General features: G+C 41.0%; 10 protein-coding genes across 13 annotated transcripts; 5 read left to right on the forward strand and 5 right to left on the reverse strand.

Annotated features, from left to right (window-relative positions):
• Positions 1-15917: 15917 nt before the first annotated feature.
• Positions 15918-24307, forward strand: LOC137281165 (regucalcin-like). Its single transcript, XM_067812291.1, has 4 exons — positions 15918-16077; positions 22845-22975; positions 23503-23767; positions 24282-24307. Exons 1-4 carry the CDS (start codon positions 15918-15920, stop codon positions 24305-24307), a joined length of 582 nt encoding a protein of 193 aa, XP_067668392.1.
• Positions 24308-37524: 13217 nt separating this feature from the next.
• Positions 37525-38427, reverse strand: LOC137281166 (uncharacterized). The gene has a single exon (XM_067812292.1). The coding sequence runs from the start codon at positions 38425-38427 to the stop codon at positions 37525-37527; it is 903 nt and encodes a 300-aa protein (XP_067668393.1).
• Positions 38428-53013: 14586 nt separating this feature from the next.
• LOC137281167 (uncharacterized protein F54H12.2-like) lies at positions 53014-54345 on the forward strand. Its single transcript, XM_067812293.1, has one exon. The coding sequence runs from the start codon at positions 53014-53016 to the stop codon at positions 54343-54345; it is 1332 nt and encodes a 443-aa protein (XP_067668394.1).
• Positions 54346-57062: 2717 nt separating this feature from the next.
• On the forward strand, positions 57063-66779 carry LOC137281936 (regucalcin-like). The gene is made up of 5 exons (XM_067813663.1): positions 57063-57225; positions 57719-57898; positions 58318-58542; positions 64377-64520; positions 66575-66779. The coding sequence occupies exons 1-5, from the start codon at positions 57063-57065 to the stop codon at positions 66766-66768; spliced, it is 906 nt and encodes a 301-aa protein (XP_067669764.1). The 3' UTR covers positions 66769-66779.
• A 2872-nt stretch (positions 66780-69651) lies between these two features.
• On the reverse strand, positions 69652-80306 carry LOC137281933 (regucalcin-like). The gene is made up of 5 exons (XM_067813659.1): positions 80144-80306; positions 79471-79650; positions 78827-79051; positions 72274-72417; positions 69652-70219 (listed from the first exon to the last, which is right to left on the reverse strand). The coding sequence occupies exons 1-5, from the start codon at positions 80304-80306 to the stop codon at positions 70026-70028; spliced, it is 906 nt and encodes a 301-aa protein (XP_067669760.1). The 3' UTR covers positions 69652-70025.
• Positions 80307-83003: 2697 nt separating this feature from the next.
• Positions 83004-84335, reverse strand: LOC137281168 (uncharacterized protein F54H12.2-like). The gene has a single exon (XM_067812294.1). The coding sequence runs from the start codon at positions 84333-84335 to the stop codon at positions 83004-83006; it is 1332 nt and encodes a 443-aa protein (XP_067668395.1).
• A 9313-nt stretch (positions 84336-93648) lies between these two features.
• On the reverse strand, positions 93649-96502 carry LOC137281169 (uncharacterized). Its single transcript, XM_067812295.1, has 2 exons — positions 95806-96502; positions 93649-95699 (listed from the first exon to the last, which is right to left on the reverse strand). Exons 1-2 carry the CDS (start codon positions 96500-96502, stop codon positions 93649-93651), a joined length of 2748 nt encoding a protein of 915 aa, XP_067668396.1.
• A 16069-nt stretch (positions 96503-112571) lies between these two features.
• On the forward strand, positions 112572-114107 carry LOC137281170 (putative ankyrin repeat protein RF_0381). Its single transcript, XM_067812296.1, has one exon. The coding sequence runs from the start codon at positions 112572-112574 to the stop codon at positions 114105-114107; it is 1536 nt and encodes a 511-aa protein (XP_067668397.1).
• Positions 114108-117137: 3030 nt separating this feature from the next.
• Positions 117138-123671, forward strand: LOC137281938 (gastrula zinc finger protein XlCGF7.1-like). 3 transcript variants are annotated; one of them, XM_067813664.1, is made up of 2 exons: positions 117138-117179; positions 119331-123671. In XM_067813664.1, the coding sequence occupies exons 1-2, from the start codon at positions 117157-117159 to the stop codon at positions 120031-120033; spliced, it is 726 nt and encodes a 241-aa protein (XP_067669765.1). In that variant the 5' UTR covers positions 117138-117156; the 3' UTR covers positions 120034-123671. The 3 variants fall into 3 exon arrangements, with proteins under 3 accessions (XP_067669765.1, XP_067669766.1, XP_067669767.1); XM_067813665.1 differs by having other exon boundaries at positions 117144-117248; XM_067813666.1 differs by lacking the exon at positions 117138-117179 and adding an exon at positions 117557-117571.
• A 3463-nt stretch (positions 123672-127134) lies between these two features.
• Positions 127135-188507, reverse strand: LOC137281939 (run domain Beclin-1-interacting and cysteine-rich domain-containing protein-like). 2 transcript variants are annotated; one of them, XM_067813667.1, is made up of 24 exons: positions 188436-188507; positions 183384-183537; positions 182183-182408; positions 164552-164658; positions 162544-162727; positions 158293-158910; positions 157091-157123; positions 148023-148135; positions 146809-146982; positions 146330-146372; positions 145245-145298; positions 140559-140609; positions 138682-138768; positions 137713-137755; positions 136939-137077; positions 136489-136563; positions 136057-136130; positions 135660-135724; positions 134524-134824; positions 133195-133273; positions 132553-132627; positions 131619-131709; positions 129355-129427; positions 127531-128537 (listed from the first exon to the last, which is right to left on the reverse strand). In XM_067813667.1, the coding sequence occupies exons 1-24, from the start codon at positions 188471-188473 to the stop codon at positions 128441-128443; spliced, it is 2994 nt and encodes a 997-aa protein (XP_067669768.1). In that variant the 5' UTR covers positions 188474-188507; the 3' UTR covers positions 127531-128440. The 2 variants fall into 2 exon arrangements, with proteins under 2 accessions (XP_067669769.1, XP_067669768.1); XM_067813668.1 differs by lacking the exon at positions 157091-157123 and having other exon boundaries at positions 127135-128537.
• Positions 188508-211887: the final 23380 nt, after the last annotated feature.

Below are 211887 nucleotides of genomic sequence, written 5' to 3' on the forward strand. Positions count from 1 at the left end.
CGAACCACCTCCTCGTGGTGGGTGCTGGGTAACGCTAAGAGCTCTCCGACACCCCCGTTGTGGACGCGGGGGGATATTTGGTCCACCAGCCTGTTTGCCGTGGGTTACGGCCTGTGTCGGTGGAGTCTGGGGGCTGAAGGCACTAGGGGCCTGTGACTGCGTTCTCTTTGCTCAACACACCCCTTCGATCCTTACTTCACCTAGACGGGAGGTTGGATGGGCCCAGTTCACCCAATCGACTGGTCATACCAAGCCCTGTGCATGGAATATTTATATATTTATCATTGCACAGGTATGATCTGAAATTGATGTAATTTTGGTATTGGTTATACTGTCAAAAACATGTTTGATTTGAATTATGACGTTTAGAACTTTGCCTAGAGTCTTATGCCCAGAAGGCGATGGCTCATGGGCCAAGTTGGTGGATTAATTCTTCATAATTCTTCTGCTGGAGTATTTCATCCGGGTATCCTTGGTGCTGCAAGCTGGAGGCCTGCTTGCTTTAGCATTGTCATTGTGATACTCCGTGGTGTGTGGGGAGCTCGGATGATGAACCATATTACACTAACTATGGCGTATGAAACCCCAACCAAAAAGACAAAACGTCCACTTGATACTGACCCTGTTGATACTGACCATAGACCGTCTGCATCGATTGAATATTGACCACGTTTCGTTGTGATTGAGACTCCCGACAAGACACCGTTAAAGTTGAACCCGTTTGCTGTATCCAAGGGTATTCAAGGTATTGCTGGGGATGTGAAGAACATAAGACGTTTACGTTCGGGTACCCTGCTAGTTGAGTGCGGGAAAAAGCAGCAAGCAACCAACTTGATGAACATGAATCTTTGTTGGGCATTCCGATCACGGTGTGTGCTCACAAGACCTTAATCACTAGTGAAGGCATCATCAGAGATCGTGATCGATTGTTTGGTGATATGCCCGAAATTGACATACAAAATGAAAGATCAAGATGTGCTGTACGTCAAGCGCTTTTCAACCCGAAAGAACAATCATGAAACATTCCAAACAAATACATATCTGTTTACTTTCTCATGTCCAAACTCTCCTTAATCAGTGGAGGCTTTTGTAACATGCAAGTTGATACCTACATCCCCAACCCGCTCAGATATTTTAAATTCCAGAAATATGGACAGGGTGTAAATACTTGTACATTGTCTGTTGTGTGTGCTCACTGGTGGTGAGAAGACACACACAACAGAAGATTGTGACAGTGATTATAAAAAATGCACCAATTACTCAGGCGACCATTCTTCATTTTCTAAACAGTGCCCTACGTGGAAAGAGCAAATGGAGATACACAGAATAACGTTTACTCAAAATATCACCTTTTCTGAGGCCAAAAAACTGATAAAGAGGTCTGATCTTCCAGAAAGTTATGCTACAGTAGCAAACATATCATCGCAGTCGACCTCTAAAATAACAAAATCATCCACAGGCTGCCAGACTACATTGACTTGGGTAAATCACAGCTTTTGTACCCTGCTATGTCATCTCAGACTGAGGAGTCACTTCCTAGTACATCATACACTATGCTCTCTATATATTTCGCCGTCTTTTTAATTAGGAACTTAGAGTGTTAGTGGCTGTATCCTCGAGGGGGGGTTAAAGCACTGTAAAATTATTGTCCTCCTGAGAGGGTACGACACACTGAAAGTCAAATTTGATCTTCCATTTGTTTAGTCGTAGTATTTCTGTCATTTTAATTTGTGGCTAATCTTGCATACAGTCACGAGCAGCTGAGAGGATGGTGTAAATCTAGTAGCAGAAGTACTGTAAATCCCCCATGGCCCCTAGTATGGTGATCTACCTTCAGTTGTTGGTGATCTATATAGCCTGTTTTTATATTGTATTGTCCGAATAGGGATATTAGTTTTAACTTTTCACGCTAGTTTTATTTGTTAATGTGATATTCTAGTTCTTTCACTGTCCTTTGTCGACAGGATTTTATCATATACATAGATTCCATTTTTAAGAATGCTCTCGTCACGATATGGCTGCAATACTGCCGGTGTGACGTCAAATATTAACTCACTCACTCACTCACTTCACAAAATGAAGGACAAAAACCAAAGAGTTATGAGGTGGAGTTTGACCTTTCAAAGGTTCAATCTTGTGATCAAACTCATGACAATCATTGCCGCCGTCAGACCGCTCACTGTGTTACGACCTTTCTCTCTCGCACTAAGACTTTGGTGAGTTTACTCTACTATGTATTTTGTGACCCATTGCCTTAGATTTTGTCGCATTTGTATTGTATTTGAAATCTGTATTGTGTAATTGACTTGTGACTTTGTATAACTTGCTCTCTTTGTCTAAATAATACAGAATTTCAACGTTTACGACTTGTCTTTGTTCTGCTTTGCTGGTTCACAGGGGATTTCTTACATCGTTTGTCACGGTAAATTCTTAACCGTAACACGAGCAAAGAGGGCAAGTTATACAAAGTCACAAGTCAATTTCACAGTACCGATTTGAAATACAATATAAATGAGACAAAATCTAAAGCAGATTTAGATAGAGCAAACTCACCAAAGTCTTGATATACACAGAGAGCGAGAAACAGTTATGGAGAATGTACCACAGTCAGCGGTCAGACAGCGGTTATGTAGATCAAGCGTTGACGGAGATGCTACAGATATGTAGTCCAGTATTCAGTGTATTTCCGTGTCTGTGTCCGTCGACAACACAGCAACTAGCATTCATGTATACACTCAGTCATTTCCTGAAAGTTCGAGCACTTACGGCCATCGCCACGAACGTGGAATACTCTGGCTCCCGGAAGTAAACAAGTAGAAAGCCAAGGGCAGATAACTCTAAAGAAAACACTGCCTTTGAAGCGTGTCGCTTAAATATTTCTCTGCAGGAAATGTGACTCATAACAACTAACACTAAAACCTTAAATGCTGTGACCCCATTACAACTACCACAATTACTAAGACCTCTAATCACGGAAAATACACTCTCGTAACACTTGTAATACATCCACATGCGTGCTTGTTAAATACGTCTTGCAAAAGCGAATGCTTTATTAGAAACTGAGGGTGGCGAGGCCGCTTTATAGTTCCACACTTTTGAAAACACGACATATCTAAGAAAAATTATGGAAACAGACTATCAAACTGTACATGTTCAACTTGACAAATGCTGGTGTGTGTAGAAATGGACCTGGAGATTAAACTGTGTGTCTCAGAAATAAGGATATGCTAGATTCGTTTTTCCATGATTTTCTGTCCAAACTTAAAACGAGAAGGAATGAGGATGTGTGGAAACGATCACTGTTAATGTAAAACTTTTTAAAAATCTTTCTAGGTTGAGTTCATTTATTCCTCAGCGATCCAAAACAATGAGGTTCTATGGTACAATTCCAGTACAGCATTTTTCTTAATTAGTAACAAATTAACTGAAACAAAATAAAAAGTTGATTTTGAGTTGAATTACTCCTACCAAAAAACCCAAGAAAATGATGATGGTAAACTTTCTGAAAAGTCATGTAAATTGAATTTACTGAAGAAATTACAAATGATAAATTCTAAGAAATCACTTTATAACACTTAATGAGTGGGTGGGTGAGTGAGTTAATATTTAACGTCACATCGGCAATGTTGCAGCTATATCGTGACGAGAACATACGTGACATTAAACGAAATATATATTATAAAGAACCTGTCGATGAAGGACAGTAAAACCAATAGACTATCACGGTTAGTATTAAAACTAGCGTGGAAACTTGAAAGATAATAGTATCACTATTTGGACAGTACAATATAAAAACAGGTCATATATCGCCAACAACAGAGGGTAGATCACCATACTATTGACCACGGTGACTTCTGCTACCTGCATGGTCCCCAGCTGGCTTTACACCATCCCCTCAGCTGCTGGCGGCTGTATGCAAGATCCACATACTATTCACCACGGAGACTTACAGTACCTCTGCTACGTGCATGGTCCCCAGCTGTTTACACCATCCCCTCAACTGCTGGCGACTGTATGCAAGAGTACCCACAAATTAAAATGACACATATTCTACAGCTAAGAAAGTGGAAGATTAAATCTGATTTCAACTGTTTTTGGACTTACGTACCCTCTCAGAAGGACAATAATTTTACGGTACTTCAACACCCTTCGAGGATACAGCCACTGACAATCTAAGTTGCTAATTCAACTTCCAATCATAAAATATTTATCTATTTACAAGTCATGCAACATATCTAATTCTTTTACAAACGCAATGATTAAATGATAACTAACATTACTAAAACGATCTGTTGATAGTTCGTGATTAAAAATAGTTATCCCTTGTGATGGAATATTCAACAGTCAGCAAAACACTCTTTCATCAGAAGGGATACAAAACGGAGGATCTTCATCTTTAAGCAAGTATTCTTGTGTATATCTGGTATGGGCAATACGACATCGTCCAAATGATGACATCTTCAAACCTGGACTGACAACCAAGGTAGGTGTAACCATTGTAGTGTTTTATTTCATGTAATTTGTTGATATGTACTTGAGTGTCCCACCTCTTCTTCATCTGATTATGGATGTAGGATCTAATGGTAGCTTTATAATCAGTGTATGGAATAAGAAGTGGGGTCACAGATTTGCTGAGTGTTGCTTTAACAGCAAGGTCAGCCAGTGTGCCAACGTGGCTGGGTAACCAACGAAAGACAATGTGGTATTGGCCAGTACGCCATCATAGAGAGATTGTAGATCACATAGTTGGAGTGCAGAAGAGGACGGAATATACAGAGAGCATAATATAAAGGCAACGTGAAGAGTAAGTCTCACTGCAACGGCTATGAGATTAGTTGTAAGAGTTTACAGGGCTCCGAATGACTTCTTGTTTAACAAGGTTTGAAGATGCCCCAATGACTCTGTCACGCAACATCTTGACGTCATTTAAAATGATCTTTCTGTTTCCAATGCGTTTCCTACAGACAGAATGGTCATGATGCAAAATCTTGGACCAATAACTGCAATTCACTACTATACTTTATGAATGATTCATTAATTTCGTGCCTTTTTTTTGGGTGATCTAAAACGCCTTGATCTAGAAGCCAATAAAGTCCCTACCTGGTGATGGATAAGTTGAGCTGTGTCCATATCTTCGAGGGACCCCAACTTGTTACAAAGCTGAATCTCATCTTTTGAAACCTTAGCGACTCTATCGCATTGGTTGATTCTATTAAGTTTTTGGTTTCCTTTCAGGGTTTGTGTAACTTGAGTTCCATGTATAGTTTTTCACTCACACGAATCAGATTTGGATTTGGAATGCACATTACAATTAGACATTATGTATTTGAGTCTGTGGACATGATGAATCCTTCTGTGACAAAGGCTGAGGCTGAGATGGCTTCATTGTTGCAGTGTGTGTGACAGAATCTCCTCGTGTGAACAATTGTTGATTTGGGATGGGTTCAGGAATAGTAGATTTTATTTATGTCAGCTCTGTCTGACATTCAACTGAGAGTGTGGTCGTGAGTGGTGTTTTACTAACAGAAGCTTAAGGGTCATTTGGGTAAACAGAGGGAACAAGCTTCTTAGCTTCAGCAAAGCTGATATTTTGAGAATGGTTTATTTTATTGACTTCCATTTCCCTCTTCCATATCGAGCAATCTTTTGATGACAAGGAATGCTTTCCTGAACAGTTGACACATTTTTTACAGTTGTTTGTACAGTCTTCTGTGACATGAGATTGCTCCCCATAATTAGCACAAATAGCAGATTTGGAGGAAGAATTTATCCCATGACCAAATTTCTGGCATTTAAAGCACCTAAGTGAATTTGGATATAGACTTCTACTGGAAGATTGCAATGCCCAGCTTAGGTTGACTTTGGTGGCGTTGGAGAGACGAATGAGAATAAATATGTGTTTGTTCGAACTACCTCCGAATTCTGACGCCTCGGAAAACGTTTTCCCGTGCGTGACACCTTGATCTTTCAGCTCATCCATGATGTGAAACTCCGTCGTATCCTCCAAAAGATGATCTCGATCCCCGACAATGCCTTTACTTGAATTCAGTGTACGAGTGGTTGACACTAAAACAGAGCATCCGGCCAACACATCAGTTGACAGCAGGTTGGTAGCTTGTTGTTATTTACTACTTCTATGAGTAACGACAAAGATTTCAGTCGGTTTTTTATCCACGGATTCTATCACTAGAATAGGCCAATAGTCTACCTGCTTTAATGGTCGATAACTGTCATTTGTGCTTTGGTCATTATCAAGCTCACGTTTTTTTCTCAGGGGGGTTTCAGGTTCAATGTTGATGTATATAAGTTTCATCATCCCAGCTCCCCACCCACTACCGAGTATCATATAGACAATGCTATCGATATCTTCAAGTGGATCTCCGACTTGCAGCACCAAGGATACTGGGATAATATACTCCAGCAGAAAAATTAAACAAGTGAACAGTCCACAAGATTGGCCCATGAGCCACCGCCTTCTGGCACATTTCTCAATTTTGAAAAATATAAATGCAAAACAGCAATGTCAATGTTGTGATCAAAGAATAACCAGGCCAAAAAGTGAGTTAGTGTTAGTGTGTTAATATTTAACGTCACATCGGCAATATTTCAGCCATATCGTGACGGGAACAAACTCCAAAAAGTGAATGAGCAATAGTAAGTGAATGATCAGGGCTCGGCATGACCACCCGTCTAGGTGAAGTCAGGGCCAGAGTGGTGTGTTGGGCAATAGGAACGCGGTTCCAGGCAGTGCTAATCACAAGTGGATCTCCAACTTGCAGCACCCATAAGACTCAGATGGTATACTCCAGCAGAAAAATTAAATTAATAATTTTACCAGACTGGCCCACGACTCACCGCCTTCTGAGTATAGGACTCTAGGCAAATTACAGAAGTTTAATACGTTCAAATTCAAATAGATATTTTTAAGCCAAGTCATCTCATAATTAGACAGAGCAACAGATAAGGACAAAACTCTGTGGATTAGCAACTTGTTTAATCAGCTGGAGCGACGTTTCGATACAGCTTCTTGTACCGTTGTCAAGCAAGCATGAGGCAGATAAGACAGGATTATATGTATATACACATAAATAGATAGAGAGAGAGACAAATATATATATATATATATAAATATATATATATATATATACCGTTAACCCCAACCTCATAAATAGATAGAGAGATAGAGAGAGAGAGACAAATATATATATAACAATAGACCTCATACAGAGGCCAATGGGATGTTCAAGGCAGGAGAGTGTGGTCATGTTTATACAAGTTCTTAGGGTTGATTGATAGGTAGTATGGAAGTACAGGAGTAATGTGTTGACAAGGGATTGCTTCTAGAGACCAGTGACAATTATAGGTGGCATACAAAGGCCAGTGGGTGGTACAGGGCTTTAGAGTGGGACAAGTTACAAGCACTTAGCGTTCGTTGATGAGTTCGTCATATGCTAACGGGATGAAGTAACCTTGATCTCTGTTGATCCGGGGTCGGTGTCGTTTGATGTGGATGGCCTCTGTTAATTTCCGTTTGGTGAAGTCGTGATGGCTGGTGGACAGTAGAGTGTATTCTGTCCAGCTGATTTGGTGATTGGGGTTGGACTGAATATGTTCTGATATAGCTGATTTGTTGTCGGATTTGTGTGTGGATCCCTGGTGCTCTTTCACTCCGGTGTTGATTGGCCTGGATGTTTCGCCGGTATATGATTGCCCACAGTTACAGTAAATTTGCAGACAACACCCATGGGATCTCTTCTTTTTGAGTGGTTACGCCCGCTGGCCTGTATAAGGGGGACTGGGCATCAATTATCATATTCAGAAATTAACATACTCACCATAGATTTAAACGTCCTGGCTGCTAACACCACCATCAAAGATGAAGAACTCACTTTTATTAATATATATAGAAGACCATCAATTGGATTAAATAAACAGGATTTGGACACTATTTCAAAATCCATAACCCCAACACTTTTATCCTCGGAGACACCTCAAGGGTCACCATCCATCATGGGGCATATACACATGCCGTAATGGCCTTCTCTTATCCAATAAAACCTAATTACTTTAAACGATAGCGAGCCAACTAGACTCCCGCTTTCACACCTACAACCACCCACTGCAATAGACCTTACCATTACAACAAAACTACACTTGCAAAAGCTTGAATATGCGAGACCAACCAAGACACCTGGGGCAGTGACAACTGCCCCATCAAAACTTTACCACAACTACAAGCATCATCCACACCCAATACCGCCACACCTAGTTCACCCATTGAAAGTAAATACAACATAAAAAAGCAGACTGGAAAAAAAATCCCCAAATTTGCAAACAAATATCCCCCACTAGCATATATGACTATATGACACAAACACCGTTAACCCCAACCTCACCAACGCCATAATAAACATAACAAATAAATGCATTCCCACGTTTCGGCTATCACCAGCATCAGAAACAGTCTCTTGGTTGAGCCCCGAAATTATCAATGCCAGAAAGGCTAGAAAAAAGACCCTCAAGCAAGCGAAGAGGCTAGACCAATTAAATTCAGGAAAAATGTGGAATACGTTTAAAGCCATACAGGGAAATTAAAAAAACACTCTTCCATCCAAACCTTCCGAACCTCTCCACAAACAAAGACAAAGCAAACGCAGTAGCTGCCCACTTTTCCAAAACTTGCACCTCACCACACTTTAAACAAAATATCCAAAACCAACCACCCTTCACCCCCGAACCACCCCATTCACATCTACCCATCAACAAAACAATAAACATGCATGAACTCAGTCCAGTACTCAATTGCAAACACAAAACGACATCCTCAACCCTGGGTCCAGACAACATCACATATACAATAATAAATGAACTACCCACTAGCAGATTCCTCTGGGCCCATTTTGCTAACGTCCCATCTATCCAAAACCATGGAAACAATAGTCAGCAATACGTTAAAACACCACATCCTAACCCACAACCTTATTTTGTACCAACACCTAACATGGGCACCCCATATTAACAACTTGGTCAACCCATGTCAAAAAGAATTAAATTTCTTGAGATCTATCCGTGGCATACATGGGGAGCTGACAAACAATCACTCTTAAACATATACCATTGTCTCATCCAGTCGAAGTTGGACTACGCCGCCCAGGTCCTGCACTCCCTCACCCCTAGCAGCCTCCAAAACACTAACTTCACTACAGTATAAATCCCTTACACTAGCCCCAGGTGTCAGGTCTGGCACCTCCCTAACACACTACTCCTCTTCACAGGCATCCCTTAAATCAGTACAAGAATTAACCAAACCACACTCAACTACTGTGCTTGGGCCCAACATAACCCCATATACAAACAAATAAGAACAAAATACACAAACGTAAAAAATCAACCCTCAAAAAATTAAAAAATAATATAAATATAGCCCCACGACACTCCCATCTTACCAGTCTGCCACATGCACAAGAATTAGACACTATCCAGCACACGCCTCCCATATCAAGTAACATTTATGACAAACCCCCACCCACTACAGATACTACCTTTGAAACCATACTACTCAGCCAACCTAACAACCCTGACATGCACAGCAAAACAAACCTCATACAGATTCACCTAGACTCATACTACCCCAAACATACTCAACCAACCGGAATAGGCATGCATGTACAGACAACACCTCCAATAACTACTAACCTACACTATACAAACTATACTAACATAAATATCGCAGAACTCACAGCCATACTTACAGCACTACGTATCATCCCAACACTACCATCTACAGACTTCTTAATAATCACCGACTCACTGTCTGGCATAAAACAATTACAAAACAAACACTCCAAAACCCGACCAGACCTAATCCACAACATCACCCTACAAATTCACTCACTCAAACAGTTAAAGAAAAATAAAACACTCCTATGGATCTTAACACAGGCAATAAAACGGCAGACACACCACCAAAACTAGCCACTACCCACCCATCCCCACCCATTCACCTACACACATCCCAGTCAGAAATTAGACAGCCTAAACAGCTTATCAAATCAAACATATCAAAGCTAAACTATAAATATAACATAAACCCAAGCACGTCCACCTGGGTCAAAAGCATCATCACTCTCCCCATCACCAAAACAACCACATTATCAGAATCACCTCACATGGACATCTTGATAGGGAACACAAATCTAAAAAATTATAACCTTTTCAGACAAAACATCAATCTTCTGCTTAATGCTTTAAACCCTAAAACTGTCTTTAACGCCATAGCCACCTTCATTTCAAAATCAAACATAACCCACAAAATCTAACAATCCTACATCACAACAAACAAGCCAAATCAACTATACTACCTCTCCCCTCCACAGTCATTTAATCCCGTGAGGACCCGGGACAGTATGTGACCACAGCACCCCATTGCTTGTCGTACGAGGCGACTAAATTGGGCAACCTGTTTGCCGTGGGTTGCGTTCCGTGTCTTTGGAGGACGGTAGTCTGGTGGTTGAGGGCAATGAGAGCTTGAACAGTGTTCCTTTTGCACAACACACCACTTTGGCCCTTACTTCACCTAGACGGGTGGTAGAATCGGCCCGATTCTATCAGTCGGCTGGTCACGCCATGCCCTATGTATGGGTTGAATTTTTTGTCATTACACTAACCTGTTTGGAAAATGTGTTACATGTGGTCTTGGCCGAATTGTTCTCATAACATGTTTATGATTTTGATGTATGATGTTTTGCACTTTGCCTAGAGTTTTATGCCAGAAGGCGGTGGCTCATGGGCCAATTAATGAATTACAGTATAGACAAGAATATAATCAATTGAAACATAAATCCAGCAATTATAAATCCTTATTTACAGATGGGTCCAAGAACGGTGGCGCAGTGGCTTGTACCACTGTCATTGGATCCAGAACAATATCTTGTAGATTACCAGATAATAGTTCTATTTTTACAGCAAAAGCTAACGCCATATTAACAGGTCTTAAATATATTCAAAGACATCCTACACAATAAGCAATACATAATCTTTTCTGACTCAATACATGCCTTCAGTCTGTTAAAAACCTAGCATATAAACATCCACTTTTAATAGAAATTATTGAACTTAATAATTATCTTGCGACTGGTCAATACGACATCGTCTTCTGTTGGTTACTCAGCCATGTTGGAATTTTTGGTAACACATTGGCTGACCTTGCTGCTAAGGCAGCGCTAAACAAATCTGTGACACCACTTCATATTCCCTATACTCACTATAAAGCTACCATCAGATCTTACATCCGTGATATGATGCAGAAGAAGTGGGACAACCAAGTAGATATAAAAACATTACATGCAATGAAGCCATATGTTGGTTACGCCTACTTGGGTTGTCGATCCAGATTTGAAGAGGTCATTATACGACGATTGGTCACACCAGGTATACGCATGAATATCTTTGAAAGGTCAGGATCTTCCGTTCTGCATCCCTTGTGATGAAATAATCACGGTCAAGAATGTCTTGTTTGACTGTGTTGAATATTCCATCACAAGGGACAATTATTTTAAATCAAGAACTATGAAGGACCTTTTTAGTAACTTTTTAGTCTCATTTAATTATTGCATTTTTAAAAGAATTGAATTTATTGACTGACATGTAAATAAATAAGTAATTTATGATTGGAAGATGAATTAGTAACTGAGATTGGTAGTGGCTGTATCCTCGAGGGGGAATGGAAGTACCGTAAAATTGTCCTCCTGAGAGGGTACGTAATTCCCAAAACATTTGAAATCAAATTTAGTCTTCCATTTTTTTAACCGTAGTATTTCTGTCATTTTAATTTGTGGCTATTCTTGCATATAATCACCAGCAGCTGAAGGGATGGTGTAAATCCAGCTAGGGACCAGGTAGCAGAAGCACTGTAGGTCCCCATGGCCTCTAGTGTGGTGATCTACCTTCAGTTGTTGGTGATCTATAGCCTGTTTTATATTGTACTGTCCGAATAGTGATATTGGCATTCTGTCCTTCGTTGACAGGTTTTTACCACATGCATAAATTCCTTTTTCCAAGAATGTTCTCGTCACGCTGCAATATTGCCGATGTGACGTTACATATTAACTCACTCACTCACTCACTCACTCATTTAATCCCATAACGGTAACACAAACCGGTGGCGGTCGTCTTCTCCGACGTCCGCACCCGGCCACCTATGCATAGCTCCTTATACCACTACTCAGTTACACAACTCTCACAGCCTCTCCTGCAGCCCATCCCGCAGGTCATGTAAACAACCAAGTTTTTAATACACACTCAACCTACACTACACAAATCGGTACCAAATTTTAGTTTTAAATTAACTTTTAAAACCTCCCTATCCTACCTTACCACCCTAAGTCAAACCTCCCTATCCTACCTTACTACCCTAAGTCAAACCTCCCTATCCTACTTTACTACCCTAAGTCAAGCCTCCCTATCCTGCCTTACTACCCTAAGTCAAACCTCCCTATCCTACCTTACTACCCTAAGTCAAACCTCCCTATCCTACCTTACCACCCTACGTCAAACCACCATGTCCTACCTTACCACCCTAAGTCAAACCTCCCTGTCCTACCTTACCACCCTAAGTTTTAGCTCTTTTTGTCACCTGTTAACACATACCAGGCCTTTGCCTTACCGCGCCCCCCTCCTTCCCCCACAAACACAGCCCATATACATATATACAACATAACAGTACAAGACCCCTCTCCTGTACTGACCCGTGAAGGTCCCGGGGTAGAATAGGCCTTCAGCAACCCATGCTGGCCATAAAAGGTGACTATGCTTGTCGTAAGAGGCGACTAACGGGATCGGGTGGTCAGACTAGCTGACTTGGTTGACACATGTCATCGGTTCCCCATTGCGCAGATCGATGCTCATGTTGTTGATCACTGGATTGTCTGGTCCAGACTCGATTATTTACAGACCGTCGCCATATAGCTGGAATATTGCTAAGTGCGACGTAAAACTAAACTCACTCACTCACTCACTCTCCTGTACTGCTATGCATTCTCATCCAACGACAACGATACAGGAAGCTGTATAGAAACGTCGCTCCATCTGACTAAAGACGTTGTTAATCCATAAATTTTTGTCCTTATCTGATTCACCAACTTCTAAACATGCCTCTCAAAGAAGTAAGTGTAACATTAATTGCCTTTGATATGTGCCCATTTAATATTGAACATTACAATGCCTCAAACAAGAACGAGAACTCTGTTGCTGGAATAGCAACTTGGTCTTAGACGTTACGGAAAGGGACGAGTGGTTACGAATACTTTATTAGAGATCACGAAGACTGAAGAGGTAAGGAGGACAGAGACCCATAACAAACCACGCTACATTACGGTAAGTACATAAAGTACTTATTATTGTTGTTACATGCTTGTGGTGATATATCAGCTGATGAAATAGACCGGTTCAGAATGTCTATAAAGTTTACTGATTCACTGGAATAAATGTATATAAATATGTACATATGTAGCAACAGCAGCAAGTGCTTCTATACAATCTTATGCCCCGTCCGAGGCTAGATCTGTCTCCAGTTTTGTTGGTTGCTTTGTGAATCGGAGGGAGACTGATGTGAGTGTGAAGTGAACACATATATATGTGTGTGTGTGTTTTGTCGCTCCGTAATACAATCGCTGCAGGCCAGTACTTTTGGTTCGGGCGATTACACGCTCATTTCCCCGGCACTACCTAGCAACATCGTCCAGCTGTCCATTATCAATTAATTATCCATATTTCATAATGATTACTATTTTCACTCTTGTTGGTATTGCAGCCAGAAAGAAACACAAGTTTGTTTGTAAATGAAAACAGAAAGTGAACACAACAAAATGTTAAACAGAAATAAAGAAGTAGTCAGAGGTCCGTACATTCTGACCTCACAAGGCGGTGCTGTTTTTTTTCTTTTTTAAATTACAAGAAACGTGATCAGCATACACGGCTGCAATCACAAACGTGATATCCATATCAGACATAACATCAGGGGTCAATGTAAGCCCATGTCCATGTTACTATCAGTTTAAACAATTTAAAGGTCACTTGCAGCCAAAAAATCAAACATAATTAAACACAATTATCACTTATTCATGGGTGAGTGAGTGAGTGAGTTAAAATTTATCGTCACATCGGCAATATTTCGGCCATAACTTATTCATGGCATATAATATTCATTGGTGCTTTTTTAAAAAAAAAACAAACAAATAAACAAAATTATAAGCGTACAATCGTAATTCAAAAGTGCAATATTTTGTACTTGGGCTTGCTTCCCTCGAAACGAAGACCTCGGCAGACCGAACCCAGTCATAGTAGATAGGTGTAACGACGGCTGCCGATTGACTGGTTCATTTGCTGACACGCCGAGGGCTCATTGTGTGTATGGGAAGATGATCTGTTTGATGGGCATTTTAGAAGTATGGCGAGCTTGATGCGTCGTTTCAATATGGATTGATACACCGTTGTCAATCAAAATCACATGCACTAGAAGAAGTTGTTATCCATAAAGAATGTAGAGATGTTGTTTCTTCGGGTTTTTTGTTTTGTTTTGTTTTTTGGGGGGTTTGTTTGGGGTTTTTTGTGGGGCTGGGGAGGGGTGGTGGGGGTGTTAGGTGTATTTTCCGTGATTTGAGTCGTTATTAATTATTGCAACTGCTGTAGCTGTAATTGGGTCACAATATTTAAGGTTTTAGTGTTAGTTATAATGGGTCATATGTCCTACGGAAAATTATTTAAGCGGCACGCCTCTAAGGCAGTACTGTTCTCGAGCAATCCACGTTAGTTGCGATGGTCGTATGAGCTCGAACTTTCAGGAAATGACTGAATGTATATATAAAGGCTAGTTGCCGTGTTGTCGACGGACACGGACATGGAGACTATAGTAGCATCATCAATCACTGCCAACACTTGATCTTCATAACTGCTGCCAGACTGCTCGCTGTGTTACATTCTGCATAACTGTATCTCACTCTCGCACTAAGACTTTGGTGAGTCTCCTGTATGTTTTGTGACCCACGGCCACAGATTTTGTCTCATTTGTATTGTATTTGAAATCGATTTTGTGAAATTGACTTGTGACTTTGTAAAACCTGCCCTCTTTGTATTTTAATACAATATTTGAATGTTTTAGACTTGTCTTTGTTCTGTTTTCCTGATTCGACACCTTTTGTCACTGCAAATTCTTAAGCCCAACAGTGTACACAACCAAGATTAGATTATTGCCCACGACCTCATACTGTAGGCATGCTTGCTGTTGGGAAAATTAAGTTTAAAGATTCATTTCGGTAAGGTATCAGAATCTGCAAAGTTTTAATGCAAGTGACCTTTAAATGACATCATATCCGGACGGCATATTCCAACGATAGTTGCAGAGTCGGGGTAGGATCTATTTAGTGCAAGTATTCATTTTGTGAATCCTACAATTTGTGGGGGATTTAAAGTGAGTATTGCTTCTTCTTGTGATGGATATGTTGTTCTGTCTTAATTGGTAAGAGAGCGAGAGTTGGCTTATGATCAAATGGCAGGCCACGTGTTTTATTGTGAAGTTAATTCGGTTCGCAAAATAAATATATGGTAATATATTACAATACAAGGTAAATATTAATAGCAGCATGCCTTGTCATAACTAAAGAGATGCTAGAAATCTACACTAATGCAGAAGGTCCTTATAATCACTTTCATATCACTCTTCGAAATTTGGGAAAAAATAAACCTGACAGGCTGCCCATTACTGTATTTACAATAGAATATTTACACAACGTACAACACTGTCACCTAGCAACTGTAACTGGAATATTGCTAGACGATACGCAGCCTGGTAAAATGCATTTGCTGGTAACATCTGCTACAACATAACTTTCGAATTCATTTTCTGTACACCCACCTAGATTATGTCTGAGAAGATTGAGGTTGTTGCGAAGAACTGTAACTTTGGGGAGGGCCCCCACTGGGATGATACAACGCAGTGCCTGTACTACGTGGACGTGTTCGCTACTGACGTCCACAGATACAACGCCGTCACGGGAGAGAACAGCCGACTGAACCTTGGAGGTTAGGTATCTCTCTTTTTATAATCAACTCTTCCGACACGTCACTTCGTGTACACGTATGGTTATGTGTCACAACGTTCCAACCATGTAACAATGGTCTGTAAATACGCGAGTTTGGACCAGAAAGAACCAGAAAGAAGCTGTAGGTTAACGGTGATGTGGTGGCACAGTATATATATGTAAGGCTAGATGTTGTGTTGACGACACATGCACGCACGCACACAGTCATACTGGAGGCGTGTTATCATTTGGCCTACCTACATCTGTATGTCTTTTAGTCAATGCCTGACCTACAATCAAGACTGCTCGCTGTGTAACGTTTTTTTACCTGTTTCTCACTAAAACCTAGACTTTCTTGAGTTTTTTCCATCATTTTTTATTGTTCCCAATGTAGTGAGTACAAAGATATACAAATGCATATAGTCGAATAAATGTACATACAAGAAGTTGAGTGAATAGAGTAAGTTGAGTACATCACATATCCAAATGTAGTGGGTACATAGACATCAAAAAGCATACAGTGGATTAGTGAGTGAGTGAGTTAATATTTAACGTCACATCGGCACTATTTCAACCATATCGTGACGGGAACATAACATTGAAATAGAATATATGAGTATCATAAAAACCTGTCGACAAAGGACAGTAAAACCACTAGAAAATCACAGAAAAGAATGTAAAACTAGTAACTATACCTAAAACAATTTATCTATAGAGGACAACACAATATACAAATAGGCTATAGATTGCTAACAACTGAAGGTAGATCACCATACTAGGGACCATGGGGACTTACAGTACTTTTGCTACCTGCATGGACCCTAGCTGGGTTTACATCATCCCCTCAGCCGTCAGCAATTTGTGAAAAAAGCCATACAACAAAAAAGACACTTATTAAAAACCTGCAAATTTACTTTGAATGTTTGTGGACTTACGTACCCTCTCAGGAGGACAATAACGTTACCGTATTTCAACCCCCTTCGAGGATGCAAACATTAACAATCTTAGTGAGTGAGTGAGTTAATATTTAACGTCACATCGGCAATATTTCAGCCATATCGTGACGGGAACTTAACACTGAAATGAAGTATATGTGTAATATAAAACCCTCTCGACATAGGCCAGTAAAACAACTACAGTATCACAATTTTAATTAAAACTAAATAATTAATATTCAACGTCACATCGGCAGTATTGCAGGCATATCGTGACGAGAGCATTCTTAAAAAAGGAATACATGTATATGATAAACACCTGTCGACGAAGGACAGTAAAACAACTAGAATATCACAATAAGGAATAAAGGTAGCATGAAGAGGTAAATCTAATATCAATATTTAGACAATAGAATATAAAAACAGGCTATAGATCGCCAACAACTGAAGGTAGGTCACCATACTAGAGGCCATGGGGACTTACAGTACTTCTGCTACCTGCATGGTCCCACCTAGATTGTATCACCTATTGCAGCACGGCTCCCTTGGGAGCTGCATTCGCCGCCTTACACGCGCATCCTGCACGTCATTGGATAGCGGGACCCTTGCGCGCCACGTAGAATATTTCTGGGTTTTTTTATATTTTTTTTGGCAAATTTATAGCCGAGCAATTGAGGTTTCTGTGAATTAAGGCCGTCTGAATTTCTTCCACAGGAGTCTCGGTGGAAGACTTTTCTTCCACCCACCTCCAGTGGAAGTCGCTCGCGCCATTGTATTTTGGAAGCCTTTTACTTTGTGATATCTATGCATGTTATACATGGTTGGAAGCCCGATCCAACGCTCTCTCCAAAAATGCAAACGTGATTCTAATGGTGCCCCTGGTAACCAGTCCAGATTGAATCTCCGACATGATGGTTTGTGTAATTTTGTTGAACTTCAATTCCTCTATATCACAGTAATCATCATGCCACCATAGTCCGGTCATGATGTAATGGCAACCACTCTTACGATTCACCTTAGAAAATGCATTTCTATACTGCGTTTGAAAGCCAGTTAAAGCGTGTGTCAGACAGTGTATAAAACGCACACGTTGCGCATTTAGTGGTGGAGCTACATGGGTATTAATGTGCGAAATGCAACAAATACCGTAGGTGATATAGATTGGCGGAATTTACATGAATCTGTTCACCGGCTATACCGGCGTCGTTAATATTTACAACTATAAAGCATTTGCAAGGTGATTCATGTGGGATTCTGGAAATGTGTAACATGCTTGTGTGCAACATTAGACATTCGCGCTACACAGGAATCAATATACGTGACAGAGCTAAAGTTGCAACGAATTGGAATAAAGCCATAAAAGCAACGTCTGTAGTCTTAATATATAAACTTTTACTGTGGTGGAAAGCCCTTGAACGTGCGGTTCTGCCAAGGTGTAATGTGCATTCGAGTCGCGTCTGAGAGTCAAGCAATGCGCGCCATTATGTAAATGCATTTGCAAATATGTGCAAAAGTACACAATAAAATTCTGTCATGAACAGCCTCCACATTAATCAAACCCCGACCTCCCGAATTGATTGGCTTTTGTAAACGATTAAGAGAGAAATGATGGTGGTGTGCTCTGTGTCAGGCAGGATCCTTCTGGGCAGGCGGTCAAGACCCTGGATGTCTTGATTTGTCCAATCAACTACTCCAAAGGAATAGGAGAGGACTGGCACAGCAAAAGTATTGGTGACTTTGACCTTGTTTCGAACATTTAGCTCTGAGCTCCAGATTTTCTATAAACGAGATTTATACTCCACCCAAAGTTTACCTTGAATCTGGGCATTCTGGAGCTTGACAATTTTATTATTATTATTACAAGGGAAGGCAAGATTTGCACTGGGATGTTGGGAACAGCGTTTTTTGAATAAGAAAGATAACAGAGAAATATACAATAGAACGAAAAAAGTGTGATATTGTTACAGAAGAATGGACAATTTGTAGTATTGGAAGGGGAAAATGATGCATAACAAAAATAAAGAGGATATAGAGAGATAAAACCAATGTGTGTTGAAAAAATAGAAATATAAAGTTTAAGTAAAGGGGTGGGCTTGTCCACATCTCTTCCAGCTCTTATTCATCACTGACCAAAATGCACATATATCATTTAATAAGGAAAGCAATTAATAAACATCTCCCAAATCATGGAAACAGATTATTGCGAGTTTCATTGAAACACCACTCATTAGCTCATAACTGTACATATTATATTCACAAACCACCGGTATGCACTGACATACTCCAAAGCTCAAGATACCAAACTCCATGCCCATCAAGAACGTAGTAACGCACTTGACCAGACTGACACTATTAAGTTTACAGAGGTCAAACTTACAGAGAAACTAGCAACTCACGTGAAAAACCCTACCGACTGCCACACAGAAACTATGTCAACACCTAGTCAAGTCAATCTAAGATTTAACCTTGAACTGTATGCAAAAACAAAAAACTATCTGAAACAAAACACAAATGTGTATCGCCCAGCAACATAATAAAACTCTAGAAAAATCTAAGGGGTGGATATATGTATATTTTTACTTTAAACATGGAACTATTTTTTTGCAATGTGTCTCGCAATGCTGGGCATCCATAGTATGAAAGGGACATAACTCTCAACGTCAGCGGTGACATTAATATTGTGAACGTTGAAATCAACGTTGAAATTGTGGACAATTAATCAATTTTGGTAAGTAGTTATCTTTATAAACCTATAAATGTAACATTAACATAAATTAACTTCACAGTGATGTTATGTACTGCGCCGCATTTTGTCAAGGAAGGCTATTTCTTGCAAATAAACACGTCACATTTACTCAATTGCACACTGTTGTTTGGGGTTAATGAATTTTAACAAGTAGACAATTTTAAGCATAGAAATGAGTATTTGGAAGAATTGCCAGAAACTGTAGACATTTTATACATAAGAATGCTTATTTGTTATGTAACGTTAAATATTTTTACAATTTCAAGGGATGATTCTGATGAAGAAAAAAATCTGTGGAAGCCCATTTACGCACAGTCCGATCGTAAGAGTTAGCAAAACTCATACTCAAAAAAATTAGTAATAACTCATTTGAAGAGTCCTACCGACTAAAGCACAGCCACTGCCTACACATCCGGCATTGTGAGCGGCTATGCGCACTGGGTGCCATCTGAAAATAGCAAGACACGTGTATCGTGTGTATGAACATTGTAAGAAAACTGTGCATGTACATTATGAAAAACAGGTTGAATTCAGTTTTCTAGTCACAACACTGATCAGCAACTCTTTTCACAGTCATAGTCAAAGAGATCCTGTTAAGAGTGGCCCGAACAAACTACAGAACCCATATTTTAAGGTCCTTCCTGAAGAACACTTAAAGAACTATATAGGGAAACCATCTAAGCATGGGCTTTTATTGTTCTTCATCGATTTAACGGCAAGTGATAGGTCCTCGAGACTTATTTTACTTTCAAATTAATCTCACTGGTCTTTGTAAATGGAAGGCGTGTCATTAGTTCGGAATATAGTCATCATCGATTGGATCACTTGATTTATACAAATTTTCATAAAGGATCCTCTGTTCATTTCTTTGTTCTCCACCTGTTATTTCCTGACACCGCTACTGTGACACGCCCTTTCACCTTAACGTTTGCTGCATTCAATTCATAGATCTCTCATGTTGTGTTAAATAAAATAAGACCAGTCCATTTAGGTTGCAATTTGTCTTCAGCAATTTTGCATTTGGAATAAAACAATAAAAAACAACAACAAACGAAACAAAAGCAAAAACCACGGAATAATTTTGAACACCTACTAAGTTTGTGCCTGTAATTTCTATTCTCTAGATGGCAAAGGTGATTGGTTGGTTTCTTCCGTTCATCATACAATTGAATTTTATTATGAATGTGTATACCTAGGAGAAGTGTTTCATCAACATTTCGGAAAGCGTTTCATCTTCTAAAGGACATATGTTCCCTTCCTGTTCTTTGTATTTTACTTTCTTTGTCTTTTTGCGATATGTTGAATTTGCAATTGTGATCGATTTCCCTAAGACGTTAATGAAGAGTGTTTCCAAATACACTGTATCATTGATGGTCAACACCAAGCCTGAATCGTCTGTGCCACTTACTTCTTCATCGGTATACTTAGGATCTAAATATTTATGCCTAGTATCATTGTCTAAGTCGTATATTAATGTTATATATTCCGCATGCCGTAATAATCATGTGTTGAACTTCCAATAACCCACGTCCCCTCTCCTTGCTGTTTTGTGTCGATAGAGAGAGTGTTACAGCCGAATAATGACTTTTATAGCCTCGTATAATGGAGGTATTGGTAGTTATGTTACGCAGGTCTTCCAAGGATAAATGTAACCTAGCTATTTGGCGAGGTTTTCTTTTCCACCATGTATACTTCTCATATGCATACTAGGGTTTTTTTGTTTTGTTTTTTTCTTTTTCTTTTTGCTTTTTTTTGCCTGGTCTCAACTGATTTATATCCTGTCGACAAAACATGAGGTAACTATTAAACTGAATGCAGCAAACGTTGAGGTGAAAGGATATGTTACCGTAGCGTTGCACCGAACGCAGCATCCAGTGACAATGAAATTCCACCAGATACACTACCAAGACGTGATGCACGTGCATACAGAAGTTAATATCTGTGACCAAAATGAATGACACCACGACAGCATCAGCCCATTAAATTAACGGCCAACGCAATGGGTTCAAATGAGCATCTGGCATCAATAAGGAATTACGTACACTCACTGCGAAAATTTCACACTCAACCTTTGAAAACCGGCTCTATCAAGCCCGTCTGAAAACAAGGCGTTCTACCCTGACAGCTCGCCATAGGCCCCAAAGATTGGCATGCGCTGGGCAGTATCAGGGACGGGCTTTACATTTCGGGGCGCTGGCGTTACACCATGTTGTCAGATGAGTCAAGGTTTTGCCTCACATTCTCAGATGACAGAAAAAGCTGTTCGTAGTGGTGAGCGGTGTGCCAGAGAGGCGCTTATTGACCATGATCGATAAGGGTGTGGTAGTGTCATGGTGTGAGGCGTGGTTACACATAACAGGCCATCAGATCTGGTCATCCTTAATGAATCCTCCACTGGTCAGGGATATGTTGAAGAAATTTAGCGTTCTGTCGAGGCTAAACTAGGTAGAACCATCGGCAGGAATCTTGAATTCCAAGTTGATAATGCCAGATCACAGCGGGCCCACATTCTCACAGCTTATCTCTGGCGAGAGGGCATACAGTCATTGGACTGTCCCCAGACCGGTCCCCAACTGAACGTCTATGGGACATTTTCGGTCAAAGTCAACAGTGAATTGTTAATCTTACACAAGTACACATCTCCACTCACACCTCAGCAGCTGAATATTTACATCACAGGAATACAGTAAATGCAGAAGACAGCATCACAAACTCAACAGCAAGTAACCCTACCATGATAACTCTGCATCGTACTGATCCATCAAAATTGACATTGATCCCTATGGTATTCATAGCTTAAGATATTTTCTGCAAAACTTGCTGTCAAATCACAAACGTTTTCCATTGGATTTGAAACACGACGAATGTACGTCGTCCCATTTCGTACTACACATATGAAAGAGAGACGGAGAATGTGCATGCAGCTGTTCCATACGTTTCTATCATGTGTTTTGTATTTTAATAACTAAAAAAACTTTCAATACCTGGTTCCAAACTTTAATTTCTCTGCACCTTCTTACTTTCCAGTTTATAGTAATAGTATATGTATCATTTAAAGTGTATTGCCGTCATGTTTCATTGCAGGAGAATCTGTGGCGACCGTCATCATCCCTCGTCAGAAGGGTGGCTTTATGGTTACCCAGAAATCAGACCTCGCCATCCTGGACTCTTGGGACAGTGGCAAAGTCACAGATTATGTCCTGAGTGAAATAATCTTGGTTTGTCACGAGCTTTAACGAGGGACATGAACTTGATATGAAAGGGGAACGAGTTTTGTATCCTATTTATTATCCACTTTCTAAAAAATGAAAATATCGTTAAAATAAAGCAACATTTTGCTTTCCTCTGTAGAACCACATAGCGCGGATTAATACATCATATTGGTGATTGGAATGTTAACCGCTTCACTCCAGGAAAACGTACGCTGAGTAATGGCAATGTATTTCCGATAACATCTGACAGCAGCAAGTGTCTGGAGTTTCTCTGATATCAACAGGATGCAACTCTGCACTAACATTCATAGTCTATTCTATCTCTTCTTCAGTACTTCGTACAGGTGTTTCATAACAAAGTGTTATGACTGATTGGATAATGCGTGAATTGTCATATTAATTCTGAAGGAAAATGTTCAGCGATAGTATCCTAGAGATATTCTAAATCTAACAAGCTATAGAGATACGGCAATCAGACTGATGCTCTGCTGTATAAAAAGAGAACAGATTTTTTTTTTTTATTTCACACGAAGCATGCTATGCGAGAATACCTACTCCGTACTTTCAACATAGGGTCGACTTCCTTTGTTGATGATGTCCCTGACGTCGACAGCTGGCCGAAGTACCACGGTTCATTATACAGCCTGGATGCTGATGGGAGCATAAACAAACACCTCAGTAACATCACAGCTGGCAACGGCATCGACTGGAGTGACGACAACAGCGTCATGTACTTCATCGACTCCATACCCGGCCAGGTTTATGCATACGACTTTGACATCACAGCTAGGACGATAAGTAAGTTGAACGGCAAATTCCACGTAACAAGAAGACACGTTTTCTTTTGAATAGTGTTCAACTTAACAATTACGTTAATTATGTTGAATGTCATCTGAAATATAACGCAAAAACAATACGAAATAATGGACGCTATCACTGATAACCTATTTGATAACTTAAAAATAAAATTAATAGTGTTTTAGCAGCGCGCCTTTTTTTATAGCGCTCCAGATTTGCCTCCCCTGACGAGTTCTTAAGCTTGTTCACTTCTGGCTTTCAAGAAGGTTCCAACTGAATGGAAATATAGTCACGCTTTGCTCGCATGTTCACTACAATGTGTCAGTATATATAAAGTCTGGTTGTTGTGCTCACGGATACACACGGACTTACACTCGGAATTATAATGGATTGTGTACATCTGCCTATCGTCATCATCTGTTGGTCAGCATCTTGTGACCTACAATCTACATTCAAGATTGACACTTCCTGCCTATTTGCTCTCTGTGGAAACAAGCTCCATTTACTATTTCAGGTTTCACTGTAAATGCCAAGATTTGATATTTGTGACCCATTAGGTATGTGACTAAATTGCATTGTCTTGTACAATCCTCATTGTTACCTCAATACATCATGGGGGGATAATTCTACCCGTTATAGCAGGCCGTTATCATCTTGAGGGATACTGGTGTGGTCAGTCCCTGATTCTGATGAGTCTTCAGCAAACACAGATGTTTTGACTTCAGATCTGATTTCTGGTGGGGGTGAAAGTTAGTGTTCTCTCTCTTCCAGTTCCGGGTGTCAAATTGGTGATCAGTAATGACCTTATGGGGTTAAAGTTGGTGCTGATCCAATTGTCACTGTTTCTCCAGAGATTTCAGTTAGTACAGAAAAGTGGGAGCATGAATATTCGGTTATTTTTCCTTCGTTTCCAGTGACTCGTTCAATGTCGAAAGGCATTACTTCCAATACTTCTTAGCTGAATGATTCCATTTATGACTTGTCGGGTACTTTCTTGGATCAGCACCCGTGAAGATCCACCTCCTCGTGGTGGGTGCTGCGTAACGCTAGCGTTTTTCTCCCATGTGAACTCGGGACAGAGTGTGTCCACAGCACCACATTGCTGGTCGTAAGAGGCGACCAAACTGGGAAAGTGGAGGACAGGATCCTGGTGGTGGAGGGCCCGATGGGTCTGGAACCGTGTTCCCTTTGCCCAACACACCACTTTGACCCTTACTTCACTATCACTCTGATAAGTGTACAGTGTAAGTGTACATTATTTACACTTATCACAGGGGTACACAAAATACGCAGTCTAGACTACCAGTTGTCTGACATTCATTTTGTGGAAGTCACGGTGGCTGAGCGGGCTAGGCGGCTGACTTTGTGTGCTGGCGATTAGGTGCCTGACTCTGAGGGTGCTGGTTCGAATCCTGGATGGCACTCAACCGAAAAAGTACTTTACTAAGAAAGTGAAATCCCAAATATGACATATGTTGCATTTGACCACTTTCTAAATAGCATTGTGCAATCATAAGCTCAACCCCTTTGCAATTTCAAAGGCCATCTCAGAATTTGTGGAGAAGTTAAAAATGTTATCTGTGGCTCACGTCTTGTCGAGTGTGCATGGAGACAGCAATCTCTAAATCTGTTATTGACCAAGATATTTGCAAATATAGAGGTTGTTGTACCTGTGCACAGGGCCCTTAACTCTTGTCGTGGTATCATCCGCGACAGAGCACATTGTCCCGCTGATGTGGAGGAAATTGGAGGAAAATTCAGAGTTGGCAGATCAAGGTATATCTGCAGTGAAACGTTTTACGATTAAAAAAGAAGGAATGATCGTAAAAATCAAACACCTATTACTGACTTTTGACTGTCCATTTCTTCCAAAGTCTATCAAAACCGGTTATTTTAAAATCAGAGTGGACGTGTCAGTCCCCAGTCCACTTCTTTGTGTTCACTGTTAACGTTTCAACATTTCGGGCACTGATTAAAAAAATACCAGAAACAACAGGAAAGGAAAAGATTACATTTTACCTCGGACAGTGGTGAAGATTATAACGAATTATTTTCGTTACATCAGCTGCATACTGCCCTTGAGCAAGCTCATGATACAGTAACAGGAGCTGATAGGATAATATCCACTATCAGCTCCTGAAGCATTTGCCCGAATCATGTTTGGAAACGCTGCTAAATAACTTTGATATGATGTAGACGACAGGGAGTTACCACCTTCGTGGCGTGTAGGACTTATACCAAAGTCTGGTCGGGATCATACTGATCCGTCTAACTACAGACCAATCTCTTTAACGAGTTGTGTCAGTGAAACCATGGAGCGAATGGTAAACAATAGATTAACATGGTATCTTGAAACCAATAACCTTATAGCAAATATTAGGAAAAATCGTAGAACCATTGATCATCTGGTATGATCTGAATTCTTTCTTAAAAATGCCCTAGTAAACAAACAACATGCAGTATCGATTTTATTTGAGAGAAAGCATGCTATACGACCTGGAAGCATGGCACTTTTGAGGATTTATAGGACTTCGGTTTACGGGGTCGTTTACCTCTTTTTACATCACAGTTTTTAACGGACAGGCAATTTCAAGTCCAAATTGGTTCAACCTTGTCTGATCACTATAATCAGGATCAGGCAGTATTTTGTCTGTAACTCTTTTTAGTATCAACATAAATAGTTTATCCAAGGTTTCAAATGATTCAATCGATGGATCACTTCTTGTGGATGATTTGATATTTCTTGTCATGGTAGAAATATGCGTACTATTGAACGGCAACTGCAATTGTGCTTAAACAAAATAATTAAATGGTGTCTCAAAACCGGCTTTAAATCTTCTAAGTCGAAAACCAATTGTATACATTTCTGTAGAAAATATAAACCGCATAAGGACCCAAAAGTGTTTTAAACGGCGCTCCCATCAAAGATGTTAATGAGACAAAGTTCTTGGGTCTGATTTTCGACTCACATTTAACTTTTTGCCACATGTCAAATCCCTAAAAACAAAATGCCTGAAGGCACTGGATTAATAAAAGTCGTTTCGAAATCAAAGTGGGGAGGGGATCAAACTACCATCCTCCACCTATAAAGATCACTGGTCCACTCAAAACTTTATTGTGGCTCCATTGTATATGGTGAATCCTGCAAAAGCAACCTGAAACTTTTAGATTCTGTCCACCACCAAGGCCTAAGACTTTGTCTTGGGTCCTTCAGAACTTCACCTGTTGACAGTCTTTATGTCGAGGCAGATGAGCCATCTCTTATCCAACGCCGTATACAATTATCCTTCCAATATGTTACAAAGTTATATTCTAACAAGTATAATCCTGCATTTCACTGTGTCTTTAACCCCCTGTATTAGGATGCTTGTGCTTGTGCTTATGCTTGTACATCAATCAATCTTCTCTTGTTTCTCCTCTTGGGCTCAGAATTATGTCACTCACTACTGCTGACGGCATTGAGCTGGAAATATATCTCTTCCCGTCACATATAAATTCTTACTTTCAGATGTGTCTAAGGATGGCTGTAACACAGCTGTGCGGTGAAAAACTGTAATGATGGTCAAGCTACCTGAAGAGATTCACGTATGCCTTGACAGGTTACTGAAGCTAGTAATTGTGTGTGTTTTTGTAGACGATGGATAGTCTTGAACGATGACAATCGGTCTAAAAGTAGTTCATGTACTACATTTGGGGACACTGACAGTTAAAAATCCTGAAACAGTAGATGGAGGACCACGACCAGATATTTCAGCCTGTTGCGATGGACCAAGTGTCACCAACCAGGTGTGACAAATAACTTACGAATGTGTGAAAAAGAACTTGTGGTTAGTTAATACCAGAAAGTAAAAGTTGCTAAAAAGTCGTCTGCTTCTCTCTCGCCCGCAAATGAAACCACAAACAGGTTACGTAACTCTTGTCGGCAGAGGACTGCAGTGACGTCATAGAAGGAACGAGTTTCAGTTAGTTGTATAGAAAATGTCTAGGAAGCTGGTCATTTTGCTGATTTCTCGACGTCACCAAAGACATGCCGAATTGTTGTGTTGCCGTCAACTACTCCTTGGGGTCGGGTGATGGCGTCACTATTGCACAGATCTCCACCGAACCCCGTAGTCTGTGCTTAAATTGGTTGTTTGTGTGTGCGAAGCGAGCGTTGTGGAAGCCTGTAGTATATGCTAAATCGGATGGTTCGCCCCTTACCACGCTCCCAGGATAGAAAATGGAGTTCAAGTTTCATCGAGCTTATAAAATCAAAACTGCTTACCACACATTACTGACCAAAAGGATTTTGCATGAACATAACGCGAGGTTGTGGTCGAAGTGACATTATTATCGTAAGTAAATTGTTATGTTATAAGCAATGTCATGTAAAATTCTAATGCCCATCAATAAAATACATATTTTACTACCAGTGAAAAGTAATTTTGATTTTGTAAGTAGGTGAAAACAAACTTAAATAGCATTCATCCTCAGACAGGGCGCCGCCATTTTTGAGAATCGTGAAGTCCGTTAGAATTATTGAGATTATGGTTCCGTTAGAATTATTGAGATTATGGTTCATCACGTTAGAAAATCAAAACTACTTTTTACTAGTAGTTAAATATGTATTTGAATCATGACCAAAAAGATTTTGCATGACACAACTTGTAACATAACTTCTTCCACGGAAGCGAGGTGGCGGTCGAAGTGAAAATACTGCGCGATAAATTTCTTCACTTGCTAATTTCATTTGCTTTGCAAACGTTCACTCACCAGTATGTAGACACATGTCAATGTACCTCTTTACATCTGGTCGTATAGTCCTAATTACTTCATAATTATACTCGTATGCACTTTGAAACTTAAAAAGGAAGGATCTGCTGATACTCATAGCGAATGTATGGTTTGACAATGTAGTATAGTATGAGTGAGTGAGTTTATTTATAATATTTAACGTCACATCGGCAATATTGCAGCCATATCGTGACGAGAACATACATGACAAAAAAGAATATATATGGATATTATGAAGACCCAGCTGCCTACGAAGGACAGTAAAACCACTAGATTATCACAGTTAGTATTAAAACTGGAGTGGAAACTTAAAAAATGATAGTATCACTATTTGGACAGTACAATCTAAAAACAGGCCACAGATCGCCAACAATAGAGGGTAGATCACCATACCAGGGACCATGGAGACTTACAGTACCTCTGCTACCTGCATGGTCCCTGGCTGGACTTACACCATACCCTCAGCTGTTGGCGACTGTATGCAAGATTAGCCACAACTTAAAATGACACATATTCTACGATTACAAAAATGGAAGATTAAATCTGACTTAAACCGTTTTGGGACTTACGTACCCTCTCAGGAGGACAATAATTTTACGGTACTTCAACCCCCTTCGAGGATACAGCCACTAACAAGCTTAGCTGCTAATTCAACTTCCAATCATAAAATACTTATTTATTTACATGTCAGTCAATAAATTCAATTCTTTTAAAAATGCAATAATTAAATGAGAACGTACGTTACTAAAAAGGTCCTTCATAGTTCTTGATTTAAAATAATTGTCCCTTGTGATGGAATATTCAACACGGTCAAGCATGATTTCATCACAAGGGATGCAGAACGGAGGATCCTGACCTTTCAAAAAATATCCATGCGTATACCTAGAGTGGCCAATACGCCATCGTCGTATAATGACCTCTTCAAATCTGGACCGACAACCCAAGTAGGTGTAACCAACATATGGTTTTGTTGCATGTAATTTATTGATACCTACTTGGGTGTCCCACTTCTTCTGCATCAGATCACGGATGTAAGATCTAATTGTAGCTTCGTGTTCATAATCAGTATAGGGAATATGAAGTGGTGTCACAGATTTGTTTAGCGCTGCCTTAGCAGCAAGGTCAGCCAAAGTGTTACCAGAGATTCCAACATGTCTGGGTAACCAACAGAAGACGATGTCGTAAGTATAGTATGACAATGCCCTAGTATATGTTGCCTGTATTATTACACTTCAAGACCAAAACAATGATTATGTTGAATGCTACGGCAACAAAACAAAATGAAAATATTAAAATTAAAACAAAGTAAAGTTATAGGAGCATTGTCAGGCTATTACCTTGTTCAAGGAATGTATCCGCCAATATCCACAAAACGACTGATTTCTAATTGGAATGGTTTGAGACTTACGTACCCTCTCAGGAGGACAATAATTTTACGGTACTTAAACCTCCTCGAGGATACAGTCACTAACAATCTTAGTTACTAATTCAAACTTCCAATCATAAGATATTTATCTATTCACAATTCATTTAACAAATCTAATTCTTTTTAAAATTCAATAATTAAAAGAGAATTGTTATTGTTAAAAGATCCTTCATAGGTCTTGATTTAAAATAATTATCACTTGTAATGAAATATTCAACACAGTCAAGCAAGACATGCTTGACTGTGATTCTTTCATCACAAGGGATGCAAAACGGAGGATCTTCACCTTTCAAGAGGTATTCATGTGTATATGTGGTGTGACCAACACGGCATCGTCTCATAACGACCTCTTCAATTTGCATGTAATTTATTGATGCCTACCTGGGTGTCCCACCATTTATTATCACAGGCCTGAAAACAAGGGAGGTGTTTAAACGTCACCTTGTTAAGAATATGGCTGTTGAAACTGTATTCCTTAATATCAATATTTGACATGCTTGCAATATTCAGTTCTGATTTTCTATGCCTTGTTACCAAATGACATGATTTTCCACCTGGAGTCATTGCAGCCATCATGCCCATTCCATGAAAGGTACCTTTCCCATCAACGGTAATGGTGTTGTGATCAACATTGTCACAAGCAAACAATACTGATATAACTGGCACATCCAGCTCTTCAAGCAGCAACTCGGGTGTGACACAACTTGCAGCATGTTTTTTTCAAAAGGTAATACTTCCATGTATGACGAACTGTACCCCATGGAAGACAATGTTTCCACAAGGAATTTTGAGCGATAAAGGTGATGGACTTGTACCCCAAAGCCAATCTGGAGTGGTGAAATAATAGCCCTTGGTCTCACTGCCTGTACTATGGCTTGGTCAATAGCAGCAACTTGTCTTGATTTGTTTTTTCCAACAGACAATTGAGCAAGTTCTGCAGTGTCTCTGGAAGGAATGACAGAGAAGAATGAAGTCCAAGTTCTTCCCATTTCGGATAGCAATCAGTAACAGTTTGTACATCTGTTTTAATATCACTTTTGATCAATTTTGCAGCAGTTTCAATTACGGTCTTCTTTAGTGTTTCCTCGTCGCCTTCACGTTCTCCTTTTTAGTAATATGTCCGGGGGATATTAGAAGTTTTCTCCCTGAATGTGATCATTTTCACTTACTTCTTCTCTGTCAGCTATATAGATAGAGTCACCATAGAGTTCCTTCAGTTTGTTCTTCAAATGGCAGTTGGTGTAGGAGACAGAATTTTCACCGATGAGGTATTTCCTCATTCTTTGCCGAACATACGTAAAAGTCATCTGTTCTTCATCATTGTCCTCGAGATACAAACACATTTTTGCAAGGCCTGCTCTAGATCACTGTCTTTAGGACGACCAGGTGTTTTGGTTCTAGGGTCATCACGAAATTTGACTGGTACATCACTGCCACTACGATAGTTAGTGTACACTGCACAGATGATGATAGATGCAATCAGCTGGATGCAGATCTCCACCATAGTACTGAATGCGTCATTTCACTGCAAGATACCAATCATCACATCTTTTTTCGCAACAATCTAGTACTGTCTTCGCAAAGTTGAAAGTCTTGACGTAGCTGAAATCTGACTACGCAAGGAGACTGTGTTACCACAAAATATACAATCAGAATTACTGTTGAAAGATTCCTTCAAAACACGAGAACTTCACTTCAAAGGGGGTTTTAGTGTTTCTTTTTTTTCTTCTTCTGATGTTCCATATCAGTGCAAGTGCTTCCACATGGATGTCATCACCTCTCTGAGCACTAGCAGCATTGATACAATTGTCACAATGTCACAGTCATAACATAAATGACACTGGAGTAAGTGTTCGCCAGTTGTGGTATGAAACAAATGATAAAACTCTGGAGAATTCATGCTGGCATTAAATTCCTTCAGCACAATTTTATTAATTATTTTGTCTTCATTCATTACTATAAATCTAAAATATCAAAATAGGATTTTTCTGCATTATATATTTTCTAAAACAATAAAATAAAATTGATTCATTTCATTATGCACTTAAGTATTTCATGTTTTTTAAAATGATATCAAACGACATCAAAACTAATTGTTTCAAATGGTTAACATTTAACTCTATGGTATTATGATAAAACAAGTAGGAACAAAGTACAAATTATTCTTATTTAAATATGCACTTGGGTATCTAAGAATGTATGATAAGTCATCAAGAAAATAGTTTTTGTTAAGTAGGACAACCTCCATGCAGAGATGGTATCATACACTGCAGCGCAGCTTGGGTCTAAGTAGAGTGGCTGCATTTTTCTGTGAAATTAAACATTATACTGCATTTTTCTGAATGAAACCTGTAGGGAGTCTTGTTTGTTTGATATTTAACAACCAGTGTCGTAGGTTTTATTATGGATTACTCACTATTCGATGTAGTGGTGCTTCTGATGGTTACATTGACATCATAGCAGACAACACATTCACTGAGATGGAATTACTTACACATTTTATATCACTCACCGTTTTTTGGTGGTTTATGCTGATGTATACATACTAACTCAACAAAATTCATATCTCAATAATTATATTTTCCTAAAATTCACACTATGAGCTGGAAGAAGTCTTCAACCATATGTGCTGAGAAATGTGCTGTCTCCAATGTAAACAAGCAGTGGATACTACTCACCTAACAACTTATTCTTCATCTGTATCATTTTTAGTAGGCTGGGGCTTGATATCATGTTAGAGAAAGGACTGACTTTAACACCTTTTGCACAGGGGGATTTTGATAGACTTTTTTCTGTTGATAACCATACCAAGTAGAAGTTAAAGCCATTGAGAAACCTTTTGTTAGAATTTTTCGAGGGTAGTGTGGCGTCATGCATATACTCCCCTGTCTATAGGTGGCATGACCATCCTGGATATTGTTATATATGCTATATTTGTTAGGACATACCCTACTTCCCTACTTTTAATTCCCCTATGGGATTATCATATCTTAGTTGATATCTCTATAACCCAGCTCGACCCCAACACTTGTCTGCTTCACCCGTCCTAGTTTTGCTTTTGAGATGACCCCTTCCTTTTGTAGTGATAGTGAAACTCCATATTAGCTATATCCATAATTGTTTTAGATTGAAAGGAATGATTTCTTACGACCGATATCGTTTATTTTGACGTTAATTCTAATTCCAAAATGTGCAAAAGTGTCATTTGAAATACAATATCATCGCACACTAATTTGCATAAAGCCACGGTCTGTTCCAAACAAGTCAAAACACCTTGTACTTGCCGTGTTTCCTTTCTTTCGGGCAACTCCATTTTTGGATGTAGGGGTGGCAGGTCTACATTAGTTTCAGTCGTTATTTTATGGCGCTTCGGCAATGTTAAAGACATATGCAACGGTCATTGAATGAGTCCTTTAAAGATAAAATAAAATGAGAACATTTTCTCGATAAACGTATTCTTGACAAGCAAATATGCTATCATTCATGCAAAATTGCGACACAAGACTTGCAGAAATATTGTACCTTTTATAGTGGCATTTTAATGTTCTACACTCAATGTCATTACTCTACAGATGTACTGGAGTAGCTATGGTGTATCTTTTGGTGTATCTTATCAATAAGGAACAATAGCCGAATATAAACCCGTCTACTTTATGTCATATAAACTACGACGCAGATGACGTCTTGCACATGCACCCATGTATAAATCAATTACCATCTTTCAACGTGGTTCGGACATGGTCTCACCCACGTTTAACAGAATAAAATGAATTACATTTTAAATGGACGGAACTTAATATAATAAATCTAAATTCTGAGAGTCCAGACCACACCAGTGAAAGCGGCATAGAATAATTCTAACGTTTCCGACACAAATACCTGCATCAAATCCTTAAATAGCTCCTGCGGGTATATACCTGTATATTATCTATTGAAACTAAAACGAAACTATCGGCGTTCACCTCAAACAATGAAAGTATGTGACTGGTCATGTTAGAAATCTAACTTATTTGTTTGTACAAAATTCTCAAACTTAAACACTTTTCCACACTTGGACCTATCATATTTCCCATTGCACCTTTGAATGTTGTCCCTCCTTCTAAGCTCAGTGATCAGATGTTTCACCAGCTGGTCAGATAATCGAAGGTACAAATGTAGCAAATCAGGCACTACTCTGGTTAAGGCAATAAAACTGAACAGGGGTGGATAAAGACTGTTGAAATTCTTACTTTGTTTGTTGGACATTGCAGTAATTTCCTCTACTGTCCTGGCTCCTTTCTGACCATCAACAAGTGACTACTCTCTACTCATATCATGTCTGTCAAAGTTAGGACATTTGCACCAAACACAGCTGTAAGTGCAGGAACATGATGCAATACCACACACCATGTTTAGAAACTTTAAATCTCCACCTAGGAAACCAGAGAACCTCCAGTGTTCAGAGTGTTTCATGCTTTTGCTTCTGTGACTATATCTTCTAGGGCTTTTCTTATATTATCATAAGTTTCCCCTGACTGAAGTACATAGATCTTCATCCAATATAGTAAAGCCAAAATTTATCACCTTTTTTCTCCGCCCTAGATCTGTGCCATCACCCGTGAGTTCAACATTAACAGATTGCTTTGAAAGTGTGGCCTTACCCTTCACTGATGCAACAATGTTAGATACACAGTTAGTAAGTCATCTCTCAGAGACCGCTGTACACCAACAGTATCATTTGGTGTGTCCCTGATCTTCACATCAACGTTGATTTCCTTAGCTCTTTTGACAACTGAATGTAAACGTGGCATGTCTGGTACAACCATTGATAATTCATGATAAGCTTTGTTTGATATGTTTTCAGAATCCTTAACATACAATAGTGTATCTAAATCAATGGCAGTGTCATTCTCTTTAACGTCTGAAACTGAATTTTTATCCAGAGATAAACGTAACTGTTTGCCATCTTCCTGTCTAACATGTACAGAGACTGCTTCCATGCTGTACCTCCCGACAAAAGCCAAAGACTTCCTACAATCACTCAATAACATCTTTTTCTTTTATGTATCTGAGATCTAAACAAACATGCATTAGGTTCTAAAACCCTGAAGGGTCTGACTGATTTACTGTTCTGATTTTGCAATAACATGCAATATATATTTTTGATCTTTTTCTGCAACATCTGTTTTTGAGTCTGGAGTGTCTTTGCCTGGTGAACAACTGAACGGTATCTTTTCAACATACTCTTCCTCAGCTTTCTTTCCTGTAACAAACGCTTCTGCATAGCTGGAATACTATGAACCGTCAAAATGTACTTTTCAACTTTCCAGCTTTCAAATAATTGCCTATACTGTATGCCCCCTTTCTTTGACTGTGACAGGGTCCGTTATCGTGGCGTATCTCCCAAACGCAACATCCAATGACAATGGAATTTCGCATAATGCATGCCCAGCACGTGCTGCACGTGCATACAGAAGTTAACTCCTGTAAATGTACTGGAGAAGTCGCAATCACTAATGCAATAGAGATTGACACTTACTGACAGAAATGCCTCCGAGGCAGTATCTCGGTGAAGCAACAAAATGGAGAATTGTGGGGATGATAGAGTGGGGGGCGGACATCATTATGTGAAGTTGCCCAGCAGATGGGTAAATCAAAAAGTGTAATTTCACGCCTGTGGGATAAGTACCGTCAAGCGGGTGGGGTTGCAACGAGACCTGGGCGTGGTAGACCAAAATCAATGACACCACGACAGGATCGTCTCATTACGTTAATTGCTCTACGCGATAGGTTTAAATCGGCCCCAGCCATCAATAGAGAATTCCGCACACTCACAGAAAGACGCATTTCAACCTCAACCGTAAAAACCGACTCTATCAAGCTCGTCTGAAAGCAAGACGGCCTTTTAAGGGTGTCACCCTTTCATCTCACCATAAGCACCAAAGATTGGCATGGGCTAGGCAGCATCAGGGACGGGCTATGCGCCACTGGCGTTACACCATGTTCTCTGATGAGTCAAGGTTTTGCCTACGATTCACAGATGGCAGAAAACGTTGTTGGCGTCGGAGCGGGGAGCGATATGCCAGAGCAGCAATTCTTGACCATGGTCGATATGGAGGTGGTACTGTCATGGTGTGGGGTGCGATTACACATGACAGACGATCAGATTTGGTCATCATTAACGGAGCCATGACTGGTCAGCGATACGTTGACCAAATATTGCGTCCTGGTGTGGCTCCATTGGCTAGAGTTATCGGCCGAAATTTTGTATTCCAAGATGATAATGCCAGACCACATCGGGCACGAATTGTCTCCGCTTATCTCCGACAAGAAGGTATCCAGTCATTGGACTGGCACTCTACGTCCCCAGACCTGTCCCCAATTGAACATCTCTGGGACGTTCTTGGTCGAAGGGTGTACGCCAGGGACCCAGGACCCGCCAACCTGGCCCAGCTTGGTGCAGCTCTCTAAGAGGAATGGCGGGCAATACCACGGGCAACCATCCGGAAATTGATTAACAGCATGCCATCAAGGTGCCGTGAATGTGTTGCCCAACATGGTGGACACACCAGATATTGCACTTTACGCCTAAAATTGATTTAGTGGATATTTAAAGCAGTTTCAAATTCGCTATTATTTCATTAGTTCCCTTATTTCTTGTCGGTAGTAACTTTGGTATGTTTTTTAAACACTTCATACATTTTTTTATTTTGTGATGTTGACAGATATTTCCTGTCGACATACCTAGTCGACAAGGGGATAACAGAATAAGCATCAAAGTTAGCCAAAAGCTAAACAGTATCATCATATTTGAAACAAAACGTAAGCAAAAGCTGAAAATCAGCTGTCAGATAGAGGACATCACATCTTAGTACCTTAGGGTAACCCCGAGAAGGTTGAGATCAAATCTGTTTCCCTTTTCTCGAACAAATTTGATTTTGAACATGAAACCTCTATGACAAAGTCTCTTTCTCATGTCCAGAGTATACTCCTCTCGTGGCTTTCTTTCGTAGTACCTGAAAATGATGGTCTCACGGTTAATGTATACGAAGTCACCTGTCTGGTTTATTATCCTGACCCACCATTCATCACCAAACAAAATAGCTGGACTGTGCACATCAAGGAACTTGAACTCTGCTCCTGGGGTGGACCCATTCCATGACCTAACCTCTCTTGACAGATCCAGAATGTCCCTGGCTATCTCAGGCGAAGATATTGGGATCTTTATAGTTACCAGAGAGTCTACGCCTCTCCAACTGTGCAGCTGATCGCTTACAGATGAAAACAGATGAAATTTGAAGATGTCATTTGGACAAGAACCAGTGAGTGAGTGAGTTAAGATTTAACGTCAAGTCAAGTCAAGTATTTTTATTCCGTACGTAGGCCACAGGCCCATATACAATATACACGCAATTGTTACAAATATAAGTTAATTATTACAGGGTATACATATTAATGGTACATGTGGATTGTATTAACAGATTCTTGTCACTATGAATATAACATTGTGATATAAACATATATACACACAAATGTAAATATATGGTTAAAATGTACGAACCTGTGGTTTGAAGAAAAATTATTGAAGTTTGGTTGTCCTGCTTTTATAAGCATGATAGATATATTTACATAAATTTCTTAAAGTTGTTTCATTGTTCGTTGATAACAGAGACTTAAATTTATAGTAGTTTGGTTGTTTCTGATATATACATGGCAAGTATTTTAATCTTAGTGCGTTATATTCAGTACATATAAAGATGAAATGGTACTCGTCTTCTACACCTAGATTACACAGAGGGCAACTACGTTCAGCAACCTCAACATTCAACCATCTACCTTCATTATACTTTAGCCTTAATAATCCACATCGGAATTTGGTCAAAATATTTCGAAACTTTTTGTCCAATATACATGATAAATATTTTTCTGGAGTTAACAGACTTTTAAACTCACGGTACATATGGTATCGTGAACTGTTATTCAATGTACTGTTCCATGATTGAAAAAATATATTGATTGCAACAGTCTTGAATCTACTTAGAAATAAAGCTGCGTCACCAACTGTCTGGGACATCCAGACGTAACCAAACCCATGTGCAAAAAGTATTTCTCTTATGTAAGAAGCATATGTCTTGTAGCCACAGTTATCGTAATACACTTGCATTTTGTACACTTTCAAGGGGATTCTATCTTCATGCATATGAATAACCTTTACCCAATATTTCAAAGTTTTACACAATGCGTTTATATAGAGAGGATATCTTCCACATTCACCATATACAATAGCAGTAGGTGTTTGAGGGCTGACATTCAAGAAACGTTTGCAGGCTATTAAATGGACCTTTTCTATTTCATAAAATCTATGCATTCCCCAGAGTTCTGCTCCGTACAGTAATATCGGCTGTATCTGGGCATCAAAAATTTTGAAGTACACACTGGGGTCTATTATTCCAATACCATTTAAATTACTTATTACTTCCATTAAGGCCCGCCTGCCCCTCAATGCTAAATCAGTGATGCAATTTCTCATCTTGAATGTTGACGAAAATACAACTCCCAGATATTTATAAGTACTTAATGTTGTTATTGGCTGGCCATTTAAAAACCACTTTTCATTCCTTGCTAAGCGCCCTCCCCTTCTGAAAACAACTATATTTGTCTTGTCTAAATTTACCTCTAGACTTGAATATTCAGAGTAATTGTGCAGTATATTAAGTTGATTCTGTAAGCCTGTAATTGTATCAGATATAAGAACAACATCATCTGCAAACATAAGTAACATTATTCCTAATAGGTCGGGAAATAACTGCACTCCATATTTGCCATATCTAGATATGTCATCTGATAATCCATTAATGAAAAAGGAAAACAATACGGGGCTAAGAACACAACCTTGCTTTAAACCAATTGGACAATCAAAATATTCAGTATACCCATTATAACCTCTAACACAGGCTGTTACTGAACTATATATACTCATGATAGCAGATAGCATTTTCCCCTGAAGACCAGATTTGAATAAGCACTTGTATAACTTCGGACGGTCAACTGAGTCAAAGGCTTTTCTAAAATCAATAAAAGCAACATATAACTTTTTCCTTTTCTTAATTAGACATTTTTCTATAGCACCATGTAAAGTAAAAATATGATCAATCGTAGAGTACCCTTGTCTAAAACCAGCTTGTGTTTCGGGAATTTTACTCCTTATATTTGCCCAGGTTCTGATGCGGACATTCAAAATGGACGTATATAATTTACTTAATATGCACAGTATTGAAATCCCTCTGTAATTATCTGGGTTTTTGCGATCGCCCTTTTTATGTAAAGGAATAACTATTGCTTTCGTCCAAGCCATGGGAAAAACGCCTGTATCAAAAATCTTATTAAACAATACCTTTAAAAAGGGCATAATAACATGCTTAGATGATTTCAACAGCTCAGTAATTACACCATCACTACCCGCTGACTTGCCATTTTTCAGGTGGGAAAGACATGAACATATTTCCTCATCAGTGATAGACGACTCAAGAATATAGCTATCAATATCATTTAAAGGAATATTCACATCAGGACAGAAAACATCATTCTCAGTGGTATCGTCAGCTACATTTCTAGGTGTGAACAACCCTTTAAAATGATTATACAGTAAAGATTTGTCTAGTGGACAACGTGGGCTCTTTGTAGCATTCAGACTTCTCAGCTCTTTCCAGAACGCAGAAGTGTTATGGATGAAAGATTTTAACTTAGAACTTTTCTTTTGCTGAAATGAGACCTTAGCTTTTCTACATTCATATTTATAATTATTCCTCAGTTCACAGTATTTACGTCTACTGATGGCTGATTTAGTGTTTCTATAACGCCTAAGTTCTCTTTTAGCCTCTCGCTTAGCATACTGACATCTGCTAGTATAGAATCCACCTTTAGATTGCTTATAGGGTGTATTTTTAAACACATCTGCCGATTTCAAAACGTGTTTGACAAATAGATCAGGTGCGTTATTAACATCAACATTAACTAAATCTGCTAAATCATCAAGAGCCGGTAGGCGCTCACACAGTGTGTCTAGAAACGTTTGTTCCTTATCTGCGTTCCATATATATTGAGTTGAACCTTCATTATCCTTACCACCACCGCTATCTACAGGTACAGTAACATCTGCATCAAAGTTTAACATCAAACTAACAGGCATGTGCTTCGATTCAACTCTCGAGTTCACCATTAAGTATTCACAATGTAAATGAATAATTACAGATGCAATGAAATAGTCAATAACGCTCGAACCAGCTTCTGATATATAAGTAAAGTTCCCCTCCCTATCTCCCGCGCATCTACCATTACATATGTACAAATTATGAGTAAAACAGAGGTCAAGTAATTTTCTCCCTAAGGTATTTACAGCTAAATCACATGAGCTTCTCGTATCGAGAGGTACACTTTCCTCCTCGGGAAACGCTGCTCTGTCGATCCCCGGCTGGTCAACTGTCTCAGGGGGGTTGTTACTAAGCCCGACCCGTGCGTTAAGGTCTCCGCACATTACAGTCTCAAAGCTGTCGTCTGCGTTGTGTGTGAGCCACTGTTCTACCTCGTCTAAGGCTGTCACATCGGCAATGTTGCAGCCATATCGTGACGAGAACATACGAGACATAAAAAATATATATGTGTGCATATTATGTAGAACCTGTCGACGAAGGACAGTAAAACCACTAGACTATCACAGTTAATATTAAAACTAGAGTGGAAACTTATAAAAATATAACAGTATCATTATTTGGACAGTACAATATAAAAACAGGCCATAGATCGCCAACAACAGAGGGTAGATCACCATACTAGGGACCATGGGGACTTACAATACCTCTGCTACCTGCATGGTCCCTAGCTGGATTTACACCTTCCCCTCAGCTGCTAGCGATTGTATGCAAGATTAGCCACACATTAAAATGACACATATTTTACGGCTAAAAAAGTGGAAGAATAAATCTGACTTCAACAGTTTTTGGACTTACGTACCCTCTCAGGAGGACAATAATTTTACGGTACTTCAACCCCCTTCGAGGATACAGCCACTAACAATCGTAGTTCCTGATTCGACTTCCAATCTTAAAATATTTATCTATTTACAAGTCATGTAATAAATCTAATTCTTTTAAAAACGCAATGATTAAATGATTACTAACGTTACTAAAAAGATCCTTCATAGTTCCCGATTTAAAATAGATATCCCTTGTGATGGAATATTCAACACAGTCAAGCAGAACGTGCTTGACTGTGATTCTTTCATCACAAGGGATACAGAACGGAGGATCTTCACCTTTAAGCAAATATTCATGCGTATATCTTGTGTGGCCAATGCGACATCGTCGCATGATGACCTCTTCAAATCTGGACTGACAACTGGGTTATCCCTTGTGATGGAATATTCAACACGGTCAAGCAAAACGTGCTTGACTGTGATTCTTTCATCACAAGGGATACAGAACGGAGGATCTTCACCTTTAAGCAAAAATTCATGCGTATATCTTGTGTGGCCAATGCGACATCGTCGCATGATGACCTCTTCAAATCTGGACTGACAACCCAAGTAGGTGTAACCAATGTAGGGTTGTATTTCATGTAATTTGTTGATACCGACTTGAGTGTCCCACCTTTTCTGCATCAGATCACGAATGTAAGACCTAATGGTAGCTTTATAATCAGTGTGTGGAATGAGAATTGGTGTCACAGATTTGTTGAGTGCTGCTTTAGCAGCAAGGTCAGCGAGTGTGTTCCCAGAAATGCCAACGTGGCTGGGTAACCAACAAAAGACGATGTCGCATTGGCCGGTAGCAAGATCATTATACAATTCAATGATTTCTATTAAAAGTGGATGTTTACAAGAAATATTTTTAATAGCTTGAAGGCAAGAAAGAGAGTCAGAAAAGATTATATATTGTTTACGTTTGGGGTGTCTTTGAATATATTTAAGAGCTGTTAGTATTGCATTTGCTTCGGCAGTAAAAATGGAGCTGTTATCTGGAATGCTAGAAGATATTGTTCTGGATCCAATGACAGTGGCACAAGCAACTGCGCCACCGTTCTTGGAACCATCTGTAAATAAGGGTTTGTACTTGCTATATGTACTTTTTAATTGATTATATTCTTGTTTATATTGTAAATCATTAGTTTCTGATTTTTTAAATGAAGTTAATGTTAGGTCGACTTGGGGCCTAACCAACTGCCAAGGAGGAGAAGAAAGAAGACGGAAAGGAGCTATATTTTCCAGCTCAATGCCGGCAGAAGAAAGAAAGGGTTTAATTCTGAGCCCTAGAGGTGGAACCAGAGAAGACTTCTTGCCGTACAAATCCTCATGAAGGGGATTGAACACACAATTATAGGCAGGGTTAGATTTATTAGAGTATAATTTAGTAATATATTGTAAAGACAATTTTATACGACGTTGTGTCAGAGATGGTTCATCGGCCTCAACATAAAGACTGTCAATAGGTGAAGTTCGAAAAGATCCAAGACAAAGTCTTAAACCTTGATGGTGGACAGAATCAAGAAGTTTAAGGTTGCTTTTGCAGGCTCCACCATATACGATGGAGCCATAATCAAGTTTGGAACGGACGAGTGATCGATATAAGTGTAAGAGGGTAGTTTGATCCCCTCCCCACTTTGAGTTGGAAACAACTTTCAACAAATCAAGTGCCTTCAGGCATTTAGCTTTAAGGGATTTAATGTGCGGTAAGAAGGTTAAATGAGAATCGAAAATAAGTCCCAAGAACTTGGCCTCCTTTACAACTTTGATGGGAGTGCCATTTAGAGATAGTTCAGGGTCCTTATGTGGCTTATATTTTCTACAAAAGTGTATACAATTACTTTTAGACTGAGAAACTTTAAAGCCGTTTTCAAGACACCATTTATTTATTTTGTTTAAACACAACTGCAATTGTCTTTCAATAGTATGCATATTTTTACCGCGACAAGAAATATTAAAATCATCCACAAAAAGTGATCCATCAATGGAATCGTTTAAAACCTTGGATAAACTGTTTATCTTAATACTAAATAATGTGATAGACAAAATACTGCCTTGTGGAACACCCTGATCCTGATTATAATGGTCAGACAGGGTTGAACCCACTCGGACTTGAAACTGTCTGTCTTTTAAAAACTGTAATATAAAATGAGGTAAACGACCTCTCAACCCAAAATCATGTAAATCCTTTAAAATGCCATGCTTCCAGGTGGTATCATACGCTTTCTCGAGATCAAAGAATATCGATACAGCATGTTGTTTATTTACTATAGCATTTTTGACAAAGGATTCTAAACGTACCAAATGATCAATGGTACTTCTATTCTTCCGAAAACCACACTGAATATTTGTAATGAGGTTATTGGTTTCCAGATACCAAATTAATATGTTACTTACCATTCGTTCCATGGTTTTGCAGACACAGCTGGTTAAAGAGATCGGTCTGTAATTGGAAGGATCAGTATGATCCTTACCAGGTTTGGGTATAGGGATTACAATGGCATTACGCCAAGAAGGAGGAAAGTTTCCAGATGTCCATATTTTGTCAAAGATATCTAAAAGTGTGACCAGACATGGTTCAGGCAAATGTTTCAGCAGCTGATAGTGAATATTGTCATCACCTGCTGCTGTGTCATGAGCTTGTTCAAGAGCAGTATATAGCTCATGTAATGAAAACATTTCATTATAGTCTTCACCGTTATCCGATTCAAAATGAATGCTTGTCTTCTCCTGTTGTTTCTGATATCTCTGAAACTCAGGGACATAATTTGCTGATGAAGAATTTTCGGCAAGAGTTTCGCCAATTTTATTTGCAATTTGACATTTTTCAGTAATTAAATTATCACCATCTTTGAGATGGTGTACGGCAGATTTTGAACCTTTACCTTTAATTCTTTGAACCATGTTCCATACTTTGGACACTGGCGTACGTGAATTAAGTTTGGAGACATAATTTCTCCACGATTGTCGTTTGTTTTGTTTAAAGGTACGACGCGCCTTTGCATTCAGTATTTTGAATTTGTCTAGGTTATGGACAGTTGGATGACGGCGAAAATAATGTTCTGCCTTTTTCCTCGCTTTTCTGGCCTGTCTACAATCTGCACTGAACCACGGTTTTCCTACATATGGAGTCGTAGAGGACTGTGGTATACACTCATCAGCTATTTTATTTAGAATGTCAGCAAAAGTGTGAATTGGATCAGTTACATCACTGAAACATTCAGGTCGCAGTTTTGATTGACACATAGTTTGATATAAAGACCAGTTAGCCTTCGAAAAGTTCCATCTTGTAAACGATGGCGAATCGGATGGAGTAATTTCTGAGAGGATAGATGGGAAGTGGTCACTTCCACAAAGGTCATTATGAACTGACCAATCAAAGTCATTGAGGAGGTTAGAATCAGCAAGAGATAAATCCAGAGAAGAATAAGTGCCAGTTGCAGGATGCAGATAGGTGCTTGAATCATCATTAAATATGCACAGGTCATTATTTGAAATGAAATCTTCAATTATTTTGCCTTTAGTGTTAGTGTTAGTACTGCCCCAGAGTGGGTTGTGACCGTTTAGGTCACCCATAATAACACATGGTTTTGGGAGTTGGTCATAGAGTGATTGAAGGTCAGTATGTTGAAGTGTTGAAGAAGGCGGAATATACAGAGAACATAGTGTAAATGGTACACCCAGAGTCAGTCGCACTGCAACAGCTTGGAGATTAGTGTTTAGTATAACAGGGCTATGAATAACATCTTGCCGTATAAGAATAGTAGAACCTCCAGTGGCCCTATCACCCGGAGGGGAAAGAGAATGATTGGCGTTAAACTGGCGTAAGTTAAAATTATCTGTCTGTTTCAGATGTGTTTCATTCAGACAGAATGCGGATGGTGTGAGATCCTGGACTAAAAGCTGTAGTTCATTGAAATTAGTTCTTAGACCTCTACAATTCCACTGTACGATATTAGTTAAATGACCTATCTTTTAGGTGGATGGATAGGGGATCTACCCCTTGCTTTTTTTGAGGGCGACAAGCTATGTGCCCTGGGATGGATGTTTTCTGACACATCCATGTCCTCCAATGAACCATATTTGTTAAATAATTGAAGATGGTTCTCCGAACCCTTTGAAGCTCTGACACCTTTTTTCACTGTTTCTGCCCTAGTCTTGACTGTATTTTTAACTGTTTTCTTTGAACATGTTTCTGGACGAGTCTTCTGAGTGGACTGAGGCAATGACTGTGATTGATCCTGAACTTGGATCTGACTGTTTATACATGGTTCCGAAGTCTGAGTAGACTGTTCTTCAGGTATAAGAAGGTGAGGGGTGTCAGCTGTTACCCAAGTCAAATCTGTTTGACACTCTATGGAAAAACTAGTGACTGCCGAATTTACTCTTGACAAACTTTCAGACGGTGTCTTAATGACTGATGCATATGAAACATTGGGTACTGTTGATTCAACAATCTTTTTAGCATCAGCGAAGCTAATATTTTGAGTAAATTTAACTTTGTTGATTTCCATTTGTTTTTTCCATACTGTACAGTCTTTGGAAAAGGATGAATGATTACCGGAACAGTTTGTGCATTTTTTTAACGTACTTTCACAATCTTCAGTTACGTGTGAAGTCTCGCTACAGTGAGCACATGTTATTGGCTTTGTGCACGTGTTGACACCATGACCATATTTTTGGCATCTGAAACATCGCAAAGGATTTGGAATGTAAACATCAACTGACATAGTGCAGTAACCAACCTTGACACACTTAAAAGGATTTGGTGAAGAGAAGGAAATGAGGTACGTATTTGTTGGAATGACATCATTATTTTTCCGGGTGGTGAATCGCTTGACATATGTGACTCCCTGATCCTACATTTCAGAAACGATGTCCAGTTCTGACATTTCGGCCAACAAACGATCCCTGTCTCTAATGATACCTTTGCTGCTGTTCAGTGTTCTGTGTTCAGTAACTGAAACCTGGATTCCAGCAAACGTTTCTGTATTCATCAAGTTAGTGGCTTGTTGTTTCCTGCTGCATTCAATCAGAAAAGATCCTGAACGCAAACGTTTTATATTCTTCACCTCACCTGCAATGCCATATATGCCCTTAGAGATTACAAAAGGGTTTAGTTTAAGTGGTGTCTTGTCTACAGTACTGAGAACCAGGAAACGTGGCCAATTGTCTGTTGAGTTGGATGACCTCTGTTCATTATCATTGTCGAGCTGACGTTTGGTTTTTTTTGTAGGGATTTGGTAGTCCATGGTAAGATTATTTTGATTCATCATCCGGGCTCCCCACCCACCACGGAGTATCACAAGGACAATGCTAATTGTAAGTGGGTTTCCTACTTGCAGCACCAAGGATACCCGGATGATATACTCTAGCAGAAAAATCAATAATTAATAATTCTACCAGATTGGCCCATGAGCCACCGCCTTCTGACACTGGCATCTAGGCAAATTTTCTCAATTTAAAAACAAAAAAAAACCACATGTATCATAGCATATGTATATATGTATATTTAAATTAACACCAAGCCAAACAATGATCGAGCAATGAAATTTAGTGCTCATTGCTCGGCATGACCAGCCGATTGGTTGAACCGGGCCCATTCAACCACCTGTCTAGGCGAAGTCAGGGCCAAAGTGGTGTATTGAGCAACAGGAACACGGTTACAGGCCCCTATTGCCCTCAACCACCAGGATCCCTTTCTCCGCCGACACAGCGCCGCAACCCACGGCAAACGGGTTGGTGGACCAAATATCCCCCCGGGTCCACTACGGGGGTGTCGGCGAGCACTTGGCATTGCCCAGCACCCACCACGAGGAGGTGGCTCGCCACGGCTGCCTGGACAAGAACCAGACAGACACGACCTTTTAACGATGCTACTATCACTGACCCATTGGTCAAATTCCTTAGCCCACCCTACATAGTGGACCAGACTTTGCAGTACCCCATCTACTACCCTCGTTGCCAACACTTCCACATCAAACAACTGCCGGTCATTCCAACTAGGGGATCTAGTCCGCAACTGTGCTCTGAACGTTTGTGGATGAGGTCTGTAGTCTGTAGGTGGCATCCCGTCTAAACGTAATACACTTTATCAATAAAAGGGCACTATATATAACACCATCAGTCATATTAGCTATTATTATGAAGAGACAACTCATCTAAATTTGGGCTTCATAGCTTTAACTTTATTTCTACCTGATCTGGGTAGATTTTATTAAAATTTTAGGCAATGTCATTTATTGATTTGGGGTTATGTTTTCTATGGTATGAGTTTTAGGAAGAAATGTGTGGTAGAATACTGAAACTGTGTCAACATGCCCGTGACCAAATATGGTATGTTTTGTAAATATGATAATGGACCAACCCAGAGATAATAATAAAGTCCAGTATGACATTAAAACCCCAATATATTAAAGCTGAAGGCAGCTGGATCATTACAAACACTCCTGTAATCGATATATCATTTATTGAGTGCTTTTACACACCATACACTTACTGAACTTTCTATCAACGTTTAAAGTTAACTAATAGGTAACTTTCAGCTATAAATTCTAGCATTAAAAGTGTCCAAGCTCTCGAGTTAGTGTATTTGAAAGAATGTTATCATAATAATTGTCTGCCTGCTAATTCATAACAAGTTGACATTATAATTCAATAGAACTGACCATCCTTAAATAACAGTGGAGAACCATGTCATGAAAGATATGAACATTTCATCTTAAATTAATGACAAACCGATTTCATTCAAAACTATTAAAAGGTCAGAGATAAACATATAGCAAGCTGCATAACTGAAAGTTTCAATTTTCACAAGCTAAGAAGCAAAACACTTGCCCAGTGTTCAAGCTAAACTTTTGACTACAGTGTACAAGTATACTGTAGGTCTGTTAACAGACATGTTATCCTAATAAGTATTCACAAATTCACATTGCTGTCAGTCAAAAATAGAAAACAGAATTAATGTTTGGTTACAGTCAGGGAATTCCTATCAAGCCCTGAGTGCTAGCAGTTTCCGAATTTCATAACTAGCCTCAGGACTATGGTCTAATATAGTTATTTCTAGCTCTGAAACTACGCAATGAGCACACTTTACAGTTTCCTGAGTATGTTCAACTTTTCAATCACAAATATCTTTAAAATTGAAACTCTCATATAGATTCATTATGTGCAAGTAAACATATTCAATAAGCATATACCAATATGAAGAGTCATTTCTGAATACACTAAAGTACAAAAGTATTTTGATACTATTTATCATCATGATACTAGAGTTTTCTAAAATTAAAAATGAAAATATCATGAATGTATTTTGATGGAAATTATTGCATATTTTTTGTTACTTTAGTACATTTGCTATTGATGAAAACATACCACTTGTAGCAACAATTGTACTGCACTAGTCACAAGACAGCAAGCTGAAATAAACAATAAATGAAAATATATTCTGCCGAGTCTTCAAGCCAAAATTTAACTACAAAGTAAGTGACACCGCACCCCTGCCTGTCCTGTACCGAATTAGAGAGAACTCCCCTCTAGGTCTTGTGTACAAAACTGATACGCCAGCACTATCATTCTCCCCATTTAATTTAGAGTAATCTCCCTTCCTTTCACCCCGTCTAGTAAAATAGACATGCCCCACGTTTTGAGAGAGAATTTCTTGCTTTTATTAATGATTTACATAAAAGTCAACGTATTTTGAAGTTCATATTTGTATTCTAGACCTTTTATTTAACAACAAAGACAATAACTTTATGCTCTTAACTTATTTTTTAGTGTCGTTTTCGTCGACAGAATGTTGAGTCGGTGTTGACGTGGCGTGCTGGGCATAACATCAGGAAAGGGGCTTGTGAAAGCTTCATGATGATTAGCGAATTTCCTATTACGGCGCCAATAATTGACCAATGAAACAATACTTTATATATGACGATAGGAAACGACGCGTTAAACGTGAAACAGGTGTAACCAGACAACTACGTCATCCTGTGACATTGTATGAGCGCTTGGAAGTGAGCAGTCGAGGTGTCGTAACCTATTACACATCGCAACTTAGAGCAGAGAGCTGTCATCCTAAGCATGGAGAGCGCGAAGCCGGTTACAGAGTCACTGACTCATGTTGTTTTTTTTTTCATTCTTCTGTTTCAGAACACTCCTCCTCCTCTGACCTCATTCTGAATGACGTGGTGCAAACGATTCCTAAAACGCTGCAAGCCAAGGCCAAACAGTTGATGGCACGGATACAAGCCCATCCTGACTTGGGTTGGAATGAAAACGGTCAATTCGTGGTGGAAGGAGAACCCATGCCTGGGACTCACATGGTGGATCTCATCAATGATCTGGTGCGACAACGTACCAAAGCAGATCCTCCACGGGGTTGGAACGTTCTGGCTCAGTATCTCGCTTCCAGCAACGTCCCTCATGAACTGATTGGCAACCCTCTCCGTTGGTCCTGGATGATGAAAACAAAAGGATCAGCATCCACCACCCAGCAACCTGGCACACGACAGGCAACACCACCTGACACCCCTGTCAAACGTCCAGGAGGAGAAGCCTTGTTTTTAACACCACCTCAATCGAATCTTGCTGGCGTCAAGAAGAAGAAGAAGAAGACAGAGACTCCCTCTTCCCCTCTGAACCGAGTGCGTCAATGGATTGACTTTTAATCATAAAAGAGAGCAGAGGGTGACATCTACAACAGTGTTAGCATGAGACATCCCAAGAGAAACAACAACAACAGCAGCAAGTCCTCCTCCTCCTCCTCCTCCTCCTCTTTGTCGCCTGCCTGGGTACGATGGCTTCACCATACTTATTACGATCCCAAACATCCAGCAGGCTATGGAGGGTGGCGTGGTTTGTGGCAAGCAGCAGTCAAACAGCAAGCCGTGGGATCCCAGAAAGGGAAACCCCAGAAAGGGAAACCCCAGAAGGGGAGGACCCAGAAGGGGAAACCCCAGAAGGGGAGGACCCAGAAGGGGAAACCCCCACTCACTCAACATCAGGTTCGACAATGGTTGAAAACCCAGGACACGTACACCTTGCACAAACCTGCCCGACGATCCTTTTCCAGGGATCATTACCGTGTGAGCGGTGTGGACGAATTGTGGCAAGCCGATTTGAGCGACCTCCTCGCCTATCAGAAAGAGAACCAAGGTTACCGGTATCTGCTGTGTGTCATCGATGTCTTCTCCAAAATGGCTTGGGTGCAACCCATGAAGTCCAAGACCGGCACCACGTTGATCGAAGCCTTTCAACGAATCCTGAAACAAGCTGAAGGACGTGTGCCCTCCATGTTGCAGACGGACAAAGGGACCGAATTTGTCAATAAACCTTTCCAAGCCTTCCTCAAGAAACAGGACATTCATTTCTACACCAGCCAAAACCCAGAAACCAAAGCCTCGGTGGTGGAACGTTTTCAAAGAACGTTGAAAAACCGTATGTGGCGTTATTTCACCCAACATGGAACATGTCACTACCTCAAGGCTTTACCCCAGCTGATGCATGGATACAATCATCGCATTCATCGCACGATCGGACAGCGACCCGTGGATGTGCATCCCCACAACCCTTGGGGGGAAATTCGGGTGTTGGATCACATGGAGCGCCAGAAGGAACGGCAGAAGCAACGTCAGCAGAAGCAGAAGCACCATCAACACCAGCGTTCTCTCTTGTTACCTGGGACCCGTGTTCGCTTGAACAAGACCAAAGGGACCTTTGACAAAGGGTATCTTCCCAACTGGACCAGCGAATTGTTCACCGTGGATCGCGTTGTGAAAGGACGTGTACCTCCTGTCTACCGAGTGAAAGATGATCATGGAGAAGTGCTCCAAGGCACCTTTTACCCCGAGGAACTACAACCCATTCAGAAAACGGATGACGTGTACAAAGTCGATCAGGTCTTGAAACGTCGACGGCGTCAAAAGAAGGACGAAGTGCTAGTGAGGTGGTCAGGTTACCCGGCCAGCTTCGATTCATGGATCCCTGCGGCTCATTTGGTCTTTTAAATAAGGGTGGCATCCCTCTGTCACCGTCATTTGGGTCATACTCCCTGCCCAATCATGCAGAGCGAATCCAGGCTCAGGTGCAAGGAGAACAACAACAAGGCTTCCTCCTCCTCCTCCTCCTCACGTTGGTGTTTTTTTGGCATGGACTTGCCACGCAGTGAAGTGGTGTTTTTCTCCCAAGTGTTGCTGATATATGGCGTGGTCGTCATGAGCATGGTTCAGTTGGCATTGGACCACGGTGAGAAACAGTTGTGGACAGCGCTGTTGGCCAGTTCGTTGGGATACTTGCTCCCACAACCCACGTTGGTATCATCGTCGCCGTCATCGTTGACTTCTTCTTCTTCTTCTGCTCCTGCTGCCGCTACCGCATCTTCGACTCCCTCCGTGTCCAGTCTGGTTCCCTAAGCGCAAGGATGGCCATGTCCTTGTTTTCCTCCAAGCGGGACTTTTACGTCACCTTACCCAGCGATGCGTCCATGGATGTTCATCCCGACAACAAGGTGAACCATTACGAAGTCAAACTCCCCTTTCCCATTCAAGTGAATCGTCAAGAGTGGGAAGTGGGCGTCAGTGAACTTCATTTTCCCATGACGTGGTACAACGTGTCGTACCCCTTCAACTGGTTTGTGCTTCGCGTGAACTTGGAACGCTTGACCAGGATTTACAGTTCAGGAGCACCGGATGCGACCGTGATCGAAGAGAACCCAGGCATCATCCGAGCCGTCAGCGAAAAGGTGATCATTCCCGAAGGCGTGTATTCCGCTCGAGAACTGGTCCAGGGATTGAACATCCTGCTTCAGCGTGCCTGTGCACGATTGTTGGAAAAGCATACAGCTAATGTGTACCAGGCGGATGCCAGAGGTCGTTACACCGTCACCGTGAACTACCCCAAAGAAGAACTCCGATTTGAAATGCGCGGCCCAATGCACGTCAACTTTTATACTCCCACACCGAAAGACATGTGCAGGGCCATCTCGGGTTCTTCCTGCAAAACAGCCACCCAACCAGACCACGATGCCATCAGGTCTGCCTACACCACTCAACTGGTGTTGCCTGTTTCCTTGGTACGCATGCTCGGATTCATGCAACTCCCCGTGGTCGACGAAGCAGAGGAAATAAGTCAAGTCTCCACTTACCCTGTCCAAGTGAGTGTGTTTGACCGTCTTCTTGTGGTGGGGGAACAGGAAGCCGACCATCTGGCTGGCTTTGATACGGTGTACGTCTACTCGGATGTGGTAGAAGATCAAATTGTTGGGGATACCATGGCTCCCTTACTGATGTATGTTCCCGTATCTCGTCGAATGATGGAAGACAGCGTCGTGATGAAAACTCCCCAGCATGTACGCTACATGGGATTGCATCAGGGAACCACGGATGCCATTCAAATCTATTTAATGGATGACATAGGACGACCCGTGCCATTCCAGAGTGGGAAGACCATCGTGACACTCCATTTCCGTCCCCGTCGCCTGGGCACGTACTGACATGGTAGGACATCAGTGTATCCGACACCGGTGCAGCACCGGCTTGGGTGGCCTGCAACAACAAGGACGAGGTTTAGCTGCGTACCGAGGTCGCATTCATCAACGCGGGAGAGGTCTCGGAAGCATCTTGGGAAGCTTGGGCCGTTCAACCCTCTCCATGCTGAAGACGGTGGGAAAATCGGCTCTCAAAACCGGTGTGAAGATGCTGCCAGGCTTAGTGCAAGATATTCGTTCTGGACGTCGTAGTGTACGGGACAGTTTGAAACATCATGGAAAACAGGCCTTACTGACCACCTTGCAGTCACAGTCATCACCGGCACACAAAAGAAAACGAAATCCGCCGTCTGGTCCCATAAAGAAGAAGAAGAAGAAGAAGAAGAAACAACAACAAAAACGCCAAGCTTTGTTTTGAGTCGTCATGGAACTTTGTGACATTGGACTTGACATAAAAGGATCATTCCCATGAACAAGGGTCAGTTCAACACCAGACACGAACCTGTCAAGACCTGTTGGGCAGACCTGTTGGGCAGACCTGTTGGGCAGACCTGTTGGGCAGACCTGTCAAGATGATGCGCCGGGATGCTTGTGAATGTGCCAAGTCACAGTTGGATCTCTTTTCGGTTCCTCCTGTGGTGACGTCAGTTCAAGAGGGTCAGTGGATTCGATACAGTCCTCTGGCACCCCCTTCGGTGGCGGGTCCCCTCCAGTTTAACATTGCCAACCCTGTGAATGCCTACATCGATTTGAATCAGTGTTACCTTCGCATCTGCCTCAAAATCAAGAATACCGATGGCACAGATGCCACTCATGATGGGGATGACCGACTCGTCATGTCCACGGTGAACAACATGATGCATTCCCTCTTTCGAGAAGTACGTGTGCAAGTGGGACACAACCAGTTGGAAATCACCCCCTCCATGGGAACCTATCCCTACCGAGCCTATTTGGAAACGTTACTGAGTTATGGGAAGGCAGCCAAAGGGACGCATCTCCAGTGCCCAGGATGGTACACCGATGAAGCTGGAAAAATGGATGACTTTAATGCCGTCGCTCAGAATGTCAATGCAGGACTCGTCGCACGACGGCGGGTCATTTTACCCACCCGAGAAGTGGAACTGACAGGGCGTCTCCACTGTGACCTGTTTCTCCAAGACCGATACCTGGTGGATGGCGTCCCCATGAAACTAGAACTGATTCGGAGCCCGAGTGATTTCTACTTGATGAGTGCTGGAGATGTGGAATGTCGATTTGAACTGACCAAAGCCGAGTTTTACGTGCGCCAAGTCAACATCGATCCTGCCATACGGGAACAGCACGTGAAACACATGTCACCAGGAGTCACGGCCAAATATCCTTTGACCCGAGTCCAAGTCACGGCTCACGACATTCCAGGAGGAGGACGCGATTTCCACAAAGATCAACTGGTGGGAGGACAACTGCCCAAATGCGTGGTGTTGGGACTGGTGGACAACGATGCTTTTGCCGGTAGCAAGGAAAAGAACCCCTTCCATTTCAAACACAACAACGTGACCAGTCTCAAACTGAAACTCAATGGCCAGGAAGTGCATGGCACAGAAATCAAAAGTGACTTTCAGAACAACAGTGGTTCGCTCAAACAGTTGTACTTGAACCTGTTTCGCAACACGGGACACCTGTGGCAAGAACATCCCTGCAACCTCACGCTAGACGAGTTCAGGAACGGATTCACCCTGTGGGTGGTGGATTTGACGGCAGATCTGGGAGCAGACGAAGGCCATAACTACCCACGACACACGGGCAAGTTGGGACTCGAACTCCAGTTTGCAGAACCCTTACTTCGTCCGGTCACCCTCGTCTGCTACGAGGAATACGAAAGCGTGTTGGAAATTGATCGGTTCCGCAACGCTCTGATGGTCTAAGGATGGATGGACTGACGACCAAACAGGTGAACGCCTACGTCCAACAGGACCCCCTGCTGCGACCCCTTTACCAAGGGACTTTTGCCCGAGATCACTTTGCCATCACCGTGCTAAGTGAACGACACGGTCCTTATCCTAAAGCTTACATCGTCAACACGGACCCCAGTCATCTCCCGGGACAACACTGGGTGTGCGTCTATCGTCCAGCACCGGGTGTCTTTGAGTACTTTGACAGTTATGGCGTCCCTACCCACTACTATGGACCAAGGTATTCTATAAGTGATCCCACCCAACTGCATCCAGACGTTCGGCATGTCATGGCCTACACAGGATGGCTCGCACAGCGGTGGAATGTGAATTCAGTTCAACCCTGGTTCAGTAGCTCTTGTGGAATGTACTGTTTGTTTGTCCTGGCTCATCGTGCCCGTGGATGGACTTTCGACGACGTGATGGAACAGTTTGATCCCTTCAACACCCTCGTCAATGAAGAACGTGTGAAACGCTGGTTTCAACTCACACGCCTGCCAGACAACAACAACAACAACAACAACGACGTCCAGGATCCACAGCCCTGTCAAACATGTTGTTCTTATGGTTCTGATGTTATGATGTTCTCTTCATGTTCGAGTTCCTACCGTTTGTAAACAAAAGATCAGGGACGCCCCTAATCCTGACTCTTTTGTCACCATGGTTCTTGTTAGCGGGGGAAATAAAACGTTGAAAAAAACCCAACACACATGCCTTGTTATGATTGTCATAGCATGAAAGCATTCTTTAGAGAAAGTTGGATGGCCCTGAAAAGGGCCGTTTTTTTCCGTTGTGGTGATCACAACGACCACAGGGGCGGCATCATGCACTGACACGGGTGAATGGTTATCTTGGTTTTCACGGGGCACTTGACCCCGTGAGTCAGGCGACGATGATAAGTATCTTTCAACACCGTGCCGCAATACACGCATTGAAAAGTCCCGCTGTAGTCATCCGTGCCCTTGCAATACACGGGCAACCCTCCCTGGCATTGGCGACACTGCCAAGCTGGCAAGTGTCGCCATGATGGAAAAGCCGGTGGTGGTGGAGGGATGGGCGCTGGCGATGGTGGGGGTGTCTCCACGGAGATCAGTTCTAGATCCCAGTTTTCTTCCATGGTTGTCCGCTCCCGTCCTCCTCCTCATCTTATATAACAGAACTCAGCCAATCACAAGACAACACCTCACGACCATGACGTCACGACCTCACGCGCCATGATGACGTTACGATCTCACGTGCAAGCACGACGTCATGGCTGTGACGTCGTCGAGGCTATATAAACGTGGCCATGACTAGTCACCCTCACATATCGTCGACTCCTTGTGTGTGTGTGACGAAGATATGGATACACGTAAAGTGAAAATGGATCGACCAGCCCCTTACCGAAGAAACTGTGGACGAAAACAGTGTCTCCGGTGCAGCCCGAAGAAGGAAGAAGAAGAAGAAAAAGAAGGGACAACGCCCCTCATTCCTACCACCACCACCACCACCACCACACCCTCACCACCACTAGAACCGACCATCAAGATTGAAGACGGCGGCGACGACGACGACGACGACGACGACGGAACGACGGGAGCTGGCACGACAGCGCGACCACCACCAACCACCGCGAGAACAGGCACTACAGCCAAGAAAACAGCCAACACGGAAATGGTGCCTTTACAAGAATTAGCAGACCAATGGCGATTCATCATGTGCCCTACCTGTCTGAAAGCCCGTCCATCCGATCGATTCGATGTCGTCCCCACAGCCAAGTTTTACGTCTGTCTCTATTGTGGTGGGGGTGTCCCCAAAGGAACGCAATCCCTCCACGATGACATTTGTCCCGGCAAATATGTTTTCCGAGGACTCCAACTCATCTGCCTATGCTGACTGTGAAGCATCCACACCTCACGGCCCTTTTCAGGGCCACCCACCTGCTCCCTAAAGACTGCTTGAAACACGATGCATCCCATCCCATCCCATCGCCGTCGTTCCACTCACTCTTCCCTCCTCCCCCTCTCCCCTCTCCTTCCCTTCCCTTCCCTTCCCTTCCCTCGTCCCGTCCCGTGCCGTGCCGTCCGTCTGCCGCCATCTTGAAACACGCTTCCTTCTCGCGAGATCACGCGAGATTCCGCGAGATCGCGCACAAACAACCACCGTTGCCTAGCAACACCCCCGTTGCTAACGACCACGTCACACCTCGTACACACCAACTCATGACGTCATCCTAGAACAATCGAATGACGTCACACCCCGTACACACCAACTCATGATGTCATCCTAGAACAATCGAATGACGTCACAATCGGGGTCACGTGACCGAGAACAATCGAAAGACGCCAGGGAGACGCTGTTCACTACTCCTGTATAATATCCTTACGAACGTTAAGTTATCATGGAGGTTGTGAGTTCCAAGATGAAGTTGGTGAACTTTCGAAGGTTCTGGTTGCTCTTTCCAGATCATGATTCTAAAATCCGAGAAAGGCTGAAGATGGCACACCGCTGTCCATTTCTGTATCTACAGTAGAATGTTAAATAACTGAGGAATTGCTGCGCCACGTGTCTCATGGCAACAGACAAGCATCTTGTGACTGGGATATTGCTAGGAAAATGTCTTTGCTGATCAGATCTGGTAAAGGATAACTTGTTCCTTTCGAATTGATTTCCTGTCATTTGTATGTTTTTGGTACTCCCACTTTCAGATTATGTCTGAGAAGATTGAAGTCGTTGTGAAGAATTGTGTTAATTTTGGGGAGGGTCCCTACTGGGACGATACAACGCAATGCCTTTACTACGTGGACGTGTACACTAATGACATCTGCAGATACAACGCCGTTACAGGAGAAAATAGCCGACTGAACCTTGGAGGTGGGATATTAATCAGCTCTCCAGATATGTCAGTTCGTAAACGTGTTTGTATTACAGTATTTCAACACTGAAACAAAGGTTTGTAAATACGCGAGTCAGGGCAAGAAAAACAGTGAGTGAAATCGCTTTTCTCAAATCATACGTACGAAACTTTTGGTCGCAAAGGTTGCTAAAGACGAATCGCGATTGTTTGGTTGGTTGAACTCATTTCATATGCACGCCCCACAGAGAACCGCGCATTGTTGAAAACATTTCCAAATTGTAACATTTTAACAACAATTAAACGTTTCCATTCAGACTATATAGGTAAATATTTACATCACGAAGAGTTAGAGGAATAACATATTTTATGTCTATGACATCCAAATGCCGTCACAAACCCAATAGCGGGTAGTCCTATTGTGAACGACAAAAAATGTGCAGTCCATAAAATGCTGTTGAGGCCTTTGGAATGTGTTGGAATGGTATAACACGTCACGCTTCATCCTAGGAGGATCTGTAGCGACTGTCGTCCTCTCTCGACAGAAAGGTGGCTTTGTGGTGAACCAGAAGACCGACCTCGCCATCGTGGGCTCTTGGGACAGTGGCAAGGTCACCAGCATTGCAAAGGTCGAGGCCGATGCTAATACACTCAATGACGGCAAAGTGGATGCTTCCGGTCGACTCTGGATTGGTAGGTTCATATGTTGAAATTGAGTGTTCTGAGGCGTCTGAGGTTCACTTTGCGGAGTTGCGTCCCTTGGGCACGCAAGGAAGCTGTGGCCGAAGCCCATGTTAATGCCCGATGTTTGGTATGCCGTCAATAATAGAGGAAACTGCCGATCGGTAATACAACCAGAATACTGTTCACAGAGGTGACCGATGATCAATGACTCACTCATTTAAACATACAGCTAGTTTCGTTGAGATACTCTGAATCTAACAGGTTACTTATACAGGTACGGCGATTGCTTTCACATTCTGCTGTATATATAAGAAAAACATAACAGCACCAACACAAATACGGATATGACATTTATTTTGACATTGTGCTGAATCTTATTTCAATGTACCAAGCTATGCAAGAATAACTACTTGTTACTTTCAACACAGGGTCATGTCACTTTGGTGACGTTGCCCTTGACGTCGGCGACTGGCCGAAATACCACGGTTCGTTATACAGCTTGGATGCCGATGGGAGCGTCAAAAAACACCTAAGTAACATCACAATGGGCAACGGGATGGACTGGACTGACGACAGCAGCGTCATGTACTTCATCGACTCCATACCCGGCCAGGTGTATGCATTCGACTTTGACATAACAACTGGGACTGTAAGTAAGTAGATTCGGGAACTCCAGGTTTCCAGGACATATGTTCTGTTTGGCTATTGTTCGGCTGTGCAACGTTGTACACCGCCATCCCACATGCCATTCCTTGATCCACGGGCCATCTTGAAATAAATCGGGATGCGTATAGGTATAAATACAGTTATCAGAGTTATGTTCAATGTCATTTGAAATTTACTGGGAAACATCTTACGAAACGATGGTATTCTTCACTGGTAAGCTATTCGAAAACTTAATAATAAATAACAATTGCCACAGGGGAAGGCACTGAACCCGACCAAGAATATCTTAGTCAAAACATCTCAAATCCACACTACTAGACACTTTATATATGATGAAGTATCTGCTTTACCTTTGGAAAAACATTTAAAGAAACAAATATATCTTTTCCAAAAAATGAAATTGATTTATTAACTGACATTATTTCTGTGAAACTTTCTGCGGATTGTTCCTTATATGAAGTAAATTGTTGTGTCTATGCTGCCTCTCGAACCTTGGAGGAACGTCACACAGTTTCCAAAGAAAAATCACTCAATACTAAGAACAATAAACCAAAGAAAAACCGGTTTCAAGTGAAACTAAAAGAAACAAGAAAACAAATTTCCTCGATAGAGCTGTGCCTGAAATTAAGATCATCAGGGAATCCCATGTCTAAACGAGAAAAGGCAATTGGGAGAAAATTAAAATTACAGTACAAAACAACCAAAGAAAAGGTACTTCTCCAAATTGTCGATTCCCTTAAGGCAAAACAAAAAGTTTGGACTGAAAGAAAGAAAAAATGGGAAAAGAAAAACAAATTCATCAAACAAAATAAACTTTTTAGAAAAAATGAGAAACAATTCTACAGTCAACTTAAAATGAGTGGTGAACGAGAGCATGATAAGCGACCTCCAATGGCTGCCAATGAAAGGTTCTGGAAACAGTTGTGATCTATACCTGGCAAGTGTAACCTGGAGGCACCATGGGTGCCAGGCTGTTCGACTCAACTTGAGATGTACTTGCAAGGGCAGGTGCAGACTTCGGAATCTATTTCAGTCAGAAGGGGAATATTTCAAGGGAACCTTTTAACTCCTTTTTTTTGTCTCTCTCTAAATCCTTTGAGTTTTCTGCTGAATAGGGTGGTAACTCTTACCATCCCTGACCTCATCAGCACTGGTCCTCAACACCTCTTACTCATCTCCCCTACATGGATGATATCGGGCTCCTTGCCAAAGGAGATACTAATTTGACAGAACAGGTTCTCCTTGTCGAGTCCTTCTCTAATGATACTGGCATGACATTTGGACTCGTCAAATGTTATAGTCTTCATTTGAAATGTGGCAAGGTAACTAATGATGGGGAGGAGTTTTTTAGCATCTTGTGGAAGAACTGGCCTACACATATCTTGGACTGCAAGTTCGAGACAAGCTCCAGAATACCGAGATTCAAAATAAACTTGTCGAGTGTATATGTCGTTTAAAGAAAATCTGGAGCTCAGAGCTAAATTCTGGAAACAAGGTCAAAGCTACCAATGCTTTTGCTGTACCAGTCCTCTCCTAATCCTTTGGAATAGTTGACTGCACAAAACAAGACACCCAGAGTCTTGCCCGCCTGATCAGAAGGATCATGCCTGATAACAGAACACACCACCCTCGTTCCTCTCTTAATCGTTTATATATGCCAATCAAATCAGGAGGTCGGGGTTTGATTAATGTGGAGGCTGTTCATGACAGAATTTTATTGTGTACTTTTGCACATATTTATTTATCGGATGAACCTCTGGTGATGCATGTGAAGACTCACTATGAAAGCAAGGTATTCCACAGCAATTTTAAGCGTGCCAAGGTTGTTGGACACAATCTGAAATTTGAAGTTGATTTTTTAATGGCGACGGTACAGCGGTAGCAGTATACCAGGTGAAGTCCTTAACCAAGAGTCGGTCCTTCGTGGAGAAGCTGTCTGAGAAGCCATTGCATCGTGTGTACATGCAGTGTGTGGAACAGAACAGCAATCCAACTGACTCCTTCACCTGGATGATGTCGGCTGGTCTCAAATATGAAACTGAGGGCTTCCTTTTTGCTACTCAGGACCAGTCACTTCCCACTCGCAACAGTCAAAATGTGATTCTTAATCAAAATGTGAACATGAAATGTCGTTTTTGCAATGAAATTACTGTCCAGCACCCTGTCAGTGGATGCCCTTCCTTGGCACAAACAGCATACGTTACAGGACATGATGGCATGGCTCGCTGCTTTTACTATCGTCTCCGCCATGCCTGTGGCTTTGACCCCATGGTCCATCCATGGTACGACCCTGAACATGTCCATGGCGTCCTGGAAAATGATGCTTTCAAATTTCTCTGGAATAGGCCAGTATACAGTCTGAGACGAATTAGAGCCAACAAGCCTGATCTTGTCCTTTTTGGTAAAGCCAGTGAAATTATTTACATCATTGTATTTTCTGTCCCTTTTTGGCAAGATTTAGGAAAAGCGTGATACATATGCGGGCCTCACCTTTGAAATGTCTCGCTTGCATCCCAAGTACACAGTCGTCAGGCTCCCCATTGTTCTCGATGGTTTGGTACCTCCTCATCTGCGCCAGTCTGTCCCTTTTGACAATAATGTGATTGGCACGATTCAGGAAAAGCATGATAAATATGCGGACCTCGCCTTTAAAATGTCTTGCTTGCATCCCAAGTACACAGTCGTCAGGTTCCCCATTGTTCTCGGTGCCCTTGGTTTGGTACCTCCTGATCTCTTGGTGCAGATGAGGAGAGTGCCCGGGTTCTCCACCGGGAGCACAGCCCTTCTGACAATCTGGGTAATGCAGAAGGCTGCAGTGTTCGGGAGCCTCCATATTCTCCGAAAAGTTCTTGGTGGGTTCGACTAGGCAGTGTTTCCTGGGAGAAGTCCCATTCGCTGTCTGGGCTGCGTGTAGATGGGGTGAGAGCCCTGAGCTGATGACGAGTGTTATCAGCCTGATTGTGCCAGGATCACCCGAACCCTCTTTGCCGCATTTCTATCTCAATCTGTAAAACATAATAATAATATTATAATATACAATATGTGTATAGCGCCTATATCACATGGGACTCTAAGATACTTTACATAAAGAGTCACAAAGCGACAAAGGCGAGTGTAGTCTGATTTAGAGAGACTGGCTTTTACACTCTTCCTAAAAACGTCATAAGATGTTTCTCAGGGTAGATGGTATATCGTTGTTGAAGTATCTCTCACGATCTCTCATTAAAGACCGCGCGCTGTGAAACATCTAGGAGAACTGTTTCTCACTGAAAACAAAGACTTTGGTGAGTTGATATTATGTTTGAGACCTATTACTTGAGATTTGACTCAGCTGCATTGTACTAGAAATCTCTATTGTCAATTATTGTTTTTTGCTCTTTGGTCAATGCACATTGTTGAATATCTTAGACGTGTCAGCCTTAAATTTTGCTGGGTCATAGGGAATTTCGTATACGTTTTGTCACGGCAAAGTTTTGACCGTAACACTAACACAAAGTCCTTCTGGTGCTTTGATGAGGCGTGTACTGACTCGTTTACACGGGTCCTCATAGAATGGATCAGGAATACATAATGGAAAGTGCAAACTCCACACTTAATATTTAGCTGTATAAAGATTAAGAGAGAAAAAATGAAAGAAAAGAAAGAAACAAAAATAAAAAAATGAATACAAAAACCAAAACAAACGAACACAACCCCCCCAAAAAAAACAACAAAAACAAAATAAACAAAAATAAACAAAAACAAACAAACAAACAAAACAAAAAAAAAAACCCAAAATCCAAAACAAAACAAGACTGTGAGAGAAAACGGATGACTATATCTTTCTGATAGTCTGCATTGTTCGAAGACCCCCAGCCTTTGCAGTTTTGATGTTCAGCTCACCTTTGGTTTTCCCAACGACCATCGTATTTTTCAGTCTCATCTCCCTTGGGATGCTACAACTCTTGCAAACATTTAGACTCATCAAGTTAATGTGGCGTTCCAATCCGTACGAGGTACCCAGTCACAGTGCTCTATCCAAGTTTACTGCACATTGCTGTACCCGAAACTTGGTGTTTGCATGTATTCATGTGACCACCGTATGGTCAGGTACCAACGGATTCGTGGGTTCTTTTAAGTGCACAGGGCTGTCTACCTTTAACTTGGGGTTGTGACAACACTAACAGTCACACAAATTTAAAAGCACACCCTTTCCCGATTTTTCCATGTGGACAATTGACGTTTTTGTTTTTTGAAAATGTTTATGATGGGCCAGCATATGCGCATCTTTTCGTGAACACCTGGTGTCATTACCATTTTGACAAACACATGATCATGATACACTCAGACTTGCAGACAGAAGGGAGAATTAGTATGCAAATGTATGTTTGTCGTCTCAGGTCGTGAAGGCCAAACCCGTATCCATGGTCGCGAACTCCTTGTTCTATCGCTCATGAACAAACGCATTCTGTTCATTAATAGGCAAATACAGGCCAAACGACAAAGGTCAGAAAGGTCAGTCACGGATCTATATTTCATTGATTATTGACAGACAAATGTCCCTGGTGTCACAGGTGAGAGAGGTCAATCACGACGTTCATTATTATGCATGTTCGTTCATTAATAGGCAAATATATGCAAAACGTCACAAACACTGATGAGTTGTATTTACACCATCCCTTCAAATGCTGGCCATAATTTAAAGTAACACAAATACTACGTTTATACAATTACCTTGAATGTTTTGGGACTTATGGACTTACTTCCACTCCTTGAAGTCGGACATCAAACGTCGGGCATCAAACACGCTGATTTAGGCCTTCTAGATGTAAACGAGCCTTTAAATATCTTACTCACTGTTTGCCATGTCTGAACAACATTTCTGAAATGAGGAATCACTTTTCTTTCATACAGATCGCCATTTAGCTGGAATATAGCTAGAATACTGCTGACTATTTTCACTGCTGAACGTAGGGCTGTTTTGTTAGCTTTGCCTTTACCAATCATTAACAAATAAACAAAAAAATATTTTTTTCTCGCAGTTTGTTTTAATAAATGTTTCGGAATCGGAATGTTTTTTTCACTCCGATCCAAGTTGTATCAGTGGGCGATAATGTTATTGTTTTTGCTGTTGGCTTGCAATCCGTAATGATAGGAAAGATAAAGGTAAAACAGACGCTATAACGTCGGCTGCTATTTATTGATCAATATCACACATTAAACTCCTTAGTGGGATTAATATTGTTGTTGGTAAATATGTTGATCAAATTTGGATAAGTGAGTGAGCTAATATTTATCGTCATCTCGTCAGCATTACAGCCACAGCCCTGACAAAAACAATTAATGAATTAATTTCAGATCTATATAAAAGTAGAAATTAAAGATCTGGTGGTCGACGAATCGTACGACTAGTAGTGTGTGACAGGTATCAGGTGGAACTAGCATGTTATAAAACGAAATTATTAAAAAGAACAATGCAATATAAAACCAGGCTGTAGATCTCCATACTTACTGTACTTTCTGCATGAACCCCACCCCATCATTTACACCATCCCTTCAGTTTCGATTTATAACAAATCTAGCCATAAAGAAAGACCAGATATTCTTCTATTACAAAGTTCGTAAGGTTAAATCTACTATTTGGGTGGACTTATGTACCTTCGCTGGAGGACAATAACTTTACAGTAGTTCAGCCCTCTGAAAACAGGGCTTAGATACTCGTACATGTTCACTTTACACAAAGACTAAACGGAATGTTTCACTGATATCGATCTGGTCTTACAGACACACAAAGCAAGCACCTGTTCCATAAAGGCAGACTTTAGTCTTCTATTTGTTTCAGGCAACAAGAGAACTGTAGCAGACTTTAGCTTGACTGAAACCCCAGATATGGTTGTGCCTGACGGAATGACCATTGATACAGAGGGGAAATTATGGGTGGTCTGTTTTGAGGGTGGGAAAGTTATCCGACTCGATCCCGAGACAGGTAAGTGAACGTACATGGTGGTGACGAAAGAGATGTTTGTAGAATGAAAGAGCGAGTTAGACAATATTTCAGCCAAATCGTGACTGAGAAGAGGTTTAATTCTGTAATAAATATAGGTAAATTATTAAAAGCAAATGAACGAAAGACAGTAAAAACAACTAGAATATAAAACTAATGTGTTAATCGAAACACAGAATAGTTCAGAAGACAATACAATGTGAAAAAAAGAGGTTATAGATAGCCAAAAGCTCAGGTAGGTCACCACCATGGAACGATGGGGACTTACAGTACGTTTGCTGCCTGCATAGACCCAGCTGGATTTACATCATCCCTTCAGCCTTCAGCCTGTTTATGTACGAGGGGATGTCAATACGTTTTGAGCTTTGAGCATTTTTCATACCCAGGTATAGATTACACAGCCTATGGTACGACATTGAACCTTGGGGTGTAGCTGATTTGATATATGAGGTTTGGTATCCTACTCTCAGAAGTTATTGAACAGCTCACATTGACAGAAAGAGACCCCCCCTCACGGCAGTGAAAATGAATAAAATTGAGTATAGAGCAGTAATTATGTTTTTAGTTCTTGAAGGAAACTCGGTGAAGAACATTGAAGAAAGGCTTTCAGCAGTTTATGGGAGGTCTTCCCCTTCATCTGCTACCATCAAACGATGGGTCAGTGAATTTAAGCATGGTAGAGAGAGTCTTGAAGATGACCCCAGGTCGCCCAACAACAAGCACTAGTCAGGAAAACATTGACAGAGTGCATAGACGTGTGCTGGAAAATCGTCGAATCACACTCCACGAGTTAGAGGAGACCACAGGCATTTCACACGGATCCATCGAGACAATTCTTCATAAACATCTCGTCATGTCTAAGGTGTGCACAAGATGGGTGCCAAGAATGCTTACAGATGAAATGAAGCAAACAAGGGTCACCATAAGCAACTCCATGCAACAACAAGAATACAACAAGAATCCAGAAGATTCTCACTTTAGGCTAGTAACCTGTGATGAACCCTGGATCCACCACTATGATCCTGAGAGCAAACAAGAATCCATGGAATGGAAACATGTCACTTCTCCCAGGACCAAAAAGTACAAAGCCTCCAGATCAGTGCAGAAGGTAATGGTGACAGTTTTCTGGGAAAGCAAAGGCGTCATCCACATAGATTACTTACCAAAAGGAAGAACAATGAATGGGGAATATTACGCTAACTTGTTGAGGCAAGTGCGACAGTCAATCAAGGAGAAGCGCCGGGGCAAGATCAGACGTGGTATTCTTCTACATCAAGACAATGCTCCAGTACACACCTCTCGCGTTGCAGCCGCTGCTGTCCAGGAATGCCGGTACGAAATCTTGCCGCATCACCCCTACTCTCCAGACCTGGCACCAAGTGATTACCATCTGTTCGATCTCAAGAAACACTTGCGTGGTCGTAGATTTGAGGATGACAATGAGCTTATTGCTGCTACTGAGGCTTGGTTTGAGGACCAAAATGGCGCCTTCTACAGAGATGGCATCAGCGCCTGGCAGAAAAGATGGAACAAGTGTCTTGACTCACAAGGGGACTATGTTGAAAAATAAATGTGATTCATACCAATATTTTGTGTTTTTCTATGCAAGGCTCAAAACTTATTGATATCCCCTCGTATATCCGTGATATTCTAGTATTTTTGCTGTCCACCGTCGACAGGTTTTTATAGTGTACATATATTCCATTTTAGTGTTAAATGTTCTCGTCACGATATGGCTGAAATATTGCCGATGTGACGTTAATTATGAACTCACTCACTCAATTATTAGAATACTCTCTGCGTGGTCACGTATGACTGGGCGACGTTGTTTATACACGCCATCATATGTCTGTTGTGTAGATCGTTGCTCCAGTTGTTGACACTTGGTTTAAGTGGGATTGCAGGTGAATACAGAGTTGGAGTAAGTCAAGGTATAGCTGGAATTTTGTTGAGTGTGTGTTTATATACACAACATACTCAATAATGTGGGGAAATTGCCTCCTTGGTTAACATGGAGTCATATTTTGTCTATCCAGGAAAGGTCATCCGAACTGTCAAATTCCCATGCGAAGGGATAACGTCGTGTTGTTTCGGAGGTGAGGACTTCACCGACCTCTACGTCACATCAACGGCCCCACCACAACTGGGGAAAGGATCATTTGCTGGGTCAGTCTTCAAGGTCACTGGACTAGGGGTCCGAGGGCGCAAAGCTAACAAATGTGCTGGATAAGCATTGTTCCGTTCAGTGCGTTTATAAGAATGGAAATCGTCCGTTATTTGTAAAGAAACCTTCGATGTCATACAGCTTTTCAAGTTTAGTGTATAGAGCAAGATATGCTGACGGAGCGCAGGTATATGTGCAGGCCGTACCGTAATTACACCTTGGTTGTGTCTGAAAAACCACGGAGTCGGTGTTTCGATCATGATACACTCGTGTGTTTTTTTAAAGCAATATATTTGATTTATATGCAATAAAGGTGTTCTGGTTACGTGATAAAGTGTAGGCTCCTGTCCGAAAACTTTGATTCTGACAAACACCAATTCTGTTTGTTGCGTATGCAAACCTTTGTATACAGACAGCAATAAAGCCTGGAGAAATAACAATATATACGCCTCGATTTGTGAATTTAAAGATAATGCACTGAAATTGTAGTTTTAATATTTTTCAGCGAACGAAAAAAGCCCCATATTTCACTAGTACTTTACCGAAGCCATATAGATTTGTTATGCAGGCACGTGCAAGCAACACGTGTTTCGTTGATAACCGAGTCGGAGAACGTGTCGCGTTGTACCACAGCCCAGTGCAGTTAGTGGGTGATAATGTTTGGTGTGTACATAATCTGTATTTCTGTGTATGCAGATAACAGTTGAAAAGTAGAGCTTGTCACACATCATACAAGTGTACACAATGATCCACTGAACGAGAAAACAGCTGCGCTGGACCAGAGTTTTGGAATGGAAGTGACAGCATCGTAACAGTCTTCGTCACGGTATATTGGGGAATCAGCACCAAATATTATAACATTAGCCCATCCCAATTAAGACAACAAACAGTTCTGTACGACCATGACATTTTACTGCGCATTCCAGCGGCCGAGAATACAAAGGTGGAATGCTATTCAAGGCAGTGCTATTCAACACATATCGAGCTGAAGATGGTGATAATGAGCTATATTCAAGTCTTCAATCAGGTACAGGGAGACAAAAAACCATCGTTCCCTTTTCGAAATTGGTAATCAGTTTAAGTCAAATAAATGTAAGTAACTTTAAGTAACATAATAATTGTCGGAAGGATTTCAAAATTGACATGTTTAATCATCAATACTTCAAGACGAATTACAGACAATTAAGCGTCAACATGACGGCAGGTGGCGTGACAAGATGATCCGAAAGACGTGTTTGGCCTCCTTGAGCGTTGACAACAGCGTTGCATCGTCTGGATGAGACGGTTGATGAAGGTCATAAGAACTTGCACCCAGATTCGGTGATACGCCCAAGAGAGTGCAGCTGCAGTTGTCGGCCTTGTTCGCACATCATTGAGTATCCTCTGAATCTCGTCACACACGTGTTCTATCTGGTTTAAGTCTAGACTGGGGACAGGCCATTGGAGAGTTTGTATGACGTGTTGGCGGAGAAGGTCTCAAGTTGCTCTGGCAGTATGGGCACTGCTGGAAGACGTGGTTTCCATGACAACCAAAACTTTGGTATGACGAAGGGTCTCTAGAGGGCAGATGTTACACCATTTCCTCTACCAGGATCGGTATTCTGGAACACCCATCACCACTGCGCTCTCCAGGACACAATCATCACAAAACGCTCCCCGCGTCGTCGCCACAGTCTAGCATCGTCGCAAGTTCACTGATAGTTGCAATGTTAGCATCGCTGTGCTTCACACAGGGCTCGGGGTTAGACTTTATATCCCCAGATGTTTAGAGGACATTAACGTATATAATGTTGATGTTGTGTATTAAAACAAAAGGCGACGAGAATCCCTGACAGCCATACACACCGGGTGTCCATCTCGAGAACTTGTAGGCTACTCGGCAACATAGTCGATTCGCTTGGTATCTTGAAGTTGTCGAAAAAGTCCAGTTATTATTCTCCATTGCCCCACGGATACCCCCATAATCTGAATGCTGTAGACCCAGCTGAAGCACCTGTTCGAACCCTCAGGTGTAATATTCGGCACATAGGTACGACTGGAAAACTACCTAACAGCAAAATCACCCCGGAAATCTACGGAGCACATATTGCTGGCAGCAAGGGCGGGTCACGTCGAATTATATTACAGCAATATTGCAGCTATAGTGTAGCTGGCTGTAAATCAAGTCTTTGCCTGACGAACTAGTGATCACAACATAAACAATCTAATGAGACAAGCATGGGTGCTGAAGACCAGTTCAAACCCAGATCTTCACGGATCCCTTGCAAGTCCAGTCCAGAGTTGATATATCTCTGTTATTTACTGGAGAATATTTTCTGCTTTGCGTTTTCCCATGCCTCATAAATGGGTGGCAAATTAGGGCGTGAATAGTCTTCAGAAAGAGGGGTTTGCATCAGTACCACTCAGTTTAGTTGTGGTATCAATGTCATGCATTCGTGCATTCCACCTTTGTATTCTCGGCCGCTGGAATGCGCAGTAAAATGTCATGGTCGTACAGAACTGTTTGTTGTCTTAATTGGGATGGGCTAATGTTATAATATTTGGTGCTGATTCCCCAATATACCGTGACGAAGACTGTTACGATGCTGTCACTTCCATTCCAAAACTCTGGTCCAGCGCAGCTGTTTTCTCGTTCAGTGGATCATTGAGTACACTTGTATGATGTGTGACAAGCTCTACTTTTCAACTGTTATCTGCATACACAGAAATACAGATTATGTACACACCAAACATTATCACCCACTAACTGCACTGGGCTGTGGTACAACGCGACACGTTCTCCGACTCGGTTATCAACGAAACACGTGTTGCTTGCACGTGCCTGCATAACAAATCTATATGGCTTCGGTAAAGTACTAGTGAAATATGGGGCTTTTTTCGTTCGCTGAAAAATATTAAAACTACAATTTCAGTGCATTATCTTTAAATTCACAAATCGAGGCGTATATATTGTTATTTCTCCAGGATTTATTGCTGTCTGTATACAAAGGTTTGCATACGCAACAAACAGAATTGGTGTTTGTCAGAATCAAAGTTTTCGGACAGGAGCCTACACTTTATCACGTAACCAGAACACCTTTATTGCATATAAATCAAATATATTGCTTTAAAAAAACACACGAGTGTATCATGATCGAAACACCGACTCCGTGGTTTTTCAGACACAACCAAGGTGTAATTACGGTACGGCCTGCACATATACCTGCGCTCCGTCAGCATATCTTGCTCTATACACTAAACTTGAAAAGCTGTATGACATCGAAGGTTTCTTTACAAATAACGGACGATTTCCATTCTTATAAACGCACTGAACGGAACAATGCTTATCCAGCACATTTGTTAGCTTTGCGCCCTCGGACCCCTAGTCCAGTGACCTTGAAGACTGACCCAGCAAATGATCCTTTCCCCAGTTGTGGTGGGGCCGTTGATGTGACGTAGAGGTCGGTGAAGTCCTCACCTCCGAAACAACACGACGTTATCCCTTCGCATGGGAATTTGACAGTTCGGATGACCTTTCCTGGATAAACAAAATATGACTCCATGTTAACCAAGGAGGCAATTTCCCCACATTATTGAGTATGTTGTGTATATAAACACACACTCAACAAAATTCCAGCTATACCTTGACTTACTCCAACTCTGTATTCACCTGCAATCCCACTTAAACCAAGTGTCAACAACTGGAGCAACGATCTACACAACAGACATATGATGGCGTGTATAAACAACGTCGCCCAGTCATACGTGACCACGCAGAGAGTATTCTAATAATTGAGTGAGTGAGTTCATAATTAACGTCACATCGGCAATATTTCAGCCATATCGTGACGAGAACATTTAACACTAAAATGGAATATATGTACACTATAAAAACCTGTCGACGGTGGACAGCAAAAATACTAGAATATCACGGATATACGAGGGGATATCAATAAGTTTTGAGCCTTGCATAGAAAAACACAAAATATTGGTATGAATCACATTTATTTTTCAACATAGTCCCCTTGTGAGTCAAGACACTTGTTCCATCTTTTCTGCCAGGCGCTGATGCCATCTCTGTAGAAGGCGCCATTTTGGTCCTCAAACCAAGCCTCAGTAGCAGCAATAAGCTCATTGTCATCCTCAAATCTACGACCACGCAAGTGTTTCTTGAGATGGAACAGATGGTAATCACTTGGTGCCAGGTCTGGAGAGTAGGGGTGATGCGGCAAGATTTCGTACCGGCATTCCTGGACAGCAGCGGCTGCAACGCGAGAGGTGTGTACTGGAGCATTGTCTTGATGTAGAAGAATACCACGTCTGATCTTGCCCCGGCGCTTCTCCTTGATTGACTGTCGCACTTGCCTCAACAAGTTAGCGTAATATTCCCCATTCATTGTTCTTCCTTTTGGTAAGTAATCTATGTGGATGACGCCTTTGCTTTCCCAGAAAACTGTCACCATTACCTTCTGCACTGATCTGGAGGCTTTGTACTTTTTGGTCCTGGGAGAAGTGACATGTTTCCATTCCATGGATTCTTGTTTGCTCTCAGGATCATAGTGGTGGATCCAGGGTTCATCACAGGTTACTAGCCTAAAGTGAGAATCTTCTGGATTCTTGTTGTATTCTTGTTGTTGCATGGAGTTGCTTATGGTGACCCTTGTTTGCTTCATTTCATCTGTAAGCATTCTTGGCACCCATCTTGTGCACACCTTAGACATGACGAGATGTTTATGAAGAATTGTCTCGATGGATCCGTGTGAAATGCCTGTGGTCTCCTCTAACTCGTGGAGTGTGATTCGACGATTTTCCAGCACACGTCTATGCACTCTGTCAATGTTTTCCTGACTAGTGCTTGTTGTTGGGCGACCTGGGGTCATCTTCAAGACTCTCTCTACCATGCTTAAATTCACTGACCCATCGTTTGATGGTAGCAGATGAAGGGGAAGACCTCCCATAAACTGCTGAAAGCCTTTCTTCAATGTTCTTCACCGAGTTTCCTTCAAGAACTAAAAACATAATTACTGCTCTATACTCAATTTTATTCATTTTCACTGCCGTGAGGGGGGGTCTCTTTCTGTCAATGTGAGCTGTTCAATAACTTCTGAGAGTAGGATACCAAACCTCATATATCAAATCAGCTACACCCCAAGGTTCAATGTCGTACCATAGGCTGTGTAATCTATACCTGGGTATGAAAAATGCTCAAAGCTCAAAACGTATTGACATCCCCTCGTACATAAACAGGCTGAAGGCTGAAGGGATGATGTAAATCCAGCTGGGTCTATGCAGGCAGCAAACGTACTGTAAGTCCCCATCGTTCCATGGTGGTGACCTACCTGAGCTTTTGGCTATCTATAACCTCTTTTTTTCACATTGTATTGTCTTCTGAACTATTCTGTGTTTCGATTAACACATTAGTTTTATATTCTAGTTGTTTTTACTGTCTTTCGTTCATTTGCTTTTAATAATTTACCTATATTTATTACAGAATTAAACCTCTTCTCAGTCACGATTTGGCTGAAATATTGTCTAACTCGCTCTTTCATTCTACAAACATCTCTTTCGTCACCACCATGTACGTTCACTTACCTGTCTCGGGATCGAGTCGGATAACTTTCCCACCCTCAAAACAGACCACCCATAATTTCCCCTCTGTATCAATGGTCATTCCGTCAGGCACAACCATATCTGGGGTTTCAGTCAAGCTAAAGTCTGCTACAGTTCTCTTGTTGCCTGAAACAAATAGAAGACTAAAGTCTGCCTTTATGGAACAGGTGCTTGCTTTGTGTGTCTGTAAGACCAGATCGATATCAGTGAAACATTCCGTTTAGTCTTTGTGTAAAGTGAACATGTACGAGTATCTAAGCCCTGTTTTCAGAGGGCTGAACTACTGTAAAGTTATTGTCCTCCAGCGAAGGTACATAAGTCCACCCAAATAGTAGATTTAACCTTACGAACTTTGTAATAGAAGAATATCTGGTCTTTCTTTATGGCTAGATTTGTTATAAATCGAAACTGAAGGGATGGTGTAAATGATGGGGTGGGGTTCATGCAGAAAGTACAGTAAGTATGGAGATCTACAGCCTGGTTTTATATTGCATTGTTCTTTTTAATAATTTCGTTTTATAACATGCTAGTTCCACCTGATACCTGTCACACACTACTAGTCGTACGATTCGTCGACCACCAGATCTTTAATTTCTACTTTTATATAGATCTGAAATTAATTCATTAATTGTTTTTGTCAGGGCTGTGGCTGTAATGCTGACGAGATGACGATAAATATTAGCTCACTCACTTATCCAAATTTGATCAACATATTTACCAACAACAATATTAATCCCACTAAGGAGTTTAATGTGTGATATTGATCAATAAATAGCAGCCGACGTTATAGCGTCTGTTTTACCTTTATCTTTCCTATCATTACGGATTGCAAGCCAACAGCAAAAACAATAACATTATCGCCCACTGATACAACTTGGATCGGAGTGAAAAAAACATTCCGATTCCGAAACATTTATTAAAACAAACTGCGAGAAAAAAATATTTTTTTGTTTATTTGTTAATGATTGGTAAAGGCAAAGCTAACAAAACAGCCCTACGTTCAGCAGTGAAAATAGTCAGCAGTATTCTAGCTATATTCCAGCTAAATGGCGATCTGTATGAAAGAAAAGTGATTCCTCATTTCAGAAATGTTGTTCAGACATGGCAAACAGTGAGTAAGATATTTAAAGGCTCGTTTACATCTAGAAGGCCTAAATCAGCGTGTTTGATGCCCGACGTTTGATGTCCGACTTCAAGGAGTGGAAGTAAGTCCATAAGTCCCAAAACATTCAAGGTAATTGTATAAACGTAGTATTTGTGTTACTTTAAATTATGGCCAGCATTTGAAGGGATGGTGTAAATACAACTCATCAGTGTTTGTGACGTTTTGCATATATTTGCCTATTAATGAACGAACATGCATAATAATGAACGTCGTGATTGACCTCTCTCACCTGTGACACCAGGGACATTTGTCTGTCAATAATCAATGAAATATAGATCCGTGACTGACCTTTCTGACCTTTGTCGTTTGGCCTGTATTTGCCTATTAATGAACAGAATGCGTTTGTTCATGAGCGATAGAACAAGGAGTTCGCGACCATGGATACGGGTTTGGCCTTCACGACCTGAGACGACAAACATACATTTGCATACTAATTCTCCCTTCTGTTTGCAAGTCTGAGTGTATCATGATCATGTGTTTGTCAAAATGGTAATGACACCAGGTGTTCACGAAAAGATGCGCATATGCTGGCCCATCATAAACATTTTCAAAAAACAAAAACGTCAATTGTCCACATGGAAAAATCGGGAAAGGGTGTGCTTTTAAATTTGTGTGACTGTTAGTGTTGTCACAACCCCAAGTTAAAGGTAGACAGCCCTGTGCACTTAAAAGAACCCACGAATCCGTTGGTACCTGACCATACGGTGGTCACATGAATACATGCAAACACCAAGTTTCGGGTACAGCAATGTGCAGTAAACTTGGATAGAGCACTGTGACTGGGTACCTCGTACGGATTGGAACGCCACATTAACTTGATGAGTCTAAATGTTTGCAAGAGTTGTAGCATCCCAAGGGAGATGAGACTGAAAAATACGATGGTCGTTGGGAAAACCAAAGGTGAGCTGAACATCAAAACTGCAAAGGCTGGGGGTCTTCGAACAATGCAGACTATCAGAAAGATATAGTCATCCGTTTTCTCTCACAGTCTTGTTTTGTTTTGGATTTTGGGTTTTTTTTTTTGTTTTGTTTGTTTGTTTGTTTTTGTTTATTTTTGTTTATTTTGTTTTTGTTGTTTTTTTGGGGGGGGTTGTGTTCGTTTGTTTTGGTTTTTGTATTCATTTTTTTATTTTTGTTTCTTTCTTTTCTTTCATTTTTTCTCTCTTAATCTTTATACAGCTAAATATTAAGTGTGGAGTTTGCACTTTCCATTATGTATTCCTGATCCATTCTATGAGGACCCGTGTAAACGAGTCAGTACACGCCTCATCAAAGCACCAGAAGGACTTTGTGTTAGTGTTACGGTCAAAACTTTGCCGTGACAAAACGTATACGAAATTCCCTATGACCCAGCAAAATTTAAGGCTGACACGTCTAAGATATTCAACAATGTGCATTGACCAAAGAGCAAAAAACAATAATTGACAATAGAGATTTCTAGTACAATGCAGCTGAGTCAAATCTCAAGTAATAGGTCTCAAACATAATATCAACTCACCAAAGTCTTTGTTTTCAGTGAGAAACAGTTCTCCTAGATGTTTCACAGCGCGCGGTCTTTAATGAGAGATCGTGAGAGATACTTCAACAACGATATACCATCTACCCTGAGAAACATCTTATGACGTTTTTAGGAAGAGTGTAAAAGCCAGTCTCTCTAAATCAGACTACACTCGCCTTTGTCGCTTTGTGACTCTTTATGTAAAGTATCTTAGAGTCCCATGTGATATAGGCGCTATACACATATTGTATATTATAATATTATTATTATGTTTTACAGATTGAGATAGAAATGCGGCAAAGAGGGTTCGGGTGATCCTGGCACAATCAGGCTGATAACACTCGTCATCAGCTCAGGGCTCTCACCCCATCTACACGCAGCCCAGACAGCGAATGGGACTTCTCCCAGGAAACACTGCCTAGTCGAACCCACCAAGAACTTTTCGGAGAATATGGAGGCTCCCGAACACTGCAGCCTTCTGCATTACCCAGATTGTCAGAAGGGCTGTGCTCCCGGTGGAGAACCCGGGCACTCTCCTCATCTGCACCAAGAGATCAGGAGGTACCAAACCAAGGGCACCGAGAACAATGGGGAACCTGACGACTGTGTACTTGGGATGCAAGCAAGACATTTTAAAGGCGAGGTCCGCATATTTATCATGCTTTTCCTGAATCGTGCCAATCACATTATTGTCAAAAGGGACAGACTGGCGCAGATGAGGAGGTACCAAACCATCGAGAACAATGGGGAGCCTGACGACTGTGTACTTGGGATGCAAGCGAGACATTTCAAAGGTGAGGCCCGCATATGTATCACGCTTTTCCTAAATCTTGCCAAAAAGGGACAGAAAATACAATGATGTAAATAATTTCACTGGCTTTACCAAAAAGGACAAGATCAGGCTTGTTGGCTCTAATTCGTCTCAGACTGTATACTGGCCTATTCCAGAGAAATTTGAAAGCATCATTTTCCAGGACGCCATGGACATGTTCAGGGTCGTACCATGGATGGACCATGGGGTCAAAGCCACAGGCATGGCGGAGACGATAGTAAAAGCAGCGAGCCATGCCATCATGTCCTGTAACGTATGCTGTTTGTGCCAAGGAAGGGCATCCACTGACAGGGTGCTGGACAGTAATTTCATTGCAAAAACGACATTTCATGTTCACATTTTGATTAAGAATCACATTTTGACTGTTGCGAGTGGGAAGTGACTGGTCCTGAGTAGCAAAAAGGAAGCCCTCAGTTTCATATTTGAGACCAGCCGACATCATCCAGGTGAAGGAGTCAGTTGGATTGCTGTTCTGTTCCACACACTGCATGTACACACGATGCAATGGCTTCTCAGACAGCTTCTCCACGAAGGACCGACTCTTGGTTAAGGACTTCACCTGGTATACTGCTACCGCTGTACCGTCGCCATTAAAAAATCAACTTCAAATTTCAGATTGTGTCCAACAACCTTGGCACGCTTAAAATTGCTGTGGAATACCTTGCTTTCATAGTGAGTCTTCACATGCATCACCAGAGGTTCATCCGATAAATAAATATGTGCAAAAGTACACAATAAAATTCTGTCATGAACAGCCTCCACATTAATCAAACCCCGACCTCCTGATTTGATTGGCATATAAGAGAGGAACGAGGGTGGTGTGTTCTGTTATCAGGCATGATCCTTCTGATCAGGCGGGCAAGACTCTGGGTGTCTTGTTTTGTGCAGTCAACTATTCCAAAGGATTAGGAGAGGACTGGTACAGCAAAAGCATTGGTAGCTTTGACCTTGTTTCCAGAATTTAGCTCTGAGCTCCAGATTTTCTTTAAACGACATATACACTCGACAAGTTTATTTTGAATCTCGGTATTCTGGAGCTTGTCTCGAACTTGCAGTCCAAGATATGTGTAGGCCAGTTCTTCCACAAGATGCTAAAAAACTCCTCCCCATCATTAGTTACCTTGCCACATTTCAAATGAAGACTATAACATTTGACGAGTCCAAATGTCATGCCAGTATCATTAGAGAAGGACTCGACAAGGAGAACCTGTTCTGTCAAATTAGTATCTCCTTTGGCAAGGAGCCCGATATCATCCATGTAGGGGAGATGAGTAAGAGGTGTTGAGGACCAGTGCTGATGAGGTCAGGGATGGTAAGAGTTACCACCCTATTCAGCAGAAAACTCAAAGGATTTAGAGAGAGACAAAAAAAAAGGAGTTAAAAGGTTCCCTTGAAATATTCCCCTTCTGACTGAAATAGATTCCGAAGTCTGCACCTGCCCTTGCAAGTACATCTCAAGTTGAGTCGAACAGCAACTCATTAAAGACTTGAGTAAATCAAGTAGTCGCTCAGGGAGGTCAATACACTGAAGAGACTTGGGAATCCATTTATGAGGGACAGAGTCATGTGCCTTTCTGTACTCAATCCAGCACATGCAGAGGTTGCGGTGATACGTTTTAGCCTCTTCCAAAATCATTTTCTGTACAAAACGTTGATCCTTGCACCCCCAACATCCCTTTCTCGCCCCCGTCTGCTCTCTGTAAATTATGTCACTGGAAGAGCAGTAAGATGACACGGGGTTTGTCAAACACCCTGTGAATAATTTGCATTGAGTATTTAGACAGGTGATAGGGCCGAAGATTTGGGATCAGTCAAGTCTCCCTTTTGGATGAGAAGTATTGTGCCACTTTTGCAGAACCATGGAGGAACATCACCTGTGTCCACAAGAGAATTAAAACAGTGGAGTAATGGTATTTGGACACAAGGGAACAATTTCCAATACCGGTTTCAAATGTCATCAGGCTCTGGAGCTGTATTAGATTTGGACTTTGTAATGACACTTTTCAGACAATCTGGTGAGATGTAACAGAAAACGACCTAGCTACTTTCTCATGCTTTGCATGGTCATAATCACTGACCCATGGTGCCTCCAGGTTACACTTGCCAGGTATAGATCACAACTGTTTCCAGAACCTTTCACTGGCAGCCATTGGAGGTCGCTTATCATGCTCTCGTTCACCACTCATTTTAAGTTGACTGTAGAATTGTTTCTCATTTTTTCTAAAAAGTTTATTTTGTTTGATGAATTTGTTTTTCTTTTCCCATTTTTTCTTTCTTTCAGTCCAAACTTTTTGTTTTGCCTTAAGGGAATCGACAATTTGGAGAAGTACCTTTTCTTTGGTTGTTTTGTACTGTAATTTTAATTTTCTCCCAATTGCCTTTTCTCGTTTAGACATGGGATTCCCTGATGATCTTAATTTCAGGCACAGCTCTATCGAGGAAATTTGTTTTCTTGTTTCTTTTAGTTTCACTTGAAACCGGTTTTTCTTTGGTTTATTGTTCTTAGTATTGAGTGATTTTTCTTTGGAAACTGTGTGACGTTCCTCCAAGGTTCGAGAGGCAGCATAGACACAACAATTTACTTCATATAAGGAACAATCCGCAGAAAGTTTCAGTTAATAAATCAATTTCATTTTTTGGAAAAGATATATTTGTTTGTTTAAATGTTTTTCCAAAGGTAAAGCAGATACTTCATCATATATAAAGTGTCTAATAGTGTGGATTTGAGATGTTTTAACTAAGATATTCTTGGTCGGGTTCAGTGCCTTCCCCTGGGGCAATTGTTATTTATTATTAAGTTTTCGAATAGCTTACCAGTGAAGAATACCATCGTTTCGTAAGATGTTTCCCAGTAAATTTCAAATGACATTGAACATAACTCTGATAACTGTGTTTATACTTATACGCATCCCGATTTATTTCAAGATGGCCCGTGGATCAAGGAATGGCATGTGGGATGGCGGTGTACAACGTTGCACAGCCGAACAATAGCCAAACAGAACATATGTCCTGGAAACCTGGAGTTCCCGAATCTACTTACTTACAGTCCCAGTTGTTATGTCAAAGTCGAATGCATACACCTGGCCGGGTATGGAGTCGATGAAGTACATGACGCTGCTGTCGTCAGTCCAGTCCATCCCGTTGCCCATTGTGATGTTACTTAGGTGTTTTTTGACGCTCCCATCGGCATCCAAGCTGTATAACGAACCGTGGTATTTCGGCCAGTCGCCGACGTCAAGGGCAACGTCACCAAAGTGACATGACCCTGTGTTGAAAGTAACAAGTAGTTATTCTTGCATAGCTTGGTACATTGAAATAAGATTCAGCACAATGTCAAAATAAATGTCATATCCGTATTTGTGTTGGTGCTGTTATGTTTTTCTTATATATACAGCAGAATGTGAAAGCAATCGCCGTACCTGTATAAGTAACCTGTTAGATTCAGAGTATCTCAACGAAACTAGCTGTATGTTTAAATGAGTGAGTCATTGATCATCGGTCACCTCTGTGAACAGTATTCTGGTTGTATTACCGATCGGCAGTTTCCTCTATTATTGACGGCATACCAAACATCGGGCATTAACATGGGCTTCGGCCACAGCTTCCTTGCGTGCCCAAGGGACGCAACTCCGCAAAGTGAACCTCAGACGCCTCAGAACACTCAATTTCAACATATGAACCTACCAATCCAGAGTCGACCGGAAGCATCCACTTTGCCGTCATTGAGTGTATTAGCATCGGCCTCGACCTTTGCAATGCTGGTGACCTTGCCACTGTCCCAAGAGTCCACGATGGCGAGGTCGGTCTTCTGGTTCACCACAAAGCCACCTTTCTGTCGAGAGAGGACGACAGTCGCTACAGATCCTCCTAGGATGAAGCGTGACGTGTTATACCATTCCAACACATTCCAAAGGCCTCAACAGCATTTTATGGACTGCACATTTTTTGTCGTTCACAATAGGACTACCCGCTATTGGGTTTGTGACGGCATTTGGATGTCATAGACATAAAATATGTTATTCCTCTAACTCTTCGTGATGTAAATATTTACCTATATAGTCTGAATGGAAACGTTTAATTGTTGTTAAAATGTTACAATTTGGAAATGTTTTCAACAATGCGCGGTTCTCTGTGGGGCGTGCATATGAAATGAGTTCAACCAACCAAACAATCGCGATTCGTCTTTAGCAACCTTTGCGACCAAAAGTTTCGTACGTATGATTTGAGAAAAGCGATTTCACTCACTGTTTTTCTTGCCCTGACTCGCGTATTTACAAACCTTTGTTTCAGTGTTGAAATACTGTAATACAAACACGTTTACGAACTGACATATCTGGAGAGCTGATTAATATCCCACCTCCAAGGTTCAGTCGGCTATTGTCTCCTGTAACGGCGTTGTATCTGCAGATGTCATTAGTGTACACGTCCACGTAGTAAAGGCATTGCGTTGTATCGTCCCAGTAGGGACCCTCCCCAAAATTAACACAATTCTTCACAACGACTTCAATCTTCTCAGACATAATCTGAAAGTGGGAGTACCAAAAACATACAAATGACAGGAAATCAATTCGAAAGGAACAAGTTATCCTTTACCAGATCTGATCAGCAAAGACATTTTCCTAGCAATATCCCAGTCACAAGATGCTTGTCTGTTGCCATGAGACACGTGGCGCAGCAATTCCTCAGTTATTTAACATTCTACTGTAGATACAGAAATGGACAGCGGTGTGCCATCTTCAGCCTTTCTCGGATTTTAGAATCATGATCTGGAAAGAGCAACCAGAACCTTCGAAAGTTCACCAACTTCATCTTGGAACTCACAACCTCCATGATAACTTAACGTTCGTAAGGATATTATACAGGAGTAGTGAACAGCGTCTCCCTGGCGTCTTTCGATTGACCCCGATTGTGACGTCATTCGATTGTTCTAGGATGACATCATGAGTTGGTGTGTACGGGGTGTGACGTCATTCGATTGTTCTAGGATGACGTCATGAGTTGGTGTGTACGAGGTGTGACGTGGTCGTTAGCAACGGGGGTGTTGCTAGGCAACGGTGGTTGTTTGTGCGCGATCTCGCGGAATCTCGCGTGATCTCGCGAGAAGGAAGCGTGTTTCAAGATGGCGGCAGACGGACGGCACGGCACGGGACGGGACGAGGGAAGGGAAGGGAAGGGAAGGGAAGGAGAGGGGAGAGGGGGAGGAGGGAAGAGTGAGTGGAACGACGGCGATGGGATGGGATGGGATGCATCGTGTTTCAAGCAGTCTTTAGGAAGCAGGTGGGTGGCCCTGAAAAGGGCCGTGAGGTGTGGATGCTTCACAGTCAGCATCGGCAGATGAGTTGGAGTCCTCGGAAAACATATTTGCCGGGACAAATGTCATCGTGGAGGGATTGCGTTCCTTTGGGGACACCCCCACCACAATAGAGACAGACGTAAAACTTGGCTGTGGGGACGACATCAAATCGATCGGATGGACGGGCTTTCAGACAGGTAGGGCACATGATGAATCGCCATTGGTCTGCTAATTCTTGTAAAGGCACCATTTCCGTGTTGGCTGTTTTCTTGGCTGTAGTGCCTGTTCTCGCGGTGGTTGGTGGTGGTCGCGCTGTCGTGCCAGCTCCCGTCGTTCCGTCGTCGTCGTCGTCGTCGCCGCCGTCTTCAATCTTGATGGTCGGTTCTAGTGGTGGTGAGGGTGTGGTGGTGGTGGTGGTGGTGGTAGGAATGAGGGGCGTTGTCCCTTCTTTTTCTTCTTCTTCTTCCTTCTTCGGGCTGCACCGGAGACACTGTTTTCATCCACAGTTTCTTCGGTAAGGGGCTGGTCGATCCATTTTCACTTTACGTGTATCCATATCTTCGTCACACACACACAAGGAGTCGACGATATGTGAGGGTGACTAGTCATGGCCACGTTTATATAGCCTCGACGACGTCACAGCCATGACGTCGTGCTTGCACGTGAGATCGTAACGTCATCATGGCGCGTGAGGTCGTGACGTCATGGTCGTGAGGTGTTGTCTTGTGATTGGCTGAGTTCTGTTATATAAGATGAGGAGGAGGACGGGAGCGGACAACCATGGAAGAAAACTGGGATCTAGAACTGATCTCCGTGGAGACACCCACACCATCGCCAGCGCCCATCCCTCCACCATCACCGGCTTTTCCATCATGGCGACACTTGCCAGCTTGGCAGTGTCGCCAATGCCGGGGAGGGTTGCCCGTGTATTGCAAGGGCACGGATGACTACAGCGGGACTTTTCAATGCGTGTATTGCGACACGGTGTTGAAAGATACTTATCATCGTCGCCTGACTCACGGGGTCAAGTGCCCCGTGAAAACCAACATAACCATTCACCCGTGTCAGTGCATGATGCCGCCCCTGTGGTCGTTGTGATCACCACAACGGAAAAAAACGGCCCTTTTCAGGGCCATCCAACTTTCTCTAAAGAATGCTTTCATGCTATGACAATCATAACAAGGCATGTGTGTTGGGTTTTTTTCAACGTTTTATTTCCCCCGCTAACAAGAACCATGGTGACAAAAGAGTCAGGATTAGGGGCGTCCCTGATCTTTTGTTTACAAACGGTAGGAACTCGAACATGAAGAGAACATCATAACATCAGAACCATAAGAACAACATGTTTGACAGGGCTGTGGATCCTGGACGTCGTTGTTGTTGTTGTTGTTGTTGTCTGGCAGGCGTGTGAGTTGAAACCAGCGTTTCACACGTTCTTCATTGACGAGGGTGTTGAAGGGATCAAACTGTTCCATCACGTCGTCGAAAGTCCATCCACGGGCACGATGAGCCAGGACAAACAAACAGTACATTACACAACAGCAACTGAACCAGGGTTGAACTGAATTCACATTCCACCGCTGTGCGAGCCATCCTGTGTAGGCCATGACATGCCGAACGTCTGGATGCAGTTGGGTGGGATCACTTATAGAATACCTTGGTCCATAGTAGTGGGTAGGGACGCCATAACTGTCAAAGTACTCAAAGACACCCGGTGCTGGACGATAGACGCACACCCAGTGTTGTCCCGGGAGATGACTGGGGTCCGTGTTGACGATGTAAGCTTTAGGATAAGGACCGTGTCGTTCACTTAGCACGGTGATGGCAAAGTGATCTCGGGCAAAAGTCCCTTGGTAAAGGGGTCGCAGCAGGGGGTCCTGTTGGACGTAGGCGTTCACCTGTTTGGTCGTCAGTCCATCCATCCTTAGACCATCAGAGCGTTGCGGAACCGATCAATTTCCAACACGCTTTCGTATTCCTCGTAGCAGACGAGGGTGACCGGACGAAGTAAGGGTTCTGCAAACTGGAGTTCGAGTCCCAACTTGCCCGTGTGTCGTGGGTAGTTATGGCCTTCGTCTGCTCCCAGATCTGCCGTCAAATCCACCACCCACAGGGTGAATCCGTTCCTGAACTCGTCTAGCGTGAGGTTGCAGGGATGTTCTTGCCACAGGTGTCCCGTGTTGCAAAACAGGTTCAAGTACAACTGTTTGAGCGAACCACTGTTGTTCTGAAAGTCACTTTTGATTTCTGTGCCATGCACTTCCTGGCCATTGAGTTTCAGTTTGAGACTGGTCACGTTGTTGTGTTTGAAATGGAAGGGGTTCTTTTCCTTGCTACCGGCAAAAGCATCGTTGTCCACCAGTCCCAACACCACGCGTTTGGGCAGTTGTCCTCCCACCAGTTGATCTTTGTGGAAATCGCGTCCTCCTCCTGGAATGTCGTGAGCCGTGACTTGGACTCGGGTCAAAGGATATTTGGCCGTGACTCCTGGTGACATGTGTTTCACGTGCTGTTCCCGTATGGCAGGATCGATGTTGACTTGGCGCACGTAAAACTCGGCTTTGGTCAGTTCAAATCGACATTCCACATCTCCAGCACTCATCAAGTAGAAATCACTCGGGCTCCGAATCAGTTCTAGTTTCATGGGGACGCCATCCACCAGGTATCGGTCTTGGAGAAACAGGTCACAGTGGAGACGCCCTGTCAGTTCCACTTCTCGGGTGGGTAAAATGACCCGCCGTCGTGCGACGAGTCCTGCATTGACATTCTGAGCGACGGCATTGAAGTCATCCATTTTTCCAGCTTCATCGGTGTACCATCCTGGGCACTGGAGATGCGTCCCTTTGGCTGCCTTCCCATAACTCAGTAACGTTTCCAAATAGGCTCGGTAGGGATAGGTTCCCATGGAGGGGGTGATTTCCAACTGGTTGTGTCCCACTTGCACACGTACTTCTCGAAAGAGGGAATGCATCATGTTGTTCACCGTGGACATGACGAGTCGGTCATCCCCATCATGAGTGGCATCTGTGCCATCGGTATTCTTGATTTTGAGGCAGATGCGAAGGTAACACTGATTCAAATCGATGTAGGCATTCACAGGGTTGGCAATGTTAAACTGGAGGGGACCCGCCACCGAAGGGGGTGCCAGAGGACTGTATCGAATCCACTGACCCTCTTGAACTGACGTCACCACAGGAGGAACCGAAAAGAGATCCAACTGTGACTTGGCACATTCACAAGCATCCCGGCGCATCATCTTGACAGGTCTGTCCAACAGGTCTGCCCAACAGGTCTGCCCAACAGGTCTTGACAGGTTCGTGTCTGGTGTTGAACTGACCCTTGTTCATGGGAATGATCCTTTTATGTCAAGTCCAATGTCACAAAGTTCCATGACGACTCAAAACAAAGCTTGGCATTTTTGTTGTTGTTTCTTCTTCTTCTTCTTCTTCTTTATGGGACCAGACGGCGGATTTCGTTTTCTTTTGTGTGCCGGTGATGACTGTGACTGCAAGGTGGTCAGTAAGGCCTGTTTTCCATGATGTTTCAAACTGTCCCGTACACTACGACGTCCAGAACGAATATCTTGCACTAAGCCTGGCAGCATCTTCACACCGGTTTTGAGAGCCGATTTTCCCACCGTCTTCAGCATGGAGAGGGCTGAACGGCCCAAGCTTCCCAAGATGCTTCCGAGACCTCTCCCGCGTTGATGAATGCGACCTCGGTACGCAGCTAAACCTCGTCCTTGTTGTTGCAGGCCACCCAAGCCGGTGCTGCACTGGTGTCGGATACACTGATGTCCTACCATGTCAGAACGTGCCCAGGCGACGGGGATGGAAATGGAGTGTCACGATGGTCTTCCCACTCTGGAATGGCACGGGTCGTCCTATGTCATTCATTAAATAGATTTGAATGGCATCCGTGGTTCCCTGATGCAATCCCATGTAGCGTACATGCTGGGGAGTTTTCATCACGACGCTGTCTTCCATCATTCGACGAGATACGGGAACATACATCAGTAAGGGAGCCATGGTATCCCCAACAATTTGATCTTCTACCACATCCGAGTAGACGTACACCGTATCAAAGCCAGCCAGATGGTCGGCTTCCTGTTCCCCCACCACAAGAGGACGGTCAAACACACTCACTTGGACAGGGTAAGTGGAGACTTATTTCCTCTGCTTCGTCGACCACGGGGAGTTGCATGAATCCGAGCATGCGTACCAAGGAAACAGGCAACACCAGTTGAGTGGTGTAGGCAGACCTGATGGCATCGTGGTCTGGTTGGGTGGCTGTTTTGCAGGAAGAACCCGAGATGGCCCTGCACATGTCTTTCGGTGTGGGAGCATAAAAGTTGACGTGCGTTGGGCCGCGCATTTCAAATCAGAGTTCTTCTTTGGGGTAGTTCACGGTGACGGTGTAACGACCTCTGGCATCCGCCTGGTACACATTAGCTGTATGCTTTTCCAACAATCGTGCACAGGCACGCTGAAGCAGGATGTTCAATCTCTGGACCAGTTCTCGAGCGGAATACACGCCTTCGGGAATGATCACCTTTTCGCTGACGGCTCGGATGATGCCTGGGTTCTCTTCGATCACGGTCGCATCCGGTGCTCCTGAACTGTAAATCCTGGTCAAGCGTTCCAAGTTCACGCGAAGCACAAACCAGTTGAAGGGGTACGACACGTTGTACCACGTCATGGGAAAATGAAGTTCACTGATGCCCACTTCCCACTCTTGACGATTCACTTGAATGGGAAAGGGGAGTTTGACTTCGTAATGGTTCACCTTGTTGTCGGGATGAACATCCATGGACGCATCGCTGGGTAAGGTGACGTAAAAGTCCCGCTTGGAGGAAAACAAGGACATGGCCATCCTTGCGCTTAGGGAACCAGACTGGACACGGAGGGAGTCGAAGATGCGGTAGCGGCAGCAGGAGCAGAAGAAGAAGAAGAAGTCAACGATGACGGCGACGATGATACCAACGTGGGTTGTGGGAGCAAGTATCCCAACGAACTGGCCAACAGCGCTGTCCACAACTGTTTCTCACCGTGGTCCAATGCCAACTGAACCATGCTCATGACGACCACGCCATATATCAGCAACACTTGGGAGAAAAACACCACTTCACTGAGTGGCAAGTCCATGCCAAAACAACACCAACGTGAGGAGGAGGAGGAGGAGGAGGAAGCCTTGTTGTTGTTCTCCTTGCACCTGAGCCTGGATTCGCTCTGCATGATTGGGCAGGGAGTATGACCCAAATGACGGTGACAGAGGGATGCCACCCTTATTTAAAAGACCAAATGAGCCGCAGGGATCCATGAATCGAAGCTGCCTGGGTAACCTGACCACCTCACTAACACTTCGTCCTTCTTTTGACGCCGTCGACGTTTCAAGACCTGATCGACTTTGTACACGTCATCCGTTTTCTGAATGGGTTGTAGTTCCTCGGGGTAAAAGGTGCCTTGGAGCACTTCTCCATGATCATCTTTCACTCGGTAGACAGGAGGTACACGTCCTTTCACAACGCGATCCACGGTGAACAATTCGCTGGTCCAGTTGGGAAGATACCCTTTGTCAAAGGTCCCTTTGGTCTTGTTCAAGCGAACACGGGTCCCAGGTAACAAGAGAGAACGCTGGTGTTGATGGTGCTTCTGCTTCTGCTGACGTTGCTTCTGCCGTTCCTTCTGGCGCTCCATGTGATCCAACACCCGAATTTCGTCGTAAGGGTTGTGGGGATGCACATCCACGGGTCGCTGTCCGATCGTGCGATGAATGCGATGATTGTATCCATGCATCAGCTGGGGTAAAGCCTTGAGGTAGTGACGTGTTCCATGTTGGGTGAAATAACGCCACATACGGTTTTTCAACGTTCTTTGAAAACGTTCCACCACCAAGGCTTTGGTTTCTGGGTTTTGGCTGGTGTAGAAATGAATGTCCTGTTTCTTGAGGAAGGCTTGGAAAGGTTTATTGACAAATTCGGTCCCTTTGTCCGTCTGCAACATGGAGGGCACACGTCCTTCAGCTTGTTTCAGGATTCGTTGAAAGGCTTCGATCAACGTGGTGCCGGTCTTGGACTTCATGGGTTGCACCCAAGCCATTTTGGAGAAGACATCGATGACACACAGCAGATACCGGTAACCTTGGTTCTCTTTCTGATAGGCGAGGAGGTCGCTCAAATCGGCTTGCCACAATTCGTCCACACCGCTCACACGGTAATGATCCCTGGAAAAGGATCGTCGGGCAGGTTTGTGCAAGGTGTACGTGTCCTGGGTTTTCAACCATTGTCGAACCTGATGTTGAGTGAGTGGGGGTTTCCCCTTCTGGGGTTTCCCTTTCTGGGATCCCACGGCTTGCTGTTTGACTGCTGCTTGCCACAAACCACGCCACCCTCCATAGCCTGCTGGATGTTTGGGATCGTAATAAGTATGGTGAAGCCATCGTACCCAGGCAGGCGACAAAGAGGAGGAGGAGGAGGAGGAGGACTTGCTGCTGTTGTTGTTGTTTCTCTTGGGATGTCTCATGCTAACACTGTTGTAGATGTCACCCTCTGCTCTCTTTTATGATTAAAAGTCAATCCATTGACGCACTCGGTTCAGAGGGGAAGAGGGAGTCTCTGTCTTCTTCTTCTTCTTCTTGACGCCAGCAAGATTCGATTGAGGTGGTGTTAAAAACAAGGCTTCTCCTCCTGGACGTTTGACAGGGGTGTCAGGTGGTGTTGCCTGTCGTGTGCCAGGTTGCTGGGTGGTGGATGCTGATCCTTTTGTTTTCATCATCCAGGACCAACGGAGAGGGTTGCCAATCAGTTCATTGGGACGTTGCTGGAAGCGAGATACTGAGCCAGAACGTTCCAACCCCGTGGAGGATCTGCTTTGGTACGTTGTCGCACCAGATCATTGATGAGATCCACCATGTGAGTCCCAGGCATGGGTTCTCCTTCCACCACGAATTGACCGTTTTCATTCCAACCCAAGTCAGGATGGGCTTGTATCCGTGCCATCAACTGTTTGGCCTTGGCTTGCAGCGTTTTAGGAATCGTTTGCACCACGTCATTCAGAATGAGGTCAGAGGAGGAGGAGTGTTCTGAAACAGAAGAATGGAAAAAAAAACAACATGAGTCAGTGACTCTGTAACCGGCTTCGCGCTCTCCATGCTTAGGATGACAGCTCTCTTAGTCTTGAGACTTGTAGACCTAAGACTTCTAGGTGACCTCTACACAGGCCAGAGTGTAACTCAGTAAGTAAAACCGTACTTACGGGGAGCAGCTAGGAGGGGAGGAGTCCCTCCTTTCCCGAGGGGTGTTGTTCCTTCCTGACTGGTGTTGGCAGGGATTCCGTTCCATGGTTGCGTGTGGCTGGTGCGTCGTGCTGTTGTTGTTGTTGCTGCAGCTGCTGCTGCTGCTTTGTCTTGAAACGCCAACATCTGTTGCAACAAGGTGTTATACTGCTGCTCTCTGTCCCTGAAGGGAATCGTGTCATCACGAACGAGGGTATCCATATCGTGAAGCGTGTGTAACCGTTTCTGTTCCAACAGGTTGGACTTGAGCAAATGACGTTGTCGTTTTTCGTCTTGCAGACTTTGCCATACCTCTTCGGGGACCATCACCATCTTCCGTGCATGCTTCATCATGGTGCAGAGACAACTAACCCCAATCCGAGAGGATCCCTGTGTTTATGATCATCGCCCCAACAGACCAGACACCAAAGGACCCACCACCGAGGCCAAGGCAGACAAGAGACCCAATCCCCTGCCTTTCTGTTGTAACAGTTTGCGTTTCTTGGCCACAGACACTTTCTTTTTCATCAACGTATGCATGAGGGGTCCATGCTTTTGTAAACGATGTCGTTGCTGTGCTGTCATGGGAATGTTACCTCCATACAAATTCACCACACATTCGCAGATGGCTTGAATCAGTTCAGACGGAGCATGTTTCAAAATAGCCTGTCGCATGGCTGGTGTTGCTGTAGGACTACACACATGACAGAGCGCTTCTTTGTGACGTTTCAAACGGGCAGACATGATGTTCCTGCTGCTGCTGCTACCATGGAACTGACGAGGATAAGGATGGGATACCTCTATTTATTTAGGGTAGCGTTGGTGGAGGAAGTGGGAGTAATGCCGTTGTCGTCTTGTTCTTCTTCTTCTTCTGGCTTCGTAACACCATGCGGGTCAAGGCTGCCCCTGGGTCTGTTTTCTTGTTGTTGCCCTTCTTGGCCTGTTTCCTGGAGTGACGACGCCCCTGAGGTTTCCTTTGAGGCTGCCTTTGAGGCTGCCTTTGAGGTGACCTTTGAGGCTGCCTTTGAGGTTTCCCTTGAGGTTTCCTTTGGCGACGAGTTGGGTGTTGTCGCTTCTGTTGTTCCTCCTGCAGGTAGGACTGCCAGTTCAACAAGATGCGTGTCAACACGCCTGCCAACGTTCCACTGCCACTGCGTTTCATCAAGTAATTCAGACGTTCATCCACAGGCAAACGTGGATTAGTAATCTTGGTTAACACGTCTTGGTGTCTCAACAGCCAGGTCTTGTGTTGCGTTTTCAAAGGAACACGCCCTGCTCGCATATTTCTCACGGCGATGGCAAACCATTGCAACAGCCGATGACGTCCTTTGATAGCCACACTCTCTGCCAAAGGCAAGCGTTTCACAAGGCGGATGGGTTTGACACTTCTGCGTGTCGTCGGTTTGGAGCGTGTCGGTTTGGTGGAGCTAGGAGCACGAGGTCGTTGAATCATGGCCGGAGACGTCAAGGGTTGAAAGGGTTGAATCATGGTAGGAGACGACGACGACGACGACGAGAACAAAGGGGTGACATCAAAAGAAGAAGAAGAAGGAGGAGGAGGCGACAAGGTGACGGCAGGTGAAGCACGATGCGTATAGACAGGGACAAACGTGTTTGGCAGAAGAGGAGGAGGAGGAGCAGGAGGAAGCAGGAGGAAGAGGTGTCCTGAGACTTTCGTACAACCGTTGTACACCCGAGCGATGACGTTCGGTGGGATCACGTCCCAAGGTGGTGGGGAGGGTTTTATGAGCGGGTTTAAACAAGCCTGTGGCAACAACAGCACGTTTGCGGGGCTGGGTCTGTTTTCGTCTGTTTCCCATGGCAGGTCAGACTCAACTGATGGGTCAGGTCGACAGTCAGCGCTATTTATCACTTGGGAACGTAAAGGGTGGTGGGGTTGCGAAAGAGATGGTTACGCATACGATGCTCTTTGGCCGTGGTGGGTTTCAAGTCCAGAAACAGATAGGAATAAGGAGCCAAGGTGGCATCCTCGTAGGCTTCTCGAAGGAAAGCCGTCTGTCCTGGAAAGATTTGTCGAGCCAAGTGATCCATTTGAGAGGCATCTCTCGGGTTTTTAAACAGCACCAGATAGTGAGCATTTAAACTAATGGTGCGATGATGAGGCGTCGAGGCAAAGAGGTTTTGCGTCAGGTACAACACGGACGTGTTGCGATGGTGACTTTTCTTGGTAAACCATCGCAACACGTCTGCCTCTTCCTCTTTGCTATGATCGCCCAGCAAATCATCAATGATCAACCAGTGGGGTGCAGGCAAACCACCCCCACCCCCACCCCCACACCCAGCCCCAACAGACCCTGCTGCAGGTAACTGCGCGTTGGCTTCGCTCATGGTTTGCACAAAGGTCAGGGGAAGGTTTAACTTTGATGTCAACACTTCCAAATCTTCGTGCATGGGTTGCCATTCACTGTACACCCAAACGATCCCCTGAGGGGGTAGATCGAGAATCCCTGGTTGAAACACGTGTTCCAGCAACGTTTTGACGAACGACGTTTTACCCGACCCTGTAGGGCCTGCAATCAACATGGTAAAAGGATGACGTAACGTGAGTGGGGTGACCATGGCATCCACCAGGTCGTCGCCCCTTAACTGTGCCCCTGACTGTGTCCCTGACATGGTCCCTGACAGTGTCCCTGACAGTGTCCCTGACATACGTCTTATCGCTCTGCAGGTGACACCAGAAATGACCTCAAGGATCGATGAACCTTGAAGATATATACAACACATTCAAACCATTCACTTTGAATTTTATTGGAACAACACCAACAACTTGTGAACCACAACAACAAGAACAACAACAGATCATCACCACCAGTTCAAATGGTCGTGGGGATTACAAGTCGAACAACGTAGAAAGTCCATTTGTCCAGGATGAAAATGATTTTCATCGTTAAACATGGGAATGTCTGAATAGTCCTCGGGAGGCATCATCTCTGATGTAGTCATCTCGGATGAAGTTGTCTCTGGAGCCATCACGGATGTCATCATGGGATCTGTCATCATCAGGCCTGAATGAGCAGACGTGTCGGAAGTCTCTCCTGACACTGTTGTTGTTGTTGTCTGCTTTGCATCAGTCATGGGGACAGTCGACGGTGGCATCTCTGGTGACAGCATCGGTAGTAGATCATACAAGTCTTGTAGATCAGGAGGCAACTCATCGTGGGGTGTTGCGTCGGGGCTAGCAGGAGAGGCTAACTTGTCGGGGCTGACATTGCTGATCATTGTTCCACAGCACATCAGACGTCATCTGTTTCTTGACACTCTGTGGGTCTGCTGCCTTGGTGGTGGTGGTGGTGGTGGTGGTGGTAGGGGCTTCCTTCTTCTTCGTCTTCTTCGTGGTAGGGGTACCCTTGGGAGGGGTACCTTTGGGAGGGGTACTCTTGAGACAAGTACTCTTGGGAGAGACACTCTTGGGAGAGGGACCCTTGTGAGAGATACTCTTGGACACCTTCTTAGGGGATGTCTTGACGGGAACCTTCTCCTCCAACTTCTGTTTCTTTTGTTTTGGAGGAACCGTGGCAGGGGTGTCCTTAGGATTAACCAGGGTCTTCTTGGTGGGTGTTTTCTTATTCTTCTTCTTGCTGACCACCACCTCCTCCTCCTCCTTCTGTGTCTTCCTCATCATCGTGGCGGCAGGGGTTGTCCCTGGTGGTGGTATCACCACCCATTTAGGAGGGACGGCCTTGGGTGTCTTGACTTTTGTCTCTTTGGAGGATTCCGACTTACGAACGGTATAAGTGACACAGATGAGGTCCTCATGGATGATGAGTACGTCCTTCACATGATAACGTTCATCCTGGAGAAGAGCAAAGTACCTCGAAGGGGATTGGATGTATTCAGCCCTCATGATGTGGTCCATGTTGGAAGAAGGGAGCAGTGGACAATCTCTAGTACCTGTAACATGGAATGGTAAAAAAATATTAACATCAACGTTTCGACTTTTGCATTTTGCAAGCATGATGCCCTCGGGCCTACAAATGCTCTGTGCGGTCGCGTACTTTGTTGAGTTAAGTAAGTGAAAACCATACTTACTGTGCTGACGTGGAGATGCTGGCATGCTGACTGAACTGGTACGACTGAAGACGTCTCGATGGATCCCGAGTTTTTTATAGTCCACAGCAGCTGCACGTGCTATGACGTCACGCATTGACGTCACGCATGGCGTCACGAGCCTGTTGCTTCTGCACCGCCTCTTGCACCGCTTGTCTGATCTGTTCTAAGAAGTGCCTCTCTTCCAGGTACGTGGCGATCACAAACAGCAACGTGATTAACATGATGATGAATGACAGGTCTCACACACAAACTCTTCTTTATATATACACATACATACGATGACGTCATGACCTTGGATGACATCACTCGGTCGTCTCTGTCACTGTGACTGCTTCTGCATCGCTTCTCTGACCTGTTCTAAGAAGTGACTCCGTGACTCCGTCCCTCCATAAGATCAGCCTTCTACGATCATCCCAAACATCCTGCAGAGTCAGTTGTCGTCTGTCACTGGGTGGAGCCTCTCTGGGAGTCTCTGTGGGAGTCTCTCTGGGAGTCTCTGTGGGAGTCTCTACTCCCAACACTCTCATGGCGTCTGTCTCGTCACATTCCTTCAACGCTTTGCAAAAGAGGGTGTAAGCTTGGGGTCCCCGCCGGGGTAGAACATCTAAAAAAGCTCTGATCCGATTGTAAGAGGTTTGTGGTACCTCCATGATGTCAGCCTTCATGAAGAGGGTAAGGAGTTTAAACTCCACCAATTTGTCGACCACAGCTTCGATATCTTTGATGGCTACGACGAGACTGAGGCGATTGGTCCTGAGCTTATCACAGTGAACGGACTGCATCCTTTTGTGTTTTTTGGCTTGGGGGTGCCGAAACATACCGAAAACCAAGAGGTGAGTGAGTGTGTGCTCTCTCTCTGACGACTAAAGTCGGAATGAGGAGTTGCGTTGAGGAGGTCTTTATGACGCCTGACGTCAGGACACGTGACAACAGGGTTTGACCAATGAGGTGCTAGGAGGGTGTGCGACCATGGACTCCACCAGGTCTGTGCTTAACAAGATCATCATAAAAAGGGTGACCATGGACTCCACCAGGTCTAACCCTGAAGACAAATGACACGACACATGAATATCCATACATCACATGATGTTTTTTTTTTGTTTTTTTTTATGACTCTTGATAAACATACAAACAAACAAACCATGTATACAGTATCAACAGTTTTCTTGTCCATGACATGATCAGCAACCACCACAACAGTCACTTTGTTGAGTCCACAGGCATAGTCACTCGCCCTTATAGCCATAAGGTAGTGTTTCGACGGGCATGCCTTCGGAATCGTAAATCACGCGTCGCTTGGTGTACACCATGCGGTACACTTTGCTGGTGTCCTTGGACAGCAAGGTGTTGTTCTGGCGGAGTCCTGTCCGTATGATCCGACGTGGATAGGGGACTGTGATGCTGACTCGATCCCTCTTACAGATGAGATTCTTCATGCTGTCAAAGTGAACGTATTGACTTGCTCTGTGATTCAGAGTAAATCCTCGGACTTTGCTGACAGCTACTACACTACCGTCGGGTTGAGGATGCCGTAGCTTGTAGGTGTAGTTCTTAGGTCCTGCCGATGCAAAGATCTGAATGCTATTGCCCCCTCCCAGCTCGTCGGTGAGTTCTCCCAAGGTATCTCCCAGGGGAGGGTTGTACTGTAGGGGACGATGAATGTAAATGATACTGTCTGTATCAAAGTACAGGACGCGGCGATCCAAAGGTTTCAGATAGGAGTAGAGCTTGAGACGGGCTTGGGCTGTGACCCAGGCTGCAATGACCACGTTGTGAGCAGGATGTGGGTCGTGAAATTCTGGGCGAGGTTCATACGTGACACAGAGGAGGTCTTCGTTGATAATGTTGACATCCTTTACTTGACACCGTTCATCCCGAAGGAGGGCAAAGTATCTTTGTGGAGAACTGATGTACTCTGTCCTGTCGAACCCGATACGTTGACCAAACTTGCCCCAGTGGTTGTTTAGGCAGGCTTTCGCGAGGGCACGTAGTCCAGGGTTTTTGCGAATGTGAGCACGATCCAACGTGACTCCTTCTTTTTGCTGAATCTCCCTGATGTACTCCTCGGGGTCTGTACAACCTTCAGGGTATCCGATGGCCTCTTGTTTGATCTGGAAGAAATTGTTTACATACTTGGCAAACAATCCTCCCTCTTGCGTGTCAGGGTCGTAGGTGGTAAGTCTGTCAAAATGCCAAGCCTCGTAGATGTCAAGGACTTGATAGCCACACTCTTGAACGGCATACTGCAACTCCTTGCTGACGTAGGTGCCTACCCATGCTCGGTCTTCGTCACCGTGGGGACAGGAGCCAACAAACTCTTCTTCAGCACAAGTGCGACACAGAGGAAACAGCAGCTTGCCATGGACGCGGTAAGGAAGCACGGGATGGTAGAGGTTCGTGGGTGGCAAGACCCGACACTGAATGAGTCCATGTAGGTCAAACAAGTCTGACACGGGAGGATGATCCTTGATCTCGGGATGCCCCAAGGGGTACGTGCCATACTTGCAGATGTAAGGGTAGAGAGAACACACGTCCACATATTTGATCTCTTCCTCTTCCTTCGCTTCATAGTAGAGTTTGGTGGCGTTGGTGCGTCCTCCAAAGAAAGCCTCTCTGGGATCCAAGGGGTCAGGCAGGTAAGCATGAGGTCCTTCCAGGGTGGTCAGGAACGCTCTCAGATCCTCGTTGTCTTTCTGTTCTTTCAAGAAATCACATTCCCACTGGGTCACTACTTGATCGATGTCAGGATGCTGTCGTAACACACCGAGCCGGTACATGGTGTGATGGAATCGTTCCCAAGGGGTTGTGCCCAGGGTGGCATGGGTTTCACATCGGCCTGTCTTGTAACATCGAGTACAGCCATGCCAGAAACAACCCAGGTATTCGTACACGGTACGTGTGTTGGCATCGTAACCGTCCACCGTGTAGCGACTGCCATCACCACCATCAAAGTCAACTTCCCCACCATTACGAGCATGTTGAATGTGGAGGCCAGGGTGTTGATGCATGATCCAGTTCAACCAGTGCAGACACTGAAGAGAGTAACGACGCTGTGGACGATAACCTTGAGGAGGTATGATGGCAATGGTACGTGGTTCCAAAAACAGCTTTCTGAAAGTGAGCATACAAGCCATGGGGAGAGTCACTGCTTCGTAGAAAGGGTCCACGTCATTCTGCTGAATGAAGATGTGGCGGAAGGCAGCACAACCTCGACGTAAAATATCCACATCACTCTGACAGTAGGCCAACAGTTCTTCGTCCAGATCAAAGGCGGCCCCTTCAGAAAACTCGTGCATCGTACCAGGTCAAGAAAGCTTGACGTTCTGCAGGAAACATGCTGTCAGGATCATAAGTGGAGACGGGAGGATAAGGACCCACATAACCTTGGTTATGGTCAGTGTTGAAAAAGTGTGGAAAGTATCCTTTCTTGAGTTCCGTCAATCCAAACGTTTTTGGAAACTGTTTGAGAGCCATGGTGAGGAAATTGAGGGAATCCTTGAAGACGAGACGCCCCACGTTCATTTGTAAGATCTGATTCCCTCGTAGCGTGACCTGCGGTGCTTTCACGAGATGAAGGTGGAAGTACTGTTGGAGTAAGTGCCCATCATACCCACGGTAATTGTGAGCCATGACCAACACATCGTCATCGTCAATGGCAACGTTTTCTTCTTGTTCTTCGTCATCGTCTTCTTCTTGTTCCACATCAACTGGGGAGGATGGTTTGGCGCGTTTCGAGGGTGGGCGGTTGGATGATGGTACCTTCCGTTTCTTTACGGTTTTCTTTTCCGCCAGACTGAGCAACCAGTCGCCCATGTCCTTCAAGGTGGTCGCCCCTCGAAACACTTTCATGCGACTAGGTCCTTCTTCTTTACGCCAGGGACACTTTTCGCAAAGTTCACTCGAGGCCTCGGAGATACATTTGCCACTTCCCAGATGGACAACACACAAGTTGGGAACGTGTGTACCTTGATCTTGGGTGCATTCAAAGTCATAAAAGATAAACTGACGCTGTTGCCGTTCTTTGTCTTCATTCCTTTTTTCACCATCATCGTTGCATTTGGGTGGTTCAATGGGTGTCATGTAGCACTGATGGTTGGGTTTCAAGGGCTCTTTGCAGATCTTGCAATCACGATTCGTGCCACACTTGTGGTGGGCCATCCCCTGGATGTGCCGAACGTTGACTTTGGCATAGCAAGGGTGACAAGTGTGAATGGTGGAGCAGGTGCTGGGATGCTTGGGGGAAGCTGCTTGATGGCGCTGAAAACAGGTGGGGTTTCGAAACCATCCTCCACATTGAAGGCAGGAGAGTCCTTCGTTGACCACGTCACCACAGTACCCAGCATGTAGGCACCAATGGCAGCAAAATTCGCGAGTGCAGCGATGATTTTCTGGGTGATCGTATCCTTGGTCACAGGTGTCGCAGTAGTAACTATAACCTGTAAAAGCGGCCATGGAGGTGATGACATCGTAGTGGTGATGGTGATGATACAAGTGTAGGATGTTGGTCGGTTGAGGCACTTCGCTCTTGCTCAGGAGCCGATTCATGACATCCTGAGAGTAAATTTTGAGTTGGTAGTCAGGCGGCAAACGTTGGCTGAACAAGTCCCACGTGGCATGCCCTGTACACGGTCCTTCGGGAATCCCAAGTTGTCGAAATAAGGCCTTGGCGACTTCCAAGACTTCTACGATGGTCGCAGAGGTACTTCCATTGCCGGGTCCATTCCTTCGTCACGGGATCCGGTTGGTGGACATGATGCATGGCCACGACGAGGGCGCGAGCAAAACAGAGTGGATCGTTTTCATTCTTGATTTGGACAATGCATTGCTTGTTTTCCAGGAAAACGTTCAAGCCAACAATGTGTTTGAGACGTCCGTGTCCCTCGCCAATACGATCAGGATCATCTACGTGCAGTAAGAAAATGTCCATGGTGTCATCGATGTTCAAGTCACGGTTACTCTGTTGCACGTTTTCCACTTTGGCCATGATGTGTTCCGCCTGGAGGTTCTCCATACGTCGAAACGTGATTCGAATGGGTGTATCCAAGGCAGGGTGTTCTAGGGTCAGTCCCACTCGATCCCCATCATGACCATTCACTTCGTTTCTGAGATCTTGCAAGACGGCATCAAATTGCTCCCTGAGAACGATGGGTAAGTCTTCAGGTTGTTGACGTTGCAGCCATGCTGGGTTAAACCTAAGTTTGTAGCGATGACTGTCAGTACGGAACTTTTTAGTGACTAGTTTGGATGCCGGCTCCAACTGGTAGGGCACAGGATCCTCTTCAAGGTCTTCTGCTTCAAGTTCATCGCTGTTCCTGGTCGTTGACGGCATGATGAGAACTGACAAGACCCACGCGGAGCCGGCTTTATATAGACGGTTTATGACGTCACCCTATGACGTCATCGCAGGCTGAGCAGTGTGAGCCAGTGCTGGCAGTGTTGGTCTTTGTCGGCCAGTGTCAGTCAACCAGGAGTTCGTGGAGTGCACCAGGAGTTCGTGGAGTGCACCAAGAGTTGGTGAAGTAATTTATATGTTTCCGAGGGGCAGGCTCATGACGTCACACATCCCTATGGCGTCGCGTCACACGAGGCCAGTGATGCTGATTGACGGTTCGCATCAGCGTGACGTCATCGACTCTATATATAAACTCGAGGTGTTCCAGCTTTTCCTCATCAGTTGCTGACTGAAGCTTGAAGCATGCAGACGTCTCCCGCCGTCGCCGCCTCCTCTGTGTCCTTTCGTTGCCGCCTGTGCGAAACAGATGACCACAGTTATCTGCACTGCCCCAAGGTGACCTGTACCGAGTGTGGTGTTCAAGGACATCGCCATTACATATGTCCAAAGAAGACCAACAACGGCAGTACCAACAAGCACGATAACGACACGTGTTACAACTGTGGTAAAAACGAAGGTCATCGCAGTTACGACTGTCCACATCCCTGTCGTCACTGTGGCCATGAAGAGCACAAGAGCATGAACTGTCCTAACAAGACCTCGAAACGTTCGGCTCCCACCAACCGGTCGAGTGAACCGCCGAAGAAAGTGAGTAAACAGGAAGACAATCGCCTACTGACTCGTCTCCACGACAAGATCACCCTCGTTCAAGAACGCATGGACACCATGTACACTCTCATCCAACGCATCTTGGAGTTTGTTGAACCCATGGACGATGATGTCTCCAGCGACAGCAGCAGTGGACCACAGTCATAAACCACCCTCCCCCCCCCCCCCCAAACAATATCAACGGCCCTTTTCAGGGCCACCCACCTGCTCCCTAAAGACTGCTTGAAACACGATGCATCCCATCCCATCCCATCGCCGTCGTTCCACTCACTCTTCCCTCCTCCCCCTCTCCCCTCTCTTTCCCTTCCCTTCCCTTCCCTTCCCTCGTCCCGTCCCGTGCCGTGCCGTCCGTCTGCCGCCATCTTGAAACACGCTTCCTTCTCGCGAGATCACGCGAGATTCCGCGAGATCGCGCACAAACAACCACCGTTGCCTAGCAACACCCCCGTTGCTAACGACCACGTCACACCTCGTACACACCAACTCATGACGTCATCCTAGAACAATCGAATGACGTCACACCCCGTACACACCAACTCATGATGTCATCCTAGAACAATCGAATGACGTCACAATCGGGGTCACGTGACCGAGAACAATCGAAAGACGCCAGGGAGACGCTGTTCACTACTTACAGGTCCTTGACCCCACATTGCTTCTGGACGTCATCCACCACGATATACAAGAGCCTTATTCAAAAACCATCTGCATTAGTGTGGAATATTCTAGCTTCTTTTTGTGAGGTATGGCAGGCGAGTTAAGTCTTGTCCCTCATTTCCCATTTCATCTCAAGTCTCAATATGATTTCGTTCTCTCCCGCTGGATTAACACTTAAAAAAAGAGCAAGACATACACCTTGAGAAGAGGTAATGTGGCTAAACCTCACTACAAATCCCCCAAAATTGGCAAAATGAATGCCTCTACCATATCCGACCTGGCAATGTAGCTAACGTTGGAATATTCAGTTTGGCATCACGTCGTTTACGCTGTTCACACTGTGAAACCGACGTGGGTTGCTACGACCTTGACCTTTGCTGTTATCTTTGATATGGCTGTCACGTTTGTGATAACATCAGTATCACTGGGTAGCGAGAGCAAGGAACTTTCACCATTGCTGTATTTCTGTTCTACATTTTCCTTTCCTCTGTGTTCTTTTACAATCAAAATAATGTCCCCTTCTGGCTACAATACAAACATTAATACCTTCTTCATAAACTTATCCTATCACTTGATTTGTTTATTTAATGGAAGACGTTTGCGCATTTTATTAATTGGTCATACTGTCGTTCGGAAATATCAATAATTAATTGACAAAGGGTGGTGTAGATAGGGAGGACCGAGATAATGTCGATTTAAACCTCTGAACGAAAAGTACATCACCCGATTAGAACCTCCTTAACGATCTGGGGTTTTATTACCCACGTGGTCAACGTATGGGTAGTTGCATACTTACCTCGTACGTCACACTAGTGTCGTATCGCGTTGACCTGTTTCGTAACGACTTGAACTGAGATTCTAACAATTTGATTGCATAACCGATGGCCAGAGTTTCATGCGGCGAGTCAGGCGAGAATGATGTGACGATTCATCACATCTTACACAGTTCAGTCAATATAATGTACAAATTTCATATCCGTTTTATTTTTTTATGCGCCTACACATCTAATTAAACACCTTTGTTAAAATGGTTGAGTTTCACTGAGAAATTATCCTAAAACGTGTATCCGTTGAAAAACATAAATGCAATGTTTCCACCAGTGATATCACATGAGTGACGCTACTGCAAACCCAGACAAGGGATGCTATGGAGTAGTTTACTGTAGGAGGCTGGGTGCCTGTTCTCGAAAGTGTCCCAGCTAAGACCGATTCTAACTAGTTAGGACAGGTGTTATGACATTCTACTGTTCAGATAAGACCCATTCTCCAAACGATCTTATTCTTGTCCTAAGTTGAGTAACAGATCCTAGCTGGGATAGCGAGCTCTTCAGTGAGTAAGATAGAAAACACCTTCATTACGTTCACATAAATATTACCAATAATTCATTGCATGAAAAACACATATGTAAGGGCAGCTACGATCTCGTTTACAACACAAATGGTGAGACGAGAAATCATTAAATGTTTTAAAGTGGTGAAATTCACCTTTCGGTGGACTTACTTGATCTAGAGGAAATTGTTATTAATTATAGTTATAATCACAATTCATACCTTGTATCCAGAAAAATAGAGTGAACATGTTCTCGAATAGATCTAAAATATTTTATCAGATCTAAGTATTGTTACAGGTACATGTTAACATATTCGATATTTTCTTCACATCAAATTTATTTATTACACTAGGACATACCACCTGTTGTCAGATTTTGAAGGTCTGCCAAAAAGTGAATTAAGACGTGCAAAAATATCATTTGATTTTTTAAATGATTATCGTGACTTGAACTTTCATTATGCGTCACCTCACAAAGTGAAAATTAACTTAGGAAATAAACAGAATTTGCTTCCCTTATCAAGCTGGCCATTGGCATTGACATTTTAGAGCAATGTTACAGAAAAGAGCGATGTTGTGAATAAAAAGGGATAGAATAGGTATGAATAAAAATAAATCTCGTCTGTAGATCTAAAGAATATGTGTATTGCTCATAAATTGATGATATAAAGTCAAAAAGTCTTCTTAAATGATAAAAACTGCGTGTTGTTGTAAATTCAGCTGTAACTGAGTTTTCACAACGTCCAAATTAGTGAACAAACAAGTACCACACCATCTTGATTTCCACTGAGATGAACTTAGGACAAGTCAGAACCTATGCTAGTATTTGTAATAAGTTAGGATGTCCTAAGTTAGAATATCTTTCAAGAATAAGGTAGGACACCTATCCTAGACCCTAGGATCAAAGTTAGGATATCCTAGAGCTAGGATCCTTTCGAGAATTGGGGTCCTGTTCGAGGCGATGACAACTGACATCGGTTACCAAGGGAGCAGACGTAGTGACGTCATTACAGTGAGACGTCATGCAAAGACAGTACGACATTCTTCCGCAACGTTTTTCTGAAACCGGTTTCGGTTTGAAGCCATAAAAATAACAAAACTGCGCTATTTTGTCACTTTAATGCATGTAGAACGTGGGTAATAAATAAAATACAACACGAGGTCTCATTACATACGAATTATACGAAACAAGTGTCCTTCATATGGTATCTGACCACAGGCGCCCACCGCGGGTCCAAAGTCCCGGTTTACTATCCAACCCCCTTACTAAATAACCTGTAAAGGTGCATCGCCAAATCACGGCGACGTGATCGAAAACCGGACAATTACGCACTCGCCATTGAATATATCGTATTTCAAAAGTGTCACGTGTATCAAAAGTTTCTGTCCACATTTCCCATGTGTGTGAGAGGCATATACACAGGCCGTTCGAGGGGATGCACTTGTTTTCTATTAAATCGCAAAAGACCGAGTTGCTATGCCGGAACTATACAACACTAGATTATCAGCGACGGGCTTTACGACCCCCGCAGTCTGATTGGTTTATAATGGAAACGACAACGTGGGAGCAAACACTGGAGTGTGTTTTGTTCACAAAAGTGTTAGCAAATCAGAGTGCCGGTAGGCGCCTGTGTATCTGACAGAAAGCCAAAACAAAACTATATGTTCACTTCACAGTCACGTTAGCTTCCCTGTGGTTCACTGACCAAACAAACTGCTGATGGGACTAGCCTGTGCGAGGCACAGAACTCGTCCAGGAATGTATTGAACAGAACAGCTGAAGTTCACACTGGCCAGTAAATCAGTTATGCAACACTGGGACAAAGGTACATATATATTTCTGATATAGTGCTCAGGAGCTGGATCGGCAAACTGTCAAAAAAGTTTATATTAATAATGTCTCTCCAGATAAAATAACATTTTTGCAACTTGTATTTCATAGCGTTATTAAATAAGTATGTTATAGCATATCTAACATCATGCAGTCAAAGTGCGTTTAGTTCTGCAAAGGACTGGATGGTCGATTAAATTTTCTTAAAGTATATAATTATGATATATGTCGGATAGTAAGTCTGCCAACCTAGTCATATATATTTTGTAGACATCCCGAATATTCCATCACAAGGGATAATTATTTTAAATCACAAACTATGAAGGATCTTTTTAGTAATGTTAGTTATCATTTAATCATTGCATTTTTAAAAGAATTAGATTTGTTACATGACTTGTAAATACATAAATATTTTATGATTGGAAGTTGAATTAGGAACTAAGATTGTTAGTGGCTGTATCCTCGAAGGGGGTTGAAGTACCGTAAAATTATTGTCCTCCTGAGAGGAAACAGCTGAAGTCAGATTTAATCTTCCATTTTTCTAGCCGTAGAATATGTGTCATTGTAATTTGTGGCTAATCTTGCATACAGTCGCCAGCAGCTGAGGGGATGGTGTAAATCCAGCTGGGGACCAGCAGAAGTACTGTAAGTCCCCATGGTCCCTAGTATGGTGATCTACCCTCTGTTGTTGGCAATCTATTTTTATATTGTACTGTCTAAATAGTGATACTATTATATTTTTATGAGTTTCTACGCTAGTTTTAATACTAACTGTGATAGTCTAGTGGTTTCACTGTCTTTCTTCGACAGTTTCTTCACATGTATTTCCTTTGTATGTCTCGTCACGATATGGTTGCAATGTTGCCGATGTGACGTTAAATAGTAACTCACTCACTCACTTATAGACATTCAGCTGATATATCACCACAAGCATGTAACAACAGCAACAAGTACTTTATGTACTTACCGTAATGTAGCTTGTCCCAAGACGCAGGTAAGTTATCTGTCTCTATGCTCGAACCACTGTGATCAGTGATAAAACATTCTTCGTCACCACTAGACCCTTACCGTGACAATCTCGTGTTATTCATCGACATGACAAGTCCTGACTCGAGCCCCTCTGGAAGGATTTCAAAAAAAAAAGAAAAAAAAAAAAAAAAGAAAAAAAATCAAGTCTCGTCGAAACTCTTAAACAGCGATAACGTTCAAGGTCAAGGTACCCTCCAAAAAGAAAGTCACTGCTTGGTGAACAATCAGTTGAGGTCTCATCGTGAACCTCAGAACAATAGGGAGATGTCACCATTGCTCACACAAGTGATGTTGACAGGAACATCTGTGGTGGATTGACTTGCTGACAAACACGTCGACCCAGCTCATCCTAGATGTATTTGATGAGATTGAGGCCGGGGCTACGCGACGCGACATAAATGCCGTTATTAACTACTGTATCATTTTTACCGTATACTGCCTAGCATTGTCTTTTTGGAACCTCAGTAAAGGGCCATGTCTCTGCATAAATGGAAGCAGGACATACTGCAAAATCCCCTCCCCGTTTTTCGTACTGGGCAGCAATTGAAATTCCCTCAAACAACAAGTGGCCTTATGTATATGTCGGGCATAAATTGTAAGAAAGAGAATTCGTGAGAAACGGAGAATAGAAATGGTTCTTTCCTCTGCAGAGGAAGCAAACAAGTAGACTGCAATGCCCACCTTATGGTCTACTTCCAGAGGTTCCCTTACATAAACATCTGTGGTGGGGAAACGTGGCTGTTGTTTACTGCAAAGAACACAAAATGTCTCTCAAGTCAGGCAAAGGTGCTCTGTCCTAAGTGCGTCATCAAGGGACATTTTCATGGCCTGAGACCACCAATGGCGAGATCGTTCTCTGCTCCTTACTTCTCTCACAAGACACAACCCCATACTGTCAAAGCATGAAAAATACCTCCAACCTTTCTCCTACTCAACAACATTGGGTACCCGTAAACGGCCACCTCCTCGTGGTGGCTACTGCGTAACGATGAGAGCCGTTCACCCCCGTTGTGGACCCGGGCTGATATCTGGTCAACCAACCCGTTTACCGTCGGTTGCGACCCTGTGTTGGCGGAGAAAGGGAATTCATAGCCAACTTTTTAAATAACAGACAATTTCACGTCAGCGTGAGTTCTACCCTGTCTGATCATTACAATCAGGATCAGGGTGTTCCACAAGGCAGTATTTTTTTAGTCACTCTTTTTAGTATAAAGATAAACAGTATATCAAAAGTTTTAAACGATTCAATTGACGCATCGTTATTTGTGGATGATTTTAATATTTCTTGTCGTGGTAAAAATATGCATACCATTGAATGACAATTGCAGTTGTGTTTAAACAAGATTAATAAATGGTGTGTTGAAAACGGCTTTAAATTCTCTAAATCAAAAACTAACTGCATACATTTTTGTCGTATATACAAACCACATAAAGACCATGAACTATCTCTAGATGGCACGCCAATTAAAGTTGTGAAGGAAGCGAAGTTCTTGGGTCTAATCTTTGATTCACACTTAACGTTTTTGCCGCATATTAAATCACTTAAAACTAAATGCCTTAAAGCACTTGACTTGTTGAAAGTGGTTTCAAATTCTAAATGGGGAGGGGATCAAACTACCCTTTTCCATCTATATCGATCACTCGTGCGTTCTAAACTTGATTATGGCTTCATCGTCTATGGTGGAGCCTGCAAGAGCAGCTTAAACTTATTAGATTCTGTCCATCACCAAGGTCTAAGACTTTGTCTTGGCTGCTTTCGAACTTCACCTGTTGACAGCCTGTATGTCGAGGCTGATGAACCATCTCTTGAGCAGCGCCGTATAAAATTAGCTTTACAGTATGTAACAAAACTCTATTCCAATGAGTCCAACCCTGCATATAACCGCGTTTTCAATCCTCTGTATGAGGATTTATACAAAAAGAAATCTTCTCTTGTTCCGCCTCTTGGTTTAAGAATAAAACCACTTATTTCTGCTGCCAGCATGGAGTTAGATAATATAGCCCCTTCCCGTCTTCTTTCTTTTCCTCCTTGGCAATTGGTTAGTCCTAAAGTGGACCTAAAATTGACGGCATTTAAGAAATCTGAAACTAATGAGTTACAATAAACACAAGAATATAATCAATTAAAACATAACTACACCAATTATGTTACGAGTGTGTATGTCCTGTATACTTTGTTATTAGTAATAATTATTATTCGGTCACAACATTTAGTGTTTTGAATATTAAATATGATGGGTGACATTTTGTTTTGATAGATGGTCAACACTTTTAGGATTCTGTTTTCCGGAATTTATCTGCTCCTAGTTTTCTATGTGTTTACTTCCGGGAGACTTATTCGAGGGCATTCTACAGTGTTAAGGATTGCCGTATGTGTCCGAACTTTCGGGAAATGACTTAGTTTATATATAAAGGCTGGCAGCCGTGGCGAGGGTGACACTCATTCATATTAACTGGAGGATGTACATCACCGCCAACGCTTGATCATCAAAACCCGTCAACGCCTGAATCTACGTTATCTGCTGTCAGACCGATCACTGTGTTTACATTCTGCATAGTTGATTCTCTCTCACACCAAGACTTTAGTGAATTTGCTACTAAATATATTTTGTGACCCATTGCCTTAGATTTTGTCTCACTTGCATTGAATTTGTAATCAGCATTGTTATATTGACTTGTGACTGTGCTTACCTTGCTCTCGTTGCATAATAATACATAATTTGAACGTTTATGACTTGTCTTTGTTCTGTTTTGCTGGTTCACAAGGGGATTTCTTACATAGTTTGTCACGGTAAATTCTTAACCGTAACAATTATAATTTTTCACAGATTGGTCCAAGGACGGTGGCGCAGTGACTTGTGCCACTGTCATTGGATCCAGAACAATATCATCTAGATTACCCGATAACAGCTCTATTTTCACAGCTGAAGTTAACGTCATATTAACATCTCGTATATATATTCAAAAACACCCTAAACATAAACCCTCTTTCTTGCCTTCAGGCTATTAAAAATATTTCTTGTAAACATCCACTTTTAATTATAATTATTGAATTGTGTAATAATCTTGCTAGTGGTCAATACGACATCATCTTTCTTTGGTTACCCAGCCACGTCGGCATTTCCGGTAACATAATGGCCGATCTTGCTGCCAAGGCAGCACTCAACAAACCCGTGCCACCACTTCTTAGTCCTAGCTGATTATAAAGCTAGTATTAGAACTTACATCCGTGATCTGATGCAGAAGAAGTGGGACACCCAAGTAGGTATCAATAAATTACATGAAATAAAACCGCATATTGGTTATACCTACTTGGGCTGTCAGTCCAGATTTGAAGAGGTAATTTTACGACGATGCCGTATTGGCCATATACGATATACTCATGTATACCTGTTAAAACGTGAGCGGTAGTTCTTATTTAATTACTGGTTTTTTAAAAGAAATTTATTTTTTGTTAAATTTTTAATAATATTTTCTGTAAATAGATGTATTTTAATTATTGGAATTTGGATTAGTAACTTGTTAGTGGCTGTACCCTCAAAGGGGGTTGAAGTATTGTAAAATTATTGTCCTTCTGAGAGGGTACGTAAGTCCAAAAACATTTAAAATTCCACTGTTCTTAGTCGTAGCATATGTGTATTTTTAATTTTTGGCTAGATGTGTCTAAATTGCTAACAGTTCAGGGGATGATGTAAATTCAACTAGGGTCCATGCAGGTAGCAAAGGTACTGTAAGTCCCCATGGTCCCTAGTATGGTGATCTACTCCAGTTGTTGGCAATCTATAGCCTGATTTTATATTGTATTGTGCGAATAGTGATATTAGTTTTAACTTTCCACGCTAGTCTTAATTCCATTTGTGATATTCTAGTTGTTTTACTGTCCTTCGTTGACAGGTTTGTATAGTAGACCTATATTTCATTTCAGTATTAAATGTCCTCGTCACGATATGGCTGGGATATTACCGATGTGACGTTCAATATTAACTCACTCACTCACTCAACGACATTCTCTGAAATGTTGAAAAGGCGAAAGCTATGAATGCACAATGTCATTTAAAAAGTGTAATTCAGTAATTTATGGATTCGGAGCCCGCGTGGAGGATTGTCTGATCATATTCATAACAATAATGATATACATAAAGCACAGAATGATTATCTGCTGGTACACAGATAGAAATTGGTATGTAGTAAGCTGTGATTTAAAGGTTCCAGCGGTTGCACATCTGAGGTTTAGGGAAAGCAAAGTCTAAGAGTTGTGAGCTGACAAGACAAGGCGGGTTCGAAAGGTTCGTTGAGTGATCTTGATTGAGTCAGGAGAGAATCATGGGAAGATCTGACTTTCCTCTGAGGTGAGTAAGGGGAGATAATATAAGTTCTTATGTATATATTTACATCGGATCAGAAAGGTTTCATACCACGGATTTTATGTGGGCATAACCGGATTCATGAACTAGGCCCTTGATTCAAACACCTCCGACTTCCTTGCCCTAATGAAAACACGACGCCAAGAAAGTGTTCACATGTGATATATGTTATTTTATGGTTTGGTTTTGTCACATAACAGATTCTAGTATGTTTTAGGTCGGCTCTGTTGTGCTAAAGGTTATAACCATCTCGCGAGTGGCGTAGTGTAATGTGTGCTCTGTTTGGGACTATATACACTCCACTTGCTACATGTTCATCGAAGCACAATAGGCACAGAAAATGAAGGGCTGATTATGATTTATGTTGTATGAATATGGACAAAGAATAATACCCTTGGGACGAATATATAACCAGAACTAGAGGTTTCAAATCAGATTCTATTCTTTGAATTTCATACAACCCCTGAAGACATGGGTTAGAATTGATGTTCAGTAACCCATGCTTGTCGTACGAGGTGACTAACGGGACAAATGTCATCGTATCCGTAGACGCGTAGATGCTCATGATGTTGATCACTTGATTGCTTAGTCCAGACTCGCTTATTTTCAAACCTCCGCCATATAACTGAAGCAATGTTGAGTGCGGCCTAAAACTAAATTCAAAGCTACCGACTTGACTTGACCGACTCGACCTCGCTAACAAATCGATTGTCTCGCCCAGTGGAGGGTGGGTAGGGGGTATCTCGACCTAAGTCGACCACATAAAGACCTCGTAAAGACCTGTACAACCTTAGTTTGATTTCAGGTTGACTTAAGTGGACCTATCTTTACTCAGGTCGGTCAAATAGAGTAGACCTATACTAGACCAGCTCGACTTGTATGACGACCAAATTTCGACCTAACCTCCACTGAATCTCGAGCAATATTGACCTAAGTTGGCAGGGTCGACCTCTACTCGACCTGGACCTACTTGCAAAAAGCAATCTTAGTACTGCAATGATTGTAAGTCCCATTCTCCAACATAGGATTAAGATAGCACAAAGATACTAGTCTGCATAATTCATTATGGGCGTCTACCAATTGTATGTTTTCAGCGGTGATATTTAACTTCTAGTCGTAAATGCCGTGGATTTGATGTTGCCAACACAGCATTAACTTTTCATTAATATTAAAAATATTCAACTAAATATTGATGTACAAGACAACATAAGTTAGGGATATTGGTATTTGTATGACATATGTTATCAGTATGTTAATGAATAAAATACATCATTACTCATAATTTCAAAATTTACATATGTATCCCTAACTATTTCTGTTCAGTATCTTTCCCATCATACACCAAAGTGCTAATTATAGTTATTGGCTAAGATCTGAATGAACTCTGTGATATATATCGAGAGAGCGGGATTGGAATAACAGATCATAGAAAGGTTCTTAGAATCTGGGTTTCCGTTTGCGAAATGTAACCATTTGGTTCATAATCGTCATCACGCACTTTTGAAAGGGCCATTTTGTAAATGATATCCAGCCCATCCCAAAACCAACTCCGAACTGGTTCAGTATTTTGGAGCCATCTCTCTTATATTCGGAGACTGTAAAGGGAAAGCCCGAATTAGTCTCAACCCCCCGATTTCACCCATGGTTTTACCTGGGGCAGTGGACGACTGCAATCCATGTTGGAATGCCGTTAACTTTGACAACAACTCAACAAGAGACACAAGAACATGAACCGACCAATCCAGAGTCTTCCGGGGGCATCAGCTCTGTCGTCATTCAAGAAACTGCTGTCGGCTTCGACCTTGGCAATATTGGTGACCTTGCCAGTGTCCCGTGAATCCACGATGGCGAGGGTGTCTTCTGCCTCACCACAAAGCCACGCTTCTGTCGCGGAATGATGGTGCTCAACGTAGCAGAGTCTGTGTTGAGTGAATGAAACGTGATTTCATGAAGGGTCCAACATTGCGAATGCCTAGATGTTAAAAAGAGTATGTTGTCTGTGGTTATGTACTGTATTCAACACAAGAATAAACACTTGGATCGTCAGTGAACAGAAGTGTGTTTAGGCTGATTTTAGCAATATTCCTGCAATTTCACAGCACAGATCACGTATTATGGGCCTCACATCGTGTACCCTTGAGGGTAATCGAACTAAGTCTCTCGGCATGACATGGAACGGATTAACCGCAAGGCTACCTCACCCACTCATCCTCAGCATCGTCAATCACAAACCTATAGATTGTTTGATACATAGTGCAATTCTGTAACCGAATATCGCTGAGTGCGGAGTTAAACCCCCTTGGACACAGCTAACCTATCAGGAGAGCTTACATCTGGACTCACTTCCAATGTTATTTTGCTGTCCTTTCCCGTGACTGCGTTGTATTTGTGGACGTCATCAACGTACATGTCAACGTAGTACAGGCACTGAGCGGCGGCGTCCCAGTGTGGTCCCTCCCCATGCTGAGCACTGTTCTTCACAACGGCCTCCATTCTCTCAGACATAATCTGAAACAGGAAGCACAACCAACAATATACAAATGGTGATTGATATACACGCCATGATGATGCTCAGGACACTGCTGTCTTATTCAATCCATTACATACTCCACATCCAATGTGTTCATGTTTTGATTATGAAAGTGATTGGTCCTGAGTAGCACACAGAAAACCTCTTGCAGCCGACTTCATCCAAGACCTCTACAGGCTTGCGCTTCTCACAACAGCAGTCGCTCACAGAGACCAGCGTGAGGGTGAGATTGTGTCGATATGGTTTATTTGGGTTTTTCATTAGTTTTGTATCGTTATTATGTTTATGATTTAAATAGATGAATGAAGCAAAGAATGTCCAGGCGATCATGACACATTCAGGCTGGTTAAGCTCATCATCAGCTCAGGGCCTCTGCCTCTTTACACGGAGCTCACTAGAAGGACTGCCTAGTCGAACCCACCGACAACCTAACGGGGACGATGGAGACTACCCAATGTTGCTGACATTTGAATAACATAGAGTCTCAGAAGGACTGACAAGTTTCTGATCTGTCGTCAGGAGGGTAAAACCTAGAATAACCGTGAACCTGACGACAGTGTAGGAAATGCCAGTGTGGCGGCATTGTTTTGATCGCGTGGCCTATCCTTTACAACTTCGGATGCAACAAGTGATGTGGGGCTGAAGTATTAGGGCCTGTCATTGGAATGCCCAGCAGGTAAGCACACGTGACATCAAACATGTTCCAGAACATTCTTAACTTATAAGCCGTACAGTTTAATTTTCTCACGTCACTATTATCAGAAAGCTTCACGGGATGTCGTAACAGTGTAAACCAGTGCTAGGTGTACTCATCGGAATGTGTCCTGTCCTTAATAACAACGAGTATATTGCATCTAGTGGTCCTACATGTGTATGCGTGCGTACGTGCATGTGTGTATATGTGTGTTTGCGTGCTCTTGTGTGTGGCGGTGTATGCGCTTCCTTGTGAGTTTGGTTTAAGCCGATTTCAACAGCAAATGTAACGAAGGGGATCAGCTGGTCATGTGCGCTGACTTAGCAATAGTAGTATTACCCATGATACCCATGACTCTAAACAGGCTGCCTGCACATAGGTGTAGTGGTTTAGTGGGGCGTTAAATAGCAAATACCAAACAGTGAAAACGACAAGACGTGATCGAACTTTCATATTTATCGGGCTTATTTGCCCAAAAGTCATTAACTCACAGCTGTTCAGCACATGCACATATTCATTCCCCGTACATTTCAACCCCCTCACCTCCTCCCCAACAAAAGAAGAACCACGCACTTGCCGAAGACAGCTGTGTGAACAGAAGTATGTGAATCAGTATAGGTCTGAATAGCACCTGTAATTTGCCTTTTGTGTCCACACCGACCATACATGTCGAAATATATCCTTAAGCGTCCACAAAGAGCCGCAGATATGGATCATTTGTCAATAATGGATGTATTCAAATGGTTTGCCACCCATTTGAGCATAACGTATGAGAGTTTGTTCATACTCTTTGAATGAACAGGAACTAATATCTGATATTAATAAGAAGGTACGACTCTATCAATCAGCCAAGCTCAGTATAGGGCCTTAGGCCTTCGTTTACATATATATTGATGTGAGAGCTAGTGGCCATTTACGATGTTACGTGTATGTAGTACAGGTACAATCAGGTTTACTTAACTCAGTGTGTGCAGATACCACCATTTTCAGCTTGGACCTCGATTCCTTATATATGAGAATCATTTCTTGTGAAGTGTTCGGGGATATTCAAGCTGCGCACACAACGTCTTTGCTCATTCTTGTTCATCTTTTCAATGTAAGTACTGAAGATTTTATGTAACTACCTTCTACCTATGAATATTCTGCTTACTGTACAGAATAAGCATTCCTGGGTCGGCGTTAGGCCACAAAGGTTTTCTTGAAATTATCTTCCTTGCAGGCACCATTTGATACTTCCTTGGTAGTATTGTGTTTTCTATTAATCATGGTAGCGATGGCATTCTCGTGCCTTTGTTATGAAAAAACGTATGCCCAGTTGCTAAAGCGTCCGCTCGTCAAGCCGAAGACCCGGGTTCGATTCTCCACATGGGTACGTTGTGTATAGTCCATTTCTGGTGGCCCCTTCGTGATTTTGCTGAAATATTGCCAAAAGCGGCGCAAAAACAAATTCACTCACTTTAGTTATTATATTATTCCAGGGCGAACCGTACTTTCTTACACAAAACATAGAGGTGGAGCAATTTATTTTTGTTTAAAGTATTATAGGTATGAGTGAAAATGACATTACTCTAATATATTGCAGCCACCAATGTCAGATTGTTTTTACAATTATCATTTCTTCACAGAAACGGACCGTCACGTGACAGAAGAAAAATGAATAACATCTCAACCAATGCGATGTCTCTAGACTATGGAGCTGATGATGATCCTAAGATGCACACGGTGTCATATCTGACATCAGAGCAAGAACCTCCAACGTTGGACAACAGCAGCTCAGCCATTATTATCGATGATGACAAACAAACACCATTACACCTGGCATGCTCCAGGGGCGACAGGGACGCTGTTCTGATGTTGCTGGAGGATGATGTTGACGTCAACTCACTGAACGAGTCCAGACAGACACCATTACACGTTGCAACACGCCGGGGAGATAGTGCCACGGTCAAGATGTTGCTGAGCAGTAAAGCCGACGTCAATGCTCCTGACTGCTATCTTCAGACGCCGTTGCATCTAGCTACAGAGAATGATGGAGGAACGGTCATTCTCGAGATGTTGCTGGATGTTGGAGCTGATGTCGGTGCTACTGATGATAATGGTCAGACGCCATTACACCTGGCCGCGGCAAACCTTGGGGGAACTGAAGCTGTAAAGATGTTGTTGCAACACAACGCTTCAGTAGATGCAGTAGATGCCCACAGACAGACGCCAATGCATCTCGCCGCATCCACAGGAACTATCCACTCCGTGCAGATTTTGTTGGACAACAAATCTGACGTCGATGTTTTTGATGGAAAGATGAGGACACCTTTACACCTGGCTGTCACCAGTGGCAACGTCAGCCTTGTCCAGTTGTTGCTGTGTGGGAAGGCCGACGTCAACGCCGTTGACGACAATGGGGAGACGCCGTTACACAAGGCAGTGTCAAAAGGGGTACTCGACACCATTAAACTGCTCTTGAATAACAAAGCTGATGTCAATGTTGTTGATGATTCCCTACAGACGCCATTACATTTGGCATCAGAGAAAGGAGACCCCGATTCCGTTCAGCTGCTGTCGAGGAATGGAGCTGATGTAGACGCCGTCGACAACAATAATCAGACGCCGTTACACTTGGCCTCAAAATGGGGAGACACAGACAGTGTTATTGTACTGGTGAAGAGCAAAGCTGACGTTAACGCTATCGATAACCAACAACAAACGCCATTACACATTTTGGCAAACGAGGGTGGTTCTACGGGCGTGCAGATGTTGCTGGACCACAAGGCCGACGTCAATGTTGTTGATGACTGCAGTCAAACGCCGCTACACCTGGCCGCCAAAAGACACGAAGGGGTTGACGTCGTCCAGGCGTTGCTTGGTCGAAACGCAGACGTCAATGTTCTTGATTATAATGACCAGACCCCATTGCATCTGGCGGTGTTTTGGGAAAATAGTGACATAGTTAAAACTTTGTTGGAACACAAAGCTGACGTAAATGCCGTTGACGAGAACAATCAGACACCGTTACACATTGCAGTACAGAAGAGGGCTGATATCGTTGAGATGCTGTTGGATCATGGTGCTGATGTTAATGCTGTTGATGCAGATGGACACACTCCACTGCAACTCACGGGAGTGAGGGATACTGATATTGTCAATGTGTTTTTAAAACATATTGATGTCAACTGTGCAAACTCACGTAAATGAGAACATTGTGTAAACTTCATGTACATCTCATTGGCGACTGTTCAAGTAAATGAGGGCAAGCTTACATTAGGTTAATAAATGAAGAACCTAACCGTCCGCTCGTCATGCTGCAGGCCTGCTTTCGTTTCCCACGTGGGCACAATATGTGAAGCCCATTTTTGGTGTCACCTAGCAACGATAATTATGAAATAGTGCTAAAAACGGCGTAACATCATACCTACCCGTTTCATGTACTGGAGGCATGCCTACATTATATAAACATATGAGGAAACTGTTCACATTATGTTGAATGTGTTTCACATTATATTGAATGTGTTTCATCCTTATCGATTCATGCAAATGAGGACACTGCCTTGATTACTATAAAAGTAGCTGTATAAGACATAGAGGCAACCGTTTTAATCAGCGGACCTTGGTCAGTGCATATACCATAGTATTCATGTCGAATACGGGGGATGTCTCATCCGAAAACACACTTAAATTGGAAAAATCATTTTCAGTTCTAACAAAGAGTTTGCATATGACGAAGTTGGGCAGTGACAACGGCTGATATCGCTCCATCTTAAACATGTTTCTTAGACAATGGCGTAACAATAAAAATGGAGGGGGGGGTGTTGTTGTTTGGGGGGGGGGGGGGGGGTTAGCTTTCTTTCCGAGCAATCGACCGGTAGGCTCGCTAGCTGGAGCAACTGCCCCATTGGTAACAAACGGAAGCTTTTAGATATTCGCTTCTGTCGTCCTTCAGATAGTTGATGATGGTAACATTAAATCACACACTTACAATCACAGCTGAAATATGTTCATGATTTGCTCATTGTCATCACCTCAACTTTCCAGGAATTAATTTCAAGTACAGGTACTTGAATTTAGATTGTTTAAATTATCCCCTACTTTCTATGTACAGTACAGTTCAGACAAGGAGGCTTTGGATTTTTTTTTAATTACAAGACAAATATTCCTTCGACCCTTCCGTATGTCTATAGTGACGGATGATGTGGCTTCATGACGTCTCTTGGTGTCGCCATATCCATATCATCAGTTTACTTCCAACTTGCTACTATGAAAAGAACACACCACAGTTTACTAGACAATCATAGTGTGCGACATCGTCTCAAACACTCTATACTTAAACAATGTATGTGTTCCTGGGTTAGAGGTCGACACAATCGGACACCTTCTTCTGGAGTGAGTGAGTTTGGTCTTCGCTGCACTGAGCAATATGCTATCAGCATGAGGGGTACTGACGGGTGACACTAGAAATGGTCTTTATACATTGTACCCATGTGAAGAATCTAACCAAAGTCTTAGGCAGGACGAGCGAACGCTTTAACCACAAGGCTACCCCACCGCCCCCTTTCTTCTGGATACTGGATGGGACGTAAGCTTTATTCCACCATTGCACCACGCGCTGACGAAGACGAGTGGGCTATTTTAACAGCAAGTACTGGTCTTTTGGTATTATATATGATACTTTTCGGTTGCCTGATGTACAACTGTGTTTTATGTGTCATCTTCAAGAATAGTATCTGGGTTATCATAAATTTATGATGACGTCAACATTGCAGAGGATCTGATGAACGGGCAGGGGGCAAGGAATGGAACAGAAACGTTGTGCGTGCAGTAAAGAAGAAGTTAACTGACATCAACATTTTGCCTCATGCAGATGATAGTTGAGGGAGTAAGTGGGATTTAACGCGCTTGTAACATTGCAGCTGCTTCGACTGTCAGCCTAATGTGAGATGGGAAGACCGACGGTATACAGATATATATACACATTTTGTCTTCGCTACGCATTTGTCGAACAAATCCCGAACATGTAATAGTTGAAATAAATAAATGCTTATCCCCGTAGGTACACACCAGACAACATACTGAATTACTAATGACATCATGGGCCAAACACTATCCTCATCATGCAATCTCCACCGTATTGATACGATGTACTCTCTAAAAAATGTTTCTAAATCAACAGACAAGTTTTCAAAGTGATTTTACTACACATTATGTCAACATTATACAAAACAAAACATTATACAGTCGGAACTGTATACTTTGCGGATATATGCATGTAAATCAAACATGGTCAATTACAGGTTTTCTAATATACCAGGTAGGATATGATACCAACATCCTAGTGCATCATGGGATGCTTGGGTAGTTCAGCACCCATCTGCAGCACCACCACTTACATCATCATCGTCGTCGTGGTGGTCGTCGTCGTCATCATCAAGGCGGTAGGGCAGTCTAACGTTTTCCGCTTATAACGATGAAGACCCAAGTTCGATTCCCCAAATATGTACAATGCCTAAAAAACGTTTCTGGTGTTCAGCCGTGGTATTGCTGGAATATTGTTAAATGCGGCGTAAAAACAAACATAGTCGCTCATCAACATCATCACCACAATATTCATGGTAATCACCATAATAATCACCTTAATTCACCACCACCGCCATAAAACATACATCATGGGCATCGTCCTCATGTTCATCAGTCTCGCCGCCGTCACAGTCATCATTATCATGGCCTCATGGATCATCGTACGTTATTGTTGTTTGTTGAACACAATAATTGCTTCAAAACTTTATATTGCGACATTTCTCTGAAACATTCACATAACGAAAGGCGTACTTCCGATAAGATTCTGGTAAAGGTTATTCTGTTTAAAGATTTCGTGCGCGTAAAGTGGCATAATATATTACGTTTCATTCACACATTATAAACATAATTTTCTATAGGTTGAAAGAATGATTCAGTTATAGTTTTAAAACTCACGATTTCGTGTATGCGAAGTTTTAGGTCATCCATTTCAGTCATTACTCCTCCCTCAGTTTTTCATATTTCATCCTTTTGATTTTACCTCTGTGGTTTGTTTTCGTTCTGTCTGTGCTTTCAATCTTTCATTCGTTAATGAACTGACGTTTTCGCTAACGCTGATTGTTTGAAATGATTCCATCCGTTCATTTGCGGTAGCAGTTACCTCCCTTAGTTATAGTAAAACTCTCGGTGAGCTTACCCCAACATGATACAGGCTGGCTCGTCGCGAAGTAAAATGGCGGATGGGACACAACTCTGGTGAGGTCAAATACGTGAAACAGCCTGCGGTGTACATTGAGCAATATCAGTCGATATTCATAATACAGAGTAAGCTGCTTTGTTAGTCAGACTCGGCGTCTGTATAAATTTCAAGTCCATTTGTATTGTAATTATTGGTATATTGATTGTATCCAGCGACGATCCTAGCATATTCAGGTCGCTCTTCCTAATCTGTAGGATGACGTAGTGTTTTGGAAGTATTACTGCCTGCGAGTAGATCTTTAGCATTGTGGTGTCCACCTGTGAGAGAATGACAGCTGACATACGACATGTAGCATAATCAATGCCAAAAAGACATTCCAGACACTTTGATGATATTTATGTCGCACCGTTTCCTGTCCAATAATGGACAATTATGCGCCACTTCCTTGGTTAGATTACTTTTTATTTTTAAAAAATATTTGGAGAGTTCCGTCCTTACCCCACTATTTACATGTTTACATGGGATCTTTCCTGGATGTAATATTCCAACACAGAAATAAGTTCATTGATTGTCTTTTTTATACATGTTCTGATTTATTGAACGTATATTTAGAGTGAAGTATGCATGTCAGATTGTAATTTTGGGTTTTGTTTGGGGTTGTACGGCAGAACTCTTACCAAATATTGTCTTTATCATAATCATGAAAATCTAAAGGACTGGTACTTAATTTTTGTCAGTGGCACTGGTTAGATCGAATCGGGAGAGCCACTAACAAATGGCAGTTTTGAGGAAAGTGACATAAAATACAATACACTTATTTCTAACAGATCATGAACAGATGAACATTTTGTGAAAAATGTTACAAAGTGATTTTGTAATGTATAGAAACGAAGGGAGGGCCATCAAAAGTATGAAAAACATGTACATTATGGTCCTTGTTTTCATTTGAGAAGTGCATAAAAAACCAAGAGGAGGAGCACGGTTCCTGGTAGGTGACAGTGAATGGAAAAGGTGAATTTATTTTGATATGGTGATAGGGTAGTGTTAATAGGTTGACATCTGTTGTGATTAAACCCTTGAAGATCCAAGTCAGCAACTCCTACGAAAAATTATATTAGATGGTCAGAGTGGGTTGTCTGAAGATGTCCGAAAATGGAATTCTTGTGTTTTGAACAACAAACATGCAAATAAAATGTAACAATATTTCTGGAGCCTTATTGGACAAATACTGTTTTTCCTGAAAAAAAACCCCAAATACAATGTGGTACTGTGATGTTCCCTCTTGAGATACAAATACCAGTGGGCATATATGATATCATTGGGCCATGTTTTAGAGCGTACACCAGTGATTACAAAGTTGTCTTGATGTGGCCTGTTTTAGTACTTTTACAATTATTCATGTGTTACAAAACCTATAATGTACTTGTTAACAGGCACACGTGAAGGTCACGGGTAGAATAGAACTTCAGCAACCCATGCTTGCCATAAAAAGCAACTGTGCTTGTCATAAGAGGCGACCAAAGGGATCGGGTGGTCAAGCTTGCTGACTTGGTTGACACATGACATCGCTTCCCAATTGCGTAGATTGATGTTCATGTTGTTGATCACTGGATTGTCTGGTCCAGACTCAATTATTTACAGACCGCTGCCATATAGCTGGAATATTGCTGAGTGCGGTGTAAAACTAAACTCACTCACTGTTAACAGGTCCACATACAAATAGTCATGTATATAAACAAGGTGTCTACAACCTGAAAGAAAATGAATGTTTCCTAAAACTAAGAAGCAGCAAATTATAACTGCACACATCTAGAACACCCGTAGATTAGTGTGGGTTTACTGAAATGCTTGCCTTGAAGTTTTAGAGAATGGGTTATTGACATAGTGATCACTTGATCACTTTTTATTCTCAGCTCCCTTGGGAGTATAAAGACCAAGTCGCTTGTGAGGACCCAGAAATAGAAGGCTAACAGTCACATTACTGTGTCTGCCTAACGGGTAACCATTTACTTTTAACAAAATCACACGACATCAGACATGACATGTTTGAAGATCAATGTTGTGCAGGTCCCAAGCCTTTAGAAGCCCCAAATTTCTGCACTACATGCTGTAATCATATTAAGAAACTCATCCCTGTCAACCATCTCTAAAATCATAAGAAAGGATTGTTTTGTTTAGTAGCCTTAAGTTTAGCGTCAATGTTTCAGGGCTCCAGACATGATGGAAGAAGCCCTGGCATCTGTTCCGATTCCCCACACTGTCACTGTAACAATTGATGCGTGCCAGCCGATAGTCACACCACCTGCACAACTACCTTGTGAAGTGTGTGGGAAGACATTCAGCAAAAAGTTCCAGCTCAACCGTCACATGAAACTACACACGGATGACAAACCACACAAATGTGACTTCTGTGACAAAGCATTTTTTTACGCAAGTAACCTCAACCAACACCGACGGTCACACACTGGCGAGAAACCCTACAACTGTGGAGAATGTGGGAAACGGTTTGCAAAACTGAGCGGTCTAAAAAATCATATATTTACACACACTGGTCAAATGGCTGGTGGAAGCGGTCAAGGAAGCATACCCAAAAAGGAATTCACATGTAATGTGTGTGGAAGGTCATTTCCACAGAAATACCAAATGAAGCGCCATCTAGACATGCATATGGCAGGAAGGTCGGAGAGGTCGTACAAGTGTCGTGTGTGCGGAGACGTGGCTCCCAACTACCATGCATTTATTGCACACACAAATGTTCATCTGGTGCCCCCAAGCACCAACCCAGCTAGAAAGGATGGAAAGTGGTGCTCCATCTGTGAAAGAAATATTTCCGATTCTGAACTTGTAGACAATAAATGTGAGACCTGTGGCAAGAAAAAAATCACAAATGTTACATGGAAGACTGTATAATTCCAGGATCTGATCAGAATCAAACCGTGGATATTTGCAGAGACGTTGACTGGATTTGATTCCTTCCTCAGGTTTACTTTGATGAGATCATCCTATCTCTGGAATTCAGATACCATATTTTCTCCATTAGACATTCAGGTGTCTATCAATTATGTGCAGGCCATTGACACAGCAATTTTGGTTCATGTGGCAATTCAGTGGCAATGCCAGATTCTACTGTCGTACAAACATACATTTCCAGCAAACCGTCATTAAAGGTCACATGCAACTTTGCAGATTCTGATACCTTTTTGTATGCACTTACCAAAACAAATCATCACAAATGCCAGTTCAACCTATTAATTGAAAAAAAAATGCAATACAGTGAAAAAAGGCATGTGAAATCAAAATTCAAACGATTCACTGATTTTCCCCCTGAGAAAAAGTGGTTTCAACAGCCATGCTGCGCTGTGCTCATAATGCATGCGCAGTGAATAGGTCCGCAAAGCTCAAAACAGTATGCCTGCCCTGAGTATGAGGTTGTGAGCAGTAGTCTAATCTTGGTTGTATACAAACAAGTAAATAATCTACTCGTTACATGAAAAAAAACATGTTGATTGTCATAAGCAGACTGTCATAGAGAAAACTCAGTGTCTGGTTTATTGACACCTATATGTCTTACTGCCTGTCTGCTAATGATAAATTGCAATGTACAACCTAATCATGTTAAGAGCTGACTAAGCATATCAGCATTTGAATCAGTGATCAGTGAAAAGGCTTTGTTGCTCTTGAGTGCACACCCACCGGCTCTGACTGGGTTCTGTACCACGGCTCCTCCATTTCTAGGGAGGTAAACCCAAGTTCAAAATGTTGCACTTTTGATTTATGATTATATGCTTTTGTTCATTTGTTTTTTTCTTAATCAACTGTGCATTTTATGTATCACGAATAAGTGATAACTGCATTTTGATTATGTTTTAATTTTTGGTTGCATGTGACCTTTAAGTGAAAGAGTAATCATTAAGTCAGTGTTTGACACTGAACAAAATTAGTCAGCGTTCCAAAGGACAAGCACATAGAAAAATGTACTGTGTTGGATCTCAATTAGGGAAAAAGAGTTTTAAAGGTTACTTATTCTGTTTGACTGACATTTTGAAAGTTGATGAATGAGAAAGTTATTATACTTTTGTGGATAGATAACTTCTATATTATATTATGATGTGATGTTTCGGTACAGATTCTCATACCATTGTCGAGCAAGATGTATTTCTTCACCGAACAAATTGATTGAGAAACCATCCTACAAGAGAACCATTGTAACGAGTATGGTTGTTGTGTACGTTGATTTTGCTTAAGAAAATTTGGTGAATCTATCATTGATGTTAAGAATGAACAAACTAAAGCTATTTAGTTGGTAGAGCATCAGAGGGTATAGAACGAAATGTTGACAATGGCCAGTAGATATGTTATTGTCCAACATTGATCAGATGTGGAAAGTAAACAGAACAGGATTCATTACTTTTGTTACATCACATGTACTCATTGCAGAAAGTTGAATTATTTGCAAGATCTTTTACATTGTCAAGAATTCTCACCTGTGACATTAAGCAGCCATTCAGTCTCATAGTTGCACACACAGAAGTTTATGATTTATGATCATGCAGTGGCGATGACATAGTATGCCGGTAGTGTTACTATGGTTTCCAGTCAATATGCTATCACTACATTGGAAGAATGTTTTAAACAGCTATACATGCAACAGTATGGAGTACAGTGGTTTTTTCATTAGGTGTCTTCAGCATTTTAGTTCATCATATGGAACATATATGTATATATACAATATACTTGTGTTAAACTCGACTGGAGAAAACCTTGTAGGACATTTGAAATAACTATCAAAACGAATTCCAGAATGTTGATAACCACTGATTGTCTGACAGTATTGCTCTTTCATTCCCAGAGGTAACTCATGAGAAGTCTGGACAGACTTTTGTATTAGTACCATTTAGGTACACAAAAAGACTTTTTATTGGTTAATGGCCAATGCATATTAACCTGTACTGGAAACTTTCACATGTGGTATGAATCTGTCTTGGCAAGTTCCAACGGGTACTTTGTGACCTTTGATGCTGAAATCCAACTCATGTGGAGAATTCAACTATCATTATCACAGCATGTTTTTTTTTTATATATAAATATATCTATGAAGTGGAAATAGAGATTGGACCAAAAGAGTTTTCCTAGATTGTGATATTATTTGAAATAACAAGTCCCTAAAATAATAATTTTCAGCACTGTGTTCATTTGAATATTTAATCATGGCAAAGTGCTTCACGCCCCTAACCATGGCAGATAAGGGAGTGAAGAATAAAAACAGTACCAAATAAATGTGAAGGGTGAAAATGAATTGTTCAGACAGTTGCTAGGTTGTATGGCAAGTGGCCATTTTACTGATAATATCCTGGATAAACTTCGTAACTTCTGGTTATACATGACCTCACACAGTATTCACATTTTTCATACAATCATCATACTTTGCAGGGCCTATTTTTTCATAAAAGAACCTTATCCCTGACGTTAGGTACTCGTTTCTCAATCAACATTTGCATGTCGATTTGAATTTAGGTATACGGTTAGGGTATTTTTTATTGGTGGATAGTGTAAATATAGAAGGATGGTAGATTTCTGCTGATCTGCAAATTTCTGCTGATTTTATTTGAAGCTGATAATTCAGACCCAAGATTCAATGGCACAATATTAAGTTTTCAGCTGAAAATAGATTTTGGTGTTGCCATTCTTGAAATGCTAATAGGGTTGTCATTGATTGGAAACGTTGTCTTCAATATGACAATTCCAGAGTGACACAGAAAATCAAACAATGATAAACTTTATTTGTTTTATACATGTTTCAGTAGATACCTATATTGAGTTGCAGTTAATCAATTTAATGGTCAGTTACGTGTGTGAAACTGAATGTTCTGCCTTCTCATTGTCCATCTTGATCCAATAATCTTGAAGTATGTAAATATTTCTGTGGCAGAGTATTCTAATTTTGGCGTGATATTCATGAATTTGTGTTGGTTCCTTACAGTTCCAATATTAGAATATTCGTAATATAGTTACATCAGTTTCCCTATATACGTGATGTTTGCAATGAGAAGTTGATGACAAGTTGTTACAATTTGAGCAGGTGTATTATTTTATATTTAAGATACAGTTAACATTTTTACGAGAGCATGTTCAAAATGGTGGTTTACACAACATCTTTATATTTAAGTATGTAACCATGACTGAAATAGAGTGGCATTCTGAAGCGTTCAAGCTGTGTGATGGCAGTCCGTATTAATAAGTCGGGGGAAGTCAGTGATTGCTGTCATGAGCATCAGGGATACGATGACATGCATCAAACAAGTCAGCAATTCTCTTTCACGATAAGTCGTCACTCGGGTGTACTGCAATACATGGTACTTTTTAGCATACATATGGGCCTGTATCATTACATAGGATGATTTACATTAATGAAGGAATTACCCTACCGAAATACAGTTGACATCCTAGAATGGACTCCAGTGACTTTGTCAGTTGCTGTTGCAGTGATGTCAGATGTGACCGACATTAAGTGACGATTGTGACTGAAGAATTAAAAGAATTTTACTGTTCATTGCCTTTTTGTTTTTGTTTGAGAAAATGTGTCATGACAGGTTCATTCCCGAGACCCCATGCAGCTTCTGTGAAATATCTAACCTCAGGTCAGGATTTCCCACCCTCATCCCCTCTCGGATTACATAAATATTACATGTGTATGTAAGATGTGTCGAGTGGATTCCTGATTTACTCGCAAGTATTTCTTTATCATGGCACCTTCATATGATCATGTGGCTCGTGAATGTCTGCAATATTTGGAAATGGGGGTTGAGAGTGGTCTAGAAACAATCCGGTTAAACGGATTTGATGCAGTCATCAGTTCATGCATATAACTATGCTGAAAGAATCAAGACAGCATTTAGAGGGGTTATATTTCGTGTAAGCCAGCTCATTTTCCAGTCCTCTACCATGTTGCTTGTTTAACACCAATATTCCAGCTATATGGTGCTGGTCTGTAAATATTCACTTCAAGACCAGATAATCCAGTGATCAACATCAGGATCATCACTGTACGCAATTGCAATGCAATGACATGTCAACCAATTCAGTGAGCCCGACCACCCAATCCGTTATTCGTCATACCTCAGTCACTGATGACATAATACCAATGAGACATAATGGTGAAATCGGTATGTACTGTTCAAACATCACGACAAATAACACAAACACGTCTAATATTGTAAGTATTTATTTTGGTTGGGTTGTCTTCCCATTATAACCGGAACTTACAATATAACAAATACATAAAATAATATCTCTGTATACATTTCACAATATTGCATATCAGTGAGTAACAATACTTCTTTGCCAGGATTAAATCATCTCCGATATCTCCACGGTATGAATTCCGAAAAGTGTCCACTACACCCTGATAATTTTATTACCTCCCTTTGCTGGCTCCGCATTCTCAAAGTAGCCAGTCAGCAAAGTCGCCATTACAGTTGCCAGTGTCAACAAAGAAAGCAGTCATAGCTGCAAAGGTCTGTTTGACTCAGATTTGGGGGAAATCATACAGACGAACTGATAGGTCCAAAAATACATGCAAGAACTTCTACCTCTGTCAGAAAACCTCTGTGTCGTTTGTGTTGCCAAGTTTAATTGGTTGGATGATTTAAAAAGCAAAAGTGAGTTGTGATTGTTTCAGATAATTTAAAAAGCGAAAGTAAGTTATGAAGTTATGATTGTTTCAGTCACACCTGTAAATGCATTCAGGGTATTGTGGAGATTCATATAACTGGAGATATCAAGGATGGGATTAAATTGCAGTCCACAAGTATCAGTTTCACATCTTGCGGACATTGTGATATCTTCACAATTACAGATACATAAGGCTTACACTATTTGTTGGAATGAAAGAATAAATAGATATAGCTCTACATTGCAGCATGCTCATTTTGTGCTCTGTTTTCTACATTTCAAACCCTTTTTATTCCCTCCTTAGCCCACAGACAACATAACACTGCTGGAATCTGTAGTAAAGATCCCCTCGATGGAAGTTGCTGATCATCAATATATACTTCCTTTCAAAAGTTTAGACTACTGTAAATACATACTTCAGGCATGTTATCCAAACTAATTTTTTTGCAAAATATTCCATACTGTTTAAAGGTACTGTTTACACATGAACTGATGTATTGTTAAACAAAGTCAAAATGGAAAGATTATTGTCATGAGATCAATAAATGATAATCAGTAAAAACTGGTGAACTCGTATAGCTTCTCCACCAAAATGCCGCTGTTCACATGCACAACATTTGCATGTGTTTCAGCAGTTTGATTCATGATCCTTGAGCAATTCATGTACATAAGGTTTGCAGTGGATAAATGATTCTTAGAAGTAACCATATATCTATATGTAACATATAGTGTGTGTTTCAAGTGAGTCCAAACTTTTGAAAGGAAGTATATTTCGGGACATGTTCATGAAATAGTGCACTCATACTTCACTGCAAAAATGTACCCGCCAAATGTTTTTTACCCTTAACGTTTCTTGTTCAGCATACATTCAGTAACTCAAAATATGACCAGCACTGTATGACTGTAGAAATTAGTTCTGTCAGGATGTCCGTCTGTTAGTAAACAAGTGTCTCTGATATTAATCCCTGCATTTACTCCATCTGTGCCCTTCATTTCATCAGACTGCACAGATTTTCAATGGATATAAAAAAATTACAGGACACCTGCAATATATCAACTTTTCATTGAAGAGTGATGAACAAGCATGACAAGTGAAATTGGAGGAAGACCACAATTCCTGTGGTAATGCTGCTGATAATGTTCTTTGGTAGTTGGTGATTGTGAAGGAAACCTGTGGTTACAACTCCACGCAATTCCTCTATTAAGTTTACAGAGTCTTTCTCCATTTGTATTCTTCCATCGAGACTACAAACAGCAGGTGCATCATAGGGGAAGCATTCACTTTCTTCTTGGAGTAGGGCGAGGTCCCCAGGATTTCAGATGAAATATACAATTAAGCCTCTTTCTTACATGTCCAAAATGATACAGTTTGTTCTGGTTTTTTTTTCAAAAAATGCTGATCTCCATCAAATGTATCCTCCCTCCCTTTGAAAATCAAATAGTTGCAAATAGGAAACAAGCAAAGCTGGGAGAGACTGGGCAGCACAGTGAAGTACCGCCTGTTACTAGTGAAGCAGTAAGATACAGATGTAGAAACCATATGTGAGATAAATATTGTGATCATCTTCTAGGTAGGAAGTATTTACTACTAATCACTATACTCCTACAGAGACTGACCTGGGTTATTCAAAAGTTTGGTGCTCATCATGAAAGAGGAATGTAAGAAGTAGAAGAGGTGTGTCAGAAAGGCAATGTCAAGAGTTCTCTTCATTCCATGAACCCCTGGAATATCAGTCAGCGACAAGCTTGACACAAATGTCATGGCAATATCACAGGTTCAGTAACCTTAATGATTGTTGAATGACATGTTTGTCCTGGAATAAATATCACTAAAATGACATTACAAGACGATGAAATCCTCAAACTTGTTTTCAAAATACAGATTCTTGTACCATTGTATCACTGTCCCTGCTTGACAACTGTACATGAATCTGTATCAAAACATTGTTTTCTCATAATAAAGAAGTTGTTATCCGTCAAGTTTGTCAATTTTGTACTTCCCAGCTTCTAAAATGCTGCTCAAAGATGTTATGGACACTATTCTCACAATTCTGCATTTAACACTTCGAAAGACGTTTGTAGATAGCTGCATATGAAAGGTTCATCAGAAATACTATTATGACGATGAGAACAGGAAAAGTAGAAGGTAAGCATTTGACAAAGTTTTATAAAAGCAAGAAAGATACTACTTGTGCACATCAACTGGATCAGTGGTTTGTGGGTAAAACAGGAAAATACATTAGCATGCATGCTGTTACTGATATAATGGCAATGACAAATGTTCAGGTATATGGAATATTTTGGCTGCAAAGTGGAAAGTGAGTGGAAAGCACATCATTATGACAAACAGGTTTATTGAACAGCAACCCTACGACATGACTAGAAGCTTTAACACCAGGAATGTGACCACATGGAAGCATCAAATCCACAGCTTGACGAGGCTGCTCAAATATTGCTAGCACGGTGTTTCCTGATAAGACAGGTGTTCATTTTCCCCATAGGCCATGCCAGCTGCTAGCCTGTTTTATGTATCTGAAAGTCATATATTTTTAAGAAAAATGAAAAAAAAATAAAAACCAATTGTCCCCGCTCAGAAAATAAAATCCTGATGTTTTTATTGGCCAAAATATGAGAACTTACCAGATGTTTTAAGATTGTATTTTGTCTCATATACTCATCATGAATTGCTAAAAGTAAAATACTTTTAGCATTTAGAAGTAATATTACCTTGACAAGTTTTTTTGTTTTTCCCTCCTGCCATAAAACAAAAACTGAAATTGGTCTGTCCCAATAAGTTGACATGGTGTTTCCTGATAATACAGATATTATTTCACCCTTATATTCTAATACAGACCCTGCTCTTACAAACCTCTACCAGCAGTGTGAATCAGCTCACAGATAACTTCTTCTCCTATGCTGTCATTGAGGACTGTTGTAAATACAGAGGTAATGACTCATCAATTCTTTACAAATAAATAAAAAACAACAAAGTTCCCCAAATTTCCATGCACTGTAAATTAGTGTAGTCTGGTTGTGGTTTAAGTCTACCCTCAGCTCTTTCCTGGCCAGATGGTAGTAGTCTGTAAATAATCAAGAATGGACCAGATGATCCAGTGATTGAGATAATGACTACAACGCACTGTGTCATGGCACCAGATAACCATCAAGCAAGTCCCAAACCTGACCTCTCGATCCTTTTGGTCTTACAGCTTGAAAACCTTGTTTCATCTAATATTTAACCAGACACAAATGCGGCAGTACTGGTGATATATCATATCATCTGGATTGTTCGATAAATTTCTCATGTTTCAAACTGCCTTGTAGTTCTTAACAGTAGAAAAAAATACTTGGGAGTAGGAATCATTTACTATTGGAATCATGTACTTCTGGCAGTCAAGACACGTTAGGTTTAGAAGTTTCTGTTTTCAAGCACCTGTCATACATCTGTAAGGAATGTAGGCTGAAAAATGTTCAATAAACTGATGATATTTTCTCCTGTGAAATCATTCCTGTACACAAACTGAAATATGAATATTAATGTAAAAAGACAGTCCATCTGTTTTCATAGCAAGGCATATTTTCTTGTGACTTGGTTCTTGCATATCATATAAATATATCACAGACAATCATGAACACAGATTTGGTATCAGGATTTCACACCAGAGGGCTCTGTACTGTCGTTACCACTGTCGTCAGAGAAGTAGTTGTCTTGAGAGACGGACTGTGCAGCAAGACGCTGTTTCCTGAGGAACAAAAAATAAGAATAACATTATTGACTAATAATCTTCAGATTTGTAGTAAAGTATAGACAACATCTTCTTGTCAAATGACATGACAACAAGAAGCATATCTCCAGCCTTACAATGTCACATCTCTGCCGAGTGAGACAGCAATATATGACTGAGGTGTAGCTATGTCAAATTTACATCTGCCCTATAGACTGTAGTGCATACAGAGCAGTGTGAGGGTCACATGGGGGTAAATGTTACATTCCATTCCATTAGAAGTGGTCTTCAACAGCCCATGCTTGTCACAAAAGGCAGCTAATATGTCGTTGGGACAGTCTTGTTGACTTGGTTGACACATGCCATCAATCACAACTGATCATAATGTTGATCACTGGACTGTCAGGTCCAGACCACACTCAAAGAGTCCTAGTTATTTCCCTTCAAGCCAAGCTTGAGGCAGGGAAAAAAGTCGGAGACCTCTCTTCTGAGTCAGGTCACAGTTCTCATCTCAACTGCTGAAGCAATTTTCAAGGTAACTGTCTCAATGGACATAACATCCAGACTTGCTACATTACTCAGTAATTACCAAGTCATTTTCAATACGGCCACCATAGTAGCCATGTTTGCAGTCATATCAGAATACTGTGATCAGTGTTAAGAGATACCATTGGTCTGATTACTTGTACAGTTTCAGATCCTTCACAGTTTCAGAGGATCAAACATGCAAATGTAAAGGATGAACGATGATGTAGCAGATAAATGAACATCACTTCAACAGTTCTCTTGACTTGTCAGATGTGCAGGAGAAGTCTAGTGGTGTTCTTCATCTTACCTCAGTTCTATCCTGGAACACTTTGGACATTTTCCTGGGATGAAGCAGGTCTTGTGATAGCAGGCATGACAATCTGGAACCAAGGGCATCCCATCAGAACATAGATAGAGTGTTGGGCCCAGCAATCTACAGACTAACGGCAAGATGGAGGTCAAGTTTCAATTAAAGAGGCCTCAACCAACTTGCAAAAGGTACAACCTAAGATAAAAACCAAGATGCTCCAGCCAAATTCCATCTGGATTGATTTTTATTGCAATATGAAGATGTAATATTTATTTGTTTTATTCAGAAGTATACCTACTCAAAAACTGACATGCAGCTGGTGCAAGTTAGACAAGTAACTAGACTGTACCTTGTAATACTGGGTTGTACTAATGCAAGTTACAGATCTCTAAATTGAGGCCTGTAGGCACATCACACTTTCAATAAGTTCTTTTAACATGCATTTGGAATGTAAACGTATGTCATATCACGGATTACACATTCTGCCAGTGAGATGAAGGAATGTTATCTGAACTAATTTTTAATCAAGAAGAATATGTTCCAGCAATCTGTCATTTTAACTGTAAAATATTTATAGCTATTACTAGTGGGTGAGTTTAGTTATGCATCGCTCTCAGCAACATCCATTTTCTGCCCTCTTCATGTCCAGAGTGAATGGATGCAATATGATTGTGGTTGCTTTGAATAATTGGATATTAAATAGGAGACACAGTTTTGCAGCAATGAATATAAACCTTACTGAAAGACATTTTGAGTAAAGTCAGTCACCTAGAATATAAACCTTACTGAATGACATTTTGAGTAAAGTCAGTCAACTAGAATATAAACCTTACTGAATGACATTTTGAGTAAAGTCAGTCAACTAGAATATGAAGCTTACTGAATGACATTTTGAGTAAAGTCAGTCAACTAGAATATGAACCTTACTGAAAGACATTTTGAGTAAAATCAGTCACCTAGAATATGAAGCTTACTGAATGACATTTTGAGTAAAATCAGTCACCTAGAATATGAAGCTTACTGAATGACATTTTGAGTAAAATCAGTCACCTAGAATATGAAGCTTACTGAATGACATTTTGAGTAAAATCAGTCACCTAGAATATGAAGCTTACTGAATGACATTTTGAGTAAAATCAGTCAACTAGAATATGAACCTTACTGAATGACATTTTGAGTAAAATCAATCAACTAGAATATGAACCTTACTGAATGACATTTTGAGTAAAATCAGTCACCTAGAATATGAACCTTACTGAATGACATTTTGAGTAAAATCAATCAACTAGAATATGAACTTGTTTCAAAGGCATTTAGAAGTTGGAGGAATCAAACTAAAAGTGCTTTATGGTTCAACTTCTTTATTCTACAAGGTCACAACGTTTCGAGACAGATTCTAGTCTCTTCTTCACCTGATTCTTCACCTGAAGAAGAGACTAGAATCTGTCTCGAAACGTTGTGACCTTGTATAACAAAGAAGTTGAACCATAAAGCACTTTTAGTTAGAATATGAACCTTACTGAAAGACATTTTGAGTAAAATCAATCAACTAGAATATGAACATTAGTCAATATATGTAAAGACCATGTTATATTGCAAGATAGTGTTACAACAGGATTTACTTGCACAGTCCAATACAAATTTGTTGATACTCTATTTCTGAAGACTGATCACATCAAGAAGATGAAGGAAGACTGGCAGTTAAGGTTATTTACATAACAGACCATAATGATACTGATTTTAGGTCATGTTAGCACCTTGGCTTATCTATGACATCAGCTTATCTATGCTCATATACAGAAATGTGATGTGTGATGCAAGCCTATAATTGGACATAGGAAGATTGCTACCAACTATATGACATGTAAACAAAAAGACGTCTGCCTCTCAACGGGATTCTTAAAATCAGTGAAACATTTCCTGAAAAGCTTAAAACTCCTATAGAAATTATGTTTAAGTTGAGTGTGCATACACTTCAATGTATAAAACAGTTTAAATAAAGCATTGAAAATCAGTGAAATAAATGTCTACATAGTGAACTCAAAGACAGTTAATCCAACGGTTTTCGAAATCTGGACACTGCATGTGTCATATTATGACGTCAAACATAGAGATACAGCTTCTTGGCAAAGGGTTGGGCAGACAGCGTGGCAGCAGGTATTACTCTCTCCAGTTGTCATCCAGTGCCACGGAAACTGGTTGAAGCGTCATTGCCAGATGAAAGCATTTTTCAAGAAGGTAAGACGAAGGTCAGTACTTACCTGGACACTGGAACACCTTGTCCAGCTGGAAGGGGAAGATGATGTCATGGCTGTTGCACAACTCACAGATGAAGCCAAGACCCTGACAGAACTGAAACAGCACCAATCCAGTCAGTATCAGAATTATGATATTTGACAATACTGCCATATCACATCCCACTATGTGTCTGTTTAACAACTACTGGCTGCATCCTTTGATTTTGACCTGGTCCATACAAGGTTTGTCTGATATGGGGGGAGTGTGTTTACGTTTAATGGTACACAGCAATATTCACACTCTATGATGCCAGTCTGGGAGACCTGGTCGGTACAGGGTTTGTTTGATTTTGGTGTGAGTGTGTTTACGTTTAATGGTACACAGCAATATTCACGCTCTATGATGCCAGCCTGTGAATAATCCAGTTTGGACTGACAGTCCAGTCACTAATACTGTGAGGAATGATCCATGTACAAGCAAAAGAATACATATTAACCAAGTAATCACGTCTGGCAACCAGGTCTGGTCTCCTCTAAACACCACCACAGACTGCTTGGATAGGTCCCCAAACAAAGACCTGCCACAGTGTGCACTAATGGTGGTCTTGTCATATAACAAGCACTGGGTCATGTCAAAGGGCAACATGTGGTACATGGCTGTTTGTCTGGGCCTAAACTATCGGATCCTTTGTTTGGACCTACATCCAGTATAAACTTAAGTGAGGTAAAGAAGAATGTGGACTACTTTTGTGGATATACAACTTATATATTCTATAGGCGACGTTTTGATATAGATTCTAATGTCACTATCAAGCAAGTTATGCATGCCTATAAAGAATAAAGAAGTTGCATATCCATGAAAACAGTCCTCATTCTTCATCTACCCACCTTCTAGAATGTCAGCTAAAGAAGCCAAGTGAGACTGTAATGACAAACACAGAAAGAAGAGCCAACATACCGGGCAGTCTAGGATGTGGGACATGGCGTTGTGGACACAGTTCTTCAGTTGGTTAACCATATCACCACTCTTAACCTGCAACAAGAAATACATGAACAACCATCACACTAGACTACATCCAGTCAAACATTCTACATGCTGGCTCAACAAAGCACTAGTCACAGCAACAATCTAAACATGCAAACATACTGTAACAGATGACATTGTTAATAGATCTGTTATCAGATCACTAAGCTTTTGTCAAGAAAAGCATATCCATTCTATAAATGGAACATTAACTGAGCACAGGAGTTGTATTGGCCTTCGTTAACACAAACAAACTAAAATCAGAATATTTTCAAATGAAGTTCAACTTTGTTACAAAGTCATAAACACTAACATGATCAGCACAATGCCAAATCGTAGTTTTATCAAAAATAATATCAGAATCATTAATCCAAAGATAAAAGTCATAGAAAGTTGAGTGTTTTGATGGTCCTGTACAGGCCAGTACAAGAAAAGAGCGCAAGGATTGACATACCTCTGTTTATCTGGAATACTTATTACTGACTTCACTAATGTGCACAGATTATCTACAGTATGTATGACACTTGGCAAGAGAATCAACAGGAATATGGACAGTCACACTATGTTTCAACTTACTCTTGTTAGGTCTTCCATGGAGAACACTGTTGTTTCGTCCAGCCAGTGTCGAGGTAATTTTTCTATATCATCTAGCAGTCTGTGGACATAAATATAATATCTCCTTGATGTCTTTTGACATAAACTACATCAGTAGTAGTCAACAAAGCACATATTAGTTTACATGGGTATGTATCACTGAAATCATTTTCATTTGTTCTGTTTGAAAGTTGTATTGGTCTACATTGAAGACAGTGTCACCTGAGCAAACTCCATAAAGTGTAAAATATTGATAGTTGTGTAACTCTCCGCTCAAGAGAGAACATAATCTGGCAACATACTGAGTGCATTAGGAAATAAATGACAAATGGCTTGGTAGCGTTTGTATTCATCTAGGCGAGACCATCCGCTGCTATCAATATCACTCAGTGTCAGTATTCAAGATAAGAAGTACTGCTGACCAGTTTTCAGTGATAGAGATACTTGTGATGTCATTTGATTGTGATTGTCATTTGAACAGATGACATCACAATGAATCAAGTATGATCATAATCATTTATTTAGCTCAAAATTAAGTGGAACACATATATGCACAAATATCGCAACAATGACGTATATAGTGTTATTAACAACTGTATCCCTGGTTGGCTAGAGTGAGTGAGTGAGTGAGTGAGTGAGTGAGTGAGTGAGTGAGTGAGTGAGTGAGTGAGTGAGAGATGCCAACCCCCAGATTGTTTCAACATTCAAAATTAGTAGTTTGACCATAAAATTTGTAGTCAACTTAATAAACAAAATCATGATGGATTATGACAAAAAATTCGTGACATTACGATCACATGGTTAAATTATTTCCGCTGTGTGTCAAATCAGTTTCGCTAAAATTACGTTTGTTACTTGCAATCATTCTAGTTCAAATATGTCATTAAATTTGATGAATCGAAGGTATGTGAGGTCCGAAAAAGTATTTCATTGTTGAAAATGTATGTTTTTGTCTATATATATAAATTTTAATGCATTTCTAGTGGAATCGTATTGCTGTAGTTTGAAGTTAAAATCTGTAGCAACTACGATAAAATCATAGAGGTTGGCATCTCTAATGAGTGAGTGAGTGAGTTTTCTGCAACCTTCAGCAATATTCCAGCAATAGCAAAGCAGAGAAATGGGTTGGCACACATGGGTGGAATTAAACCCAGGCCATCAGTGGTGAGCGAATACTTTTACCACTAGGCTCCATCACCTCCCACATAGTTTGCTAATCAACATTTGGTATTACATGCCAGTATGAGGAAATGCTAAGGTACTGTAATTACAAGCAGGCACCAACAACTGGTCCGGTAATCTGAAACTCACCTGCTTCCTTGCTTGCAGACCTTGAGGAAAGACTTCAAATGGAAGAGCTGTTTCCGACAGTCACGAATTGTCTCCAAGTTGCGAACCCGACGGAATAACAATGGATTGATGTCGACGACATTAAACAAAGGATCCTTGAAGATTTTCGCCAGTAAGTCGTGGGCAAAGTTCGACACATAGTATTTAGTAAAGTCCCACTTTCGGAGCACTCTGCCTGGTACATAGTCCACCGAGTTGGAGTGGCAGCATTGACAGAAATACTTGCCCAGGTATTCACAGTACCGGAATCGTTTCACATACGCTGCAATCAATAAAGAAGTAACACATCACATATCTCCATTGACACATATCTGATGTCCACAACAGTGGACAACACAACACCGGTTTTCACATGACACAACAGTTTTGTAAGAGTCTTAAAATATTATCACTGGAGTCAAAGCTTGACACAAGTTTCATGAGTGACTTGGTTCAATTCAGTTCAATAAAATCGATTTGATAAGCAAACAATGACAGTTTCCATGAGGTCTTCATCAATTTAGATATTTCTTTCAGTTCATGTTAATAACTGCAGTTAATAACCGTACAGTGTATAAATCTGAATCAGTCATTTGTTCAGTATACTACAGTTTGTTATGACTGTGAAAAACATACTACTTATAAACAAACATCTAGGTGGCAAAACAGCACTAAACAACAAGATCTTGGCAAAACCCTAGATATACACAAATTATTACACTAAACTTTTTAAGACTCCCAAATATAGAAAACGACTCCCCAAAATGAATACTGTTAGTCATCATGACACCATTTTTCAATGTCTGTGTAAAACCCTGTAACCACCTGATCCCTCTCATAGCCTCTTACAAGTATGGGAAGCTGGAGAGTTTGTCAAGTTGATTCACCGCATCTCATAATGTCTCAATCACATTATGGATCCATGATCATCACAGCAATCACAGGATTGCTTGATCCAGACTAAATATTAACAGACCATTGGGAGATAGCTGGAATATAGCTGTGGACAACAAGAAACTTAAGTCAATCCCTACAAGCAGTGGAATGGCTGACAACAGACATCACATGCTAAAGGCCTGTGTGTTATAAGGAAACTGTGTACTTGCAAGCATACAAACCTGGCTCAACCTTCATTCCACACCCAGCACATCGGTAGTTTTGTTTGGCTAAGATAACACTACGTCTGAAACAAGCAAAGCACTTCTCTATATAGGCAGTGTCCTCAGAAACTGATTTCTCCACAGGCAAAGAAACCACATGAAAATTCAATGTTAATGAGTTTGGCATCTCGCTGCTTTCCACAATATGCCTGCAATATCACTAGATATTGTACCAATTTCAGGAAGAAAACCCGGTTCTTTGGTTTGATGAGCAAATACTTTAACCAAAAGGCTACCCCTTCACCCCTGAAAATTGAAAAAGCTTCCAGGACAACTTGATATCTGTCATATGACAGACTAACACATTCCAAATCAGGTAATCTCAACTTGATAACAATGTATTACGAAGACCTACTTGGGTGGGGGATGTATGTTGAAGATGATTTGTGGCCGAGGAGGAGCCCATTCCAGATTTCCTCGTATTCGTGTCTGAAAATAAATTGCAGAACAACAATATTCACTGTCATTTTTATCTGTCTTATGATTGCTAAAATTCATAAAAATTCATAAAAATTCATGATCATCAATCAATGCTACTGTAATACAATAACCTGCATGAACCAAGTCAACCACCACATCCCTGCAGTCACTTCTCATGTGCAGACACTTAGGAAAGGAAGGGTGCACACCTCATTTACATAAGAGCTTCAATGGTCATTTGATAAACTTTCTTGACAAAAGGGGGATTACATACTCCAGCAACAACAGCAAACAACACCCCCCATACCCCAACACCTTCCAAAACCTCTCCTCCCACTCTCTCTGATTCTTGTTTTATGAAACTCGCCTTCCTGTTCTTCATCAGGTCAGCATTCTCTCCGTCGTCAGGCGACACTGGGTAGGAATTGGGCAGTGGCAGCAGCTGCAGGATCATAAAGATGAAAAATGCAACCATTGCTTACTGCATTTTAAGTCTTGGCTGAGCTTCCTCGTAACTGCTATTAATAAAAACCTTGAATCGGTACAGTGCTTGTTATTGATATAATGAAGTCTCCATGGTCACTAGTAAAGTGACCAGGGACCCTGTCCACAAATCATTTGTTGCACTACGTCATTTGTTAGCCAGTGCCATACTACCGAGTTATGATAGGTTGTAACAACATGAACGATTTGTGGATTGGGATCCTGCCTTTATTTGCTGGTGATCTCCAGCCAGGGTCTAATATTGTGTCACTTAATGCTCGGTTAATAATGTTCCACTAGAGCCAGAAGGTTAGTCCCAGGACAACACACTTACTGCCTGAGGGGCATCCTGCTCTGAGACCAGCCACTCCAGGTCTGAAGCCTTAGGAAGCTGCTTCTCTGAGAACTTCTTCAGTAAAGAGATGGCCACAGACTCGGCAGACATGGTGGCTCCAATGCTGTCTTGAGATGTACTGCAAACACATGGTCAAATTACAGCATTGAAACAAAAGTGAATGTAGCCCTGCTGTATACAGTATTTAAGGGTAATATCAGAGTTAGGCGGAACACATATATGCACAAATATCACAACAATGATGTACGTAGTGTTATTCTTTATCAATACCTTGGGTATTCCTGGTTGGCTCAAGAAGAGTGAGTGAGTGAGTGAGTGAGTGAGTGAGTGAGTGAGTGAGTGAGTGAGTGAGTGAGTGAGTGAGTGAGTGGGTGGGTGGGTGAGTGAGTGAGTGAGTGGAACATGAAGCCAATTTGGTCCACATTTCGGTCATGTTGCTATGTATCAGCTGCATGTGACATATATGACAGAAAGTTAGTCTCAGATATGTACTAACTTCATGAAACCCATCTAACGAGAAACTTCATCAGGACACAAATTGATTTCTGACAGTTTGCTGCATGTCAAAAGGCACATAAATCATGTGTTAATACATATAAGAGATTTGTTCCTTGTTGTTAAAGACTTCATTCAGTAAGATTCCATCAAACAGTGGTCTCTGAAAGATGTCATCTGGTCCAGTGATTCAGATGAGTTCATAAAATTCTGAAACAATTTATCTAAAATGGTTGGTTCTTGGAAATTGATACCTACTTCTGTTTTTCTAGTGGATGACTGCTCTTGTGAAGGTCAGCATCTGAAAGACAGACACACATATTTTCTACATTATATGGGTCAGAAACATCAGCAAAGAATGGGAAAATAAATACTTCTCTATAATCAAGCATGGACTTTTAAAAACAGTGTAAGTTTAACATTGTCTTAAAGAGTATTTCCTCCAAATATATCAAAAGGCAAATGACATTAAACATAAAGCAAAACTTTTAAAGTAAGGTAGCCAGACTAACAATGTTGACGAGTAAAAGATGTTTGTGTGTGTTTGGATAGCCAGCTATTCCTGTTCTACGCTCATTTCAGACGTAGGAATCCTGATTTTGTACACAACCAAATACAAGATAGATTCTGGTAGCACAGAGGGGAACCAAGGTTGGAGCTAAAATCAGTCTGATGTTTTAAGTTGTTACATTAACAATAGATACAATGGTACCAGATACTGACCTTCATTTTGATTATGTTCTATTTTCAAAGGCGAAGAAAGATTATATGTTACAATTCAAAACAGAAAATTAAATAAGAGTCTCTGGCAAATGGGAGACACACGGACAAAAGCCAGAAGTTTCTGTGTGCTTATTTCATGGCTGTTTGTCTGCTTGGGGGGTATGGTTGAATCTTGTGCTGGGTTGAAGGATCTAGTGAGGAAAACAGGGGGCTGATAAGCAGGGAAGCTTGGTGGGATTCCTCACACTGACAAACAATCAAAACCTACAACACACATCTCACTGACACTCCCTTAACACATAGAATAATTACAGTCTCATTACTTCATTCATTCACATGGCACTTGGAAATTTATTTAAAAAGACAAAATGATTTGTCACTAATATATTAACTGAGAAATCATTCATAACTGGAAACAATAAAATCACCAGTATAGCAACTATTTCATTACAAGAGTTACTGTTGCATAGACTCAACTTTACAACAAAAGTACAACATGATTACCAGAGTAGAGAGACGCCATTGACAGTGACAGACCGCTGGACTTTAGCACTGACAAGTTGCTCTGGTGATCAGCTGCCGATCCCGATACTATAAACAAATTATCTCCCTTTAACTCATTCCCTGAAATGCCTGTGCTAAGATGTATTTCAATTTGTACTGTGACAATAGGATGTGATTGTAGTGGCATGTGATGAAGGCACATTCACAATGAAATCCTCACAATATATTTATATATATATTCATGAAAAATAATAAACAAACATCAAACGATCTGGTACGGTTGGTTACTTGTTATACATTAATATTTTCTTACGTCTGACCTGGGCCCTGTTTCACAAGCTCTCATAGTGAGTGAGTGAGTTAATATTTAACATCACATTGGCAATATTGCAGCCATATCGTTACGAGAACGCCTAATTAGAAAAACACAAATGAATTAATAGCACATACATTGTAAAACCATGTCAATGAAGGACAGTAAAACTAACTAGAATACCACAGAGTAGAATGTAAAACTAGTGATTAGACCTAAAACAATGTATCTATAGAGGACAGTACAATATAAAAATGAGCTATAGGTTGCCAACAACTGACACAAGCTCTAGTAAGATCTCTTAACTGTCCTCATAGCATTCCTTCCTCCTACACTGTAACACTTCTAGATGTAATGATACAAGTGCTTTAAGAAATGGGGTCCTGGGCAAATATACAAAGTTTAGTCATGAGAGTGATCTTTGGCAGACAGTGAACCAGATATATGCATTTTCCCAGTATACAGATCCACTCAGCCAAATTTAAACTGTCTGTTTAATGATGCATTTTTCTAAAACTTATGTCTAGTAAGGAGGTTCCATTCTGACTATTCTGTAGAAGGGCAAGACATATTTATATTGGCTTCCACGGTGAGACAATTTTTTTGATACTATTGGCATTTACAGTATTTCAAATTATGACATCCAGTCATGCTGAGGTGATGAATGATGGCCACATCTGATTTCACCATGGACTGACTTACTGCACCAGTGTAGGGGCAGTGTAGGGGCAGTGTAGGGGCAGTGTGGGGACAGTGTGGGGACAGTATAGGCGCAGTGTAGGGGCAGTGTGGGGACAGTGTGATGACAGTGTGTCAGGAGGTCACACACAGGTAAATGTCACCATAAGCATGTACTGTCTGGCTGTGGTCAGGGACAAGGAAAAACAGGACTGGGTATTAGAGTAGATTACTGGCATGGTACGGATGAAATTAGACATTTTTATCAAAATGGTTATGAGAAAGAATATGGCAAGTGTAGGATATAATCAGAAAGTTGTGTAGATTAGAACCTTTTGGTTGTTTACATAAATCTGTATCACGAATGACACTACCTCCTTTTGAGCATTCTACATATTTTTCAGATCATTTGTACACTGTAAACAATTACACAAATATTTTAGTTGACTATCACTGCTTGTATCGAGAGTCCAGCTATATTACAAAGACAAGCAAGTGATTGATCATGAACAGCCACCCATGGCACGGAATTTACAATGACCCATAATCAACGAAATCAAAGAGCCCACACAATCAGCTAAGTCTAAACTTTAAGTCTTTTCCAAAAGGATTATAAATAAAACTGTAAAACATGCTTGTTAAATGATTACACAATGCCATTTAGGAAGTGGTCAAATACATATAACATATGTTAAATGAAACATTTCTGTCTTAATGGTCTTCTACTTGTTACTTGATATATACCCTTACAAATCTAATACTGCTTGGCTGCCATTTATATCTTAGTCCTATTTCAAGAGCAATCCCTAACTCAGTCCTGCAAAAGACAGACATATGGAAGTGATGGACCGGCTGAATTAACAGAGGGGGTGAAGACCATACTTACACGTCAGCTCAATTTCCTCATCATCAACGTCGTCACTTGAATCGTAACTATCTGCAGACATAAAACAACATGTTAGTACTTACAGAGTATGATTTTTGGTTCCTTTTGTGATATTTCCTGTGAACATAATAAGCAAGCTTTCCTACAGAGTTGTTGAGTCAGTGAGCATGGATTTATGCTATTTTCATCAACAGGGTTCAAAGATAATCAGTATATCAAACTTAAAGCTTCTTTTGGACCTTTTTAATGACCAGTCAAAATGTTATGAGGTCCTACACAAACATAACAACAACATACTTTACATTGCTTTGTTCTGACTGATTCTTCTCACATCCAAACTGTTCATTTGGTTATCTATATAATCAAGCCAAGCACTAAGCTCATCAGATGTGACCAAGTATGCTTATCTACAAGTCAGTGAAAGGTGAATAAACACAAGTGTGAAGTTCTTAAAAGGCATTCAGAAACTGAACGAACATGAATACATGACACGTTTTATGGATAACTTCTTTTTATTCTTTACATGACATTTCAGGGCAAATTCTTGCTCCTTCATCTAAATTGACATGTAAGGAATAAAAATAAGTTGTTATATCCATAAAACATGTCACGTACTCAAACACAAGTTTGGTCAAATGAGGACCATCAAAAGGTAATCTCTTAGCTACTAGTTACATCACTTTACTGGGAAAGAGTGACTTTGTGAAGGATATCAATAAACACAAGTTGGCATTTTAGAGCAGCTCTAATGTATCTGTTTCCTGTAAAACCATAACTTGTAATGTTTCCTAAATTTCCTAATAGGAAGATCAGTGGTATTCATGGCCTTTTCAAAACTTAAACTAATCTAGGGCCTGTAGTCAGGCTTTCTCAAGACCGCAGAAACACTGATCAATGTTCCAGCAGGGCACTCCAGTAATGGGCCCTGCAAATAACCCCATGAGGAAATTAAACCATGGTTTTGAGCATGACAAGATAATGCTTCAAGCAACAGACACCCACAAATGTTGGCCCAACTCCACTCATTCCATGTACAGCTGATCAACAAGGACTACCAGAGAAGTTGATTTCAGTGGCTTAAACAAGACAATCTTCACATACTATCGGTGTGCAGGACACAGTCCATTGACCTGATTCATTGTTATCCACTTGTTTGGAGCCTGGGAAATTATAAATATTGGAAATGTTAACATTATTTTTATGACTGGCACACCATGGCTACATTCTGGCATATAGCAAATGTGCAAATAGGACAACACTCTCTACATATTGAAAAACATGTATGGAATGATTTTCATACACATTAAGTGTTTGACACTGACCAGTAATGCCTCACTGGACAATGTAAAGTGTGCAATAAATTGTAATCTACTGTCCACAGAGCATCACCAAATGTGATCTATTGTCAACACTGTTACCAACCATGATCTATTGTCCACACTGGGTCACAATTGTGGCTTATTGTCAACACCATGCCATCAACTGTGACCTATTGTCAATCCTGTGCCATCAACTGTGACCTACTGTCAACACTGTTACAACTGTGACCTGACAACACTGTTACAACTGTGACCTGACAACACTGTTACAACTGTGACCTGACAACACTTTTACTAATTGAGACCTACTGTCAAAACTGTGGTACCATTCTAACTTAATGTCAACACTGTGTTACAGCTGTGACCTAATGTCAACACTGTGCCATCAACTGTCACCTACCGTCAACACTGTGCCATCAACTGTCACCTAATGTCACCACTATTACAACTGTGACCTACTGTCAACACTGTGTCATCAACAGTGACTATTGTCAACACTGTGCCATCAACTGTCACCTATTGCCAACCATGTGCCATCAGCTGTGACCTATTGTCAACACAGTAGCATCAGCTGTGACCACACTGTGCCATTAACTGTGACCTACTGTCCACACTGTGCCATCAACTGTGACCTACTGTCCACACTGTGTTACCAACTGTGACCTACTGTCCACACTGTGTTACCAACTGTGACCTAATGTCCACACTGTGTTAACTACTGTGACCTACTGTCCACACTGTGTTACCAACTGTGACCTACTGTCCACACTGTGTTACCAACTGTGACCTACCCTACTGTCCATACTGTGTTACCAACTGTGACCTACAGTCCACACTGTTACCAACTGTGACCTACTGTCCACACTGTGCTACCAACTGTGACCTACAGTCCACACTGTTACCAACTGTGACCTACAGTTCATATTGTGTTACCAACTGTGACCTACAGTCCACACTGTTACCAACTGTGACCTACAGTTCATATTGTGTTACCAACTGTTACCTACTGTCCACACTGTGTTACCAACTGTGACCTACAGTCCACACTGTTACCAACTGTGACCTACAGTTCATATTGTGTTACCAACTGTGACCTACTGTCCACACTGTGCTACCAACTGTGACCTACAGTCCACACTGTTACCAACTGTGACCTACAGTTCATATTGTGTTACCAACTGTGACCTACAGTCCACACTGTGCTACCAACTGTGACCTACTGTCCACACTGTGCCATTAACTGTGACCTACTGTCCACACTGTGTTACCTACTGTGACCTACAGTCCACACTGTTACCAACTGAGACCTACAGTTCATATTGTGTTACCAACTGTGACCTACTGTCCACACTGTGTTACCAACTGTGACCTACTGTCCACACTGTGCTACCAACTGTGACCTACTGTCCACACTGTGTTACCAAATGTGACCTACTGTCCACACTGTGTTACCAACTGTGACCTACCCTACTGTCCATACTGTGTTACCAACTGTGACCTACAGTCCACACTGTTACCAACTGTGACCTACTGTCCACACTGTGCTACCAACTGTGACCTACTGTCCACACTGTTACCAACTGTGACCTACAGTTCATATTGTGTTACCAACTGTGACCTACAGTCCACACTGTTACCAACTGTGACCTACAGTTCATATTGTGTTACCAACTGTGATCTACTGTCCACACTGTGCTACCAACTGTGACCTACTGTCAACACTGTGTTACCAACTGTGACCTAATGTCCACACTGTGTTACCAACTGTGACCTACCCTACTGTCCACACTGTGTTACCAACTGTGACCTACAGTCCACACTGTTACCAACTGTGACCTACTGTCCACACTGTGCTACCAACTGTGACCTACAGTCCACACTGTTACCAACTGTGACCTACAGTTCATATTGTGTTACCAACTGTGACCTACAGTCCACACTGTTACCAACTGTGACCTACAGTTCATATTGTGTTACCAACTGTGACCTACTGTCCACACTGTGCTACCAACTGTGACCTACAGTCCACACTGTTACCAACTGTGACCTACAGTTCATGTTGTGTTACCAACTGTGACCTACTGTCCACACTGTGCTACCAACTGTGACCTACTGTCCACACTGTGCCATTAACTGTGACCTACTGTCCACACTGTGTTACCTACTGTGACCTACAGTCCACACTGTTACCAACTGAGACCTACAGTTCATATTGTGTTACCAACTGTGACCTACTGTCCACACTGTGTTACCAACTGTGACCTACTGTCCACACTGTGTTACCAACTGTGACCTACTGTCCACACTGTGTTACCAACTGTGACCTACTGTCCACACTGTGTTACCAACTGTGACCTACCCTACTGTCCATACTGTGTTACCAACTGTGACCTACAGTCCACACTGTTACCAACTGTGACCTACTGTCCACACTGTTACCAACTGTGACCTACAGTTCATATTGTGTTACCAACTGTGACCTACTGTCAACACTGTGTTACCAACTGTGACCTAATGTCCACACTGTGTTACCAACTGTGACCTACCCTACTGTCCACACTGTGTTACCAACTGTGACCTACAGTCCACACTGTTACCAACTGTGACCTACTGTCCACACTGTGCTACCAACTGTGACCTACAGTCCACACTGTTACCAACTGTGACCTACAGTTCATATTGTGTTACCAACTGTGACCTACAGTCCACACTGTTACCAACTGTGACCTACAGTTCATATTGTGTTACCAACTGTGACCTACTGTCCACACTGTGCTACCAACTGTGACCTACAGTCCACACTGTTACCAACTGTGACCTACAGTTCATGTTGTGTTACCAACTGTGACCTACTGTCCACACTGTGCTACCAACTGTGACCTACTGTCCACACTGTGCCATTAACTGTGACCTACTGTCCACACTGTGTTACCTACTGTGACCTACAGTCCACACTGTTACCAACTGAGACCTACAGTTCATATTGTGTTACCAACTGTGACCTACTGTCCACACTGTGTTACCAACTGTGACCTACTGTCCACACTGTGTTACCAACTGTGACCTACTGTCCACACTGTGTTACCAACTGTGACCTACTGTCCACACTGTGTTACCAACTGTGACCTACCCTACTGTCCATACTGTGTTACCAACTGTGACCTACAGTCCACACTGTTACCAACTGTGACCTACTGTCCACACTGTTACCAACTGTGACCTACAGTTCATATTGTGTTACCAACTGTGACCTACAGTCCACACTGTTACCAACTGTGACCTACAGTTCATATTGTGTTACCAACTGTGATCTACTGTCCACACTGTGCTACCAACTGTGACCTACTGTCAACACTGTGTTACCAACCTGAGTAGGTTGAAGAGTCGTGTGGAGAGCTGACAGGGGAGGAGGTTGCCGTGGCTACAACACACAAACATTCGCATGCTTCACAACAACAAAACCGAAATGAATCATGTGATGTCAAAAGCACAATATAACATCAAATACAATGGAAGCTGTCTATAAGCCAGCTTCTGCCCAAGTTGTCAACACCGGCATAAAATCTCACGCCGTGGCTTGTACATTTATCATCAGCTGTACAATCTGGCACACTGTTATAACCAGATTATTTCCTCAGTCCAAATGAGTGCCGGTTTAGACAGCTTCCACTGTACATGTAACTAATAAGCAAAATAACAAGAAAGACAACTAAAGAATTGACAACATTATTGAAGTTAATGGACATACAAATGTAAAGACTGGTGTGCATACTTTGTAAATCTGCATAGTGAACTTACGATACAATGTGCACACCATTTTCCATAGTTGTAATGGGCCAATGGAAGATAAGTCCCGCCCACCTGTCTGATATCACATGGGTCACTGGTAGGTAACGGTGTAATTTGGGAGATGGGCGTTATGGAAACAAAGGTTTTTCCTTAGTTAACCAATCAAAGGCTACAGAATGACTTCTGACTTATTCACATATCAATACATACAACAAAGTGTACAGCACAAGAACCGAAGTGTGATAAAAAGATTACACTCTAACACATGTGTAAATATACGTATCACAATGACAACATATTACAAAGAACATCGTAAAACGTCACACACATCAGTTCTGTTTATGAAATGTACAGTACATGCACATAGAAACATCCTCCTGAATAAGAAAATGTTTTTGAAAAGAAGCAAACATTCATCATGAAATATCCACGCCCCAGTCATCCATTTGTCCACTATAAGAATGAGTGTCTGTTAGAATGAGTGTGACTGTATCTACTACTCATTGACCTGTGCTAAATTTCCCACGCTGTATTTCTGAGAAAAAAAAATATAAATGTATTCCTCCTGCAGCACTTTTTATTTATCAAAAATTAAAAAAGAAAGTCCTACCAAAAAAATGTGTCTGAGAAACATTGAACTTTTTTCATGCAGCCAACACTTACTGTCTGTTCGACCATCACTGAAGGCAGGAAATCCACGGGCCTTCTGAAAAAATAGCAAGCAACTGTTAAGCCTTGGTTTCTCAAAAAGGGCAGTTGATAAGGACAAGTTTTCTTTCCAAACATCTCATGAACTGGTTTCTAAATGGTGCAGCTGTTAAAGTGCAGTTATCATAGGCCTGAAAAATGCCTTGTTTGATGGACACACAGGACCTACTTCAGAAGAAACACAAACATTGATGTGGCCATATGCTACACTGCTGACTGAAAACTAAAGACACATTCACTCATGCAGTCAAATCCCTGAATTCATGAGGAATCTGTACATGTATGACAATAACTTTGTAACCACACAATACGTCGTCTGACTTTATTCTGAACTCACTGTATCCGAGACAAACAGAACATAAACCGTAACATCACTCAAATTTCAGGGAGACTATTATGTTAGCAGCCTAGTCTGTCAAGATGTGGGAGTGTACCTCCTTCTGCCTCTCGCGTCGCCGGATCCGGATCCTCTGCTTCAGTTCCTGGATCTCCTCATCTGACTCTTCCTCGATGTCAGAATCTTTCCTGGCAGGAGATATCACGTGGTTCCACTTCATCTGCTCTATCGCTGCTATAAGTGCCTCAGAGATACTGAAATGGGCATTTTCCTGAAAGAAAATTTTAAAGACGAAAAACAGTTAATGCATCAGAGGCAGGGGCAATTTTGAACACACTCACTTGTCTAAGGTGAGACCACATGTATCACGTATGCTTTAATGTGGGGCAGGATGAAGTCCTACAAACACTCAGGAGTCAAGCTGTCAAATACGTTCACCCATTGAGGACTTTCCGCATTCAACATTGCTTAACTTCAACTGATTTGTGACCAATGCTCTTGTTCTTGAAACGTTAGTGGCCTTAAAAATTCTTAACTTTAGTGAGTGAGTGTGTTTAGTTTTACGCCGCACTCAGCAATATTCCAGTTATATGGCGGCAGTCTGTAAATAATCGAGTCTGGAGCAGACAATCCAGTGATCAACAACATGCACAAATGGGAACTGATGACATGTGTCAAACAAGTCAGCGAGCCTGTCCACCCGATCCTGTTAGTCACCTCTTACGACAAGCACAGTCACCTCTTATGGCAAGCATGGGCTGCTGAAGGCCTATTCTACCCCGTGACCTTCACGGGTCTCTTAACTTTAATCGTAGCGAATGTGTTGAAAACTGGCTTAAGAAGTCCATAGGGCCATAAACATTTCAAGAATAGCTAGCCTGGGCTCTGCGCACATGACCACACACCACCACTGAAACATCCTTTCTTGAAAGTTTTTCACATTTGTATACATTAGTTCCCAATGCAACTATTAATTCACTATGACCATACAAACCACCCTGCCAGCATCTCCGCATAGTTATTTTCCAGAATTGTAAAATAAGACAAAATATTGGTTTTGAGAAGTGCTAAGTGAACATTATGTCCATTGATTACTACCATCTGAGTTCTATAATTCTGATCCAGTTCTACATCTTTTCATTTTACCTTAAAACAGAACTGAAACACTTTCACAGAAAAGGAGAAAAGATACTGTTCTGTTTTTTCCTGTCAGAGCTAGCTACAGACTCTAAGGTTTAGTGAAAGAAAGTTAACAGCAGTTATTTGGACCAGTCTTAAAAGTATATGAATTGTTAAGGTCGCCACACTTACCTTGTCCAGGTTAGCACAGGTGTGGAAGTCCTGAGAGGAGAGGTAACTCATGAGAGACTGTCCCTGAGCTGGGGGATGGAGACGGCCATCAAACCTGCTGCTGGACCCTGATGCTGAAACATAGAGTGTAATAGGGGATATAATGCCTACCCCATGACTAGTCGTACTCTAGCACCATCAACATATGATGAACATACAACCTGTACAAAGCCATCACTAACATGCTTCTCAATGCATCACTCAGCAATATTTCAGCTATGGTGTACAAACAATTAATGATGGGCCAGACAATCCAGTTACAGATGTCATCAGCATTGATCTATACTGTTGTACTCATCTGTACTGTTGTACTGATCTATACTGTTGTACTCATCTATACTGTAGCATTGATCTATACTGTCGCACTGATCTCTACTGTCGCACTGATCTATACTGTAGCAGTGATCTATACTGTCGCACTGATCTATACTGTAGCATTGATCTATACTGTAGCAGTGATCTATACTGTCGCACTGATCTATACTGTCGCACTGATCTATACTGTAGCATTGATCTATACTGTAGCAGTGATCTATACTGTCGCACTGATCTATACTGTCGCACTGATCTATACTGTTGCACTGATCTATACTGTTGCACTGATCTATACTGTAGCATTGATCTCTACTGTCGCACTGATCTATACTGTCGCACTGATCTATACTGTAGCATTGATCTATACTGTCGCACTGATCTATACTGTCGCACTGATCTATACTGTAGTATTGATCTATACTGTAGCATTGATCTATACTGTCGCACTGATCTATACTGTCACACTGATCTATACTGTAGCAGTGATCTATACTGTCGCACTGATCTATACTGTCGCACTGATCTATACTGTCGCACTGATCTATACTGTAGCATTGATCTCTACTGTCGCACTGATCTATACTGTCGCACTGATCTATACTGTCACACTGATCTATACTGTTGCACTGATCTATACTGTAGCATTGATCTCTACTGTCGCACTGATCTATACTGTCGCACTGATCTATACTGTCACACTGATCTATACTGTAGCATTGATCTCTACTGTCGCACTGATCTATACTGTCGCACTGATCTATACTGTAGCATTGATCTCTACTGTCGCACTGATCTATACTGTCGCACTGATCTATACTGTTGCACTGTTGCATTGATCTATACTGTCGCACTGATCTATACTGTAGCATTGATCTCTACTGTCGCACTGATCTATACTGTCGCACTGATCTATACTGTTGCACTGATCTATACTGTAGCATTGATCTCTACTGTCGCACTGATCTATACTGTCGCACTGATCTATACTGTCGCACTGATCTATACTGTAGCATTGATCTATACTGTCGCACTGATCTATACTGTTGCACTGATCTATACTGGTGCACTGATCTATACTGTAGCATTGATCTCTACTGTCGCACTGATCTATACTGTTGCACTGATCTATACTGTCGCACTGATCTATACTGTTGCACTGTTGCACTGATCTATACTGTTGCACTGATCTATACTGTCGCACTGATCTATACTGTAGCATTGATCTATACTGTTGCACTGATCTATACTGTTGCACTGATCTATACTGTCGCAGTGATCTATACTGTAGCATTGATCTCTACTGTCGCACTGACCTATACTGTTGCACGGATCTATACTGTCGCACTGATCTATACTGTCGCATTGATCTATACTGTCGCACTGATCCATACTGTAGCAGTGATCTATACTGTCACACTGATCTGTACTGTAGCATTGATCTATACTGTCACACTGATCTATACTGTCACACTGATCTATACTGTTGCATTGATCTCTACTATCGCACTGATATATACTGTCGCACTGATCTATACTGTTACATCAATCTATAGTGGAAACTGTTTAACCTAGCACTCACTTGGGCTGAAGAAACAATCAGGTTTAAACAATGTGCCGAATTATAGTGCTGATGAGAAATGTATAACCCATGGATGAGACTGATATTTTATACTGGTTTCGACAAACTTCCACTGTATTCTGTGTGACTGATCTATACTGTTACACTGATCAATATTGTTGCAAGTCAATCAGGCTTAACATCCTGTTCCAGGTGCCTGTTACTACAAGCATGGTTTCTAAAGATTAAACCTGTGAAGATCTGGGTTAGAATATATCTTCAGTGACCCATGCTTGTCGTAAGAAGCGACTCATGGGATTGGGGGACATGGCTGATGCACATCATAGTACGCAGATCAGTGATCATGAATGCTCTCACAGGATTGTGTGGTCCAGACTCCAGTGTTTTAAGACCATCATCATATTGCGGGAAAATTTTAAGCATTAATCAACAAACAAAACATAACAAATGAAAACTGAGAAGTGATTCTGTTTCCACATCTTCACAGGGTTTCACAGGTAGTACTGTGATTCAGTCAGATGTCAAGAACAGAACGCTCTGTATGATGACTTGACAGAAAAAAGTACAAACTCAACTATTTTCTCAATAAGTACACAATTCATCTGATATTACTGCCAAGGAATAGTTACTGTATTCTTCAGTTAGGTTTTAATTACCGTCCGCGAATATGCTACACAGAAATTCAGAAGATTGTGTTATGCTTCCATGCATGAAACACTCCTGAATAACGATTAGAAATCAAAGTTTTGTTAATCTTGAAGTGCTCGCAGAAGAAATGTTTGGTATTAATATGTTAATGAGATTGAATCTTCACTCCATACACAAGATCACAGATGGGGACAACTGGATGTTAGTAGTAATAACAAACACACACATTAGTCCAGTTCCAGCTCATCAACTCATCATGCAAAGCAGCCAGATCTGTGTTACAGGTCTCCTGTATACATGTAAACGGTATATTGTGAGAGTCATTGTAACTAGATGTATTTGCAAATATGAATAGTCATTAATGAATAACAATGAAACAATGTGAACAGTGACTGAATAAGGATTTACAACGCTTTCAGCAAAATTAAAGCATATCACGGCAGAAGACAACAGAAATGGGTTTCTGGCATTGAACTCATGTGGAACATTAAATCTGAGTTTTCAGCATGATGAGTAAACACTTTAACCACTAGACTACCACACCATTCCTCAGCTTGACAAGCAAACACTTTAATAGGCTACCCAACCGCCCATGATGTCATTATAACGTCATTGTTCACAATCTGATGTCAAGTCTGACTTCAGTAAGCTTCTCTTCAAACTATCATGTCATTCATGGTTCCAACCACATCACAACCCTGGTCAGTGGCACAGCCCAGTGTAACTCATCCTTCACAACACCTGTGTTTAATCCCATGTTGATATAGTTTGTGAAGTACATTTCTGGTGTACGCGACTGTCATATTTCTGGAAGAGGAAACGTTGCCAAACTCACTGGCATAAAAGGTTGCATAAAATTATTCCTACCTATTATGAACATAAGCCATTTCATTTCCAAACATATTGAACAACAATTTTCAGACAACTGGCAATTCATATTTGGCCAAATATTTGCCTTGTTCAAAGGTGGTATTGAACGCAGAGCTCGTGGATGTACCATAATTATATCCCTTAAATTAAAGGGGCAAGTCTAGATAAGCAGACATTAGGACGCCACTGATATATATATTTTTTCAGATATTTCCGCTTAAACTATTAATTATTACCTTAGAGACTGGCATAAGTCTTGCCTATTATCATCAGTGCAAGACTCAAGATGGCCACTGTTACAAAATACATTCTTCACAGAGGCCATCAGTGTTTAATAATTCTGAACTGTCATCCACAATTGGTATGACAAATTACCATCATCAACACCAGATTAACATAGTGAACAACTTAAGGTGACATTTACCAGCTGTAAACACCCTTTGTTCAACAGGACCATAATCATAATTATCCTCTTGTTAAAGAAAATGGCACCAGAAAGAGCTCTCTAATACTAGATGCATACATTAAATTCTATGGTATGAATCACTCATTACTTACCGGGAAAGCATTTGAATATGACTGAATATATCCCTCTCAAACATGCCGACATAACAAAACAGCGAATCAAGTTCTTTGATGTTCAAAGTGCTTGTTGATATAACTGCATGTGAAGTACAGGTATATCTAGTAATGCCAGCATAAAAAAATGTATAATTATATAGCTAATGTATTAAAACACAACTAGGGTAAATCACACACCATTGAATACAGATGTGAACAGGTAACTAATTTAAGGTGGTATACACTATTTAGATTCAATACTAAAGTGACAGGCCCCAAATATGAGTATTCATCCTCACCACCACGTGTGACAGTGTCTGACAACAGCTGTGCTGTGGTGACTGTCACAGTTGTGGAGATTAGAATTTCACGTCCATTATCAGTATGTTTATCACACTTAGGTGCATGAAACATTCCTAATGCCCTCGTGTGAACCAGTTGCTTGTTTTGACATTTGCACTGGAAGAATTTTCTTTGTCTTTTGAGATGTTAGGTCATGTAATTTGATTCTTACTTTAAGCTGTTACAAGTCGATGAATCATGTTTAAATTGTGGACTGGAACTTGCTTAGGTCATCTATTGCACCAAGGGTGCTGTCAGTCTGGTGTAGTACAGTTGCTTATGTTTGGAGACATGCTGGTGGAATGTGCAGGAATCACGGCAGAAGGACTTGTTTCAGCTATTTCATGAAAAGCTATCTTGACCAATCCAGTGATTGAGTAAATGAATGAGTTTGGTTTCATGCCACTTTAAGAAGTATTCTATCAATATCACAGAAGGGGACATCAGAAATGGGCGTCACACCTTGTACCTATGTAGGGAATTGAATCTGGACAATCAGTATTACAAGCAAAAACATGAACTACTATGCTACACCACTCCAGTAATTGACACTATGAGCTATGATCCATCCTGCTGCAGCATGATGATACCATCAACCAAGTCACTGAACACCCAATCCACAAACAACTAAAGTCAGGACAAGCACCTGTTGCTGCTGGCTACTTCTATCAAGGAAATCCCCTTGAGGATTATTACTGTCATCGTCATGGGAAGATCAAGCATAAATATTGCCTTGGATGGGCAAGACCAAACTGACTGCAATATGATCCATGATATTGCAAAATATGCCAACAGATACCATCCACTCACTTCCACAGTCATCCAGTCAGTAGACCAGCACTGAGTCAAGAAAAGGTCTTATCAGACCAACAGCTTACCAAGAAGTCCTCATAACAACACTAGGGCATACTAAGATTTGATCACAAGAGTGGTGAATAGGACAGGACACTGAAATATGTGACTGTTCCCATACTGTGGGTATCCTGGGTTACAGGTTCTCCAATACTAAATAACACCCCACAGTAAAACCTCACTACACACAGCTGGATAGGCCAGGTTCTATATCATTGTATCCCAAAGTGTTCAGAATTTGATTTTGTTAGCATGACAAACCTCCATGTTCACCGAGTGAATATGTCAGTGTAGGCTGATGGTGATACAGCTGTTTACATGATGACTTGATTGTTCTGGTACAACTCCAACTTGGATCAATATGGCAGGTGTACAATATTCAATTCTGTGACAGATACAGTTTACATACAGCAACGTGGCTGAAAACTTCATCAGACTCTACAAAGTGAAACACCTCCAGTTCATAAATCATTAGAGTAAGTGCATGATTTGAGGTAAAAATAACACCTATTTGGAAGCAGTAAGGAGTGTGTATTTTCTGTGTATTTTGTTATTAATTCAGTAATAATTGTCATTGAGTCACAACATTTAGTGTTTTGGATAATAATTATGACGGGTCACATGATAGATGGTCAACACTTTTAGGATTCTGGTTTTCCAGAATTTATCTGTTCCTGGTTTTCTATGTGTTTACTTCCGGGAGACTTATTCGAGGGCATTCTACAGTTTTGACGATTGTCGTATGTGCCCGAACTTTCGGGAAATGTCTTAGTATATATAAAAAGGCTGGTTACCGTGTTGAGGGTGACATTCATTCACATCACTGGAGTTACATCATCTGCATCCGTCAACGCCTTATCTACATCATCCGCTGTCAGACCGATCGCTGCGATTACACGATGCCATTTAGAAAGTGGTCAAATGCAACATGTCATATTTGGGATTTCACTTTCTCAGTAAAGTACAAATTCTAGTACTTTTCTTGGGTTGAGTCCCATCCGGGATTCGAACCCGCACCCTCAGAGTCAGACACTAATCGCCAGCACACGAAATCAGCCGCCTAGCCCGCTCAGCCACAGCGACTTCCACAAAACTGAAAGTCGGACAACTGGTAGTCTAGACTGCGTACTTTGTATAACCCTCTGATAAGTGTGACTTTGTGTGCTGGCGATTAAGTGCCTGACCCATTGCCTTAGATTTTGTCTCACTTATATTGAATTTGTAATCAGTATTGTGAAATTGACTTGTGACTGTGTTTACCTTGCTCTCGTTGCATAATAATACATAATATGAACGTTTATGACTTGTCTTTGTTCTGTTTTGCTGGTTCACAATGGGATTTCTTACATAGTTTGTCACTGTAAATTCTTTACCGTAACAATTATATTTTTTACAGATGGGTCCAAGGACAGTGGCGCAGTGACTTGGCGCAGTCATTGGATCCAGAACAATATCTTCTAGATTACCGGATTCGAAACCGCACCCTCACAGCATTTAATATTCCCATCTGTAAGACTGTCTGAAACGGCCTATTTTCATCTCAGATGGTCAAATTTTAGAAAAAAGCATGTCCAGTGGTTGGTAGATATTTTTGTTCCCCTTACAGTAAATATTATATGTCATAAAATCAGACAGGTTCTCTTGTCAGTTTGAGGTGGTTAAGGTATTATGATAATTATGTTACACTACTTATGATTGGATAGGTCATATTATGACACCCAATCAAAACACGTGTATTTTCAGTAAACCTACACTCCATACATTGCCAGTTTGAGCTATGTAGTTCACTGGTATCCCTACAAACAGTAAATTATTCAAAAACCTGATTTTTGTTTCTTTATGTTGAAAACGGGAGAGGCAACTCTGTACCTAGATTGGTAATTTTTTAAAGTTACCAGACCGTCTATCTGGGTCAGAATTTTGGGAGTCTTTGGTCAGTGTTTCAGATGGAGCTGAGTGTCAGTTTAGTGAAGATATTTCAAAATACATGCAGACAAGACCTACTATACCTGTAAAACCATATACAGTATGAGTGTGACCATAAAGTCTAATGACGTAAATCTGGAGTACTGCAACCTATTGTCTTGCTCATATTCCCATCACCAGATTACCCTTGCATCAGCTTAATACAAACTGTTAGAACATCTGACAATTGTCATAAGTAACCTCAACAGTGATAGTTTCAACAACTTGAAAATCAAAAGCAAACTGCTATCATATTCTGACAGGTAGGCGCAAAAGTTTGATACTGATGGCTGTTAGAGAACTCTCTAGAAACAGTTTTACCACACTCACCTCAGATGTTTATTAAAAAGTCTATGGATCATAACACGTAAAGACACGGCAATATTGCCTCTGCAACCCTGGTTGTATATATTAACACTACTGGGACAGGTACTGGCTGACCAACGGCAGTCAATACTTGAGGAAAACATGGTCACTGGGACAGTGCACTGAGCAGGTCTCAGTGTGACACTTGTGTGTAATGTGTGATATACTTTTGTATGCATGTAAGAGACATGCTTGTGTGACATGCTTGTGACATATTTGTGTATGTGTGTGAGGCATGTTTGTGTATGTGACATGATTGTGTGTCATGCTTGTGTGTAATGTGTGACATACTTTTGTATGTGTGTGAGAGACATGCTTGTGTGTGCAACATGATTGTGTGTCATGTTTGACGTGCTTGTGTGGAATGTGCAAGTGACATGCTTATGTAATGTGTGTGAAGGGCATGCTTCTGTGAGACACCTGCATGTGTAACATGCATCAATGTATGACATGCCTCTCTAGTGTATGAGAGAGAGAGAGAGAGAGAGAGAGAGAGAGAGAGAGAGAGAGAGAGAGAGAGAGAGAAGAGAGAGAGAGAGAGAGAGAGAGAGAGAGAGAGAGAGAGAGAGAGAGAGATGCTTGTGTGGAATGTGTGTTGACGTGTGACATACATATATGGAATGTTTATTCTCAAGTCACAAACTTGCATGAAAAGTGTGTCCCTTTGTAAAACAAACATACACTGTGTCCCTGCAAGAGAAGTGAGAGTAATGTATAAGATTTGAATGGAATTTAACATGTGTGACTTGACATGTGTCCCACTGTGAGATGGGAGAGATATATACGTGAGATACTTGTGTCTAACGTGTGCATATGTGTGAGACGTGTGTATTGTGGGGCCTTCAGCGGGGTCTCTATACCACATACTAACTGGCTAAAAAGCATTGTTTTATCAAACAGACACTGAACTCTCCATCTTGCAACTTCAGTCATCATGTCATCAGTCAAAAAAACTGCTTACCTTGGCTGTTAGAATGATCAGACAAAGAAAGGTAACTACAATGTTAGTACTATATATACCATTGCCAAGATGAGAATAATACTAGTTATAATTCACACAAGCATTAGCCACACGGTACTATCAGCCTAACTACTCATTAAAGATAAGTAAAGGCAGCACCTGCAACAGGTGACGGGTAAACATGGTTGAAGAGGGCATCACATTTATCGGGTATTCTTTCTGAGTATCAAACCTAAACAGTTTTACCCATTACAACATACAATGTGTAATGTTTTTAAAAAGTTCAGAAAATATTTAACTTAATAACTTTCTTTTTGAAGTTTCATCCATTATTTTATTCAACAGTTTCCTCCTCCCCAAAATAATCAAACCAAGCAAATTCTCAAACTTTCAGGAAATTTGTTTAATGTTTATCATTATTTTTATGTCACCTCTTTAGCCATTGGTGAGGTATTCAGATAAGGTATTAACTGAAAACTTCAATACAGATTCCAGAAGCATTAATTTCACACAAGCATAGCATTAGAGTCTGGTGAGCAGAGATCACCAGGAACAAGCAGGCCAACTTACTCTTCAACCGCCTCAATACATGAGGGAACAGGTCTGAAATAAACAGTGAATCAACAATACGGCACTCAATGGTTCCATAAACAGTGACAAAGTAGCATTCATTGAACAGTGCTTGTACAAGTCCATGTTATAGTGACATCCAAGGGGAAGCACTGAAGGCTTAGCTAACTCCCCATCCTTACTATGAAGATCCTAATGAAACACATATGTTATATCTGGGATGTAGTAAAGTACAAATTCTAGTTCTAGCAGCCACGGAAGCTGAGTAGACTAAGGTTAGGCGACTGCCTGACTCTGAAAGTGTGGGTTCAAACCTCGGATTGCACTCAGCCCTAACAAAAGCACTAGAATGTTTACTTTACTCGGAAAGCAATATCCCAAACATAACATGTTACATACCACTTCCTAAACTGTATTTTGCATCCATCCCCACACTTTAACTAAAACACATGTATACCTGGTGACATTTCCATGGGTGTTGTCCAACGCCGCACTCAGCAATATTCCAGCTATATGCCAGCGTTCTTTAATAATCAAGTCTGAACTAGACAATCCAGTGATCAATATCATCAGCTTCAGTCTACACTCTTAGGATGCAAAGACATTTGTCAACCAAGTCAAAGGTCCTGACAATCACTTTAGTTGCCTCTTACGACAAGCATGGGTTGCTGTAGACCAACTCTAACCCCAATCGTCACGGGTCCTTCGCCATGGACTGTGGAATTTTTTGCTGCTGTCCACATACTTATGGCCTTTGAAAGTGGGTGAAGGGGGTTTTAGTGATGAGGTTATTGACTAATGAAGTGATGTTCATACTGAAGAGTGAATGTGTACGGCTGTTTCACAGGTGTATCTCATCCACAATATTTAAGAGACTTTGAGTCAAACAGTTCTTGTGCTTTTTATCTTCAGTCCTGAATGCCCATTAGGATAACAGTAATTATCATTTTTCTAAATCTTTCTGGACAGGTAATTGTACCAGTGACTTTCCAGCTCTCTGTTCTATTTAACATCTCACTCAGCAATATTCCGACAATCCAGTGATTGACAAAAACATTGATCTGGACTGGTAGGCTATGATGACAAGCATCAATCAATTCAAGAAGTCATGATACCCAATCCTGCTAGTCACCTCTCATGGTTGCTGACAGCAAATACTAACAAAGACAAAGAGTTTACTTCAGTCTGATCCAAATACTCACCATAACCTGTATACTGTGTTTTCTCTTGCTGAGGTAGAGCAGACGACAATGTAGATGGATCAACTAACGTGGAATCTGATTGGCTGCCACTGTTGTCATTTGCAATAGCATTGGTAAACACCATTGGATGGTTATTAGCTCCATGTTTGATGCCACTCATATCTGACCTAGACCTTTTGTGACCCAGTTTGGATGAATCTTTCTTACTCCCCTTGTCGCCATCATGGCTATTGGAAGCAGACTTTCCACTTTTTGTGTATCCACCTTTCCGACTTGGAATGTAAATGTCACTCTGTGTTTGGCTGTTGCCATTGACAACTGGTTCTTTCAAGATGTCATCACCATGTGATTTGCAGCGTCGAGGCACAGTCTTCTCAAAGCCATCCATGGTATCATACATCGGCAATGTTCTACTATCAAAGAACACTGGCGACATGAGTGATCCCCTGTTCATTGTGAAGTCAACATTCAACAGCGGATCGCTGTGTATTCTGTCATAAAAGCTGAATCCGGGTGTAGGGGGCGTTGAAGACAAGGGAGGCGATTCTGCACCTGATTTCTTTAGCACAGAACGCAGGGCCTCTTTTGCCATTAACCTTGTATCATCAGGACTCGAACCTAGAATAAACAGATCATTGCATCAAAATCTATTATAAAATTAACATGACACTTGTGCCAGAATACTTTGCAAAAAGACACAATGTCATTTATATGACAGGATATATATACCGAGAATCAGGTAAGAGTGCAAAACCAGGAAAAAGAGCTGGGGATCATGGGGTCCATAAATCCAAGAATGACCTCACACCACCACAGAAAATTCTCATCCTTGTTTATATCAAGGAAAGCAGTAATCTGTCTCATTCTAATACAAATACATTGTGTCTTTTTGTTTTGGGTGTGTATGGATACCTGTTCGATAAAGTGGTCTCTTAGTCTTACTTATAATACCACACCAACTAAACACGAAGGGCTTTGTGATGGTCTTGTGGTTAAACCATGCCATAGATCTGACTTCCTTCCCATCATCAGAACAAAAGAAATACATGTTTGTGCCATCAGACAGTCACTAGCTATGTCACAAACAATCAGCAGACTTGTGACAAGATAACCCTGCAATATTCCAGCAATCTCACAGGGGGATACTAAAAATGGGCTTCAGATGTTGAACCCATGCAGGCAGTTGAACCCGGGTATTCAGTGTGACTAGTGAACACCTTCAACACTAAGCTACTGCCCACAAACAGTCAGTGACCATGGGATATCAAGCAATCACTAGCCTTGTCACAATCTGAAGTCTTGTGTCATATCTTTATACCTTAAGATAACTTTGTGAAATTCTGATTGAAAAGCGTACAAAACCATGTGGGTAGATTTGACATGGTGTACGATCCACACATCCGGTCAAATAACGTGACACACTACAAAGGTTGTACGAATGGCCTTGACCTTAGATGGAATGTGGCTGCCAAACATCTGATTGCTTGGAAACTTTGGAGTTGGCATATACAATAACCGTTGTCATATTGTGTCAATAACCATATTAAAAACAGTAAAATATTTTTGCATTTCATTTGCTGTTTAACAAAACCTCACATTCGATCATATTCATCACAAACTAAGCGAACCTGAGTTCTCTCCTTCTATGACAGTCATGGTGACATTTTGCGTCTCCATCCGCCAAAGATCTTAAAGGTCAAACAAAATTAAAGCACAATTATCAATCATTCCTGACATACACTATATACTTCAGCTTGTAAAAAAACAAATTAACAAAATTATAAGCGTATAATCGCTATTCAAAAGTGCAATATTTTGTATTTAGCTGAACCCAGTCATAGCGGGTGGTTGTGCACTCAAGTGTAATGACGGCTTCTAATTGGCTGTTTCATTTGCTGATATGCTGAGGGCTCATTGTGTGTACAGAAAGATGATCTGTTTGATGGGCATTTTGGAAGTATGGCGAGTCACAAGCAAATAAGATTCTTTATGGATCACAACTTCTTTTATTGTACTTGATGCATCGTTTCAGAGTGGGTTCATATACAGTTGTCAAGCAAAATCATATATACTAGCAGAAGTTGTTATCCATAAAGAATGTATACAGAGATGTTGGGTTTTGTAAATACATATTCTCTGAATTTACGTTCGATCCAATCAAAAATCATCTCAGTAGAGATGGTGAACTACTGCGTGGCTGGAAACTGTCATTCGTCCAAGTACAAAGCAGGACTTGAAACTGACAAGAGGTTGTACCAGTTTCCGTCAGATCCAGTCATCAGAGAAAAATGGATGTAGTTTGCTTGCAACCCACAGAAATAAAAACATGTCATGTGTACAAGTATCACACCTGCCTAATTACATAATGTGGCTGAGACAATACTCGGGTGCACAAGTCATAAATCAATTTATTTGGTTTATGGTGTATAGCCTGATAGGTGTTAAGTTCAAATTGCATGTGGTCAATGATTGAAGCTGTGTATTGCATGCTGTCTTTAGCAGACAGGCTGGCAGCCATATAGGTGTCAATAAACCAGACATTGATCTTTCTCTGTGACAGAAGTTGCTTACTACAATCAACGAGTAGATTATTTACTTGTTTGTGTACACAACCAAGATTAGACTGACCCCATACTCTGGGCATACATACTCATTCAAGCTCCATGAACCTTTTCAATGCGCATGCCTTACGAGAGCAGCGTAGCACAGCTGTTCAAACAACTTTTTCCCCTAGTATTGGGGGAAATTTAGTGAATCGCTTGAACTCTGATTTAGTGGGCTTTTTTTCATCACGTCTTTTTCAACTTTACAGGTTGAATTGACATTTTTGATGATAAACATGATGAAACATTTTTGTTTCGGTAAGTGCATACCAAAAGTTATCAGAATCTGCAAAGCTGTGTTTTACGTTGCATGTGACCTTTAAGGGTAATAAATTCGTCACACAAGGTTTTGAAAGGGTGCAAGACCCTTGTAAAGCACCTCAGGATATATGAAATTTACAAGGGTCTTACACCCTTTCAAAACACCTTGTCACTAATAATATCCCATTTGTGATTTCTGAGACTAACCTGACTTGACCTGACATACATAACTCCTGAACCCAACACAGAATCCTCACCCCACAGCCATTAAAAGGGCAATGGAATCATCACATACTCTCAACCCTACTGAGTATCACAGGCAACAGGCAACACCCTGTAACATCTCACCACAGGCCCCAGGCAGTCCAGGTCCGCAGACATTCCCCAGTACTATACACAGTGAGTCTTGGTGCAACCAACACCTGATTAAAACACTGGTTCATGAAACGAAAAGACCATTTTCCCTGATGCAAGAACAGTCACCAGGACTATTTCTGTCTGGCTCATTCCCCTGTGGTAACAGATGGTCATATTCCTGGATGAATATTACTGTCACAATACTCCATGTGCAGTCAATAAAACTGCAAATGTACTCTGAAATGCCAGCTCTAAACAGGACGTGACTTTGATGACAATCAGTGTTTGGCTCATGAGGCAGTGATAAATGTAATTGTAACATAAATGAATTGACAAAACAATCAAACCAGGATCTTATGTTTTTAACACCAGGTTGGAAACTTTCCTCAATGTAATCCAAGTGACAGGTTGGAGAATTTCCTCAAGTAGATCTAATTGAAATATACATGGCAGGTTCATTTACAGGTCATGCATTATGTTTGGTGAGTGAGTGAGTGAGTGAGTGAGTGAGTGAGTGAGTGAGTGAGTGAGTGAGTGAGTGAGTGAGTGAGTGAGTGAGTGAGTGAGTGAGTGAGTGAGTGAGTGAGTGAGTGAGTGAGTGAGTGAGTGAGTGAGTGAGTGAGTTTCATAATGAAAATCCAAGAATCTTTCAACAATGGCTATTTCTGCATGCATGTGGTTTGGAAGAGCAGCTTTTCCTGTCACAACAGCCTGAAGTGTGTGGATGATTAATATAATCTATACTTCAGTTCACTGAATAGAAAGTAAGAGTTGAACACTCGCTGTTCAACTGTAATTAAATCTTTTAATCTATAAAAGCACTTAATGCTGCAGTCAGCGATATTTCAGCCATATCACAGACAAACCAATGATTGATATCATGAGCAGGGTATGATTATATGTCATCCACCAAGCTTCTAAGATTAACCCCTAAGATTATTAATTACCTCAACTGACCAACAGAGACTTTTGGGGAGTTATTCTAACGTGGAAATGTCTGAAATACAGAAAGCTGGTGAATCACAGTTACCTATATGTATGGGGACAGCATGTTCATCTGAGGTACTCAATACACTTTCCTTCCCAGGGGAAGCAAAGGGAGAGGCCAGAATGCCGTTCCTGTCTCTGTTCTTCATCTCATCAGTGATAGCAGCTTGGTTGATGGGCAAAGAAGCACTACGTGCGTGAGATCTTGTGCGATGTCTTGCGCTCAACTGCAACAGAATACATATAATGAGTAAAAGGCAGGGCTCAATTTAAGAGATGTTAACCTACTTGCACCTGGTGCAACATCAGATAAAAATCTTGTTGCATCAGCCAAATTCCAGCTGCACTGATTTTATTGCCATAAGTAATGAAAAAAATATGTTACCGAATTATAAAGATGTTTTCCATATTATCATAATGCAACCAATTGCTGATGTTTTAAATTTGTAAGACTTATCTTTTTAGCATTGCTTGTGGCTGGATTTGTCTCTAATTTACGTTTCAATTCAACATATGTAGCTTTATCAATGGCCTTGAAATGTCAAATTGTCAATGAAATCACTCATGTTGGTATTGGCAAGTTTCTCAGTGTCAGGGGTTTGTTTAGCAGACAGTAGTGTCAGCCATTTTGTTTAATTTCTTCAGTTTTGATGCCTGCCTGTTGTTTACTTTTGCTACCAATGGATATTTTCACATTTATGAGAGTTGTACCCATGAAATCATAGCAACACGGCCACACAGCAGATTCCTGTTTACGAGCACTGTCATAGAGCTTTACAAAAGGTGTCAATAAACAGCAATGTTTTGTTGCCATGACTATTCACAGTTAGAAGAAAAGGAAGTTGTTATATTTATGCTTATTATGTTAAATTTATCATTAATTAATTTCTCAAAAATTGACTTGCACCTGATGCAAGTTAGACTCATAACAAAGTTGCGCTTTGCAATATCAAGATGCGCCAGTAAAAGTAACAAAGCACTAAATCGAGCCCTGATAGGCAAAGAATTAATCTGGGCTATCATAGGTTCAGATCATCACTAACATTCATTACTAAATCCACTTCATCAGATGTATAGACTATTATCATTAGCAAAGACCAAGAAGTAAACTTCCTCTAAAAGCATACTGGAGTCTACTTAGAGATGCAATACTTGTAGACAGTGGTATATATAATGCATTTGTAGGGTGTCTGACATCCACCTCAAAGAAGCTCAGATGGGCCAAGAGCAACTACACACAAACACTATCATATGACCCTGGTTAACCTAGTGCCTGAGGGGTGCTGGAAGGTTAACAGTCATACAACCATCATATACCCATTCACAGAGGCAAGCTTGAACAAACTCAGTTGTGAACCCATATGGTTCCAGTATGCATGCTTGTGGAGCAGTGCCAGGAGTGAAGTGTCAGGAGAAACTATCGGGAGCTGATAAACATGGTCACCCATCTATGGACTGCCCATGTGCCTAACTTCAACTGATTTGTGAGCTCTATGTACATGTCCACAAACACCACAGGTAAATGACCGTCTTCGGCAGACGGTGCTTTCTTACCTCTCACGCTGGAGTAACAGAGCAAGTCTGCTTTCATGGAGCCATAACCTGCACTGCTACAATGTATGGCCAGGTTTGTCAATACTGAAGACACCCACTGGGAAACACAAAAGAATTGCTGCAAAGGCTTTAGGTTCTTTACCAAGTTGGATCACCAAGAATGGCTGAAAGCTTCAAGGCACTCTCCCAGTGGGCATTGAAAAGAATATGTGCAAGGTCCAAGGCACTTTGCCATTGGGGAACACCGAAAGTGGTTGCAATGTTCAATGCAATTTACCTCTGGGAAACCCCAGGAGAGCTTGCAAGGTTCAAGACACTTAATACCATTGGGGAACATCAAGAGTGATTGCACGATTCAAATAAACTACATAACTAGGCTAGCCTCCTCTAACTTAACTGCCATGAGAGTATGTAAGTGATGAGGTGTTGTCTTGTATTGAACACTGCTGAAGAGTCACAAACACTTCACTGAAGGGCATATAAGGATGAACACTTACCAGGCTGGGCTCTATCTCAGCGAGGAGTGCCACCTTATTGAGCTCCACTGCTTTAAGACAGATGATGGTGGCTTGGAAATAGGCAGGGGAACACAGAAAGGCATCGGCTGAAACAGAAACACAAAGCATTAGCTATAACAAACATTGCAGTTTAGCTCTAATGCACATTTAAGCACCAGCTGAAACAAACGTTAAATGTCAGCTGGAAACACATGTGCCAATGGTTCATGCTCATGCAAACTAAGTACGAAGTACTAAGACCTGATGGAAGAAAACTGAACAAATCAACACATTTAACTAACAACAGCATAAATCACCTTACTATAGTGGGTAGAATACAACACCCAGGAATTACCAGGCCCATTTATCAGGCTTAACAGATTTCACTGGATCTGATAGTCAAAACAGCTGTGAAACCACAGAAGTCAATCAATGAGCCTAGAACGTCTAAAGTCGTGATAGAGACTTTGTTTCAAACAGAGGCTGTGATTTGCAGGTAACATGCAATGCCGTAAGCAGACGTGTTGTCTTAAATAACTACACGCAAAACAGTTTCAGTGAAGCTCATCAGTAAAACTTGGTTCATATTTCAACTGACCTTGCCAACATACTGAAACTGTTGCTCCAACAAATCTGCAGTTTGTCCGTGGATTTTAAGGCACTTCAATCAATCAGTGCGTTGGACAGACGGAACTAACCTATCACTGTCAGAACACAGGAAGATATTATGGTTCCTCTGTAGATTTCATCATGTGTGTTTTCTCCATGAGAGGAATTCTTCACAGCGACAGAAAAAGGCACTCTTCTCCAAGAGGAGTATGTTTAAGAAATAAAACTGGTTGATTCTGCCAAATGATTCAGGTACAAATAGGGCACAAATTCTCCTTGATTTGGCGGATCACTGTGATTTCTGTTGGTGGGTGGATGAAGTCATTTTTTGTGTTAGCCTTGTTTGCAAACTTGATGTCGGTGATTAAGCGCTTCACAGTGAGATTTTGGGAAAATGGATGGGACTCAAACCCCTAGAGCACGAGATCTTGTAAAAACAGGTCCAAATGAACAAACCTAGTCATACTGACCTCTTACTAGGAGGTAATGAATGTAAATTTACCTAGCTTTGGACAATATTAATGAAGTATCAAGGGCTTTACTACAATGAACCTATGAGGAGAATAGAACCATGCAGTATCTTTGACATGACAAACACTTAACCACAGGGCTACCCCACTGCAACCCTAACACTATGTATGACAAGTAATGACTCCATAACCTAATATCAGGACTGAGATTGACCATCTGTATGGATAACGTCTTAACCATCTTAACAAACCTCTGACAGTGTATCACCATTTTAAGATTTTGTTAACTGTTATATTAGCACCATCATCACTTATGTTGTAATATCAGCCTTCTGGTGACACTTGATGGCAATGGTCTGTATATCAGAAAGGTTACAAGAACCAGATCTGGGTCAGGCAAACCAGTCAGTGATATTATGGACACTCAAATGTCCATTGTGCCTCGATAAGACATTCAATCAAATATGAGCCTGACCACTTGATCATAAACTGGGGGATATATCTTCACTGAGAACTGACTATTAGTACCCAATGCTGGTGTGTAACACAATGCACCAGTGTTAGTTATTGCAACAAGTGATTACGAGTGGTATTCTGGTTAAAATATGACAAGACAATACAAGACAATACAAGCCAGGCTAGTATGATATGACACAAGCAAGAAGACGATAAGACCACATGGTTGGGGAAGTACCAGAGACTTCCCAAGTCTATCAGAGTAAACAGGAACAACATTAGTAACTGCAGCAGATCCACTTACTATTGAAAAACACACATTCATCATGATGTTAAGGATTCAGGAAGTCATGAGCACTGGGTGACCTTGTGATTTGCAGGAGGATTTGACAATTGTTGAAACCTGTCCGTACATGACATTCAGATGAGCTTAACGGTGAAATAGATGAACATAGATCACAATTTGAGGAAACACCTTGCATGTGAGTCCCACAAACAGAGCTAGTGATGGTAGTGGCCTTACTTTACTGTTGTAAATCACTGCAACAATTTACATACTGCAATATGTTCTACAGTATATTGCATGCCATCTGTCAGTTTTATGAAACAATATATTAGACTTTCCTAAACACTTTTGATATTTCTGTCTGTCATTTTGTTAAATGTTAACTTTGGTCAGAACATGTTTAATAGTCATGCTTCATACAGGAAGGGATGGTGAGCAGTTATGCTCTTTCACCACAAGAATCAAGATACAAGTCAACCAGCAGTTTAAATCATAGTACGGAAGTGTACCTGTAATACTGTACACCTCTCGCCAGAACCTGTGACACAATATTCAGTTGCCCTCTGATCAGACAAGCTCTGCTTTATAGGTTGTGTGTAAAATACTCATAAACGGTGTTGGGCATTTCAAAGCAGACATCAGTTACATCACAAACTCACACAAATCAAACTAGCTGGGGCTGCCAATCAACTGCAGATAAGTCCCTTTAATTCCATGATCTGTAGCTCTCATGGTTTTCCAAACTAAACACCCAGACACCTATTTACACACAGCAGTCTGAAAACAATGAATCAGTTCCAAGTACACACAATAAAGTGGGCTAAACATCTAAAATATTTACATAACTATTTCTCCCAAAATCAATAGGTGTATTTTAGAATATATGTAACACTTTTTTAAATGTACATAACTGTAAGAAATCTCCAGCAAACTATATGTACACATATGTAACAAACAATATCATGGCTATAAGTAAAGTTTTTTAGTGACCTTCGCTTAAGATATATTAGCTCTCCAAATGTGAATAACAATACATGAAAGTTCCCTGTCATGTCATGGCACATTGTGACAACAATCTATGAATTGAGTGACACCCCCAACAGGGAGTTTGATATTCAGCATTATAAAAACTGACTGACTGACCTCAGCAGTAGCAAGCTGACACCAGCTGACAGCATAGAAGAAGAAACAGTCACTCGTACAATGCATGACACAACCTCTTGACAATGTCCACAATGAGGTCCCACAAAGGTCATGTCTTTTGTTTGAGCGGGGCAGATTGACCCAGTTGGACAGACTATGTGATGAAAGCACATTTTTTAAACATTACTGCTGGGAGGAATGTAGTTTCATGGGAACACTAAAGGTGAGAGGTCAGTTGTCAAATTACATGTCCAGTACCACAGTCGACTTCCCTTACCCACTGACCTCAATCACAAACACACTGACCACCGCAGTGATTATTAAGTTCATCATGAAATATCATGCTTATTATAATAATGTACACAGAGTCTGTTACTGATACAGATCATCAAGATACATAATAACTAAGTATCAATCAATTATCAAAAATCCAGACACGGTCTGACAGAAATGAATATGTTTCACATCAGTTGTCAGTGTCCTGAACATAATCTACTAGCTGCCCAAAGACCAAACTTTGTGTACTATGTGAGTAAATTAAACTTTATTCTACAATATAAGTATATCAGTATGTACAATATCATCGACGACACAGTTTTCATACTAATAATACCTTTTCCTATTGCACATTCATCCGATTAACAATAATTGCACAGAATCTTAGTCAGACTTCGCGCTGAGTTCACGCAGAAATCGGTTGCTTAAACATTTATCAGTAAGTTGTAATTGTTAATATCTTTACAATTTTCAATTTTCCTTCCTGCATGTTCAGTGATGACTAATAACTCATCCTATGTACATTCCCCATCAATAGGCAAGGCAAATGGCAAATGGCAACTATGAGACTAACTTTAACTAATATTCAATTTCAATGCAGCTTCATTAAAGATATTCATTAAAGGTCCACATTGTCTTTACAGATTCTCCAGCACTGCAAAACAGATTCAAATTTTTTTAAACTTGGATATGAATCTACGAAGTCCATAAATATGAAACACGACAAGGCACTGAATAAAAATGAGAGAAATATGTTTTATTCCTATTGCAAGACACCAAATACCAAATGAGATGTTAACATTCTGCTGCCATCAATGTATAATTGTATAATGTCAACAATTAACATCTGTTAAAAACATTTTTAATCAAAACTGTTTGCCGACCTCCTTGACATTTTGAAGAAAACCATCACTTACAACTATACCAAGTCAATTTTGCAATTTTGACTAAGAAATTGGGTATCCCTGAAAAGTCTCAGCCCAATAATAATTTCTTTGCAGGAGCAACTTACTATACAACCATTATAAAGCTGATGTCTGATGCATATTATCAACTGTCAACATACATAAAAAATTATTCTACATAGCATTCAAAACTAAAAATACAAGAAAACACTGGGTTTGTAAATATTTCTATCTTAGAGTTATGTAAATCATCAAGGTCCTAAGACATACAACAGTAAAAGCACACAGACCCTTGAACAAAGTCCAGCTAACTTTATACAATAGTAATACCTGTGCAAATGTCCCAGAAGACTGACCACATTAGAGTGATACAGAAACAAATTCTATGAGCAGTGATTACAAAAAACATTTAAAATTTTGAAAAAAACAAACATTTATTTTTCTTGCTTACCAATCCAAACAAACCAAAGAATAAGTTAAAATCAGCACTTACTCATGCATAAATACTCAATACAAACACAGCAAACATTCTAATAAAACATGTACACATACCTCCCAAGAGGGTCAACTATCCCAACTGAAGACATTTGGAGTTCGGGCTCACAGACTAAGTACATATATGCGTGTTATATGTGGTGGTGTATACAACACTATACAGACCAGTGATATTGATCAGTGTGGGGCTGCGTAGTAGGACAATAACACAAGCACGTGGGGCAGGCATGTGAGACAGACAGGAAGTCGGTTCTATTTATATACATCTGTCATGGATGAAGGATCTCGGATCAAGAAACAAACATGGGGAAGAATATTAATTTTCTTAAGACTGTGTTCATGATGAAGACTTAATGTCAGATGAAATGTATCTCTCTTAATTTTTCAGTTGATAAAAGCATGAACAGAATACATCATGACATGACGAGACACTGATTGATTTCATTGAGACAGTAATATCCAAATCAGAGAAACCTTAAACAGTCACTACAAAGCCATCACAATTATCAAGTCTTTCAAGACCTTCTCTTATGTCAAGAAAGTGACAGTGGATCTACCATCGCAGTATGCTGTCAATTGTCTTGTTCAGTTAACGTTGAAAAATGATGTAGATAAAAAGGTCACTTTGGAAGGGTTCCGTCATCTTCTCAGGAAAAATTGTGAAAACAAAGGTGACATTAAGGGACAGGTATAGACAAGTAGACGCAAAACATTTGGACAAAGACTGACATTGGGTGACATATATGTATGTGGCATGATACAAAACAACTAAATAGCAGGAATATTTGCATACAAAATGTGCCTTGCATTGTTGTTTTTGCTGTCATGTCATTTTCTAAGTATTTTTTTAATCAAGAAATTTAATGTACTTGTTTAGCATGGCTGTGACCTACCTCCTGAATGCATATTTGACATCTAATATAAGAACTAAAAAGCAGAATTGTCTGCATACAAAATGTGCCCTGCGTTGTTGTTGATATCATGTCATTTTAGAAGGAAATGTACTTGTTTAGTGTATCTGTGACCTACCTACTGAATCAATGTATTCTGTCTGTGTATCACGTTCTTGCCATTAACTTTTATTGTTTTTTTTCTCTTCAGCAGGCTGTGTCAAGCTGCTTCCTAACAACACAACATTATTTCATATCAATCAATATTTGATATCATAATCATATCAACTGTTGCGTAATTTGCTAAAACAATTATGATAAATGATAAAGGGTACAAACTTTAAACCTTCAAAACTTCACCTTCAAAACTGGTCTGACATGAAGTCAGCATACCTACGTCTCCACTTCAAATAACTCATTGGTCAAGCGTTAACCCGCTCTCACCTATCTGCACTCAAAAGCACAGCATCACTGTCAGCCCTTCATTTTTTATCAATACATTTTTAAATACACAGGCATTGAAGAATGGACCATTTTTCTGTAAACATTGAAATTCTCCTCATTTTGAAAAAAATTTTTTTTTCAAAATTGCCTAACAAAAAAATTTAGTTTAGATTCCTGATTAGACACATGTATTGCTGGACTTGAGCAAACTGTGTCAAAGGTTACACTGACTGATTGTCTGTGTTGACCCAGTTTGGCAAAGGTCTCCATGAATGTGGTGAATGTATCACACATGAAGAAATAATTCTGAATCCTAGGCCAGCACCTTACTGGATTAATACATTTGTGTCCTATATGAACAGAACATCGATAAGATCACTATAAAGACAACCATTCCCGATGTAGAAAGGACTGATTCACGGTTTTTAACCAGGAAAAATCACATCTGAGGAAAGATGATCATGTTCTGTACCCACTTGTTCCTATACCAGATAGACTGTGACCCATATCTAGTTGAGCGACAGCTGTATAACCCCCCCAACTATGTGACCCATATATAAGTCTAACCCATAGCTGTGTCCTATCTGTAAATCTGTCTATCCCTCCAGGTTGTCAGTCTGTCCTGAGACAGTGCTGATTGGATATGCTCCAGATAGTCAGCTAGGTGTGAGATATTTCTGAGTTCCCCATATTGTCACCAAATACCAACAATACTGTCCCTGACTGGCTAAAATATACTTTTCAGAAGTTTGGGTGAGCTAATTTTCCAGAGAGTAGTGAGTGAAAAAACAAGGCTAAAGATATGGTGGGTAACTTCCAGGAAACATAACCCATGTCTTGAGTGGGCAGATCTAAGGATTAGGTTAAATTTCTTTTCAAAACAGTAGAGTGAATGTTACTTAGAAACATGTACATATTGTTTTAGAGCTGTTTATCTTCAAGGTAACCACAGTTTATCTTGGGATAATCTTTTCCTCCATAACATCACTTGATTAGGAGTTCATTTAAGTGGCCTGAGAAGAGCATGTGTTTAAGTTGCAAACTGACACTGAACCCTCACATATATATTTGAGATGGCAAATGCACAGGTTAGAGTTATCTTCAATATCAGTTTGTGGAGGAAGGCCACTTTATTTTGCGTCCCACAATGATGTCCCAACATGTTCATCAGCTGTTTCTTCCACTACACACAGTGTATTTGAAGAAAAACACTGAAGGTCCACGTTGCCTTGGAGTATTTCTCTCTCTGACCATAAGGCTATGAAGATGCTCGATCCAGAGAGCTGCCACACTTCCATTTGTGCCATTTGACAAGGTGGAAGAAGTTTGGGCCAAGACCGATGGCAAAAGACCTGCTGAGAAGAACCAACACCTGAACCATGACATCACGGGTGCCTTTCACATGGACCATCTGGAGGGGTACCAGCACAAAATCAACAAGTCGGCTCTGAAGAAACACCCAAACATCTATGAAGTCATACATCTTCTGAAGAGGAAGCAGTCAATGACAGAAGTGAAGCTACACAGTTGCAGAGCAACTGGCACGAGCCTACAAGAAAGAGTAGATGCCTGCCTCTGAGCCCTGAAGGACGATCTTGTGAACAACATTATAAGGGACATCCCCTACAAAGACCATGAGTCAGAAATGCTCAAACTTTCATACACTAATAGTACACTGACAGTAGTCTACTACTGTGATAAAACCTGCAATAGGCTTATATAGTGTTAATGTGGGAATGATGATTAAATGCTGAATAAAAATAAACACATTTGAATAGACATGAAAATGTGTAAATAACTTTATGTATATTTTCATATGTGCATATTCATATTAATCCTGATTTCCTTAGAATTTATGTCAGCCTCTGAGAGAGGCGCCCCACGTCTACCATAACACTGCATTGCAAGTACTGCCAAGGCTACACTCATTCAATGAAAGAAACATCATGAATTTAGCTTCCACAGCCATGAACTGCCAGAATGTCTCCCAGTACTGAGGCAGTACTGCTGCCACATCAACAATCATTTTATGACCCACACTGTGCACAATGATGTGTTAGTTTTGTAAAGCTATGTGACTCATCAGCCTAGTATGGGATGTCGATGAGATAAAGTAATTATACTGAAATAATGCAACTGTGACAAATGTCTGGAAGGATAAATTAACTAGATAAATTGATCTGATTAATATTGTGTCAGCATGTGATATCAGAAGGAAGGTGAAAATATATAACCTTATCAGACATACTCATGCATTGTTTCAATGACTTGGTCCGATGATACTGGATCGATTTTAATATTACCAAATCAAAAACAATGTTGGTCAGGTTAGTGAGTGACTTAGTGACTATCGTACCATGACTCTTTCCTTCACAGCAAGGAACACAGGAGTTGACCTGGCCATCAGCATGACAGGCAAACACTTAACCACTAGACTACCCCACTCTAACTGTAAACTAGCCCAACTCTTATTGTGGACTATATTGACTCCCTACTGAGAACTACCCTAACTCTATCCTACTGTGGTATGCCTCGTATTGATTTTCGTAGCATAACTGAACTCATTGTTTCTGGTATTTTCTGATACCAATCTACCAGGGTTATGTTTCATGAAGCAACCTTTACTAAGGCAAACCGAAACTCCCATTCTTTAACACTGCATTAAGATACCTTAGACTTAGGTAACCTTAGTGCAGTGTTAAAGAATGGGACTTAGTTAAGGTTGCTTTGTGAAAGGAGCCCCTGGTCAAAAAGGGCAACACATTCAGATTTCAAAACACAGAATAAACTGAAACATGTTTGTTCAATGTGAACAGTCAGAATGTTTCATAAATGCATTAAGAAAGCTGAGGAATCAAGAAAGTCTTGCTGACTTAAACCAGACAATCAATATTGGTTTGGATTTCTAATATGAACCTTACCTGACAGCTGACAAGCCTGGGCTCTGTCTCTTCTAGTTATGTTACAAGAACCAGGAACTCGTTTACGTCCTATCTGGTAACACTTACTGCATTTGTAATGCGGAACATACAAATAACAAAAACAGCATGTCCTTCCTGATCTCATCTTCATGTCAATACCCAGAGCTTCAGGCAAGCTTAGGCAAATACATCAGCATTACATGATTCATTTTGAGTAACTTAGCAGGAAAAGTTGAAAACCCAAACAGTGCAACAACACTACATAATATTACTAACTCAGTGTGTATGTTTCTGTATTTCCGTACATGTATATGTTTAGCAATTAAATGGACGTAACAACTCTAGAAAGCAAAAGTTACCAAGTTTAGGACTTACATTTCTAATATGAACCTTACCTGTCAGCTGACAAGCCTGGGCTCTGTCTCTTCTATACTGTTATGTTACGAGAACCAGGAACTTGTTTACGTCCTATCTGGTAACACTTACTGCATTTGTGATGCAGAACATACAAATAACAACAACATGAAAGCAAAAGTAGAAACAAACTAAAATTTACCAAGTTTAGGACTTTTCAAGACATTTTGAAGATACACCTGCGCCACGCCCCTTGTAAATCCCATTCTTCAACATGGACTTATGCAAAACATCTCGATAAAATGAATAAGTTCCCATGCCGTAATTTGGATGTACACTAGGCAAAGAGATGTAACGCCTGTAACTCCCATGCTTTAATATTAACTTGTGTTTGTTAATCACAGAGAAAAGATGATTGTAGCTGAAGCATTTACTCGGACAGGATGATGCAACTCCATTGCTTTAGTGTGGCCTTATGTTAGTCGTTGATAGAAGATGGTCATAACTCTCATGCTTTAATACAGACTTACGATAGTCATAGAGTCAACTTGATCAGGATTCCTGTATCATAAAAAATATCAATGGTTCTCAAAGCTAAAAATGATTGTACCACAGGCATTTTCTAGATACGGTTATAGAAAAATAAGTGGTAAGACCCACACAGAAATATAACTGCTTCTAGGGATATACCAAAAGAAACAATTCCATTTATATTTCATCACCAGCTTTGAATCACACTGTGGGAGGAAATCTCAGAATAATCAAAGGAACACAGTCGTGAAATGATGTTCCCTTATTTGTTTCTTTAAGTATATAACATTCAGATCATAATATATGCAGCAAACAACTTTTGCACACATCCATTTTATACAGTTACTATGGTGACACATGTACTGTTCTGTTCCTACTAGCAAAATCATGTGGCAACAACCAAATCTCATTACATCCGCTTCAACAAAACACAACATATTACATATCAACCTTAAAAAGTATTAATCAGAAAAATCACTTGAATTTGATTCTGGAGGAAGCATCAACAGACCTATGATTTCTAGATGATGGATTCATATTCACCGTGTCTCCACCAGGAAGTATGATAATCTCTAAATCTGATTCTACCTTGTTAATGAGTGTAACAGAGATAGCTGTACACCTCAAGACATGATCACCTGTCACCTCTGCTTATTTGTTAATCATAAACCTATTCACGTTTTACACCTGACTGTTCACAGCTGAATAATTGGTCCATAAACAAATCCTAAAGTCAGTTGTCAGGTGCCCCTGTACAAGGGTCAAGCAATCAGACTCTATCAGCTTATGATGAATTTGATCAAACGGATCACACATGTGAGGAGACACATTGCTGAAAATTACACTCCTAAAACAAAATCAATTCATTTTTCATACAAACTTTACAAAGCCCAAATCAAGTTGTATTTTACATTCTAAAAAGAAAGTCTGAGAAAAACACTAGAATCTTGCATTATACTGAAGGCACTTCAACGTGTGTTTTAGCACAGGTGACAAAACAAGACACTATATACCAATACCACCATGTCACATTCCAGTTGGTCTCAACTTTCAACACCTGGAAACCATGGCAACCTCATATTAAGCACAATCCATTTCATCCACATAATCTGTCAAGTATTCCAGCCCAAAGACCAAATACACCCTTCTTAGGTCCAAACAGAATTCCAGTGTTCTAAACCCTTTGTAAATAAAATTGAAATTATAAAATAAAATATTATCTATCTGAAACATTTGCAACCTAAACAGTATGGTTTGACAGTTGTTCATAGCTGTACAACAGTGCAATGTAAATAGCTCATTGTTCAATGTTTTCCAATTCCATAAACATGTACATCAAAACAGTTCTCTATTATAAATTTTCTAAACCAGTTTACATGATGATAGTTTGTCATCTGCATAAAGCGACCTGCTGCTAGGCTGTCCTCAGGAACAACTCACCTGGCAGGTAGAACATTTGGAGTTACATCGAAGGTGCATACATTAGCTGTAGGACGTTTAAAGTGGGCAACCCAAATCTAATTTGTCACGGTCCACACTGCTCTGTGAGTAAAGCTGACAACACTACTCACAGATCTGTATATTTCACCTCATCTGTGAGGTGTAGATAGATATACAGGTGTCAGTTCAGCCTCAGTTAAGATCCGTTAAACATGGCTAGTCTGGGACTTGTGAACAGTAACAGGCCAGTCTCTACAGTCAAATGCTAGCCCTCACAATCAGAACTGATATGCAGTATTTATTTATGTTACAGTGACTTAGAAACCTGATGGCGTGAGTCACAAGGATTCTGTCCTGGCCTGGGTCAGTTCATGCCGCCTATCACTGGATTTTCTGGCCCAGACTTGATCATTTACAGACTGATGCCATACAGCTCACTCCACACACAATAATATACTGACCAGAAAAAGAAATACAACTCTGACTTTTTGTCATGTTTCGAAAAAGAAGACATAAACATGATCATTTACTCTTATGAGATTTCATTTTAAAAAAAAATGTGTTTCTGTTGCTGTTGAGTATGCAAACAAACGTCTACATACAGATGGTCAAACGTGTTTGCAGATGACAGAAGACATATATATCGACACCTTACCTCCACAAGGTGAAGTTTACACATGGTTACATAATACTCCACAAATGCAAACATTATGGTTATCTCCAAAGAGAAAAAGAACTGACCTAATCCATGGACCTCCACTATGTAGGAGCAGGCAACATCACACACCTCAGCCTAACAAGAAAAACACACATCCAGCCTGGTATGAGGTCACACACATCACACATGAATGACCACCAACTTGATCTACATTCCATGAACCTTACCCTCTGTTCACCGTAGGAAGTCAACCAGTGCCCTTCAGCCAAATCTGATCACACTATCAGGGCATGAGGCAGTTGTACAGGGCCTTCTTACACATATCAAGCAGTCTAGGCAAGAAAACAGTCATAAATATCAACACCCTGCACCTGACAAGGCCGCACCTGACACGGGTAATCTTCACTACAAACAAAGGCTGGACTAAGTAACAGTATAAATGCAGGTTGTTGCTTTCACCTGTTAAGTGATGCTTTCACCTGTTAAGTGATGCTTTCACCTGTTAAGTGATGCTTTCACCTGTTAAGCACTACCTGGTAGCCAGCATCAAGTATCATTACTTTCAGTAAAGTGAGTGTTTCTGAATCCGATATATCAACACCTGTGTCTACTGAAAACATCATCAAGGGACACATCAAGGGCTACAAATGCATACACTTCCAACAGAGTGAAAATGTACTTCATTTATCATTTACACTTGTATTTTGAATAGGCACAGATGACTAACATGGAGAAAACAAACTTTTTCCCTTTACTGTAGTGAATCAGTCAACACATGGATTCTTTAATGAATAAATTATTCATCAGAGAACACATGGCAATATTGTAGTTACATCAAGGTATGTTAGCTGAAGGAATCTAAATGCAGGGGGATGCTGGTCCTAGATGTTTGCAACTTCAGTGAAACTGATCAGCATGTACCTGATGCTGACAAACCTTGAAACATAGGAAGTGGGATTCAAACCCAGGAAATTTGGTTGCACAAGACAACCGGGCCAATCACCAACCCATCAACGTCAAGTACTGCATATCACACTGACCAGTGACACTGACCAAAGTGGTTAAAGTATCTGCTTGTCACCCTGAGTACCAAAGTTCGATTCTCACATGGGTACAATACATAGAATCTCCATTTTGCCAGAATATTACTAAAACAACTTAAAACAATGCTTACTAACACTCTTGTTCATAAAATTGATTACTAAAGTAAGGATAACAAGAACTTTGCATAATGTTAATAACTGTATAAATTAAATAAACAATTAAATCTAACCATTTCATCTATCTGTTTTTGCCAAAGTATCTGTTTGAAAATAAATAAAAGCTATAAAATGGAAAAAAATGAAATAAGAAATAAATATACTCACTTAAATCACAATTTAAACAATATTTCAATTTGATCATAACACATGCATGATAAATATATCGGGTTATGACATGATCCCTATACAAAAGATTGCATCAGATATGAGAATGAGACTGCATGAAGGACAATGGATTGATGAGACAAAGTATACAAGCATCTTCCCCGCAATATCACACCAGCTGTGCCATGCCGAGTCACACCATCACACAAGACGTGTTTAATTCCCCACAATCGTGACAGAGTGGCTATGAATTTATATTCCCCCATTACATGGTCTGAGTCAGTACTTGACAAAATGTTATTGAGTGCTAACAGCTGATACACAAAAGCATCAATAAACATAAACTTCACGTATCCATTTTCAAAATATTTCATCCATTTTGTACTAAATGCTATACTAAATGTGACAGTTTTGATAAGGTTCAGATGATTTTAGTCTTAATGTTTACCTATTGATATTGATCAGCTGCCCTCAAAGCAAAAACCTTATGTCAACTATGCATGGTAGTCAAAGTGGGATTCAAACCCATAATCAGCGAACTGTGATGCTTTTGACAACTGTCCCCTCCATTACTGTATTAACATGAAAATCCTACTTCCAATGAATATTTATTGGATGATATTTGATGTAGGACTAGGACCAAATATCAGAAACCAAGATGGTCCTCATAAATCCCTTTACATATAATTTAACGCTTAACTTTCTTCATTCAGGTGTGTAATACTTAAAGATCACATATACTCTAGGAGGGGTACAAATACATAAATCATTTATTGACATCACTATAAATGAATCCATGTCATCAAAACTACTCATTTCAACACTTAATTGCCTTAACTCAACCATATTGACAACAGTGCACAATTCTCTCCTGTGAACAAAATTTCAACCTATCAGAGGGGCACCACTCCATGACGCAACGTGAGGCATAACTATGTGGGTTCCTCCAGTATTCATGTACATTTCCAGGAGCAGAATATCTTGCTTATTGGTTTGTCTAAATCTGAAACCGTGAAAACTGTTTTGAACAAGAGTCATCAGAAGATGACATATCCCCCCAGCCCCTACATATTTGAAAGGACATATCATCTGAAGGTTACTTGATGTTTTTTTCAGACTAAGTTTGAATCATTTCCATCGAAATCATGAAAAATATAAATGCCATGTATCTGTAAATAGCACAAAGCACCACTTCAAGATCTGCCTTATATATCTGCCATGATCTGCTGAAAAATATCAAATGGTTTTCGAGTCGTGCTCCAGAAACAAGGCCCATCTCTCCATTTTGAGACTAAGTCTGAAACGTTTCCATGAAAACCGAGAAGATAACAAATCACAAAAACCTAAACATAGCAAAAGGCACCACTTTAGGTTCTGACTGATACATCTAACAGGTTCTGCTGAAAAATATTGAACGTTTTTTTTTAGTTCTGCTCAGGAAATGAAGCCTATCCCTCCATTTTCAGACAAAGCCTGAAACGTTTCCATGGAAACGAAGAAAATAATAAATCACAAAAACCTATAAGTTCCAAAAGGCACCACTTTGGGGTCTGCAGCACATATCTATCAAGTTTCACTCACAGATTCTAAGAAGTTTTTGAGTTCAAAACCTGCATTACATGCCGGGGGGATAAAAACCCATGGTGTTTTAGACACTGACACACTGGATGCATGGATAATTTATACACAGCAATAAATATTTCAGACATATCACAGAAAATCACAGTCACTGGGCTACATTATGTACACATTTCTGCCTATCAAGTTATATATGTTTTGAAAACGCTTAATATCAATGATAATTAATAAATATTTATCAATATAGATATTAAATTCACAATTCACATATAAACATTGCAAAGTGGTAGTGCTGTTCCTTGTGTAACAATGTTCCAAGTGGACATAACTGGACATGTAGATTAACTTCATTAAGCAAGGGGTAGTGGTATGCTATATTTATAGACTTGTACTACATTTAAACAGAAAGATCTGGAACATACTGCAGACTGCTGATCCTGAGGGTGTATTTCCTCAGAGAATTTTGTAGAAATGTCTTGACATTTTTCTTGGAAATATAGGGGCAGAGAATTATTGCCTCTCATGTCACATGAAATCTCAATTTTCAAGACGACCAGCATGATCAGTATACTCTGCCTAGGATTAGAGTTGGCACTGACTGTTATTGAGAGGAGAATATTACCATTACTGTCTTTATTGCAATAATCACTAGATTATTACCATTTATTACTATAATATTACCATTCAGTTTCTACTGCCACTTGTTTTCTTTTTCGCCATAATTGCACTTTTATACCGATTTATGGACCTAATTTTACAATGCCATTGTAAATTGCACCAAATTTGTTGATGGTTTCAAACTAAGTTCTTTTACGGACTGATTCTTGAACAGCTTGTAAGTTTAAATTTGGGAATAAACTTAAAAACATTACAACAGAGAGATTACGAGATGGAAAAAACTCATCTAATGGATCACACTAGTTCATATGTAGAATTTTTAATGCATATGGAATTTTTATACACATAAAGAATAATTAATCCTATCAATTATTTGACATTAGATAATCAATTAATATTCTCCAACACATTTGAGTCAATATCATGGTACTAAAATCTCCAAGCGGTGACACCTTTGTTCACCTGGTGCTAAATTGAAGGCAATGTGTAAAAGTTTAACACCTTTTCCAGGTAGATTCCACTGCCAGGCTTACTTGGCATCTGTGAACAGCTCGTGAACCGTGTGTTTTTCAAGCGCCTAAGCTGCCTGTGTTCAGTGTATCCAAAGAGGTACATAAGGGAGATAACCCCTCAAGATGTCGGGGAATCACATGAAGAGTCATAAAATCTCTTTGGAACACTTGAATCTGCAAGTCCACTGTGCCACATAAATAACTGATTTACTGCCCAAGCATATTAAAATATGTTTGTGTATGTGACAGGTTGCTGCTGGTATTAATGTGCTACAATAATGAGATATCGACACAGCTTGGCAGGATGCCCCTCTCACACAAGAAATACTGTATCTAAGCCAGCCAGCACTTGTTTTACCCCTCACTACACCAGACTGTGTAGGAAGAAGTATCAGGGATTTAAAGGAAGCAAATTGTCAAATTACACAACAATATAGATTAGTGTATCCACAAAACAGTCCAAAAACAGTCCAAATACTTCTTGTATCAAGTAAAAATAAGTTATCACTGAGTCTGCTACTAGCCGGATTATGGTATCATTTTATCATTTACTGTAACAATGTGATGATCATGTTACACAACACAATAACAGTTACTGAATTAAAATAATATTTAAGAAATACAGTTCGTTCTACCACCATGTTTAGTGTAATAAAGCACACTTTCGCCCTAAACAAGCTTCCTTGTGCTTTAACTATAATAGTTCAGGGCGAAAGTGTGCTTTATTACACTATACATGGTGGTAGACCGAACTGTATTTCTTTTCTAAGATGCCGTATCTAATAATTTCTAAGCTTAAATTCGATTAATCTATGGCAGAAAACAAACAACGGTGTCTGTGAACTAAATTAAGAATCCTCGCACGGGGTTGGCTGTGATGAACAGTTTGGTGACAGTTTATGTTTAGGTTAAATATCTTCTCTAGATCATTTTTATATTACATCTGTGATTCTCTTAAGCCTTACAAGGCAACATGACCGTCTCATTTCTACTACCAATGAAAGTTTAGATCAGTTCATTCAGTCAAAGCTGACTAGTCATGTGACATTCCACGATTGCATTGTGGGAATGTAAACACTGAAAACACTACCGTGTCTCTTTAAAGTTTTGAGTCGAACTATGAGGCATTTTATCCTTTGGAAAACATAAACATAATGTTTCCACCAGTGATGTGTGATGCAACTGCAAACCATGAAACGGGATGCGACGAAGCAGTTTCCTGTGGGAGGCTGTACAAGGCGATGGCAACTGACATCCATCATGACCTCGGTAACATTGTGACGTAATGTCAAAAATGTTCGATTACGAGGGAGCAGACTGGAATGGCGCAGTCACGTCAACATATTGTGCTGTGATGCAAAAAGTGCACATTATCGTCTGATAAAGTATTGTCGGCGCCTTTGATCTTTCGTCAAAGCATCTTAGAATATATAGTATTAACAGTAATATCTAAGTTTCTGGGACCCCAGCTATGCAGGCCAGGACCCTTGAAAATCAAGAGAATGAGTCCCAGGGATCTTCAACTACATGACTTTAGGATCACCATCACAGTTTTATCTTATGATGCAACTGGGGATCAAACCATGGGTTCTATGCTCTCCTAGCAGACACGCCATCTACTAGGCTACAAAGACAGCCTCTGAGGGCATGGGACACTCACACTGTTAGATGTACTCACCATAGTAGAAGTTGTGAAGATGGTTGGTGTTTCTGACCAAAACCTCCAGCTGTGCAGACAACATGTGATCGTGGAGACTGTCTCGCAGCCATGTGATCCCCTTCCCAGAGTCCTCGCAGGTCTGCGACAGCTTGTTGAGCCGCTCAATGCTTGGTGCCAGCACTGGACTCAGCCATTTCAGTCCCTGAACGAAGTCCCAGTAGTCAGAATCACTGGGGAAGTGGCTCTACAACACAAACATCATCAATGTAGGCAAAACATCAACAATGGCTTCACATTACATACTTATACCTTTAAAATCTTCGTTTTAGGTCTGGCCACTTCAATCTGGGTTTACACAAAACTTCAGGCCTTCAGTCATCATCTAAATCATCACATAAAGACTTGCATCTACAACTTAGCACCTGCATCAGCACGATAGGATCCACTGACTGATAATATCAAAATTTCAAGGTATTTTCATTCTATCAGCTTAAAATATCACTAAGACAGTATAGCTGATAATGATATTACTGCCATCAGATTTTTATTTACAACACATACAAACTGGGACAATATTTTGTCACATCTTTTTCATGATCTATCAACCCAAATAGAGATTTATCATGATAAAAAGAAATCCTGTACAATGCATTTTCCAAGCTTCAGCTTGTTGCAAATTGGACCTAAAAATAATAACTGACAATGTACTCATTAAAAACAACATATCCTTGATTGCCAGTAAGTGTCTGGTAATGCCAATGTGCGGATTCTTGGCCGAGTCGATGGTACTCTTGTTTATTCGTAAACAGAGACTGTTCAGTAAACTGGCTAAATTTACACACGGAAAGAATACACGAATTGCTGCTCATGTTTTACGTCAAGTTCAAGTGAAAAAAATATTTCAGTTCTCCTTTTCGTTAGTTGTACTTGAACAAGACCAGAATGTTTTCGAAGTGTGTTTTTTCAAAAAGCATACGACTACTTGATTTTTTGTAATCACACAATTCACACACAATGAATTGAATTCAAGAGATTATATCAATTTTTTCATCCAAATGTTTGAGTGATACCAACAACAAAAAAAACAAAATGAAAAATAATTGGGTAAATCAGTATTTTCTACATATTTCACATGAATATGAAACCTGGAGCACTGCTGCTGCTAGGTGAATAAACAACACTTAGAAACAAACACTATACAAATCATGTCAAGCCTTACCTGTGCTGGTCGGATTCTGTGTCTGAGGATCTGGTCGACATGGTTACAGACACGGTTCAGACCGCCATACGTGTTCCAGACATTGGTACTGTGCGTTGCCAGCAGACCTTCGATTGTTGACTTTAATCCAATAAGCAGTTCATGGTGTGTGGATCTGAAGTGACAACACAATAAAGGTGACGTATGTCCTCTCCATAACAGACTGTCAACAGTATCATCAAGAACAGAAGTGAAGTGATCAGTTGTTACACAAGGTTTGTTGTTGCTCAGTATCAGGCCATGTCAGTCTTTGTTCATTTTCTACACATCGTTATGCCAATATATCTAATGATATCATCACATCACAATGCTGCACACTGATTGGACAGCTACAGTTATCAAATCCAATTCAGATCATCATTTACTAATACTGCATCTATACATTGTTACAAGACAGTGTTGTAAATAAGAAAGTATGGTATGGATTTACAGCTTTTTTATGTCTCTGGGCTACTTCCTGCCCTCGTATGATTTACGAGCAATGTATATAGTATGCACAGGAGGCCAGTGAGACAGTATTACAGACTGAGATGCACAGAGATCAAGGAAGTTAAGTGATATGTATTGATTGAGATTTACACAGTTCAAAAGGATTAAGTGGCACGTTTATCTAATAGATAAACACAGCGATATTACAGATTGGCGAGTACAGAGTATTCACAAGAGGTAGGTATACACTGATAAACATTGATAGAACATACCTAGCGAAGAGACATGTTGTAAATAACAAAGAAGCTGTAAATTCCTACTTAAGTTGCTATATGTCCTTCAAACATCAGAGACTGTTATACACTGTTTCTGTAGGAGGCACCACAGCCATAAGGATTGTTACAGAATTTCTAGCAACATATCTTCATGTATATAAGGGGACCTAGCAATTGTCTTGTACCTCCAGTTACTGGCATACCAGCATTGTGTGTAAGGATCAGTATATCCTGCCTTGCCGATAGACACACAAGGCTCGAATTAAGAGATGTTAACCTACTTGCACCAGGCGCAACATCAGATCAAAATCTTGTTGCATCATGCACAGATGCACTGCTTTTATTGCAAGAAAGAAACATGCGTTTGAATTATTTGATTTTTTTTCTGAAGCTTACCCACTCAAAACTTGACATGCACCTGGTGCAAGTTACACTAATCACTAGGTTGCACTTTGTAATATTGGGTTGCACCAGTGCAAGTAACAAAGCACTAATTCAAGTCCTGATACAGGTTAGAGATAGGTGAATATTACCATCACAGTCTTTGTCGCTGAAATAGCAGCTCTTGTATAATACAAATATACACACAGACTGTCTTAATGTTTCATTGTCATGCATGTCAATCCAATACAGCATATATAACATATGGAAATATCTGAATTTGTTCAACACAACAGTCAGAAGTAAGCATCATCACACATTAACCTTGACGATGACAATAGCAAATGTGCTCAGGGGTCATAGTCCATTGCAGAGGGGTCAGAGCCCAAGCTTCCATATGGATTATCACTGTGAAAGGTAATCAGCAGATCCTATCATAAGCTAAGGGGCATAACAAATCTTCAATCCTGTAAAAAGGGAGGAGGTAATAGGTGCTGGCAAATAGTCGTGGGATACACAAGAAATGGGCTTCACATATCATAGCCATGTGGGAAGTCAAACCCACGTCGTTTGTGTGAGTGACTGAGTTTAGTTTTATGCTGCGCTCAGCAATATTCCAGCTATATGGCTGAGGTCTATAAATAATTGAGTCTGGACCAGACAATGCAATGATAAACAGCATGAGCAGCAATCTAACAATTGGGAACCAAGTCAGTGAGACTGACCACCTGATCTCTTTAGTCAGCTCTTATGACAAGCATAGTCACCATTTATGGCAAGCAAGGGTTGCTGAAGGCCTATACTACCCAAGACCTTCACTTTACTTTGGCGTGACCAACGACAGCTTAAACCACAAGGTCCCCTATTGCTCCACACATGCTTGTAAATAACTAAGTCTGAAGTGGTCAATCATCTGATTCCATTATTGTCTATGTACAATGACATCTCAATCAAAGACGTCAAACTTGACCTTCCAATCTATCCGGCCACCTCAAGCAGCAAGGGTTGGTATAGGGACATATTTCTTATCTTATGTAAATGTTGGAGGACTATGATGAAAAGAGATTACACATATACTGCACCAAGTTGTTTGATGTCACAGTGATCAATACCTATGAGTCATGTACACTGTTCAACATAATGCAATCACTTGGAATTTTCTGTTAAAGAAACTCATGAAATATTGAAAAGTAGTTAAATATCTTCACTTTGTTCCTTCTTAGAACTTTACCTCAAAGTCGCATGACATACAGAAGTGGCTCACACACAAATAAGATAATACACTAGTTCTATCTAATGAATTTTATGCATGGTATTAGAAGATTAAAACGGCTAATAAAATTACCTCCTTGTGTATAATGCATCATTAGCCGAACTGAAATGATGATCTTTTGCCCCTTGTTTAGATAAAACAACAATGCATCATACTTTATCCTTGCTTCATAAAGTGTCCCAAAAGGCTAGTGACTGTTCAAAATGTGTTTACATTTACGTAGCTCTGAATAGTTAATGAGTGAGCTAAAATTTATAGTCACGTCGGCAATATTCCAGCCATATCATGACTAAAACAACTTGTAAATGCACCATAGATACATGTAAATTATAAAAACCTGTCTATGCAGGACAGAAAAACAAACTAGACTATCACAGTATTTGAGAAGTAAAACTAGCATCTATCTCTAAAATTGGATTGCAAATTCAGACAAGACAATATAAAAATGGTCTATAGATTACCAACAACTGAAGGTAGATCACCATACTAGGGACCATAGAGACCTACATCAATCCTCCAACCATTGCCAATTCAGACATATTTAGCCATATATGAAAAGACACATATTCTACGACTAAGAGGGAGGAAAGTCTAACTAGCTCTGAATAACAAACTTGAGGAAGATATAGTAATGTGAGTTTTGACCAAACACCCGATAAGGCAGCTTGAGTTGTATATTCTCCAAAGAGATGAGAGTCAAATTTGAGTTCACAATGAGCCACTGTGTGGGGTAATAATGAAGCTCTCTGAGCAGGCGCTATGGCGTTATGGTCATTATAAACACATGCATTCTTAAGATTATTATCAAGGTGACTGACAGACTATGGTGGTCTGATTTGTTCATGTGGTTGAACCTGTCGTTGTGTAATTTATGTTAATCAATGCTCATAATATCATTCACAGTTTGCCCTGACATGCAGATCAGAACGTTGGGAAATAAGGCATTCCTAAGTACTGAATTCTTAGTAAATTGTTACAATGACAATTGATTTTAATTTCTCATTTGTTTTACTACAACTGTTTCATATTAATCTATTCTTAACCCAAATACTCCCAGCTCATTTGGTAACTGGACCTGGATTCTACAAGCCTATCACAGAAGACAACAGTCATAAAGAGTCACAGGTCTCACAAGCACTCATTACTTCCTGAGAGAAGTGTTTCAAGCAGATTGATTCTGATTATGTCTCTGAACAATCCAATTCCAACTTCCTACTCTTGTTTTAATTCCTATTTGCATATAAATACATACCTACTTTTCAATGGCGATATTTCACTCCTCCTATTAAAATTGTGCAAATATGATCGTGAAGTTTTCTCAGCAAGTAAATTACTCTTCATATAGCACTATGTCATCAATATTTTCAGACGTAACAACATGCTTTAGGGTGGCAGTGTTTCATCTTGTTTCAACATGACTGGCTGCCTCAATTGTTCATGTGATAATCAAGTCAAGAACTAATGTTCTCAAGCATAAAAAATACGGTAACCCAAGGATATATCATAACTCTGGTAGATTTAATTTGATATGTGCTCCATTTTCAAACAGTGAAGTGGGGGCTTATTTGAAGCAAAAATGGACCACTGTTAGCCTGTTTAGAGCTGAAGGGGTCATTGTCGGCACAGGTACTACAGAAATGTACCCCAGGTAGCTTTCTGTATACAGAAATGTACCCTAGCCAAAGTAAATGTACAGAAATGTACCCAGTACCCTAAACAGCAGATGAGTCCACTTTTTCTCAAGCCAAAACCCAAACTGCTTTGAAGTGTTGTTCCAGATCGCCTGACTTCGAGCACTTACTGGGCATCAAAAATTGCTTTATTCACGTGGTATTCTAAAGCAATCGAAAATGGAGCTGATATTTCACAACTGACAACCGCCGAAAGTTATAATGTTGTTCCTGATGAACACGCACTGCCAAGCTGAATTTTTTCCGCAGTTTGACAGGCAGGAATAAAACTGCGTGTTCGAGATACCGGTTCCGTTGTGATCACGCTGCATAAAGTGATCGTCCTAGTGTATGATTCTGCACATTTGCTTTGGCTAGGGTACACTTCTGCATACAGAAAGGTACCTGGGGTACTTTTCTGTAGTTCCTTGTGCTGACCCCTTCAGCCTAATTAGAAACTGTGCTATGCCAGTAATATTAACTATAATATCTGATTATTTCAGGCAAAGTAAACATTTAGCAATTGTTTCCCTCAAACTAAATGCTTTACTTTTGGACATTTTAGCTAGGTCAGAATTTCTTCCACAATTTGCCTGTTGCTGAGATCTGCATTGCATTTACATTTTAAACAGTCCCAGATCATTAATGATGAGGCACAATCTGGGTTTAATATTATTTTGTTTGTTCTGCAGAGGATACGTACATGATGTGAGAGATGATATCTGAAAACTAATTAAAAATTCTCTGAGAGTGACACGAATAATGACTAACGTGAGTAATTTTCGGGAAATAGTATCGCTAGGCGTGTACAACACACTGAACATGTGACAGGTGAACTAACCTGCATCCTGTGGTAACACTGTATCACCGACCTAATTTACAATCAACAAAGGGGCACTCCCGTCAAGCAACGCGACTTTCTTTTCATTTATCACAAACCTTGGGACCATCTTTATAAAACTATATTCAGTGTCATTAGCCTTACCCTGCCTTTGGTTTCTCAAAATCACCACTGTCCGCCATTGTTTACATGGCTGACGTTCCCGTATTTACCAAGGGAGGTAACTTCAGGTACTTCACAGTGTTCCGGGTCCAGATAGACTAACAACTGGCATCTGAAATGAACATATTATATACGGGGGAAAAAGGTCATCGTAAAATATAATCTACTGAAAATGAGCCCTGAGACCTTCTCCAGTTTTAGAAGCTGTGGAAATCTAGACTTACGTGGGCTTTCTTGGATATATTTGTTCCAGAGTTTGTTTAACAGATTTTCAGGAAGTGACAGCTAAGCGGCTTGTTGCGTGTTTCGAGACCAGTACAGTTATTCTAATAATTCAGCACAGGGGACACGGTTTTCTACTTTTTTCCAACAAAGTGTAAGTCATTTTGGTATTTAGAGACTAAGGTATATCCTGTTTGAAACAAGACGCTAAACTAGAAATCTATACGAAAACGATTTGTGTTAATCCAACCATTTATTAAGAAGTGTTATAGCAATTTTTTAAAAAACCCAACACACTAACAAAACTTACAAACAGATAAAAATGCAAATTCATAATAATTGGAGTACACACTGTGGATGCAGTACAAAACTATAACCAGGAGTACAATTACAATAGCATTGTAATAGAAGTGAATACAAGTTTTGACATTAACGTCATCTACAGAAACGGAGGCATCCAGACCTATGGTGGATATCTACATTGACGACATTGTCTTGTTCCGATGTCCACGTGTAAGGCTTCATGTCTCCCAGAAAAGTCGATATTAGGCTTTATTTGTCTATCCCTTACACTTGAGGAAGACAAATAAACACACGGAAGATGGATGCAAGTCGAATTAGGAATTTGCATAGGTTATAATTATAGTCATTGATGCTTCCTCCATTAAAAACTGAGTGTTCTGGAAAGTAAAACAAGGTACCTCAACCGCTTGGGCCTTTCCGGTACTAATCAGTGATAACATGGAAAGTTCCAGCATACTGTAGTAGATATTAGGGGCGCGATTTTGCCTAAGTCACATTACATCGCTATTACAGGAGGACTACCAGTTCTATTCAGCTTACACTGTAAAGTAGAATACAGGACTATTTAGGAAGCTTGATGACTGTACCCCGGATTTTTTCCGGATTGCCACGTGACTATCATCATCGTATTTCGATCAGTTGCGTAGATAGATACTCGTGCTGTTGATCACTGTATTGTATGGCCCGGACACGATTATGCACTTGACTGCCGGCATATAACTGAAATATTGCTGAGTGCGGGGTTAAACGCCGACCAGACAGATCATGTCACTGGAAAACGTTAGATACAGACTATTTTAAAGCAAAGGCGGAATTTTAAGCTAGTCCACGATCCAATAACGGAAAACGAATGTATGAGATGTATCTGAACGGGTGGTTACAAACGTCGGGCAGCTCGGGGGAAATACTAAATCCATCCTGTATTCTCCAAGTAAACAAAATTAACCATTAGACAGGCTGCACACTTCAGTGTACTCCACCCGCCTGCTTTGCCGATCGCTACGCTACCATCACATGCAACCGATTAAAACTTCATCTAAACATAATCATGGGTGAGTGGAATATTGAACTTCATCTAAACATAATCATGGGTGATTGGAATATTTATCACCACTGACAATACGTACCATTTCTTTATTGTTATTTCTACAAGTCGATTTCGAACGTCAACTAAGCGATTTTCACACAAATGAAGGACAAAAAGCTGAACCGTTCACGGCGGAAGAAACTTAAGTTATGTCTGACAAGAAAACAATCGGTTGAGGTAACATATTTTGTACTTATCATGTCTCGGGGGAAAAAGAACTCATCTCTACTAATTTGCTATTGTGCGTATATTGTTGTCATTGTCACCATTAATTCAGTACACTCACTGCGCATGTGTGGACACGGCGGGGCGTTCAGGTCAGTACCTGGTGACACCACTCCTTGCAGCCATCACTGCTCGACACCTCCCTGAAAAAGGATTGCACATTTCTGTTTGGGAATTCTTCGCCATTCCTCCCACAACATACTGGCAAGTTCCGAAATTTGCGGTAGTGATGTTTGCGGTTGCGTCGATCAAGTTCGTCAAATAGATGCTTTATCGGGTTCAGATCAGACGATTGGAAGGCCAGGGAAGGACACTGGCGTTTGTACTGGCGAGGTATTCACCTGTTGCACGAGCGTTGTGGTGATTAAACAGCTCCCTCTGGTGGTTAAATGTGGGTGGAGGCGAGGTCTCAGAATTTGACGGATGGAGCGAAGATTGCTTTGAACCACAATTAGCTAGGACATGTCTCTACTCAAGTGTTCTGCATTCACTTTTCATTTGTCGTTTTCATTGTTTTCAAACACAGTCATGATGATGATCATTGGATTGTCTGGTATGAAGGTGTACTCAATCGGAACAAAGTCAATATAGCATAATTACAGCTTTGTTTAAGAATAACAATTACAGCTTTGGTGCGGTGGTATTGTCACCTTCTTGTCATCTTCCGTATACCACGAGGAAGGACGTAGCGAAACAGCTGCAGATTCCATGTGTTCATTTCCAACCGTCCCATTTCGGACAGTTGGCCAAGAAAGACCATTGGACGTGGAGCTGACTATAGTGCAGCCAAGGGGGTTGTACCACCACGCGGTATTTTGAGCAGATGCACATCCATTGACGTCGTTGTCATATGTCCCAAAACGTGAGCCATTCGGGTTTTTGGTGACATCGCCAACGCCCCCTAACCCATCTAAATCAGATCGCTAAAGTCGAATGAGAAGTTTCGGGTAAAGTCGTCCCAGTATACTGTGTAGCCTTCAGTTTCTGAACCAACCCGGAAGTGACCATACACGACGCACTCAGCTTCTGTTCTGGCAGCCAAGCATATGTGCAGTCCATACACGCCCTCGCGGGGTAAGTGGTGAAGGTTCTCCAGGGCAATGAAGAAACTTTCCGGGGATTAATGAGGACTGGCTCGCTTTGCTTGTTGCCAAGATATGGAAAAAATCATGGAAGTCTTATTCGAGAATTGTGTCACCATGGTTGCATGCCGTGAACATCTCCATCTGTACACATGGTCGGACCCCAGGGGTTGGATGATGTATTCAAACCCATTTGTCATTGGCGCCTCACTGCAATCTGAATGAAACAACGACACAATAATCAGTCAATGATTTTTATATGTTCTAATCTTTGATGTACCTTTCCGCTATTGGAGTCATCGGCAGTTAATCGAGTCTGTTTCTGTGCCATTGGCTAATTGCTGCTGGGTTTTTATTTTATTTTGCGACGTAATATCTGTCAAGCAAATTGGTTTGCAATGTTTTCACTATTCACACATGGTGCCAAGGGTTTAAGCTAAATACTGAATGGTCACACAAGTGTCGGGTCCTAATATATTGTAAACAGTACCAGCTTTTAATATCTGGACACAATGTTCGTGAAAGATCAAAGTGGGGATGTCCTTAAAACAGCCTAAATCTTATAAAGCAATCCAAATCCTTTGCGGTTGATTATGACGGGAATACATTCAATACCATTTTGAACATACAATGTATTTTATATGATATTATCAGAGCACATACCATTATCCAAGTGGTACCAGATGACACATCGTTTTCATTTTCTGCAAATATTTTTCAAATATCATACACCCATATGTTGTGATGACTCAAATCTGGTGAATCGCATTACCGACATATGTGAAACTTTGAATATTGTTTTGCTAATGATTCTTTCACAACAAAATGGAAACTTTAAAAACATTGGACATCGAGAATATGGTTCGGCTCACAATTTTTACATCCTCTCATATTTCAAAGATATGTTGAAATCACCAGCCTGAACGGAAGCATGGCTTTTCTGTTCAAAATCAAACTTTAACAACGTAGGTGTATTGATTATTGTGTTTCAAATTTAAATGCCCTGTTGTTTGAAAAAGCTTAGCTTAAACGCACCTCCCACCTCTTAGGTAGAATAACTCTTGACATGCCGAAAGGTACATACCTTGGTCAGAAAACCGACTATGGGTACAAAAGCGTATCGATGCATTAGTCGTATAATTCCTCACTTATATATAAGAGTTATCTGAAACACTGGCTCCAAAAAAGCTGATCTGATTCTTTACATGAGACATGTTCAGTGAAAAACCTCGGTAGCGCCTGTGACAGTATTCCCCGACAAAGCCTTCAGCACATTGACATGTCTTGTTTGGGGGAATAAATGTCCCTCCATTCTCACATGGATCCATCTGTGGTATAAAACATTAAACTGGAATAAAACAAAACACTCTTATTTTAATAGAAAAAAACATTTGCTGTAGTGCAGCGATAAACAACAAACAAACAAAAAGGAAGTTGTAAAGACAAAACGAATGCATGAACTTACAATTGCAAGATGGATACAGGCGTGATCAGTTACAAGATGAGAACAACCTCCGTCGGTGTACATTCCACTCAGCCGACAAGTGTAGTCGTTACCGGTGTTGCAGAAGGAGGCTGACAGACAGAGGGGGTTGCTCAGACAGTGCATAGTGCTCTCATTCTTGTTCGGGTTTTCCTTGAGCGAGATGAAGTCACTGTCTGTTTTAGACGAGGACAGTTCCTGAACAAAACACGCCTTCTTGTCCCGGTGACTGTCGAGACATCAGCTAGTGCCAGCAAGCAGGTAAGTAGAACATGCATGGTTGCACGCTCGGCCCAGGTTGTTTCAAATGTCTGCGGCAAACAAATGGAATCAATAAACATGAGGGTTATGAATATTTCTTAGGGTACATTCAGCAGTATGACAGCGAACTGGTTTAGTTTCAACAGAAGGCCAAACGTGACCGAATGCGTATTAACACTTTGGGGAAAGAGAAAGAAAACATGAACACAATGTGGACATATGTGTGACTGGAACTGACGACCTGCAGATTCTTCTGATTAATATCTGCAAATATGTTCATCACATATCCAAAACATGCTGGACACTGGAGTCTCATACTCTGTAGTGGTGTATGGCAATGTGTAGCTCTTTGTAATAGGATATTACATCGTTATTGTTAAGGCTTGTGGCACAAACTAGACTGTCATCTCTCACTACATTAAAACAATCAGATTCATGGCTTCGCTTTAGATTCCAAGGAGAAGATGGAGTAGATGAATAAACCTACTTTATTAATGAGTCACATGCTGTGGTAAAATATACATAGACATGTTTTGAAGTGAAAACAGCAGCTCGCCAGTTGCCTTACAAGACTGCACGTGCTTGATACTGAAACAGTACTGAATAGTACTGAAATTATAATCCCTTGGCAGCATTTTGTATTGAATTGTTGTATTTTGAATTCTTTCTGCATTCTTTTACAGACTTCTACAGATTTCTTAACCTACTTTTGTACGTGCAAATCAACACATTACCGTATACAGATGGAATTAACTGGCACTTAATGGAGCGGCTAAACATATGACGTGCATTTAATGTTAAAAGCATGAACCTTAGTACATTATACATTTTAAGATATAGAGGTACTCAAAATGATTTCATTTGCGCATGAGCGGATGAAAAATACTACTTTGCCGTTTCTGGAAACTGTTAAAGTTTTGGGCTTGCCATCAATACCCTACTAGGATGACTTTATAAAAAGTACTGACCCAAAAAACCGCTAAACATAGCAAGTGAGGACTGTTTGCACTTGCATTGGTTGACACACCCCTTTGAACTAACTCCTGACAAGATTTTGATGCTTAATGTAGTGTCGTCCAACAGCAGGCATACTGTCCAGTAAATATACAGCCCCATTCAATTTCAGATTGCAGTTCAGGCAATGAAAGAATGACTGACCCCACCTGCCTGGTAATCTGCCCTTATGACATGCTGTACAACAGCTGCATGTGTTGATGGGATTGCACGAACTGAGTTTTTATCTGATAAAAATGATTGAACATAAAAAGAAAAATAATCCCAAAGCATCATTTCCATGAAGGTAGGAAAGGAACAACAGCCATATAGTGCTCTTACTTCATGTGGGTTGGAAGCTGAGGGAGGGTCTAATCCTACATCTCTGAATGCTGGAAGTATCATCGATCTTATCCAGGACCGAGATTTTCGAAGCTCTCTTAACGCTGAGATAGTCTTAAGTAAATGTTAATGTATGGCACTTACAACTATCTTAACTCTAAGAGACTTCGAAAATCTAAACCCAGAAGGATATACAGTTGTTTTGGTAACGTCTGCTGTGACATCTCACGTGAGCGGAATGACGTCAGGTGCTCATTCTGCGTAGATCCATGCGTATCTCTGGCCAGACACAGTGATAAGTCTTCCTTATTTTCATCGCCAATTATTGTTGGTCTGGCTGAGTTTGGGCAATAAAATCAAATGAAGACCATTGAGACCCGGTGAGGCTGAGGTCTATAGAATGGATTTCTGAAATCTGAGTCAGTTTGGAGCCTTCACCAAATGCTGTGATTACAGTGAGTGAGTGATTGAGTTTAGTTTTACGCCGCCCTCAACAATATTCCAGCTATATGTAAAAAATCGAGCTATATGTAAATAATCCAGTCTGGGCCAGACAAACCAGTGATCAACAACATGAGCATCGATCTGCGCAAATGGGAACTGATGACGTGTCAACCAAGTCAGCGAACCTGGCCACCAGATCCTGTTAGTCGCCTCTTACGACAAGCATAGTCACCTTTTATGGCGGTCATGGGTTGCTTAAGGCCTATTCTACCCCTGGACCTTCACGGGTCCGTGATTACAGAGCTGTTTAGACCAGGCTTTAGATTTGTGGGGTTCTGAGGTTGTACATCTCCTAGAATCCGATTACTTTTGGAAAATTGGTCAAGATTCCCCTAGCATCATTCTTGTAGATCTGATATGTTCCATGCGTGCAGATCGAAGACACTCGGGTTTGAAGCTTCTGTTAATGTGAGGATAAGTGAGAAGGGTAGACCAACCTTGAAGTTTTAGAATCGGACTGCCTAGCTGGGAGAGTTGACAGTCCTGGGCCTCCTTTCTCAAACTACTAAGGTGACCGTAAGTCACTAATAATAGCTAAACTTAATGCAATGTTAAAGGGACTTTACGTCAACCTGGTAAAGGCGAAAGGAGCCCCTGCTCAACCATGACTGACTGGACAGTGGAAGGGCCCAGTGGTAAATGTGAAGTAGCTTCTCTTCTAAAAACTCTTCTAAAAACCGAGGTTACATCTGTGTCGAGATGTGCTTCCCAACACTGTAGAGACGCATTAACATACAGATGCTGGTTGAAGCTTGGCTCGGCGAGAAGGTCCCTGCGCAGACCTTTGATTCCATTGTCCAGCATTGGAGATACTGTAGTAGATGATGTGGTACTTTGGGACTGAAGTCCTGCTGGTCCATCTTGCATATAGAAATGCAGCAAGTCAGCGCGCGCAAAAAGGAGCCCAGGACAAGCTTCTTATCTCACTTGCTTTCCCTTGCGCCATCAATTTGGGAAATAATTATATAGATTCTGATTGTTAAACATATCCAAGGCTTTTTATTGTTGCGTTTCTTTTACCACTTATATTCATTTCCAGTCAATCATAATCAGTTAAAACCCAAGCATACACATATTTTCTCAAGGAGTTCAATAGTACAAAGTAATACCTTCCATAGTTTAAACCACAAGTGTTCAAGCAGAACAGTGGACATATCCGTATGTTTTGAACTGGAACACAAAGGCCATATTTAGAACAGGCGTGTTCTATCTTAGAACGCATGTGTTCAAAGTCTGTGAGGTAGGCGTTTTAGTTTGTCAATGATATTATAAGGCTGTGATTTCGTAGATGAAATGAATAAAATACTTTAGCACAGTCATTAACCTGTTAGGCTATTTCAAATATTTGTAATAACTGATCTGTAAATGTATTTTGCAAGTGAAATATGATCTTTCAATATCTTACCAATAACCGAGTATAATATGGATATATATGGTTTACAAATGATAAGCAATTGCATAAACAACCTCTAAATCAGAACGCATATGGGTCCAGTGCATTTGATAAAATGAATGCGTTAGGACGGTATCTGTTTTGATTTATAAAGTTGGAATTGATCTTCTCGGACGGCATGTGTTCTGATTAGAACAGCTGATATTCTAACAAAGTAACGTCTTGATAAGCATATGCAGTTGTCTTTTCCCCAACGCCACCCACAGGTCGAAGACAAAACCAGACTCCATCAGGCTTGCAATCCAACAAGAGGTCAATGATACAAGTCAAAGGGGGTGAATAGTTTCCATATTTGACCGCCCAGTCAGGCTAGCTATGCCTGAAAGTTGCTAACTCACAAAACAGTGAAAATAGACATGAGTTTCATCACTGAGCTACTAATGTCATGAACATTTTCATCAGGGGATAATCTGGCATGCTTTAAAAGTGTGTTATATCTTACATGCCGGAGAGAGTGATATGACCCCATGAAAATTCATTAGCCAGTCGGGCCAGTAACTGTGTATATATATACTAGCCCTGGATTTTGCTAGCCACGGACCAGCGGGCCAGTGGCAGTTTCGTACTCTGGTGAGTCGTATCTTAAAATCCATGCATTACATACTTTCATGTCCTGTTATGTTAGGAAACTTTCAAAGAATGCTTTCAAAGAATTGCACATTCTTATAAATGGGATCTGTTTTATATCGACTAAACCAGACTAAAACCGTTGGATAAGAGTCTTTCGTATCTGTTTGTTGGTGAAACAAAACTGTATTTTCCTTTAAAATTGAGTGTCATGAATTAGAGTTCCGTAGAAATGTGAAATCACGTGTGTGCCACACCATATCTTTCAAATGAATTATTTGGTGTAAAATTATGTCATTTATTGTTGGGTGTGATCGTTGATGTGATTGAGGGGGCTCTGGAGACAAAAAGCCTCACAGGGTCCAAAATTCGTCGCTTTCATCCTCCACATCGCTCCAGGCACCGTGTCATGCAAAATGATTATGGACGGTGGCATCATGGCCGTGGTTTTGAAACTGATGGTGACGTGCTACATTTCCAGTTTAAGCTATCAAAGAGCATAAACGATGGTTTTGTAGGTTCAGAGAAATGGGGACGTTATCTCATCCTTGCCCGACCCTGAGATATATGAGGTCTTTTTTCAGCGTTTTCTTTAACGATATACGTTATCTGCAGATAAGCATGAATGAGTTGTTCCGGTTCCGGTTCCGGTTCCAGTTACCTTCTTCTCCTACACCTCATTTAGCCGTCAGCGATCTAACAAATAGATAATAACAGTAACGACACCTATTCAACACAGGTGTTAATAAAGTTTTGATTCATTCATATTGTTGTTGCTTTTAACCGTTTCTGTTAGGCTGGTGGATTTTTGAGAACACTAGTTCTGAAATAAGGCTCAGAACACTCAAGGGCGTCCTAAATCTGTTATAGCGTCCGAGGCGTCCATTTCTGAATCGAATACATGAAGAACACACAAAGAGTGTTCTGAAATCTAGGACACGAGCGAACTGTGAGTGGAACACTATAGTCGTTTGCAGTAAAAACGTACTGATGAATTTCACTTTAAACAGAAATGGAAACCAAATATAGTGAAATCAAGATAGCGAATCCTCATAATTTCCCCCTGCCTAATGAAACTCGAAGTCTCAGAATTTTATTCAACTTAGGATAAAAGTTGTTTAACACAACGGTCACAGATTCAAATTGTCACTACCCGTGAAGATCCCGGGGTAGAATAGGCCTTCAGCAACCCATGTTTGCCATAAAAGGCTAACAGGATCCGGTGGTCAGGCTTGCTGACTTGGTTGACACATGTCATCAGTTCCCAATTGCGCAGATCGGTGATCATGTTGTTGATCACTGGACTGTCTGGTCCAGACTCGATTATTTACAGACCGCCGCCATATAGCTGTAATGTTGCTGAGTGCGGCGTAAAACTAAACTGACTCACTCACATTTTCACATTGGTTTGTATTACAAGGGGGTAAGCGCAGTAGTTGGAAAAGTGAAACAAATGCACGTGCGGGACGTGAGGAGAGTTAACTTCGACCAACTCTTGTTGTTCTGGGTGTTTCATTTAATGTACATACGCCCACAAACAATTACAATTTGGAAACTATGGCAGTTTGTTAAACAACTTTCATCCTAAGCTGAATAAAATCCTGAGATTTACATTTTCAGTTGGCAAGGTAAAACTATTAGGTTTCGCAATATTTTTATCACTTTATTCGATTAACTCTCTTGTTTAAGGTGAAATTCTTCGCTATGTTTTCACTGCAAACAGACCAAAGTGTTCTGGACACATACATAGTGTCTAAATCAGAACACTCCGACCGCGTTCTAAATCTGTTACAGGAAGGGTGTTAGAGTGTAGCCGCAATATTGGGAAGAGGGGTGTTCATTGTTTCAAAATATTTTGTACTATTTTCAAATGATGTATTTCTTCTCTTTTCACGAACCTGTAAATCAACGTTTATGAAAGCATGGGTGTGTCATTGATGGCAATACTAAAAATGGAAGGGGAAACACTGAAAACAGTATGTCAGAGTTTATTATAACACATGGGTACAAGAATCAAAATTTGAGGTGCCTCCATATCTAAAATTACTTCATGTGTGTTGTTTGATATGATGACCCATTTTGGGGCTTTTGTCATCAAATGTAAACGTGATCTTAACAGCTCCACGATTATACGTAATCCATTTAATAACCCATTTTACTTACGCTCCTCGACTCCGCCGTCGTATGGACAGTAAATACAGATGGAAACAGCAACAACTTGTGAAGTACCGTTGCCACAACCTCGTGTGGTCGTTGTCAAAGCCGATGGAGTGATGTATAATAAGCTGAGAGTTAGCTGGTATGTTGGCTAAGCGATGACACAATCACTCATGTCAGTAATTTGCGAACGTCTGTTTTCTTTACAGATTTTCAATTAGCCATTTGTATACATTCAGTGATTCTTACGTGCAAAACATAATATCCAACGTAATACCAGATAACTGCTGTGAACATATTCTGTTATAAGTGTTGCCCTTAGCGACGTTCACAAACAGGGTCATTTCTTTATGATTATTCTGAACATATTTCATGCAAGTCCGTGGTACGTAATGGAAGAAAATACAGAAATGAAGTTATCGATAAACATGGGTTTTTTTTCTAAATTGATGAAAACGTATTTTGTTTCGACATTGGTGAGTTTTTTGCCGCGTTTATATTCCAACAGCTGGGGACGCATGGCCTTCATACGTTGTTCCTATGTGGAGACTCGAACCCGGGTCTTCGGCGTGACGAGCGAATGCTTTATCCAGTTTAAAACGTTGTTTGACTCCATGTAAATGAGCAATCAAATTTTTAAAGTTTCGATACGCAGATTACAGTAGGTGGTAAAGTAAGCTTTTCTTAGTACTGTAGAGAAAAAAATAACTGTACAAAGAAAGAGCATAAAAGACATGTTTGTTTTAACGCTATGGAGTCATGGGTGCCGTGGGTGTTGTTTCAACAATGAAGCCAGAGACGACGCGCGGACAGACAGAAGCCGGTATGGCGTTGTTTGTTCTACACAGTTTATCATCACAGTTGCGGGGTCTCTACTCTCTGCTAATCAGTGGCTGCATCTTCTTCTCAGTCAAACTGGAGAAGACATCACCGCTCACTGTCACGAGCAGCAGGCTGGATATAAACGCCATGCCCGCCGCCGACAGCATCATCCTCTGTATGACCACTTCCGACTTCGTTGTCAGCCACATTTTCCTACATCTACGATGTCTACGAATCCATCAAGCCTCCAGAAACGCCTGGCGCGGGGGGAACGGATATACCAGAAAACCTGTTTCCAACTTCATCAACTGAACTCCCGCTTTGAAAACCTTCAAGATTCCTACATCTCGGCCACGCTCTCGGACCAGGACGAAGTCAAGCGCAGTATCCGTCTGCGCATGTTCACTATCGGGAAGATGCGGGACATACGCAAAGTCTATGCTGAAAAAATGAAGCTCGAGTTGCAGGCTCTGAGGGACCAGAGCCAGAAGAGCTCTTCAAATAGCTCCAGTGGTTAAATCGTGACGTACACTGTCCAAACTGGACAAGCACGTTCAACGGCTCTTATCAGAGCCATCCACATTGCCAAAAAGATGACTTTGGTAACATTGACCCATGGTAACCGTCATATTATACTACATGACGTGTAAGTCTGCTATAGGACTAATGAACTCAATCAATGCCGCTAGTTTCGTCCACGGTCATCAAAGCAAATACAGATATCGTGGGGTTTCCTTAACATCCACAATTAAATTGTGTTCCCCTTTGACGTTATTAACTGTTAAAGAAATTTATAACACGTATGGTATGGATTTACAACTTCTGAAATATTTACAACACATCGTTTCTGGGCTACTTTTCCCCCTTCGTCATCTTCACCTGTCAATTTCAATGAAATTGCAAATCCAAGCCAGACGTTATTATGTTAGCTCCCAGCTTCTAAATACCAATCAAGCATCTACTTGAGAAATGCGAAGAAATGACAATGAAACTGTCTGTACCGTCCCTTTAGAATAACCAGGTGGGTTTTTTTCGGAATGAGCCCAATGGCTTTCTCCGGAAAGGTGCGAGTGGTGACGAATGCGCCAAAGAGCGCCAATGTTTCGAAAGTACCTCATGGTTCCTCTTGCCTCCGTCAAAACACCACGACCTCACCACTAAGCACCACAGAGCACCACTGTGCTTGTGGTTTTGGCCCCAATCAAAGCAATTCCGATATAATATATAACCTAGCTGTGCTTATAACAACAGACATGGCGATGGTAATGTTCAGCTCGCTTTAATAATGGTCGAATCCCCAAATAGCCCTAGACCGAGTATTCAGGATGAAAGAAGAGTGATCGCCACTGAACAGCTGCCTTGTAATGGAATATGTAATACGGAACGGTCAAACACTAAAGTTAGCTCCCCTTATTTATACACCGGGCCATTGATCAAGAACCACCCAGATTTGCACATGTTGTTACATCGGATGTGAAACGCACAGTCGGCGATTACTGGTAACTGTAGCATATTTTACACACTACCAGGTGGTTCTACGCATGCTGACACAGAACCGTGCGGTTACGGTTCAAATCAGCAACCATGTTGAGTAAGGACATCAGCAACCATGTTGAGTGAGGACATCCCTTTACCATTAACTTGGTCGAGGAAAACCTGTTATATCTATCGTCTGTAAGTGCAGAAAACCGGTGCACATACTACAGTCACAGCCCACAGATTTTGAGATGTATACAGTCCACGTGCTCCACGTATGTATTCCAGGACGCGTAGGTATGATCATCTGTTTGGACAAAATTTTAAATGAACAAGTTGTCCTTGGCTTGCTTGACTATTCTCATGCGTATGCAGAGAGACCTGAGTCATGATCAGGCTAGGTTGGAATAATCCGAAATGGGCCTAGGAATATTCAGACCATTCTTGTCTCATAGTGTAAACATGAAAAAACCCAGCACACCAATTTGCTACCCTCGATTGAATGTCACCATAAACAGTGTTCCACAATGAATAGCACTGTCACCTAGCATTTACAAAGTTGTGTAAACCAATTTCCCTGATTCATGTTATTTTTGCAGTATTTTTGTCTAATGTGTTGAAATAACCGAGAAATCCTGATTTTACTGTACCCCAGTTAAGATAGAATAATGTCGCTTTTCGTACATCTGTGAAGGTTACAACTGGTCTTCAGGAACCAATGCTTCTCGAAAGCGGCGACTAACGGGTGGACAGGCTCGCTGACATGGTTGCCATGGTATCAAAAATGTGTAGATTTATACTCATGATGTTGATCACTGGATTGGCTGATGCAGACTGGATTACTTACAGACCGCCACCAAATAGCTAAAATATTGCAGTCCGGCGTTTAACAAAAAAAATGCTGACAGAAACTGACAGAAATTGAAGCGGGCGTAAAATATACCGCAATTTCTGTCTTCCAGATTACGAGTTCGGGTCGTGGCAAACTTGTTATTCTGCTGGTATCTTCACGTTTACGTGTAAAATAAAAACAAAACCCACTGTCGAGGTCATTTCCACAGGTAAGGATATACTTCATTCGTTCCCACGGTCCCCGGGGGGATTCTGAGTCAGAGTAGGTCATTCTGGGTCAGAGTCGGTTATTTACTAAAATGTACGAGGTAGTGTTGGGAATTGATTTGAATCTCATAATTGATGATTGGTTCATTACAAGTGATCAATCATCGGAAACAATTGGTTGCGTCATAGACCACATTTGCCTGGTTTTGTTTGCACAAAAAGTAAAGAAAAACATGTAGTTCCGCTGTTTGTCTACAAATTGCACAAAATGCATTTTCAAATTTCACATCTTTAAAGGATGAATGGTATGTTAGGAACATGAATTTCCTGGAGTCTTGAAGATATATGGACTCATGACTTGGAACACACTTGTATTGCGTATGAAATGTGACAGACAAAACCAACCTTGTGAAAAATATAGTTAGTGCAAACAAGTGTCCCAAAATTGTTGGTGTTCGATTATGACAAAACTTGATCGATTGCTTGGCCGTTTTGTCATTGCGACCAGTCTTCACTTATTTAAATAAATCGGACCGCATCCTTGGCCCAGCTTTGCCGCTTCGTGGATTGACTGCCTTCACTACACAGAGTATATGCTGCTCAAAGTACCAATTGCTGAATTGTCTCATTCATATTTGATCATTCATAAGCCAATGTGATATAGCTGGATTATTGAAACGGTGTTAAACACCTGTTACAGGTTAGAAATCCATAACAGAACACAAAACATTTGCAACAAAAATATTATTTAGAATTGCAGTTGTTGTTGTGACTGATGCAATGTATTGGATATTAATTTTGTGGAAAGTAGCGAAGGCTGAATGTCGCAAGAACCCAATAGACATATGGCTTGCGTATTTGATAATTGACGAGGAACAAACTTTCGGATCGACAACTTCTTTATTGCGGGATGAGTGAGTATTGTCTCACACTGCTTTTAACAATATTCCAGAAAATCACTTATGCCTGTGCAGATGCTGACGCCGCTATCAAGCATTGAAAGACAGAGTGAGCGAGTTTTACTCCGCACTCAGCTATATGGTGACGGTCTGTAAATAATCGAGTCTGGAAGAGACAATCCAGTGGTCAACAACATGAGCATCGATCTGTGCTACTGGAAACCGATGACATGTGTCAACCAAGTTAGCGCCTTTTATGGCAAATATGGGTTGCTGATGGCCTATTCTATCCCGGACCATCGAGGGTCTTGAGAGTCTTGATGTCCGGTATATTATAAGGAATCTCACCCGGTTGTCTTTTGGTATCAAACATATCACTGCGAGTTACAAATACTCGATGCTTGGCGAGGATATGCTTAATTCTATCAACGAGGATGGACATATTTGATATCAGAAGACCCTATGTTATCATTAGAAATCGCGCCTCATTAGTTTTCAATGAAATGAAAAATATAAATAACATGAATATGGATTGGCACAACAAGCCAACGGCTTATGCAAGTGCCTCTGCATTAACTATAATAAAATACAATCAAAACAAAATATACACTACAGAGGCAATGAATTATTTCAGGAAAATAGGAGTCAAGAAGTTCGGTTACCTTGAAGAACTGCATTCAAGTCAAAGCCATTAGTGTAGAAAAAAAAAATCTGATCTTATTAAGTCATAATAAGGGCAAGAAAAGAAGTAGTGGAGAGTCTTCCCATGGATCCCCACATGCTCAATCAATGTTCATGATGTTATAGCGTTGCCAGGACATTGCACAAAATCTCCTGTCAAAATGATTTCTTCCATGAGATATTGCTTCTTTTACTTATGGTCAGAGATACTTTTTAATGTGATTAAAGTCAGGCTAGACTCGAACCGTTTAAATAGATACCTTTAACGTGAGTAGTGTAATGCAAGCTTTCCAATCGAGGCGAATCGCCTTCATTTATTTTCCCACTATGAGATGATGCCTAACATGTCTTGTGGTGAAGTTGTAGTGAGAGAGACGGACTGTAACCTGTGTGAGTATATATAGATCTTCATGCTGTGAGAGAGCGAGAGATATTATTCATTAAAGTCCCGTCCCGTCCAATACACATTATTAAAATACGTAAATTGAATATTCTTTCTTTTATTGTATTAGCCACCCAAGTGGATTATGGGAGACCTTTCCTAATTTATACTAAAAACAAACACAACTGAGACAGACAACATATTCTTTCCACTTTCAGGACAGATTCACGAATCTAACAAACAATGTAACGGGCTTGTGTTGGGATGTATCTTCAGTGTTAATTCACACTCTACCTATTTGTCCAAGCGATTGTTTTCCACTCAACGAAGTGCTAATCAACTCTCAGGTGGAAACTGGTCGCAGTGTTCTAGATTGGCTGTCTATGGAGGTTGCCAGAGTTTTGATTTAGCCTCTATGTATTACTGTTGTACAGGTGTTGAAGTAATCAGATTGTGTATTTACCATAATCCCAATAATCAGTCATCAGTGTTCGGGCAAACTGGGTTGCCGATCTATTAGACTGTTTATATTTATACAATTAGCTCACTTATAAACTATGCACTTTCACATCATTTTCAATTATCACCTTATTCTTGTTTACTGACACCATTGTCTCATGAGCGGATCCTTGACACAATACCGATGGTTGCATTAAAACAAACTTGAGGTTATGTCTTTCTGTAGAGGCGGGGCAATAAAAAGTGTAGTATAACCACATTATATGAACAAACATTGTCATGTGTTATATATGTTAATTACCTAGTAACCGATATAACGTCGACCCACCTGCGGCATCCATGTTGCTTGCAACGTAAATACGTACTACAGTATGAACAGCTCTGAGTTCTATGGATAGTCATAAAGATAAAAGAACACCAAGTTCTATGGATAGTCATAAAGGTAAAGGAACACCAAGTTCTATGGATAGTCATAAAGAAAAAGGAACATTAAGTTCTATGGATAGTCATAAAGATAAAGGAACACCAAGTTCTATGGATAGTCATAAAGATGAAGGAAAACCAAGTTCTACGAATAATTGTCAAGATGAAGGAAAACCAAGTTCTATGGACAGTCGTCAAGATGAAGGAAAACCAAATTCAACGAATAGTCGTAAAGATGAAGGAAAAGTTTCGCTATTGCAATGAATGCGACTATGAATATAACTTGATTTTCCTTCATCTTTACGACTATCAATAACACATTGCTTTCCTTCATCTTGACAAGTTCTAAAATGCCTGGCATTGTATCACCAGAAGGAAGTTACTAGTAGTTTGCTTGTTTGTTTTTTTAATGCTGCACTTGGCAATATCTTTAACTTGAGTAGTAGTGTAATGCAAGATTTCCAATGGACATTGATCTGTAACTCTACAAGCCTGGAAAGACAGCACAGAGACTGACCTTACGAGGGGCTATTTCTACAGTTGCTATACCATGACATGTAGGAACCATGTCCACCAGAGTGTCCATCTGATCCCTTCACAGACCAGTGGCAATATCCAGCTGCATGGCAAAATAAAGGAGACACATCCCAGTGGCATTTAGTATCGTTGGTAAGCTTGGAATCTCTTGTTTCCAAAACTAATGTTGCCAGACTTGCCAGATTGAAGATCAGCTCTATGCTGATCCGGTATGTAGTGGCAGAAGTTGTGGTAACAGCAGAAGAAATGTTGTTTGCACTCCCTCCCTCCCCCCATGGGTCCATGCAGTCAGGATACAGTGACCTTCTTCTTACAGACATTGGTCAGTTACCTACAGGTGTGTGTCTAATAATGAGTTCAACTGGATTATTAATGGTATCAATATTGGACAAAGAAGCTGAAGGTTTGACTCATTGACATCATGAATTATGTAGTACACTTTTGTCCATATGTTAAATCTCAGTCAGGAGACAAGCATTAGAGAGTTAAGCTGACAAGCTTTAGTGTCTCAGTAAAATTCAAAATAAAATCATTTCAAGGCTGACACTGATTCAGTTCCCCAGTTGGACGTCTCTTTTTTTCTGGTGAGCATATGTGTTTGTGATGTACACCATGAGTGGGGCAGAATGACCAGACCACACTGTCTTGCAGATACCCATGTTACCAGTGAACTGTACCAGATCCAGTGTTGTCACAACCAGCTGACCACACTGCCCTTTTCAGGATGGATTTGACCATACAACAGCCTGTTAAGCAGCTTTTAGCACTGATAACAAAGCACATAAATAACAAAAAGATATCAAATTGATAACTATGTTTATTTAAAAAATTAATTTTTATATAAATACTTTTTTCACATGAATAATTAACAATGCAAGGCAACAAATTATGCATATCATAATAAAAATAATATAACATCCACTTGGCTGCGGAGAGGTGAGGCTATCCGTTCACCTGGATTTCAGCATGAATCTTTGCTATAACATTACACATTCATTGGTCAACTTAACTCTTGGACACTGTTTATGTTTGGATGTGGTTTAACATTGCAATGAGCAATATTCCTGCTGTATGACAGCAGTCCGTAAATAACCAAATCTGAACCAGACGATACAGTGACTGACATCAAGAGCATCAAGCCACACCATTGGGATATGATGACATGTATGACCCATGCCAGAGGGGTAATGAAGACCCTAGCCTATCAGCTCATTAGCTTTTCCCCATTTTTCATCACTATCACAGGCTGTGACAAAAAACATTTCATTCTAAAGTCCCCTATTTGGGCTTTGGACAGCTGCATATGGCTTAGGTTGCAGACTGGTATCATTTCAACAGATTTTACTCTCGTCACACCAAATGTCTGATATGTTACAACCTGTCACAACCAAATTAATACTTTAACCTTTAGAGCTACAAGACTTGAAATGAAGGAGGAAATCAGTGAGTGAGTGAGTTTAGCTCTATACCACTCTCAGCAATATTCCAGCTACATGGCACCAGTCTATACATAACAGAGTCTGAACCAGACAATCCAGTGATCAACATCATGAGTATTGATCTGTGCAATTAGGAACCGATGACATGTCAACCAGGTCAGCTAGTCTGACCATATGATCCTGTTAGCTGCTCCTTATGACAAGCATGGGTTACTGAAGATACATTCTAACCTGGACGTTCATGGGTTGGTATAGCTACAACAGTTGTCACTTGTAGACATTATGAAGAAGTGAGGGAGGAAACGATGAAAGTCACACTGGAATGTTATGTCTGAAAATTTACATACTTCATGGCAGACATGTATAAGTCAGACCAAATCTGCTAGCCATTTTTGGGAACATAGCTGGCATAATTCATTATTAGTTTTGCCTCCTTTGAACCTGTACTAAAAGGAAACAAAGGGTAGATACTGCCATGAATAAGTCTGGAAATTTCTTGGAGTCTCAATTTGTTTTCAGCTTGTTTTGACATCACTGTGGAAACCTGCAAGCTCAGAGGCACAGCAACAGCTCATGACAAACGCATCATAACCTTTACAGAGAGCTAAAACTATTGACAATGACATCATCTATTTTGATTAACAGTCACCATAACAAGAAATTACTTTTAATCTTAAAACAAACTGATTACGAGATCACTATCATGATTATTAGAGAACTGGACCATCCATTCTTGGACTTTATGAAAATAAGTAAATTGTATATTTGAACAGAAATGAAAAGATATGAAATCACATTCTGCAGATCAACATCCCAATCCACAGGGCAATCTTTGTGTGCTGATTCACTATTTAGGAATGTTACGGTCATCTTGGCAGTACGATTGTTTTATACAATGATGACCTTGGGCTCCTTTCACAAAGCAACTTTTACTATGGTTAACTTTAACTTCCATTCTTTAACACAGCACTAAGGTTACCTTAGTGAGTTATGATCACCTTAGTGTTTTGTGATCTTAAGTCTACATTGAAGTATGGGTGTTAAGGTCACCTTAGCTCTAAGACTGCTTCATGGAAAGGTCACCCAGTGATAGGAAAATAACCAACAGAATAAATACTTTCCGTAGAAAGCTGTCAGTTCTACAATACCATGATACATATAATTATGATGATTATTATGATTCCAACTGTGATTCCAATTGCAATACATTTACAAACCAACTATTATGCGATACAAAATGTAATAAATTCACACTGTGCATATATGAGAACATACCTGAATCAGATTTCAAGAATGGATTAAATAATGCACGATGAGAAATGAGGGTTGTAAGAACCCAACCACCAGGTGAATATTCCGAAGTTATGACAACTTTGTGAATGACTTAGAGATCAGAATTATTGCAAGCAAGTTAAAACAACTGTGCTGAAAAACAAATACAACAAAGCATGGATTGGCTCAAAGAATACAAGACAAGGATTCTATTAATTTAAACAAGATACTTAACAGTAATACAAGTCATGGATTGTAATAGTTTAAACAATGCATTTAAAAGAAACATTATGAAGAACATTAATAATACTATCCCATGACTTCAAGTCAAGCCACATACATAGGAGGCACAAACACTGTGATATAACTGACAATGGATGCAAAGGAAGAAAAGACTTGCTGTTTAGCTTGTCAGCTAATTCTCAGCAATGGTAACCCAAATACACTGTATATTAAATGTAGGGGAGGGTGGTGCTCTACTAAATGTTTCACCTCAGCCCCCACCATGAACAATTAGACTGAAACAAGTGTGGCCTTTCAGCATGACTCACCCTGCCAGAAGGGGCACTATTCTTCATTGATGTGCACTATGTTTCATTGTGAGACACCATGCTTCAATGTAACTATGGTCATTATGCGTCACACAGAGTCAATATGCTTCATTGTGAGTCTTATCACAATATAGCTGAAATATTGCTGATGTGACATCAAATATTAACTCACTCATTGAGTCACTGCTTTATTGATAGACACAACGTTTCATTGTGAGTCACTGTTTTATTTTTGGGCACTATGCTTCAAGGAAATCGACCATCCTTCCTTGAAGGGCACTATGTATTTCTGTGAGGCACTATGCTTTATTGTACGGCACTACACTCCATCGTGAGTCACCATGAATTACTGCGAGGCACTATGAGTAACTCTGTACACCTCTTTTACCAATGATTCAATCATATGACGGAAGAGGACACAAGGAACAGGCTTCACTGTCTCAGAAGCTTTGAAGATTTCCATGGCATCTTGTGACCTCTGACATTTTGTACAGTGTAAAATTATAAACAACACAAAATATAAATTAATATAAAAAGACTTCAAGCTTCAATTTCTTTCCTAAATTACCAACACAAACACAAATTTCTAGATCACATCTAAACTTAATAACACAACTGATATGGCACACGCAAATATAACAGTTAATATGGCAGGTAAACCTAACAACACAAGGAAACCCAAGTGGTTTCACACACACATATATTTCAGGTTAACTGCAGAAGCAGGCAAACATAACAGAGACTTGGGCTGGGACAGGTAACCCATATACCTGGGACGAGTGGGTAATGGGTGGAACGTAGGTACCCATATCAGTATCTGAACCTTTTCTGATCATGAGACCAATAGATTAAACAATGTAATATATTATTCTTTCATGACTGAAAGGTTGTATCGTCTCATAAATATTGATCTACAATCTCCTGTTTTGAATATAACACATGCTTAAGATATTGAAAAAAATTGATATTTATTACTATTTCTTACCTATCAGGAAATGACCTAACGGATATCTGGGTAGGAAAGGGTAGGCTAATAGGGTGAGGGGTACTCAGGTAGAAAATCTGGACCCATCCCAGACCTAACAAACACATTGCATTGTTTAAACATGAGAGTGAAGATGTTTTATCACCTTACATCAAACGTATTTCACAACGTGTAAAACAAGACTGTGAATACATGCCAGGAATCCTTCTTTAAATAGCATTTACATTACTAGGCTTACCTAGAAGACTTGTTATATTTACAGTCTGTACATTTGGCATAATTTGATACAAATATTTCGTTTGACATAGGGGAATAATGATGCTATACTAGGGGAAGCCCTGGTGGGTCTGTAAAGCATCAATGAGAATCGAACACTATATTTGGAGATGAATTAACTGGTTGGCAAATGTCATACAATGTCTTTTATTAAGAGCACACTGAGGTAGATAAGAGCTAAAAGCTGAAGGAAATCCAGAAATTCCAAAAAATTATAGATAAGTATATTTGGCCTATATTGGAATCAAAGCTTTCAAGAGATTAATTTCAAATTCTCTATTATTGCTGAAAGCACCAATACAAGCAACTGCTCTAAAACAACATCAACTCCTGTTCTTTAACATTATGTTACATGTCAGTTGCCTCACAACACTAAATGTGTGACTTGATCATCCTGACAGAACATTTTGGAATCCTTGTGTTTGCAGAGAGACATCAGCTCACCTGAAAAGGCACATTTTATCAACAATCAAAGGATCTCCTTTAGTGAAACACAAAGTAAATACATTTCAATTCACATTTTAAACCTAATATCATTTGCCCATTCTACCTTAGTGGATTTATTCTACATGATTACGATGTGTGAATCTCAACACATTAAAGACACATGACTGTGTCAGTTCCTTTGGCATGCTCTCTATGATACTTAGCAAACAGATGTTTCACCTTACAACTCATTCAAACACTGAAACATGGAGTTTAGTCACACATTTTTCTCACTGTACAAATGGTCCCCATTAACACTAAATGCACCAAAGACATTGTGTCCAAATTCAATAACACTGACAAGACACATTCTCAGGCAGCATATCAAACATGACAGTGTAGCACATTGCCAATCTGAACAAGACACAATGTCAGGCCGCATATTTCAGATGAGACACAATGTCAAGCAGTAAACTGAGTATATCAACTTATGATCAACAGTTAATCATACCCCATCAACAAAATGACACAACGCATGCAGCTTACAAAAGAATATCAACAAGACACAATGTTACGCAGTAAATTGTAACAAGACACTTTAAACACCTCACCATAGTGTATCAACAAGATTACAGGGCAGGCAGCTCACCATAGCAACAAGACACAATGGCAGGCAGCTCGCCATAGCAACAAGACACAATGGCAGGTAACTCACCATAGTACCAAGACAAAATGGCTGGGAGCTTATCTTATCAATTCAACAAGAAACAACCATAACATATCAACAAGATACAATTTAAATGGTACATACATATAACAGAGCACAAGTACCTTTCATCATCATGCATATAGAGATTATCACATGTATTGTTGGAAATGTATCACAAACGTCGCTCATCAACAGCTCAGCTTCTAACAGTGTCTGCTGTATACACTCGGGATACAAATGTCTACCTTGAGATTCAAGGCCGAGTCAGTATTTTGTCACAAATATACTTATAAGGCATCTACATCAACAAAGGCATCTAGGTGGGGAGGATACAGGAACAGCCATGATGTTTGGCTGGA

This window comes from Haliotis asinina, chromosome 4 (assembly GCF_037392515.1).
Source record: "Haliotis asinina isolate JCU_RB_2024 chromosome 4, JCU_Hal_asi_v2, whole genome shotgun sequence".
Classification (NCBI taxonomy): Eukaryota; Metazoa; Mollusca; class Gastropoda; order Lepetellida; family Haliotidae; genus Haliotis; species Haliotis asinina.

Excerpts from the sequence above, each read along its gene's own strand:
- LOC137281165 (XM_067812291.1), top strand. The coding sequence starts at position 15,918 with ATGTCTGAGAAGATTGAGGTTGTTGCGAAGAACTGTAACTTTGGGGAG. Across the intron at positions 22,976-23,502 it reads TCCTGAGTGAAATAATCTTG|CATGCTATGCGAGAATACCT; the intron begins GTTTGTCACGAG and ends TTTCACACGAAG. Across the intron at positions 23,768-24,281 it reads CATCACAGCTAGGACGATAA|GTTTCACTGTAAATGCCAAG; the intron begins GTAAGTTGAACG and ends TTACTATTTCAG.
- LOC137281166 (XM_067812292.1), bottom strand. The coding sequence starts at position 38,427 with ATGGAAGTAATAAGTAATTTAAATGGTATTGGAATAATAGACCCCAGT.
- LOC137281167 (XM_067812293.1), top strand. The coding sequence starts at position 53,014 with ATGATGCGCCGGGATGCTTGTGAATGTGCCAAGTCACAGTTGGATCTC.
- LOC137281936 (XM_067813663.1), top strand. The coding sequence starts at position 57,063 with ATGTCTGAGAAGATTGAAGTCGTTGTGAAGAATTGTGTTAATTTTGGG. Across the intron at positions 57,899-58,317 it reads TTCCGGTCGACTCTGGATTG|GGTCATGTCACTTTGGTGAC; the intron begins GTAGGTTCATAT and ends CTTTCAACACAG. Across the intron at positions 58,543-64,376 it reads CATAACAACTGGGACTGTAA|GCAACAAGAGAACTGTAGCA; the intron begins GTAAGTAGATTC and ends TATTTGTTTCAG.
- LOC137281933 (XM_067813659.1), bottom strand. The coding sequence starts at position 80,306 with ATGTCTGAGAAGATTGAAGTCGTTGTGAAGAATTGTGTTAATTTTGGG. Across the intron at positions 79,651-80,143 it reads TAGCCGACTGAACCTTGGAG|GATCTGTAGCGACTGTCGTC; the intron begins GTGGGATATTAA and ends TCATCCTAGGAG. Across the intron at positions 79,052-79,470 it reads TTCCGGTCGACTCTGGATTG|GGTCATGTCACTTTGGTGAC; the intron begins GTAGGTTCATAT and ends CTTTCAACACAG.
- LOC137281168 (XM_067812294.1), bottom strand. The coding sequence starts at position 84,335 with ATGATGCGCCGGGATGCTTGTGAATGTGCCAAGTCACAGTTGGATCTC.
- LOC137281169 (XM_067812295.1), bottom strand. The coding sequence starts at position 96,502 with ATGACACCCATTGAACCACCCAAATGCAACGATGATGGTGAAAAAAGG. Across the intron at positions 95,700-95,805 it reads CAACACTGACCATAACCAAG|GGGCCGCCTTTGATCTGGAC; the intron begins GTTATGTGGGTC and ends AGTTTTCTGAAG.
- LOC137281170 (XM_067812296.1), top strand. The coding sequence starts at position 112,572 with ATGAATAACATCTCAACCAATGCGATGTCTCTAGACTATGGAGCTGAT.
- LOC137281938 (XM_067813664.1), top strand. The coding sequence starts at position 117,157 with ATGGCGGATGGGACACAACTCTG. Across the intron at positions 117,180-119,330 it reads GCGGATGGGACACAACTCTG|GGCTCCAGACATGATGGAAG; the intron begins GTGAGGTCAAAT and ends TCAATGTTTCAG.
- LOC137281939 (XM_067813667.1), bottom strand. The coding sequence starts at position 188,473 with ATGGCGGACAGTGGTGATTTTGAGAAACCAAAGGCAGG. Across the intron at positions 137,756-138,681 it reads AATGGCGTCTCTCTACTCTG|ATGCTGACCTTCACAAGAGC; the intron begins GTAATCATGTTG and ends TCTGTCTTTCAG. Across the intron at positions 137,078-137,712 it reads CATCCACTAGAAAAACAGAA|TACATCTCAAGACAGCATTG; the intron begins GTAGGTATCAAT and ends ATGTGTTTGCAG.